Source organism: Cololabis saira, chromosome 5, assembly GCF_033807715.1.
Source record: "Cololabis saira isolate AMF1-May2022 chromosome 5, fColSai1.1, whole genome shotgun sequence".
In the NCBI taxonomy this organism is placed as follows: domain Eukaryota; kingdom Metazoa; phylum Chordata; class Actinopteri; order Beloniformes; family Belonidae; genus Cololabis; species Cololabis saira.
In genome coordinates, this window is record NC_084591.1 from 25,520,143 (window position 1) to 25,777,782 (window position 257,640).

Genomic DNA, 257,640 nt, shown 5'->3' on the forward strand with positions numbered 1-257,640 from the left:
GACAATCTATTTCAGGAGTGTAAGTTTATTTAGCTTTTTTTTCATAGTTCTACTTCTGTTCAGTCATAGCAGCACTCATACCAGCAACAGGATGCCAATGCTGACAATACTCAGAAAGAAAATTAACCATTTGACTGTGTGACAATCAAAGCCAACCGTGGGTCTTCAGCAAGAGACAAACATTAAGATATATAACCTATTTGTTCCTACGTCCACGTTTTTATTGTAAAATAGGCTCAAACGGTTCCTTTTTACTTGGGTATGTCCCTTTGTAGGAAATGTCAACATTTATGAAAGAATCCTTTTATATTGCCTTTCAGGAATTTGTCACTTTGTTGTTAGAATGACACATAACATCACAGTGACGGTGGAAAATCAAGTCTCACTCAGACTGCTACTACAATCTATTTTAATCTTGTGCTTCTGAGGACACACTGTGACAAAAATTAAGACAACAGCTTGCACATTGGATACAGAAACGATTTCATGACTCAGTATTACAAACATTTTTTTTTTTTTAATCAACTCAAAGTATGCCTCTGCTTTCAAAGGGAAACGGTAAAGAGAAAAAAGGATGTCAACTGTCCCAATCATGCCACTTTGTACTTTGAGTTTCCAAAAATAAAATCTTTTCATTTGGAATAAAGATATTAAACTGTGCAGTCTCTAGTAGTTTTACCTTCATTGAAAGAAAATACAAACAAAACAATAAATCATTTCAAGGTAAACAATGACAAAAATAGTAATGCTCATACAACAAAAATATATATTTCAAGGATACACATCAGTTACTGGCAGTAATAGGTTTCAAATCAAGTTTAAAAAAAGATTCAAGTAAAGAAAAAAACTCAATTCCCTATTACCAATGTAGAACTGTAAACATAAATGATTACACAACTTCATATAGTCAGTGAAGCGTTAATCGCCGTTACATTAACACAGCTCCTTTCACAGCTGATTAGTCCTCAGCATACAGATGTTTCAAGTTCAGCTTGAAACACATTTCCTTGTTCTCCCCTCAGAAGCCACCTGGCCGGCAGATAAACTGCAGTGCGGTGTCAAAGAGGTTCCTCAGCAGCCGTGGGGTCTGTTCACACACACCTTTCACTAAAGTGAGAGTGAGAGCCACCCAGACTCGCTCCTGGGGCAGGTTTTCCAGGCCCACCAGCTGCTTCATCACGCTGTTCACCTCATTTAGAAGATGATGCTTGGACTGCTGGAAAGCAGAGACACTCGATTGGTCAGAGAACACAAAGTCATTACATGTTTATCGCAGCTCTTGACTTAAAACTGTAAGCAAGGTCATATTAGCCCTTTGTTATGCATGGCATTACTATCCTATGAGTTGACCCTAGAATCTAGGGTCAACTCCTAATGATCTAGGGCCTAAATCGTTAGTATTGCTATGTTTCATGCTTGACAACGCTATGACAAGACTAACATCAATTCAAACACCTCACTTAAAGTCAGGCTCACTTCAGAGGTAGACGCTGATATGTTCCTCCTCAGGTTCTGTGTAGCCCGAGCCATGATGTCATGTTGAAACTGGGCTGCAATGAATCTCAGCTCCTCTGCAACCTCCTGAAGGGCTCCTGCTGCTGCATGGCCTCCTGCTGGGAAACAGAGTTACCAACACATCAGTATAGTTCAGTCCACATACCGTTTAATGTTTCAGGATTCAAAAGGAAAAAACAATCATGCGCATAACTTTAGCAATAAGGGTATCAACATAATGGACTGAAGATAATTGGACTTTATTAATTCCAAATTGGGAGATTTAAGTGTAACAGCAGCGAGGTTCAGGCTAAACGTACTTAAATATGTGAAAGAAAAACATACGAGAAACATCTGTGCACGTTATATAACATGAAATTAACTAAAATGTTGAGGTCATCGGTAGGACATGTCGTGATTATGAATCTACAAACTATGAAATGTAGAGATTTAGGCCATATTATCAAGAAATAATAGCAGATTAAACTATCAAATGCCAAGCTGTGAAATGTACACTATGCAACATATAAATATATAAGTGAGGTACAAGTAAAAATCTTAAATACAGCGCTGTTTCCCATCTAGTTTGCTGTGGAGAGGGGTTTGGGGTTATCCATAATAAACAGTTTGTTCAGGGTTCCCTCCGCTGCCACTTCCGATGTCTCCTTTCTGCAGCCAATGATGGAGCCAGCTAGGGCTGGGCGATATGGACCAAAAGTCATATCTCGATATTTTCTAGCTGAATGGCGATACTCGATATATATCTCGATATTTTTTCTGTGCCATAATTGGGGTTTCCCCCAAATCATTATAGCATAGCATCTCTGTTAGCTTCATTTTTTTCTGAGGCAAACCCTTAAAAAAACAGTCAGTTTTAATACAAAGCCTCGTGCCAAATGTCACACAGGTACCTTTATTAACAGAGGTCTGCACAATATCAAAATGTATAAAACAAATTAAATATAAATAAACTGCCTGCATATATAGAATAAAAATGCTTCTTGAATAAAATAAAACAAATATCCCTTTCCTGCATAACAATTAAATTAAAATACACTGTACAATTAATACAATGTAGACAGTAACAGGCAGACTTTTCCACTGAGGTTGACAGTTGTGCAAATAACAAAACATTTGTGCAAATCTCAAATGAAACATTCAAGTCAATTTGTCACAAAATAAGCTATATCAAAATCATTAAAAAAAAAAAAAAAATTTAAATTGATATAAACGATATTGTCTCGTACCATATCACGTTTGAAAATATATCGATATATATTAAAATCTCAATATATCGCCCAGCCCTAGAGCCAGCCTTCGTGATTGGTTTGTCCTGGCTGAAATGCATCCCCATCCCCCCCCGGCAGACCACAGAGAGGAACAGAACACAGGCTTCATCAGACTGCTACAACATCTCCAGACTCTTGCTGTACAGATTGAGGGCCTCAGCTTCCTCAGGAAGTGGAGTCGACTCCGGCCCTTCTTGAACATGGCCATGCTGTTGGTCCAATTCAGGCTGCTGCCGATGTAAACACCCAGGTATCCAAAGTCCTCAACCCTTACCACATCCTTACCCAGAATACACACCGGTCGCAACACTGCTCCTTTCTCCCTAAAGTTAATCATCTTCTCCCTAGTCTGGTCCACATTAAGCAGTAGGTGGGCCGGCCCACTCCACTCGCCCTGTACTCCCTCCATCTCTTTCACACCCAGCAACAGCAGAGTCATCAGGAAACTTCTGAAGGTGGACTGACTCAGTTGTACTCTATGTACAATGTGAACAGGAAGAGAGACCGACCAGTGCCCTGAGGTGCTCCTGTACCACATCAGACAGAACATTGTCAAAATACCACACATTTTATGTCAGTGAGAGATGTCAAATATTTAACAGCTCTTAGCTCCTCTTTCCACTTTTAGATGCAGTTAAAGGCAAGTGATCAAGTGGGATTTGGACTGTAACACAGTGGTGTGACTTCTGACACCAAAGGGTAAAAAAGTGAGTTGTTCTCGAAGCCCATTAGCTCTTCATCTTCATGAATGATCATTATTAATACTGAAACAGTATAACTGCTGATTTGAATGAATGAATAGTTTTTATTTCGGTCTTAAGCCTTGTACAAGTTAAGCCATTTTTTACAAAACAAAAAATGAAAAAAGTAAAATAAACATTGCTTTTGCTGAAAAGGTGTAGGCTGAAGCCGTAGCTTATAGTGCCTACCCTTTTTATCTTGTGATCAACTTAAATCTGAAACATTAGTATTAATCCATGAGAACAAACAATGCATAAAGAAGACAAAAAAATAAATAAGACAAAATATAAAATTGCTGTTTCACATTAAACTAGAATGTTTTTGATAATATACTTTATAGTTATAGTGTTTTATATTTATTTACAATATTTTCTTTAAACATTTTCTTGAACTTGTAGATAGAACTGCACATTTTTAGGTCGTTGTCACAACTATTCCATATTTCTCTTGCCTTAATTGATGTACATCTCTTTTTAATATTTGTTCTTACTGTCGTCATCTCAAACATGAGTTTCCCCCTCAGGTCATAGCAGGTTTCTTTTATTTGGAAGAAGTCCTGAATGCAGTTTGAAAGCAGTTTCTGCTGGGCTTTAAAGGCAAATAAAAGTTTTCTGCTCTACTATGTCATGGAATTTTAGAGTATTATATTTAATAAAGAAATTATTGGTTGGTTCATAATAGTCAGATCTATTAATTATCCTTAAAGTTCTTTTATGTAATAAGAAAATAGGGTTTGTATTTGTTTTACCCCATACCTCCACACAATAAGTCATGTATGGAACTATGACTGAGTGAGCAATACATCAAAAACTGTGCTCTTCAACAGAAGATATAATTTGTTTTACTTAACTGAGACCAGAATGCAGAGGTGTCAAGTAACGAAGTACAAATACTTTGTTACCTTACTTAAGTAGAAATTTTGGTTATCTATACTTCACTGGAGTAATTATTTTTCAGACGACTTTTTACTTTTACTCCTTACATTTTCACGCAATTATCTGTACCTTTTACTCCTTACATTTTAAAAACAGCCTCGTTACTCTATTTCATTTCGGCCTTTAAAAAAAAACTATCCAGTCAAATTGCTCCATCCAGATAGAGTGAATTTGGTTGTGGTTGTTTCAGATGTTCTTGTCCAGTTTTGTTCTTACATCCGTTCCCTCAGATTCCTGCAACTAAACTTGGATGTACATTCCAATAAAGGTTAGGATAAAAGATAACATGCCTCTGAAGTTTGACTTTTTGCACCATTACAATACTTATAGGACACTAGTCATCATATCTCCTGCTCTCTGAAACACATGTTAATGCTCAATAGTACACATATATGGTTCTTTAATATATTTGCATTATACTAAGATGCATTCATTTTCAATGGCTTTTGTCCTTAATGGCTTTTCCCCCCCTTACATTACTTTTACTTTTATACTTTAAGTAGTTTTGAAACCAGTACTTTTATACTTTTACTTGAGTAAAATACTTGAGTTGATACTTCAACTTCTACAGGAGTATTTTTAAACTCTAGTATCTATACTTCTACCTGAGTAATGAATGTGAATACTTTTGACACCTCTGTGTATATTTTCCAGACACTGCTGCAGTAACTCACCGGGCAGTTGCAGTCCAAGAGGCTGAAGGTCGTGCAGAGAGACTGTGATCCTGCTGGGAAAGTGACCATCCGTTTCCAGATGTCCATCGCTTGTGATCGATCCATTACAATTGACATCCGGGGCCAGATTGAGTCTCTTCTCCAGAGAGAGGAGCTCATTGCAGTACTCTGGGTTTCTCTCCGATGTCGCACAGTCTGCTTGAAGGAAGGCCACGAAGACATACGCAGCATGTTCCCGGTTTGACAGACACTTCAAGTCCTCCATCAGGGATCCGAGCTTTACTTTAACCCAGCATCAACGTTTCCTCAGCCAGACACCTGCTGGGAGCAGGAAAACACAATTAAGTGCATCTATTTCAACTAGTATTGGCCCAACATTCATGAACAGAAAATTAAAATCACAGTAATCCTATCAGCTTGATTTAAAAACATTTATCGGACGTCGGTGATCGAAAGCTAGGCTAATGTTTTGTTAGCTAAAGTTTACTTTCGATTGATCAAAGTCTTCGTCAAAAGTAATCCAAACGTCGTCCAACCTTCCGAAACTGTCTCCAAATTTGACTTATAATACAAGGACGACTTACTCGCAGTTTTGACACTGACATGAACCGTTTAGTCACTAAACTTCATCCACTAAGCTTTAGTGGATGAAGTTGCGCTGCGTCCCAAAACAGGGTCCCGGTCTACGTCACGATGGGGGCGGGGCGTATGACGCACACGTCACGGAAGGGGCGGGGCTTACGACCCCGACCGAGTCACTGGCTGAAACGGCCTCGTGTGTGGATGAAAACCTAGAACCACATTATGTTGAGACTGAAGGGTTTTCACAACTTGAGAGGATCAATCACATGATACAATAAATGTCAAGGATCTTCTGATGATTCATGGCAGAAAACTAACATTTGAACCATATTCTTTAACCTAAGGGCAAATCAGAAATACATCAAAAGCTACATAAGTACTGATTCAGTCTTTATGTCATGAATAAGTTTCACCTTATCCATTCCATGAAATCTGAAGAATAAAAAAAAAAACGTATAAATTATGGAGCCAAAGAAGAGAGGACAATAACGTTCAGCAATTAAAAACGGTTTTATAAAGTACTTTTGTCTTGAGATTATACAGACGAGAAGTAACTGGACTCTTTAAAACCCTTTAGAAAAACTGAGAAAATATCAGAACTGCTAAGCAAATTCACCTAGTTATAACCGCAGCATCGAATGAAGTGCTGTAAATATTTATATCAGTTACTGCTTGGACAAACATTTCCCATTTCAAAAATTGTCTTATCAAATTTAATCATGTGGCCTGTGACAAACACTCAACGTGACATTTCAAAACATGCATACAGTTAACTGGAGCTACAGATAACACTCCTACTGGAAAGTCCCTGTACTTTGGACAGGGAAAATAAATATTATAGCAATTTGACACATCACAAGCATGCATATGATTTTATACTGAAAGGCAAAAAAAATAAAAGGCTTAAAAGTTTTATTTACAATTTAAAAAAGCATTTGATCAAGCACACTGGTGCATGGCAGTTACAAGATGAAGCCTTGCTTGAATAAAAAGTCCATTAAAAATCAGCAGCATTCAAAAGTTCCCTCAGAAAACATAACTCTACCCCTAATCATTTCTGCCACCATCCTTGCAAGGGCAATTGTACCACACTGCTTCATTCAACATTTTTACTTGAGACTTGTTAGAGGGGGAGAGCCATGTTACAGCACAGTAGGTCACAGTTGTGATTAGATGCCAGACACCGGACCACCAAAGCTCATGGACCGTGCCGTCTTCCTACCAACAAGCCTCCTCCCTAGTCTAGGTAGAGACCCCATCTTGGCACATTTCAGTCCTGGAGAAAGGTTTTGCTTCGGGGACAAAGCTGCCCGACGCGCCTCCTCGAGCTCTCTAAGAGAAAAATAGAAGTAATTGGTATCAGTCTAAGCATTAATATACAGAGTCCAATTTCACATCCAGACAAAATATTCGCCACTTATGCCATGCTGCCACCAGTTTGTTTTCAAATTACACCACCTACTGGTCTCATAGCTGCATTGCAGTGTATTTAAAAGAAACTGAAGGATGTTGGGTGAAACCTAATGTTGCACTATTCAAAATGCTCATTAGACTAAATTCCTTTCATTCATCCTCACTTTAGCACACCTTAAAAAAAACAAAAAAAAAAAGTCTTAGCTGTTAAAGTACATTCAATAATTACAGTAGAACTCCAAATAGAGCTATGATCTTTAAAAAGTCTACATGCATACAAAGAGATTAATGAAAGTGTAAAGGGATATCAGCAATGAGAGTTACTAAAGAAAACAGTTAAAGAAAAACCAAACACTTTCTTCTGGGAGTCAGACTTTAACAACTAAATACTGTATTTAGGTGGCTCGCAAACCCAATACTGAGAATGCAGGTTAAATCTTTCCCTGCCCCTCCCCACATCTTACTTTTCAAGTATTGCTATCTTGAACTTCTCAACATTGAGCTCTTTTTGTAGCTGAGCAGCAAGCCTCTCAGTCCTCTTTTCCTTCAAGAGTGTGTGTCTGCAAAGCTCCCTGGCAGATGGCCTCTTCATCGAGTCTGGATCCAGCATCGACTGAAAAAAGAAACATCAACATCTCAAGATTTACAAAACAGACCATACATACAAATGGCAGCTTTAAAAATCCCAATTTTCTATTTTTAATTATACTGAAAGAGGAACATCCATACATTAAGTAATGCTCTAAAGGGAGGGGAGAGCTCTTGCGGCAGCCTGGGAAGTTGCCCCTCTCTAAGCCTGTGCCACTGATCTCCATTTTGTGGTAGAGGAGCAGCGCCAGCTGCCAGCAGCACAGTGAGGCCCAGAGCAAATATGTCAGCCTTGGGGAGTTGGCTGTAGTCCTGGGGAGCAGAGAGACTACTGAAATGAGAAATCAAAGCTAGAAATAAATAAAGCAAGAGAGGGTGTGCATTTTTAATTCATTTTACTTCATGCAGGACTTCACTGGCCAAAAAGCGACTGTCTCCCTCCTCGACTTGAGGACTACTGGTTGATGTAACATGGCCCAGATCACCTGCAGAAACATTTGAGGGAAATTTAAAAAGTATCTACAAACAAACACACAAAAACAAAACTAAGTCATATTCAGTACCAATTTTATAAATGACTCCTGCTGAAGGTCTTTCATCATCTTCCTCCTCACTCTCCCCTTCACCCACCACAAATGTGGTTTGATACTGGCAAATGAAGATATTGCCTACAAGGAAAATATAACATAATAATAAAAATATAATATAACAAAAAAAAAAACACTCTAAAACATTCCCACATAAACTCATTTGGGAATGGGTTTTTTTTTGGCACAAACAACTTGTCTGTGCAAAAACTAGACACTGAATTCATGTCCAGAATGAGAAATGGGCCCAGAGACTTACTTGGTTTGATATCCAAGTGGACAAGGCCTGAGCTGTGGATGTACTTTACACCCATAGATGCTTGCAAAAGCAGATCTTTCAGTTCAGCCTCTGTAAACATTACATCTTGAGCTTCCTTCTTCATAATGGCATCATTGAGACTCCCACCTTGACATAAAACATGATTCAATGTTTTAAAGGCCGATGTTGAGAATTTTAGACATTGACGTAGTTATTTTGATATTACATTGACACCTACCATCACAGTATTCATTCTGAATGATCATGTGGTCATCCTCTGCCCATGCTGAATAATAGCGAACAACGTGTGGGTGGTGACCAAGAACAGCATGAGCGTATACTTCCTTTAGAGCAAGCTTCCTGATAACACAGAACTCCTTATAAATCAAATCAAAGTAAAAAAATAAAAAGCACGCAACAAGGACTAATCCATCTCTGGCAGAAAGCAAAATAGTGCTGACTCACTCATTGGCAGAACCTGCCAGGGGCCGTCGAGATCGTTTTATGGCATACAGGCATCCATCCAGCCTCTTCACACACTTATAAACTGCCCCAAACTCGCCCACACCGATGCGCTCCAGCTCCAGGAACTCGCTCTCATACCGAGACAGCATGAGGGATTGGACAGCTCGTCTCTGGCAGATTAGCAGACAGAGGGCACAGTGGTAAAACCAAAAATACTGCTGAAGTAGGAGCGCACGTCACAGTCTTGATTTCGACTAAAGCCAGAACAGCCTGCGTTTTTCTGTGGTGCCTCACTAAATATGGCAACGCTTCCTCAGGGAAGAGAGTTTCTGAATATTCTGACAGCAGTTTCTTTATTTAGCTGGAGATTCCTTAGAGAAATCCCGGAAGTAGAATTGACAGCATATAATTTTGGACAAATCAAGCTGCGCGGAGGCAGCTGAACATGACAAATCCTGGTGATGACATCTTATCAGAAGTACTGGAGAGAGAGTAGTGCATTCATCATGAGCACTGATGAAAATAGTTATACCTTTGGAGGGAGAAAGGCTTCATCGTCCTCTTCAGATGATTCAAGGCTGTGTTTCAACCTGAAAAATGGGGAGCGCATTTAGACATTTCTATACTCTGCACAGAGCTGCAAAAGGCCTCTATTTGCATATAGGGATATAATGAAAGGTAAGCTTTAGAGTTATTTTAACCTCTCAACACGTTAAACTCAATTTCAGCCTCAATGATTGCATTTTAGATCAGCAACCAAGATGGAGTAAGTTACCAGATATCAGAGATGCTCTAAATGACAGATTTTAACCACCAAGAACTCACCTCTTAATAAAATACAACAACCATCTTTGCCACTCTCACCAGTACTCAAGTTGTAAAAAACAATCAGGGAGGATGGTGGATTTTATCATATGGGGACAGATAATTTGTGCCGATTACAAATAATATAATATATAACAAATAGCACTGACAAAAACACCTGCAGAAATACTGCAGGAATGACATAGCAGCAGTTAAATGCAGCCTTCTGTAAGCTTTAAATATCCACTGGGCTTACATCAAATACATCAAAACACAACAATAAAAAACTGTTTTCTGAACTTATCAATATGCCTCTGTCCTTCATAGGATAAGTAAAATGGATCACTGCAAAAACTCAAAATCTTATCAAGAATATTTGTCTTATTTCTAGTTAAAATGTCTCATTTAAGTAAAAAAATCTCATTACACTTAAAACAAGACTCATCATTGGAAAAAACAACAATTTTCACCTGTTTCAAGTAGATTTTCACTTAAAATAAGTAGAAAAATCTGCATGTGGAACATTTTTTTGCTTGTAATGAGAAGATAAATCTTGTCCCATTGGCAGATTTTTCTACTTATTTCAAGTGAAAATTTACTTGAAACAGGTGAAAATTGTCAAATAAGTTATTTTTCTGGTGTTATTTTTCTGGTGATGACTCTAAATGTTGAAATAGCAGTAAAACCACATTCATTGATGAAATGACAAGGGATGGAAAGGGGGGATGGCAGTTTTACAGGGGGGATGATTTTTACCGTTTTTATTTCAGGGGGGATGCCGTCCCCCCTCATCCCCCCTCAACTCGAGTACTGACTCTCACTAATCTGACCTACTATAAAAGAGCCATAGTTACCTGGGCTCATGTTCATCATCGTCGTCATCACTCTTGCAACTGTTCCTCCACTGCTGCTCGCTGTTCCTGCGTACTACGTCAGGGGTGAAAGGATTCACATTGACAGAAGGCGCCTGAGTATGATTTGCAGCAGCCGTAACAAAACACAGGCTCCTCTGGCGGCGGCATGTCTTCATGCTGGAGCAAGGCTGTGATGACTTTGAAAGCAAACTCTACAAGCAGAAAGCAAAAAGACACATCCAATATCCACATTTATTCAACTGATCCACAAAGGGGGCTCATAAAAGGCCCAATCGCTCCTAGTTATTCTTCACCTTAGGTGTGCTGGGGGAGTCGCACAGCCTCAACTTCTTCCAGGAAGCATAAGGTATGGGGCTGGTGCACTGTAAAGGGGAAGACAAGGTGTTTCTTCTGCTACGGTGGCGTTGCAGTCGGGGTGTTCTGCAAGTCATGGTGGGACCGTGGATCAGAGAAGGGGAGTCATCCAAGGTGTCGCTGCTGCTGCTGCTGCTGCTGCCTCCCTCCTCTCCACAGCTGGAGAAATCCAGCTGCTGGTTGATCCCATCGAATAATGTTGCCATGGCTAGGGCCTGGTTATGGGAAAGGTTTCTTTTATCAGATTAGGTAGTAATCCTGACAGCATAGCCACTGTGATGTTTTCATGGACGCATTGAGACTATGGTTTAAGTGGAAAGATGATGGATACAAAAAGGCCTGTAGAGGCAAGTTAACTCTCCTAACTTTTAAACCAGCAAGTGTTTTTTATTGTTACAAAACACTCTACTGAAAAGCATCTTGTGGACTTCCACAAAACAAATCCACGTATTAGTCAATAGGCTAATATTAGTCTGGATTGTTAATTTATTGATGCATATTCACTTTGTACTTGGAAGCATTTCAACATGGCTGAGTCTACCATCATCATCACAGTAAATAAATACTCAGCTAATTTGACAGTTTATAACAATTCTGTACATTTTATGGACCTCAAGTCAGACATACACATAATAATGCTACATTTTTAAATCAGCAGACGTGATGTAACCATGTTTCTGTGTCCTAAACTTCACGTACAACGTTGTAAAGAATCAGTATCGCTAACAACGGCTAGCAGCGGAGTCGCAACTCTGAATTCCGAGTAACCTGAACGCCCCATTAGGCAATACAGTAGAAGGGTGTGCGAGGTTTAATGACGCAAGTAAAACAAAGTAAACCAGACACGGTGTGGTGCTGTTTTAGACACACCTGGAAGTCCGAAAAATAATATTTGTTAGATAAACAGGTAGTTTAACACTTACAGAGAAAAAAAAAAAAGGAAAAAAGTTGACTCACGAACACGCCACCAGCCGCGTCACCAGAAACACGCTTGAATTTCGCGCCACATATGTAGATGACTTCCTGCTTAAATAAATTATGCCACCGGGTCAAGATGTGTCCAGCCTTGTTTTATGTGTCCTGTGCATGGATTGGTTGACTTATTCATTAAAGTGAATGGTAATTGGGTATTGGGTAGTCGTTTCATTGTCACAGAAGCACTTCTGATATGAATCCACGTGAAAAATCGTTGGATTATCACAATATCCTGCAAATTCACAAATGAAATGACATGACAAATTTATAAAAGTTCTGTCAAAGTTATAAGTGAATATAATTGAATATGTATGCAAACTGCACATCATGTGTTTTATTATAACACACACACACACACACACACACACACACACACACACACACACACACACACACACACACACACACACACACACACACACACACACACACTTTTATTTTTTATTGAAAATTTGCAATATACAAACAATGTGCAACAAGCAGACATTTCAGTTCACACAACCTGTGCAACATCAGCATGACAGAGCACAGTCATGCATTATCAACAAGAACATTTGAAAAGAAAATAAATAAAGAACATTAAATAAAGAAAAAATAAAACAAATACATAAACGAAACAAAACCTTGGTGTGACAGACATTATAAAATTTTGCATAAAATGAAAATTAAATTTGTGACTACTTAATGGTTGAAAATCTCAGAATGGATATCCATCATTGATATACATTTCTTATTGGTGATTGATTTAAGAGACTTGAGATGATAATTAACTTCAATCAAAAACAAGTTAAATAACGTAGAAGAGTTTTGGAATTTACATTCATGGATGTGAAATTTTCCTAATAAAATATAAAGATTGACAATAGTGCATACCTTTTTTCTTTTTGAATCCAAAATAAGTGATAATGTTCTTCCCTTCAATGTTGATCTTATGTGTTGTTTTTACATAATATATAGCTCTCAAGTTCTTTCCAAAATGTGCTGCTACAAGAGCAACCATAAAACTGTTACAGTTTTTTCACGCAAAACAATTCACAACAATAATTAGGTCACCGTATGAAATAGTAATGCAGACACGTGGGCGGAAGTGCGCACGTCATCACAACAGAGAGACGGGAGGAGAGAGCAGCCCGCCCGGGGATGTGACACGCTTACAAATACACAGCAGCAGGAAGCCATGGTCCGGCTCCGGTGCATCTGAAGTCAGTCTCACAGCCGCATACCAGAGTGTGATCCGAGCTGCAGCAGCAACATGGTGGAGCAGTCGGACCGAGCCCCGCTGCTGGACTGGGAGGAGATGCCTCCACCTGACCCCGGCCAGGCGGCCCAGACCCCGCCTCAGCCACCCCGGGAACCGGGCTCCGCGGCGGGGAAGAGTTCAGCCCGGGCGCACACCCCGATCCCCACCACCACCATCATCCCCGCCACCACCATCACCATCCCCGCCACCACCCCCGCCGTGGTCACCTGTAGCCCGGCCAGGACTGTTGCCGCCGCCCCTGCGCGGACAGAGCCGTCCGGCCGCGGCTGCGATGATCGCCCCCACCCCGTCCCCGTCCCCTTCCCCGGCCTCACGGCCAGGCACCAGTGGGAAGAGAAGGACCAGATCGTCGCCGTGTTTGTGGTTACTTTTGACACAAGATCGGGTAAGTCAGTGAGGAGGGCGTCTCTTCTTCTGTCATTTTGAAACTAAGCTGCGTAGTTTGCAATGGTTTACCATGTGATGTCTCGTGATCAGGGGCTAAAAATCCCGTTTCATAGTTGGGGGGGGGGGACAATAAACAGTAAAATTTTAGAGAATAAATCCAGGGGGGGACAAGGAATAAAAGTTTTAGCCTTCCTTTAATACAGCATTTTGACATTTTCATCTCTATCTCACAAACAGGCAGAAAGAAAGACAGGAAGGTGGCAGTAATACAGCACATCTGACATAATACACTGCAAAAACCCAAAAACCCAAAACCCAAAATCAAAATATTTGTCTTATTTCTAGTTAAAAAAATCTCATCACACTCAAAACAAGACTCATCACTGGAAAAAAACAACAATTTTCACCTGTTTCAAGTAGATTTTCACTTAAAATAAGTAGAAAAATCTGCCAGTGGAACAAGATTGTTTTGCTTAAGATAAATCTTGTCGCACTGGCAGATTTTTCTACTTATTTCAAGTGAAAATTTACTTGAAACAGGTGAAAATTGTCAAATAACAAGTTATTTTTCTGGTGATGACTCTTGTTTTAAGTGTAATGAGATTTTACTGTTTATTATTATTATTTTCGATTTCGGTTTCGGCCACAAATTTTCATTTTGGTGCATCACTACTAAATACTACTGCATTGTTCCAAAATTATTAATTCTGTCTCAAATTATTCTAGGGGGGGACAGCTTTACTAATGGGGGGGACTTGTCCCCCCTGTCCCCCCCGGGATTTTCGCCCCTGCTCGTGATCTCCTTTTTTCGCTTCAATGCATTTTTATCGAGTAGTAAGGGCTTTCCGAGGAGATTAATGTCTGATGATTTTTTTTTTTAACAGAATGGCAATCCAAGCTGATGAAATGGCCTTAATTATTGGTAGCCTCAAGCATTTCCTCTTTTTGTAAACTGCCAAATATTTCACCAATAAAACGTCAACACAGGCAAGAGATCAAAAACCTTGCATTTATAGGGGTGGGATCCATATGCCATCAGATGTAAAAGGAGAAGGAGGAAGAACATAGTGGTAATACAGTGTTTAGTGTCAGCAGCTGAGTCAGTCCCCTCGGTGTCCCTGACCTCTTGCTCCTTCATGAATTTGAGGAAGTAGCCAGGAAGAAAGTTGTGGGAGAATAGGAAGTGACTTCATGGTTTTAATACTGTGTGTGTGTGTGTGTGTGTGTGTGTGTGTGTGTGTGTGTGTGTGTGTGTGTGTGTGTGTGTGTGTGTGTGTGTGTGTGTGTGTGTGTGTGTGTGTGTGTGTGTGTGTGTGTGTGTGTGTGTGTGTGTGTGTGTGTGTGTGTGTGTGTGTGTGTGTGTGTTGTAGGTAATATGATTGAATGGTGCTTGCCTCATGACATGAACCTTGATGGAGTTGAATTCAAGTCGATGGCCAGCGGTTCCCATCGAATAACCAATGATTTTATGTACGTACCCCCTGAAGTTTAATCCTGCATCTTCTCAGAAACCTTTCTATGCGTTTATACTCACTGTTTGTTTTGCCTCTGGTTAGATATTTTCGTAAAGGCGGTTACTTCGGGCTGGCCTGTTTTGCAAACATGCCTGTAGAGAGTGAGCTGGAGCGGGGAGCACGGATGAAGTCTGTGGGAATCCTGTCTCCCTCGTACACCCTGCTTTATCGTTACATGCACTTCCTGGAGAACCAAGTCAGGTAATGCCATGCTGTGTGTGTATGTGTAGACTTTATTATTTATTTGTTTTTTTTACCCTTGAGTTATTTTTTTCGCAGCAACAGCCTTATTTGCATTTTATATTTATCTCCCTCCCGACTGTCTTCCCATGTTTTTCTACATACAGCAACCCCCCAAACCGTTGTTCTTTGTTTAAAATGTTCTCATCAATAAAACATGAACCCAGAGTCCCGGTTAGGTGAATTTTTGTCACAAGAACCCACTGACACGCAGTGTTTTTGTGCAGTACAAACACAAAGCCTGAGGAAACCTTGACAGCATCTTTTCTTCTCTTTTTCTTTGACATTGCTCTTCTGCTTCAGTCCTTTTATAACAACTTGACTCTCACTGAATATTTATAAGTATCTGACATCCATACAGTTTCGTGTTATAGGTATAAGTGGATCTACCTCAGTCTCACTTGATGGTTATTTAGTTTATACTTTATTAAGATTAATCCAGCTTTAGAATCTGTGTTCATTAAGATGAAAATAACTGGACAAAATCTGTTGTTAGTGTTGAATGTTTAAAGTGCTAGGCAAACAGGAAATTATTATTTAGGAGACTTCAAATTACCTAATGCAATTCAAGGACAAAATCAAATTGCAAATGCTCTAATTCTGAATACACAAACAAACTCTAGGGTGTTAGAGGGAGTTGGTAAATGAGAAACGCATTGTAAAAGTGTTTTGTAGGTTCTAGACAAGATCAAAAAGCTGCTGTATGAAGTGCTGTCCATTTAGATTTAAAACAATCTAAAATGGGCAACAATAAATAAAACTTACCACATAGACTGGTTAGCTGCGAAAGCCCAATATGTAAGACACAATACCCTAAATTAAACCTAAATGAACAAAGAGTATGGCTTCAAAAAGAAATAAAAAGACAAATGTACAATCAAAACATCCAATATAGCCAATAAAAAGTAGAAAAACTGGACAAATGATCACATACTTATGTAAAATGACACAAAATTATGGCCAATATCTTCCACATATCTGCACAAATTCACTGCACAAGTGGTGTTTGCATAAGTTCTTTTAATATGGGTGTCGTGGTCCTTGGTGGGACGAATGAAGGGCGTTTTATGTGTATATGCTCAGGGGACTGTTTGTAACAAATGCTGATTGAGTGAATAATTGCAGATGGAGGCTACGGTGCTTTAGCTTATCATGAGCTCTGAGATGCATGCATTTCCTCAGGAGATCAATATGGACTTGATGAATTTGCAGCTCAAAACTGAAAAAAGAAACGTTATTTCCTGAAAGCACATTTGTTTTGTGCTTTGGTTATACAATCCTAAGAGATTTGAATGACTCACACAGGTCTATATCGTTTGTTTTCCTGCCATTGTCTTGCAGACACCAGCTGCAGTGTCCAGGCCAATATTCCCCACTAGAGGCCTTCTACGAGGATAAGAAAGCTGTTCTTCCCCCTTCAGGAAACGGCCTGGTCACAGCTTGCCCAACCTGGAGCGTTACTTCTATAAACCGCTGCATGCATCCCGAAATGAAGGTTTGACAGCAGAACACATTCATAACTATGAGACTGGTCTGTCCCGAGTATCAAAGCACAGCAAGAAAGACCTCATTTGTCGCCACTTCCTCCCGGCAGATCACCCACCCGGCTGGCTGCATGTCCCAGTTCATCCAGTTTTTCGGGGAGCAGATAATGGTGCTGTGGAAGTTTGCGCTGCTTCGTAAGCGTCTCCTCATCTTCTCCCCTCCACCTGTAGGTGTGGTGTGCTATAGAGGTGAGCTGCTTCACCTGTCATTGTCATTAGTGTGCAGGATGTAGACTTGTTGTCAGCTATTTGTGCAGCATATTTTTACTAATACAAAAACGTATATGATGCACGGTCTGCTTTTTCAGTGTTTTCTTCTGTTCCATCAGTGTATTGCTGTTGTTGCCTGGCCAACGTTTCCATACCTGGAATTGGGGTTTCTGTGCCAGAACTCCGGCCTTTCTTCTACATTAACATAGCTGACATCAGCGCCCTGGAAACGGAGGTGTCATATGTGGCTTGTGAGTAAATGTTTATCTTACAGTAAAATGGTTAAAGATAGGGTAAGTGATTCTATACGAACTCACAGTCAGCTAGTCTCTCCTCACCATCAATTTGCTGCTCATGTTGTGAGTAAAAATTAAAAAGAAAAAAGAAAAACAGTCTTTATGCACAGTCCTTGCACTGTGAACTGGACAGAGTAGGGGCAGCCAGTTCCCAAACATTCATTTATAGTTGTTTTTCTTCAAACATCAGTAGATGTGATGTCACCTAGAAATGACTTACCTTACCTTTAACCGGCCACTGTTTATCTAGAATCGTTCCTTGTACATGAGCATTTTGTGTTGTTTTAAGGCACTACAGAGAAGATTTTTGAAGACAAGAAGGAGCTGTATGACGTCTACATTGATAACCAGAATGTGAAGACTCACAGAGGCCACCTGCAACCGCTGCTCAGACTTAACGCAGCAGATAAGGAGAAGTACAGTAAACTGAGTGAACAGAGGTGAGCCCACACTCAAAACTAAATCACACCCTGTGCAGCTGATATACAGTTGATGTAGGAATTTCAGATATTCAAAATATAAAGACATAAGAGATAACAACAACATACATACATGCTAGACTTATTCTAAAACATTTCTGATGATCAAATATTTACTTTTCTCTGGTTTTCTGCTTGTCGGAAGGTCACATTAAAGATGTATCAAGTCTGACTGACTGTGTAAAATCCTGCTGAAACAGATTCATGTGTGTTCTAAAATAACCACATATTCAATATAATTTACTGCTTTGGTTATTTACTATCAACAATTAGAATTTAAAATAAAGAATACATAAAGACATAAAAAGTAAAGCAAGAGTAAAGGTCAATATTGAGCTGTGAGAATAAAGAATACAAAAATCCTTATGTATTCCTCAGTCTTATAAATGTATTTGAAAATGTAAATATGCTCCTTTTAAATAAAAGGCGCAGCCAAATAGGCTTGGAAAACTGTAAATGTTGGCCTGTATGTGTATGTTTTGTTTCTTCTTTCATATCATATATATTTCATGGCAACAGATAACTTTTTTCTCCAGGCAAATGCTGCTGTACTCTCAGGAGGTGGGGGAAGACTGCACATCAAACGAAGAGGATCTTTTCATCCTGTGAGTCCTTCAGAAGTGTCTTGCTACAAAAAGAGTTCAGCTTGTTTCAACCTTTCAGAGATCAAACTCGGCAGTTCTTTTAATGTACGCTGATGATGTATTATTAATGTTTTCCAAGGTTCTTCATGGAGCTGAATAACCGCATCTTCCAGACTCTGTCGGAGGTGGCTGGGAGCTCTGATCCCACCCTCACCGTGGATCACATGAGGGCCATGGGGCTGGATCCCCAGGGCGACCGCTCCTTCCTCATCGACCTGCTGGAGGTGTACGGCCTCAATGTCACACTTGTCGTAGACAACCTGTGCTGCCCCTGAGTCCCCTCAGCTCCGGGAGACTTCAATGGGCCCCAGGGTTATTAGTGCCTACGAGGCCCACACCCACCGAGACACACTGAAGACACTGCCTCCATCATGGAACTTTTTGTTCTCTATCCCTTCCTCCCGGGTGTCTCTTTCCACTTTGTGTGTCTCCTCTGATTTGTGGAGACACTCCACTGTGGGGGATAAGCACACCTAACATCCCGCACTGGATCACAGAAGTGGATAAACACTTTGCGAGCAGACAGAACCACAGAGCAGCTGTGAACTCTTATAGCTATTCACATCTAACGCCACCCCTAGAATACTGTTCTGACAGTAATGATTCTCTTCTCTTGTGTCTGCGCTTGTTGGACTGATTCTGGCTGATGTGGTCAGGACTGCAGCGCCGAGTGAAGAAACAAAACAAACATCTTCACAGCTGGACTATTGGTTGTTGTCACAACACAGAAGTCAATGACACTTTCACGGTTCTGCAGTTTCAATGTCCACTTCCACGTTGTCTGAAGCATGGTTTAATCCGGACCGGTTCTACGCTGGAGACGGATCCACTTCCAGTTAAGGAATTGGGACGCAAGAAAAATCCAACTCAAATCTTCTGCTGTAACCCCACAATGTGTATGTCTTTCCTCTTCTGGTAAATCTACTACTGTAAATGGTAAAATGAAAGCTTTTTGATCACTTTATTTGCCTTTCAAAAAGGAAGCAATAGGAGTCGGTGTGTTGAAATCTTTTCCATGTAAAATGCATTCAGCCTCACTGAATTATCTTTTATTATCTTTTTTTTTACTGCTTTTTTTCCTAACTAAAAGTGAAACGCAAGATACAACAGAATAATGTTGCTACATACACTATATATATATATATATATATATATATATATATATATATATATATATAATTACACGTACACATGGGGAATGAATATGAAGGTCATGAGAAAGAAAAGGTTGTAAATACTTTAATCTTCATGCACTTTCCGCACAAGTTAGATGTGATTTTTGTTTCCCTGTGTTTGTTATAGTGTGGGTATGTTCTGGAAACATATTTCTTTGTTACGTGTTGTAGCTTTCCGTTTGTCATTGTTGGTGAAGGACTATTTAATGAACTCTGTAACACGTAAATGCTGCACCGTGTCCACCACTGGACTCTTTTCTGACGCACACAGTCATGCTTAACTGTAACTTTTTGTGTTTGATTTACTGAGCAGAAACTCCTTCTCTGTGGGTGGATTCACTACTAGACGGAGCTCCAGCTATACCAGCTGAGGGTTTCCCTCAGGCCTTTCGTCGCAGCCCCACTGGGCAAGAACACATTTTATTTCATCAATCACATTGTCAATCACAGTGATAATTTGTTCCATGTTGGAACATGAGGCTTTCTTTTTTGCCTTTACTAAGTTGAAAGGATTGTATCTTAACCCCACCCCCCCCTTTATGCAAGCTAAAAGTATTTTTTAAACATGCATTTTAAAATCACTAGTTGACATTTAGTTCTATATTTGGTTCGTTATTCCAAAAATAATGGGTTTGGGGTTAATCCCCAGGCTGAGAACTGCTGATTCGGGGACGGGTTTTACAATTTGATCTGTTCTTGAGCTTGACCTGAAGATTTTTTCAGGGTTAAAAGGAAAAAATAAACAAAGTAACGAAGTGCACTAAGGATAGTATGTGAAATACAAGGATTTATAAGCTTTAGATTTCAAATGGAGCCTTAAAAAATACATTCTCAAACTCAGAGCAGAGAGCCTTGTCTCATTTCTGTTTGTACCACATTCTTTGCTGAAAGATCGCGTATGTCGTCCTTCACATTTCTGAAAGATCTTCAAGTGTGTGTGGACTCTGCCTACTCTGTTATGTTGTCCAGATATGGACCTTTCCTCTGACGGTGTTTGCTTTACAGGTGTATATTAAATGTTAAACAGAATGTACACCAATACACGCCACTGTATAAATTGCCTTCTTTGTGGAAACGTTCACAGATGTGTACCAGCAACAGCTAAGCAAATTGTTTGTACAGCGTGTCACTCTAATGAATGTCAGAGACAGCAAAAGTATTGCACTCACGCCGCAACACATCCATGTAATGTAACTGTTTTCTTCCTGATTGTATTGTAAATCAAGGACATTCATAGAATAGCAGATAAGTCTTCACCTCTACTAATGTGAAACACTGTAAGAGATGTCAGTTATGTACACACAAGTCAATAGCATGAGCAGGTGTCCCTTTCACTGTACTGCCATCGTAAAACAATAAAATGTTGATACGGTATAAGTGTTATCTAATACTTTGCTTCTCTCCCATCATGAATTTCCCTGTTTATATTTCTTTATAACCCTGTTTTCACCTAATGCACATCCTTATCTTGCCCCTTTTACATATGTCTGACACACTGCTGTGTTGTGTAGAAAATAACTTGCAGGACTGCATGTATATGGAATTTTCTTGTTTAAAAAAAAACAAAACAAAAAAAAACATCTTTACATATTTAAAGGAGCTGTATGTAAGAGCAATAATAACAAGAATCATAAAATGACCCCGATATGTCAACAGACATTTAAAAATCATGTTCATTTCAAATACTTATGTCACTGACAACAGCACTCAAGCCAGGATATTCCAGTTTAAAAAGAGGAGTTGCAGCCCTCAAATGATGTTTATGTTGTCATTTTTTGTTTTGGCCTGAAGCTCCACCCTCCACCTATCTCCCAATCACCAAGTCAGTATTGTTTCTGAAGCTCCACCCTCCACCTATCTCCCAATCACCAAGTCAGTATTGTTTCTGAAGCTCCACCCTCCACCTATCTCCCAATCACCAAGTCAGTATTGTTTCTGAAGCTCCACCCTCCACCTATCTCCCAATCACCAAGTCAGTATTGTTTCGGTATCCGGGTTGCCAGCTCGGCTCTAATTATCGCAGCCATGGCAGCCTACGTTCCTGCTGCATTCTGCAGCCTACCTGGCAACCTCTGGTCGGGGGGAGGAGGGGGAGGGTACACGCCGCTCAACAATATTTTGAAAGTGACTGCAGTACCAGTTTTGGCCATTTCTTACAGACGGCTCCTTTAATGCCATTTCGCATATTGGCAGTTATCATCCACCCTTGGCATTTACAGACATTGAAAACTTATTTGAAAGTATTTTTAGCATTTGTCATTTTCTTCAGATCAATTAAAAAATGCAGGCCCTGTAGTCAGGGCCATGCATTAGCTTTGTGTGCAAATAAACACACTCTTGACTTTCACATGACTGATAAAAAAATGTAGGTGTCTAATCGACTTTTTGTGCAACAGACCCCCCCCCCCCCCCCCCCCAAAAAAAAAAAAAAAAAAAAAAAAATTATATATATATATATATATATATATATGTGTACAGATTTATATAAGGTTGTAATATATAAGAAAGTTGTAATTTATTTAGAAAATGGGGTGGAAATAAAGATACAGCGCAGCTCTATTGAGGGAACTTCTGTTATCAGTCCCTGCAATAACTAACACTATTGCCTCCCAATAAAAAGGTTTAAACCCAGCCGGGGTATCTATCCTCTCCATACCTAACCTGACCGTTTACACTACAGAACTGGGTACAGTTAATGGATAGAAATGCAGTTTATGTATGTAATATGTTTATATATACACCTAAATAAATGTGCTCAAAACTAGTCAAACTTAGTTGATTCACAAATTCACCATAATATGAACTGTTGAGGTCACTTTGCCACCATTTGATGAAGCCAAATTAACACTTAAGAGTGATGCTCCAATCATTCGTTTTTTTTCTGAATAGTCAAATATGAAAAGGCTTCTGAAATGCAGCCACCAGTTTAATCCTGCAGATTTGCTGCCTGTACCATCTGTCAGATCAAACCCAGCCTCGCCAAGTTGAGCCAACACTCCTGATCCAAGCTACTGGAACAAGTTCACAATCCAGCCATGTGTTTTATTTTTTTATTTGTTACCGTTAGCATAACCTCCGTACACTTGTTTCTTTAACCTCCTCCCTCACTTACAACCACAGATTCTCAGCATTTCTAACAAGTTTAACAAAGACTTCAGTTTAAACTTGATTGCTTCTTTACTGCTCATCTATTGCAGCGACTGGTTTAAAGCATTTAAAAATGTAGAAAACAAGGTTTCTATGGAACTGGAAAGACGTTATTGTTAGCGACCATATTCAAACATGATGACAAGAGTAAACTGTTCAGTAAACTTAAAATCCTTCTGTGAGACATCTTGGACTCAGAAAAGCACTCTTGGTCCTTTTTATGTGCACCGCCTGTGATGCAATAGTCTTCGCACTTCATGAAATAATTTCCAAATTAATATTCTATGTTACAAGTAGTGAAAAATTGACTGAATTCATTTACTACAATGACTTATTGTTTGGATGGCATCTGGTGCTTCTCTCAAAATCTGGTTTTGTCCTGCTGTTCTTGTTTTCTTTCTGGTTTTGTGTTTTCTCCTCACTGTGGCTGTGAGAGAAGCTGCTCTCTGCGCTCTGCACTGATGAAGAAGCGTAGTTTCCTTGGCAACAGCCTGATCTCTACAGGCATGGCCTCGTACTCCTCGTTGTCAATGTTATAGTAACCAGAGACACCCTGCAGGAGAGATGCACAAGTTACAAGACAATACAAAGACTCTAAATCTTCCGACAGCTGATTCACTGAGACTTGAACAATCCAAAATTGGTTTCTATTTTATCTAAAATGATGGTGAGGGTCAGGAAAAAAAAAACAATCATGTAAATCATTTCTCACCTCTGGCAGGTTCAGACGACAAGCACTGGCTTCCAGTTTTGTGGACTCTTTAGTGAACACTGTTGCGTCTTCTTGTTTTTTATTTCTAAGATGAAGAGCATTAACAATGATTACTTCATTATTGTGAACATGAACTTTTTGAACGATTTGTATTTCTTTGGAAGTGTTCTCCCTGTGAGTTTTGGGAGACTTAAAAATTGGAGCTACTGACCCGACGGTGATGAACTCGCCCACAGTGAAGTTGTCTGGCTCTGCGCTGATCATCAGGGAGTCATTCAGTCGCTGAAAAATCAAACAGAGGAATAAAAATCAGGGAGACAGGGGAAAAAAAACTATAGAATGTAAAATAGAATGTCTTTATTGTCATTTGTACAGGTACAACAAAATTGGATGCTATCTTCTTTAAGGTGCATGGTTTAAAAAATAGATATATTAAAACAACAACAATTATAAAAATAAATAATCCCTAAAAAGGACACAAACAGGAAGACAACATACATAAACCAAAAAAACTCCTGTGGAGCATAATGTGAGGATTATAACTTTATCATTTATAAGCTTTTAAAAGTGCAACATTCTTATTACGAACCCTCTCCACTGGGTTTTTGTTGTGCGTTTGAATATAGAGCTCTAACGTTGACAGCTGCTGCTCTTCCCACTTCTCTGGAACCTCCACTTTCGGAGGCTCTGCACAAACACACAACCAAAACACGATTGAAAACAACAGTATGCATCATTGTGTTCTGATTCAAGTACCTAGACAATAATATATTGCACATTACCCTCCACTGGGGGGTTCCAGTAGTTCTTCAGTCTGTGTGAGATGCGGTAGAGTAAGTTGGGTCTGGGGGGCTTCTGAGGGGGCAAGTCAGGAGGCCGAAGGGTGGGAGCCAAGTAGGACACTGAGATATCCCGGACCAGAGGCCACTCCTACAAAAATGTACGACTATGTTTAATAAAATACATGAATATCCACAAGATAATGAAAGTTACAGTTGATATAAAACAATTACAATAAAAAATAAAATAATAAGAAATTGCTTAAAATCACTTTGGTGTGATAATTTTAATAAGGAAGCAGCAAAACTAGATTTTACAGAGACAGAGTATTGTAAGACCCAATAACAACAAAATATTTAAAACAATCTATTACCTCAGTAAAGAATGTACCATTCATACTTCCAAGGATGTAAAATAGGGATTGAAGATTCAGTTCGGGGGGAAAATATGAACAATGTCGACAGGGTTTCTTTTGAAAATGAATATTAACTTACTATTGCGTGACTAAAGATGTACATGAAGGGGGTCTTTACTTATGTGTTTGTTCACAAGAAGGGAATGACATGACTTTGCAGAAAATTCACAGCCTGACATAGTCGAGGGGAGAAAATAAACCTTACCCTCAGTGTATGAAGCCAATGGGCCGCATTTGACTTTAGTGATCCGAGATACCAATATCTGGATGGAAATACAATGAATTATTGTCTATTCAATAAACTGCAATAATTGTTGCAGCATGGGTAATCGTACTTGCTGATTGTTGCAGCCACGTCTCTAAAAGCTCCGCAACGCAGACCGGTGAGAGCAAACACGGGCTGCTCCTTCTCTCCCTACAAAAACAAAAATAACTCAAGTTAAACTTGTGCTCAGGTGCTCATGCATGAACCAACAATGCAAAATAAAAAAATAAAGCAATAATATGAAATCATTCTGTTAGATTAAAATTGTGAAATGTGTGAAAGAAACAGATAAATTATACAAATATGAAGGATAATTAACTTCATTGGAGACTGTCACTTTGTACATAACCAATAAACTCACTTTAATTTGCAGCACATCCAGAGGTACAGTCTCTCCTTTCAGAATGGACAGTGTAGCTGATGTAATGTCCCTGAAATAACATCGTTGCACCACATTTAACACAAATCCAGAACATCTTAATATTAGTTTGGCTTTGTAATAATATTTATAATTTACTTACTTGACCTTGTTATCACTGAGGAAGTGAAGACTTGGACTCAGGGTATTTTGAGCACCCAGTGGTATGAATCCGATTGGTGTATTACTAAAGGTGTCCTGTTGGCAGACAATGCACACTTTTATTTTACACTTACCAAACCAAATACAAGCCACGCTAATGCATACATGACAAAATACTGGCATATTAATATTACTTTATTACACCTACTTGATCTTGCCTTCGCAGTAACCCTGTGATGACCTCCTGCACTGTGCCATCCCCTCCAGCTACAATCAACATGTCTGTTTGTTCCATGAACTCCATCAGTTTTTTTGCTTGACCTTCGTAGTCCGTCTGCAGGAGAAATGCATAGTGTGTACATGTGAGGTGATATTTGATGATTCCCTCTAAAAGTCACTTATAATCAGAGGTGGACAGAGTACTCGACCCCAGTACTTGAGTAAGAGTACAAATACTACTGGTCAAAATTTACTCCGTTACAAGTAAAAGTAGCTCAGTCAAAATATTACTCGAGTTAGAGTAGAAAAGTACTTGCTTTTAAAGGTACTTAAGTATCCAAAAGTAAATGCTTTTAAATTTACTTTAAGTAAAAGTAAAAGTAAGAGTAAGAGTAAATTTCTTATTTTCCACATCAGTAAATTACTAAATTTTTATAAATTAATTTAAGGATCTTTTAACTCTTGTTTCTGAGAATTAACTCTTTGAAACCAGCTGTTGAGTTGTTGAAAGCAGAGAGGTAGTTCTGCTTCAGCAGACACAATAAACATTTGAAAATAAATGTCTGTGGTTTGTCTGTGCCCTCGTTTTTTACTCGGTCGAACTCAAACATTGAGTTAAGATACGGCCAAGGATTTTGTGAAAGTCCCTGCTCCGAGTCCGGCTCATTATCAGACTCAGACGACTCAGCGGATTGTCTTTCTTCTCCTGACGCAGGCGTAGCCATTGTTGCGGCTCTGCCTTGACTTGTTGCGGCTCTGTCTTGACAAACGCAGGCTACTTTGGCGGTATCGTTTTGAGGAGGCTTGACGTATTTCCGCTTTACGTACATCCCAGTGGAGAGCGTGCACTGTGATAGGTCTCCTCCTTTGACAAAAACAGCTTGTGTCCAATAGGATTTTAGGGAAGAAGAAAAAAGAGCAGACCTGAAAGTAACGAGTATTTTTCAGCCTTCCTAGAAATTTACTCGAGTAAAAGTAAAAATATTTGTCTTGGAAATGTATTCAAGTAAGAGTAATAAGTACCAAAGAAATCTAATACTCAAGTAAAGTACAAATCCTCTGGATATGTACTTAAGTACAGTACTCAAGTAAATTTACTCCGTTACTGTCCACCACTGCTTATAATTAATGCATGGCAAGATATTATAGTTCATGATACCTTGACGAGTGTAATCTCAACACCAGCCAGGTGTAAGATGGGAGCAGCATTCTTTTCAAATAGATTGTTGGCTTTGCTGAAAGAAAATAAATAAATGAATATATGAAAAGGGGGGAAAAATCATCAAAACTGGCGCTTGAGTGCATTTCTATTAAAGTTGTGAGTATTTTTCTTACCCGCTACAAGCTGCAGGGTTCAAAATTACTGTAGCTTTCTTCAGTCGCTCTTGTGGGGTGATCTGTTGACGTCCAAATTCCTAAAAGATGAATAACAGTAGTGTAATTACTTAAAAGAAAACGTCGTTACGGTGTGTAAAAGAAGGAACATGAGTGATGCTATACCCTGGCCAATTGACACGCCTCTCTGCGCAGAAGACTGTCACTAATAAAACATGAGAGACACAATTTAAGACAAACAAACAGATTTGAATTGGATCCAATGCATTTTTCATTAACATAGAAACCCACCAGTGTTTGCCATACAGCCAGTATCCTCCGTAGGACAGGACACACACAGCAAATGTAGACTTCTTCCAGTGATTCCGCAGAGTCCGAAACACTTTAACTACCCGAGCCATGGCAAGAAATAACCCTCTAACAATCTGATTTGATGTTGTGATACATTTATAGGGGCAGAAGCGACTGGAGTCACTAAAGAAATATTTTTTACCACAGCGGTCACAGATGTACTAATGCATGGACACAGTGGTGTAACGTTAAAACCATACGGACCAAAACAAAGCGGAGGCTACATTGGTTCTGCATTACTACACTATTGGTCCTATCGGTGTGTCCACGTATTTTGGTGAAATATGATTATTAGAAAAAAAAAACATTACATGGAAATAACATTTATAAGAGTTTACATAACATTTTTAACTTTAAATTCTATCTACATCGAAATTATGCCGCGTTCCATTTGTCCTCGGAAGTGGGGATTTCCCAGTACCCAGTCGGAATTTTCAACTGGAACGCCCCTCGAAGTGGGATTTCCCACTGGGAAAGTGGGAGAGTCTTCACCACCCCCGAGTTCACATTCCAAGATTGCTGCCCCGGTTGTAAACAGTAGAAGAGAGCTCTGTAAAAATTCGTAGCACTTCATTCTAGTCTAAATCTAAATTCTAAATCAGTCGTATACAAGTATTGTTCGGCATATATATGCTGCTATAGTGTACTTTACATTTTTCATGTGGTATATGCGAACTACAAACTTGTTTACCTACTTTGTAACTGGAACGCTGATAACTCGGCTGTGACGTCATTCCCAGTTCCGAGTTCCGACTTCCGAGGTAAATGGAACGCAGCAGTTTGCCCTGCATTAGCAAAATACTACAATTCCCATCAGACCCAGACACGACACAGGGCCAAGAGGACCTCGCCTGGAAATATTACATATAAATATAAAACGATTCATAATATAAATGAAGGCAACTAAATGAATATACGTTTTCATAATATGAATTGCATGTTTTTCTCAAGCAAAAGTAGCCAAAGGGTTACGCCAGTAATGTTAAATTTCACACAGGCACAATCCGGGACAGCCCAGTCCGGTTTTCTGAGTGGATCATGGCCGCGCAGATGGCGGTAAACTCAGGTAATTGTGTTCAAAACGCAATGTAAAATATGTGGGTCTGTTTCTCTCCGCATGTACACCATAAACGTATCACATTTCATTGATAGTATGTGTGATCTAACAGGAGTTTGGTCTCACGTGTAGTCCAGTGTCTAAGGCTAGGACCCTGGCTGGAGGCTTAGCTTAGCTTAGCCTGTTTTAAACACACATTCACCACCTAAGTTTCAAAGGAAAACGAAAGTGGTAGTCCTTAATGTGCTTTTTTATTTAACGTGACTGGCAGATGGGTCGGCTGGGGTGTTCACTTATTTGGAAGTAAAAATGTACAGTGGTGGGAATGATTAACAGTGCAGTAGTTTATCACTGAGAGGATGAAGACTAGTGCATGTTGGTGCTGTTACAACTAAGTTAGTGTAACTGAGAAGATCCAGCCTGTATGAGTATCATTATGTGGACATTAAAATGATCATGACACGCAGTTCATCCAGTGTGTGATTTTACATATATTTGTCCTCTGCTGCCAACTGTTTAATCAGATTATACACCCTCATGTTTATGTTTAATAAGTACAGACGTGGTCAGAGGTGTCAAAATTATTCACATTCATTACTCAGGTAGAAGTATAGATACTAGAGTTTAAAAATACTCCTGAAGAAGTTGAAGTATCAACTCAAGTTTTTTACTCAAGTAAAAGTATAAAAGTACTGGTTTCAAAACTACTTAAAGTATAAAAGTAAAAGTAATGTAAAGGGGAAAAAGCCATTAAGGAGAAAAGCCATTGAAAATGAATGCATCTTAGTATAATGCAGATATATTAAAGAACCATATATGTGTACTATTGAGCATTAACATGTGTTTCAGAGAGCAGAAGATATGATGACTAGTTGCCTATAAGTATTGTAATGGTGCAAAAAGTCAAACTTCAGAGGCATGTTATCATTTATCCTAACCTTTATTGGAATGTACATCCAAGTTTAGTTGCAGGAATCTGAGGGCAACGGATGTAAGAACAAAACTGGACAAGAACATCTGAAACAACCACAACCAAATTCACTCTATCCGGATGGAGCAATTTAACTGGATAGTTTTTTTAAAGGCCGAAATGAAATAGAGTAACGAGGCTGTTTTTAAAATGTAAGGAGTAAAAAGTACAGATAATTGCGTGAAAATGTAAGGAGTAGAAGTAAAAAGTCATCTGAAAAATAATTACTCCAGTGAAGTATAGATAACCAAAATTTCTACTTGAGTAAGGTAACGAAGTTTTTGTACTTCGTTACTTGACACCTCTGGACGTGGTAGATACTTTTGAGTTTCTTTGGTCTTGTTTAGATTGCCTGTATACATCTGTGTGGGACTGTCCACTCTTAGGAAGATTGAATTTTGATCAGTGCAAATTGGATCGCAGTCATACCACATTGAAAATGATTTCAAATGTAATTCTAATTGAATTTTTGCAGATTCAACTATGTCTCTCTCAGGATTAATTGGTGGCTCAGATTGGCGTTTGAGATGTTTTCTGCGTTACTTGCAATAAATAAATACAAAGCTATGAAAGTGCTAAGTAGAATCTGTGCTGTTATTTGTAGAGCCCTGTGAAGGTCTGGGAGTCTGGGTGTGCCTTTGCACTGAAAATAAATATCAGTTTGCTTATATTGCATGGAAAGGGACTATAAATGTCTGGGCACATAAATTTGATGTGATCAACTACAAATAATGCAAGCAAGAAGATGGGGGGGAAAAAAAGAAGCAAATCTGATATGCCAGCCGCCTGAACAAAATTTGTGTTGATAATCAGATTGAATAAACACAATTTGTAACCGCTATCAAGAAGCATGATTATTAAAAGCTAATGCACAAAGATGATGTCAGAAATCAGATGTGTTTTTGCCTGTGTGGTTAACCAAGAAAAATGTCGTTTGACTCAACCAGGAGCAAGTCTGTGGGGACCGTTGAAAGAACTATGGGAGACAGTAGATGACGCTATATTAAGGAAACAGCTTGAGAGTGTGCACCTCTTGGACTTGCAACTGAAGAAACATAAACCAACCTTTCTGTCACTCTTCAAGAACCCGGTGAGAAAACTTGCAGCTTTTTTTCATGTGAATGTGAAAGAAATTTATTTATGAATTGTGTAACTAAATTACTTCTTTCCTACGGACTATTTCAGTGGCATAAACAGCATTCTCTGTGCCTTAATATCAAATATGTGTGGTCTTATTTTAATTATTTTCAGCCAAAAAGTGCAGAGCAGAGAGAGAAGGTGCGCAAAGCCAGCACAGAAGGCATCGCCATCCAAGGTCAGCAGGGTTCACGACTCCTCCCAGAGCAACTTCTGACGGAGGCATTCATCCTCAGTGATCTTTTTGACATTGGGGAGTTGGCAGCGTTGGAACTTCTTTTGGCAGGTAGTCAAAAGATTGGAAATTACACTACTTTTGTGACTTTGCATTTCTTTGTGCTAGAGATACAGGAGTCAAATTTTATGATGGATATTTTGTTGTTGGTTTTCCTGAAATTCCCACTTAGGGGGCAAAGACTGAATTTTACACTGATTAACACATATCTTTCAACCAGGTGAACAACAACAGCCCCAGTTTCCAGGCCTGACACGAGGTTTAGTAGCTATACTACTTTACTGGGATGGAAAGCTTTGCATGGCCAACTCTCTGCGCACACTTATTCAGTCGCGCCATGGCAAAACCTTCACCCTGGATTTGAGGTAATAATCATAGATATTATTTATTCACACTTAAAGACCTCTGGTGACCTTGTATTCTTATTAAATGGTTGTGTTCTTTTTTTTTTTTTTCACTCAGTGGGGAGCTGGTAGCCTTGACAACACGTTTTACAGATGAATTGATGAGCCAGGGTCTGACCAAACGCGTCCTAACCCTGGTATCGGAGATAAGTGTGACGCGTGAGTTTGAACGGCTGCAGAAGGAACGTGGCCTGGGCAATGAAAAACACAGGAAGGAGGTATGAGTTCATTTCTTGTATTAGTTGGAATTAAAAACAATTTTCTTCAAATTATATGTATTTTGTGGTATCATTTGAAGTCGAAGAATTGATGGAAAGAACTGAACAAGGAACATAAACAGAAATTTGCTGTGACTTTTGTCTCCAGGTCTCTGACCTCATCAAAGAGTGTCGACAGGCGCTGGCAGACAGCCTGTTTTTATGGACATGCCAGTCACCCTTGACAAAAGATGACACTTTGGCTCTTATTGGCCATCTGGAGACGGTCACTGCTCAAGCCGATGGCTCACTGGACAGTGTGAACCTCGCTCTTGTTATGGCGCTTCTCTATTGCTTGGACGTCAGCTTCATAGAGCAGGGAACTGAAGACAGGGAAGGTGAGCGGATGTTAAGCAGTTCAGCTGTTCTTCTAAGATTGTCTGCAGATATATGCAGTAATTCTGAATTAAATGGCTACTGCTGTGATTGATTTTCTTTAACAGACATTTAATGATGTTTCTGCATTGCTTCCCCACAGATCTTCTCCAGGCACTGCCACTGCTGACAGAGAGGCAGTATGTTTCTGCAGTGCACAGTCGTCTGATGGATGGCCAATCGTGGAAGCTTCCAGGGCTGCAGGCTGTGTGTCGGCTTGCCTGGGCTCTTACTCTCAGAGTGCTTTCTCAGCTACCACAGGGTTCAGGTAAGACACATTTCTTGGATCTGTATTAAATATGCTAACTGAAGTAAGATCTGTTCATCAAGAGAGTCTTGTAATCATAATTTTTCTGTGTGTCTTAACATTTGTAATGTACAGCCCTTGTTGAGTTCACTGAAGCAGATGAGGTCCTAGCTGATCAGGCTTTACTGGGAGACGTTTTCCTCTTCATGAAAGATGGCATGTTGGGATGTGAGAGTTTGGCCCAGGAAGAGTTTTATATCCGCCGCCTTCATTCGCTCATTACAGACTTCCTGGCACTCATGCCGATGAAGGTTAGAGATGCTCTCTACTTTTATTCTGTTGTACAATTGACTTAAAACTGTTGTGGTATCATTTTAAAATTTTAGTTTTGTTTAATATTTTTGTGCTTTCAATGAAATATTAATGTTAATATTTATCTATTTTTCTTTATTCCTTTTTTTGTTTTTGCCTTCAATGTAGGTAAAGCAACTCCGTAACCGTGCTGATGAGGACGCTCGACTGGTGCACATGTCTCTACAGATGGACAGCGAACTTCCATCATCATTAAGGAAGGACTTAGATCACCTCATGGTCCTGGTCAGTCTTATTAACGGACATGCATGTGTTATTTTACTTCACTTTTTTAAGGTTGTAAATACAGTTGGCAGAGTAAAATAAATGTGACTTATCAGAATATCAACTTTAAAGCAAAAGGTAGCAAAAACAAAAAAGGAAAAAAGTTTAATTGGCCTCACATCTTGAGTTTAAGGCTGTAACACTGCTGTTTTGGGTTTTAGATTGGGGATTTTTACAGTAAGGACACATTTGGGCTGGAGCTGGGACTGGAGTTCTGGTGCCCCACAGAGTCTCTCCAGCACACCTCACTGCATGGATCCTACTTGGGAATGGCCCTGCAAAGGCCTCCACATAAACAGGTCAATGTTTGCTTTTTCTGGATCCAAATTGTATCTCAATCTGTAGCTTTTATTTACTTATTTTTGTTGAAATTCTTATTTTTATCCTTTTGATGCAGGTGGTTCTGTCAAAGTTTGTGCGTCAGATGGGAGATCTTCTGCCCTCTACGCTCTATATGTCTTATCTCCGCATGCTAAAAGGCCTTGCGAATGGTCCGCAATGTGCTCATTACTGCTTCAGTCTGCTGAAAACCAATGGAGCTGCACACAGTAAGATACCCTTGCTGTAATATCAAAGCTTTAATATATGCACTTGCCAAGGTAAAGGATAAATTAATGAATCTCTTACGCCAATGTGTAGGTGACAATATCCAGGGAGTTTCAGGCAGTCCGGTGTCTTGGGAGCATTTTTTTCATTCCATCATGCTCTACCATGAGAACCTGCGAAGAGACCTCCCTAATCCGGATGCAGCGCAATACCGGCACCTGCCCATCAGGGGCATCACCCAAAGAGAACTTGAGGGGCTCACCTCATTTTTTCAGTTACTCACCACCATCGTTACATGGGTATGCAGGAACATGGAGCAAGGATGGAAGTCATGTTTGAGTTTGTGCTAATTTATACAATAACCTGCTGAACACAAACAGTTTTTACTTTATTTTTTGTTTTGTTTATAATTCTCCCCCTAGAGTGAAAATGCTCGACTGGCCTTGTGTGAGCATCCGCAGTGGACGCCGATTGTAGTGATGCTGGGGTTGCTGCAGTGCAGTGTTCCACCCATCCTGAAGTCTGAACTTCTGCATTGTCTGGCAGCCTTTGGGAAGTCACCAGAAATCGCTGCTTCACTCTGGCAGTCGCTGGAGTACACACAGGTAGGACTGAGAAATGTTTGGATGGTAACAAAAAATCTTAACTTTTGATCGAGTGCAGAAAACCAACATTTTGGAAAAGAAAAAAATCTTTTGTGAAAATGGAAAACGCTTTCAAAATAGTTTTGTGGGGAAAAAATGAATAAATGTTTGTGACCTTTACCTTTTAATGTAAAGTGAAGTCCTTCTGAAAAAAATAAAATAGTTGCACAAGCAAACGGATTTCCCAGGCAATCCCAACACATTCACGGTAAACATGAATGTGTAGCTGTTTGCTCCTACTGGTTTTGCTGGAGCTTCTCAAATGCTTTAGTGTTTCAAGTGTTTTTTGATTCTTCTTCTCTTTTTTTTTTTTTTTTTATAAATCTTTCAGTGCTGTGAGGTATTTCTGTGTGAAAGTGACAGTTTTTCTTGTACCACAGATCCTTCAGACAGTTCGAGCTCCAGGACAGAGGCAGACAGCAGGAATTGAGGTAAGTTTTGATGCGAGATTCTCAATACCTGACTTAAACTGAAAGTTTTAGATTTTTCTTAGTCTATTTATCAATATTTTTTTTTTTCCTTTTCCCAGTTTTTTAGTTTGTACCAGGATTTTTTACATTTCTTTTCTCTGACAAAATTTGCAAGATGTTCAGAATTGTAATAAGAATGTGATTTCTGAGAGAAATTGCTAATATAAACCAACAAAGAGTGTGTTTTGTTATATTTTACAGCTTTACTAAGGGAATATTAGCTCTGTACAATGCCGTTGTAATAGGAGCACCACTGCTGAACTGCATCATACTTTAGAGGATTTCTGTTTTATCTGTATAAGTATTTAAGGAGATGAACAGTTGCCAAACTTATTGAACTGTTTTCTTTTGTTCTCAGGTCGAGCTGAGTGAGATTGAGTCGAGCTGTGAGGAGTATCCACTAACGCGATCCTTCTGCCATCTGATCAGCACATTAGTCGAGAGCAGTATGCCCGTTAATCTGGGGGCGGGTCTGCGGGCACCAGGATTTCAGCCTTACTTGAACTTCTTGCGTGACTGTGTTTTCCTCCCCTTCCCCACCAGAGCATATCGTCGTCCAGCTGAAAAGGTACACTTCTCCTCTACTGTCTTGTAGTTTTAAGCATGCATGTATTCTCTTTTATCTACACACCCACACATCTGTCCTTTTCCCTCTCCTCCTTTATTTGTTTGCCAACTTGTTCTGGATCCCTCAGTGGGAAGTGGCTGACTCTGTGCTGGAAGTTTTCCACAAGCTGCTGCAGGACTACGAGCCCCAGCCATCAGACTTCATCCAGGAGACGGTGGAGTTTCAGGGGGAGCAGATCCCGGCCCACAAGCCCCCCGGTCACAGCATCTTGTTCCACCTGCTGAATGACTCACCCATGCTAGCGCTCTGCCTGAGCCTGCTGGAAGAGGGCGTGCGCCAACTGGACACCTACACACCCTTCCCTGGTGAGAGAATACGCACCGCTCCGGTCAGAGAAATAAAGATGGATTGTGTGTAGGGCTGGGCGATATATCGAGATTTTAATATATATCGATATATTTTCAAACACGATATGGTACGAGACAATATCGATTTAAAGGAGCTTGAGGCTCCTTTTAAGAAATGAGACTCTCTAGCGCCACCCTTCACCACGACGGCCGTCAGGGGTACTGCAGCCAACAGTGAAGCCGGCACGGGAGAACGGGGAGAACGCACATGCAGCGTCATGTGACGTCACATCCCCAGCCCAGCGCGGGAGATTCGGGACCGAATTGCAGCACATTTTGCAGCAACAGCCTGTTCAAGGCAAAGGAGAGATACACTAGAGGGCTCATTCTTTTGGGTTTGGAACGCTTCATCTGACATTATTACTAGAAAACTTAAAATGTATACAGATTTTTTTCATAAATCCTGCCACAATCCGGCCTCAAGCTCCTCTTTTTAAAAAAAAAAAAAAAAAAAAAAAAAAAAATTTCTTTTTTTTTTTACATTTTTTTTTTTTAATGATTTTGATATAGCTTATTTTGTGACAAATTGACTTGAATGTTTTATTTGAGATTTGCACAAATGTTTTGTTATTTGCACAACTGTCAACCTCAGTGGAAAAGTCTGCCTGTTACTGTCTACATTGTATTAATTGCACAGTGTATTTTAATTTAATTGTTATGCAGGAAAGGGATATTTGTTTTATTTTATTCAAGAAGCATTTTTATTCTATATATGCAGGCAGTTTATTTTTATTTCATTTGTTTTATACATTTTGATATTGTGCAGACCTCTGTTAATAAAGGAACCTGTGTGACATTTGGCACGAGGCATTGTATTAAAACTGACTGTTTTTTTAAGGGTTTGCCTCAGAAAAAAATTAAGCTAACAGAGATGCTATGCTATAATGCTTTGGGGGAAACCCCAATTAAGGCACAGAAAAAATATCGAGATATATATCGAGTATCGCCATTCAGCTAGAAAATATCGAGATATGACTTTTGGTCCATATCGCCCAGCCCTAATTGTGTGTGTGTGCTTGTTTGACAGTGTTGTTTAACGCTCTTCTCTCGCAGGTAAAAAGCACTTGGAGTCATCAGTGCTGCACTGCCTGTGCCTTCTGGACTTGGCTCTGCAGAAGGAAGTGGTGTTCATGGACCTCCTCAGGGAGAGCCAGGCCTCCCTGATCGTGTCTCCCCTGGAGCAGCTCCTGCAGGGCGTCAGCTCTCAAACCCGAAGAGCTGATCACATTGTCAATATCGCCAGGTACAAACATTTCTACAAGAAATTATACAGTTTCTGTTGACCAGGTTGTTGTTGTTGTTTGAAATGTTAAACCTCTCTTGTAGTCATTACCTACGTTGTAATGCACACAAAGAAAGATTGATATCAGAGAATTACAGCTTCATTGGTAAACCTGACTTTTGTCTTGCAGGTATCTTTATCACAGCAGCTCAAACCCAGAAGCTGCTTTTCAGAGTGCCAAGATCCTGCGTCGCATTGCCAACTACCCCAACATTCAGATAAGGCTGGTGGGAGACTTCATACACAACCAGGTCTGCACAGATCCAATCACATAACATTTATTTCTCTCAACATTTTATTATAGTAAATTTGTATGTTTTTCTGCAGTACAGTTTGACTTTTAGTGAAACATTTTTGTAAGGTCAAACATTAAAGATGTGATTTCTTTTTTTTTTTTTTTTTTTTTGTCTACATAAAGGATATTATTGGTACATTAAAACTACTGCCAAATTGTTATTTTTTTAGTACGGTATGTGTATTGCAATGTGAAGCTATCAGAATAACTTTATAAAAAATAAGATTTCAGGAAAGATTTAGGTTTATTTATCACCAATTATGTGGAAATAAACTTCACTGCCATGATGTGTGAAACTAATCTTGCGTTTCAAACAGGAATTCACATTTACATCTGTGTCTTTCAGGCTGTGAGTGACAAGCTGATGGCTGGCTTTGTGGAGTGTCTGGACAATGAAGAAGCAGAGGAGGGAACAGAAACAGAAGATGGTGAGACAGGACTCCTTGATTGATTTTTAAATCATGCCATTTGAAATCTTAAAAAAAAAAATGAATGAGTGCAACACAAATAAAATTCATATTCACTCTCTTTGTTTTGACAAAACCTGTCAACATTCAGATTTGGACCCACAAAAGAAGGTGGCAAGAATCCGACACGAAACCCAGATCCACATCCTGAACTTGCTCATCACGTCTTTGGAGCTGAAGTCGCCCAATCTGGCCCTTTATCTGTTGGGCTATGAAGTCAAGAAGCCCGTGTCCTCAACCAACCTCCAGGATCAAGGTGGAATTCAAAAATGAACAATTTTATTTCAATTTGTGTATTTATGTCGTGCAAAAAAAAAAAAAAAAAAGTGAACAGATGACCTCAGAGTGTTAAGTCTTAATGGTGTTTCACAGGTGTGTTGGGATGTCCTCGTAGCTGCCTGCACGCCATCCTGAGTCTGCTGCAGAGAGGCACTGAGAAGAGATCAGGGCCTGTACTGACACAGCAGGCCCCTCACCTGGCTGAGCTTTGCTACCAGGTAATGACAAAATAACTACATTTAGCAACGAAGCACGGTAGCATGTTGTCGACTGGCAGGCTTGTCGGAGTGGGATGACAGAACTTAAATTGTTTATCTGGAACACTTTTTTTTTTTTTCTCTCTTCACAGGTGATCTACCAGCTGTGTGCCTGCCCAGACACATCTGGACCAACTATGCGCTATTTGAGGACAAGCCAGGACTTCCTTTTTTCTCACTTGCAACACCTACCCTTCATCCTGGAAGGTGAGTTCAAAAATCTTTCTGAAATAATTAAAACAGTGCGAAAGCAGTGAATAAGAATAATGAAATAATAATAAATGATTTTTAGGGTAGTTTTTTTATTGTTTATTGTTTTATTGTTTATTCGGATCCCCATTAGCTCTGGCCTTGGCAAGAGCTAGTCTTCCTGGGGTCCAGCAAGGACAAACATTCCAAAACATATTACTCTACAATAGTCCTTTAACCAAAAAACAATAATTAGAAATTAAGAAGCTAAAATAAAAATAAAATAATATAAAATAAACAGCAGTAGAACTCAATACAATTACTTTGTAAAACTAAACCAAAATCACAACATCACATCACAACACTTTGCCTCTGAACAGTTTTGTTCAGCATGTTTTAGTACAGTAGTTCAGTTGCATTAGACTCAAAACCTTGCAAAATAGTACACTACATCAGATGTTCCTTTAGCTTTCTTTTAAAGGTGATTTTTGTTTGTATACTAGTTATGCTGTTAGGCAATGCGTTCCATCCCATTATCGCTCTATAACTAATAGAATTTTTAAAAATATTTGTTCTTGGTTTGAGGGTAACAAGAATACCTCCACTGGCTTGTCTAGTCCTATGGCTATGCACATCTCTTACATATCCTACCTGGTCAAAGAAATACTGGGGTTTTTTGTCAATTAAAACATTTCTGAAAAAAGAGAGAATACGAGAGTGTAATCTATTCTCAACAGTAAGCCATGATAAATTGCTGTGCATATCGTCAACATGTGTCCGATTAGAGCACTGGAGAGCTAATCTGGCTAGTAGTGACAGTAATAAAATAAAGAATGCAACTCCCTTTACTCTGCTCTTTTATCTTCTCAGGTAATCAGATTGCTGCCCTATCCCAGATGTCTTGGCTCATGAAAACAGCCGCCATCGAGCTGAGAGTGACCTCGTTGAATCGCCAGCGTTCACACACACAACGTCTCATTAGCCTTTTATTGGATGACCAGCCACGCCCTCACCATGCAGGTATGTGTTGTTGTTTTTTTTTCTCTTTTTCTTTTTTGCATCATTTATTCTTATCCTGTACTGATGCTGTACCTGTCAGTCAATGAGTGCTTTCTCTGGTTAAGTTTTTCCAGCAAACCTTTATATTGAAATCTAAGATTTATCCAAGATTTACTCTTGTTCTGTCTCCTGCTTGGTCATTCTCTCATCTTGCTTCCATAATTATTTTCTTGAGTCTCTCAGTCACCTCTGCCAGTGCCATGGTGTTAATAGTAATTGTGGTGGTAGTTTTGTCATTGCTGATGTGTGACTTGGTGTCATAGTATTACAAAGCCATACGAAATAGTGCTGTAAAGTGTTAAAATGGATATGTTAACCCCTCATTCACTTGCTCAGAGAAGTGCGGATTAGATGCGATGTTCATTAGAAATTGAAAACTTAAATCTACCAGAACCTAAACCAGCATACTGAAAATCTTACTAGTTATGACTGCACAGCAAAGTTTATGAATGTATAATAATAATAATGAATAATGGTATGCTCCTAAATAACTGTTTTTGTTGCTTTTTTGCTTAATTTTAGTTGATGGGGAAATGGGCATGGAAGAAGAAACCAGAGCAGTCAGTGGTTTCCTTCATTTTGACACAGTCTCTAAAGGTTTGTGCCGCTATAGTCCACATCCAGTTAAAATCCTCAAGGACAACCGATGCTGAAATAATTTTTTTTAAATTAACAAGATTATTTAAACTAGTATTTTTTTTTTTTAAAGAAAAAACAAACTAACATTGTTTTTGACTTTTCACCATTAGTGCGCAGGAAGTTGTTGAGTGTGTTGGATGCAATTGACTTCAGTCAGGACATGCCTGAGCTGCTGCAGCTGGATTTCTTTGAGCGTGCTCAGATAGAGCAGGTGATCTCCAACTGCGAGCACATCAATGAGCAAGGACACACTGTCTGTAATGTGAAGGTGGGTTTCCAGATTGAACAGGCAGTTTTCATTTCTCTGACTTTTTTTTTTTTAACTATGGGTTATTTTATGTTTTCTTTCTACATTGCTCTTGTACCGACTGCTGTATTATTAATCCTGATTTTCCTCGCAGTTGCTTCATAAAGTGCTGGTTGCAGAGGTAAATGCCCTGCAAGGAATGGCAGCAATTGGACAAAGGCCCTTGTTAATGGAAGTAAGTGAAATGAACTAATGAGATTATTTTTTCTTATTGTAATTTTATGGATATTTATATTAACACGTTGTTTTTATATGTGTGGGACAGAAATTTCTGACAAAAGATACATTTTTTTTTCCTACATTAATGCTGTAGCCTCAGTGTTTAAATTTTCCATCGCTGGTTATTTCCTCGTAGGAGGTGAACTCCATTCTACAGCAAGTGGTGGAACGTAACCGTGTCCGTCGGAGTCTGAGCGCAAAGCGCCACGCACTACGGTCCTGGAGAAGCCTGGTGGAGACGCTGCTGACCGCCTGTCCATCCGATCTCATCCCTGCTGATGACAGACAGCTCATCATCAGAGATTTGCTGCTGGACCTGCATGATAAGGTTGTGGAGGATGTGCAGACCTTTTGTAGCAATAATGTTAAACCAGGCATTTTATTTTAATAACAAGAAATGCATTCAGGAGCGTTTCTTGTGTTTCTTAAATATTTTGAATAAGTGAAATCTTTAACAATTTGAAATGGATTATCCAGGTATTATCAGAGGACGCTGCAGGAGAGTTGATGCCCGTTGTTGCTGGTGCCGTCTTCACTCTGACAGCCCAACTGAGCCAGTCAGTGCTGTCTGAGCAGCAGCAGGGCGTGGGCTCAGAACCATCTTCAGGATTTGCCTCCATCGCCAACTCAGCTCTTCATCTCATCCTCCGCAAGCTGCTGGACTTCATCCTTTGCACTGGTTTGTAATTACTTAACCCCCTTTGACTCTTGTAGGCCATATTTCTCTCCTGACATATGTTGACAAGAAAACATCAAGCCTAGCAGGTTTTTAATGTGTTATACTCTCCTAGGAGGTGGATACCAGCGTCTGCGTGCTCACCTATACGGCTCTTTGCTGTATTACCTTCAAATCGCCCAGAAACCAGAAGAACCAGACACTTTGCAGTCAGGTACAACACAGATATATGCTGTTTTCTTTTGGTTTTTTTCCTCCGTATGTTTGTTTTTTTCCTTAAACAACTTCATGTCCCCATTATGGATTACTACTAATTTCACAAATTAGAGATTCCTTGTATTTTATGATAAATGTAAGAATCTTTCTTCTCCATAATTTTGGGGAACAGTTTGTACACATTTTGTCTCGCTAAAATGAAAAAAAAACCAAACCCTTTTGTAATAGGAAAAGCCATGTGGGAGCGTCTCACAGCCCCTGAGGATGGATTTTCCAAACTGCAGAGAGAGAACCTCGCTATCATTGAAAGCTATGGCAAGGCTTTGATGGAAATTGTGTGTAGAGATGCTTGTGATGGCCATGAAATAAGCAGGGTGAGATCTAAATGCTTTCTCAAAGAAAACATTCTTTTTCTTTTAATAACATACCCGGTTATTATTATATTTAAGCCTGACTCTGTTTTGGATCTCCCGTGTTTCTCTCTCTGTTAGATGCTGGCTCTGGCGGTTCTGGACCGAATCCTGTCAATAGACCGTCAGAATCAGTGGCTGGTGTACATATGTAACAGTGGCTACCTGCGATCATTAGTGGAGAGTCTGAGACAGGACGACGCTGCCCTGCAAAGCCTGCTCACCCCTCAGCCACCCTTGCTCAAACCCCTCTACATCTATGAGAGCAAGATGGTGAGAAAGTCATAAGAGAGACTTTGAGAATTTTGTTACATTTGAAACCTTAAAATACCTGTTATGTGTCTCTGCAAATACAGACTTTACTGTTTTTGGAAGGAAATGATTAAGGTGCTAACTAACTGTCCTGTTTGTCTTCAGGCTCTGCTGACTCGTGTGGCTAAAACTTGTCAGGGAGCTGTAGATCTGCTGCGCTGTGGGCTGGTGGCACAGCTGATCGAGTGTCAGGTGTTCGACATGGTCCCTGACAGCGACTCACACAGGTAGGAAGGAGAGATGGGTAGATTAAATACCGTTGCATTATTATAACATTTGAAGCAAGCTCGTTCCTTTTGAGAACCTTTTTCAATATTTTATTGTGTTTGAGTGATTTCTGTCTAGTCCTTCATGATTTCAGTTTCTTATAATGACCATGATGGATGTGTATGTTCTTCTGCGGGCTGCAGGGTGATGAGGGACCCATCAGGCTTCATCCCTACTCCCATGGACCGCTACAGGCAAATTCTTTTACCGACATTGAGGCTCCTTCAAGTGATACTGACGTCTACGTCCATAAATCACCAGCAGGGGGCAGCACAAGTATGCAAAAAATGTCTATAATTACACATTTTAGTTATATTTTAACCATAACATTCAATATGTTTAGATGCTTTTGAATTTATGTGCGAAAATGTATCCTTGCTGGGTTTAATTCTTTATTGTAATTGATTAGATGGCTAGGAAAAGCAAATCCAGGTTTGAATGTGACAAGTTCAAGTTGTGCACGTGTCTCTGCAGGTCCTCCAGTGGTTGATAGTTCATGCAGACACCATTCAGTCCCTGCTGCGCTGTCAGGAGTTCAGCATGGCAGCTTTGCAGGAACTCTCTTTGCTCACTGGAATCATCAGTAAAACAGCTCTGCCAGGTATAAACATATCTCACCAAGCTGAAAGCGACTCAGCTCTTTTAATTCTCTGTGATGTGTTCTTTCTTCCCCCATTTTGATAAAGTCCACATATCAATGACTCACTTACTGGTGTTAATGTTCTTCAAGGCGTACTTGAGATGGGTGGAGATGTCAAGAGTCCTGCGCTGATGGAGTTCCAGGGTCACATTAACAGGTTTCAGGTGAGACATTTTCTGCTGTTTTTATTGTGTATAAACTTGGAAGGCCCTCTCCAACATCAGTGCTGTATCTGCACGGCTGCTAATGCATCCTCTACAGAGTGGGAGATGAAGGGTTGGTAACAAGTTTCTCTCCCTGTAGCGTCTGTGTCTGTCCCTGCTGGGCCGTCTGGCAGGAAATGAGCGGGAGAGGTTATTAAAGCAGGCTGAGATCACTGCACCTGGAGAGTCCGCTGAACAACGAGAGGAGATCGAGGTGGCCATGCAACAGGTTTGAGCATCCCTCTGTTACTATATAAGACATGTAAGGTGCACTCTTAGTGCCTTCCCTCTTCTTAAATGGGACACTGGGAAATAAAAACTGCTGGAGTGTCTGAGAGGGTTTTAGTTTTGCATCGTCAGTGACCTGACTCATGATTCCCTCTGTCCTAAGGTGTGTGCCAACATTATGGAGTACTGCCAAACCCTCCTGCTGCAGAGCTCAGCCCAGGCTCAGTTCAGCATCTGTCTCTTCAGCCCATCAGGCAGCGAGCCAGCTGGAAGAGATGGAGGACGTGCAGGTCAGTGATATTCTTTGCATACAGAATAAGATGAAAGGCATCTTGAGTCAAAACTTTTTACTTATGTTTTTGCATTAATATGGAACAGTGTCCTTTTTTCACACTTTTCTTGACTACTTCTTCTTCTTTTTTTTTAAGATATGTCATCATCTCTGCCATCTATGGCTTACTCCCGGGTCCCTAGCCTGGGTCTGGTCCTGTACCTGCTGAAGAACAGCGCTGCAGATTTCTTTCGATTCCACCAAAGTCACAGACAGAACCTGGGCAAGCTGCAGAGCCTGGATCAGCTGCCTCCAGAGGAGCTCAAGGAGGTAACGATGGGACCATATTTAAATTCACTTTTTTTGTTCACACTAATTACACCGCACCAGAAACTGAGTCAGTTTAGCTTTATCTTTATCTTATTGCAAGTTGCTGTTGAATATCCTTTCCACACATATTGAGTAATAGGTCTGTAACAAAAAACAAATGCAGAATGCAAATAATTCTGCTTTTCCTAGAATTGTACATACTACTCATAAAACTATACATAATATTTCATTTCATTTCATTTTTATTTATTCCATATCATGGAAACAGTTCACATATGTTCCATTCCACGATGGAAAAGGGGCAAGAAGAAGAAAGCCTTATATACCAAGCCCCTTTCTCAAAAAAAATAAAACAATTCATATGTAGATGGTCTGTCCGTCTGTTCAACAATCACTACTTATATAATACCAAAAAAAGAAATAATGAAAAAAAACAAAACAAAAAAATAAGAAAACATACACACTAACTCACCAACAATATAAAAGCAAAACAACAAAATATATTTTACCCGTTAGATTCATATTGTCTAATTGTGTGGTCTTTATACAATTTCTTGAACTGTTGAATATTTTTGCAATCCTTTAAATCTGTAGTTAAGGAGTTCCATAATTTTACACCACATACTGAAATACACATTTGTTTTAAAGTGGTGCGTGCAAACGGATGTTTAAAATCAAATTTCCTTCTATGGTTCTTATCTTCTGAACTATACACAAAAAAACGTTGTATATTTTCAGGCAATATTCTGCTTTTTGCCTTGAACATAACCAATAAAGTCTGTAACTCAATAATATCTTTAAGTTTAATTAATCCTGCATTGATAAAAAGTCCATTGGTGTGTTCTCTAGCCTCCTTTTTATGTATGATTCGTACTGCTCTCTTCTGTAAAATAAACAAAGGCTTGATATGGAATATGGAAATAAACATTTTGATGTAATTAATGGATGCAAAATATTGATCGAGGATCAGCTTCCAAACTGTCTGTGATCTCACAAATTATCCTTAGGAGCCCCAAAACAGAGACTTTCATCAGTGAACATTTTTCCCAATAAGGAAAAACAGTTGTGAAGGGCCTCTAAATAATCTTTATGGTATGCACTTAACTGTGCTTAGCGTCCAGTTTTAACTGCATACTTCCTCTGTGTAGTTGTGCCAAGGCCTTGTGTTGGGACCAGGAGGGGTGGAGAAAATCTCATCAGTCCAAAGGAGCTTGCTGGCCAAGAGAAGACTGGTCCAACTTATCAACAACAGAGCTAAGCTCCTGGCCTTGTGCTCCTGTATCCTTTGCCATCAAATATATTTGACCTTTTTCAACACATTGGAATTATTCATTTTTTCTTGTCCATCTGTTGCCTAAAGTCTAAGTAAAAACAACAATTTAGCAGGGGTATGAGCGCACGATCACGCTGTATAAATGCCACCTCACGAGCTGCAGGGAAATGCCTTGACCTGCCACTTCCTCAGATGTTATTGAGACCTGCTTATTTGTGTTGTGGCGCCATCTGGAGTACTACCTGTTGCACTGTGCTCCCACTGACTCCAAGAGCTCCCTGTTGCCTGGAGCTGATCTTTTCAGATCCCGCCTCACAGATGGTAAGAAAATATTTTAATAGGACACTGCAGGCAAGGGGGGTAATTTTGTTTTAAAGAATATTTTAATTTGTCAGTGGCTGATCAAAGCAGGCCTGGTATTTGAGCTTTTTTTTGCAGATATAGTCTGATTGTGTCTGCATTAACATGCTTATTTTCTGCAGCCTCTTTGGTGGAACTACATGCCAGCGGAGGCCGTGGACTTGGGATGTCCAGAGTCAGTCGGCAAGACCTCGACTCGGTAAGAAGTGGCTGTGAACTTGCATGTTTGTCTTTGTTTGGTTGGCCGTGAGTGTCATACTTGTTTGCCAGCTAAATGTGAGCTCAAATACATATGCAGTGTTGCATCGCCACACCTAAACCATTCCTAATCAGCCTGTTCCCTCTGCTGTTTTTGTGGGCTCAGTTGAAAACCGACATGGCTGCCGGGTTTGGGGAGGCTCTACAGAGGAAGCTGGTGGAGGTGGAGGGATTGTACAGCCAAGTCCGCTCTCGATACACCTTCATTCAAGCTCTGGTCCGCAGGATCCGTGGCTTGCTCCGACAGTCCAAAAGCTGAAACAAACATATGAACGCTCTTCCTGAATGATTTGGAGCTTCTTCCACGTATGAAGTTTTGTCACCGGAGAATAGATAAAGAATTTTTTACTTTGCGTTTCCCGGCATTCCTGATTTACACTCTCTGCCTGATCTTTTCTCTTGACTGTTGTGATATGAATATTTCGGTGATAAAGTTGTATCACCATAATAATCGTATACATGTGTTACCATTGATGGCTAATTGAGTCATCCGTTTCTAATTATGTCAGCTAACAATGCATTGATAAAATGTGGATTTGCAAACAATATTTGTATTTGTTAAGAGGATTTTTGATATCCTTTTGGTTGCTCTGATGTTTTTTTTTTGTTTTTTTTTTTCCCTTTTTGTGAAAATAAATATTTTCTAAACCTGTTAATATGTCTACTTACGTTGTGGCTCCTGCTTATGTTGTTTTGTCACCTACATCTGTGTTGGCTGTAACATGGAAACCTTTTTGTACATGTCTTGACTCATTGTGAAACCTCTCTCATCAGAAGCGAAAAACAGAACCATAGCTATACCGACATCACGAAGTAGCACAAGGAAAAAAAGTGACCAGAATCGTCAGGGTAGGTTGATGAAGCTTTTCCAGCACCAAACAAACCAGATCCACAACAAACAAAATGTTGAATAACTTTATTTTCTTTTTGAAGGTACACTTTTTAGATTGTAAAGTGCGTAGATTCTCAAACTTTGGGGAGGGGACGAGGGAACAAAAAAAACAAAAAAAAAACAATCTGGATTTACATTCAGATCTAACAGATTTTTTTTTTCTTTCTTTTGCCTTTTTTTTTTTTGGAGTACTGAGTAGGGGAGCGAGTCCAGGGAGGCTACACTGTGTGTACACAAGTGAGCACCAGCATTGAGGGGGGGGGGGGGGGCGTAGAGGAGCACAGGGATGAACACACTCACTGGAAAATTTAGGCACATTTCCCCTCAGTCTGTCCAGCACTGTTAGCGGCTGCTGTGACACATTTAAGGGATTTCTTCAGGAAAATAAAAACAATCTGCTATTTCAGAAACAGAAAAAAGATACAGTTCTTAGTTGACAAAGAAGGAACCATTTTGTGCTATGTTCAACAGCTCATGCTTGTCATTCTCCATAAATTACTTTAAATAACAAAATTAATTAAAAAAAAATTAAAGACTCATTTACATTTTTTCACATCAGTGTGCCACGTCTGATTGTGCTACATTTGCACGTAAAGGCAAAAACTTTGCCACACGAAGATAATGATGGTCTTTGCTCGTCTGTCCCTGTGAGGTGAGATCAGTGGTTTTCCCCCAGGTGGGTGGACATGTTTCCTGTCTGGCTGTAACCTCGTTGCTTTATTTTGAAAGCGTTTCCTTTTCCTGTAGTTGGAGGACAAAACACCCGCATCGAAGATGGCCACTAAAAGATACACTAAATACAACACATATGGCGCGTTTAACCCACTCGCGGGAGTTGGATGTAGTTTCTAACTATTTTCATCATAACCTCCAAATATTGATTCTTTAAATTTTCAATACTTTAAAAAAGGGTATTAAAACTGAAAAATGTTTGCTTTTTTAAAAAGGGTGACTGGAGAATGTTCCAACTATAGGGGGATCACACCCTCGAACCTCGGATTCAAGAGGAACGATGCGGTTTTCGTCCTGGTCGTGGAACACTGGACCAGCTTTATACCCTCCGCAGGGTGCTCGAGGGTTCATGGGAAATTGTCCAACCAGTCCACATGTGTTTTGTGGATCTGGAGAAGGCATTTGACCGTGTCCCTCGTGCCATTCTGTGGGGGGTGCTCAGTGAGTATGGAGTCCGGGGCCCTCTACTAAGGGCTGTCCGGTCTCTGTATGATCGGAGCAGGAGTCTGGTTCGCATCGCCGGCAGTAGATCAGACTTGTTCCCGGTGCATGTTGGACTCCGGCAGGGCTGCCCTTTGTCACCGGTCCTGTTCATCATTTTTATGGACAGGATTTCTAGGCGCAGTCAGGGGCCGGAGGGGATCCGGTTTGGGAACCACAGGATTTCATCTCTGCTTTTTGCAGATGATGTTGTCCTGTTGGCTTCAGCATGTGCTGGGGCGGTTTGAGGCCGAGTGCGACGCGGCAGGGATGAGAATCAGCACCTCCAAAACCGAGGCCATGGTTCTCCATCGGGGAAGGATTTGAAATATCTCAAGGTGTTATAGTAGTGAGGGAAAGATGGAGCGTGAAATTGACAGACGGATCGGTGCAGCGTCGGCAATTATGTTGGCGGTGTACCGGACCGTTATGGTGAAGAAGGAGCTGAGTTGATTTACCGGTCAATCTACGCCCCTACCCTCACCTATGGTCATGAACTTTGTGTAGTGACCGAAAGGGCAAGATCGCGGATACAAGCGGCCGAGATGAGTTTCCTCCGCAGGGTGGCTGGACGCTCCCTTAGAGATGGGGTGAGGAGTTCGGTCACCCGGGAGGAGCTCGGAGTCGAGCCGCTACTCCTCCACATTGAGAGGAGTCAGCTGAGGTGGCTTGGGCATCTGTACCGGATCCTCCTGGACGCCTCCCTAGGGAGGTGTTCCAGGCATGTCCCACCGGGAGGAGACCCCGGGGAAGACCCAGGACACGCTGGAGAGACTATGTCTCTCGGCTGGCCTGGGAAACCTCGGACTCCCCTCGGAAGAGCTGGAGGAAGTGTCTGGGGTGAAGGAAGTCTGGGCATCTCTGTTGAGACTGCTGCCCCCGCGACCCGGGAACGGATAAGCGGAAGAAGATGGATGGATGGATGGATGGATGGATGGATGGATGGATAGAACTCCTGCTTAACTGTATCAAGATTCCTGTGGCTGACATAAAACTGCCAAACTCTGGGAAATAGTAGTGTCGTCATGGTGTCATCGTTGTTGGGGTTCGACTTTGGCTGATGGGTTTAGGACAGAAAAACTGCGAAAATATGTAAATAGACTTAGCATGGTGGGAGATTTAATAGGTAAAGAAGGTGCATTATTAGAACTTTTATGAGCTATTGCCACATTTGTCAGCTTGTAAATAAATGCTTGTTATAGACGTTTACTCGTGGATGATCTTGCGGGTCAATGAGCACAGATATGGTGCTGCATTTACAGATCAATGTTAATGCAGCAACGACTTATCAAATTCGTGACTGATTCACATGAGCCAAAAACACTCGTTCATATTTGGTTATTTGACCTGCATTTGGGCTTTAAGATGAAACAAGCTTTGCTGACATTAATCCACTGTTGTTGTTTTTTGCCAAGGGACAAGACTAGAGATGAAACCATCATTATCCAACATTGTGATCTTTTTTTTTTCAGTTTAGAACAATTTTCTTTAGCACAGAAATGAAGGGAAATACTGTTAGTACTTAAACCTAGATATTTTTCCTTTTTACTGAAACAAAACTTGTGACTACTTCCTGTACATAAAAAAAAATTAAAATGTTTGTTTTAAAGATAAAAAAAGAACAATTAAAGTACTGTACAAGTACACAGAGCTACAGCACTAGCAGACCAAGTTTGACTTGCCCTTTTGTTTTGATTGACCGTCGTAGTCCAGGGACACGAGATGTGCGAAAAATGAGTTTGGGCTGTGCTTAATAGTGTCTGTTTTGAAAGTTTAAGTTGATGCATTTTCAGGGTCCTCTGCTCTAGTGTTGATTGTACTAGAAACGTCCGTTAGTAATCCAGCACAGTTGTTGCAGAGGAAAATCCAGGAAACAGCTGAGATAAAAGAAAAAGGCAGCTTATCCAGCACGAACTGTCCCACTTTGTCTCTAATATTCAAGGACAGAAGAGAGGGCATCTGTCTTCCTTGAACAATCCAACAGCAGTTTGGATGAGGAAACGTCCCACAGCTGTTTGTGTGCAGAAAAACGCTCGGCTCATGTCCTCTCAGGACTGGGTTCTTGTGTGTCGTCGTTGTGCAGCGTGTTGCTGCCGTTGGTCTCAGGCCGGGCTGGCATCTCTCCAGTCACAGCCACTCGGATCACTTTGAGCCAGCGCTGCTTTTGCTCTTCGCTCTCGGCAGCAAAGTTGTGGACGAACTTGGACTGTGAGAGGCGGAAGCTGGCCGGGGGGTCTGCGGGTCGGACACTGTCATCCACAGAGTAACCTAGTAAGGGAATTGTACACTGGGCCTTCACATCCTGAAACAGAAGAGGAGGAGGGTATAACACCATCACTGCTATTACAACATATGTGTTTGCATCTTTGCTTTAAAAAAAAAAAAAGTTTTACCTGTGGCGCTCCATACAGGTACAGCACGAGACCCTCCTGCTCAGGGATGACACACCAAACCTTCTGCCAAATTTTGCCTTTCTCAGAGTGCTGCAGGAAGCTGCACATGATGCTGCTGTCCGTGAACTGAGCGGCCTCGATCTGCACAGAGAAGATGACCACAAAACACAGGCGTTTCAAAAAAGAGCAGTAACGCCTTGCTGCTGTCCTGATGCGATCATTCAAAACCTAATGTGATGTTTCTTTCTTTTTTTTTTAATATTCTACTAACTGATTGTGTAAAAGCATGTTTTTTCAGCATCACCTCAAGAATTCCTTTCTTCTTGCCTTCGGCGACGCCTTCACCCGATAGGATGGAGAAACAGTCTCTGCAGACTTTGTTAGACTTGTTGTTATCATATTCAAGTTGCGCCTTGTTGTCTGAGCATTTCCAACACACCACCTGTGAGAGGAAGGAAATTATCTCAATCATTTCACCAGACAAGTTATATGGTGACTTCCTAGTAGCGAGTACCCATTGAGTAAGTATTAATAAGGATTCATGTTACTTTTTTTTCTTGATTAATTTAATTGGATTTCAAAATCAAACTACTCTTAAAACATTATCAGTAATTGATTAATATTTTGAAGAAAAGAGCCATCAGCATATCCTCATCTCCGGATTTAAAATCTGAGAAGCCAGATTGTAGTTTACTTCTGCAAGAAAATCCTAGCAAAGCAACTTTCTGCTTTGTTTTTCTCATAGCGTTTTCATCATGTGTTCCCCACATTATCTGGGCTAAGCAATGAAACTGGATATCTGGCACATGAGAGAGCTTGGGGAAACGATTCGGCGACCTTCTGGTTCAAGAACAAATATCTACTACATTACAGGTCTCATCAATCTCCTCGTGATATATTTTGGCTCCATTTATAGTATTACTCTCTGGAAATGGAGTGGAATAGACATTAAAATTGTTTTGAAATTAAATAAAAATACTTAAATGCCACAAAATATTGTGATTTGAATTAGAGCTAGAGCGCACATTCCATTTTAAATGTAAAAATAGAATGACAAATGGGCAAATGGGCCCTGTAATAACATACACACAGTATTCAATCTATTTTGTATAAAAAGAGGTTAATGAAAGGAGGTTAAATGGGGTAATATTATTCTTTATCGTTTTCAGTAGTACGTTAAACCTTGTTAGTGTCATCTGTCTGGTGAAACCCCCGTGGATGCACTAGACACGACACATCAGCATCAAGATGACTCACGTGGCCGCAGGCTCTGCAGTGGTGTCTCCGCCGCGTCAGAGCATTGAAAGGCTCCTTACACTTCATGCACATCGTCACTTCGTTGTCCCGGATCCAACGAGGGGCCCGCTTCCCCAGCTCGGCATTCTGAGTCGAAACAAACGCTTTCTCAGTATCGAAGAAACAAACACGCAGACGGATGCATGTTGTACAGTTCTTGATTTGACACTGACCGACACTTCCTCCACATCCTTCTGAGCGTTCTTGAACGACTCGTTTTTTTGCTGGAAGATCTCTATGGTTTCCCGGAAAGCCTGGGAGATAATCAACGACAGCATTAAATGTGGCCGCCAAACCCAGAAACACGGAAGTAACGTGGCAGGATTTCAACGTGTGTACCTTGATCCAGTCTGCTTTGTCTTGCTCTGAGCTGAGGAGGAAAATAAAGATAAATCTTCAAAACTGAAAATGTATAAGACAAACCAACACAGTAATACAGGGTTTCCGCTGGGTTTTAAAAAGTATTAAAAAGTGATAAATGAAAATTGCCAAATTTAAGGCCATTAAAAGTGTTAAATTCACTGTCAGAGGTATTATTTTTTTTTAAATTGGTATTATTTTTTACCTTTTACATTTTAATAGAAAAAAATTAAAAATAGACAGCTTAAAATTTAAGCAGTCTATTTTATTGTCATTCACAAAGTGAAATAAATGTGAAACATCTGGTCAACATCAATGAGTCTATAAATCTGTTCTGTATAGTGTTCTATAGGTCAAAATCTGTATTAATGTTAAAAGGTCCGTGATTAACACTTAATGTTGTGACCGTTTTTTTTTTTAATCTGAAGGTAGTGAAAAAGGTATTAAATTGGTATTAAATTTAACATAAGGATTGCTGTATAAACCCTGTAATAAAAAAATTGCACAGGGTGCCAGTGACATATAACCGAATAGAAGATGTAGGAAGATATGAGGTAGTCTGCAACAAAACCTAAAAGTAAGACTCCTGCGGCAGGGATATTTCTGGACGTAGACTACCTGGCCTGGAGCTCCAGGGTCCTCTCTTTGCCCGACACCTGGAAGGTGTGAGGGTAGTCGTCATTGGCTGTTTCCAGGACCTTCATGCCGTCTATCCCAATTCGCGTCCGCACTGTATACTTAGTCGCCCCCAGACTGAACTTTGGGACGCAGTATAACAGCATGTTGTTGAACTGGCAGAGAGACGAGACGGAAGAGAAAGCAGAAACTCTTTAGTCGAGTGCCGTGAACACTTGAGATGGATGGATGGATCAGCGTTATTGTAGTTTGATGTTTCTGGTACAGTTCCCTCCCAAGGGCGGTGAATCCTTATACTTGAATTAAGCAGCTGAGATGCATTTTGCCTGCAACTAATAAGAAACAGCCTAAACGTGATGAGGGGATGTGAGAGATGTCTTGGTGTGCCCCACTTGTATCTGCACACAGAGGTGTTCACGCCATCAAATCACTCCATTGTTTCAGTCGACTGAGTCTCGCATCAGCACATTTCCCTGCAAGGTCCTTCATCAAACGGGAGCATGTCTACAGGCTCAGCAGGTTTTTCTCTCACCAGGAAGAGGTATCTCTCCATGGCTGAGGTGTTCCTGGCTGCCAGCTTCAGGATGTGGCCCTCTTTGATGAACTCATTAGAGGGGTGAACAATGTCCTCCTCTTCACCCAGCATCTCGTATATCTCCAACAGTTTCTTTAAGTTATCCTGAGCGATGAGGGGAGATTTATTTTAGTTGGAGAGGAGAGTAATGGACACAATCAGCTTCAGGATAATTTTTTTTCTTTTGTACTTACAGACTTTCTGATGGCACTGTTGGAGTGTGTAGCTGCTGTTCCAATAATTTCCAAAGATCCTACAAAAGAAAAAAAAAACCCAGGTAATTACTTTTCCATCTAAAACAGGGGTCTGCAACCCAAAATGTTGAAAGAGCCGTATTGGACCAAAAACACAAAAAACAAATATGTCTGGAGCCGCAAAAAATGAAAAGTCTTGTATAAGCCTTAGAATGAAAGCAAATGGCGAAAGGTGAAATGTCGAGAAAAAAGTGGAAATGTTGAGAAAAAAGTGGAAATGTTCAAAATGGAAATAGTCAAAATTTCGAGAAAAAAGTTGAAATGTCGAGATTAATGTTGAAGTACAATCTCGAGAAAAAAGTCGAAATGTTGAAAAAAAAGTCAAAATGTTGAGAAAAAAGTCAAAATGTCGAGAAAAAAGTCAAAATTTCGAGAAAAAAGTTGAAATGTCGAGAAAAAAGTCGAAATGTCGAGAATAAAAAAGGAAAAAAAGGAAGAAAAAAGAGAAAAAAGGAAGTAAAAAAGAAGAAAAAAAAAGAAAAAAGAAAAAAAGAAGAAGAAAAAAAAGAGAAAATAAAGAGAAAAAAAAAAAAAAAGGTCAAACATTTTTTTTTAAGCTCCAGGAGCCACTAGGGCGGCGCTAAAGAGCCGCATGCGGCTCTAGAGCCGCGGGTTGCTGACCCCTGATCTAAAAGAACTAGAAATGACTCCTTAAAATGTGCTTCATGTGAAATAAAAATGAAGCTTCATCGTGTATCTGCTTACTCTCTGCATCTCTGCGGTCGTGGTCGTCCTGAGGCAGCTTCTTCAGGTAGTCTTTGAGCAGCATCTCGTATCGAGGGACTCTCTGCACCGGCTCCAGCATGTGGTGCTGAAGCGTCAGACAGCCGCAGGCCTCTTGACTCTGATCACATATAAACAGAAAGCACCAACAGTTCACAGCTGTCCGTCTCATCAAATAATTTTTGGAAATGGAAAGCGAGGGAAAAATACCCAAACAGCTCAATAATCACATAATCAGTGCCACCACTTGGAGACCTACACGGTTTAAAGCTCAATTTTCTGGACTTGATTCTGATTCACACAGCAATGCACCTGTATCTCCTGAATTATGGCTTTGAACTGAGGCGAGCGGTCCGTCCACTGTTTCAGCAGCTCCATGGCCTTGTCGAAATTCTTCACGTACTCAGCGTACATTTTGAGGAAGGGTGTGAGTTTCTGCAGGATGTCCCCGATGCGAGGTGTGGAGGCCCTGCAGGGATGGAGCCATAATCATTATTGATGGTTTGATCATTTACACTCAATTTTCAACCTATCAAAATTTGCATTTACTGTTTCATTTATTTTTATTCTCTTTGAATAATGCGTTTGTGTGTTTTTGTCCAAAATAGCTCAAATAAGTTATCATTTTTATGTAACAGCCACACCACCTGCCTTAGCAGCAAATGTCTGCACAATGGATTTAACATAGGGTGTTTATAGCTTTATAAAGGTGTAGCTCACCATTCCCCCATGCGTTTCTCCAGATCTGGCAGCAGGAACTGGCTGTGAAACTGGTGGATGGACGTGATGTTGGAGAAGATGTTCTTCACCACGTCCACGGGGAAAGTTCCTTTATTTGCCTCCTCCATTAGCTTAGCACAGAATACCTGGAAAACCGCACACAGTACAGTAAATGTGGATTTGAGATTTCCTGCAGACACGTGCCGGGTAACATGATCAGAAAACAGAAGTGAAACAAAGATTCCAGCGAGTTCCTCACCTGGTCCAGCAGGTTGAGTCGTGCTACATAGGCCTTTTCTGTGTGCAGGAGCTCGCTGGCAATATTGAACAACTTCTGTTCATTGGTCTCCTGAAAAGAGAGGCTTCATTAATGGCGCGTTTTATCTGTGTGACTCTGTCAACTGAATGATTTCCAATGATAGTGTTTGTAAGGTGGGACCAGGATCTTTCCCTGCCAGATGCACAACTACACAGTTTGCAAGCAGAATAGTGATGTTTTCCGTCTTGTAACTAAGGGGCCTCAAAGTATCAGCTCAGGGAGTCATGTTTATCTAATTTAAAAATAATGCAGAAGTGGGAACACGTGGTGCCGTTTTTCAGTTTAACTTCTATAAATGTGTCATTTTGAGTGCCTGTATGACTGCTTTGCAAAAAATCTAAACTAAACTAATATGAATTGGAACCAGATATCAACTTTAATGATGTAATTTCACCCAGAGGCAGAACACTGTATAGAATAAAATGCATCATTATTAACCAATGGTCTCATTTTACATTTAAAATGTGGCATACACTACTTAAGCTGCTGATCCTACACAGAGTCAATGTAAGATTTCCTCTTCCTTTTCTGCTTTTTCTTTTTAAACAACATCTTGGTGCACTGCCACCACCAACTTTTAAGGGTGGATCAGTAATCTCACTATAAAATCACTAAAACCAATAAACAACATCAAAGTAGGGAAAAAACACAGACTATCTTCTCTCAATCAGCTATTACGCTCTTGAGCTAAATTGAGATTTCTGTGACGACAACAAACTTTCGTGTCTGTAAACCATTACCAACTTACAACTTGCAAGGACGATAACTTTTAAAGATAACAGTTTGCCTCGGATTTGCAGCGCTAGAAACATTAATAATAATAATAATAATAACTTGCATTTATATAGCTCTTTTCATGGAACCCAGGGTCACATTATTCATTCACTCCTCATTCACACTTGGGGTTAATAAACTACATGTGTAGCCACAGCTGCCCTAGGGCAGACTGATGGAAACGTGGCAGCCAATCCGCGACAACGGCCTCTCCGATCATCACCAGAACATTCAAACACATTCACACCAGCGAGGCCCTCACTGGAGGCAAAGGGGTTGAAGTGTCTTGCCCAAGGACACGACAGATGAGCCACGACCACCCCATTATACTGTCTATACAGTGAAGAATGCAATCAAACAAGAACTGTCAAATGTACATTTCTTACACTTTTACATTCTCTCATATTAAATATATTTATTTGAAGGTAGCTAACAGATGTGACATTTTTATGGCTTGTTTAAACTGCAATGAAAAATCCATTTCCCCTTTTAACTTAATGTTAAAAACACTATCAGACTGAAACAAAACCAACCAAACTTCTGTAATCAGCAGTGATGTGTGTTGTGTGTGTGTGTGTGTGTGTGTGTGTGTGTGTGTGTGTGTGTGTGTGTGTGTGTGTGTGTGTGTGTGTGTGTGTGTGTGTGTGTGTGTGTGTGTGTGTGTGTGTGTGTGTGTGTGTGTGTGTGTGTGTGTGTGTGTGTGTGTTTCGTATTAACAGCAGGCTGAACATAAATAAAATGTGTGGCCCGGGGGTGGGGGGTCTGAGGGTCTTTTGAAACAGGAAATGAAAATATGGAAGGAGGAAATGACACTACGTCAAACAAAGACACAAGTACATAAAAGGAGGCATCAGGTGAGGAGCCATTTGTTGTGAAGGACAATAAGACAGATCTCCAAATCTTCCAGAGAGTGAATGCTGCATATCATGAGATTTTACCAAGACAATGACAATAAAAGCACAAAAAGAGTAGTTCAGGCTTTGACCGGCCAAAATGAAACACTGTCTTCCTCTTAAACGCTAGACTGAGTGACCTTAGAGCCACCAGCCTCACACTTCCTCATAGTTTATTTGTTATAACTCACACAATGTTGCAAGTGTTTTGATGTGACAATTGGGACATTGGTTTTCTAATGGCACCCACGTCTTTATTCTCCAAGCATACCGTGTAAATGGATCTTACTGGTATAGTCTCGTATTAACAGCAATGAGCAGAAAGTCCACACAGATAAAACCTGTGCTTGGGCAGTCATCTGGATTAGTTACGTTGCTTGACTGATCAATCAATTTATAAGAAAGTTTGGCCAGACATGGATGGATGGATGGATGGATGGATGGATGGATGGATGGATGGATGGATGGATGGATGGATGGATGGATGGATGGATGGATGGATGGATGGATGGATGGATGGATGGATGGATGGATGGATGGATGGATGGATGTCACACCAGTACATAATTCCTAATTTGCTTGGATAATTCAACTTTAAGCAGCACACGTATTATTTGTAGATACATTTTGCATTATTTAGAGCTTTCCACTCATTCAACAGCAACAGTCATGTTAAAAAACATCGTATAACCTATTTCATTTCTAAGGATGTATCTAAATGACATGATTTAAAAAAAAAGATTCCTCATCAGGATATACAATTAGGAAAATGCCGCCTCAGATGAACAACATGACATATCTCACTGTCATATTTACATCAACAAAAAAGGAAATAAGGACGCAGAAGCAGCATGTGAGGGACTTAACACTAATAATAAAGCTTGTACAGTCACTTTTACCAGCAATAACTTGATGTAATCTCTTCCTGTGAGACTTTATCAGTCTCTAAGATTGTTTTTCTTCACAATGTTTGTTCAGTTTATTGAGTTTTGTTAAAACAGAGCTCTCCTAATGTCCCACTGCAGCATTTCAGTCAAAATGAGGTCTGAATTTTGACGTGGACTCTTTTCTTTAGCAGATTTGCTGATGTCTTCATGCTCTTGTGTGTTTCAGATCATTGTCCTCTAGTGCGATGCAATTTCAGTCAAACTTAAGCTGTCAGGCAAATAGCCGCACAAAATACTCCAGAACACTTTGTTATACACAAGAGTTAGTGGTCCACTGGGTGAGTGCAAGTTGGCAAGGTGCTGTGGCTGCATAACAAAACCAAATAATCAGCCCTCCACCACCGTGCTTGACAGCTAGTATGAGGTATCACTGGGGAGGTGTTTTGATTATTATTATTATTATTTTTTTTTTTAAATAGCTCTGTGGAATTATGAATAAACATCCTGGCTTGGTTTCATCTGTCCAAAAGACCTAATTCCCAAAGCCTTGCAAGTCTAAGTTGTGCTGGTTTCTGGACACTCTTTTCCTAATGAATTTAACAGTAGATATGCAGCTGTCTTGATTGATTTCCATTTGGGGGCTGTTATGTGTTGTAAACTATGAACTTTAAAGTTCGTACATATTTTAAAGTTCTTAGTATACATTCAACACCCACCTGAATGCTCCAGAAGAGCAAACTGCCAGAGCTTACAGAGGTGCTCACAGTAACTGAGCACATTTGCTCAGGAACACCTGGGTGCTCTGACCCAGTGTCATATGTTGTGTGATGTTATCTATCTGAGCTTCTATCGAATACGCTGGAATAAGTTAGTTATGAGTTAATATTTTGAAAACAAACAGTTTAAAAGTACAATCCCTTTCCGCCAGACGTGCCTCCCTAGCCACAGGTTCAAAGGACACAAACGGGCGATGCCTTCCCACTGGAGACAGAGTGACTTTGACAGACAAGCACAGTTAGTCACGATCAGATGGTTTAAAAATATGTATGTTGATATGTTAAACCTTAGAACTGACAAAGGGTGCATGTTCTTGTTCACATCATTTTTTACTTTTCCTAATATGATTTAAATGGACACAATATTACTAAATGCGGGGTTATTCATTTAATATGTGGTTACAGACTTTCCAACTATGTGATACCATGATACTTGTCATAGTTTTCCTGTCAAGCTGTATTGTGCTAAGCACCAAAAAGATAAAATAAAATGAAACTTTCCTCCTCCATTAATTGTGGCATTAACATCAGACTTAAGTTGTGACCCAGTGAACTGTGCTTGAACTGATGGCCAGGTGACAAAGATAAGCCTCTTTTTCAGCGTTACAGTACCAAGGTTTTAGAAAGAAAGAGTCACACATTTACCCTGAAAGGAGACTTGTGTACAAGCTCCACAAAACTGCTTTTCATCAGCTCCAAGTACTGACGTCAGAGACTGTGGGAGGCTCTGCTGAATGAAATTCACTTCAGATTTACTGGAAATCCACTCAAATTAGATTTACATAACACCAACTCCAACCTGTCGACGTGCACGCTGGCACCTGCATAATCCTGATGGAAAAGGGCGTGAGATGCACTGTATGTAAACTGGATACTAGTCAGTAAAATGAATCCTCTACAGCACACGCCGATCATCATGTTACATATACAGACTCATCAATGTGTCCTCAGTTATATATAAACAGTTATACATTTAGCTGAGACGGCATAGTTGTTTTTTCAGTAGACTAGATTTTTCTTCCAGAGCTGTGCTGTGATTGATGGTTAGGTGAGGTTGGGTTAAAAAGATCTGATTCATGCTACCACCAGCTCTAAATAATGGACGCCCCAGGTCTTTACGTGGAACAAGAACGTGGATGTATAAACGTATGGATTTTGTTTTAGCCTTTATTCAGCCGATATCACTAGATGACTAAAGTTTCACTTGAGTAGGATTTTAATGACTGGAGTGCACTTATAAGGATTTTAAAGTTGCTTTTTATTGGTATTTTGGTTTTATTGGTGCTTTTACTTCAAAGGTTCAACAAAAGCAAAGACAGACACTGAGCACTAAAGAAGCTGTTTTGTACCTTGCTTATAAATCAAATAAGAAGAAAAAGCCTATCAAACATAATCTTCAGAATTAATTAAATATCTTGCTCTTCTTTTAGATTTGGCAAGAGGACATGCAACAGATGAAAGTGCGAACAAAAATACTCAAATTCATCGCTGAAGATGAGTTGAACACGGCAAGCTGTTACTGCTGACCTGTAAAGGTCAGCAACAGCACTAAAAATATACTTAGTACTGACTGAGGTACAGGCAAAGTATAATTCCTGAAGCACCATTTCTCTCTCTCATACAGTTGTGTTGAACCCTGAGAAGAGAGAGACTGATCTAGACCTGAGATATTTTTAATCTGTAGACAACAGCTGGCACCATTGGCTCTCATGGGGGAGGTTGCTAGGGCACGAACTCAGCGGCTCAAATGTTCGACATCTGTTATGCCTTCACACGAAAAAAAAACCCTTACAAGTCATACACAAATGAATGAAATATGCACACACACACATGCACACGCACACTTTTTCCATTGTCGTGCTATTTTAACAATACCAGAAAGATGTTGGAGTTGGGTGGACTGAAAGTGAGAGATTTGTGGTTATTCTACCAGACATGGTGAACTTAGAGCTATAAGGCAGTGCTGTCAAACTGAAAATATGTGACACAAGCTATAAAAATACATAACATGTGGGTGTATGGGCGGTAAAAGTCAACATAAGAAAAAAAAAATCAATCAGTGATGTGCATACCTTTCTGTCTGTGCTCTCATCTTCACTCCTCTGCTCGCTCTCTGTTTTAGTACCACTGTCCTCATTCCCAGTGTGGCTCTCCGTACCAGTCCTGTCTGTGTGTGGAGGTGAATGCTCTTCGCTTTGCTCTTCGCTTCCTGTATCTCCATTTACGAGCTCATTAGTCTTTATCCTGGCACTGCCATGGTCGCTCTGGTCCTTCTCCTCCTTCTCCATGTCCTGCTCCATCTGCACTAGCACCCCGTTGGCCGCTGGTTTCTGAGCATCCTGCGTCGGTCCGGAGGAGTGGTTCTCCTGGGTCCTGCCGGCCTCCTTCCTCGGGTAGCCGCGGTGAGCTGGACTGCAGTTGGAAGCCTTGTTGATATGTTTGAGCGGTGAGCTGTCTCTCTTCTCTGTGTTGCTGGAGGAAGAGAGAAAAAGGCAAAGGAGGAAGTCTGTCAGCTCGACAAGAGTGCAAAAGTAGTATTGAGAAAAAATTCAAAACACAAAAAAAAGAAAGATTATAGGAGGCTGAGTGTGGGGCACAGCAGCAAGCAGAGTTCATACATGAGAATGAGAGTTAAAAATAAAACTGAGGAGATGCACAAACTTCTTAGTGTGAGGCTGTTGAGAGCTGCTGTAACAGAGGAAGTGTGCGCAAAGAGGGAGTAGAGGTAATGAAGAGAACAGAGGACGCTGCGCTCCCTGGAGGTAACCTGTGTTCTACTTTCGCACATGTACAGACCACTGTGCTTGTAAATCTCTCTTTACGCCGACATGAATGAAATCGTGAAGCAGTTTGCACTGCACGGTTCGTAATAAAGCACAAGAACAGAGGCTGGATCAACACAGAAACCAGCACAAACACACACACAATGTCACAATTCAGCTGTTCTACATCCTGTACCAGCAGTTGATGCAGCTGTTTCCCCCCCGTGAAATACTGTCCGGACCTCCTGGCTTTACAACAAGCAGCAACAGTGGCCACTGTATGTCATCTCAGTTCATCTGACCTCATCTCCGTTGAGAAACTTCAGTCGAATGCGCAAAAAATGTTACCATATCTGCTTGCTTCTATTTCTGTAAGCCCACACATCTTACCCTTACCGGTATGAGAGATCTGCTGTGTTGCAAACAGTGTTAATGTCCAGAAGAAACAGGAAGTTTGTATGAATAGAGGAACAACAGAGAAACGGGCTCGAGAAGTTCTCTACAGATAAACCAGCCTTGAGCTGTTGCTATCCGAGTTGCATTACAGTAAAAAATATATTTTCTCCTCTTGACAGAAAGCTGCATAAACCATGATCAACTGGCGTAATCGTAGAAACGCTTAATCTGTAGGTGTACACACCAGTTCCTCTTGGCATAGCAATGGTACAGCAAGTGCTCCATTACATGGTTGTGTTTTTAAAATGAGCTGAAAATGAACAGTTTCTCTTCCACTGGGGCCATCTAGCGTATGAGCCTTTCAGGCAGCCAACTGCCACGTGAACCAGATTAACAAATTAGTAGACTAACGCTGCTCCCTTCTCTGTGTTCCACTTCCACGAGAGAGGTAATCCCCACAGTCTGCAGCGTCGGAACCAAAAAGATGTGTCACATTGCAGCAATTAACCTGGTTTCACACAAGGAAATTAGCTGAAAGGTGCAAGGTTTTTCTTCTTTTTTTATTTTTTTTAAATCCCTTTTCGCAGATTTGAAGAGACGAAGTGACATTTTCGTAGGTTGCAGTTCCAACGGACCCAATATTAGTGGGGAGGCTGAACTTGTGCTTCTTATCATTTGTAACAGGGCTCTTCATCGCTACAATCTACATGACTTCTAACAAAACACAGAAAAAAAACACAAAGGATGATCATCCCTGCTAAGCCGTAGACAATCAGAATCAATGTTAGAAAGGAGAAAATTCAACTGATCTTGGTTTTGCATAAAAGTAAACAGAATTCTGGAGTCACGATGTAACTACGAGGACACGGTGTACAAGAACACAGATTGAATTACACGTAGAGATCCTACCTCAGTCTCCTGGGTTTCATCTCACAACAGTCAGTCCTGTCCCACAAATGAACGAGGACCTGTGTTTCCCCTTGCCTGTACAAATCTCCTTTCATCCCCTCGCTAACGCTTGGCTTGTCAGGCACAGATTAATCTCCACTAGCGCTCTCTGCTGCTCTCGTCTGAGGCACAATCAACAACACTGGGCTGGAGACTAATTGCACTGCTTCTGCTTTTCATCCACAAAAAAAAGCAAAATAATGAAACACGAGGAAAAAAAAAAAAAATGTTTTCATCACTTTGATTACAACAACTTCATTGAGCTCAGAGGTGACTCAGATGGGTTTTTTCCAATCAGAACTGGTATATTGCGGCAGAAATTGTCACGCCAAGCAGACCACGTTCGGCGTGTTTCTGATGTTTTGAAAACACATCTCTTGATAAGATTACACAGCTGAATGACCAACTCCTACAGTAATCCTAGAGTAAAATCGTAATTCAATACATCCTTCACAGCATATTCTTCCCATGGACTTTTATTCTTTCTTTAGGCACCAAGAAAAAAGGAAAAAGAAAAAAAAAACAGGCTACCAGAGACAGCCAAGAGCCAGTACCTGTTCTCTTCAAAGTGGCTGATCAGGTCTGACACTTTGGAGTATTTTTCCCTGGCTCTCTCCCGGGTCACGGCCCCCGGTTTTCCTCCTCCGTCCTCCATGCCGACTCTAAGCGGTGGTTTCTGGACAAAGACCGATGGGGACAGGAGAGCCTTCACTGGGCTCTGGAGGTGAGCTGGCTTCGGAGGCACTAGGGAGTTGACAGAGGGAAAACAAATACTTTGAATTCCTTGTCGATTTTGAAGATAGGAAAACATGTCGCTGCAGCTTTGATCTGGAGCTCAAGGGGGCAGTATAAGCTGTCCCAAGTGACACTGATGACAGAACTCTGAGCTGTAATTAACATCTAAAATAGAAGAACAAGAAACAAACAAGCATCGTGGCTTAAATAATTAAGTATAACTTTTTTTCTTCCACATATCTTAGACTTAAAATGGATTTCCTTGTTTAATTTACAGCTCCAGAAAGAATGAAGTCTTGTCTTCTTTATTATCAATAAAGAATGATTAACTCAGTTCAAATAAGAGGTTCACTGACCTCAGGGTTTGGAAATGCCAGGACAAATTTAATGAGCACAGTCAAAATAGAGGACTGTAATTCTTTGTTATTACTGAGCCATATTGCTTTTTATAAATTTGCACCGTCAAAAAGCGCTAACATTAAAAAAGAAGTAAGGTCGGTCTGAGACCAAGCAATAAGTCTGCATGTGACACTACTTTTGCAAATGAATCGCATGAAGGCCGATGCACTTTGACACATGTGTTTGGCGGCCTCGCTGCGCTGACTCTGTTATGACTTGATACCTTGAGGTTTAGACTGCAGCCGAGGCCTGCTGCCAGGTCCTCTTCCATTGACCCCTCCCCTGCTCCTGTCAGATGTCCCTCCAGTCGCCCGACTCAGACACGCCTGCAAAATGGGCGTGTTGCTGTGTTTGCGCACTGGGCTGTTGCCTAGAGCTGAAGGACATAGAGACAAAGAGAAATTACAATTCAAAAATCCCTCCTTTTTCACAGACAAGAATGTGGGAGGAAAGACGGTTGCAGAAAAAGACATTGTCAATGTCACAATCTCATTCAGTCAGCCATAATGCTCATTATATTTAAATACATTATAAATGTATGTTATGAAGCTGACACTGGGGCCTGATTTATTCCAAATTCATAAAAAAATTAAGGATTATTCTAATTCTTGACAATATGCCTTAAGTCTGCTGCTAGTGCTGGTTTCTTTTTTATTTAATCTCTTTGCAGTTATTTACGGGTTGAGATGCAACAAATCATGACTGCGACATTTATCATGTCACAGCCATAATATTGCTCCAAGTCACTGTTTTGTTAAAGCTGCATTGTGCAGCCATGTGGAAATGTGCAAGATTATAATGTTTGACTTCTCGTAAAAGTAGAAACAAAACACCAAATGCACAACTGTTGTATTTTGATGATGCAAAGGAAATTGTGCAAACATGAGATCAAGGGCAGTTGCAAAAATGGATGATATTAAAGACTAATATATAGTTCTTCAAAGGTTACGCAAAGGTCACACTAGGGTGTTGTGGTTTACACTGCCTCCTTACAGCGAGAACAAGTTTAAAAACCTTTACACCCGTGCTTTCGCATCATTGGGCCATCACAGTGGGACTTCATCGTACCTGAAGCAGTTATTCCCAATATGAAGTCACAGCCATGAAAATGATTTTGATAAACAGCTGAAAAAACTCCAGTTGTTCATCTCGCAAATGGTCCAATTGATGATTAGCACCAGTGAGACTTTTTCTCCAACCAGCTGGCCACAGATGGTACAGCATAAGTGTTTAGACAGGCAGGCAGACTGATTTAATGGAGCAACTGACGCAGACAGGGAGTGTTTAGAGTGTGCTCAATCTACCTCTCTCTGACCTCAGCAGACACAGACACACACGCACGCACACACACACGTGCGCTAATGCTCTTATATGTGGATTATATACACATATACATGCTCATTCTTTCAAAAAAACTTTCATTAGTCATTTGGGTTTAAGGCAGTCACTTTAACAGGTTTGTGTGATTTTGCGGCACTGATGTATACCGTAGGTTGGATGCAAAAATCCATCACCCTGGCTAACTGCTATATCTTACAAAAATAAGACTTGTGTTTATGTTTAAGCCATAAAGCGTCTGCGGTGGAGCTAGTGAATATCTGTTTTCATCTGTTTGGCCCTCAGTAAAGTTAATATCGAGACATTTTTCCTACCTTGTATTATAAATAAGTGATTGAAAATCATGTTTTTTGTAAGGACTTGAACATTACAATTTGATGTTTCCTGATTTTCTGATTTCTAAAGTACAAAACATCAACAACAACAAAAAAACATGTCCATCATGTTCTGCCTGTGTGGTGTGCCCCTCCAGATGCAGATCTTAAAAAAACCCAAAAACCCTGAAAAATATATAGCAAAAATGGTACTTAGAGCCCCATATTTATTTTTCTTAAGTGATCTTTATCTTACCAATCCTGAAACAGAAAGAGAAAAAAAACACCACAGAATCATATAGTCACAGTTTCTATTTTTTACAGTCTGACCGTAATTAAAGACAACAGGTCAAGCGACTGTCTGCCTGGAAATGGTCCCATGCTGTGTATGGGAGGGCTGACTTTCTAAACATGGCACCAAAATAACCAATTAATTCTGAGGGCTGCTTCAGTAATTGCTCTTGATTAGGTGGTTGGCTTTCCCTTACAGCCACTTTAAGAGATAATGTGAAGACAACCCAGCAACAAGTTATGTAATATATCATACATATATGGCCCAAAATAAAGTCTTTCCTTGTAAATTGCACTTTACATGTGGCATTTATTTGGAGAGATTGTGGTGGGTCCACTCCTCTCAGCCGGGCTCGTCCTCCAAGGGTTGTTAGTATCTGTCAATCAACAATCTCCCCAGCTGCAGACTTTAACTTCAACTAAGTCAGCTGTATGGATATTATAACTGAAGCCGTTCAAGATGAAATAGAGAGATGTAAATAGAGATATAAGACTAAAACTGCAACGAAAAAAAGATCTCTAGCCAACATCAGATTTTAAAGCTTTTTTCTGAATCATCAAGGCAATGAAAAGGCAATTCCACCACTGCTGTTACATTATAAATAGGAAATTATGTATATATACATATACATATATAAACATTACATAAACTTAATTTTCTGTCTCATAATCATAGTGGTTTGTAAAATAGTGCTGCTGCTCCTTGTAACACATTCATTCAGGCATCTTTTCATTAAAAGTGTCTGGGCATAAGAAAGAGACCGCTGTGAACGTGAAATTAGAGGCAGGCAGCCACCACCCTGCAGAAACGCTTTGATTATTCTTCTGTGTGACAGGAAAGGAGCCCTGCTGTCGGGAGCTGAGACTCGCAGTTGAAAACAGCAGCTCGGGGCACATTAGTTAGTGTCCTTGTATGCTTTACATATCTATTGTGCTTGCATTGTATGTATCAACTTTCCGTCTGGCTGCTACTGCAGTCCAGAAAGGAGGACACTTAAACTTGACCTTTGTTTCTGTTGTCGCTGCAGGATGGGGAGACATGCAGCCATGGCAACTGGCCACTTCTCTTTGGAAGATGCAAAGCTCATTTTACCACACACTGCACTACGTGAGGGCATTGTCATCTGCCTAAATAAATCCAAAGCTAGCCAGGAAGCTAGAGACATGAGAAATGCTTTTATAAAAAGGTCAAGTTTCAGAATCAGTGCAGTTGAGAGGGAGTGAGTGCAGGCTGGTACAAAGGGCTGCTTTGCAAAGCATCCACACACTTTGATTTCATATACAGTTATGAGGAAAAAGGAAGTAACCCTCCTTCAATTCCAAGCTTTTATGAGGATGTGATTAAGAAAAAAAAAATAGGAATATTGAAATATTACGTAAAATAATTGTTTGTTTAAAAAAACTAAAACTATTTTCCAAAACACAGAAGCAGTAAAAAACATCACCCCTATATCTTTAACTGGAATCAAGAGTGTATTCAGCAGCTCTGTGTTACTAATCAAATACACCTGTTCAACTAATCATCAGCAAATGTGGTCTATGAAAGCAGATGTTGCACCAGGTTGGCCTTCAGGTTGTCCAGATGTGTGTGAACACAATGCCAAGGAGGAAATACGTCATCATGTACATTTTTAAACGTAGACTAAAAACTCATCTCTTTGGTCTGGCTTTTATGTAGCATCAAATGTTATAGTTTTATTCTGTTTAACATTTTTTAGAGGTATTTGTTTTATTTATTTATCTATTTCTCGTAATGTTTTTATTATTTTTATATTTTATTGTTGTGGACTGATTATCTTTTAGCCTCAATTCTTGAACTTTTATCATTATTTTGTTTTAATTAACTATATTGTATGTCAGTGTGCATTGGTCTCCCAGTTTTTATTTTTGTTTTTATTATGTTTATTTTTCAGTCAAAATGTTAAGCACTTTGTATTTCATGTACCTGGATGAAAGGTGCTATACAAATACAATTTGATTGATGATTGATTGATCAGTAATCTGAGAGAAGCAATTGTTGCGGCCCATTAATCCAAGAAGAGTCATGAGGCCATTTCCAATATGGAGTCCACCATTTTAGCAAGAAAGACTATTTATAAGCAGAAAACATGCAGGTCAGGTGCCAGTCTTTTCTAGAGTGGACATCCCAGCAAGTCCACACCAAGGTCAGACTGAACAGTGTTCAGAGAAAATGCATGATAAGTGTTTAAATTCATGACAGAGGAAGACTACACTTGCAGGAAGGTTTAGGTTTGCAAAGTTGCATCTGAACAAACCGCAAGACTTCTCAAACCGCAACACTTCTCAAAAAACGTCCAAAGTGGAGCGCTTGGACATATTGTGCAGTGCCATGTTTGTTAAAAGCCAAACAGCATATCAGGAGGGAAGCACAGGGGAGGAGGGGTAATGACTTTGGCTTGTTTTCTGTCCACAGGACATGAGCACCCTGCAGTCATTGAGTCAAACATGAAAACCTCTGTAAACCAGAGTATTTTAGAGTCGACATCTGTCTGACAGGTAGTCTGACTGAACTGGGGTTATGCAACAGGACATCAATCCAAAGCACGCCACACAATCTTGAACAGAGCATATGTTGAAATGGTCCAGTGAAATTTCAGACCTCAAGCTGAAATGCTTGGGTGGGACCTTGAGACACCCATAAATCTAAATGTGTGGTTGTATTTATTTAATTTAAAAATGTGGTAGGAACCACATTTCTTTTTTTAAATATTTTTTTTCTGATATACAAAATCTTGGAATCGAAAGAGAGGTGTATTTTCTTTGAGAATGACTGTATACTACAAAATAATTCCTTTTTCTTCCTCTGTGAATCTACCATTGTCGAATCCATCCGAATCTCGTTCCAAAAACTCAAGTTTTTCACCAGTTCTTGCAAAAATGTTGACTGTGGATCTTCAGACCCGAGTGGATAGAATGCCCCACTCCAGCAGAAACATTTTTCCCTGCAGCAATAAAACAAACAATGTCTGAAAATAGAGAATCTTCAAACTGGTGCTAAAAATAGCCAGTTTGGGCTCTAGTCACAGCCTGTTCTGCCAGTCTGTTGATCAGATACTTAAGCTTTAGATACAGTGCCTCGCAAAAGTATTCATCCTCCTTCACTTTTTACGTATTTTGTTTCATTACAGCATTTAGTTTAATATATTTTTAATCTGAATTTTATGTGATGGATCAGAACACAGAAATCTAAGTTGGTGAAGTGAAATGAGAAAAATATATACATTAAGCTATTTAAAAAAAAAAAAAATAGGGGGGTGAATACTTTTGCAAGACACTGTAGATTACCAAGAATCTTAACATAATTATCACAAATCTTAAGTACTTCCTTCCTTAGGCTGATTTTGAGAGAGTTGTTTGAGTGATTTAAGAAACTTGAGAAAAGAAGGTTATTTGAATGAATAAATTAAAGTAAGTACCAGGCTTAAGCTGATTGGAGATGCTGCAGTGATGCTTGGCCTTGGGAGCCTGCGCTGCATGACCGATGTTTGACATGGCTTCCTCCTTAAAAGGTGCATCAGTTCGGCCTGTACCTATTTATTTTTTATTTTAACTGTGACTATCTTTATAACGAACACATTTTTGCTCCTTGGGATTCAGATTATGCAGGAAGAGACACAGATCAGATCCTCCTTACCTTTTATTTTTGTAAGACTTAAGGGTTGCGCTCCTTCTGGTTGGAACATGTTTAAATGTCAGGTTTATGTAGCCATCAGGCTTATTTACAAAAGCTTTTCGTTTCATATCCCAAAACAGAATTACATTTTTTTTTTATGTAAACATCATTTATTTTATTTATTTTTTTAACTTTTTTGACAGTATTTGTCAAGTTAAAGGTTGTAAATGTTTTCTCGGGTGCTGTGCTGTTTGTTAAATGTGTGATAAGATAAGATGATACATCTCAAAGAGTTTCCAAACAAAATAAACTGGGCTAAACAACATCATACTTTTGCCATTACTAATCATAAGCAGGCATTGTACGTATTGTCTTCACGACCTTCATTCAGAGTAGAAACATGTTAAGATTTAACAACAGGGTGAGCTGTTTAAATTTATGTAATGTTGCAGGTTAAAAAACCCTAAAATACTGGCTAAATTGAATTATTGATCAGAGTTTTTCTGTTTTACTCTTTCACATCTTCACAATATTTCACGGTAATCTATTTAGCTCAAGATCCCGGAATGTCATCTGTTCACTGTTTAACCCGTATCTATCTACATGGTAAAACATTAAAGGAGTTAGGAAGTGGCACACCTCTAGTGGCACCCTCTAACAGCCAATCAAGCAGTTTTAAATAAATATTCAAGATATATGTACCATCCACTGCATTCCCCTGACAGTCAGTTTGTTAAAATAAATCTCACAACCTTGTGTGAGAGCGCCAGGTGAAAAACAAAGGCACGCCTGTCGCTGTGGTGCAATGTTGTCCCCACCCTGCCAGCAGATCAACACCAGAGTATCAGCTGAAAGTACACTTCACCCTTTTGCCCGGTGACTCCAAGGACCAACAGAGGCGGCTCTCGGATCAGAAGGAATGTCTGAGAGGACTCGTTAGAAATTCTCCTTCTTCTTAATGAACACGGTGACATGCTGAAGGTTGTGTGGGTGGCCTTTTGACAGTCACAGTGACATAAAGTAGCGTAAGAAAAGTCAACACATGAAGACATCTAAAACCAAAAGAAATCTCTAATTTTTCAAGACGCAGCTCTTAAGTTGTTAAGTGCATGCGTGGAATACAAAGTAAAAAAAAGAATATAAAAAAATCACAAAGTGCCCTTGGATGTCCATGCCTGCTTACATGCAGGGTATTAAATAGATGGATACTATACTATATCAGATGGTTTTTGAAGCCAAGTCAGTGAAAAACTGCCCTGTAAATCAACAGAAACGAGCAGATCAGCATGAGAGCATGTGAGACTGCTCTAGCTGTTTGTCAAAGCCTGATCAGCTGGTCTGTTGTGGACTAAATCTGAAATGTTAAAGATGATACAGACCACCTTTACCAGAAACAATCCAGCCAACATATATTCACGTAAGAAAATGCAACTGAATGAACTCACCCTGTGTTTAAGACAGAGAAGAGCAGAGCAGCTCTTCACCAAGGCACAGTCCTGTGTGGAAGTCTGGCTCCCAGAAGAAAACTAAGTTCACGTCCCACACAATCTTCCCAGGGAGTGCTGAGAGTGACTCAGGAAAGAGATTTACAGAAGAGAGAGAGAGAGAGAGAGAGACTGAGCCGTCACTCTTCCTCTCACGCCCCTCATTCAAGTGGCTTTGAAAATGAAGAGTGGCACAGAAACTGAGGCACTCGAGTTCACGGCACAGATCTCTGCTCCTCTAACAGGATCTGCAGCTGTAGACTTCAAAAAGCAACAAATCTGTAATTAGCCCCGATGAGAAAGCAGAGAAGTCGGTCTGAATACTTGATCACTCAAGTGCTTAAATCAATAGCAACAAATCTGTCAGCGAGTGCAAAGTTGGGATTTATGAGAATTTCAGCAGTTTTCTCAGCCATCTATACACATTGTTTTCATCTGTTGTTATTTGTCTAAGTATTACAAGCAACAAAAAAGACAAAACTGTCAATAAAATTAACTGATAAAGGAAAAACGCATCATGGTCATTTTGATATCCACCGAACCACGGGAGTTGACAGCCAAACAAAGCTTCATGAAAGTAAAGTACACGAACGCTGGTGGGAAACAAAGCCACAAATAGGGGGCAATCTTGTTTGTATAACAGCCCAAACACTTCCTGTGCAATCTGCTATCAGTTAACTACAGCAAGGTCAATAGCAGCACAATAAACTTCCTCCAGCAGGTTCATCTTCTGTAAATAAAAAAATAAAAATACATTTTAACGCATATTGTGTATTCTTCACAACCTTCTGAGACACAGCGGTTGTCCAAATAGTCCAAACAACAAAAGACATACTACTAAAACCGAAGTCAAGATAGGTGGAAATGAAACAATGATCCAGAGAAAAGGAGAGGCACGAGGAACAAACAGCATGCACCTTTTACAGATGTAAGTTCAGGGAACTGCAGCTTTGGCTTCTCCATGTTGAGCTGCAGAGCTGCAGAGATGCTCCTGCTCGCTGTGACACCTACAGTCCACGGTGACTGCAGTTTGAGTAGCTGCTTATTTAAAGTGCCGTGCATCAACTCTGATCCAGTGTATGGTGAGAAAAAACAGAAGCAGGAAGCCTTCACACTGACAGCTGTGACGTCACTGACTAATACATGTCAACCTCAAATTGCCCCGTGTAAACTAATTGACTTTACCTTATAGCCCGGGGTTGCACGCACGCTGCATCAACATTTACGGGAAAAATACACTGTCATATTGCAAACACAGTCAGCAAAGTCAGTCATGAAAAGCAGAAAGCAGAGTGGTCAGCCTATAAAATGGTTTTCAGTTTTTGGAGAAAAAAACTTCAGATTTTCCAGAAAACCCTCTAGTGTGGAAAAAAGCACTTTGGAAGATGGCCTCGGGTCTGAATGAGTTAAAAGAGTGCTCATCTAAAACACATAGGTGTACATGAGCAATAGAACAGTTTACACATAGTTAAACAGCGGCACGCTCAGTGAGGCGATATGCACCAGCAGGAGGAGATGAGGACAAATGACAGGCACTGTCATGCTCTTTCAGAACCAGTCAGACCAGTACGGTTTCCATTCCTTTCCTAAACCCCTACTTACAAAACTAAACTCCTTCTAGCACTGGAGAGTTATTATTTCACCTGATTCAACTTCAATGGTCTCACTGTGAAATTCTTGTGCACCCTCGGGCTCACTTGCTGGTGATGCAACGGGTCTTTGCAAATAATCAACTTCTGCAGATGCTCTCTGGAGAGTTTCTGTGGGCAGGGTCACCTTGTACCAGAGAAAGATATTCAACCTCCAAATGGAGATTTATTAATAGTTTACTCCTAAACTGTTTATCGTAAAACCATATCAATAATTTAAGTTTTGTTTTTCTGCCTTTAGTCATTAATTGATTTTTATGATGTTTGCATGTGCACTGTTTCACATTCACATTTATTATTGGGCGACCTTTAAGACAAGGCTTGTCTCTGTGGGAATATTTATTTCCTAATGTTCTTTTGAATTTTTTATTTATTTTTTTGCATCTTACATAAAAGCACATCCATCCACCAGGCTTTTTATCAGCTACACCTAGTGGTCGGTGAGTGTATGTGCCAGAGGAATCATCTCTAACCTTATTAATCTGCTTTACCTACCTGTGTGGTGTTTAGAGCTTGGAAGTTTCTTAATCCTGAAGAAAATATGTTTTTTTTCTATTACTCTTAAGGTCAAATGCTCTGATAGGGATGTTAAAAATTAAAACAATACTTAAGAGGAGTTTCAGGAGGATGAGACAGTTTATATAGTAAAATCATTCTACATATAAAGATACAGTTTCCAACATTTCTGGTGCCCTTAATCACTCAGCAATGTCACAGAGTGTGGTTGTACATGTCTGGCCCAAAAGGCCTCTCCCGCTGGAGACAGTGGGACAAATATCACTGGCAGACATTGGGGATTAGTCGTTTCTGTTCAACTACACAGACTTTCTTCAGATTAAACCTGTCTCATCCCCTAATCCAGGGGCCAAGTGAGATTAGCAGCCCACTCTTGTGGAATAGGAGAGATTTGCTGGACAAAATTGATGGGACAATGCAACAAAGACGAGGACACGGGGGGGTGGCGGGTGGAAAAGTGAGGTGGAGATTGAGGTGATGATGATGAGAAACCGAGTAAATGGAGAAATAAAAGAGCTAAGCAAAGAAGAAAAAGCAGGAACAGGCAAGCGAAGAGAAGAAATACAGGTGTGAAGAAGGAAGAGGGGTAAAGAGAAAGGGATATTTTTAGGAAAAATGACAAGAAAAAGGAAAGACACCAGGTACCAAAGGGAAGTACCCATTCATCAAGCAGAAGCAGACCACTAACTACAGACACACACACAAATGTGAGAAGGTCAAGTCCCATATCGTTATAGAGGAGACACACACACAAGTGCCCCATAAAAGAAGGGCAGAAACCTGCAGCTTCCTTCCCACTCCTGCAATACGGAAAGCTGCAAAGTTCCCACTGTCCTTTTCACTGCATCGTCCTGCATCCAATTACTACTGCCTGCAATCCTGCTGTGAATCAAAGGAGACTGATGGTAACAAAGCTCTGCATCTTCATGTTTCCCTCCACCTCCACTGCTGCACAAGATGTGGATCATCTTTATCATAAATAAAACACATATCTGCACCAGGAAGAAAACTATTTAAAAAGGTTTGGTGACAGAGAAGTGAGAGGAGGGGATTCAGCCTACCTGAGGACGTTTCGATTTTCACCGCCACACAGTTGTCATCGGCGCTTCTAGTGTGGCAACAGGGCGTCTTGCTTTTCCTCTCTGCAACAACAAAACAGAAGCTCTGAGGAAGTGGATTCCTCATCTGGGCGAACGGGAGATCTGCAGGGTACAGACACTCGGCCTACATAGGAGGCAGGAGCTTCGAGCTGTGTCAGGCGATTCCATGTTTTATTCAAGTGGGACACCAAGTTAGGAGTTGAAAATGAGGATAAAAAAAAATGAGAACATGGGTATCAACGTGCCAGACTTTTTTCTTTCTTGCCCCACATGCTCTCTGTCCCCTAACAGCAGACGAGTTAATTGACATACTCTGGACCGCAGGAATTTACATTTGTAGCAAAAGCTGCAAGACTCTCTCCTCTGTTAGCTGCATTTATCAAGATCTGGAGCAGACTGATGTTTGTTTAGAAAATGAAAGGAAGTATACCACCCCTTGGAGACAGAAACCCCAATTAGCCTGTCTGTGATATGTAGGCCATCATCTACGGGGAGAGCCAACACTCTCTCTGCACAGCCGTTTAATATGCACATAAAAGATTAAAGAGAAAATAGTAAGGACCGTAAATGCAAAGAGGGGCTCATGAGCATTACACAGCCGGTAAAACTCAGACAGATTTGAGCAAACAAACACAAACAACATTATCCGCTACAAAGCATCAAAGCTGTGGGATGATCTGTAATGGAGGATATGCAGCAATACATGCAGGTGATGAAAAGCTTCACAGTAGTTGTTGGTGGCTCTAACTACCGCCGAGACCTGGGCGAGCCCTCAGCAGACCACCTTCCTAAATCCCCTCCTGACAACAACGCAGATTAAAATTGAGCAAACCTGATTTTTTTTAGGTTCAGAAAAATGTTGACAAGGTTGCAACGGTGATATTGACACCATTTTTTTCCCCAAGCCTGGTTGCATTAAGAAAGGTAAGATTACTTCATGTTTCCTGAAGGGTTGCCTGCAGCAGGACAACCCACCTGGCTGATGAGGGGTTATTAAAGATAAACTGGCATTAGCATGATGCACAGCAGTGGCAAAATAAGCTGCAGACCAGCAAACATCATCTCTCATTATTTGCTTCTCTCTCATCATTGTTAATGGGATTATCATTATTATGATTATTATTATTATGATTATTTTTATTATTATTATTATTATTACTTGTGTGACATAATTCATGCATGTGTGAAAATTCTAGATACATTTTGTTTTGTGTCTTCTAATTTGTAGTTGTTGATAATTGATTTGATTCTATTCATAATATGAAACAACTGCACACTATTCATTTATACTATATTAGTATAACCAAGTATTTATTACATTGTACTTACTATGTTTATAGTACACTTATTCAGTTTATATTTTACAGTATTTTTTATTTTTTATTTTTTTACATTTTTCATACTTATAATTTATCTTTATCATTTATTTAGTCTGAGCTCATGTTGCCCTGAACATGTATCTGATCAATAAAGGACTATCTTATCTTATCTTATCTTATCTTAGAGTCTTATCTTAAAGACCCAGAAAGGACCCCCCCCCCAGCAACACCCACTGCTAACATCATGTCACATGTTCACAGGCCCGAGCCGTGACAGTGATGTAAATGTGTCACCTGGGTGGATGTGATAGTTTTCAGTGGGTGTCCTGTGAACTGCAGTGTGAAACCGCGTGTCTCATGAGGTCTGATGAGACGTCTTTGAACAGACACGAGCAGCGACAAGCTGACAAGAAGCAGAGCTCACTCCCACAGCCGAAGCAAGTTTAAAACCATCAACAACCGAGCAGACTTTACAAAAACTGTGGCAACCCAAGTCTTGAATTTGGGTTTCAAGAACCCTGTCAGTCTGCCTGCAGCACCACTAACAGGTCTTGGTATTTCAGTAGACCAGTATCTTCTTCATTTTAATTAATGCAATAAAATCCATTAACTGCCAATCTGTGATGTCAAAATTTAAGAGCAAAATATGGACAAGGAATTGAAAGAGCTTTCTCAAGTTCCCATAAACACCTGCAGACAACATCACAGCATCACTATAGTCTAATTTCATCAAAATGCTTGTGTCTCATTTTGAACCAAGTATTTTTAGAAGGACATAACAACACAGCAGTGGTACGAATTAATGGAGTGTGTGGGTATCGACACTTAAAGGAAAAGAGGACCCTCTCAGTGGGAGGTCGTGCAAACCGTCAGGAGGAAGTACAAATGACATTGTGATTGTGTGTGTATGTGCATGAAGGGGGGGATAATATTCCAGCTCGGGGATTAAAGGAGGGCTTTCTTCAACCCACCATCTGGACTCCTCACAGCTAGCCTGCCTGCTGTTCACACACACACACACACACACACACACACACACACACACACACACACACACACACACACACACACACACACACACACACACACACACACACACACACACACACACACACACACACACACACACACACACACACTCACAATTATTTTATAGCACACAATCTGAAGTGAGATCTGTTATACAAGTTCCGTTTTGAGGATATCAAACCATAAGCTGCTTATCAGGCACTGAGCCCCCAAACGTACCGGACACTTCTCCACTCACTCCCCTCCTCCATCTGACCCTCAGCTGTGTCATCTAACGTGTCTATTGTTCCTAAAGTGGGGGTTGCGTTAATGTGTCAGCACTGAAGACACACGCACCCACAAAAGAGAGAATGCTACATTTTATGCAAAAACTTGCGCAAGCACATCAGGGACAAAACGGTTGAATCAACACATTTTCAAGATCTGTGTGAGAATTAAACTTGCTTTATGATGTAGGCGGGAGAGAGTTTTAAAGTCCAGCAAGTTGTCTGAGCCTAAAACTTCCGTCTGAGCCGAAAACTTCCTCATCCTTTTTTTTATTTTTTACTTCTCATTTTTAAGAAATATATAGCAACCACTCCCACGGGGACATCATAAGGAGAACCTTTCCAGAAATCTCATGCACATAAAAATGATAGGCTCTGTTTCTCAGTCATTCTGTGGAATAAATAAAGATGCAGATTTGAATACGCTAAACAAAAATGTTTGCAATAGTGATGACTTGCTGAATTTCCCAGCAAATGCATTAAAAAAAAGAACTGAATTTGCTTAAAAATGTGTTTGAGGAACTGAGAAAAAATGAATACAAAGTACTCTGATGCTTAGAGCAGAAACAAATCTAGGATATATTTCTCACATGCTGCATCATGTTTCTAGTAAGTAGAACCAGTTAAAAGAAATGCAGCCAGTTGCTTAAAAAAATGTTAGACATCTCAAGTATTACTTTCAACTGTCTGCTTAGTTGAGCGTCATGGCTTTAAAAATGAGGCACTGCCACCAACCCTTTGATACTCAAATACAGCATATAGCATGTCTAATTTAACCCGTAGTAGTAAGGTTGGATCAAAATCTGCTATGGTATTGGCTGAAGAAAGGTATGCATATGCTACTTCTCACCCCTTTCATACACTACCAGTGTATATTTTAAAGTCACTAAATGACATCTGGCCAATGAAACTACTTCCAGAGCACAAACTACACTGATACAGAAGTAGGAAAAGCTTGCATCTAAACGTGAGGTGAGATTATTCTACCATTAGAAAGAAAAACAACAACTCTGCTGATGTGTGATCTAGTCAGCCCAGGGTGAATGCCACTCTACCAGCAGCACATTTACAAAACCTGACAGGGGTTTGGATGAGAGTTAGAATCAATGACAGACAACATGAAAACACTGAATCACTGAGACAGTGGAACAAAGAGCGTGGCCATCCATCTCCTTGCGTAGCGCTCGTCGACAGGAGCTCCGCATAGACAGAAAGGGGGTCAAGTGAAACATAACAGGAAGTCTAAACAGACTTACACCGTGGTGCGGTGATGCGGCTCTACAGTAGCTCTCCAGATTGGCGGAAAGCAAGCTGACTCGATGCAACTTCTAAATTAAACTATGATCTCTGTACTGGCGCTGGTATTGAGCTGTGACATACTGGACCCGGTCAGAGCCTCAGGACGGGGCCCATGTGAATCTCACATTTGCAAGTGGTGTACACAGATGTCTCATCTCATTAGAGTTTACACCCCTGCAGCAAGAGGACTCTGTTAAAGGACCGCTCAAGGTTAAGAAGACAAGTTTGACCTTTAGCCATCACGGAAATCGAGAGTCTCTCCTTAGTCACTGTTTATGGTCTCAACAAAAATGTCTTTAGTATTTGAATGTCTTGTAATGAGTAGAAACAAATGCAAAACCAAGCACATAGTGTAGAGGCAAATGCATAAATATGACTATTAAAGACTTGAAGAAGAGTGTGTAGTTACAGTAAAGTACACATGAGGCAACATTATATGCTGTTCTTAGATTCGGCATTGAATAAATAAATGTAACTGGTTATCACCCTTCGAGGAATTAAAAAATTACTTTAATACACTTTTTTTTCTAAAGTCACCAAACAGGCCATGAATTAACAGACAAACTGCATGCTTGCAATATTTTTGCTGGACAAAATTGACGGGAAAATGCAACAAAGACGAGGACACGGGGGGTTTGCGGGTGGAAAAGTGAGGTGGAGATTGAGGAGTTGGGAAGATGATGATGAGAAAGGGAGCAAATGGAGGAATAAAAGAGCTAAGCAAAGAAGAAAAATCAGAAACAGGCAGGCAAAAGGAAGAAATACAGGTGTGAGGAAGGAAGAGGGGTAAAGAGAAAGGGATATTTTCAGGAAAAATGACAAGAAAAAAAAACAGCACGAGACCCAGCCCGTTTGTTTGTGGTTATTTGTTAAAACTACTGCCCTCCAGAGCCATCGTTTTCATTTCTCAGCCGTTCACCAGCATGTTTCACCTCTAGACTCCTTTAAGAAAAACAAAACCACTGTATTTTCCGACATAACTGCTCAGCCTGGCTGATCACAAACAATAACATCTCCACAGTACCTGTTATCGCTCCCCTCAAGTACGGCTGCGCTTTACCCTTCCTGTTAACCAAGCAGTGTTTATCCATCTCTTCACCTTTTTTAAAATAAATAAAAGAAAGCTATATATCATTCTTTTCGTTGAGATGCTAGTTGGCTTAGCACATATCTGTGTTTACGTCTCACACACTAAGCATACCTGTCCTCAGTGAACCAACCGGTTTCTTAGAAACCCGAGTCACCACGTAAAAACGTCAATGGCAGGAAGGGAGGAGGCAGACTCCACATCCTTGAAAATGTTGATTCAGGGTCATTTTTAAACACTTCCTTAATAATAATTTGAAGGTTAGCCAGGATTCAGGGACACTGTCACCCTGAAAGTGGGAGGAGGTGTGAATGGAGAGACAGGAAAAATGAAAAGAGTGGTGTAAGAGCCCTGTAATTCACTGGCTAAGAGAGAAGAGAGTGAGAGGGGGAAGTGGGAAAGATGAAAATGAACCAGCACGACCAGTTCATATTTAACTCTCATATTTAACAGTCATTCCAAGTAATCTCGCAGCTCAGTTATTTAACACATTTCTTCTACACACCACATTATCTACTTCGCACATTTTCTGCTTCGCTTCGCCCCAACTGTATTTCCTCACATGGTAAATGTAAATTTCCCAAAACTGACAGCACAAAATCCCTTAAGAACCAGGTTTAGCTTAATCTCAGTCCTGACATACTGCGCCAGAAATTATTGCTACACACAAAGACAGTAGAATTCAAGCGACAAAAATCACAGAAAGGGCGTTACTGCATATCAAAATAAAAGGCTGACACCAGAGTGCAGAGTAACCACTAAAGCTTCACCACGGCTACCCTAGATTGAGATAACTACCATTCATAAGGACCTCATAAATAATGGAAAGGGGGGGAACACATTAACATGCTAAGTCACACCCCTGTAATCATACAGTTCATGCTGGTGATAATGTCTGACGTGCATTTGTATGTGTGTGTGGGAGCATATGTCTGAGGTTTCCATGCCTGAAGCAGGAGGCAGTGGCGTTGGCAACTCAAAGAGGCCAGATGCGTCTGCTTCAATTCACTCCTGTCCTCCCATAATGGACAATTACCGAAGAATGATGGCTTTCTGTTGCATACTAGAAGGGAAATGAAAAGGCCTTGTAAAGGCTTTATGTGGTTATCACAACCAGATGAGCCCCCCCATTTCTGTTCATGATGAAAATGTGGTAATGGGATGTAGTTTACTTCCCAAATCTTTATTTAATTCTCTTTTACAGATAATAAGATTATCAGGATATTATTTATAGCATAATTCTGGTGATCTTGTGCAGTGCCACCTACTGTACAGTCAGGAAAAGCCTTTTACTCTCGCTACAGTACAGGTTTTTTTTCAGTTGTCAGTTTCTTGTGATGCAACGTGTTCCTCTTTATCCGCAAAATGCTTCATTACAGCCTTCATGGCCTCTGGAGCTAAAAACTGTAAGGTGTGCAAGTTTCCTTAGCCTTGTCAATGTCAAACTTTGCAAGAACTGTTTGCCAACTGCCAATAAAATGAGCTGGTTTCTGTTTGGTGATGAATAAGAAGAAAAGACTCCAAATCCAAGGGGACATTGAGCGGGATAAGCGTCATCTCCTGCCTACAGCGTACCCAAACCAACACTTTGTCCCATCCAGCAGTTTTTTGAGGCTGCAGGACCTTTGAAGTACCTACCCTGAAAATTCTTGTGGAGGGGAGGTTCCTGGTATTTGAGAAATGTGTCAGCGGTTGCCTCCCTATAAACCTCTAAACCTGCTAAATGTGTTTGCAACAAAGTCATACATTCATGGGTTGCAGAGATCATGTGTACAACAGTAACTGAGAGGAAAAACATCAGATGACAGCACTCACATCTGAGCATGAACCTGCAGACGAGTGCAAGAATAGGAGCGGATTTAGCTCAAGCTGTGTGTGTGTATGTGGTCCGGTCTCGCTGCTCAGACGGACCTGCAGCTCAGGCGCAGAGCAGTGTGGAAATAGGTTTTTTCATAAGTTAGTGTTTGCTTGTGAAAAAAACAATTTGCCTAATCTTGTGGACCTTAACGCAGTGGTGTAAGTTTAGACAGCCACAAGCCTCTCGACTTCCTTAAAAAAAGCTCAGAGGTTATAACTGTATCTGGCTAAAATTAAGTTTATGTATACTTTGACTTTAAATTAGCAAATATTATTTTGTACTTTCTTTCATCATCAGATGATATTGCAGCTAACACAACAGTAACATGATACAGTTGATACTGTTGAACAGAAATACTTTCTTTTTATCAGTTCCTGAAAAAAATCTCTAACATCACAAACTTTACAGCTGTTTCGCTGCTAAATTCTCTCTGATGTTAACTGAGAGTGCCCATGAATCGATTATTTTCTCTTTTTCTCTGAATAAACCGTCTATTTTTGGGTTGAGAACACGAGACAGAGCCCCTGACACGTCTATCCTCTCACTCCACCTACACCTCATAAAATATGTACATCATGTGCCAATGCATTTCATCTACGTCTCCCAGCATGCTGCTGTCATCCTCCCAGCATGAGAAGATAAGCTCCTAGTATGATCTGAACATGTTCTCTGGCCCATGTCTAATGCGGGCAGGCCGGTGGGGCCACTGTTAGGTCGGCTGGCGTGATCCTGAACGTGTTCACAGGTCCAGGTTCACAGTCACCAGACTTCAGGGAACACATTAAAACAGGGAAATGACAACTATACTTTTTTGGTTGTCACTCCGTCGTGCAGAGAGAGGACCATAACTAGATGAAAATACTCTTCAAATACATTCTCAGTGTCAGATGGCACATGGTTTAGTGCAGGGGTCGGCAACCCAAAATGTTGAAAGAGCCATATTGGACCAAAAACACAAAAAACAAATATGTCTGGAGCCGCAAAAAATGAAAAGTTTTATATCAGCCTTAGAATGAAGGCAAATGGCGAAAGGCGAAATGTTGAGAAAAAAGTCGAAATGTTGAGAAAAAAGTGGAATTGTTGAAATTAATGTTGAAGTACAATCCCGAGAAAAAAGTCTAAATGTTGAGAAAAAAGTCTAAATGTCAAGAAAAAAGTTGAAATGTCGGAAAAAAAAGTTGAAATGTCGAAATTAATGTTGAAGTACAATCTCAAGAAAAAAGTGGAAATGTCGAGAAAAAAGTGGAAATGTTGAGAAAAAAGTCGAAATGACGAGAAAAAGGTTGAAATGTCAAGAAAAAAGTTGAAATGTCGAGATTAAAAAGGAAAGGAAAAAAGAAGAAAAAAAAGAAAAAAAGAAGAAAAAAGGAAAAAAAGAGAAAAAAAGAGAAAATAAAGAGGAAAAAAAAGAAGAAAAAAAGGAAAAAAAGGTCAAACATTTTTGAAAAAACTCCAGGAGCCACTAGGGCAGCGCTAAAGAGCCGCATGCGGCTCTAGAGCCACGGGTTGCCGACCCCTGGTTTAGTGCATGTGGTTGCGTGACTATATGTGGTTTTGTGATTGACGGGTGTATGGTATATGGAAGTAAAAAATAAAGATGGAGAGAAAGATTAAAGAAACTGTGATAGACTTCAAGACGCTTATCAGCAATAAAAATCGAATCCATTATTATATTGAGAAATGGACTGACTGATAACACAAACACTCAACTTGTCATCCTCACTTCCTTTATTCTTTCATCTTTCTCATATCTAACTCCTCCCACCTCCACCACTCTTTACGCTCCAGTACTACCTCTAGTCTGTTCTTCTGTCACCATTTCTAAATGTCCCTCCTCCACGCCTCTGTGACCTGCTCATCCACCTTGGAAAAAAACACCACAGCTGCTGGACAGGAGCTCCCATATGTGTCAATCAATATACTGTCTTCCCAATTACCACGTCTGACTGAGTCCCAGCAGACCGGTGCGCTCGGAAATGAACAACAATACCGGCACACAGCAGGCTTTTTTGTGATAAGAGCAACTCAACTGCCGTTAAAAGGTCTTAAAGATTGAATGCAGATATGTGAAACTGACCTATTATCAACATGACACAACCAAATGTAAAGAGGGAGGCAAATAAAGGATAAAACAAACTGCAGTAAACCAGCTGCATTTGTATACAATGTTTATGTTAATTCAAAGAATCTGCACACCGTCAAGGATCGAAAGTATTCCTTCTAGTGGTTTTCCTCCAGTGCCCTTAAATGTAAGCAAAAGGTTTGCCAAAAACATTAACTTTCCACATTCATTTTCCAACAGCTTAGTAAAAGCAAATAGCTTCTGAATTGGAAAACTGTCCAAAAATAGCCTCATGTGAAATTCCCACAAGATGATGCTGATAGGTCATTATTACTCATCTGAGACTTTACAAACTCAACATGATCAAAACAATGAACCTCGTAATGCTAATAATAGTAATAGAGTACTGGACATGAGTCAACACATGACAAATGTTGCACCATATCTCATGGCTCTCCTTAAAGATTGTAGCGGAAAAAAGACTATTTCAATTATCTATTTATGGATTGCTTTAAACAGATTATTGTACTATGGCTATATGGTTAAAAATGAAAGCTAAACATTTTAGGATTAACATTTTAAAACTCATCAACTGGCCCATATGTCTCAAGTTCTTGTTTGAATATTTGCTACTAACACCAAGATATGCAAAGTTTTAGATTTCAGCCCATATTAAATAGTGTGGATGAGGTAACAGTCAGAGGATTACTTGATAATGCAAAAGCAAAAATTCATTTTAATGAAGAATTATATTTCTTATGGATACAATACACAATACCCAATAAATACCCAAAAACCCAATACCCACTAAGTGTTACACTGTTTTTGGACTAGATTACTATATTCTGTATATTCTTCTCCTTAAAAATCTTTCCAAAATACACATAGTGAAGAAAAAGTATAACAGAGTCAGCTGCAAATATTAGAACGTTCTGCAGTTTACTATATAATTTTATGTTTGCTTGGTATAGAAAAACATAGGCTAATGTTAGCAACATTAGCAGTATTAACCCTGGTTTGGAGACATGAAATAGTAGTTATATTCCATAAAACAAATACATTTTTATTATCCTAAAGCTATTAGGTGAAGAAAACATGTCTTTGCTTCTCAATCAAGAAAACAAAGGTTAGCTAATATAATCAACCACAAAACCATTAACACTTACTAAAATTAGAGGCCTTTTAAATTTGCCCATTTCTATGTGTCAATGTCCACAAAAGCTTGATGTAAAGCATGTGTGTTAAAAAACTGTAACTAAACAGAGACAGAGGACAAACATCAAGACTGGATGGTTCTGAAATAGTTAACTTTGTGCCGCTCTCTCCTCATTAAGTGTCTGTTTGTTGGTTTCTTTTTAATCATGGTCACTTGAAGAAATAGTAACCAAGACAGATTCATTAATGCTTGACTGATTTCACTCAATGCATTATGGATGAAGTAAACAAATGCTGAACATAATGTCAATCAAAGCATAAGTAGGGACTTGCTTCTCAAACAGCATCTTTGTGCTGAGCATGAATAAGTCCCTCAGAGTGGAACCACGGGAGCCCGTATTCTCAGCAGAGCGCCGGAATGCACAGAAAACCCGACGATCCTACAAGCAGGCCTGGAGACGGGCCTGGAGACGGGCCTGGAGACGGGCCTGGAGCCAAGTCCCAAGTAGCAACGGGGCAGAAAGAGAGAGCAATAATTAACATGTAGCTGGAAACAAAGTTCCTCTATGGCTAAAAGGATTCGCTTTCTTGCACTATTCTAGTGATACAAAAAACTATTTTGTTTCTCTGCATAAGCTGTGACATCAAATAGTATGTACTGTTTCAGTCCTATGGTTTAATGTATCAAGAAATAAATTAAAAATGAAAAAAATTATCTGGTCCTTACCAGGTATTAAAACTAGGAAGATCAAACCTTGGATAAACAAAGATTATGACATATCAAATAGTGTCAATATTTGTTTCTCCAAAATGCAGAAGCACTTCAGTTCTTTGTATTTTAACCAGTTTTGTTGAATCATCACCCTTCTTCCACCCTGCTTAACAACTGGTATATTTGTACTGGTAACTTTTAACAGCAAAAACAACAAAGATTATGTGAATTATGGCCAAAAAAGCCCAGCTTTGGCAGAAAAGATAATTGGTTTAAAATGCTTGCCATTTGTTGAAGTTATTCTTTTAACATTTTAATTTCTGGAAACAAAAATATATAATTAGCTTTTTTTCTGCTTCTGCATTTTGGTTAATTTTTATTTCTTAAATTGTGAGACAAAAGAATACATTGTGCTGTTGCTGAGTTGGAGTTTTTATTAGTCAGATTTTAGGTAGTGGTGAAGACCACATGACTTTTTTGAAAAAATAAAACAATTATACCCAGATGAGTAAAACAGAATAGAAAGAGGATGTACTTTCTTTTTGACAGGCTGTACTGGAAAATATAAAAAACATTTCTCTTGGTGTCATTTGAGGCTCATCAGAAAAACAGACGAGGGTACAGTCCAAAGAAAAGCGATGATTAACTGCAAACAATATGAGCTTTTGCAACAACGCAGCATTTTACTTAGAGCAAGAAATAGTGGAGTCACAAACTAAGCACATAAGGTGAAGAGTAGTGCTCCAATTATTCTGTCCTGGTGAGCTGTGTGAATCGCAAAAGAGGTGGAATTGTGTAACATTTCATTCTGCTGATGTTCCACCTCGGGAGGTAGTAACACACCATCAAGGGGATTGGTGGCATTGCAGAAAGGAGTGATGAGGCCGTGAGGATGGCTGCAAACCCTGTGCAGAAGATGAAACTATTCCAACAATGGAGACGGTGAGACATGGCCCACTGGGCGTCTGTGGTTAAGTTTTTAACCACAGTGGTTGGAGAGGCGAAGCAGGCCTGGACACGCCGTATTTTGAACTTTGACACTTGCCTTGGGGCACCATTTACTCACCCTGCTGCGGTGCTTAGCAACCTGGAGGAGCTTCCCACAGCTACCGCCTGACAGCCATCTCCCTGACACTGACGCTCCCTCCTCCAGCTGCAGTAACGTGGCAAACTCCATCAGTGATGGGGAAACTGAAACCAGCAGTGCTGCGTGTTTCCTTGGCAACGACCAGGTAGAAACATTTTTATTTTTATTATTCAGTGTTGTATTTTAATCCTCACCAGCGGCCTGAGACATTATTGACTTGTTGCTGACATGTGGACTGAAAACTACAGGAAAGAGACTTTTCTTTTTTATGTCTTTAGATCGTAGCTCAAAAACATCCACAGCAATAAATCTGCAGCTGTTGACAAAAACACTGGAGAGTCAGTGAACTGATGGGACAGCTCCTGCACAGTACAGTATATAAACACCTGATAATAATCCAAGAACAAACCAGGGACTTGCTGTAGTAAATAAGTGAAGCTCTCACAGCATGCTGCAAATAGTCCTGGTGATGTTTGTGGTTTGTATGCACATCAGTTTTTGTAGTGATGATCAGGCTATTTGCATTTCTTCCTCCTTTTAACTTCTCTTTAGAAAGAACATGCTATCAACTTTTATAACCATTTTTGGCAACAATATGTATCAGAGCCTTGTTACTTTTTGATGGTTTCACTTTCCTCCCCAAGTAAAGATCTAGCCAGTAATTTAGTGCAGAGAAATGGACAGCTGAAGAAGCAGTCACCAGGCCTACAGATCTCCATGTCTGTCTGTTGTTTTATAAAAACAACAGATAAATTATAAAAACAACAGATAGACATGGAGACTTTTTTTGTTGCAATTTTTGCCCACTGCCTGATTCCTTCATGTCTGACAGACTGATAGATAAATCAATCAAGACTAATCAGATTTTTTTCAGTTTTGGAGGTTCAACCCCGAAAACACTTCCTCTTGACGAAAATGTTTTCACTTACTGTAAATTAGTTTTTTGGCCACAGAAGTCCCTCCAATCGTAAATAGGAGGCTCCCTCTGTTTTCATCCAAGCACTGTTGCTCTTACTTCCTGGAACTTGAAGGAAACCCTTTGTGGTTCTCACACTAACTTACAGAGGAGCCTTGTTGATTTATGGACAGCTCAATAGCTGCCTCTTTTTCAGCACAATCAACAGGATCTGATCTTTCCTACCGCTGCCTGCATGTATGGGAAGTCTGGCACTGAGTGGAAGGAGCAGTGGAGAAAACATGCTTCATAGCAGCTGACAAAATTCATGCTTAACGGAAGTGATATCCAAATGAATAATAAAGGGTGTGCACGGCAAGGAGATGGAGGAGGAAGGTCCAAAGAGAAAACGAATTTAAACCAGTTCCTAGAACAATCTTTTTTTCTCATGAAAAGAATATTGTGAAAGCATTTTTCTTTGCTTTCACAATAGTATCAGCAGTGATCACTGCTAATCACAGTTTTGTTGGTACAAAGTTCGACATGATATTTTCATACATCCATGACCATAACACAGTCCTACACTCAAACATGCACCAGACCCAATCACGCCGTACATGGCCAGAGGAGTTAGATGAACTGAACCGTGCAGATATGTGGGCATGTGTGTGTTCTGCAGCCGATGTTGAGACCGGCTACAGCTGAGAGACTCAGTCAGCATCTCCGAACAGAAAATTAATAGCCCCTTTCAACCAGTACAGCGCCCACTCCTTGGAGCGTGCACAGAGATGCCGCACACATGCACGCTCACTCCACCTCCAGCACCAACACTTGGCCACAGCACCTGCCAGCAGGAATATCCTGTAGTGTGATCATGCGGCTTGGGTTTTCTGATGAGTGCTCCTCCCTTTGTTAACCATCGTCCCCATCGATGGGGCGAGGTGTTTATGAGTGTGCACAGAATAGTAAAAAACAGTTTCCCCCTTGCTTCTGCGGCCGTGAAACCGCGCACAGCTCCTATGTCAGCTGTGACACCCCAACGCCCCGGGGGCTGCATTGTGCATGCGGCGTACCGGTGCTGATTGGGAAACCGGTGAAAAAGGAGAGCGGCACTAACCTGAGTGGAGACCGTGTCCAGAGAAGAAAACTGAAATCCACCGTTAGACTCAAGGGAAGGGACCTCTCCCTCCTCACTCAGCGCTCGGTGCACACCGAGGTTCAGACTCGTGTTAAACTGCTGTCTCACTGCATCCTTCCTCTCTTCTCTCCCCTCACCCCCCCTCCTCTCTCTCTCTCACACACATACACACTTGGTGACTGTTGGGCTCGGCCTCTCTTGCTGTCTTTCTCCTGCTTCCCTACCGTCGTGGCTCTGTCTTTCTCTCTACGGCAGGGCAGATAATCACATTCCTGCGGAGACGGGGCATATGGCGGGGGGGGGGGGCGACACTCAGCCCCAGAGTAAAGCTTCCTCTGTGTGCGAGTGTGGGTGTACATATGCCCGTGTGTGTCGCATGGACAAGTAGAGCCATTGTGTCGGCCGAGGGGAGGGCCAGAGAGAGGGGAAGAGGCCAATGGCCACACTCATCTGGTGTCCCTGCTACTGCTGCTGCTGCTGGCTAAAAGAAGACAGGGGTGCTGAGCGTGACAAAAACCTCTCCCCCCCTCCACTCAACAACCCCCGACTCCAGGAATAAAGCTTGGGGGGAGAACAGAAGGATAAATGATGGCCAACTGATATACATGTTACAAATTGTTGCATAGTTTATAGGTTTTGTATTGAGCCATAAAACCACAAATATCTTTCTTCATTTCCCACAGTTGTCAACTTCATACTCACAAAGAGAAGTCAAATGTAATTTCGAGGAGCTGGAAGTAAAGGCCCTTTTCTCCTCACGTCACGTGAGGAGAAAAGGGAAATCAAAAAGTGAAATCAGTGGCTGAATGCTGAGAACTCTGAGACTTGTGAACAAAAATGTTCGTCTTTGAAACAATTTCTACCATGGACGGAAGAAAGACAGAATACAGTCAGCAAGTGTGAGTTAAGCTTAGGGGTGTAACAATACACTAATCTTACGATACGGTACGATACACGATATTGAGGTCACGATAACGATACGATACGATATTATAGCAGTATTTTTTTAACAACCTTGAATGAGGAACATATGACTGGAAAAAATGTCTTTTATTTGAAAGACACAAAATACAAAACAATGCTGTGTGTTTGCACTATTGTTACAGTTTGTAATGCTTTATAACTGTTTAAGTTTTAAAGAGAAAGCCAGGCCAACCATTTTCCACAAACTGAACTCAAAGTAAATGTCAGGTTTGCATTATGCATCTTCAGTACAACTACAAATATTTTGCCACAAACTGAATAGTTTCTCTCATGTATGATTTGACTTTTTTCTTTTCCAGAAATGTAACAACTAAAATTAAATAAATAAATAAAAGTAAATAAATACATAGTCAACACAATAGATTAATATTAATAACCTGATATCACGATACACTTTGTCACCTCCACGACACGTATTGTGACGTTTTTGTATCGCGAAATTTTGTGGCACGAAATATTGTTACACCCCTAGTTAAGCTGTATGTGTACTGCCGACTGAGGGGGTGAGATGATCATTAAAAAAAAAAGAAGAAGTTCAGAGATAATCATGACAGTAAAATAAAAATGTCAAATGAACACAGACGGTACTTGAGGAATGCATCCTCTACCTAAGCATATGACCCCTTCACAATGTTAAAGAGACAGATCTGGATTTGAATTTTACTACCATCCATTATCTCTTCACATGGTCTAAAGAAATGTTACTTAATCCTACTCATTCAAACAAACAAATAAACAAACAGCAAAGATACTGTACAGCATCCCTAGCTCTGCAATGGATTAAAGGCAATTGCAGGAATAAAAGTCTGAGCGACTGGCAAGGAACAAAAACCAAGACTGGCACTGAACACGAGAAACTTAGGAGTACGAATACAAAACGAGGTTATGAATTCAAACAATGCAGTGCGGAAATCAGTGAAGAAACCCAGGTGTAAAACAAGGGAAGCAAGTTCTACAAAATAAAACAGGAAGTCCAGCAAACAAAAGTGCAGAAGACAATACGGTTACAAAATAAACATGAAATATTAGAGCAGGATACGGAACAAGAAGATAAAACCAACGCAAACTAAACACAGAACAGCTTTACAAATGTAATGAAGAAAGACAAAGGTGAACCAGCAAAACCCGAAGATCTCAACAAAACTTAACATCAGACCCATAAATCATGGCACAACACAACAATCCACATTAATCTGGCTTGTTTTTCTGCTTGCAGTTTTCTAATCCTGGTTCTTTATGTCAAAGTGAAAAGAACTTCAGGCAGAAGTTTAGAGAAGGAGAGAAAACAGTCCGGAGGTTGGCAGTGGGCTCGTGGTCGAGGACTTTATCAGTCTCAAAGCCAGTAGTTACAAATCTATATAAAGTCTACATCTGCTAAAATAGTTTAATCTCTCATTTGTTCTTTAACTAACTGTTTTAACATTTTTTAGCGGATTATGAGTCCAAGTCGTCAAATATGATCGCAGATTCACACTTCAGCATATGCTTGAAAATTATATCTTATAAATAGAAGGTTTGTCATCTAGTTATTCGTTTACAGCTGTGGTCATCGGCATCTCAACAAAACTCCACAGCAGAGACGGTGCTGGTTGGCTCGGGCGGCTGAAGCATAGAAAATTCAGAGAAAGAGCACAAGCTTCTTCTTAAATCATCAAACCTGTCAAAGAAAAGTATCCAGTGCTGACCTCTTGGCGTCTATGCCCCCTTTGTATATTCACCCCTTCCTTTGTTTCCACCTGAAAACATGTTGGGAGTCTGGCTTTATTATATGACTCAGTAATTAAGGATGTGAGAGTCCAGAGAGTGATCACTTTGTCCAGACCCGGCCAACAGTAATGTGCACTGGTGCTCCAGAGCTGAGCGTATCCGTGTGTGTGTGTGTGTGTGTCATGTGAAGAAATCAGGGTGGAAACCAGCAACTGCTGTTTGCTCAGTTTATTTTCAAAATCCTTCATTCAGACCCACAGAGCCCATGTGGATGCATAAACAAACATGGGCAAAGATAGATTCAAAGGTCTCTGTTCCATATTTTTTTTTAAAGCAGCAAACAGAGAATAGACATAAATGTCATTAATTTTACATTCTTCCCACACGAATCAATCTTTAGACAAAACTTCAATTTCTGGGCAAGACGGATTCTTACGTACAGCATCAAGCACGAAGAGGAATCATCTCAAATCGGTGCGTTCAGGATCGTGAAATGGAAATGCTTCAAATGTAGAAGCTCATTTGACGACGTGGACATGAGGATGTGCAGACTGCTCGACTGAAGCCAGTTCAGTCAGTGACTGAATGAACAGGCAGCAGCTCGACTTCTGAAACGTGTCTCCCTAAATGTTGAAACCACATAAGTTATGCTACTTTAAATCAAAGTGAATTTCCCAATCTAAACTGACAACTGAGTGTATTATAAAAAAAAAAAAATACCTGACAAGATTTGATTTGCTTCGCTGCTTCCAGCTTCTGTAACTTGAAGAATTTTTGATAACATTAGAGACTAAATTAGACACCAAACATGAGCCAAGAACCTTATACAACTCATCAGCATCACATCTGCCTGCTTGTCAGCTGTCACGAAGAACCGAGTTCTGTTTGAAAATAAATTGAATTTCAGAAATTTTACAGGCATCTTCAGAAGGAAGAAAATATGAAAATGATGTTAGCAAATTAAACATCTCATGACCCATCGCATTTGTTTGTTATGTTTTGAGAAACGTTGAGAAACATCGTTTCCATGGTTACACTTCCTCCAGAGACTACCGGTAGTAGTATTCATAGTACAACCTGCAGTGTACAAATACGAAATACGGGGATTTCCATCATGCAGGTGCACATGCGCTCAAGAGTTGGACTACAAATCCACAGATTTATTTAGACAAGGTTTATGCACAAAAGTGTGTCCACAGCAAACCTGCCACACAGTATGAGAACTCAAACACTTAACACGCTGCTTAGATAAGCTCTTCACGACTGCCCTGCACCTACAGATCAATCCTTTCTTACACACTGTGAAGTCTATCTGAAAGAATCCTGCCATTTCTGGCTTAATCTGGCTCTTTTGATGTCCTCTTAAATAAAATCTAAATTCATGAGATGCACCACGAGAGCTTTTGTAACATTTGGAACACCCCATTTCTCAAAGACACTCATTAGTGTTCGCTGAAACTGGCTTATGCTGGATTTGTAGGGCTGATGCTGTTTTTCTGGGGAGTAATCAATTTTGGTACAGACGGGCTGGTGAATATTATTCTACGTACAGTAGGTTAGATACTTGAAAACACCAAATCACTGGATCATTGTCAGTTACAAAGATTTATCCCACAAATTTATTCCACAGATTAGTCAGCAGTTTACTGTCAAGAAAACAACCTGAACACCGGCTCCGAGAGGAAATATGGGCCTTTTAGAGTTGCTTTGAATACATCTTCAGCTGCTATCAAAAATGTTTCATATTTGTTCTGAAAACAAATCATTTATAATGGAAAGATGACAAATTATCTTAATGGACAGATGTCATTTATTGGCAGGCAGCACGCGCAGCATATTTCACTGTCTTTCTGGGAAGCTCGTCTAAGATCAATTACAGATACGCGGAATAAAATGAATACACAAAAGCAAGAATGAAAATTAAATGTACGCAACTCACTACCAACAGAAGCCAAAATAATCCCTGTCGGCTTCTTTTGTTCCTCCACACCTCCACAGATGAAACTTGGAGTTTCATAGTTTTATTCACACAATTGTCTCTCTTCCTCATACTTGTCACATAAAAAGAAAAACAACATACAATTAAACATACATATTCAGTTGAGTTTAGTTTGTCCGTCTCTTCTGTGTATTTAATGCTGACTATCATATGTAAGTTTTTACTGATCAAACCTCAACGTGATATATTTCTTTCAGCCTTGTGAAGACAAAAAATCAATAATTTCTTTCCCAGCTGTCATCAGATTCAAGGTGGGTTTATGAATCATTAAAAAGAAAAAAAAATCTGTCTGTTGATGTCTTGGGATTTTTTGGGAAATGTGTTGTCAACTATTGCTGTTACATCTTAAAACCTACTTACACCTAAACAGCTTAGACCCAAAATAGTCTTGAAGGACCAAAATGTGGTCCATTTAATTGGCTCTGAAGTAATAAAAATGCATCTCACTTATTTTCCCCCCTGCTTTATAACGTCAGCTCCAAGCATGTAAAGACTGAATATGCGTGGGTATATCTAGCCAAATGTCTCGCAACCTTCCTCCCACTCGCAAACGCACAACCTATCACACATTTTTTTTTAAAACATCCTTACTGCTGCAGCTGGTGTTTTGCTTTCCTCTCGCCCTCTCACTATCTCCCCCATCTCTCAGACACGTCCACCCACCTTGGTATCACTTTTCCACTATTCATCTCTTTGTTCTATCTGTGGCCCAAAGAGAAGGAAAGGGAGGAGAGCTGCATCACTCTAAACCATTACCATCACATAATATGATGTGTGGGACTGTGTGGCCCTCACACACACACACACACACACACACACACACACACACACACACACACACACACACACACACACACACACACACACACACACACACACACACACACACACACACACACACACACTTAATTGAATCCACACTGCTTAAAATGCATGCACATGCACATGTTTGCCAGCCCAGAAACCCACACTTTGGCAGTCACACACCACATTAGAGCCCTTGTTGTTTTCATTCACTCACTTCTCCTCCTCACGGTGAACCACACACATTATGAAGGTCAGTGATGAATGATGGGTATTGTCATCAGACACAAACATGTTAATCGACACATAAAAGCTAAATCAAAAACTACAAGATCACCACAGACAAGGTGCAGAGGCTGCACGTGTTTCTGCAGCGCATCAGCCCTCTGGTCCCAGTGACAATGCACCCTGGACTGGTTCTTCAAATCACCTTGGCAGACCATCAAGATGTCAATCTGCTGCTGAAGTACTCGGCAGACCTACTGAAATAAGTGCTGGAAATGCTTACTTGCCATGGTAACAGATAGCGGAGTTAATCTAGTCAACAAATTGATTAAATAATTAGTTTAGAGGGGGTGAGAAAACCACCTTAGCGTAGGAGACGCTTGGATACACTCATTATCAACCTTATCTTCTCATCCATCCAAACAGTAAACACACAGAATGAATCCCACGATAATCCAACCTTAATTAATCAGACGGGTTGATGGGGATCACTGCAGCTTACGAGAACGCCGCTATTGCCATGATCGAGTCCACAGCAGCAACAGTATGTGCATGAATGTGTGCACAGTTCACAAAAATATTTGTTGATCCTTTAAAAGCCTGGCTCATTTAGTCAAGTGCATTATTGATTAACAACTCTTAAGAAAAACATACCCACAGATAAAACCGTGACTGTGTTGTGTGAAAGTACTGGATGCTGCTCCTCCACTGAGCTCACCCCCCGTCTGGATTACTGTTCTGTCAATGCTTCAGAAATGATGTCCTGCCTAACAGGAGTGACTACAAAGTTTGTTTTAGTACTAACAGATGACAGCAAATGAGCTTTTTCTACAAATCAAACACAGTTTCACAACAGTGGTACGAGCCTGGTATCTTACATTATGGTTCTTTGACACACTTAAATGTTTTGATAAATGAATGCTGCATGATTGAACAACACTTACATTAGCGCTGACCTTTTCCTGCAATGACATGAGAGAGTGTAGACTAATGGAAACGTAGGTGAGAATCAAAACAGTACACAAAACCCTCTGGGTGAGAAAGCCTTTCATCCTCATTACACACAGTACTTCAACTCGCCGTACATTTACTGTAAATGCCACAGCACATGGATATAAATGAGCTATTGACTAACTTATGGTACAAGTCTCATCAAGAGGAAGGCAAAAGAAACATTTTGCATTAAAGCACTGAGTAAGCATCTTTCCTTGGGATGAAAACAGAAGCGTCTTGAAAACACTAGCCAGCTCACATCCAGCCGGCTGCCAACAGCAACACATCACACAGCACTTCGGATCACTAAGGTCAGAGGGAGTGAACGCACTCTGTTGACCCGAGTTTGTCATGCTGGTGCAGAAGGCACCGTCAAAACAGCACGTGTCATAGTAGAGGACTTCTTGTTTGTATGGATACAGACGTGGGAGGTGTTTGGAGTTGCAAAGTAAAACATGAGGAAATAACAGTAACAGCCACTAAAGCCTTAGAAAGTGTTTACTACATTCTACGTTGGAAAAACAGAGGATGCAGTATGTGTGAAATCTTAGAAAGCACTTAGAAAGCAGCTTGACCTTATTCAAAAGATGAAAAACAGACAATGAGTGAGGGAGTGGACCGGACTGATAAACTCACGGGTTAGCAACTTGTCAATTATAAACCACCCACGCAATAACACCCTGCTTTATCTTCTGCTCTACTTTAAAAGGGACCATATTTTTACAAGATGACCGTCATCCTGGTTTGGAGAAGACTTAACCCTTTACTGGACAAATTACCATATTTGGTAACTTCAGTAAACATCCTATGAAAAAAAAAAGCTATAAAGTAAAAACGGTCCTTTAATATTCTCCAACAAACCCTGCAGAACTGAAATTTCTAAATTGGAAAAATTGTATTTTCTGCCTTAAAAAGAGTTAAAGCTACACCATGCTACACCAGGGACAATATTTAGTTGGGTAACAGACTCAGAGAATAAAGGCGGTTTAATGATAAACCCGCATCCTACCAAATGTGTTTTAGGAAGAGGAGGTGTCTCCCTCTGCTGGCCAAATAGAAAATAGCAGGTATACTTTTTTCTGCTCTGGTTTCAGACCCTGGCCTCTGCCATTATCATTCAAAAAACACTCCTGAAACAAGACATAAAGGACAAAATAAATTGGGTTATCCCAGCGGGACACATCATGACAGACCATGAAATACACCGGCACTTTATTAGGTACACTTGGTATACCTAATATTGTGAATGTAAACTCGATTAAATGTTTGTGTTCATATCACGAGATATCAAACATAAGAGGAGTTACTTTTGAGTAATTTTTGTGCACTTCTTGGAAGTAACTTAAAATGGTTAAAAAAAAAAGGATAAATACATACATGCAAATCCACAGAAAATTTGAGGATACATCGACAGTTACCAGCCTTTGGCAAACACGAAGTTGACCAACAAGCAGGATCAAATCCCCACAGCTATAATTAACATCAACGACTTAACTGTAATTCTCATCCACAGTTTTCAAGTCCTTTTCTGTAGCATATTTAAACGAGTTCCACGTTGTATTAATATAGCTCTTCACATGACTCTTATACGCTGTACAAACATATATGCTTTGTGTAAGTGCTCAATTTAGCTGTGTCTGCACATTTTATACTACTTAGTCAGGCTCCATAAACATAGAAAATGGATTCAGTCCTGCACGGATACTGAAGTTTTGTCTCTGCAGCTTTCAGAGCCTCTCCCACGTTGAAACAATGAGCGTGGTGAAAGGACTCAGGCCTGTTGGTGTTCCCAGCCTTTTCCTTCCTGCCAATGAGAACGGACCAAAAAGCGTCACACCGTTTCCTCTGGTCTGCTGTTAAATAAGGGTGACTCAAGCCTGACTCCCCAGCACTCCCCAGCATCCTGCGGTAGGTGCACACTCGAAGGCCAGCAGTGTCACAACTCACACACTCACAGTGTACCACACATGAACACAGTTGGGTAAACGGCCACTGGGGTTGTTGCCAAAAGGACAGAGTGGTTGGAAGAGAGTCTTAAGAGGGGGAAATGGTTCCCAGGGCTCTGAGAACAAAACAGCCCACCCCCTTTGATGGATTTAAATGCTGCTCTAATGTTGTTGCACAGGCGCAGATCAGTTAACATGGAGACCAAAACAGCAGCCTGTTACGCCAACAGCAACACTCAAAGCATAATAACTGTACATAAAAGGTAATAACTCAGTGTGCAGCTATATAATGTTAATGTTGACTGTTAATAAAACCCCATTAAAGAAAGAATTAGAGATTTATGCTGCTGATGGAAGGATCCCTTTCAAGATAATGTGTTTATGGAGCAAGAGCATTTCTGCAAACCCCACGGCAACATAGTAAACAGATTATCTGGGAGAGCCGCAAGATGATTACATTGGAAATGAGATCGTTGCTGGTAGAAAATAGATAAGTTAAAAGCCAGTTAAACAAGGATACCAGAGCATCTCGGAATGAAAGCGGGGAAATTACATGGTGTTGCTTTTTATTTTTGTCAATCTTTTCCTCACAAAAAAAAAAAAAGAAATCCTTATGAAGTTTCAAGATCTTACCGTAACAGCAGAGGAGACACATCTTTGTGTTTTTACCTTCCCGGCTCCAAAACCAGTACTTGCGGCGACGTTTCATTGTCAGTCTACTCAGATCTTCCTTTAACATCAATCATCGGTGAATCAAAATATTATTCCTCATTGTTTTGGTCCAGCTCGAAAGGATAATCGACCAGAGGTGGGAAATGTCAGAAGAGTATCCTGATACCCACCAGATAAAAATCCAAGTCCAAGTGGAGGGAAAAAGTAAAGTGGATACAAAGGTGAGGCCAGAGTATAAGGTGCTGTCAGTTATCACGAGAGTTTCACCAGCTTCCGTCCTAAAATACACCTTTCTCTCACTACTTCAGTGCAGACAGAGGTAGACGAGACTTGCGTATTTCATGTCTGCTGTTCCTGTATCTTGCAGCTCAAGTGAAGAAAGACAGTACTGTAGCGAAAGATGAATCATCCAGCCAACAGCATATCCACATCATTCTGTGTCCTAACAGGAGTCTCCTAAATTGTGTAAAGTCAGTTCAAAAGAAAAAAGAGGGTTACAGAACTTGTTAAAAAAAATCTTCCACTCTGTGAAATTACTTCTTCAAAAGTGTCTCTTGGTTTCAAGTCTCCAGCAGACCCATGCAGCAGATCTGAAGTGTCCATTTAAGAAAATATACATATATATACACAGTATATATATATATTTTTTTTTTCTAGCTCCAACTGAGCTCAGAAAGTATCAGAGTGCAGAGACTCTCTGGAAAAAGCCTCTCTGGTCAACAATGCCAGTCAGGAGGGGGAAACTACTCACATCACAGTCAGGAAGCCATGGTTGGTGCACAGAAAAAAAACAACCAAAAACAAGTCTCTTGGCTGACACGCTGCATAAACTCTCATTTCTACTGACTATGCATAACAGGATATCAACCGGACTTTAAAACAGTGGCAGCCTTTCACATTCGCTCTTTCATCAGCGTATCAAACACCAACAAGCTTCTTTGAAAATACTTTTTGAAATGAAGCATGAATTCCATCAAATAATAAACTGACCAGGAATGCGTATGCTTGTATGTTTTTATGTTCCCTTACACAAATACAAAACAACCGGTAGAGGAAGATTTCAATCCAAACCTCCTTTTCCAGGAAATATTTATTCATTTCTAAAAATAAACTGTCTACATGAAGCTCATTTAGGCAGAAGCTTATTAAGGTGACTAGTCTAGTGAGTCAAGCCACCGCTTTACTAAAAGATGATTTTCTTTGCAAGGGGGCCAGTATCTCACACTGAACTGTGCCAGCCGCCAGCCGATGGAGAGAATATTTCTAAACATTTAGCTCCACCTACTGGAACGCCTCCGAACTGCAGAAAACCACAAAAGAGACAATGTGGGTGCATGGAGTTACAGTCATATGAAAGCATAGGCAAATCAAAATGTAGAGGCAGTACCTGAGAAGCACAGTAGACTCTTGGTGCGTCAATAATAATCAAGAGGGTAAGTAAGAGCTAGGTGCTGCTAATCAAATGTACTCTGTTTGGATGAAAGACATCAGCAATGATCTTAAAGAAACAGCTTTTGCTTCCCATCAGTCTGGAAGGATTGCGATGCCATTTCCAGACAATTTAAAGCCTGTTACTCTCCAGTGAGAAAGATAACAGAGAAGTGGAAAACATTCAAGACACTGGTGCCGAGTCTTAGTCTCTCAGGGCCTTGAATCAGGGCAACTGGTTTTCCTTTTCTTTAGTTTTTGAAGACATTTCACCTTCTATCCAGGAGGCATCATCGAACTGATGATATTAAATGGTTTGTCTTGATTTAAGCCTTTAAGAAAACAACTCAAGACAGTTCTGCCCAGGAAAGGATGTCAGGCAAGTTCATCCCAAAGTCAGTACTGTGATGATAGAAATGGTAAGAAATCTCATCCCAAAAAAAACCCCAAAAGCTAAATGTAAGACCCTCCAGGCAACAGTTAACATAAAAGTAAAGAAAGTTAACAAGTATGGTTCGTTTTGTTTGCTTTTTTCTCTACAATCCTGGGTACACATGTGCAAAATCGTTGTCCCCCTAACATGATTTCCATTTAAAGCAACTGAAACTCATGGTCTTGTCAAATAATATTTACGGCAATGATTTAAAGTTTACCTTAGAATTTAAAGATGGCCTAATAACATCATCAAATATTCACACAGATAGTGTAAAAAAAGATTTTAAAAAAATAATTTAATACAACTCCCATGTATTATCTCTACCCACTTCATTGTCTTAGGGTCACGGGGTCTCCTTAGCCTAACCCAGCTGTCAATCACAGTTGGAGTGTTTTTTGACTACAGGGAGAACCCAGAGTACCTGGAGGAAACTCGAGGAAACATATGGGAGAACGGAGGGATTAAAGGTCTCTTTCATTATCAGAATTAGTCAACAGACAAAGATCACAGAGAAAAAGGAGTGTAATACCCTCAGTGGCATCCAGAGTAATGTCTAACTAACCCAAAGCTATTACAATGGCATTTAAGTTGATTATTAATTGTCATGTATAAAAACACGTAGATTTTTCCTTTCATTTTCCTTCACGTAGCAGATAAGACGTGTCCACAGCCAAGAACAGGGACACAACAAGATAATATCGTTAAAGGTGTGTCAGTCCTGCCAAGTGTTGGAAATATGACTTTCATGTTAGCTTTACTGTACTTTTTTCCATTAGGGAGAATGGTGACAATTTTGAACTTATGATGTTTCTCAAATAACTGTAAATATACTAATAGACAAGACAAACCTTTCACATTTAACATGGAAAAAATGTGATGTAAACCCTTTGAGTAGATGCTCCAGCTAACTGATAATGATTCACATATCGTTTGAACATTAAGTTTGCCTCTCCATATCCGGAGCTATAACTGATCTGGGGTCGGTAATGTAGTAGATCAAAGTATGGTATAACAAGTAATCTTCTCTGAAACACCATAAACTGAGCTGCACGAGGAGCCACTACTGAAGTGACAGCCACTAGTGAACAGAAAGAAGGGTTGATCTCAGGATGAATGACCATCAGTGCTGCAAAACAATAAGAGCACCAGCAGACAAGCAGGCCACAGAGCGTCTGATTCATACAGTCCCACTGCCTCTTTCAAAGCCCCCCCCAAAAAGACAAACGGCTCCATTGTTGGAGGCTGGTACGGCTCTCTTCACAGAAACATCAGAGCAAAACTAGAAGCTCCAACCTTATTCAGACTCAGCACTAAGTACATTTAACTGTGCACACAGATAATTGTGTGCAGGACACTGTCGTTTTGAAACAGCAGACTAATAAATGCAAAAGTGACCACAGACATAAGAGAAAAAGAAACCAAAATATCCCTCCTTGGTGTGATGGATAGATTCTAGAGGGTAAAGCAGAGTGTTGATATTAAAATGGCACAAATACACAACCCAACTCTGTTACAAGAGATGACAAAATAACTATGCTGTCTACATTCAAAGGCAACCCATTAGAAAAAGACAACAGACTTCCAGACATAATGACTCAATTTCTAACCAATTGCCTTGCAAAATGGTATGAAAACTGAGATAAGTGTTGATAAAATATTTTCTTCAGGATAACGACCAATTTCCTATGTGAATGTTTAAAGACTGGCCTGATCGTACAGACAGAAAAAATGGACTGTAGATCATTAAAAATAGAATAGTTTCAGTATTGTTTTTTTTAAACTGAACTAAAAACATCTGTGGTCCAAGGAAAACGGGATCAGTCAGCCGTGTTAACAATGCTGGATCAGTCGGAGTCATGTTTGAACCAACTCAAGTGGAAGAAATAGTCCACTGTAGCAATGGGAGTTGTGCTTATTATCTTCATTTGGTACTTTTAACTTTAAAAATCCAGATGCAGGTCATACAAAGGTCACGTCCATATTTACAGCAACAGTATGGAGAATTTGGTTCAGTGTTCACACAGATGCCGCTGTGATGGAGAGAATAGTACTATATTAAAAAAAGTTAGAACTGCAGAGACATCGGACTCAGATTTGTTCTACATATTGTACTCTTTACTAAACAACATAAAGACCTGTGTTTGTGAAGCCTTCAGTTGACTCTGTGGTAACATTGTGTAATACAACAGGCAGCTACACATGCGTCTCTGAATCTGACTGCAGCACAGCTAATGCATGGTGACACAGGCACCCAGGACTTGACAGGCTTGTGACCGCATGTAAGGAGTCAACCATTTATCAGTAAGTCCTCAACTTAACAATGTCATTATCAGCCGGGCGCAAAGTTCACACACCAAACTGCAAGTACCTTAAGTCGGAACTATCCTTGACTACCGGTACATGTTTATACAAGTAGGATCTGCAAGATAACTGGGAAATGTGAAAGCTGCTCCTGTCTCGGTGAGCCATGCCCAGACAGAGTACACAGGTAGAAAAATGATATTTGATCCTTGTTTTGAAAGGGAAACAAAGACTTGTCCAACTTTCTCTTGTAGCTTCTAGTCTGCAGACTCCCCAACATGAAGTCATTTAAAGTTATGGATCATGTTTTAAAACAGACTGAAATTCAAAATGCATATTTCTCCTTTAAGGTGCATCCTGGATTGGCAGAGTTAGGAAACCTCTTATGGAGTGGTGTTCTCCAGAATGACAGAAATAAAACTGTGCCCTCCAGGTTGCAGATGGTTACAGGGCAGGTTCGGGCTTGCTCTGAAATGTTATACCTGCAGTGTGTAAATAATGGCTGTAGGGGAGTGATTTACACCCAGGCTGTTCCATACTTTCCCAACCAGGCTGCTGAAAACATAAGAGGATGTGTGACAGCCATCCAGTCATCGAGAAATGAATCATGACTCGTAGAATTCCATCTGTAAATCCAAAATCACGTTTTCTTTCCACAATGGGTTCATATATGCTATAAGCCTATAAGTAACAGTAATCATTAAACAATAGAGAACAGTTCAGATGCGAAACTGTTTTAACAGCCTCCAAACATTATCTCCAGACTCACCTGCTGATTCCCGCTGCGCACTATCCAGACTTCTTTGTTTCCTACGAAAAGCCACTCTGTTGAAGCCTTCCATTTTTTCCTCATTCTCCGACCCCGCAGGCATTTGGATACTGTGGATACAAAACCAGTCCAAGTGACTGCAAATAACTCCGTTCCTGGCGAAAACGCACCCCCCCTTTTACGCAGCAAATCCAATTGCAAGTTCAGCTGCGCGGCGGCGCCACATGACAAGTCCCGACGATGCTTCCGCCTCAATAAGTGATCAGTAAGTCATCTCAACCCGCAGGAGACTCCAAAACACACTTGTACACATACAATCCGGCGACAGTTCACGGTGACGGATGTTTGTCACCTGGATGGGGGAGTTCCCCGCTTACCTCAGTGGTCTGGGGAGGAGCAAGCAGATGTTTATGCAGTGTTTATAAGATGCTCCTACACAAGTGTGCAAACGAGAACGGCAAAGAATAGGATTGAAAAAAAAAAAAAAACTTGTAAGTTTAAATGATTTAATACCGTAATACGGAAGAGTATTGGGGCCAGGCAGGAGAAAAATAAAAAAATATTTTAGAGGAGGAAGATTTTTTCATTATGCACTTTGAGAAAAAAGTCAAAATGTCAAGATTAATGTTGAAGTACAATTTTGAGAAAAAAGTCGAAATGTTGAGGAAAAAAGGCGGAATTTTTACTTTATTTACGAAATTTTATTCTTGAAATTGTATTTCAACATTATTCTCAACATTTCGACTTTTTTCTCGAAATTGTATTTCAAAATTAATCTCGACATTTCGACTTTCTTCTCGCCATTTCGACTTTTTTCTCGCCATTTCTGTCAGGGTTTGACATTCCCCCCAGCCTTTCAGTTTCTGATTTGCCCCGCCTGTGTCCCATCTGCCCTGATTGTCTGCACCTGTGTCTCGTTATCCCCTGTGTTTATCTGGTCTTGTCATTCCCTTGTTCCCTGTCGGTCCGTACTGTGTTATCCTCCATGTCTCCTGCCTGTTTTGCTCCAGTCTTTTTTGATCCTGCCAAGCAGCGCTTTGTTTTTGCCTTTTCTGGAATAAATCCTTGGTTTTTGCAACTCCTGCCTCCTGCTCTCCTGCGTTTGGGTCCACACCATACACCAGACGTGACAATTTCGACTTTTTTCTCGAAGTGCACAATAAAAAAAAATCTTCCCCTCTCAAATATTTTTTCTTCTGCATGGCCCTAATACTCTTCCGTAATTTAAAGATTACCTAACGTTTGTAACTTTAAGGAACAGACTAAAATGATATAACATTTTTTCTTTATGATTGATAAGTGAGATATTTCAATCAATAGCTTACTGGAAACACATTTACTGCAGAGAAATGTTATGCATCCTTATTATTGTTGATTTATCAAGGTTTTAATGACTTCCATATCTATTTCCCCATCTAAAGAATATTGGAACCAGACTATTAATATCACTGCAAACATCTGTATGGGACCGCCTAGTTAAAAAAGAGTTTAATCTGTGTTTGGATCTGAGGGAACTCACATTAAATACTGACTTTTGCTTGCGTGTTCTGAGCATTTTCTGCTTTTATTTTGTGTTTATCTCCTTGACGTGGAGTTGACCAATATGGATTTTTCCTTGGCCTAAGCCTGATTATACAGAAATGGCTTTTTCAAATCAAATCCAACTGCTGGCAAGCACATCCATGTGGGCCCTGTCCCGGTAAAAAAGTGAGTGACTTGGGTACAAAGGGAAAATTAAATAGGCGAATGGCACAGATCCCATATAGTTTAAGTATCATCTGGGCAAAATACAACATTTAAAGTGGCTCACAACATTTCATCATAGTTGTCCTAAGACAAGAACGCATATTGACTAGAGACTCCATGAGGGACACAAGCGGATTAAACAGGCATGGGATAGGAAGGGGGCCATATTCCATATTGTTCCATAGTTTAAGAAAAATTAAACAGTTGGACCTTACTTAAAAACCCAGTAGATCCCACTCAGAGTCCATATGGCCAAATACATGCAGGACTACCATGGGACCTGAGGACAAACCCACATGGGACCCTTTTTGCAGCCCATTTTCAGCTCATATGAAGTCTGCATATATAATGTGGGTACCATTCCTCTTTACATCTTAATGATTATGGTCAAACCTGTGTATCACTGTTTTTCTTTCACAATGCCAACCAACTTATCAGTTGTCTCACACAGCATTTAGTTTAGTTTATAGTTCATGAAACAAACCACAAAAACCACAAAACAGACATAAAGGACAAGTCTTTTATTTGCTTGTGAAAGTAATTTAACACCATTTCGAATGGCTGAAAAACACCTACTGTAGTACAGTATACAGATAGCATTCTTTAAAAACCTTCTCAGTCATTGAGTTAGTCCCGCCATCCACAGGCATGTTGTGCAAACAAACCAAGAGTGTTAGGTCACCGATGAGCCAGCATGGATTCAGAGGCTTCTATTGGACCACAAATGTTTCATCACTCTGTAGTTGCAAAAGTAACCAAGAACACTGTTGACAAAGGCAGATGCAACACGTGTACGGACACATATGAAGCAGGGAGTGACAGTAGTAGGAAGTCATTTCAACAGTAATAGTGGCTATGTAGTGTAAGGTTGCATATCCATCTGGCAAAAAAGTACGAGAGCAGTGGCGGGAGTTTTAAGCATTAGATATATAAGGAGTTTACATGAAAGGTACTGAAAGATGGGACTCCGCTTATGTAGGAAATGTCACAGATTAAGTTCATATGAGCGTTTCAAGGAGAAACAATATCCCAATTTTGTGACAGGAATTGGACAGTATCTCAAAACTTTGGGTCATTTCTGCTTTTTTTTTTTTTTTAATCTGTCTTGATAGTCTGCTGGTTAGCTCGTGATGACAGATACGGTGAAAGATCCGTCTAAATCTCATACAGACAGTCTATGACCAGTGCGACTGTATTGCTCGAATGCATAGTGCATAATTGTGCTTGTACAGTACCGCATTCTGTGTGGAGGAAGCTAAACGAAGAGATGATGTGACAAAAGAAAAGTGTAGCTCAGAATACTAAAAATGTCTGCTTGAATGATATTTCTGCCCGTGACATGGAAACTAATCATGGTGATGAACGTGCTCTGGGATCTTGCATGGTATAGTGGCAGAGAGGAAGACAGAAAGACTGAATATACATTATGCATTGAATACAATGTTATCGTAACAGCCACATTTACCTTACAAGAGGCACGCCTTTTCTTTAATAACGGGTAAGACAAAAAGAGGTCAGTTCACTCCGTGGTCACTTAAACCTGTGCAATTCAAAAGGCAAAATAAAAAAAAGAGACCATTAGCTAGTTCTGGTCTCTCATTCATCCCGGCCTCAGAAGAGACCTGAGCTATATAACAAATGCAAACACATCTCAGAGTCAGTAGTAACATAAATAATGTAAACAAAAAGCAGTATAAAACATACTTAACGCCAAAGAATTGCAAATAAATCATAAAAAAACGGTAACAAAAAGAATGCCTCCCAAGAAAGACTAATGAAAGAATGGTTGTTGTAATCCACCCACGACCACAAAAATAACAAAAAAAAGTCTTGTAATCAAATGTCAAATACCTTCATCAGTCTGTTGGAAATGCCAAACACATTGTTCTCCAACATTCCTACGTAAAAATGTTGTATAGTTAATTTATGGATGGTTATACTTTAAAAAAAAATCTATTATTTTCAATGCGATATATTATGGTTAGGCAAGTATTAAAAACAAGGTTGTCAATAAAGTTTTCACGTTCGCTTTGTTTCTGTAAAATAGAATAAAACTGGCAATGCAGTGTATGTGCTAAAACATCTGTCACCACTTACATCTTTGTCACAGCAGGAAAACAAGTCTTCTGTTCTGTCTCGCAGAATGACACAACTCCCCCAACAAAACACACAGGTAAAAAGTAATGCCAGAAATAAATAACCAACAATGTAAATAAACCATCAATAAATAACACTTTGAATGGGGGGGAACGATTCCAGTGCATTGTCGGCAGCATTTCTGCCATGGTTTAGTCCTCCCTTGTTTCTGTGACGGGATGTCACGGGTAGAGGAGGCGAGTGCTTCCTGCTCCAACCTTCTGCGGCCAAGGTAACCGGGCCAGAGCCGGACCGTGCAGCGCTCGGGGGGGTGGGGTGGGGTGGGGGTTTGGCGGCAGAGTCCAGTAAGCACCAGGTTGGATCGCTGTGGGGACTGGGGGGGGGGGGACCCTCATTCCAGAGTGTCTCTGCAGGACTCCTGCCGGACCGAGGCCAGGGTGTGTGCTGGGGGAGGAGGAGGGGAGCGACACCAAGTCAGGTGCCAGGAGGTTGGGGTTGGTGGACCAGGCAATTACGTGGGTCGAAGGGAGAGAGAAGGCCGGAGCTCCTGTACAGGATCGGTTGACGCTCCTTAAGTTCTGCCGCATATTTATGACTGAAAAAAGAAAAGGCAGAAAGAGAAGAGAACAGGAGGGACAAAAGAGTTTGTGAAACAGACGGGTGACTTATGGGTTACAGAAGAGAAGAAACACATAAAGCAATAGTTCTTCACTGAAAATGCAACAAAAGTGCAGCAGGTGACAAGACAAACTTCTTATGTGGCTTCATAAAGGAATAGTTCAACTTGTAAGGAAAAACAGTGAAGAGTTAGATAGATCCTGTATGTTGGTTTTTACAGTACATTGGATGATCACCAGCAGCTGCTCTCTGTTTGTATGAATCGGATAAAACCAATGCAGACTTCTGGCTGGGAGTGACAACAAATTGCCATGGTAACGCTGCATCTTTCTTTTCTACGGATTGAGCGCATCAAAGCCTAAACTTGTGCACTTTTGAGTAGCTCTGGTGGTGGATTAGGTTTTTCCAAGAGGTCAAACTGTTCCTTTCAAACCACTTCAAATACAAATAAAAAAGCTTCTCAAAGTATCTGGTAATACTAAACAGAGAAAGACAAAGCAACAGATTAGTCAGCAGCTGGATGAATGTCTCAGTTTGCTCCATAAAGAATGACACCAGTTTTTATTGCAACGACACCTCAACACCTTTTAGTCTGTGCCTGCATGTTCACCACTGAATTTAGCATCTAAGCTAATAGCCTGTCCTTACAGTGGACACGTTGTTATTGATGATGCATATTAGAGGTATTGGCTAACAAATATGGGTTACAGTTGGATAAAGAAATTGGGGATTCTGAGGTCAAAATATCTATTGTTCTACATAATTTTAAGTGTAAACATGTCTAATTTATTTGGTGCTGGCTCCCTTGAATTCCTTAGATCAAGGGACGGTGAAGGCTGCGCAACAACTTTCGTCTTGTACCTTTTAAAGTAGTTACTTTGTCTTTAATGTCTGTTAAGGATCATTATTCTGTGGTAGAAGCAATTTTTTTTTAAGTCTGCAGATGTTTTGCAGGTGGTCTGATGGTTCCTCCCAGAATTTTTTGGTATTTCAAGGAAGCTATATCTTTACCTATATCATAATATTCCCTTTGTCGTGGGTAACACAAGTCAGTTATTCCATGATCGATCCAGACGAACATCATGTGCTGAACAATTTCTTCTCTTCTGCTACATAACCTTGGAGGTCTTTTACAGTCAAAGTGGGATTTTAAAAAGCTCATAGGAATCCTATGAGCAATTCTTCGGGAACATTTGTATCTTGCAATTATAAACTTGTCCTCTATTATTCCCATGAAGTACTTTTCCTGCAGATGTTTGGTTTGTGAGCTAGACAGTTGTGTGGCCAGAGGGTTCAACTCTAGCATCATCCTAATTATTTTTTATTTTATTAACGCTCACTTTTTGTGTGGCAGTAAGCATGGTTGTCATGCTTTATTTTTAAATGAGGCTAAAACAGTTCCCTCCTAACCTTAAAAAGGGATTTCTGTTATGTGTAGCTCACTGTGAAAGGGCCTACTTGAAACAAAAGGATGACTGTTTCTTTTCTAATCAAATGATTTTAGATTTAAAACTTAACAAAATAGAACTAAAGTTATTTCTATAAACAAAGCAAAACTAAAGGTAATTCTCTGCAAATGAAGATACTTAGGAATAGATTTTTTTTCAAAACATGAAAACTATTAAAAGTGCATCCAATGGCATAAATTTAGGAATGACATTTTGTGACTATTTCACATATTGATGTGGGACTGTTTGTACTGGACACCGGCAGTTAAACTAAACCTTTTGAAAACTATATGAACTCTTCTCTAAACGTTCAAGTTTTTAAATTCCACGTTGAAACAGGAGAACTGACTTTAAACACATAATCATGAAAGAAAAGCTGCCATGCAAAACTAAATATGCAAAGGAAAAACAATATCTGCAGCCCTTCCCAGTGAGAAGTGATAATAATTCCTACAATATATTCAAATACAGTGTGCTGGACATGAATTATATAATGATATAAATGTGAATACTAAAAACATGCAGGACTGATTATCTAGATGCAGCATAATCTACGAAGTGTGACCAAGTCACTCTGTACGTACTAGCAGGTTCCACAACTTGTTACCTGCGCGCTAAGGAGGCTCTCCCTCGCCTTAGTTGTGGGGAGAGTGGCGGTACTGAGGCAGCAGGCTGCTGACAATCTACAAGAAACTGATAAATTAGACAAATATACAGAGAGATGACACTCGAGGTTAGACAACAAGACAGAGTAACACAGGATGGACAAGACAGGGGAAGGACTCGTTCCTACAAAAACAGTGGACACCATAGTGAACGTTGCTTTTACACAGAACTGGACTGATCCTGGTTGATACAAATGTTTTGTTATAATTAACAGCAGTGATGAAATAAACTGGTCCAGTCATTCTGTAACCACAATGACTGCACCAGTCTCTGCACAGCTACACAATCATCACTGGAGCTTTAAAAGCAGACACATTATGAACACATTTACAAACAAATACTTGAGAATCCAATATTGTGCTGATTTCCCAAATCACGTTAATAGAGGGACAGAATGAAAAGAACAAATCCAGTCCAGGGGAAACTGCTTTAGGAGAGAAGAGAAAGGACCTAAACTGTAACGGAACACTGACATCTAGTGGTAGGAACTGGCGAAACAGTAAAATAGTATCTTTAGGGGAGCTGCAGTATTAACCAGTGTGGGATTGGATGGTTTAACAAAAACAAAACGGAAGCACAAGTGAGGAGGTCTTACTGGATTATAACCATGAACAATAGATTAACTTTGTAATATCTCCTATAATCTTTTCCTGTGCACTTTTCCCTATAAAAACGCCACAGCGGGCTTAGAAAAACACATTCGTCGAGAATTCAAGAACACTTACTCGAAGCTCTGATGTCCGACTGCACCAATGAAACTAAAGATGATTCAAACAGATTCCTCAAAAAGGGACATTGTTTTTAATGACACTGTTTAGTTGAGGCTACATTATATGTATATAATGAGATAAAAAATATGGCTTCATCGCCTATGTCAGTCATTCAAAGAAGAAAAGGGAAACCCACAGTGAAATATGATCATAAACTGCGTATATGAATCAAGCATCTTTTCTGAAAATATGAATATTTTAGCTGTAAGGAATTGTGGGATGGAGTTAGTTTTACTCTCTCAAAAAAGGATGCTCCAGTGCTTCCTAAACTAAGGAGATGAAGGAGCAGACAAAGGAACTAGACCTGCTCTTATTATGATCACCACGTCAAAGCTTTTGGGTTCTTATAATCAATCCAGAACGTTTTTGAGCAAAATACGCCAACAAAACAAAATGGAATAAATATTCAATCAAAACATCCTACTTCAAGGTAACAATTGTTAAAATTTGGAGAACTATGGTTAAATTACTAGCATTTTGTTGAACTGATCCGTTAAAACCTTCCCGCTGTGAGGGAAAGGGAAAGTATAGAGGGAGGCCTACAGGTGCAGAAAGGTTATGATCTCTCAAGATCTTTCATGATGGGCTGGGCTGCCGTTCACACAAACATCTACAGAATGTGTTTTTTTTTGCCTCTCTTGAGACAAACATGGTGACGTGGTGGGGGCTTAGGTGTTAAAGGTGTTTGCGGTGGAGTCCTATAGTGTCCTGTAGGGTCTTTATTAACACAATAAGACAGGATGGCCCTCTTCCTTTATCACCTCTGTTTCATAACCCATACAGTGCCTCACGATGTTTTAGTGTAAGTCCTGCTGGTTTCCTCATTACTTATTTGTATGTCTACTAGGAATGGGCGATATTTTACCGTTCACGATAAACCGTCAAAAAAATTCCCCACGGTAAGAATTTGTCATCTCCCGGTAAAAACGATAAATTCCTGTTGATGACGTTTTTGTGTAAAGCTGATTTATGGTTCTGCGTTAAATCCACGCACAACGTACGTGAAAGAAAGAAAGAAAGAAAGAAAGAAAGAAAGAAAGAAAGAAAGAAAGAAAGAAAGAAAGAAAGAAAGAAAGAAAGAAAGAAAGAAAGAAAGAAAGAAAGAAAGAAAGAAAGAAAGAAAGAAAGAAAGAAAGAAAGAAAGAAAGAAAGAAAGAAAGAAAATTCCCCTTGATGAGGTTTTTGTGTAACAAACATGGCGGATCTGAGTCATTCCAGTTTTGCAGTACAGGTGTAACTCATTTAATTGGTTTTTATCAATTCAATTTAATTGGTGTAGTTTAGTAGCATTTAGTATTCTTTTAGAGCAGTGTTTTGGGGGCTCCAAAGACTGAATGTGGTGATAGATTTATAGTTACAAAGGTGGAGTTGAATTGGTATTTTTTTTATTGTCATTTTTATCGTTATCGGGATAAATCCCAGAAATTATCGTGATACATTTTTTAGTCCATACCGCCCATCCCTAATGTCTACTTGTATGTATGAATGTTTAGATGTGTATATTGGATTTAATATATTTAATGTACTAATTAGGGAGTAGATACTTGTTTTTGTTTTGTTTCTGTTTGTTTCTCATTTGCTTGTAACCGTTATTTGGATATAATGGTCATCTACAGCCGGACAGAGAAAAGTGTATATACTGTATGGTGTTACTGAAAATCCAATAAAAAATAAGTACCAAAAAAAAAAAAGTTGTGGGCGGTGATGCTGAGGGGGCTGTGGAGCTGCTAGTGATAGAGAGAGATGTCAAGGCATGTCTATTACTTACTTTAGGAGGGCTGCTTTTAATCCTGGGCACTTTGGCGCCACGGCCACGATAAGTCTGCTCGTGGTCAAACTCCAGATCCTCCAGGCGTTGGGTCAGGGCCAGCTTCTGCTGTATTGCCATACGGAGGAGGGAGTTCAGAGTCTTCTTCTCATCCTCCGCTGCCGCAAGCTGCCTCTGCATCTCATCCAGCTGCGTGACATACTCGTCACATCTGCATGAAAACAAAGATTGAGCACGACAGTTGTTCAACCACAATCCAATTCCCACATCAGTAATTCCTATTAGTGCCGGGTTCATTTTTTCAGTAGATGAAATGCAGATTCTCTCTCACCTTGTGGCAAACATGGCCCTGAGAGAAGAGAAGGTAGCGGCGTCTTCTTTCAGAGCCTTCAGCTCATTCCTTAGCTTCATCATGGTCTCTGTCACCATCGCTTTTTCATTCTCGTATTTGCTCTTCAGGTTAGCCAAGGCGTTCTCTGCTGTCTGTGAACACAAACATTTCACCATTTTTAACATGTTTTCGGGAAAATTACATTTTTTTTTTTTTTTAACACTATATTTATTGACATTTTTTCCAATTATTACAACAATACAGTTATCTGTTAATAAAATGTACAATAAAAATTAAAAAAAACAATGAAAGAAAAAAAACCCACAAGCATAGCAGACAAAGATACAGAGACAAAACAACAACATAAAAAAACATTACGCACAAAACTCAAAACAAAACAAAAACAAAAACAGAATCCCCCCTACATCATCATTCAACAGAATCATCCAGTACAGGTCCCGACGGATTACTCCTTATAAAGTGCACAATTGTGGACAAATAGGAATATCTTCTGAGATAATCTGGGATAAGATACAAATTACTTCTTTCCAAAACTTTGCGATCTCTGGGCATTGCCATAAGCAGTGATATAATGTACCCCTCTCCACGTTACACTTTACACATTGGTCCGGTATATTAGGATCAAAACGATTAAGTAGAGAGGGAGTAATATACGTTTGGATAAGCCACTTGTACTGTAATAATAGGAAAATTACATTTCATTGTTTATTAATATGATGTTAATATGATTAGTATCAAAGAGAATGGTCTTTTCACCTGCTTATTGGCCTTGAGCACCAGCCTGAGGGTGGCTATCTGCTCCCTCTTCGTACTGAGCAGGGACTTGAGCTTCAGTATCTCCTCCAAACACGACTCCTTGTCCTTGTCCAGCATGGGGGCCAGCTCCCTGGCTGCAGCTCTTTGCCTGGATAGCTGCAGCGACCGGTCAACTGCCTTCTGGAGGTGTTTCACCTGGTCTCTGATGATGGCATTCAGGTTATAAATATTCATGGGTTCTTTCCGCAGGTCCCCACCTGCATCTGAGGGCGTCTGAGCCGGGCAAGGGGAGATGCTGATGACCGGGGAGCCGGTGGCGCTGCGGTTGGGGCTGCTGTTGCAGGACGGAGGGTCCGTTGAGTTGCTCGCTGTCTCACTGTGGTGGCTGTCTTTGGAAGGGGAGTCCATGGGACTGCGCGGGGAGTCCGAGGAGCAGGCCGCAGATGCGGCAGCGAGGCGTCGGGCCAGGCGAGGAGTGAGCAAAGCCCGAGGATCTTCTGAACCTTTGAGGCTGCCGCTGCGTGTGATGCGGCTCTGGCGGTAGTAGTCCAGCATGACGCGGTTTGGCGTCTCGTTGTTGCAGAGACAGACGTGGTGGTACAGCTGTGCCAGTTCCTCGCTGAAGGTTACCAGCTCATCCTGCGCTGCGTTCAGCATACCCTGACTCTCTGTCGCAGTGCTCTTGGCAGCTCGGAGTTCTGCCTCGAGGCTCGCCACCCTTTCCCGGCCCTCGCGGCAGCTCCGGTCCAAATGTGATATCTGTTTCAAAGAAATCATGCAGCAGAATTTAATACCGTCCAGAAGAAAGTCAACTGAGGCCACAATGAAGAATACAAATATACAAACATAGTAGGGCTGGGCGATATGGACTAAAAGTCATATCTCGATATTTTCTAGCTAAATGGCGATACTCGATATATATCTCGATATTTTTTCTGTGCCTTAATTGGGGTTTCCCCCAAAGCATTATAGCATAGCATCTCTGTTAGTTACATTTTTTTCTGAGGCAAACCCTTAAAAAAACAGTCAGTTTTAATACAAAGCCTCGTGCCAAATGTCACACAGGTACCTTTGTTAACAGAGCACAATATCAAAATGTATAAAACAAATGAAATAAAAAAAAACTGCCTGCATATATAGAATAAAAATGCTTCTTGAATAAAATAAAACAAATATCCCTTTCCTGCATAACAATTAAATTAAAATACACTGTGCAATTAATACAATGTAGTAACAGGCAGACTTTTCCACTGAGGTTGACAGTCGTGCAAATAACAAAACATTTGTGCAAATCTCAAATAAAACATTCAAGTCAATTTGTCACAAAATAAGCTATATCAAAATAATAAAAAAAAAAAAAAAATGTAAAAACTTTTTTTTTTTTTTTTTAAATTGATATAAACGATATTGTCTCGTACCATATCGTGTTTGAAAATATATCGATATACATTAAAATCTCGATATATCGCCCAGCCCTAAAACATAGGTAACAAGGACAAACCTGTTCGTTCAGTGCCTGGATCCCTTCATCGTTGTGGCTGTCTCCCTGCCCCTCCACGGCCTGGTTGTACTTTTCCTTCAACGCTTTGAGCTCTGCTTTCAGGTCGATGACCTCTGTCACCGCCACCTTGTACTGACACACCAGACTCTCAAAGCCATGGCTATCGGGATCGTGGCAGCTGTTGGCCGACGGTGATAAGGAGCCGCCATCGGGCTTCTCGCTCTCCTGCGGGTCGGCGAGTTCTTTGACTCCATTAAGATGGCTCATGGCGTTAACGCGCTCAGTGAGGCGATGGATACGCTCACTCTGCTCAGTCAGGGCACCCTGTGTGTGCTGTAACTGGGTCTGTGACTCCTGCAGATTCATGAGCAGAGCTGCTTTCTCACGTTCCACCTGGTAGACGCAAAGACAAAATAAAATCCAATTTCATATACAATCCCTTTATTTGGCACACCTGGTACACCTAAAAAAAGTTACACTATTTAGTCTGGGCCATCACATCAAGACGTATGACTTCCAAGTTATGAGGGTCAACTTAAAAGTGAAAGTAATTACAATCACAGATTAAATAGTTCAAAAATAAAAATCACATGATATGAAATAAGCCTGTGGTAATCATATCAAATCACTGAATTAACCCAAGTATGTAACTGATGCTGTCAGTCTTGATGTCATCCCATGCTACTCAGCTTGAAAGAAAAACATTGATTTATGAGTAACTGTCTTAACAGAGAAAGGGAGACATCTAATACAGCGAGCACCAATCAATGTTTCTGTTTCCCACTGAAGCTTAGGTAAGGGAATGTGCAGTAAACGACTGATCTGTGGGTGTGATGATGTGATGCGTGACAAAGCTGAATTTGAATCAGCATTCTGCATCACATGCATGGATACAAACAATTATTTTATACTTGAATTTACAGAGTTTGATACCACCAAAGGACTGGCATCGTCATGGAAACCAGTAGGCTGCATTCAATACATCACTATAATAGTCCGTTGACATCTATTATCCATTAAAGTCTGTGGTATTAGATTGTTCTTCTACTCCAAAATGTTATTGCCTTGTCATTTTCTCTGTTTACCTGCAACAGCAGTAAATCATGGTACAACCTTGCTTTCAGGCTCCATCGGCCTGCACACTAAAACAATAAATATGAAGAGGGAGAGTGGATCAATACAGCTATCTTCTAAGCTGCTGTTTGTGGCTTTCATTCCCCTCAGCAGCACACTTTCATCTGTAGCAGCTGCTTTAAAGACTGTGGCATTCATTTAGCACCGCCGTGTCCTTGAAATGGATCATTCACTGCGTTTCAAACAAATTCATTCAGATTCATTTGATATTTGAATTCACTGGGAGATTTTTATTTTTTTGATCCTGCTCTGAGGCATCATCTTGTGACTAGGAATGGGCGATATTTTACCGTTCACGATTTACCGTCAAAAAAAATCCTCACGATAAGAATTTGTCATCTTGCGGTAAAAACGATAAATTCCTGTTGATGACCTTTTTGTGTAAAGCCTGAATTATGGTTCTGCGTTAAATCCACGCACAACGTATGTGAAGGAAGGAAGGAAGGAAAGAAGGAAGGAAGGAAGGAAGGAAGGAAGGAAGGAAGGAAGGAAGGAAGGAAGGAAGGAAGGAAGGGAGAAGGAAGGGAGAAAACAAGGAAAGGAGGAAGGAAGGGAGAAAAGAGGAAGGGAAGAAGGAAGGAGAGAGCAGGAGGAAAGAAGGAAGGGAAAAAAGAAGGAAGGAAGGAAGGAAATGGGCCTGAAAGAAAGAAAGAAAGAAAGAAAGAAAGAAAGAAAGAAAGAAAGAAAGAAAGAAAGAAAGAAAGAAAGAAAGAAAGAAAGAAAGAAAGAAAGAAAGAAAAGAGGAAGGGAAGAAGGAAAGAGAGCAGGAGGAAAGAAGGGAGGAAGGAAATGAGCCTGAAAGAAAGAAAGAAAGAAAGAAAGAAAGAAAGAAAGAAAGAAAGAAAGAAAGAAAGAAAGAAAGAAAGAAAGAAAGAAAGAAAGAAAGAAAGAAAGAAAGAAAGATAATGACGTTTTTGTGTAACAAACATGGCAGATCTGAGAGCGAGATAGATTTATAGTTGAAAAGGTGGAGTTGAATAGGTATTTTTTTATCCTCATTTTTATCGTTATCAGGATAAATGCCAGAAATTATCGTGATACATTTTTTAGTCCATACCGCCCATCCCTACTTGTGACCCACCTGCATCAGTTGCTGCTTAAGCTTCTGCATCTCTGACAGGTTCAGCTCGCTGAACAGGTCCGGCACAAGCCCCTCTCCTTTCCGGCCCGCTCTGTAGTCACCGTTCATCTTGGCCAACCCTGTGCTGCCATGGAGGTGACCATTGCAACGGTTGCTGTCCTCAATGTTTCCATTAGCAGGGAGGGGGCCACAGTTAGTGCCGATCGCTCCGTTGGTTTCCTCCGGGAACTTGAGACCCTCAACGCCGGTGACGGTGAGCGCCAGATGAGCCCCCGCTCCATAGACACTGTCACTCAGGCAGATGTGGTGGGCTAGTTCTTTCCTTAGGTTGTTCTTTTGCTCCCGCTCACTCTTGAGGGCATCTAGAGCTTCTTCTAACTGGCCCTCGGAAATGTCCTTCAAGCGTAATGCATCTTCTAGCTGGCTGTTGAGAAGGACGGTCTCCTCCTCCAGAACCTTGATTTCATGCTTCAGACCCTCATACTCCACCTGGCAGGAGACACAGAGTGACCCAAAGATGTGTCAAAAAGCACCTCATCTAGAAGCTTGATAACGTAAAGAGAGGAAAATGCTGTGACCCTTTAAAAACTCACTGGCGTCGGTAAAATAGTACTAGACATTTTCATGAAAACATCATCAATGTTGATTTAATAGCGAAGCTGCTAGAGTTACTTACTCTTACTAAAAATAACCTTATAGATATTAAATGACATCGTCTAAGGTAATGAAAACATTATCCAAGCGCTAAACAGTCTGAGAGAATATTGTATAAAAATAGTAACGCTTTGCGGATATCTGATCCTGATTTACTTCGTCCATGTTCTGGTAATGAAAAATAAGCCTGTGACTAACACGTGAAATATGATGTCAGTGCATCTAATAGATGTTTTGTGGCAAAACTCAAAGGATGATGATCAAAGTAATGAGAGCAATATATGATCGACTGCTACCTGGAAATGATATTTCAACATAGGGGACAACTTTTATAATCTTAACAAATCTTTATGGGACAGATTCAGGTTCTGTGTGGTTAATTTATGAGTACACTATAAAAACAACCCCTCTGGAAACAAGAATAATATTCCATAAATCTATTCAAAATTTTCTTATTTTAAGCAAAAAACTTGGTCCATGGGTTAAGAAAAAAATTCTTGACTAGAATTTATAAAAGTAGCAAAAAGAAGTCAATTTTCTTGAAATAAGTGTTTTTTACTCAGTTTTTGCAGTGTACGTTCAATGAAACTTCACAGTGGCGAACAAAATGCCTTCTTTGTGCTAACCTGGTTTTGCTTGAGCGTAGACACCAGTTTCTGCAGTGTGATGTTCTCCTCCTCCAGCTCCGTGTAGTCTTGAAGCAACCTGGTCTCTCTGAACTTGTACTCCTTGATCTCCTCCCTCATCCTGCTCCGCTGCAGCTCCAGCATCTCGTTACACTGCAGGAGGCACAAAAACAGACCAGCAAAGGGCAGACAATGATTGAGTACTTCTTCCAAGTCCAACACAATATCTCATACTGTTCTATTAAGTGATGATTAGATGACAAGCACAGCCTCATTATTCTCCGTATTCACAACACTAAACTATAATGCTTACTGACAGAATGATCATGAACAAGTCTATCAAGCAATATCATTGTCTTAAATGGGTTGATTCAGCATTCTGAGGGTACCAAGAAGATCATTAGCTCCGGTATCCCACTGTGCACCGGTAGCACATGGCTGCCCTTGATTAGATAAACAGTTGACAGGAGAAAAGAAAGAGTAATAACGGTCATAAATCTTTGCTTAGGAGAGGTTACTCAACAGCGTTGGGAATTACAGCTGCAACTAACGATTATTCTGATAGTTGATGAGTCATATGAGAAATATCTGCAGAGCTGTCGGTGGACATTTACAGCAGAATATATTGTTTAATATGTTGACACAAAGGCGAAGGTTCGTAAAAGTGGCTAGTCGCTCCGCTGAGCACAATTCAATGTGGCTTAAGGATGAGGAAGTGATGTCAATCACTCAAATTTGAGATATATTTAATGCTTTATATAAACTCTCTTGGCGCGGTACAAAAAATTCAGCCCCCTCAGAGTTTTCATCGGTGTGAATTCATATAATTAGACCAAAATTATTTTTTTGAACCAGGCTGTAAATGTTTAAGGTGGACATTTTAACATGGGAGTCAGTGGAGATTCAATTGCTTTTGGAACCAGCCTCTAGTGGTCAGTCGAGGAACTGCAACGGAACTTGTACAAACCCATGAGGCACATACAAACATACGAAACAGCATGTAGATTAATAAGGCACACAGCACATTCTGCATCACTGTAAGAGTGTAACAGTAAAAGTCACAGATATAAGGTAACCGATGTAACAGATGTAAGGAAGGTTGAGGGTTGGGGTGGTGCATCAACTGCCACCATATTCTCTACCTGGCGCTGTATTTTGCACATGTGCAATTCTCAGCAGAGATAGGAAGGGATTGAGGTGCTGCACTCTATTGAAAAACACGTCTGGTGACAATAGTGGCTGAACCCTGTTGTGCATACGCAATTCTCAGCAGAGATGGTAAGGAAGAAGATGCATCACTGTTTAAATTGTTTTTGAGAACAATAGCTGAATATTAAATTAATTTGATACTATTTGTTGCACCCTTATTTGGAAAGAAGAGAGGTCTCAGAAAATGATCTTCACTTACAAAAAAGAAGAATATTAGGATGCAAAATCTGCCAAAAAAAACCCTGTTTCTATCAACTTAAAAGTGCCTGTTGAAGATGGTTATATATATGAGATGTTCTTATGTATGTTAAACTGCTTTGGTACGTCTTCACAGTTTAGCACACTTTTCAATCAGAAATGAAAAGCAAGAGAATTTTATAAACCGGCAGTCACAACAACACTTTATACACAAACACTAGATAAATAAAACACTGATCCAGGAGCTATATTCCTAAACTATATGTACAAGCAACGACTGGGCAGAGGGCTCACATAAAGGGGGGCAACAAAATAACCAAACATTTACGGCATATGTGCGCATGTGTGTACTATTCTTACTGCAGAGCTTCCTGCAGCGTCCCTGCAGCTCTCTGAACATACCGTATGGCAAAACTGCTGACCCAGAGACAGTTTAGGGAGTGGGAGGATACACACACCCGCAGTGAGAAATGTATAGAGCTGAGACGAAGAATACAGGCTCGGAGGCTTTGTCCGTGTGGCCAATGTTGCTTGTAGGAGTGGAAATTGGTCTGAATCTAAACAACATTATCAAACATGAATATTCCGACTTGTTAAGTGTTTGTTAGCGGCTCCTTATGGCGTCATCTCAGTGTAAACAAGTGAACAAAGACCAAGTTTATTCTAATCTGGCTCTAACTGCTTAAAAAGGATTTAACTGGAAATGTAAAATCACTCAAACACATTTTTAGATGCTGGCGTACAACTCATTTTTCAAAACATTTAAGACAGTGTAAAATATAGCGAAAATAGAGTCATTTGACTTCAGGTTAAAATGCTGGCAAGCTGTGAAAAAAGGCTGAATCCCTCACAAGTTAAAATATACATTTTATAAAGAAATGTCCTATTAATCTCAGCGAGACTATGTTAAAGCTCATTCTACAGCATAGCTCCAAAGTAAAATGGTCTGGATGTTAAACTTGTTACTCTACAGTCTAACACTCTTAAAAACATCTGGCAAACTAGGACTCATGATGTTTTGAAAAGCTGAAGGCTGAAATCAAACAGGCTGCAGCACAAATCTGCCCCAATTATTTGTCTCAAATAAGTTTCTTTTTCCTCCCAAAACATGTTGCTGCCATCCAATTCAACAAGACCTTATGTTTTAAAAAACAACAACAACAAAAATTGAAAAAGCATATTGGAACAATTTCAGCTAAATACTGGGATCTAAACAATTCATTGCATTAATTTAATTCAGATTTAATAGTAAATATATTCTAAATCACTGTAGGCTATGAGTGTATATATAGTATAGTAGTATGAGTATATTATAATGTATGAGTATATTATGATATGTACCGGTAGTATATTTATACTACTATAAATAAAGGTATGGGTATATTATAGATTATAAAGTCGTTGCAAAATATTTTGCTCAAAAGTGGATACAGATCTGGTGATAGTAGCAAATATTGTTACTTAAGATGTGGATGGTTGGTTACTGAATCTTTTATTTTTGTTTCAATTTATTATTTCAGGAATTCTAGTGAATGTTTTTCACCCTTTTTTGAGTTGTAATATTGTATTATTAATCTTTTGTATGTCTATGTGTGGTCCCCAGGAAGAATAGTATTCCCATGCTGAAGACTAATGGGGATCCTTTTTAAATAAACAAAATAAATAAAGGCTACTGTTGCTTGTTGGAATTGAAAGTGTTAAATCCAGTGCCTTTTCTTTGCTACATGCCGTCACTTACATCTCAGTCACAACGCAGGAAATTACACTGAGCCCTCCATGAAGCGCAAAGGATTAGTGAGCAGTTTTCAGCCAGTGACCTTCTGCGCGCTGGTATCTAATCAGGGGTCACAGCGGCAGGGGTCACGGACTGGGCAGTGAGCTGCTGCAGGCCGGATTAGGCTGACCCAACCACCAACCCGGGGTTCAACCGCAGGAGGCATGATTGTTGATGTTTCAGCAGATTTGTCAAAGCTTAGCACGCGACTGATCAAAATGTATTATTCATAAAATCCTATTAAGTAATAAAAAGAATTAACCACCTCATGAAAATCAAGTTGAGTACAAAAGGATACACTAGTAAGTGCATATTAAGCCTTGCTCGATTTCATTTTATTTATTTATTTTTTTAGGTTTGTGCCCATGAAACAGACAAGCTTGTATTAATTAAACCTATTTTCATTCTAAGGGTAACAATAACTCTTAAGGGTAACAATAACTCTAATACACATTAGGAATTACATGTAAGGCTTTATCTTGAACTATTTTCTGGGGCCGGGTTTTGGGGCAACAATCTGAGCAGAGATCCACAGACAGCCATCTCTCCCTCCATCTTATCTAGCTGTAACTGGGGGACACTAAAGCGTTCCCAAGCCAACTGAGAGATGAAGTCTCCTTAGTGAGTCTTGGGTTTGCGCCGAGTCCTTCTCTTGATGGGACTCACTTCCCCTGGAAGACATCCAGCAGACATACTGTCTGCCCAGTCCGCCTCAACTAGCTGCTTTGTTTGTGGAGGAGCGGTCTGATTCCCACAGATCATGACCACAGGTACAGACTGGAACAGCCTCCGCATCCAAGCGGACACTCCCCCAACCTGCCTGTCAATCTCCTTCACTCTACCTCCACTCGTGGACTGGGCAGCAGGGAGGGTGGTCATCTTGGTCCGCTAGAAACTAGCTATAGGAACATCTTGAACTCTGTCTCTGTTAAATGCATTATAAAATGACGACTAAGACATAGGGTGTGAACTGAATGATGAAACCTGGCCGAGAATATAAGCAAATTCAGGAAAACATATAAAGGAAGCCAGAGGGAAATTTACCCAGTTCAAATTAATACATAGCAGTGATTCTTGAAAATTCGCCCAAAACAGGTCTCACCATTAAAAAGGCTTATTCTGCTTGAAATTAATCACATTTTCATATAAAACATTAATCATATTTATAATCAGATGTTTTTTCATACTTAAATGAAAGGGGTTTATTGGTAGATTTTCAATTTTAATAGTTTTATGACATCATGCGTGCCCATGGCCTTTGAAATCAGCTGTCATTTCAATTTGATTAAAAAAACTTAAATTAATTGTAAAATGTAATAATAACCTTACCAGATTGAAGAGTTTATTGTTATATGTATGAAAAAATACAAAAAGTGCATTTTGAAAAATAAAAACTATCATTTTTTGGTAGTTAAAAATGTGTCCCCCACCTCCTGTCACTACTGTCAGATTTTTTGTAAAATCAATAAAATCAGGCAAGTCCACTATAGTCCTGAGGACCCCCATTGGAAATCTTCACTTCTTCAGCATGGTAGAAGATCACTCAAACTCCTGTAAGTTTGCCATTTTCTCTAAAACCTGTACATATTATTTCAAACTGCTACCGTCACAACCATAACAAGTCACCACCGTATCTTTTGTGTATATAAAATAAAATAAAATGATAACATAAATGTTTAATATTTAAGAAGAGGTCTGTGGTAGCTAGCAACAGAGTGAAAACAAGATGGCTAATGTGGACAAGCTCTGCATAGCATGAAAAGGAGTAGATTTTAGGTATTATTTCACCCCATCTAAACTCTACAGAATGGGGTTGTTGGCTAATAATTTATGTTGGAAATGTCAAGAAGAGACCGGAACATACCTACATGCTATTTGAGAGTGTAAACACATTAAACCATTCTGGGAAAAAGTAACTGAACACATTGGGAAGTGGGTAGGGTCAACAATACCAGTATCACCAAGAGTGTGCCGACTGGGAGACCAAACAGAGCTGCCTAACATACCAAAATGTCACCTTGTAGTGATAAAGTTAGGGGCTGTTACAGCTGCTCGAATAATTCTCAGAGTGTGGAAAAGCTCAGCCTCCCCGGTGATCAAGAAATGGATCGAAGTAATGTTAGAGGTTGTATCATACGAACACATGTTGGCCAGAATCAATGATGATGTTGATAATTTCAAGAGGTCGTGGGACCGTTTTCTCACATGTAATGGTGTTACGACAGGGTGATGACTGCACTGATATGAAGGTAATTGAATGTCTGGTTGGTTGTTTCAAACATGAGCATTTGTTATGGGCTATTTTATGATTGAAAACATACTGTCTGTTTATGTTTACATCTAAGAAATAAAAATAAAAACTTGAATGACAAAAAAATAAAATGACGACTGACATATCAGGACACCTTCTCATTAGATGTGGCACATCCTATCTGAAACCCCCTGTGTGGCAGGAACGCCTGCTGTTCATGATGAAAGAGCTGGCCCCCCTCATTAACGGGCTTCATTTGTGCAAATGAGGGTTTCTGAGAGAAGCAGAGGGCATCTCATAAACCTGGCTCAAACAGGTGACAGTTGTGCATCAGCAAATTGACTCATCTTACCAGCTAATTTGTTTCTTAATTAAGATATTGATTTTGATCAGTGTGCTCCACTTAAAGCTCACCTTCATTACCATGTTCCTGTTGTGACCTCATCACTCTGCTAATGGTATTTGACAAGAGACTATAATGCATAACAACTGTTTAGAAGCAACCTTCTATTTAACCAGTTTAATGAATGACAGTGTGTCCTGTGGTGGTCGTGTGATGAGGGCAACCTGGCCCATTCTGTCTCTGCACTTGTGCCGAGCTCAGGGCATTTCACTTATTCCCGAGCTTAGTACTGGATTTGTCGGCCACAAAGGGGTCGTGGCCGGAGCGTCTGACCCCGGCTCGAACTTCTGCACTGCCCGACACAGTGGCTGCAGACATGCATGCCTGCATAAATTTACTATCTGCACGTACGCACATGCATATTCTTTTCTCTGTGTTAGGTTTGACCACCTTTGTCAGTAGTGACACACAGCAACTGGTTTTTATCGAACACATAAACGTCATATGAATGTTTATAGGCTGGTTAAAAATTGTCTTAAAATGCAGTTATTCCTTTTCACATTCCTGAATTAACCTTTTCACAACTCCTTCTTCACTGACTCAACCAGTGACTAAGCTATACAGTAGATGCTGTTTACATCACAGATTATTTCCAACATTTGTCAATCAAAACGTAAATGATCTGTCTGTGTTGACAGGCTGACCTCTCGTAGATGTTGCACAAGTGCGTTGAGCCTCTCGTTCTCCGACTGGGCGTTGGATGCGACAGATCGGCTGAGGGTTACTTCCGTCTGCAGCTCCAGCTGACGGGCCGTGTAGTAGGCCTCCTTTGAGGCTGACTCCTGCAGCAACGTCTCCTCGTTCGTCTCCCCATCCTCTGCCACTTTACGCTGGTTGGTGTAGGCTTGGCTGAATGCCTGGGGAGGTTTAGAAGCAAGAAGGGATTGTTAGAAGTAGTGGGAGAGAGAGAGCGCTACTGTGAAATTAAAATCAAAGTGACATGGACCCAAATCCTGTCATTTGGCATTAAAATCCTAAACCATTTGAGGGATTTGCAGCAACTGCTATGACAGCCTGCAACATTTTTTCGCACTTTGGGGCCTCTAGGCGTGCTCCTGCCTTGCTCCTGACCACTGAGCGGTGCAAAGTGCTCACTTGCAGGGGCTGCCCCCTCAAATCATGGATACCTGCTGCCTATGTAGGGTGGTGTTTCACTGTGATCAATAGACACAGTGTTCCCATTTTCCTGACACAGGTTTTCACAGCACTGAGAGCTGACGTTTCATGATCAAGGCGCTGACACTTGATTGAGAAAATCAAAGCAGGCATCAACAGAATTAACATGCCAATCATAGTGATGCTTCTTCATCAGACTAGTGCTATAGCACCTGCACACAAAAGCTCTGTTGTTACGCAGTAAGAGGTCCTGCAGTATCTTTCTGAATGCAGACAGAACTTCATAAAGTGAAAATGCCTCGTTCAGACATCCATGCAACAGCCGCTTTAGTGGTTCAATAAATATTTCAAACAATCTTAGTCCTGCATCAGCAAGGCAATGGCGCCTGCAAAGCCCTATGTGACAGACAATGGATCAATACAGCATTGTCTGGAAAATATTTTATGGTTTCCAATTGCCACATAAAAATGTAACAATACAGCATTTGTATTACTGTTACTATATTTGCAATGATTCAGTTCCTGCTGCTAAAGTAAAACAACCATGCAGCCTATATTTGGGAAGTCATATATTTTGGACTAAATTCACAAATAACTTATATACGATTGCAACCCCCCAACACACAAGAAATAAAACAAACAGTTTCCTCTGTGGCTTATAAATAATTTATGAGCATCCATTATCTTGCAGGAGTCACGAGTCAACCATGCAGCGGTTTTTGACTCCAACAAAACAAGACATATTTTTTTGTAATTACTTCGGATTCATGAGCTGACAGGGTAATAAAGCAGTTGGACATCTGTCATACTGTATGTTGGATTATTTTTCACACACTTGCTAACAAGTCTGTTATGACGATAAGTTAAAGGTTTATTATGATGATAAGTTACTCGTCAACACCACTATTTTGAGGTTTAAAAACTGGGTAAAGAGTTAGAGGCGAATGTATGAAATGAGCTCTGGAGAGGTCTGAATGTAATACAATGAGCTCTATTGAACACCTGCCTCTTTGAATTTGACTTGCTCAATAAATGTTGTTATATTCAATTATATTTTAATTGTGCCTTTGAATTACAGATTAACAGTTAGCATATGAATAAAAGAAAGCTAATTCAGTCCAGAAATCATCTAAATTAAAAAAAAAAAAATGTAGCTATTCAAATGCAAAAAAAACAAAACAACAAAAAAACCTCCAGGACTTTCTTTTGTAGTGAATAAAAGCACACATATCTGAAAAAAAAGAAAAAGAACACCCTGCATCAGGATTCTTTCTTATTTTCCCTCAACCTTCCTCTCTATACATCTGCTTGTCTTTTATTTTCCCTCTCCTCCAGCCTCCCTTGTTCGGCCTCCCTGGTGCCCTCTCTTGCCCTCCAGGGAAGTACGGTGTGATTGTATGATTAAGAGAAAAAGCCTTCGGAACAAAACAGCTGATTAATTCCAGGCACAGTGTGAGCCACTGAGACACAGATTGAGTTTGCATTCTCTCCTCAGATGAGAAGCCACCAATGTGATGTCCGGGCGAGCCTCACAGGAAAACATCTGAGGCCTCCGGGGGACAAAACTGAAATTCTGAAAGATGAGGTGAGAAATTGCCCATTTAGAGTGTTTGGAGACACAGCGAGATCGCCAGGCAACCAATAAAGACCTAACAGGGTTACAGGGAGAAAAAGTAGTTTGGCACACAAACAAAATTGAGGCAAACGTGATACATCCAAACAAAGCCAGGCAGGGTATAGACTTGTGTTTACATTTTGTGCCAACCTAAGCTACTAGTTGCTGCTTTTCATGGGCTAATTCCCAGCATGAAATCAATTGAACATAGTCCAAAGGTCCAAAGGTTGAGACCCATTTTTTAAATTTCTTACTCAATCCATTTGACAAACAGGCCACAAATGCAGGTCCACATACAGAAACTCAGAAAGACAGACTGTGTCCCAATCAGCAGCTACTCATCCACAGAGGAGCGATGGGCCTTGGACGCATAATGAGAGGCAGATGGTTTTATAACTGCCCTCCTTCGTACGATGCACCATGCTCCTCCAAATGCTCTTGCTCCATCTGTGTGCTGCTCCTCCTCTTGAGGGAAGCACGGTGAATGACTCCAGTGACCATAGCTCAGTGTTTACATGTGAAGCAGTACATTATGCTCTGGGCCTCCTGTTGTTGTGGCCACATATAGCTTCACAATAACAGTGTGACAGGACTTTATTTATCATTCTAATTAGATAACTAGCTCTAATTATACAGAGTGTTGAATAATATTGTGATGGATTTACATGGTTCGCTAATCTGTGTCCCGTTTGGTAGCTTAACATGTGAATGGAAAAATATTAAAGTTTAACAGAGTTTCCTCATGATAGCATTAATATGAAGTCAGCCTTTGTCCTGTTTGGATTTGAGTACTGAAAATCCACATAACATATTCAGTCTTGAGGCTCCTGCCTTATTCCGGCTCATTGGTTCAAGTCCAGACAACAGATTCCCTTTCTTCAGATATTCATCCCTGAGGCCATGGCAGGAGGAGCTAAGCAACCACAGCACCAGTGTGAGAGCAGGAGGAGGAGAGTGTGTAACCCCAAAATCCTTCAATGTCTCCCGCAATACATAATGAGGAGTCAGGGGAGGGCTTCTTGGTGTGTGAATTATTTCTGAAACATGAATCAATCCTATTTACATTTATACAATTAAGCCACAACCTAATGTGTAGTACAGACTCTAATGAGGAGCACTGTAAAGTAAGTGAGGGAAAAATGGAGAACTTAATTTTACATATTTATGGCTAGAGAGCTAAAAACACCTTCTAGAAGCTGGATATAGAAGTATAACTAAATTGCATCAATTCAAACATGGGAAACAGACAAGCTCTAATTCATACAGGTTTAAACGGGTAATCTAATATCTATTGACTGCCCTTAACTATTAATCAGTTTTTTATTGTTAATGAACTTCCGAGAATGTTGTAATGAGAAAATAAATCACATGAGAATTATGCCATGTATATTAGACAATCAATTATGTGTATTATCCCAGTTATCCTTTATTTATGTACAAGATGAGAGATGTGCCATTTTTATTTGTCACTTTGTCACAGGGAAGCGTTGAACATTGAGGTTGCAGCGTGACTGAAATATAAAGCTCATCTTGCCAAGCACTAATCTCTGCAGCAGCACCAATATGATAAATTATGAGGAACAGAAATCAGGGTTTAGTAACCTCATAAGAAGCAACATTTTTATGAATGACACACACACACACACACACACACACACGCGGACACGGACACACACACACAGACACACACAAATACTGTGTTGTGTCCAGATGGTCTTATCAACCAGCCACATCAGGGATTTCAGTACCATGGAGAGAGACAAGCAGAACCGCTCAAAAGTAACACATCTGTCAACGTGTGTGTGTGTGTGTGTGTGTGTGTGTGTGTGTGTGTGTGTGTGTGTGTGTGTGTGTGTGTGTGTGTGTGTTTATGACAGGAAGACAGAAAGAGAGAGAGAGAGATCTAACAGCAGGAGACTGATACTGTACAAGCGACTAGAGAGAAAGGGGGCTTGACTTGAGTTTGTTTTTTTGGGGTAATTCACCTTTACTTGCCATTGCCTGACGGTCAGCTGTAAATCATGCGTAAACAACTGCCAAAGGTTTTGAGAGCAATCCAAATAATTAATTTGGCTTGGTCTAAAAGACTTGGCTTAACAAGACAAATACACTTGTCATTCCCAGCAGTAATGATTTACTGACATATGTTTTGCATCATAATGCTTATGACGTAAGACATACATCATAAGAATTATGTGATGCGTAAACCTGCAGTCACAACACCTTATAAACACTAAATAAATAAAACACAAATCCAGGAGCTATATTCCTAAATTGATCACTACTTTTGACGAGCGTTGTGTTGACTGACTGCAATGAGATATTCCTGAAATACCAGACTAAACAAAGATGGATTTGTATACAAAATTGTTTTTCACATTATAACAATACATTTTTGTGTTTTAAGAGATATTGTCACATTGACATAATATGCAAACTGTTAAACCGTTTTAATATAAAAATGTTATATACACAATTTATCCACTCCAATAATGTTAAACTCTTAAACTCAGAATGAGAACATTTTTCAAATAACAGGATGTGTTCATATTAGGGTCATGACAGTTGACTGTACAGTTTATTCAGAACATTTTTATTCAGTTTATGGTTGTGATATATGTTGTTATAAACTACAGAGGATGAAAGTTTGACAATATGAAGTGATTGACATAATTATTGGGATTTTTATTTTTATAATACAGAGAATCTACTAACAAATGAGAAAAATGTATTTCTTTTAAACAAATTCTATCCATTTGGCAAAGTTGACTTCCTGTGTATCTCTCCGGGCTTCCATACGGATGATGTTTGCATGTTGTTGAGGACACACTGGGATGCAAGTTAGTTGCACTAAAGTTGGCCAGAGACTGTTGGGAGTGTTTGTTTCTGAGATTGCTGGTGTGTAGCAAGGATCTTTGAGTTAGCTTTTAGAGTCCATAATCAATATCCTCCTAAGACTTGGTAGTTAATCTTTGTCCTCCGAGTGGGGACACACATCTCATTTGACCAGCATACTGATGCAAGGTTTTTGAATATATATCTGTATTTTCAAACTTCTTATTTTTGTTTTATTTGGTCTCAGCAGGATGTTTATCGACATTAATTAAGAGCCAGTTCTTTCTTAAGGGAAGGCTAGTTAACCTCTTATTAATTAAGGGCCCGAAGATCACGGGCAGCCAATATTGTTTTGCGGCCTTGACCCTTACGCATGGAGATTATTCCAGATTCTCTGAATCTTTGGATGATATTATGCACTGTAGATGATGGTAATTTCAAACTCTTCGCAATTTTTCTTTGAGAAACTCCTTTCTGAAATTGCTCCACTATTTTTTGCCGTAGCATTTGGGGAATTGGTGATCCTCTGCCCATCTTGACTTCTGCGAGACACTGCCACTCTGAGAGGCTTTTTTTATACCCAATCATGTTGCCACTTGACCTAATGAGTTGCAAATTGGTCCTCCAGCTGTTCCCTATATGTACATTTAACTTTCCCGGCCTCTTATTGCTACCTGTCCCAACTTTTTTGAGATGTGTTGATGCCATGAAATTGAAAAACAACATATTTTTCCCTTAAAATTATACATTTCCTCAGTTTGAACATTTGTTATGTCATCTATGTTGTATTCTGAATAAAATATTGAAATTTGAAACTTCCACATAATTGCATTCTATTTTTATTCACAATTTGCACAGTGTCCCAACTTTTTTGGAATTGGGTTTGTATATATATATATATATATATATATATATATACACACAGTACAGACCAAAGGTTTGGACACACTTCCCCATTTCTTTGAATGAGGTGTGTCCAAATTTTTGGTCTGTACTATATATATATATATATATATATATATCTGTACTATATATATATATATATATATATATATATATATATATATATATATATATATATATACACACACATATAATAATAAGAAAACAATTAAAGGGTTAGGATTTTCTCTGTATTATTTCATACGTCAGCCATTAAAAAGTTAAAAGTCCAACTGCTGACTTCGGCATATATTGCCACGTTGGCAAACTCACAGCAAAACTTGAACAGCCAGAGCTCTTTCATCACAACCCTCAAGCTTTTACAGTGGAGTCAGCAAAAATCGCCTTATATTTTTGGTACAGACAAGGTATTCATAGCACTGCATAATATTATTAAAGGTTACCTTAGTGTATTTATCACAAAGAGATGAAGCTTTGCACGGATATATTTGGGAACTTTTCTGAATGTTTGCATATTTAATCAAAATATCATCCATCAGGATCAGTCCATGTCACAACCCACCATGAAACAGATTGTGTCTTTATTTCTTCATTAATGGATACAGTTTCTCCATTTCACACCATAATAATACAGGTCGTTTTCACAAAATAGTGTCAATGCCTCATTTTGTGACAACTTGCCTCCTTAAGTAGACTTACATTAACAATATAATTTGTTCTAAGAGAAACAGCTGGTAATTAGCTAATCTTGTGTTGCATAGTTGTACACCATTCAAAAGCAAGAAAGAGCATCTTTCTTTAACATTTACTACCTGTTTTTTTCTCAGATCTTTTCAACTGCTCATCATTTAATAAGGCCCGTGTGTCCTGGAGGGTATGCATAAAAGCCATGCCCATCACAACACACTGAGGAGGGTTTTTATTTTGCCCTCAAACAAGGACACTGAAACGTCCCCATGCGCTTCTGAGCCAAAGGGAAAAGTGCCAAGTCAAGAGATCTGTCATCTATAAAAACACACCAGCCTGTTGCCACAAGTGATGCCAGCTTGGTAATCACAGTCCAGCGAGAGTGGAGGTCAGCCGCATAGAAAACAATGCACAAATAACCTGATGAGTTAAAGTAAGTATGTGTTTAGAAATATAGCATTTTTAAAAATTCAGTTTAACAGTTAAACATTATTGATAACCCAGAGTCAAGACGTTACATAAAAACAAACCTGACAATTAGATTCTAAAGATCAGCTGTTCATTTGTGTGTTCCTTCATGCGCTTTGAGTCTGCAGAGATCCTCTACTGGATGCCCTGGGATTTCATGGTTTACATTGCCAAGGCATGCAGTAGCAAGCAATATAAAGCCTTTACTTTAATTTCCCTGGCTGAGAGGGAGCTCCTCTGCATTACTGTCTAAATCCTGAGCTAGCTCGAATGTTTTTCCAGATAATAAGGACAGTGACCTGTTTTCATTTCCTCCTCAATGAAGGGCTATTTGGTGCGGTGAAGCCTATTATCCCTCAGATGGCAATATGCTATAATGTGGGATAATAGCTGAAAAACGCCTTATTTTACTCCATTGTGGAAAATCCATGCCATTTACAAGAAATCCACAATAGTGTTACATCTGCTGCTCTCTCACCAACACAATGGGGACAATACATTCTGTCTGAAGCCGAGCGGTCTGCTGGGGAACGGGCCATGGTCGCTGGATCGTATAAGTGATTCCATTTGGCTCAAGTGTGCTCCACATAGGAAAGATGTTTGGATTATTTCCCAGAATGCCCATCACTTACTGTATGTCTGCTCAGTCTGTGTGTGTGATGGCCAGTGAATTGGTGGACAGGCAGCTGCATAAGAGACCCAAATTAGTCTTTATTTACTATCCTTACTCAAAATCATTTTTTTATTTTCTCTTGTCTTCATTCACATCTGTGAATTTAAAGTCTGCATACTGAGCTGCATCATGTTAAAAACTAAACTTAACAGTTGCAACAACTACAGTGATGACTATATCCTGACTAGCCAAAGTCACACGACCGAGCTGAAATTGTGTCATTCTCTTTGCTTGATAACATGCCCTCTGGGAGACACATACACAAAAAGACATTCACAAAAACGTACAACCTATTTCAAATACACATAGAAAAAACACAACCTCAAGCACGATTTTAGAGCCTCTTTACATCAGTAAATTCACTGCGACTTCAGTTTTTCATTTGAAGAGAAAACAAGAGTTGTCAGAAGAGTAGAAATACAAAGAGTAGGCTTTAATACATGTGCCCCCTGAATGTATCCAGATGTATGGAGGGAAACAAATAAGAAAGCGAGGGACAAATTGAGCTGGCTAAATTATGGGGAAAAAAATCCAAACTAAATGATGATATCAAAAAACTGCATCACCGGTTGTGTAATTACTATGTGCAGTTGCCTGGAGAATATATGGCTTGGTTACATTTCAGGAAAACACACCTACAAACAATGTCCCCACTCCCTGTATATTTAACTTATTTACTTTTCTAATTAAAAAACTAAACAAAACAGAACAACTAAAACATTCGTCTTTCTCTTGAGGGAATCGAGTACAACCCTCTGTCTTTGCTGTTTTACGTTGTGATTAAGACCATATGTTAAGTCCCACAGCAATCACTATCAATCCCAAGAGCCTTTAAAACCTTACCACCTTTAAATAAATGTGATCGGGAAATGGCATAAAACTCTGTCTTAAACCTCTAGGCGTCATAAGTGTTTTAGCTGAACTCTATCACATCCACTAACCGGCTAGAGGAGGGAATACTGTGGACATTTCTGGCACCTCTTGTTGTGGACTATCTGGCCATATTTCAGCACTTCTCTTGCTGGCCAACTCCCAGTTCATTAAAAACCTGTTAAAGCGTTGACAGATGAAAGTTCAGCAGCTGTAAACTGGTATGGCTTTAGTGTAACAGATGCCAAAAAGGAAAATATCCACATACGTAAAGTGACAGGGCATCTGCTCGGTTTCATCGTATCAAATTCATCCAGGAAAATACAAAACAAAAGAATGCTTTCATGACTTGATTGTGGTATTTAATCCAATACCTGTGTACTTTACTTTATCAATAAACTGAACTGAAAGCTCAAACTTGAATTTTGTTAAAGCCATTGTGCTGCAGCCAAGTCCTAATTAAAGAAAGACACTGCAGTCCAAGCTGGTCATTTCTGCATCAAGTGAGTAAGTCTGTGACTAAGTGCATCTGCAGTTGCTGAGGTAAAGCTGTGTCCCAGACAGGTCTTCTCCCTCGGGGTTCAACTTGATAAACACGGTGAGTCATTGTGTGAGAGGAGGCGCATGAGCACTAAATTAGTACACAAAGTAGGACAAAGTCAAATGATGAAAATACATTGCGTCTAACACAACAATGTAAATGTTCTGTTATTTCAGTGTTTCTGCTTTCCCAAAAGAAAAGAAACCTAAATTATGAGACTATTTTCATTAAGACCTTTGACAAGTACTCAGGAGATACTTAATTGAGAGTTCAGGAAACTGTCGGGGCTGTTGGAGAACTGGAACACCAACACCGTGTCACACACCTCCTTCTTTTCTTTTTATTTTCCTTTGTGCTTTTCATTGACCAACGATATTAAAACAAACACCCTTCCCAAAAAAGGTGAAATGGAAACCAACAAGTGATTTGGGAGGTGGTGGGGGGTGGTGAAATTCATAAAGATGGCGTTACGAAATGAAAGGGCAGAGATGCCTGCGAGCTCACTGTCTGTCTGTGCTGGAGTGCCAGCAGACACACCCGGACAAGCAGGCTCTAGAGGGAGAGACGAGCAGATTCAACTGTCAGATAAAACTGTCCCCTCTCTTTGCACTGGATCTCGCCTGCAAAAGAGGACTCAGCCAGACCACACAAACGCAGATCACAATGGAGGAGGCGAGCCGGCCCACACTGACCCTCTTGGTATTGACACATGGGGCCTCTGGGTGACTCAGTGCTTTTGTGCAGCTACAGAGGAGCCGTCAGTCCTGCAGGAATCTGTGAACACGGCTGTTGAATACGGACCCCTTCACTTGGCACATCGTCTTGATGCCTTATACTCATTCATACGTACATCTTTTTGCCATTTTGATCATTTGTCCTTTTTATTAATGAATACATACATATTCATTCACAAAATGGCTGATTTCACTTATTTATAATTCCTATGGGTGTTTTTTGTGTTGTTCTTTTAGAATTAACCCATTTTATACCACGGTCTGTGTGAATACTCGATTCTGATTGGCTGGCAGGTTTAGGTTATAAGTTATAACTTACACCTAGAAAACAAGTTCGGTCAAATTGCCTGATAACTTTAATATCATTGCGCTGGATCAACTGCCAGGTGGTAACCACGGCAACGGAGATTCAGAGAAGAGCCGGCTACCACAGGACGGCCACATGAGGGAGTTTGTAATTTCTTTTAATTTATTCTGTGAATTTAACAATTTTGATGACTGGGATGCAGAAGAGAGGGAAAGAAAATAGCCGAGCGGAGCTGAGCGGACTAGAATATCTCCCGTTACCAAGGAAACTGACTTATGGCTTGTTAAAAAACTTTGTAACTTACCAGGTTAGAACGGCTGCACACGAGAGATGAAATAGTCGCTCAGCCGCTCAGCTGTGGCTTGTTATAAAACTAATGATTTCAACTGAAAACACATTAAAGCATGAATTTATTTGATTTAATATTTGTTTTTTGGTAAGTGATTATCATAAATATATGGACTTCGCATTGGACGGTTCACGCCCCCATCGTCCATATATTTATGACAATGTACACCTCGTCGGGCATTATCCCTTACATATTTTTAACTTGTGTTTTTAAAACTTTTCAAAAGTAGGAACATAAATTCCTACTCATACCTCCCATCATCTTCGCTTTTTTTTCAGCTTTACAAACTAGAAGTCAGACCAGCTCTGAGGGAGGACGAGATTAAGGAAATAGGTTAATAAGACGATGATTTAACACATGTCTAACTCCATACATCCTCTAAAAGGGAAGAGGAGACAGAAACGGATCACTGACCCTATTCAGTGGCACACAAACATGAGTAGTGCGTGTTTGGGGCGTGCACATGCTCATGTATGGCAGCATGTATGGGAATAATGATGGCACCCTTCTCTACATAATGGCCTCTGGTCATCCAGATAGGAGACTCCTCTTTCTCAGGCGTGCGGCAATGATGAGCAGGAACTTAGACAGAGCAATAGCTGGAACTAAACTGGCCTGTCTAGACAATGCCAAGGGAGAATAACTGCAAGCTGGGATGCTTTCAATTCTTATTTTAGGTTACAAAAACTGGATTTACTTCATGTGAACAATTACTTTAGACAGCAGATGGCACAAGCATAGGTCCTAAAATGAAAAAAGAAAATGAGTCTTTTTGAATTATGCATACGAAAGTTTTCCGTGTGAGAAGATGAGGCTGATTTTTGCTACGCCTTCACAGTTTGCAGCACACACAGCCAAAGTAGATGACTAATCAATACAGCAGCCTGCAGGAAAGGGAGTCCTGCTCCTACTATATTTCACTGCAGCAAAAGGTAGCTTTTGGAAAAACATATTCATGGCAGGGCTGGGCTGGGCTGGGCAGTCTCTGCAGATAAACTGAGGCCTTTCTTTGTTTCATGTGAAGATCATAGTATTGAAACATGCAGTCGGCATGAAGGCTCAGAAACACATTTCATTCAGATTTCCTTCTGTTATGCAGACAGATTCTATATCATTCAATATACAATGAGAAGTCTGCACTTTCTCTCTTCCTATATACAATACTGCCTTAAAAATCTGAGACAACAAAGAGAGAAGACTGAAGAGTTGGAGTCACTCTCAACCGTCGGCCTACGCTCTGCCCCCTCCCTCTACGGTCTCAATCGCAACATCTGCACTCAAACACGCCCACCTATCCTGTTAGACAAACTGAAACAACACATGACCACCAAAAAAGCAAAACGGACACGAGCACAAGCTGCAAAAAAAGGTCCTGATGTGCGATTCACATTCAAAACAAAAGATCTTCCCTTCAGGTCCTCGAACAGCACTTGGAGCCCCACTTTGCATAAAAGTTCCTGACAAAACACGAGGACACAAAGGTCCTTATCTGCATGCCAGATTGCATCTCTGAGCCTGTTTCTGGGGTCACAGGTCAAGCACACCAGCTCACCAACACTGCAGCTCAGCATTCATTTAACTACCTAGTCTCCTCCCCTACAAACACCATCCTGGCAATCACAAAGCAATTAAGACAGTCAGAATGGCTGTAAAAGTCAGCCAACAAAGTGCCAAAACACAGCTTCTTTGTGAAGGTGCTGATCTTACACCTCTGTGATACATCATACAAAGACATTACTGTAAATTCAGTCTGATGTGTTTTCACCAGCACACACTGGTTTCCACAATGTATGCTCCAAAATGGAGTGCAGTGTGGCTTTGACATAATACACTTTCAACACACTGAGCAGAAATCGATGCATAATTACCACTTCACTCCAGGAGGCACCGTAGGGGAGGAAAGGAGGGGGTAACAGGAGATGGGGAGGGGTATGGTGAGATGCTGGTTCAGAGCTGAAAAGGAAGGAGGAACAGCGTCTCATGAGGCATTGATTCAGCCTCTCTTTCCATGTTTACTGCCCTTCTAATAACTACTGCTACCAAAGAAGAAGAGAATAAGGAGAAAGAGGAGGAGAAGAGGCAAACCAGACAGAAAAGACTTATTAATTGTCTCTCTCTGCTGACAAAAGTCTGATTTACAACCTGCCTTCTTCTCTTCTGTGATGGTCTCAATCACCAGGGTGTATTGAGCAACATCACGCACAAATAATAACTGTTTCCTTCTCTCCAATCATCCAAAAATATCTGTCAAATACGCAAAGCAGGGAGATAAATTAATCTTAATTCTGATGCTCACGAGTTTTGACTGCAACACTGAGCCAATAACCGCTGACAGAATATCAAACAAATCTCACCGTGCATTGTTATACATTATGAATGAAGGCTAAGCAGAACTTTCAAAACCTCACCATCACTAGTCTCTGATGTTTCAAGTGATTCAGCATTAAATTGACCAAAAAAGTCACATCTTCTGTCACTGATATGGTTCTTACTGATCAACACGGTCTACTTTTTAAGTTTTGATCATTAAGCTTGATCTGCCAAGTAACTGGTTGTTACAAAAATACTAAATGACTTTCAGTGGCCAAAATCTTTGAAATTAAAGTGATATTTTACTCTGATTTGAATTTCAAGGCACATTTGCAGCCTGTTATAAAAACAGCTCTTTATTACTTGAGAGCATTCCCGCAATTTAGGCTATTTCTCTCCCAGAGCAATGTAGAGATTAATGCACACTTTTCTAACTAGCAGACTGGAAAAGGATGCGCTCCTAACTGGTCTGAGAGTACAAAACAAATCAACTAAAGTTTTACAGTGCGAGTGCTAAAACCAACAGGATGGAACATGTTATATCGGTTTTGAAGTCTGTTAAATGCCAGCCTTCATGGAGTATGTATTTCAAAATTCTTCTATTATTTCATAAGACACTGCATGGCTTTGTAGCAGAACGCCTTTCAGAACTGCTTACAACCTATGAGCCTGCAGGCCTCTGATACATCAGTCCCTTTCTTTTAGCTGTTGCACAAAGAGAACAAATACATTTGATGTTGCTACTTTTAGTCCTTGTGATCCAAACGGTTGGGACAGCCATGCAGAAGAGATTAAAGAAGCGGAACCTCTTGACATCTTTAAACACAAGCTAAAAACCCATTTAGTCGGTCTGGATTTTATGGTATGTTAAAAATGTTCATGTTTTAGTTTTTTTTTTATTATTTCTCTCATACTTTTTCCAGTTCCAGTTTTTGTTTTATCATTATTATTTTCTTTGGTTGTTTAATTTAAATACTGTATATTATATTTACCTAGCATAGTACTGTACATGCATGTCATATTTTATAAATGACATGATGCATTGTCATTTACTATTATTGTTTATATTACAAGTGTTTTAAGTTTTAATCTTACTGTTAGTCCAACTTTTGTTGATCACTTGCAAAGTGCTTTGAATGGAGTTTGATTTATTTTGAAAGGTGCCAGATTAAGTTTGATTGACTGATTGATTGACTGTGAGTCTCTAAGTGCATTTTAGTGCGTTCTAGCCTGTAAGGTAAGTCCTCAGGATAATCTGCAACTAAAATAAATCTTCCACATCTGCAGGGAAACAAAAGAGCAGGATTGAGGATTAACGATCAGTCCAGGGGGTCTCCTGCCTTTCTCTTGGTGTTTGATGGCTCCAGCAGACCCCTAAGACCCTGAAGAGGAATGCAGCATTTATTAAAGTCTATAAAACATATTTATTTCTGTATGTGTACACGTAAAGGGAATGTGAGAATAGAAAGTTAGGTGTCTGGAAAATAATTAGAATAATAATAAAAAAAAAAAATGCAACAGTGTTTTAGACCACCGATGTAAACCGAATGCAGCAATACACAGTCTGTTAACGTCATAGAGTCCACTCCCGTCAAGAGGACAGTTTCATATCAACCAGATGAATCACGACTCTTTCTTTGTCTTGGTATTTCAGGTTTGCCTGTGATGGATTTGATGTAGATTTCAGTTGGCATTTCGTTCGGCCCAAAGCTCCGGAAGCAGAACTGACCTGTAAACTGCCTGCCGTCACATCACAAATGTCAATACCCGTCTGGGCTTTAAATCTAAAAGATGAGTCATGACAACAGCAGAAATGACAAAACTCAAGGATCTAATTCCTAAATTAAACAGTACAGACTAGTGAGAAACAGATTTTAATGCCAAGAAAGAAAGTAAAATCCAATGAACACTCAGTTTATTCTGTTCTGCAGCGATAGCAAACCCCTCATCTGCTGCTTACTCGGTCCTGTCCAATGATCTGCCCGGAGACAGCACTAACAGGCCAGAACCAAGGGGCTGTGGTGTCTCTGTCACTGCTTATGCAGCTATCCAGCGACATGTACACACTCAGATACAAAGAACGAGAGAGCAGTTGGGCCACGAGGGAGAGAAGAAGACAGGAATGAACAGGAGAACAGAAAGCCCCAAAATGCACTCTTTGCTTTGTATTTTTTCTTTGGCCTCTTAGGCAACAAACAGATGCATGCAGCTGTTTATGAACAAAACACAAATTTAGACGAGCAGAAACAGTGTAATGATCATTTCTAAAGGAAAAAACATGGACTGACATAATTTCATTGCTGCCCATTTTAATTACAAGCAGATTAAAAAAAACCTTGTAAAGCTGTACCAATTTAGTCCACCTTGGTGTGCTCACCTCACCTACGCAGCACTCTTGTGCAGCACAAGTAATTATGCTTAGTTTGTGACTCATGTGTGTGTGTGTGTGTGTGTGTGTGTGTGTGTGTGTGTGTGTGTGTGTGTGTGTGTGTGTGTGTGTGTGTGTGTACCACAAGCACTGCTTCCAGCACTTGTTCTCCACCAGCTGTGATCTGGACTTAGGGCAAAGAGCAAGTAGGACACGCGTGGACGCTGAACATGTCCATGCAGAACTGGATATTTGTTCTACATGAAGACCTGTTGTTAGACAATTATAAATAATACCCACAGGTAATTTCCAATTCCAAGGCACCTGTCACGAGTAAAGGGAGGATAGATGTGTTGTTACTGTAGCAGCAGTTCTGGTACTTCTCATATTTATAGCAGCATATGAACGACAAGTTGGAGCAAAAATTGGTTTTTCTGTGAGTTTACTGTGAAGTATAAAATACCTGCTGTCAGACAAATGCCTGGGCACAGAAGCAGACACACTTGTCTGCCAATATTTTTATGCTTCTGCTTCTTTTTGCTTTCTCCCTTATCATATTCTCCATCACCATCTATCAGATCACCCAACGAGAGAGTTGAGTCAGACTGTGTCTTCATCTGAACTCACTGCTGTTCTCAACCTCAAAAGCTAACAGAGAGTGAGGCCCAAACAAAAGTCAAATTGTGGAATTAAAGCAGACAGGTACAGCTCGTGTAGATAAAACCACACATGCAAAATTCTAAGAGCTGATATCTATCTATAGTGCAGGGTAAATATACATTTCTAATGATCCTATTGTTGACTAATTCAGTGACTCACTATTAATAAAGGTCTCATATAAATCCCTAGACTAACTTATGGGCAGGTGTCTGGTATTGCATGTATTAAAAAGAAAAAGAACCAGTGAACATGAACAATAAATAACACATTTCTCCCAATTTCATTATCACATTTAATAAAAGATTGTAATCTGATGACAAATTTACACTTTTTTAATTCTTATTTGTAATTTTTAAGCCTTGCCTTTCAGCCTGCAGACATCTTTCATAAACGATCAACCACAGACTGCTGATTTGAGATAACACTCTATTGTATAATGACAAGACTTGGAAAGCTGAAAAATATTTTTTACATGTGCACACAGGCACAACCCGCCTTCAGCTGCTTTTTCTCCTGGTCTTTTGAGATTGCCATAACCTTGAACCAGGAAGCCCTGTCAGCATCAGCATCTTGTTACTATATAAAGATCCATGTGTGCATTAATGTGTAAATGTATAAGCCCCCCACCCCCCATCCCCCCAGCATTCATTATTTAATATTCAGGCTGGGTCCCACAGCACTTTTCTCTGCTGCACATATATAATGTAGGCTATGTTCATTTTGGCAGAGAAATTAGACTGTAAACTGCAAACTTGGATCCTTACATACTTCTTACATGCGACTCTTGTTACCGCCCTTGGTATCTTTATGAAAATGCTTTTTGGATCAATGAACAACAGAGCCACCACACAGACTCCAGTGAACAGGTCTGAAGACAGAAATAGACTATGCTTTGGCAAAATATCAATGGCTCCCAGCAGAGTTACCTAAAAGTAAGGACTTTTTTTTTCCAGGGAATAATTGTTGACAGGGAAGGACATGCACAAGTGTGGAGGTGGAGAGTTCCTGAGCTTGCGACACAGACTGTCTCCACTGCTGCTGCCATTTTCACTGCATCTAACAGCATCTAATATTCAAATAGACACACATTCCAGCTGAATTATCTTCAACTATATTGTATTTCAGTAAATGCTTTTTTGATCATTCTTTGTTTCTTCTTGGGGGAAACCCTTTTCCACTCCCCACCACCCTCTGTTGCTCCAAACATGAGAAGACACAGACACATGTAATCAAAGTGGGCGCAGCTGATGGGGCGCATCCCTGTGCGCCCCCGACCTCCTTACCTCCTGCAGCTGTTCCAACTCCTTCCGGAGAGCCTCCTGCTCGCCCTCCAGCTCCGCATACTTGTGCTTGAGCGCCTGGTTCTCCTCCAGGACGGCCAGCCCGCACTCTGCAGCGCGGATCTTCTCCCGGTTGGCCTCGGCCAGCTCCTGCGTGAGCCTGTCCACCTCGGCCCGGTACTGGTCCACCGACTCCGCGCATCCTCCGTCGGCGGCCATCGCCCCTTCTTCCGCAGGCGTCTCTGCGAGCCCCCCCACCCCCCTATGGATGTGCTGTCCGCCTCAGTCCGCCTCTGCCTCTCCAGCGTCCCGGACAGAAAGAGGCGGGCGGAGGCTGCGGGATGCTGAGTATCCGCCCCCCCTCTCTCTCTGAGAGCCAGAGCCAGAGGACCGAATCACCCCAGAGAAATTACAACATCCCCACTGTCATGGTTGTCTATGTACCCAGATAAGAGTATCCGAGGATGCCATGATGACAAACCAAACCTTCTGCTGAGAAATCCGGCTAGAGTTGTTGCTTGTATGGCACACAAGAAAACAGACCGGTCATTTCTGCTTATTCACGGGTGCAAGTGCGCCATCTGCTGGTCTATCTATCTATCTATCTATCTATCTATCTATCTATCTATCTATCTATCTATCTATCTATCTATCTATCTATCTATCTATCTATCTATGAATGAATGGGAAAATGTGTACATATATATATATATATATATATATATATATATATATATATATATATATGTATATATACATACGTTTTTAAGATGGTGAGACAAACAAAAGCGAAACAATGAGGTTTGTCTGGATGATTAAACCCTAGTGTGTGTGTGTTTTCCTGTCTTTTTCACTCTGGGCTGAGTGGAACATGTATATTGTTGAATGGTCTTTTTCCCTTGTGTGACAGCAGCACACAAATTAGAAGTTACTTTTTACATTGACTGAACATTTATCAAATTTTATTATTATTTTTTTTGTTTTCTTGTCTTGCTTGTTTTGTCCGGTTGTTGTGTTATTGTTGTCTTGTGGGATCGCTACAGGGTGGGTGGGGGGACGGGTGATTTAAAGGTTTTTGCTATATAATATTTATTTTATTTTTATTTATCCTTTATTTATCCAGGAAAGTCCCATTGAGATACAATATCTCTTCTGCCAGGGAGTCCTGGTCAAGATGGCAGCAGAAAAATAAATTCAGTTTCATATAAAAGAAAATACATAAAAGGACAAGTAACTTTACAAAAAATAAAAACATATCAAAACAAGAAACAAACAAACATAAAACATATTTGCACATAATTGCGTGCATAATTTTTCAATTTAATTGTATGCATCAACAAAATAATAAAAAAAACAGTTGATCACAAAAAAGAAGTTACTTTTTAAAAGTTTAAGATAATGTTTTTTTTTCTCCAAATCTTAAAAGTCCATATTTTATTCCCAACAGAACATAAACAACATATAAGATGTTGAAACAGAGACATTTTATCATTTCATTGAAAATATTAGCATATTTTGAATTTGATAGCAGCAACACATCTCAAAATAGACAGAAAAGTAGTTTATCATTGTGTAGTATTGTCTTTTAACAGCTGTCGATAAACGTCTGGGAGTGAGCTACTTTTTCTGAGGTTTGAGGTCACCTACAGAATGTCGCTGTAAACAAGTTCTTTGAGGTCATTTTCTATTTTCTCCCACTCAGTTTGCATTTTAGCTTTTATTTTCCATAAATTAAAAAGTGAATGTACTATGTCCTGAGTTGTTGTCATTGATCTGAGGTCATATTTACCTAATTTCAGCCAATACAAATATTTCTTCATCACTGTTATAATAAATGCTCATAATCCACAGATAACCCATAGGTAATACCCTCTCCGAGATATCAGGAGGAGTGATGAGCAACAACTTACCCCCCTGCACCCACCCTTTTTGGATGTGGAGTCTACAGGTGGATGCTGAGTGGGGAGCAGCAAGCTCGGCAGCCTTGCATAAGTTTGCAACAGAGAGATGGCGACAGCTTTTGTCCTTAACACAAACCTGTGAACTTCGTGAGTGTTGTTGGAATGTAGAGGGATGTGTGTGAGAGCAATATGTTGCTCAAGATGCCTCCCTGGAGCAGCTTGAAGGGGTAATCACATTTTAAGAACCTATGAGGAACCTATGAAATTGATCATATATTACACACAAAACAGAATGAAGAAAAAAAAATCTCAACGTCAAGCTCAATAGTAAAACCCAACACTTTCATTTATGCAAACAAAAATGATTCAATAAAATATTGTCTGCTACTGGAACAGTCATTTTGGACAATTTTCTCCATTGAGTATTTATTGATAACGCCTCGCTTAGAATCTTCAATAGTGACTTTGTAAGAGAGTATCTTTATTGAGTCTTTTATGGCACTGTTGGCTCATAATAGCCCTTATGAAAAGAATCTCTCTAATACGTAACCTTGTTGTCTTTATTGAGGACCTTCCTAGCTCAAATATCAAAAAGCTTTCAGAGTAAATGATGAAAAGAAAGACGAAACAAAGAGGGACACATAAAAAGTGTTAAATCAGACATAATGCGCAACATTAACAAGCAAACATCTGACGAAAAACTTTGACTGTATCCATTCCTGAGGTATTTTTATTGTAACGATCAGCATATGTCTTTCAAAGCCTTTAACTGGAGGAATTTCATGTACAACTAAAAGAAAGGCAACTATATCCCAGTCTGTAATCATAACAGCAAACCCACTTTGTAATAAAATGATAGTTATACAAGTGTGGTCAAGGTTTTGTCTTGCTCTCCACTAACTATTTTAGTCCTGTGTAATTCCACCCATGCATCCAGCAATAAAATTTATCACACATGCAATAATTACAGATATGACAGAGGTGAAAAGTTTAACCGTTCTCAGAACCCTCTAATCAGCACAGCCAAATAAGTCACTAAACCAATGTTGAATAGGCTTGTTACTTTATCTTACTTCGTAAATATTTAAAAACTGTCGTACAATATGTCGCTCTTCTTCCAAAAAGCACAGATGTGAGCTTTTTGCACGACTATTAAAAGAGACAGCTTGTGAGGAGGAAAAAGGATTGGAAAAGTGAAAAGGGTGAAAGTCATATAATGTACTTCCAGTAGCCCACAGTGTAAAACTGATTTACGAATCACAATGCATTTAGATATTACAAAGCACAGATTTTTTTCTCTCTCTCTCTTTTCGTATTGAAGTCACCGTTCTTTACACACCTCCACAGCTCTGAGACACAGCAATATCATTAACTCATGTGTCCCCTTTGAACTGGTCTGACAAGTCCTGCAAATCACCCTGCTGACCTGCAAATAACCTCAGCTTACGAGCCCAAATTAAGATAAGAAGAGGTTGTCAGAATGTCAAACAGATGAAAAGTTCAGGGAAGGCGCTGTATCTTATCTTTGACAAGGAAGTGTGGTGTCATGAAAAAAAACATCACAATGCTCTGCTACACCACAGCACTGCACTGACACAGCTGTCTGCTGAGAGACATGTAGCCTGCACACTTTGATTTGATTTGAAATACATCAGTACAGGTTTACCTCATGGTCTGATCAATGAAAACCACAGATTTACATTCAGAAGTCAACTTTATTTGTGAATAAAAAAAAAAGAAAGAAGAAAAGCCTCAGTAGGTGACACTGAGCTTGATCTCAATTTCTTCATGGAACTCACAATGTAACATGTATTGGAAATTAGATAGACTAGTTATTACATTTCAAAGATTACAGCATCTTTCAACACACACTCAGACTCACAGTCATTTTTGTTATCACATTTGATAAAAATAAGACTTTAAAAGAATTCTGTCAACATTGCAAGATAACAACAGTGCTATCGTTCTGTCCTCAGTGTGTCAAAACAGAGAGTCCTGTGACTTGGGGAGTGTGTGTCGGTCAGCACAGCCTGTGTTGGTGTGAATCTGAAGCAGAGGCCCGATCGAAAAGGTTTAGGTAAGCAGCATGGCAGCCAGCACGCCGCATGCAGCGGGGGCTCCTGTCAGAGCAAAGAGAGCGTGCAGGAACACCATCACCACATGTTCACCCGTGATTTTCCAATGTAATCACCTTTGAGTATATGTATTATTACCTTGTGATAAAGCAGATGATGACTGGTTGAATGCAAGGACTGCCTGCTCATCATATCTATTTCTTTGAGGGTTTCAGTTTTCCTCCACTTGGCCCTGCGGTTCTGGAACCAGATCTGAGGCAAAAACAGCACATAATGAACTTTAAATGTTTAACAAACTAGAATACCACTATGTGAATTGTTGATTATTTCTTTAATGTTTCTCCCTAAACATTGAAAATAAGCCAAAACTGTAAAGTGTACAAAACGTCATGAACAGTGAGTATCAAATTGTAACACTGGGTTTAAAAAGAGATACTGAGGATTATAAAAGTTCAGATTTGTCTTTTAGTTTGTCAATAATTCAAAATGTACGGTAATCAAAATGGTTAACCCTTTAATTGCTGATATATAAAATAATTCACAGAAACCCCCCCTTTTCAAGGGTTTATTATATATATTTTTTTAGAATTGCTTTGTTGTATAAAACTTTTTTTTAATTGTTTTGATTATGAGGATTAAGCAGAGGTCTCAGAAAAGCACATAAATACAATACATCAGGCATTAAGGGATTAATTATGACAACAGTGAAAAACCAAATCTTATTAATCTTATCTTGCCTAACAATATCATCCTAAGGGTAATTTATTTTTCAAGCATCTGTTCAAAGACCATTACTGTTGTTTTACTGACAACTGTTTAGTAAAATAAATCCATTATCAAGAGGCATTTACCTTACTTTGGGTCACAATATTGACAATATATATTGGCAAAAAAAAAAATCAATAAATAAGTTGCAAAATTATGGCAAAGTTAGTTCTTGGCTCTTTTTCATTCTTAGTTTGTCCTAATGCAATCAAATAGAATTGCGGTGAGGATTATCCAAGAAGATAACAAACTTTTCCTCTGTTTATGGCAGCATGATTGAATGTTCCCGGTCAATGATGGCTGTGTATTTATTTGATATTATAGAAATATGCAACTCTGATACGAAATCAAAAACCAGAAGAGTGACCAGCATGTGTCCTATTACCTGTATGCGTCCCTCGGAGAGCTGCAGGCGTGAGGCTAGCTCATCTCTGGTGTCCACATTGGGGTAGTGAGTCTTTAGGAAAACTGCCTCAAGCTCCTGCACTTGAAACGGTGTGAAAGCTACCCTGGTTTGCCTCTTCTTTGTCTGTCCTGTAAAGAAACAACTGTCTCTTTCATCTTTACTGTTATCACCATGTCAACATTATGCATTATGCGCATTATGCTTAAACAAGTTATTACAGATTAAAAGTTCCTTTCAACAAATGCAACACTCACTCTTCCAGTTCATGACAGATTTTGGAAACTCTTCAATTAGTCTAAATTGTGGAGTATCTGTTAACAAAGAGAACATTTTTTAAATAAATTCATATATACATGCAAAGATTGTTTTCTTTTTTCACAACACTTAAAAACTTACCTGTGTGTGAGTTCTGGTTGGTCAGTTGGTTGTTTTCTATTATGACAGACCAGTTTCGAAGAACTCTATGCTCCTCTCTGACACTCGTGGGCTTTCTGAGAATTTCGTCAATTGAATGAGAAATGTTTTTGTTTGACTGAGTTTCCCTCCCTTGATCCATGTCAGTTCGCTCTCCTGTCCACATTTCCAGTAGCTTCGCCGGCATCAGAACATCCTTAATTATACGTCCAGGTGGAATCAAGATAGCTGCCAGTATTCAGTTTCAAAGACTCCACATATCACTCGTTGTCTGTCAAATTTCGTCACAGAGACAGTAAACTCTTGTTTCAGTCTACTCTCTGTGGATAATGACATGGGGGCCTCCTCCCTCTCCTGTCAACCTATGTTTGACCTGTATCACATGGCCTTCGTGGAGGAGGAGCGACTGAGACTGGGCAGTGGTGTACTTCTAGGAAAACTCAACATCCATTCTCAGTGTCACAAAATACATATGTGAGCTCAGTGTAAACACGTGGTCTGATTTCACCAGCTATACGTGTATCATTCATCTCTCTCCAAGTTCAATAGAACTCTTTCATGTTTTCACTGGGGATGTTTTGTGTTTTCTTCGTGGAACCAGCAAAAACCAGCTTGTTTGACACTTAGGTAATATTCAACTATAAAACACAGTTAACTTGTAGTTTATCTCTCTTATCACCTGATTTATAATACAGCTAATTTTTATTGCTTTGGCCTTAAGGTGGCCTCTCACACATCAGCTGCCTCCCTCCCGGTGGAAACCGTGGAAACACTGGGAACCCTGTTGTCTCAGTTGACTCCATTAGACATATGAGGGGGATGAGGGTTTGTCTCCATCTAGTGGACTGGGTTCTCAGTGGAGTCAGTGATGATTTTTCTGAAGCTAAAGATGCGGGAAGCCTCCATTTGTTTTGTATAAATACCTTTGGAGCACAATTATTTGATGTGGAAGGAGGCTTTCTGCTCCATCTAATGAGCCCAGATATTATCTTTAAGCTTTTAGGATTCTAAAATTGAAAAAACGGTCATGCGTTAGAGGGGTGTCGGACTCCAGTCCTCGAGGGCCGGTGTCCCTGCAGGTTTGAGATGTTTCCCTGCTTCATTGCACCATGATACAAGTCAGTGGCGTCAATTGAGTCGAAGCTAAGGTATGGCAAGGTTTTGAGTCACAGAACTTCACTAGAATATCAATCAACACGTCCAGCGAATACTCATCACAGAAGTCTATGGAGCTTATCTGTGTGGTCAAGAAAATTGGAACTTTTTCAAATGCAGTCTCACTCACTGCAAAAACTAAAAAAAAAAAGTAATATTTGTCTTATTTCTAGTTAAAATGTCTCATTTTTAGCCAAAAAATCTTTTTACACTTAAAACAAGAGTCATTACCAGAAAAATAACTTATTTGACCATTTTCACCTGTTTCAAGTAAATTTTCACTTGAAATAAGTAGAAAAATCTGCCAGTGGAACAAGATTTATCTTCTCATTACAAGCAAAAAAATCTTGTTCCCCTGGCAGATTTTTCCACTTATTTTAAGTGAAAATCTACTTGAAACAGGTGAAAATGGTTGTTTTTGAGTCTTATTTTCTTAAATAAGAAATAGAAATAAGACAAATATTCTTAAGATTTTGAGTTTTTACAGTGTAAAATAACTAGTGAAATCGATCATGTTGTTCTGATTTGCATTTGTAGTTATTCTATATGTATTGAGTAATAGAATAATCAATACAAATAGACAAAGTAATTCCATAAATGTATTTAAAAAACAAACATTTACATTTTCCCTTGAAGCCAAGGTGTGGCGGCTGCCATACCTTGCCATACCCAATTGACGCTCCTGATACAAGTGACTGTGTCACCAACAGAACTATCCAGACTTTGATGACAAGCTGGTGATGATGATTAATTAGAATCAGGTGTGTTAAAGCAGTGAAACATCTAAAACATGCTGGACACCGGCCCTTCTGGGATTCAGTTTGACACCTGTGAGGGATACACACACACACACACACACACACACACACACACACACACACACACACACACACACACACACACACACACACACACACACACACACACACACACACACACAAAAAGTGTGTCCCAAAGAATGAACCCAAAGTTAAATTGATTATTTACAGTATTTATCACACCACCTCTATTATTCCTAATATGGGGTCAATTTAGCTCTTTAAATCAGGTGAAAAACTAAATTTAATGGTGATACTTAAAAAAAGCGCATGTCAATAGGTGCTGACATCCATATCCAAATCCTGAGGGTTCTAGGAGCAGAGAAGGGTAGAGAATCTCTTTTTGGTCAAAAAATATGCTTGAAAATCTTTGAGAAGTTAATAACAATGTTTATTAAAGTTGGATTCTCATAATTGTGTCTATTACCTGCACGAGAAAATAAGTGATTTAAATAATCTGGTGGAAGTATTCTCATGTAAAGGGTAAACAACTCATGCTGGAATTTTGGGTGTGATGGGTGATCCCGCATCAAGAATATATAGCCATGTGGGTGAGGGGTCACAATAGAAAATGCCACTACAATCTTTCCTTATGTTAACTTCGTTCGGAGATCAGCATTTGTGAGCTCAGAAGCATCTGGAATGCTGAGTGGAACATGTATATTGTTAGATAAATGAGTATTTCAGATTTGAAAGAAATGGAGCTGTATAGAGCTAAATACCAAGACAATTTAAATGTGATGAGTAAGGATCTTGTTGTGATGGATAACTAACAAATGATTTGGTGATATTTTATTATAATAATATGAATTATTACAATGGTAATAATCAATCAATATATTAAGGAAATAATATTTAAAATATTTTATATAAGTTAAAGTCTTTATTTATTATATGAACAATGAATGCAAGAGAGACTTTTTTTTGGTATCAGCAGTCTTGAAATAAAAAAAGTATGAACTCCTACCCCTTGAACTCAATACTATAGAAGTTAAATAAACTAATCGTAAGAATTAGTTTAGTTGTATAAATATATGTTTTGGTATACCTGAGTATAAATGAGCGGATACCTGAGGGAATATTGCCATGTGCAGTTATATGTCAATGTATATAAACATTATTTAGTCCTTGTATTCATCTATACATAAAACCCTATATTATTTACAATGTGAATTTATATACACCTGTTTACAATCGTATTCATTACAAGCATTCTTACTCACAGATATTTCTACATGCATTATTAAAGCATACATATACACACATACTTTTGACTGTCCATATATGCATAGATACACACATGTCCACATTCATACATCCACAACCATACAAATCCAGTCCCCCAACCAAGCCTCCACCCCCCCGTGACAGAACAAGAACAGGACCAGGAAGTATCCTGTCCCCCTGTTGGCCAGCACAAGACACAGCACCAACAACACAGCAACACCCGAGAGCAAGCTCAGACACTCCCCACCATCCTCCCGTCAGCCACAGAGACATCCCCATCCCACAACGGGAACCCCCTGCGAGCCCTGGGGCGGGTTGGGGGCGACCACCCGACCCACCCCGGTTGCGGAGAAGTCTCTACAGCGATGGTGAGCGACAGGGAGTGACGAGAGGCATCCAACCAATCCGCGGGTATTGCCACCAAGGGCCCAGACACCCATACAAGCCCCCACAAACCTCCCTCACTAAGGGTAACTGAATGCAGACCACTGAGGGAACATACACCCCATCTATAGCCTGCATTCATACATATGCAGATAAACATGCATATATATACACATATATACACATACACATACCCATATGTACACCTATAAACATATATACACATATATACACATATATACAGTACTCGAGTTGAGGGGGGATGAGGGGGGAGGGCATCCCCCCTGAAATAAAAACGGTCAAAATCATCCCCCCTGTAAAACTGCCATCCCCCCTTTCCATCCCTTATGTCATTTCATCAATGATTTTGGTATTATTGCTATTTCAACATTTCGAGTCATCACCAGAAAAATAACACCAGAAAAATAACTTTTTTGACAATTTTCACCTGTTTCAAGTCAATTTTCACTTGAAATTAGTAGGAAAAATCTGCCAATGGGACAAGATTTATCTTCTCATTACAAGCAATAAAATCTTGTTCCACATGCAGATTTTTCTACTTATTTTAAGTGAAAATCTACTTGAAACAGGTGAAAATTGTTGTTTTTTTCCAGTGATGAGTCTTGTTTTAAGTGTAATGAGATTTTTTTACTAAAATGAGACATTTTAACTAGAAATAAGACAAATATTCTTGTTAAGATTTTGAGTTTATGCAGTGATCCATTTTACTTATCCTGTGAAGGACAGAGGCATATTGATAATTTCAGAAAACTGTTTTTTATTGTTGTGTTTTGATGTATTTGATGTAAGCCCAGTGGATATTTAAAGCTTACAGAAGGCTGCATTTAACTGCTGCTATGTCATTCCTGCAGTATTTCTGCAGGTGTTTTGGTCAGTGCTATTATTTGTAATATATTATATTATTTGTAATCAGCACAAATTATCTGTCCCCATATGATAAAATCCACCATCCCCCCTGATTTTTTTTTACAACTCCAGTACTGCATATATATACATACACATACCCATATGTACACCTAGAAACATATAGAAATATTAACATATACACATATACAGTACACATACCCACATGTACACATATAAACATAGACACTTATAAACATATAGACATATACACATACCCATATGTACACACATTAAAACATATACCGGTACATATACACATCCCCACATGTACACATATAAACATATAGAAATATACACATACCCACATGTACACATAAACGAGTACACATATAAACATATACACATACCCACATATAAACGTATAGACATATAGACATACCCATATGTACACATATAGACATATAGACATATACACGTACCCATAAATACCCTTAGACATATAAAACACATACATGTGCCTGTGAGTTGATCTTCAAAAACTGACAAGTCTTGCTTCTGACCAAATTAGAGGTCTTTAAAATCAAACCAAAAAATGGTTTGGCCATCTATAAACACACGCATTTGAGCATACCTCAGTTCACGCACACATATTTGTACCTTCAGCCACCCATATTCCTGTATTTTGTGAAAATTACCTCCTTATATTTCTTTTTAAATTGTATTAAATTTTGACTTTGTTTTAGCTCCTCCTTTAGCTTGTTCCATAGTTTTACACCATGAATTGAAATACAAAAGCTCTTTCTTATTGTACATATGCTATGAATCCTTAAGTTTAAATGACACTTAAATTATATCCCTCTTCTCTTTCAAAAAACATTTTCTCTGTGCTCAGTTAATCATTTATTAGATGTTTTAAACATAATTTGAGCAATTTTAATATTCACCAGATTTTAAGAATTCTGCTCGTATAGATAGATATGTAACTTCAACTAATGACTGCGAGACTAAGATTAAATGCTATGCAAGGGCACACAAAAAGTAACAAAGCTGTTCTGATTCCCTGAGTTTTGCTACCTGACATGTGATGGATCCTTAAATGCAGCGTACAGTCACAAGCACACAAAGCTGAACTTATGCTATCTCAGGGCTGCAACTATGGCTACTCTTACCAGTTAAAAGCTGCATGTGAACTTAATTTCCTTGAACTATTCTGTTGAATTTTTAAAAAATCTAAGCACTCATTCCCTACAACTGAACCAGTCATAAAAGACCAGACACATGGTGTCTCGTGGTTTTCTAATTTACTTGGCTTTGTGACCTTTTCTTACAGTGTTGGAAATTAAACAGAATTAAGATTAAGCTGAATTTAAATGAACTCATTCATTGGATGTACAGTATATCAGAACATGTAGGGAAAATGAAAACTAGCCCAAACAGCAAAGGATATACTGTACACCTGCTTTATAAACAGTGACATGTAAGACCACTCTACTTAGTTTACCCAAAACTAGATCAGTGGTATTTGCACATTGTCACATAATTTCATTGTGCTTGGCTTTACCTCAGGGAATAAAGATGAGGAAATTTTGAAATTACTGAACTAATACTGCCCCACAGACCTGTGAGAGACAACTGCATAAGTATGCATTGTGAGTGCTCTATTCCTTTATTTTTTACTCCATCCACACATGAAAATCGGTCAACCACTCTTTTACCTTGCAAGTAGTCCATATAGGCTTGTAGTTTATTTTGTAAATTGTCTCTTGGAACAGCTGGTTTGCCAAAGATAGTGTAGGCCAGAGCCTGCCTCTATTATAATTACTTCACAAGGAGCAGTTTGCAGCAATTACTGGTCATGCCCAGTCCAGACATGTTCTATCAGCATCTTTGGCTGTGAATGAAGAGGCGGCACCTCCTTCACTGTCGGCCTCCTCCAGGATGGGAATGGAGGGCCATTAGCATGCAGGCGCTGAACCAATGTTAATGGAGCTGCCCCCTAAAAGCAACGGTGTAAAATTGCTAATATAAGCTGAGCTACAAGCTGATGTGGACTCATCTTAATTTATATAGCACCAATAATAATGACAAACATCATCTAAAGGCTCTTCAGCAATACAGTTCAACTCATTTCCAATTAGTCAATGTAGTGATCCAGGCCTGGTTTAGGACACCTGGAGTCACGGACAGTGAGGTCACACCTGGGGAGGAATGGCCTTCGGAAGCCCTACAAAGATACACATCTTATCCATAAACAAACCAAAGAAGAATTTCAGAGATTCCTTAAAAGCAGCACGAGTAGAATCCACATCAACCTCTCCCTGAACCGCCTGTTAAAAGCACCAGGCGAAGACTTGTGCCCCATCAGGGCCTGACACAACCAGGAACAAAGGACTCAATAGTCGTAAAAGTCATCGCTTTGAGAGAAACCAGAACAATTCACATCCTGTCAGGCCTTACGCAGCTCTGACAGAAAACTTTAAGAATGGAATGTGTGAATGAACTTAACAAACTTTCAATGTGATTTCCCATTCTTTAAAATTAAAGTGTATGTCTCCAGTTCAGCAGCATGGGTGAACTATTTTGTTGTTGTTCGTACTATGCCTTTTTAAATGATATCAGGTCCTTTATTATAATAAGTATATATAAGTCACAGGACCAATGTAACCAGATGCCTTATGTGTGTTCGTCAAGATATAGTATGCATGAAAACCAATAATACATATATATATACACATATATATATATAATGCGTCCAAGTATAGAACTCAATCTATCATTTGTATAAACTGAAATCTATAAGGTTCTTTTCCTTTCTTTTATCTTAACAAGTTAAGGTAAGGAGGAGACTTTAGATGAGAGGCGTTAACTCCAGTACCTTAGCAGCTCATGATTGGGTGAAGAGAATACTTGACCCCCCCATGGACTCTGACCGCCCCTAGGGACAAAACTAGGGTGCTTGAACTGTTTTGTTAGAATAGAAAACAAGAAGAGAGTAGAATGGAGTAGAGACAGAGTTGAGATTGTTAATATTCCTTTGGCTCCTTTAGCCGTCTTTTCTTTTCCAGAGTCATTTTCCTCTGCATCTTTGAGTCTTTGAGTTTGATTAGCTTTATCCTTTCCTGGAGCTTGAAATCCTCCCTTATTTTTGTGGTAATTCATTTTTGATTTTTTTTACTTTTGTATCATTAAGAAAACTGAGTAGTATTCTCCACAGAGAAGCTTTGGTTTTCTTATACTTTTAAGTCAAGTCCGAGTTTTTCCATTTTTGGGGTTTCCTTTTGGTTCGTAATGTGGTCATACCGCAAAAACGACAATTCTGGCTCTACACTCGTATGGCCAACGAGATTCTCCCAGCATCATCACCCTTCAACCACGCCAGGCTATACTGTACAATAGCCAAACCAGCCGAGATGAACCAGAGCGCCGTCGACCTGCTGGCAGGCCGACCTCAGCATCCTGAGGAGCGTCCATCGGGCCCCGGATCATCCCACCGAGGCCGGCTGTTCGTCTACTTGGCAGAATTCCACTTCGGCTCAACCGGTCTACGGCTCGGTAAGGAAGGTCATCTGGAGTGCGTTGGTGTCTCTTTCAACCGAACCGAGGGAAGTCAACTTTAATTTTTCTTTAAAGTTAAACATCACAGTTTTGGTTAATTACCATCTTTAGTTACTAATTTTATATATTTATTTTAGATTGAATTTTTGGTCTGGAAAACTTTATCCTTGTCTCCTCTTCATTTCCTATCCTCTCATTTCTGATGTTAACCAAATGAGTCTAATGGTTTTATAAGTCATTATCTATTTTCAGCAATGTCCTCCTCCATTCCCACCTATATGCAAATATATATATATATATATATATAACTGCATTTATCTGTCTATTTGTCTGTTAATTTGAACGTGTAATAAATTTCCCCTTGAATTAATCCATTGTTTGTTGATTCGATGTACTCAGACCAGTCCAGATTAGAATTTACTTTCAGATGACAGACTGATAAATACAATGTATACAATGTTTCCTTTGTAAGCAAAGGTGGTCCCCCCCAATGAGTTTATAAAAATTAAGTAGGAACGCTACATCAATAACATAGAAATAATCATTAAGGTTCATTAAGCTTCATTAGGGAAACCAATAGATTGCATCAACATTTTTATTCAATACAATCCGCCATCCTGACCAGCTAAGGGAAAATGTCCTTTAATAGGAAAAACTTCTGGTAGAACCAGACTCAGGAAGGTCGCTGATATCTGCCTCAACCGGTTGGGGGTTGAGAGGACAAGAGAGAGGAAAATCAGCAACAACAACAGGTCAGAAACACCTCTGTGAGTGAAGGAACACGGGTTAATAACTATAAATTACATCATTAATAGACTTAGGGCCTGATTTACTAAAGGTTTGTGTGCGTAAAAACGTGTGCAAACTTGACATCACCCGCAAACCAATGTGCGAGCTGATCTACTAACAGGGTGCAAAGAGGACTGCGTCTCTCAAATGAAAATAGCACACGCTGTTCATTTATTACTTTTGCCCTGATGAATAATCAATATGGGGCGTACCTGCCAGAAAGCGCTAAATACTGGGAGGGGAAAATGCAAATAGGTTCATTTACCACACGCAATGAGATTTACCAAGCCTAAAAGTAATTGCGGGGATTGTGATTGCGTCTGTATTTAATACGTTCGAAAGGAAGGTGCTAATCTGCCCAGCATTACGCACCGATGGCTGCTGTTATTGTGGTGTTGTGCCGTATTCAGCACCCCTGCCGTGAAAAGCACCCCCTCATACACACTCACACAAACACATACTTAGGAGTTTATATTATATATATTTACAAATATTATGGAAGACAACACAATAAGCAGGCTATTAATTAATTACATCAATAACCATTTACCCGATTTTTGTTATCTGTGACTGTGATTGTGGGAAAGTATGACTATTGTGGAATCCATGAGCGCATTTAAACATGAATCATTAACACAAAACTGGATGCTAAACAGAACGTGACACGGAATGAGAATATAATTTTTGTCATTGTGTGTACGTTGTCATTTGTAATAAATTAAACATGAGCATTTAGTCCTTTTTGACATTTACTCGTGAATAAGAGATCTGTGGGTAATATATGTCGACGAGGGGGTGCTTTTCACGGCAGGGGTGCTGAATACGGCACAACACTTTTGGTAATGTTTAAATTTCTTTGTTGTAGTTCATGAATGTGTTTATTTGCCTCTTCCACTAATATTTCCAACTCCACCGCGTCAAATTTAATTTTGCGCTTGCGACCCTGCTTTCCATCCAGACTCTCCATGGCGCAAACCCTAAGACACGCAACACCTCATTTAAATACAGCGGATTGCACCTGTTATCAATTGCGCGAGCATTCTTAGTTGATCACCCGCAAAAAACACAACAACAGCACGTGCAAACTTTTTCAGTGCACACGCAATTTAGTACTCTTTATTTAGGATCTTAGTAAATCGGGCCCTTAGAATAGTAGACGACGGACTGAAGAATGGTGCATCATGGGAGGTCCCCCAGCAGTCTAGGCCTACAGCAACATGACTAAGGGAAGTTTCGGGCACCGGAGCCATTCCTACTAACTAACATTTGTCAAAAAGCAAGGTTTTCATCTAATCTTAAGAGGTAAAAAGGGCGTCTGATCCTAAATAAAAAACTGGCAGCTGGATCCAGGGACCTAATTGAAGGTCTTACCTGTACTTTTAGAAACTCCAGCAACCACAAGTAAACTTGCTGTCTAAGAGTGAAATGGTCTCCTTGAAAAATATGGAACTATGAGCTTTTTAAGATGTGACGAAAACAGGGTGTTCCTAATTTTAACAATATTATGAAGGTGTTCGTTTGCAAGGACATTTGCAGTTGTTTGACTAGCTTGCTTCATGTCACATGTTTATTACACACTTTAAAGGCAAATGATCTATAGGACACAAACAAAATTAGGGTTGGCAATTATTGTTTTCCCAGGTATGACCTACCCCACTTAGCCTCTGATTGACTCATCAGTTTTCATGCTTAAACATAACTAATCTAAACAACAAAGGCAACGAGTACTACCCAATGAGAGACAGCACTGGGTGGGCCATGCGCTCATCATGTAAAAAAAAAGGGCAGTTTGGCTTGCAGACACCACTGAATGATACACACATGACATTGTATGACTTCCTTCTGATGACTTGTCTTAGAGGGGCATAAACTGATCATGAACGTTTCCTCTTCACTGATTCCAGTCTGTGACTCAGAATGTGATTTTATTAAAATTAGGGACACGTACAGTAGTAACTTCCTGCCACAGAAAATTAAAAAGTCTATGGAGTCACGGATGCCACCAGCATGACCGTGACTCTTCTGCTGCCATGAGTCCTTCTCTAAGCCTTGTTAATTACATCGATGTGGGCTGCTATCAAACTCCTAATTTAGACCATAACATAATTTAAACTAATATTATTTGGGGGAAATAGACATGTACAGTAAATTGAGAAATTAGGTTAACATTTACAAAAGGTTTACCAGCAATCTATCAATACTGGCTTTGTACTGTCTCATAGTTTGGCAACATGTGATAGTCATGGAGGCTTGCCCCCTAAAAACAAATAGTTGTTGTTAAAATTAGCAGGAGAGCAAACTGGAAGGGGGAAACATTCTATCCCACAAAACAATTGACAAGTTTGGACAGAAAGTTACACAGAGAACAGCTCACAGCTGTGAAGGATCTTCTATATTCGCTTGAAGCTTTCTCCGGCTTTCTTGTTTCCTCAAGCCCTTTGAGAAAAATGAGGTCTTTGGATAATCTTACAATCTTGCAATAATCTTACAATCTTTGCCAAGGGGTTCAGGAAAATAAGAAAAATGTTACTTTAAAAAAGTCAGAAAAGTCATAACTTTATTTTATTTATATATTTTAAGCTTGGTTTACACTTGAAATGTTTTTCAGAAATCTTATTCATTTACTCCACATGTATTCCTTCAGACATATCTCCTTGTTTGTGAACCACTGGTCTGAAAGGTTCAATTTGAAAACTGAAAATGCAGAAAAGAGACTGTGTTTAAGAGCGAGACAGAGGGACTCTCTCCTGCCTACTTACTGCTGGTTGGTCAGCTGCTGTTACTGTTGTAATTCAGCTCACATGAGCAGCTGGTTGGATTCATTTCAGTCAACAAGAGCTGCGGTCCCATGTCTGAAATCTGGATTTTCATACCATGCTGCCCACCCCACCCTCTATCCCACCTCCTCGCTCTCTTACTTCTCTATCAGACTCTTCATTCCTGTATTCTGTGTCTGTGTGCCCTCCCCTCTAACTAATGTTTATGTCACTTTTTCTGTATTGTTACGTTTTGTTTTGATAACTAGTAAACCTAAACTTAAGTGTATAGGCTGAAGCTGAGATGACTGCAGACAAAGAGAGTAATGGACTTGACAACTATGCTTTTGCGGTGAGTAGATCTTTTACTGAATTGTCTAGAAAGGAATTATTTTGAACAATAGCAAACTTAACTTTTACTTTAAATCTGACTCAAACGAATGAGGCAAACAGTTCAAATCAGCTGACTGGAAATCACAATGAAATACCTGTTAATCGGCTTATGGAGTACTTTACTATACTATTTTACTAAAATAGTATACTGTATATGGACTTTTTTGATCACTGAACGTCGTCTGTTTTGGCCACAATAGAAACGGGATGTTATGCCTAGTTAATATTTGACGCTGAATAGAAAAGCTGAAAAAGTAAAGTGAGGGGGTGCTTGTTTGCCCTCTTGTGGCTCCACGTTTAAATCGCATTGTATAAACAGAAAGGACAATAACATGTTTCCTCAATATAAGACTGATATTTACCTTCAACAAAACAGAAACCATGTAGCTTCACTAGAACCCTTTCTTTCTTTTTTTGCTTCTTCTACACTCTGTAATCTTGAATCTGATGAAAATTAAATGAATTAAATGGCTCCCACGTGAGAAAACATTATATTCAGTTCCCTTACAAGAATTTGCTGAAATAGAAAAGTTAAAGTGCATTTTAAAAGGTTGTTATTGTTTACTTATTTCCGACTCCACAACGCAAGGCAACTCAGAGTAGTATGTCATAATTTGTCCAACTTTAACTTTAACATCATTAACAAAAACATTAACTTTAACTGACTGACATCTGCCTTTCTGTCTGGCATATCAAAGCTGGAGGGATGTGATCTACCTCACCGAGGAGAGGATCTGGTCTCCTCCATTGATGAAGACAGTAAAAAACTAGTATACTGTGTAACAGATGTCCCTCCCTGGTACCTCTGCATCCTCCTGGGCACCCAGGTAAGTCAACATAATAGTTTTCAGTCTATGTTTGACAAGGAGTCTTCATGCATTTCTTGATTATAAGCTGATGTGACACAGCTTGTTATGTTACATAATGCAAACGTGGCAGTGTCACATGAGAGCTTCTGTTTGACCTCTTTCGCAGTCGATTCAACTTGAACTGTTTCAGATAAATTTCACCTACTTATTCATAGCCCTACTGGATATACAAAGCAATATTAGTTAATGGTCGGATGATGTTAGCTACTATTTGAGGATGTAAAAAGCATCTCCAGTTTTTCCCTGAGCTGAACCCCTCAATATATTCTCATCTTTACTCCCTCAGCACTGTCTGACTGCATTTGGGGGTATCATTGCCATCCCCCTGATCCTGTCCCAGGGGCTGTGTCTGCAACATGACAGCCTTTCACAGAGCCACCTTATCAGCACTATCTTCTTTGTTTCTGGCATCTGCACACTGCTACAAGTTACCTTTGGCATTAGGTAAGAAGCAAAGTGGAGAGAAATGCCTCTGTGTGACGGTCGCAGTGATGATAGCGATATGACGTATTGTTGGATGCTAAAAGATAGATGTTTAATTAGAGATGGAAAATACTCCCTCTGACTGCAAGATGATGTGAGAGTCTGCAGTCTAACACAATAATCCACAGCACAGTAGAGTGCATTAAAGTGGAGTTAACCATGCAACTCCTTATTAAGGAAACAGAACAGAGCAACCTTTGAGCTTTTTTTCTTAACCTTCTTTGAACTCGGAGGCCTGCCAATATTGCTATGCACGAATAACAATGGAATATTTGACTGCTTTTGGGCACAGCGTCTTTTAAAGGGATTAAAAGAGAGCTAATGTATCAAACCGCTTTTGATCTTGTATTAAGATGCTTCTGAATGCTTACGGTAATACTTTCAGTCTATTTACTATATAATTACACACTCTGATATGAGTCAGGATAAATAGTATTCAAGCGTGTTCCGCTTGTGTGTGTGTGTATATATATATATATATATATATATATATATATATATATATATATATATATATATATATATATATATATATATATATATATATATATATATATATATATAAAAGCAATATGATCTAATTAAATATTAGAATGCCAGAAATTGGGCTACCGACTACCTCCAAAAACAAAACAAGCCTAAACAAGTATATCCTGTGAGCAGCAAAATTCATTTGGACTAATTTTGTTTAAGAAAACTACAAGCATAAAGTGAGTCTTCCATTTCCGAACAGTGCAAACTCAGCCTTCCTAAATATTGGTGTCACAGTTGGATTAGCCGAGGAATTTCCATCTTATTATGTTTGGAATCTTGTTCTCCCTAAATCCACATCCTCCCGTGTTTGCCCCACTGATGATTTCTTGTCTTTCTCCAAATACCTGCAAATCATCTGGGAGGAAAACAATACGTTTAGCTGTACTGTACTGTGATTAATTTCGTCAAATTACAATCACATAGTATAATATAATATAATATTTTGTATATTATATATATATATATATATATATATATATATATATATATATATATATATATATATATATATATATATATATATATATATGATTTCTGACATTTGTTTATACTTCTGTCAGATGTTTTTCACAAAAATACTTACCCTAAGGCATAATTTACCCGCTTCACTGGAGCGTTTAACTTCAGTCTGACATGCAATGTTGGTGGTGAAGCCAGCAACATAATAATGTTTCTTAGAAGTGTATCACTTTAACTCACTTAACCTCTAGCCCATGTGTGTAATTGGAGAGTCATTCACTATTTTCACATGACTCAAATAAACCATTTTTCCATAGTAAAGAAATTGAAAGTGCACATAGAAAGAAAGACTCCTTAGAACTGTTGAGAAGTCATGTCAGTATTTTTCCCTGCCTTCTTTAACGATATCGATATCACAAAAACCTCTCATTCATGGCTCCATACCAAGACCCATCCATTCATTCTCCTAATAATTATGCTATCTTCATCTCTAGGTTGCCCATTCTCCAAGGCGGCACATTCACACTGTTGGCTCCCTCCATGGCAATGTTGTCCATGCCGGAGTGGACGTGTCCTGCTTGGACGCAGAATGCCAGCTTAGTCAACACTTCCTCCACGGAGTTCATAGAAGTGTGGCAGAGTCGAATGAGAGCAGTAAGTAAACTGTGACCACTTAACCTTAAACACATCTTTCAACTCTTTGTTGACAACTGGAACAAGATTTTGTCAGTCACAGGACTCCACGGGCTTGTCCCTCTGTGTTTAACAATCAAACAGAGACTTAAAAGTTTAAGGAAAAGTAATTATATTTTAGTTTTGGCACCTTCAGTCTTGGCACCTATGCAAGGACATGCTGATTATTTCAACAAAGCCCTTCAGTGATACGAAGCCGTGCATTGTTTAATGCAGATGTCATGCTTGCTTGACCACATCAATCCATGCTGTTGTGCTCCCCAAGTATATAAAGGAGTTACAGTAATCCTTAGGCTATGAAAATTAAAATTCAGGATGAGTCCATGGATTTGACAATCGCTGAAATACATGTAAACATGCATGTAAACTTAATAAGTATCTCTCACTGCGTCTGAAATATGTTTATGCTTGTCTGAAAAACTGTTGGGCTGCTTTACAAGAGAGTATAAAATGGTTTTAAGTGACTGATTTAAGTTGAAATGGGAAATTTTGTGTATCTGATACCAAATACTAACGTAGATGTGTCTGTCCCCAGCTGCAGGGCTCCATTATGGTGGGCTCACTCTTCCAGGTGTTCGTCGGTTTCTCTGGCCTCATCGGCCTTTTTATGCGTTTCATTGGACCTCTGACCATCGCTCCCACTATTGCTCTCATTGGACTGTCTCTGTTTGACTCAGCTGGTAGCAGCGCTGGCAATCATTGGGGCATTTCATCAATGTGAGAACTAAACACATGAGAACCTTCAAACATGAACTTATTTTTGTATTCTAAATTTGCTTACACTCTTTTTTGTGTTTTAAAATTAAATCTGTCTTAGATATTAATCTTCAGAGAAGATAAGCCTATTAGATTTTTTTTTTTGCATAAGAATCTGCATATTAGCTATTTCTGACTTTTAATTTTAGAAGGATTTTCTTCTTATGTTTCACACAGGACCACAGTACTGATCATCCTGTTCTCACAGTACCTTCGCCACATAGCGGTGCCCTTTCCAACGTACAGCAAGGATAAAAAGCTTCATACCTCTCGAGTCTATGTCTTCCAGATTCTTCCTGTAAGTAGTTGAAAAGTTGATATTCTTTCAAATTTCTTTTCAAATTTCCACAACCAATGAAGGTACCAAATGTGATTTTTATTTACCTTTATGCGTCACTAGGTCCTTCTGGGAATAACACTGTCTTGGCTTATCTGTTACATTCTGACTACCTACAATATACTCCCTGCTGAACCAGACCAGTACGGCTATCTTGCACGGACTGATCTGAAAGGAGAGGTTATAAGTCAAGCTCCCTGGTTTACGTTCCCATATCCAGGTAAGAAGCAACAAAACCACTTTAGACTTTTAACGATACTTTTTCTTTTATCTCTATAATGACGGGCATACACTGTGCGATTATCAGCTCGTTTTGAACCGATTTTCCAGTCGTGCAACTATTTTTTGGATCAGGCCGGATTTCGACCCAATCGTTGGTTGTGCCTCGTGCAGTGTACGTGGGGTAACGACAAGTGATTAAAACCTCACGACGAGCTCCCGATCACGAATCGTGTGCTGGCAAGAAAATCAAACTTGTTTGAAATCCTGGTCGCTCCTCGTGAAGGAGTCGCACAGTTGAAGCAGCTACGACCCGATTGGCCTCATCCTCTCCCAGAGAGCATGCGTAATCTCTGATGTCACGTCAAAAACTATTATTTGTAGTTTAAAGTGTTGCAAATTCACATTACATATCATGTTTTAATAGCTGAAAAAAAAGACCGCATTTCCCACGTCTGCCCAGCCAATTCCTTGTCCAATCACGACATTGTCTAATCTTTTTTCATTTATCGCCACACAGAATGGCACAAATTGCTAAAGGCTGATTTATGGTTCCACGTTACACGGCGTAGGCTACGCCGTCGATTTAACGCGGAACCATAATTCAGGCTTAAGGCAGCGTGTTTGTTTTTGCTGAGCATCTTCGGTGTCTCCCACTTCGGGGTTCCTCCTCTTCCACTTCTTTTTGACGTTGCAGTTCCAGTAACAGAAGTCCGACGTGAGGATTATGAACGTATAGTGTGAGCAGAAGGGTCGCATCAGAGTATCGGGAGTGTGAGACCATAAATCGTGGGCTGCGAACTTTTGAATTCAGCCATCTAGTCGTGCATTGTGAGATGGGGCTGAATCAAACGATTTAAAATATTGCACAGTGTATTCCTAGCTTTAGCAATATGAAATGATAAAAAGCAAGAACATATTCATCCAAAGTACTGATCTTGTGTTCAAAGCCAAACTTTGTATACTCTCTTAGATAGCTGGCTATTTCTAGTCCAAAGAGGAATAAAAAAAAATAAAACAAAAATATAATGGAAAAAAAATCCCCAATATTCTAACTTTATGTGGGCAAACAGTAATAGAATGCTATGGCTGATGCTTGTGGTGTTGTTTTCTCTTTTTTTCCAAATATATAATCAAAATTAGGACAGTGGGGGATGCCGACCGTCAGCCTTGCCGGGGTGGTTGGCATCTTGGCTGGTGTGATTTCTTCCATGATAGAGTCTGTTGGGGATTACCATGCTTGTGCAAGGTTGTCTGGAGCTCCACCCCCACCTAAACATGCCATCAACAGGGGCATTGGCATAGAGGGCCTGGGGTGTCTGCTGGCTGGTGCCTGGGGAACTGGAAATGGAACCACTTCATACAGTGAAAATGTTGGAGCTCTTGGCATTACTAAGGTGAGATGACCCTCTATGTTTAGGTTATCCTACTGTAAGTAAGTTATCCTACACTATTTTAAAGTAATGATGTGATACCAAAGGGTTTCCTTTAGGGTTTCTGTGGCCTTCTTGGGGGCTACTTAACACATATACCTCAATGTTTCATCTGTGGGTCCCTCCCACAATGGAAATAAGCCCAATACAGTGTAAGTTCACAGCTTTATCCACAAGGACTTTCAGGTTATGTTGCATTCACAACTAGACTTGTTACTGTTTGTAAGTCACACACACTTCCTTTCATAGGAGGGCATGAATAGTAGTGGCGGACTAAAGCAAAGCAAGATTTTTAACTGGGTGACCCACATAAGAGGAATGTTCATGAGAGGAAATTGTTCAATTTTCCTTAATCTGAAGTGTTTGAAGAAAATGTACTTTGTTTCTGTGGCGTTTTTTGGTCAAAGACCGACAAGTTTGTCCAGTTCTATGGTATGTGACTAGAATTTTAAAAGATTGTCTGCCTCCACAGTGTCAGTGATGTTAAAGGGTTCAGCCTGTTGCTGCATAACTGGGCTTAACTAAACTAATCATTATACGTTGCTTATGACTAAGGGTCTCTCTTGTTCACATAAGAACCTACAGAAGTTTACAAGCACAGTTACTGGAGTCAAATGTTAAGATTGTACCTGGCCTCTCAAGGTTTGTTGTGAAAACGTCTTGGTGTTACATTTCCTAAAGAGATTGCTGCATGAAGAATGTGCTCGGTTTTTAAAGGCTGCATTATTTGCCAAACCATAAGAGAATACATTTTACATGAAAAATAATTGAAATTAAATTTTCCTTGTGGAGTAAATGTAATTATCACTGCCTGACATTACGTTGCTTTCAGACTACATGACTTTCAGCCCAGTAATCTGCAGATTACTGGGCAGTTCAGATTACCCTATTTGCTATTTCGTAATTGGCTGTCATGAAGTCATGGTTGTGTTCACACTCCATGACTGATTAGTAGCTTCAGGATAACACACTGTGCTGTCTGAGAGCAACTCTGCAGTCACCTGACCTCACTTTACTACTTTACTACTTTCTCAGTCACTATTTGGACTCCACCATGTCTCAACTTGTGAAAATTGTCAGACTGGAGCTTTTTAGAAGAAGAAGAGGAAAAAAATAACACTTTTGTATAGATCTAATTTTGACAAGTTGACCAGCAGGTGGAAGAGGAACAAGAGTTAATTTGGGCTGTAAAGTGGATGAGAAATTCCTGTAAGGGAATGATTTATCACTAGTAGAACATTCAGGAATGTCTAACCATTGATATCCAACCCTGTTCGTATGCTTTTTCTCTTGCTGTTGAATTATAAACAGACTGGCGAGGAAGTTCTTTGCTTGTATTTGGCGGTCAGAGAAGATCACCTTTAAAAAAAATTTTTTTAAGATAATTTCATGTTTTTTTCCAGGTTGGCAGTCGCATGGTGATAGTGGCCAGTGGAGTGTTGATGGTTGCCATGGGAATACTTGGCAAAGTGGGTGCCATATTTACCACCATCCCCTCACCTGTGATGGGAGGAATGTTCCTGGTTATGTTTGGAGTCATTTGTGCTGCAGGTGTTTCTAATCTGCAGGTAGCGTATACATCCTGAAAGATTATTATTTATTTATTTATTTTTTTTTTTAAGATTTTTTCCCCCTTTTGCTTTAAAAACATATTTTGTCTCTTGTAACTTTATTTCAGTATACAGATATGAATTCATCCCGAAACATCTTCATCTTTGGATTCTCCATGTTCTCTGGTCTGGTTATTCCTAACTGGATATTAAAGAACCCCAAAGGCATAGCCACAGGTGCATTGATTGGATTGATTGATTGATTGATTGATTTTTGTGTAATCTATATTTTCCACTAGAAAACAAATTATAATTGTAACACTTATCTGGGGTTAACAAAAGCTGAAATGTTGACGTCACAATGTTTCCAGGTGTGGTAGAAATTGACCAGATGTTGCAGGTACTTCTTACAACCAGCATGTTTGTTGGAGGCTTCTTTGGCTTCATACTGGACAACACCATCCCAGGTATTCTTATGTATTATTAAAACTTCATTTATGACTAAATTGATAACATACTGGGCTCAGATAGCTCATCAGCTTATGATAATATGAACAGATAAATATGAAAAAAGTCTTTTAAACATAAAAGCACATGTTCCTATGCTTCCATTTTTCTTATTTTCTTTTTTAATTTGAACCCAACAGGGACCAAGGAGGAGCGGGGCATCCTGGCCTGGAACAAAGCTCACGAAGACGACTCAAGTAACACACTGGAGAGTGGAGAGGTGTACGGTCTTCCCTTTGGTATCAGCTCTCACTTGTCCTCTTTGTCCTGGATCCGGTACATACCATTCTGCCCTCCTGGAATGCCCAACACCCTGGAGCCTAAGCAGCCACTGGGAAATCCAGAGCCTGCACAGATCATCATTGGAGTTGGTCTGTGAGCAGCTTATTCACTCCAACATTTCCCAAAAGGCGATACAAGAAAAGGCAGCTGAGTTTATGTTGCGTCTTAGAGGCACTGTACTGTAACAACATGGTGCAAAGTTGGAGAGAATATTTTTGTGCAATGGCACGCCAACTCCTATTTTCTGTCGTTTTTGTCTGATAAACTCACGGTGCACTGTTGAGTTGGATCTGAAGATGTGGTCAAACACTTAAAGAAGAAAAAAAGACCTTGTGTCCTGTTCTTGACCTCAGTATAAAATGTTATGAGGCAAAGAAAAGCTGGAGAGGAACATTTACAAGAACTTCAGAAGAGCTGACTGTAGAGTTAAGACTACCACACTAAACTAACACCCGGCAACAAATACAGCATGTAACAGCCAATGATATGTAACTGATGTAGGTCTGACATTATGAAAGTGCAGGGTTCTGAACATGGGCCTCAGAAAGCAAGTCTAGCAAAACAATGGACTGGGTTCTTACAGTTACTCAGCCATATTCATCCAAAGCAGCATATTTGCTTTACATCATGTAGGTTGTGAACATGGGTAACTGAAATAATGCTCCAAAATGAAATATAAACAGCAGCTCCTAAAGGTTATATAATATTTTTGTCAGAGATTGGTGGCTCATGGTTACCATCTTATTTAGACATATTTGTTCAGTTTGTGCAAGATGAGCATAAGAGTTAAGGTCAATTGATGCTGTAAATATCCCTTTTAGCTTCCTAATGTGTTGAAATAAAATGTCCTAAAAGTATTTCCATTCATATTCTTTCCCCTCCCCAGCCTTACATGTTTTTTGAGTTTTCTCATGGACTCCTTCAGTTTTTTCTTTCACAAGGAGCTGTGTGCTGCCATCAACTTATTTCTTAAGGTTTTCTTACAGAAAGAAATACAGAAGGGGATGATGAACCAAGGTCTTTTAATGAGTGTTCATATTCATATTTCTGGGACATTTTATTTCAATAGGTACTATATTTACCATTTGAAACTGTTTGAGTGTAACCGGTTTTCTTTGGTTTCAATTTGGATTTTTTTTTAAATGACCTTTTTTGACCTCTTGGCTTCAGAATGAAATAATGTGCAGGTGCTAGCAAAGAAACTAAAACCACAAGTGAATGTAAGAACATCTATGGTCTTTTTTATGTCACATTCATTATGCAAATATCCAATGTATCTTTTGTGTATATATATATATATCTCTGTGCACTTTATCTCTGGTGACATATTCTGACTTTTCTTAAGAAAAAAAATGCCCTCATTGTGCAAACAAAGACTACTGACTCTGACTTATCCCTTTTTTGTTCCAGAAGTGCTTATTAAACTCCAATGTGGAACCATTGTGCAGCAACAGCAACGTTCTCAGTCTGTCAGTGTAAGATCCTTCTTAATGGCTCTGTACAACCCTACAAAAGACTCTGCCCACACTTCCCTTTGGTGCTCAGAAGTAGAAGTGACCACCTGCTGTGTAGCATACACCAAAGTCATCAGTGTGCGCTCAAAGTCCTCCTGATACAGGTGACCATTATAATTTGAAAGATCAGCTATCAGTCTTAAGACATCTGTCAGATTTTTGGGAATTATCTCCTCGCAGATGAAGTCCAGATTTCTTGTCTTTCGGAGTGAAGAGAGTTCAGCGTCTTCAACTGAAAATGCTCCATTGGGTTTAAAATGAAATCCAGACATCAGAATCTATTGGATGAAAAGAACAGAAAAACATGAAGCACATATGCATTCCAAAGGATTACCTATGAACCTTATATTCTTTTTATTATTCTTTTTTTTTCATTATAAATGTTATTATTTTACCTCAAATAAGAGATGGACATCATTGTAAGAGTTGTGGAAGGTTGGATTCACTGTTGTCAATCCTCTTTTGACCCTGTTTGCAGCTGGAAATAGAGCTTTTTGCAGAGAAAGGCATTCAAAAAGTATTTGTGATGGAAAAAAAGAAAAGAAGCAAAAATAGGTTAATTTCAGAAATTCTATCAAGTTTCTTCACACAGGTGATTCTTGGGATTTAATGCAATGGCACCAAAGGGTTAAATTAATCTTTTCAAAGTCTGTTGAGATGTTGATAAAAAAAACGACTACTGAGAAACATCAAATGAAAGTTTTTGGTACTGTTGTTTTGGCAGATGTAATATCTCAGCTCACCATAGCAACACTGGGACATTTTTCTCTCCGTCCATGATATGGACACCATGCAGTTCAAGGTCTGTGATCTCGGACCTAACAGACTATCTTTCTCTGCGGTCAATAAACCTCAAAGGCAGCAGGAAAATCAAAGGCGGAGTAACATGTGGCACATACAAGCTCCAGATGAGTTAACACAGATCCTATGGCCATTCAAACTTTCAAGACATTCCTTAAGTTCATGATTTAAAACAAGATGATGAAAGCAACAAGCCTTCATTTTGCTTCTTTGTAAGCTGAGCAAAAACAGAAAAGTAACTTTGCCTTTCACAGAAACCCAAATATGGCACAAGCTCCAACATCAGAACATCCAGATGTCCATTTTTAGAATGAGCAGCATCCTGGTCACCATCACAGGGGTTTGAACGTGTCCCAGCAGGCATTGGGTGGGAGGGAGTTACAATGGTTGTCAGTATGTCCTGGGGCTGACAATATATCAAATGTATAACATGTCTTGTCCCTTCATTCAACAGCTGTTGGGGTATTGTAGTTGGACTAAAGTGACGAATGCACTGACTGTTGAACAGAATCATATACACTGAACACAAAATAGACACAATGGAAATTCAGAGACGTCCAGTTACCGGTATATGGTTTCACTCTGAGCCCTGTATATTTGTCTTTTTCAAATGAGTGCTTTTAAACGTACAAACTGGAGCACCAGGAATATATTCAGTATTTTTTGTGTTTAAAAAGTATAAATTTTGCTGCGCAATCCAAAGGGAAACAAGTGTTTTTCCTTGCTGACATTTCCTAATCCATACATTTGCTATGGTAGGTGACCCACACCCGCAAACAGTTATTTATCAAACTTTCTTTGCACGCAGTTGGTTAGTGCTACGACCAATCAGAGTAACTAACAAGATGATGTATTCAGAGCGACAGAAACGAGTCAGGAGAGTGTCTTGTGTAAATTAAACTTTTGTTGCAGCTTGTAAGCAAAACAGAAAATACATCAACTTTGCAAAGGACTGATTTGAGTGCAGCCTTTAGGTCGATTTTCAAACGTAAAATCCAAGTCTGTTAACTGTTGAAGCCAAAGGTGATTCGAATGACGCTATTCCTAAACTGAAGCATCTACTGTTTACATCTAGATTACAATGTCGCCACTCTGTCATCATTGTGTTAGGCACGCCCAGAGACTCTCTTTACAAGGACAAACTGATTTGATTGGCTCCCCATGACTTTTGGGAATATTTAATGAGCTCCAATGGATGCTAATTAGACGTACTTGCAAAGCAAATTTTGATTTGCTAGATTTCTGCACCTAGAGAAGGATGCTTCTGTATACTACTTTGTTTCGGGTAGCTGTCTTGCATGTCAATATAGCAGGTCCAGGCAGGCTAGCTATTAGCCAATGAGCAGCTAAGGCTAGTTAACAAAGTAATTCTGTTTCACTTAAGTTTGTAATAAGTTTGTGCTGCATTGAAATTACACGAAAGACTATTTCCAGTCCTATTTGAGCATCCAGACTGTTCATATTGAGAGGAATCTGTGCAAATCTGATTTTAATCACATTTCAAGCCACTTCCACATTCTTTTCCCACACATGGGGAAGGAAATTAAAAAGAATCATGTCGTTTTTGGCTGTTTAGACAGCCAACAGTTATACAATCTGGATATGCTAAAAATCAGATATGAGCTGTAGGTGAAAACACTGTGATAAGTTCTTAAAGTTTATATATTACATGTTGAATGAATTGGTTTTGCCTCCAAAAACATTCCAGATGGATTGAGATGGAGACAACAAGAGAGAAGAGTGGAAAAACACTTATTCATTCATAATCTTAAGTTTGTTTTTCCAACAACTCTTTAATTTCATGCATTATTATGCATCATCAATTTAAAAATATGCAAATCAGTAACTAAATTTATGTACCGGACCTCTGCAATGTCAAGCCATGCCCCAAACTCTGTAATAATGTTCGTATAACAAGCTTAATTAATCTGAACTCAACAAGGAAAAGTGTTCTTCTTCCAAAAACATAGAAATCAAATATCTAAGTACACATACTCACTGTACATATGAACAAATTAAAAGGAATTGTTAGTGGGTTTTTTTTTTCATGAACAAAGTATGAGCTGAGGATTACTTTCTGTATTTCACACTTTCATTTGAAGTACTTTGATATAATCAGTTTCTAATTGTAAAAGTAACCCCATTTTGTTCAAGATTGATAGATATATTGTCCGTCTTACTGTCTTACTGTCACATTCTGTATTTGCTCTGAAAGTCCATATAGGAGAGTCAATGTAGACGAGCTTTCCTACAGTCTCATTGCGTTTACTGATATTGATAGTCATGTGAGCTGCGGTTAAGCGATGATAATGAGGGTCACGCTCTTACATTTTTGCTGGGTGTTTTAACATGCTTGCCAGCTGCTACTGGCATTAAGAGTTAAGTATTTGAAAAACTTGGAAGAAGCCAGGAAAAATGCAACATCACATCAGTAAACTCCACACAGGCCTCATATGCTAACCAGCTGACATATTAAAGTGGAATCTCACACTAATTTTGCCAGCGTTTTATTGAGATGAATTGCTCCATTGCTTCTTGAATGTCATTCTTGATTTTTGACTTCCTGTCAGTGAAGAGTTCACAACCAAATCCAGTTACTGTTCATCCAAGACCTGCTGCAAAGCATTAAACAATCTTTTCAATGGTTTGGTGTGGATTATATTAAAAAAGAACACTTATTAGTGTTCATAAAATATTACATGATAAAGCAATAGAAACTCATCCGAATAAAGCTGGTCTGAGCATCTTATCACCTGTTTTCCTTTGAAGTGAAAGAGTAAGAAGTTGTGAAGATACAGTATTTCACCTCCACATCTTCAACTGTATTACACTTCAGCCACATAAGTCCATAAATAGTTGCTACCTGCAAAAACCAAGGTTCTTGCAGTCCTGCATGAAATGAATGGGTTAAAATTCAAGGTTTACGGTACCTTTAGTCCGACACTGTGAGACCTCTATTTTGATGCAGCAGTAGAAAAGTCCAACAATCACTATCCTCCGAGAAAGCATAGTGGACCAATCTCTGCTAAAATGTTGCTTTTCTGTAACTTAGGCTTTAAGTTTAATTAGGATTCTGTCATCACTCAGCGTGCTCTTGTGTCTTTTGTGTCCTGTCTGCATCTGAGGCTTCAGCTTACACTGCTCAGCATACGTTCTTCATCACATGAGCGGTGTGACCGTACTTCTTTTCCCCCGTCCTCCACATCTGATTTCTCTCTTGCTTGCCCTTCCTGCCTCTCCAGCAGTAATTTAGTACTTTCATCTGCTTGTCATCAGCTTCAAACATTCTCATTTGTAAATTATTTTAGTCTTTGCAGATATAATAATGTTATTGTATCTGTTCTTCCTCATCTCCACCCGTTTAAAAAGCAATTTACGTGGTGCTTTATATACTCTATCTCTTCACACCATCTTTTATCAAAATGTGAAGTCAACTTTCATGTTTTACATTCCCCGTCAATTCCACCTCCATCCATCAATCATATATTGCTTCTTCTTTCTTTTCTCCCACCTCTTAATTTGAATGTTACTACATTTCTCTCCCATTTCATCTGCAGTATAGTCATGGTGGGTGGTTGTTGCTGATCTGTAGGGGGATAAGTGCAGCAGTCTCAAGTAACAGTGTCAGGAAGAGCCAATAACTCATGGGGGCTCTTGTTCTATTAAATGTGACGAAGTGAACGAGATGAGAAAGGAAAGGACAAGGACCCGCTACACACCTGTTATGATATAGTAGCAGTCTTGAAAAAGAGCAAAAGAGGGCTGGAAAATCACTCATTTAGAGATTACCCTCCACGGGTGTAACTTTGGTTGGGGCCCTCTGGCAGAGGAGAAAAAGTGATCAAATCCAATGAATTTCTACATACTTTGGGGCTATAATGACAAACAAATCAACCAAAAAATGTTGCTGGACACATCACAGCGAGAAAATAATGGTTCTTAAATATATATCAGAAAAAAACTGTCCAAAGTCTGTATTATCAAATGGAAGAGCAAGGACTACAGACCTGTGGCACTGACATCACACATTGTGAAGACTCCAACCCTCGACCTCCTCCAGTTGCCCACCGGCCCCGTCTAGGAGTTGAGGATGCGAGGATGCCATCATCTACCTGCTCAATCGTGTCTATGCTCACTTCGACAAGCCGGCGATCACTGTGAGAGTCATGTTCTTTGACTTCTCCAGTGCATTCAACACCATCAGGCCGGCTCTACTGGGTGAAAAACTGACAGCGACGCAGGTGGAGCCCCTCCTTGTGTCCTGGATCAAGCATTACATGACTGGCAGACCCCAGTATGTGCACCTGCAGCACTGTAGGTCAGACGGATTAATCAGCAACACTGGGGCACTAGGGACCGTCCTCTCTGCCTTCCTCTTCACCCTGTATACAACAAACTTCAGCTCCTGCACAGACACCTGCCTTTTCTGATCACTCTGCAGTAGTTGGATGTATCAGCAAGGGGAGGAGACAGGGGTGTGGTGGACAATCTTATCACGAGGTGAGGAGAATCATCTGCAACTCAACGTGGCAAAGACAAAAGAACTGGTACTGGACCTGAGGAGGACAAGGGCTCCATCTCTATCTGCGGGGTCAACATGGACCTTGTGGAGGAATATAAGTACTTGGATATTAAACTGGACTGGACTAAATGGAGGATGCAAATTTGGGTTATTTTGTCATTTTAGTTTGTGACTGTTGTTATATTTAATATTTAAGCTTTGTTATTGGTGCACTGGATGGAACGCTGTGAAGAAAGGATTTCCCACAAGGGATAAATAAAGTACCTTCAATTCAATCAACCAAGAATTGAGAGAATAATTTCATGAAATTACAAATCTCCATAATTTATCTGCATTCTTGTGTCTGATCAGTTTTGAAATAATGTTTCAGTTCCACTGTTTGTTTGTTCTTTTCATTTATACAAATAATTTTGTGCATGAAAGGGTTAATGTAACTTTGTAAATATGCTTCTTTCTCAAACTATGTTTTGATTGAGCTCCTCCTCACCTTCCTGAGTGGATGTGCCATCATTTTCTTCAGTTGAACACAAACAAAACTGAAGTAGTTGTTTTTGGACCAAAAGAAGAGTGTTTAAGAGTCAACACGCAGCTTCAGCTATTACAGCCACAAACCACTGATAAGGCCCGAAATCTGGGTGTAGTAGTGATCTCAGAGCTGAACTTTCAGAGACACATTAAAACAGTTACAAAGTCGGCCGTCTATCACCTGAGGAACACCTCCAGGATCAAAGGAATAACGTCTCAGCAGGATCTTGGAAAAACTCATCCATGCATTTATCTTCAGTTGATCACTGCAACAGCATCTTCACAGGTCTGCCCAAAAAGTAAATCAGTACAGCTGATCCAGAACGCTGCTGCCCGAGGTCCTTACTGGCTTCCTGTAACTCAGAGAATAGATTTTAAAATACTTCTGTTATTTTATAAATCACTGAATGGTTTAGGACCTAAATACATCAGAGACTTGTTGTTGCCATATCAACCATCCAGACCCCTCAGGTCTTGTGGTTCAGGTCTGCTCTGTGTCCCCAGAATCAGAACCAGACACGGAGAAGCAGCATTCATCTTTTATGCTCCACAGATCTGGAACAAACTTCCAGAAAACTGCAGGAATGCTGAAACCCTCAGTTCCTTTAAATCAGGATTAAAAACTCATTTGTTTACAGCTCCCTTTAACTGAATTATTTAAACTTTTCTAAATGTAACTTTAAACAATGTTAATCTGAGACTGAGTACTCAATTGTTTAAGTCTAACTTTTTTTCATTCTGCCACTGCACTGTAACTGTTTTCTTTTTTTCTCTCTCCTCTTCACTTTTCATATTTTCATTATGTAAAGCACCTTGAACCGCTTGTTGCTGAAATGTACTTTACAAATAAACTTGCCTTGCCTTTGACATTAAAGAAAACAAAAAACCATCAATGTTGAAGGAAAAGCAGGATCTATAAACCATGTTCACCTTTTCTCACCTTCACGACCAACAAATAAAAACCACCCTGCTACTGCAGATCTGAGTTTCTGCTGCTGTGTTCCCTTTTTTTCTAATTACTAGGACAAATCTCATTCACAATTCAAATACAATATTTTTAAATCAATGTCAGCACTTAATTTTTTATTATAAAAATGTATATAGAATATTAAAAAATCAAACGCAACGCAAAGAGAGGACTTTGATATCTCTATTTGAGTAAAATGTCTAGGTCACATGGCAATAAAGCTATTGTAAAAACACAGATAATTAATTAACAATTTTTTCGCATTTAAAAATTCAAGAGCCTGTAGCAGGAGCCATTAGTTTGTTTGTCGTCTCTAAACGCGTTATATAACTAAATATAACTAATTAGGTCTGGAAAGTGACATGTCCAGGTGGAAGTTACATCTATATTACCTTCTGCTTTACAGGCTTTTCAGTCTTGCAAGGAAACAAACAGAGAAAACAGTTTGTGTGAGCAAGTTAACTTGTTCTTCTTTACAGTAACAAACTCTTAAAGGACAAATGTAGCTTATTGTTGCTATGTGATATGAAAAATAGTTGACACATAAATACTTCTATTAAGTAATTAAAAAGTTTTGAAATACCTTTAATTATTGGCATGCCCTGCCACTTAAAGGTCTACTTAAGGTTCAGACTAAAAGTATGAAAGGAAACACTTTAGCCTCAGTGAGCAGCTATATGACCAAATTAAACACTAAACAGATAACATTCATGTCGTAGTTACGAAACATTTGGTTAATTAAATAGATGCATCACTGAAGTAAAATGTTAAGGCATCTAATCCCCAGACGTGGACTCCTGGCAGACATTTATCCGTCAGTTTCACCTGCGTGCCACACGAAAGTAATTATGGCCACATTCCATAAAATGTGTAAGTGCTTGCAGGCCCCTGACAATGCACATACGGACTCACTCCTTCGGTACGCACTGAAATGGGGCAGCTCCATCCATCAAAGTTATTAGTCACATGTGTCCTTAATACATTTCTGCCATTAGAAAGGGACAAATGAAAACATTTAATGGTGTATCTGTCTTACAACAATCACAAAATACCAGGATATTAAACAACAAAAAGGCCAGAACATTTGAAGGCGGTCTTTTAGCCCGGTGTCAAGAGAGGCAACAGTTGCACTGATTTCTTTCCTCCTGGACTTTGTATTGATGCATGGTTGAATGCTCAAAAACCTGTCTTAATGACTAAGATAGCTGTGAATAACTGAATAAGGCTTAGTATAGTCAAAGTCAACGAATTATGTCTTTGGGCAACGCAGTGGCACTGTCGCTTCCCAACAAAATGGCTAGAAGTTCAAATGCTAGTTAGGATATTTCTGTGTGGAATTTGCACAATTGCCCCTTACTTGTGTGGGTATGCGGACTTCCTCCCACAGCCCAAAAACATGCATACCACATTGGAGAGACAAAAACAGAGCGGGCACACACACCCTGTACAGATCACAGGGCCACATATAGACAAACAACCATTCACACATCTCCTATGGGCAATTTGGAGTCCCCAGCTGACCTGTCAAGCATGTTTTGGGTCTGCAGGAGAAAGCCAGAGGACATGCAGAAAACCCACAAATGGGGAAAACGTGCAAACTCCCCACAAAAAGGTCCCTGCTAGGATTCAAACCAACTCTTGCTGTTAGGCAACAGTGCTAACCACGGATCAACATTGCTGCATCACAGGATCATTTCAATAAAATATATTAACCCCTGCAAAACAACCAGTTCAATGAAAAGAACTTTCTTGTAGAAAGACACAGCATTAAGTTACCAGGAAATGTAAATATTTTACTATAAGGTGCAAACTATTCACAAACATAAGTGTTTGATAATTTGGTATCCTCAAAGCAAAAAGCACCTATTAAGATCAATGCAGTTCAATTTTATTTATGTATCATCTATTATGATACAAGTGCTGTGAAGAGGGATTGGGACTTTACAGAGTGGAAATAACTTTACTGTCCTTTGTGTTTCAGGCCTAAAATTTAAAAAGTGAATTTACTAATGAAATAAAGAAAACGAAAATCTTAACTTTGCATTGTCTTCAAAGAAAAAAAGAAGGAAAGCAAATGTGGGAATAATTTTCTGATTTGAAGCTATATATCATAGTTGTTGCTGATATAGAACTGGAAAGAAAGAACAGATTATATTAATGTGAAATCATTTTTATAGCAGTGGACCTTGTAGGACTTGGCCACTAAAAGGGAAGAATTAAATATATTTGGGTTCTTGCTGAAACTGTAAATTTGGCCCAAACACCATTCATGCCTGGACATGTGTTTTCTGCCCATATGCTCTTTTGGGCATACGTCCAGAGTCATATGCTGTTCAATAGCAAATGACCATGGTTTAAACGACATGTCCTGTCTAGTTATTATTGCCACTCATGTGCATCCTATTATGCCCTCATTAGTGCAGCTTTTTCCAACATCTTAATGTCACAAGGGGAAAGCCCTATCAAACTGACTTTCTGAACATTACAACGATTTCAGAAGATATCAGTACCCTCTCCAGAGGGATTCTCAGAAATGTTTGCCATTAGGTAATTTCAGCATGCACTGGAAAGTTTCCAGCATCTTGTGGACTCTTGTTTCATGAAGCATATAAACTGCCTGACATAAATCTGTAAACGCTCATGAAAATTCATCCTGAGCAAATGGAGCAATGAGCATGTATGCCTTGTTCAACTAAGAATGACATATAAATTGGTTAAAATTTGATTAAAACTGATTTAGCAACATGTGGAAAAATAAAATAAATACGTATTACCCTTTACAGCGTAGAGTTCCAAGTTGTAATACTCATATTTTTTCACTAGAGGTCAGCAGTAACACACTTAAGCTGAGCTCCTGTGGGTCATATCAGTGAGGGTCAACTGAGATATTTTGTTCACTTTATTCAAAGAGTAATATAAACGGTTGGACAATGACTTTCTTTCTTTTAACGCCAAAACATGGCCCTTTTGTGAGTTTATATCCCCCAAAGCTATGAACAGTAAACAAATGTATCTCAATTTGAAGCCTTTGCACTTGCAAACTATTACACAAATCACACATCAAGCATCACCATTTTCCCTGCCAGAGTGTGGAGGTGCTGCAGACATCATCCAAACACCCCGTGAAGTTGCCACTTCACAGCCTGTTACTACAGTGATCCAGCTTTTGCACAGGCCATCTGTCATCACTTGCCTTGCATTATTGTATGCTGGTGTCTTCAGGCAAAACGTGCTTTATGAACCACTCAGCCTCTGTTTTGAAAGTGATGTCCTGCTTCATCACTTTTGACTTCTCAAACATCTATCTCTGACCAGATCTTTTGCTTCACAAGTTACACATAACCATCCATTCCCAGTACCAGTTAATGTCTGTGTCTGTGTGCTATTCATTGACACAGAGCAGAACTTTGACTTTAATTAGCTTCATGGGGACATACAAAGTCTAAATAAAATGCATTGTGCATGTAAATTCCTGCAACTACATGTAAATTGCAAACTAAAATTGCAAAGAGAGAGAGACAAGACACTTTAGCTTTGGGAGTTAAAACAATTGGTGAATTAATAAAGCATCCATGTTTTGTATTTTGGATTGGAAACAGATATATTCACCCAAGACAGAAGAAAAAGCAAATGTTGTTAAAATATTCATATCTTTGAAGAATTACATCTCTTTGAAAGCATTTTTTTTAAATAGCAGGGACACCCAGAGGGAAAGAGAAAACTACTCTGTAAACTTGACAAGCCTGTGAGAAAATGATTAGGTGAATTGAACTTTTCTTCACATCTTATCATATGCATAGTTAGGTTCAGAAGTATTTGTGCAAAAGGATGGTGTTTATGATTTTTAATTTACATGTCATCATCAGTGGATTTGAAATTTAATCAGTCAAAATATGATCAAAGTGTAGAGTTTCAGTGAGATTTCACAAAACTAAAAACAAAAACATACAAAGTGGTATTTACAGTTGGGAATACAGCCATCAAATACCTCTATTTTCAAGGACTCACCATCTTTGGACAAAGTGATACAACTGTAGATTTAATACTTGAATGAAACTCCTTTTCAGTCATTGACTACTTGAAGTCTGGAGTCCATGACCGTCACCAAATTCTGAGTTTCCTCCCTGGAGATGCTTTGCGTGGAGTTCACTGCAGATGGCTGCAGTTGCTGCTTATTTGCTACAATTTCCCAGCTTGGGGTAAATAAAGTATATCTATCTATTATCTGTGATTCTTTCTGCCTTCCGTTTTTGTTTCCAGTAACTGAACAAGCTCCTCTATTGGGTTGTAATCAGACAACTGACTTGGGTGTTGAAGAATATTCAATTTAGTTTTTTGCCTTAAAAAAAGTTTCTTCCACAGTTTGTTTAGGATAATTATTAATCTATAAAGTGAAGTGTTTTGGTATTAGTTGATTAGCATTTGGTTGATCTGAGAGTATAGACAAACTTCAGAATTTTTTATTGATATTGATAAACACCTCAAAAGAACCTGGCTGTAGAACATGGGAGGCTCTATTCAGATGTTTTTTCAGGTAAAAAGCCTAATCTGTGTTTCCTTGAATACATACATATGTCCTTGATTTTTGTAAACCCCCTGCACTTACATTCATGAATGCATACCTTGATTTTGGCAGTGGTGATACACCATTTTTCACAGTTTCTCTTCAACATGGAAGTCATTCTGGGGTCATCTACTATTGGTGTATTCCGTGGTCTTCCAGACTTTTTTTCACATGTTTATATGGTTTTATTATGAAACAATATTTTATCATAATATGATCATGATCACAGAAAAAGAAAAGTAGACGGTAAGAACAACCAAACAAACAACAAAATAAACAACAGAGACATTAGCATCACAGTATGATTAACCAACAGAGAACAGACCACTCAAATCCAAAAAAACCCGTCCCATTCCAGGTAAATTAGTCACGTAGCCAAGTAATCGGTCTCAGGTTCTATGACATTTATTCTAAAGGCCTTAGGCTGTGCAGTCCATTTGTCCTGGCATTACACCAAACAATGCAGCTGTTGAGGAGGGAATCATTTTATAATCAAAAGCCTTAGAAATGACACCAAAGAAAGAAGACCAGTAGTATGAGCGCAAATTAGCAAAGGATAGCCCAGTTAAATTCTTTGGTTTCTCCATGCATTTTCTTTTTATACAGGGTGGGACTGTTGTTACAGATGATAGAGGATACCATCTGATTACATCATAAATACCATCTGATTTTTGAATAAAAAGGGGAATTGTATGAAATAAGTAGAGATATTTTGGCACAATATTCATCTCCACAGAATTTACCTTTCCAATAAGTGAAAGTTGGAGCAACAACCATCTTTGCAACTTTGTAAAAGAGAAATTAAGTTACCATCAAATAGACAGTGATGTGATTCAGTGATCTTTTCTCCAAGATAACCAAAAGCCTCCAACAAGAGTTTAAATGGCAGCAGAGGCGGTCCTGGCTACCCCCACCCCCGACAAATAAATGCAATACAGTGTGTATAAATGTGTGTAATCTTTCACACATTCAAATGTATAACTAATGAATACAATAAAATGAATAAATAAAAACGTGCAATCTAGAACTTGACTTTTCTAGCCTTCTTTGCAGCAAAATCATCAATTACATCATCATACGAAATCTGTTGTGCAACTGTATGATTGATGCTGATGATGGCAAGTCCAGAGAGAAGCTCTTGTGACATAGTGGACCTAGAGTATGTTTTAATAAGCTTCAGGTTGGAAAAACTCCTTTCTGCTTCTGCTACTGTCACTGGAAGGGTCAGGGTCAGACCCCCTAGCGGAGCAGGCGGGGGGGGGGGGGGGGGGGCAGAGGGGGCGGCTGTCATCTATCCAGAAGAGGGAAAAAAAAGTGTGCTGAATAAAATAAGGAAAGTTGGACTGTATAACACTTGCGTTCATAAGGATAAAGTTGTTTAAAAAAATAAAATAAAATAGTCCCATCTCCCCGTGTGTGTCTGCCTGTCATGCACGGGTTCGTGTGCGCGCATGTTGTCTGTTTACTTTTATCCAGTTGTCGCATCAGGGCCTTAAAGCAGGAAACTCATGCTGAGTTTCAGCAGCTGAAGTTGATTAAAAACTATCTCCGGGCTGCATGGATGAGGCCAGACTATCAAACCTCACCTTGCTCTCAATTGAGAGGGACTTCGCCGTTGATGAGAGCAAAGTGATTGTGACCAAAAAGAGTTTTAAGAAATCCAGTGCTGAGGTCGAGGTTGCCAGATCTGACAGGTTCCAGCCCAAATGCAACGTAAAACCCACCGAAATAATGAAAAACTAGCACGAATGTTATATTCTCTGTTAAAACCATAAATTATTAAATGCGTAATACATTTCATCTTCACATTACTAAATAGCCCAAAAAAAGTTCAGGCTCCACACAAAAACTACAATAAAATTGAGTAGAGCAAATATATTATCATTGAGTTTATTGTGTAAGTTTCTACTTTTCTCTGCCATAATGGGAACTTTGTTGTTAATAATCTCTCCTAAATATTTAGTAAAAACCAAGAAAAGCAGCCCAAATATATATTTTTCAGCCCAATTGGGCTGAAACCTGCCCAACCTGGCAACACAGATTTAGAACATCCGCAGGAGATTCTCCTCAAAACGATGAAATAAACTCGTTAATGAATACAACGAAGACCCTTGGATTGAGATTTAAGACAAATTAAAACATTTAAATCCCTAGCCCTAACCGGCTGATGGTCGGAAATAGTTCGGATTTGAAAAAGTTTTAAAATTAAAGTTTTTGCATTTTGGATCGTTCAATGTGCTGCTACCCCCCTGGATGTAAATATTTTTGTTTGTGGTTCTCTGCCCACCGCTGGATGAAACCATCATTGGTAAGCTGTCATAATATTAATTATTTCTGATAACATTGTCATAATGCATATGGCCTTTCCTATATTGTTTGTTGCTGTTTGACCGCCGTGTCTGATTGTGTTAAATGCATATCGTCGCACATTGTAGTCTGTTGTCGTGTAGGTTGAACACGTGTGTCTGAATTGTGCTACTCGGCTGTATTGAATCCCCCATCACTGGATGTCATTTGATTTTTATCTCCAGGTTGATACATATATCTTAAAGTCTGCATTATGCTTTTTTTATTAGCAATTATGTTTTAATGGGGATGTTTAGGCCACAAGGGCCCATCTAGAATGCTTCACCCCCCTGGGCTGGGACCCCTGCTCCGACCTTGGTCAGACCAATTCTGAGTGCAGTCCTTTTAAATGTATGAATGTATAAAAAAATGAGAATATTCCCTTTGAGAAGGGTTTTTAGACCTAAATGGATTAGCTTGTGATTCTCTTTGATAGTTTAAATAACTTGTAAAGATTTTGACGATCTTGATACAGAATGTGAGGATTGGTCCAAAACTGAATCCGACATAAGATTAAAATCACCATATAAGATTAAGTGATGATGGCTATCTAAATTATGAATTAAATGTAACCCTTTTTTGAAGAAATTTGATCATAATCAAAATTAGGGGCATAGGGGTGGACTAAAAGTAGGTGGAAGTGAAAAAGCGTTCCTGCCACCATCACAAATCTGCCATTTGGATCACAGATGACTTTTTTCTCAAGTCAGTTTTGAGTAAATTATCTTGCCATTTTGTCTGTACTTTGATTACTTCTCAGATCTCCGTTGTTTTCTCCCTGGAGTTGCCTGAGTAAGCACACTTTTATGTGAACCAGTTTTTTTTTCTCCTGAGTTTCTGTTGTTACTTTTTTCACATGTGTTTTCCTCCCCTGCCTCAGCCCTTTTTGTTGGCGGCAGTACATAAAAGGATTGTGTTTTTTGAAACTCTGTGAGTGAATCCAGCTCACCCCAGATCCTAACAGTCTCCTGTAAAAAAGCTATACCTAGTCCAAGCTGTTGAAGGTGAGAAAAAACCTTTTTCCTTTTTATCCTGTGGTTAAGCCCTTTTACATTCCAAATGATCAATTTCACTGACCTACTGTATTGCTTGGAACTAAATATGAACTCTTACCTGAAACTGTTTAAGTAACACCTATTGGACTCTAAACACTTAAGAAAACAGAAAACATAAAGTGATGCATTAGTTTCAACAACATAAACTCTACAGCGGCAAACAAGTGAACAAAAACTCAACCAATATCCCCACGCCTTAAAGGAGACCTATTATGGCATTTAATGTATATTTTAAACAGGCCTTGAATGTCTTAAAAACAATCTAAAGCTGTTTTTTTCTACATAAATCAGAAATTCAACCTCTGGGCCATGTCTCTATTTTTACCGCTTCTAGGTGCATTGCTTGGAAGATCTGAAACCATAAACAGAAAAAAATGTATTACGGTACTAATAGAGCTCCGTAACACGGAGTAACACCGGAGCTAAGCTAAATACTTAGCCCATGCAAAGATCATACTTGTAAACAAAAATAAATAACATAAAAAATTAACGCCACTTACCGCTGACTCGTGTGCAGTTGCCGGGTCCGTACTGTTGGTCAAAGTCAAAGTCAAAGTCAGATTTATTTGTATAGCACAATTCGTGCACAAAACAACTCAAAGTGCTTTACATAAAAACGTTCCATTACAATCAACAATGTATTACAATCAACATCATACAGAACACAATACAAACATTAACAGTAAGATTAAAAAATAAAGTTAAAAATTAAAATAGAAATAAGAAATAAAAGCTAAAAGTCGATAAAAAAAGTGCTGCGGTTTAGCAGCAGTTAAAAGCAGAAGTAAACATAAGGGTCTTTAGCTTAGTTTTAAAAATAGGCAAAGTTGGGGCAGATCTAAGGTCTTCCGGGAGCTTATTCCAGCTATATGTGGCACTGATCCTTTTATGAGGGTAAGTGTCGATGCAAAACCTAATTTTTACTATTGCTCGTTGTTCAAACAGCCACATGATTCCCCGCTTCCAAACAACGGCGGATGCTCTGGCCGGCGGAGTTAGTTGTGGGCGTGGTTTCAGCAGCGGAGGCCGACCTATGGAAATCTGCTCCAGTCGTGATTCTGAACGGCTCGTAGAAGTCACATGACACTGGAAGGATCATCCGGGTGGACCGGGCGGGCTGTACAGACACTGCAGAATTTGGTTGCTTTCCACTTTCTCTGTGTTTGCAGGGTGAGGGGAGACCACTTTATATATGTTAAAGCAAGAAAAAACTTGTTTTTCATAATAGGTCCCCTTTAAGGGAGCATCCCACTCTGAAACACGAAACCCTGCCACCTGACATTAACATCCCATATGCAGTGAACTGCAGTGACAGTGTACAATATATTGCAGTATATACCCCTATGTTAACATTATTTGAAACCTAATTCAAACCTGCCATACGAATCCAGAATACCATCATCCATATTGATAATGAAGAAAAACAATAAAGCTGTCAGTCATATGTCTTCTACCATGGTAGAACCTGGTGAGGATGGCTGATTAGTGTAGAAATACTTGTTAATGAATGCTAGCCCTTCGGCTGAGTTAATGAACCTCATGTGTTACTTGTTATGGATGAAGTGCAGAGTGATGGGTTGGAGAAGAATAAACCTGACCTTAGCTTACATTTTTAAAATCAAGTTTTTAAAATACGCTTTTTTTAAAGCAGTGGTGCAGCAAAAAGTGTGTAACTTTCAAGAAGACCATGATTCTTATGCAGGACAATACTCCATCACATGCATCGAAGTACGAGCCAGTAAAGGCCTTAAAGATGAAAGAATAATGACATGGCTCCTTTCTTTACCTTGACATAGTCCCTATTGAGAACCTGTGGGCCCTCCTTAAACGGGACATTTACAGTGAAGGAAAACAGTACACTTCTCCGGACAGTGTCTGGGAGGCTGTGGTTGCAGCTGCACAAAAACTTGATCATCAACAGATGAAGAAACTCACAGACTCCATGAATGGAAGGCTTGTGAGTGTTATTGAAAAGAAGGGTGGCTTTATTTTTTACTTTTTTTAAATGTCAGAAATGTTTATTTGTAAACTTTGAGTTGTTTGTTTTATTATTTTTACTTTGACAGATTAAAATAAACAAGTGAGAAGGGAACATTTTTGTTTTTCATTTAGTTGCATAACAATTCTGCACACTAATAGTTGCCCAATAGTTTTGCACACATACATTCTCCTAAGTACGCCAAAACCTCAGTTTTACTTTCTTACATTTGGAAGGTTCATTAACATTTTGGATTGACTGAGAGCAGTGTAGCTGTTCAATAATAAAATTAATCCTCAAAAATACAGGCCTCCATTAACCCTCTTCCTGAGGAAAACCAGGTTGCTATTGCATCTCTTCATTCAGCTTTAAGCATATACCAAAGGATTACAGATGTGGAAGATGGATTGATTGAAGTTGACAGGTAGGCCAGAGGTGCCCTGGAACAAATGCAAACATCATTGCCCAAAGAAAATGTCCTGCTGAAGGAGAAAGTCTCCTATCTGGAGAATTACATCAGAATATTTGTATCGTGGGGATACAGGAAAACCCAGATGGATTGCAGCCAACAGAGTTCATCACCAATCTCCTTTTCAAAGTGTTTGGAGAAGACGTCTTTGACCCTCCCCTATCCGTGGACAGAACCCACTGTATCTCTGTCGATAAACAAAATGAATCAAGCTGACCCTGGCCATTCATAGTGAGGCTATACCCCTTCATACTGTGACTGGAGTGATAGAAAGATAACCTGTTCTTTGATGGGACTAAAATTCGTGTTTTTCCCAACTTTAGCCGGGAAGTCAACAAGAGACGAGTTGCATGATGTATAAAGGATAAATGATTAAAAGTCCGTCATTGTCCAAATGATTGTAGAACTCACTTTATGTCACCTTGCAGATATACATCTACACTTTCTATTTTTGAGAATAAATTAGCTCCAAAATAAAATAATATCTCAGTATATACATTTGCAAAATTACTTAATAGAAAATGAACATGAAGGTATTTGTTTATACGTATCTTTGAACAAATGTTACATGCTGCTTTGTTATTTTGAACTACTACTTACTGTATTTGCTAAACAGTACTCACTTTCAGAAATGGGTTTTTGTTAACAAAAGAGAGTAAGTAAAATGGCTACAACTACATTTCTGATTAAGTATTTAAGGAAAAAAAATGGTATTTAAAGATATTACTTTTGGATGCTGACTTAGGTTATAGGCACAGGCTTCTTAAAAGTATTGACCAAATATTCCTTTCATCAGAATAAAACCTGTGAAATGTTTGATTTCTAACTGAGATATTCTCATATCAATCCAAGGTCTATGCCTTTTTTTTATTCTTCATTTATAGCATTTATCCTTAACTTCTTACTTTGACCTGTATGATTTTGCACACGTTCTGCTTGCATGTTTTGATCTTAATATTGGACATTTACTTTCGATTTCACCTCATGAAGATCAGAAAGAAAATGCAGAGAGGCTAGAAATGAATAGTGGTCTGAAATCGTACACACAATAAAATACAAAGGCTATATTCTTGCATTTTCCAGTTCACAATCAGCTTTTTTGCTGTCTTTTGAATGGGGTTTGGTTCCACTGGTTTCTTCTAGTTTAGCTGTTGTAATGGCTCAATAATCTAAGTAAGTGACCATGTGGCTCTGTTTCAGGCTGCACAGACTCTTGCAGTTCAAGGCCATTACCTCATTTATAACTGTAGGTCCTGCTGGGAGTTGGGAACTTGGTCTGCATCTTAATGTACTGGGCAAGATGGAATCAAGTTGTTTTTTTAAAAGTCTTTTAAGCTTTTATCGCCCATAAAAACAAAGAAAAGGAAAAGAGGGAAACTACATAGGAGTGGTTATGAAATGGTGAAATATGCAAACCTCAGCTGGTTTACTATTTTATATATCTGTTAAAATTTGCATAATAATGTATTGAATTTCCTCACTGTGGGTTACTGTAGACCTGAGCAGGGGTTACCCAAGAGCTGGGATAGGGTCCAAAAGATCCCTTTGACCCTGAATAAGAACGAGGAGGTATCACTAATGGATGGATGGGTGAATCTAACAAAGGCAAAATCAACTAACCTTGGTGATCACGTGCTTCCTCCACATTCAGATATAGCCTCAGATGGGCCAACATGTAAACAATTTGTTTCACTGTTATGTATCATAAATGAAGCCAAATGTGCAGACAAAAAGAATCAATACAAAGTACCCCTTTACTGCATCCATAGGACTGAAAAGGGTAAACTGCACACAGGTGCTGTTAACAAACGACTCTGTATCAATCGTTTGTCAGTGGTCGTTCAGACCTTTTTAAAAGCAGATATTTTCCCAGTTGCTATTGTGGATCATTCAGGTGTATGTTAACACAATACCACAGGGGAAAGACATGAGAGTGTTTCTCCTTTGCTGCACATCATTCTAAAATAGGTTATAAAACCGTTTACAAACGATCTGTGCAGTGTTTTACAATGATAATGATTCCAACACTGGGTTAGGGTTCTGAAATGTACCAGTAAATGCATCTCATGGTTATACTGCACAATGTTAAGGGAAGAACCAAAAAAGGCCAATAACTATCTGTCAGTCCCTATGGGCCTCATTTAGTGTGTTACATTATTAGAAGAGCCTTCTTCCTGTCTAAAAAGAAGATGGATGCATGAAGGAGGTTAGAAAAACTGCATCTGAACAAACTACTAAACTTCAGAAACAATGTTCTCTGGATAGATGACAGTAAATACCTTTTGCAACCATAGAGCCTCTGCACTTTGTTGTTATTGAGTTGACCATTGAGTCAGCAGACCAAAACATTTTTCAAAACTGAGTCAGTATCCTGTGGGACATCAGTAAATCTCCATCAGAATGGGTGAAAATGACGAGAATTAAGGCACTGCGATGGTCTAATCACAGACTGGTGTGGCAGGACCCTAAGAGAGTGCCTACCAAGTAAATGCCTACCAAAAAACACTGAGTGAAATGAAACAATACTGTAAAGGAAAGTGTGAGCTTTGTTGAGTAGATGTGACGAAGGTTAGTTGTGGCTGATTGATGATATTGGCTGCAGTGCTCTTACAGACTAATTGAGCTGACAACCTGAGTTAGAATTGAATTAAGAATCTGTAATGAAATCATAGAGCCATGCAGCAAGAGTGATGATGTATGTGTTGTGTTTGTGTTTATTTTTTGTACGTATCATGTATAGATACATGGCTGAGAGTCAATAAGGTGGTTATGAACTGAAATAATTTACTAGATGTATGCTAATTTCTCCTTTTAAAAAAAATCTAAATTCAACCACGATGCTCCAATAAGTGTGTGGGGTTGACATTTTACAGATATTAAGTCAGACATAAGCTAAATGAGTGTATGATCAGAAATTATAAATAACATTGGTGAGAGTTTGTACCTTGGATTTGCAAAAGGAGAACAAGCTCAATTCAGTAATGACCAAAACAGTCTAGCAAGATGAATGAAATTACAGCTGAATCACAAACAAGCAGCTCTGTTGACAATCGGGAGTTTGTAATTGACTAACAGCACAGATTAAGTTCATTTTGCTGTTTTCCAGCAATACGTGCCATAAACACATGCACTTGATTATCAAATTTGTTCAAATTTAAGTTATGCTCTTTGACTCTTACTTAAAAAGACTTTTAAATTCTTCAGTGCTTTTTAAGGTTCAGAAACCACTACATTCATTACAGTCATTAAAGCTTTCCAAGTAGCCAAATAAGAAAAAGAAAGATCTTTCGGTCTGACTTGGGAGTTACCTGTCTCCACAGTCTACTGTTTACCCCTGGAGTATTTTTAAAATATTATTCCAGATAGTGAAGGATTTGAATATAAGCCTACAGGTGCATCACTGAACCTCTGCTGTTTTGTAATATATTATTTTGCACTCAAAGACAAAAAATAAAACAAGACAAGCAAAAATAGACACAAGAACAAAACATGAAGAAATACAAAACATTTTTGATCACAGAAAAAACACAACAGCGTCTGAGTAGATGTGGTCATTTATTTTAGATTTCCTCCACAACATGCAGTAATTTGTCATTTTTTATCAATATATTGTGTGATGTATGATTGACTTTTCAATGTTTTTCTGCTCTGTTCTTCTGTTCTTATTTGCCATTTGGTGTAAAGCACCATGGTTGCCAGCTGGTTATTTAAGGTGCTATACAAAGTTTGATTGATTGATAACGTTTTAATCTGGCGTGAGTTTTTTCCCTTACTCTTCACTTGAATAGCATTTGTACATCTGTCATGCAGATTTAAGACTGTGGCAGTTATTGATGGGTATAATTGACATGCAGTTGCAGTTACAAAACTCAATAAATCAATCTGGAAAATGAATAGTTCTGTCTGAATTTTGCAATTTAGAAGGGAAATGAATGAATAAATATGCAAGGCAGTCAGGTGTAAAGATCACTGTGACTTTCAAGTGCTAATTTGCAACGTGCCTCATGAATATGCACTGAGTGTGTAGCACAAAGCGATAGAAACACCTGCACATCTAGTGCTGCTTCTTCCACATATTAAATGCAGGGAGACTTACTGTCAGAAACGGTTTACAGAAGCTCCCAAATAAGAACACATGGGGAGCTTATAGAGCTTACAGCACACACTTTGGGAAGAACTGTGCACAGGCATTATTTTATGCTTTATCTGTTAGAGTGATTGAACAAACAGTATCCAGTAACATAGCATATAACCTAATCTGCAACACTTGCAAAGTCTCTATACATGACTAATGATGAAAAGGCTGTTTTTGGATGACTGTTCTGCTCTGCTGGCAGGATGTATTGTTTTACTGGAATCAGATTGTTCAGTCTTAAGAATAATGTCTCAGTCACATGCAAAACATTCAATAAAAGAAAAAAATCCCTTGCTGTGTACAGAAACGTTGGGTGGGTGGCTCCATCCTGTGTTGGTACGACCACTAACTTTGCCACACACCGAAGGAAAAATTTGGTTTACCTTGTTATTAGGTATTTAGTATTTTGGTCTGCTTACTGAAAATTACCATCTTTAGTAACCCTGTAAATGTCATAACACCAGGGAACAAGTTGCTGCAGATGAACCCTCAATTTTAAATCTTCCCATTCAGATCGACGGCGTGTAGTTTATCTGACTTGAACCCACAATCTATATGTTAGTAATATAAAATAAAGCAAAACCAGATTCAGTTATTCAGCAGAGTTATGTCATAAACAATAACAGATGACTTCTCGGACAGTGAGTCTCAGAGTGAATGGTCAAATAATGTGACTAATGATGTGTAAAGGGTAGCAACAAGGATATGAGCAATTCACTGGTTGTTAAAGACGAATGCCTAACCTTCGGTTACACCATCTTTACTGCCTTAGCGGGCTGGCAAGAAAAAGATCTATTCTGACTCACTGGGAAAAGTATTCAAAGCAATTTATCTTTACGAAACTAAACATTTTTAAGAGCAAAGGAACAATGGTGAAATTCAGTTACAGCAATTTGGATGTTCATACTGCTGTGAAGCAACAGCCACCCTCATTCAATAGTAAAACGGATCCACTCCTCAGCAGATGTTAATACAATTTATGTACACGTTAACAAGAACATGTGACATATTACATCATGTCTTTATTAATTTAAAAAATGTAATCCAAAACTGCAGTCACAATCTAAGATACACCCATTTTTTTTTTCCATATGGAGAGCATGTAGAGCCTACAGTACGTGCTAGTGATCAAATGCACTCGGTTCACTGATAACCAGCAACTTTGATGACTTTTTTTTTTTTTTTTTTTTTTTCTTAAATTTTTATCCCCGATTTTTTCCAATTTTTTTTTTTTTTTTTTTATCACCCAGTGCTCCTACCTAAGTCAACCATTCTGGCAAGTTTTACAAAGCCATTGCCAAAAAACAGTGGAGTCTATGAGAGGTATTGTTTACAAGTGGGAAACATTCAAGGCCCTTGCTCATCCTCCTAGAAGTGGATTTGTTGACCCAGAGGTCAAACCATTTGGAGGTCAAAAAAAGAAAGCCAAGAGCGAAATCGCATACTCTACAGTCCTCAGTGAGAATGTGTAAATTCTTAATTCAAGACCGATTAGAAGAATACTGATTGTTTGGATCAGTTTGGGATGAGATCCTTTTCTGTCTCAAAAGAACAAACATGGCTGTATGACTGAGGGTTGTAAAACTGCAAATGGATAACCCACAACACTTATTGAGCAATATGCTTTAGACAGCAGTGAATACAGCACAAACACCTGATTTGTTAAGCATTGTGGTGGGGAGGTGATGATTGTTGCGTTTTTCTTGGAAGCCACAGGACCTTGGTACTTTAAAATTATTGGGTCACTTATGAATTTCTCAATGTTCTGTGGTCAAATGTGAAGACATTTGTCTGACAGCAAAACCTCAGCTGAAATTAGGTCACGTGACAGGACAATTATCCAAAGTGCACCAGCAAATCTACAACAACACCACTGAAAAAAGGGGACTCAAGATGTTGCATCTCAAATTGCAGTGGTGAAAGACAAGTACGTTCAGACCTCAACCTGACTGAAATCTTGTGGTGGGACTTTAAGAAGCTGTGTCTAAAATGCCTGCAAATGTCAGTAAGCTGAGGAAGGGATTTTAAGTATGGTCATTGTTACGGCTGCCTCTATTAATCCCAGCTGTTTCTTGTTTTCCTTGATGAGACACTGATTGCCGCTGCTTGGAGGGGATTGGCCCAGGTCCACACACCTTCATCCCTGCCTTCCTCATTGGTTGCAGCCCATCCGATCACAGCGCCAGATCCATATACCCAGGAAATAAAATACACCCGTCAACCTTCATCTGGGGGCAGCTGTTTGCTCAGCTACAGTTTGCCTCAAACTTGTGACCTGATGGATTGGTTGGACTTTTTACTAGTGGGTGGATGGATGGATGGATAGAACTTTTGTAGCTCTGCTACCTTCTGATTTACTTCTGGCTATGGTTTTGAGTTGACTATTAGAAGTATTTTTGTTTGGTTAAACTAACAGCCTTTTTGGCTCTGGTTTTTGTTTGAATTAGTTTTGATATCTCTTAAATAAAATGGTTGGATCCTCCACCTTGCCACATGTCTTAAGTGTTGGTGAACCCCATCATTGCTCCTCCCTGCTCATTGGAGTTTGATTATAGAACTAAGTGGGTGTATTTTTATTTAAACAGCACTTTACACAAATAAAAATCACAACGTATTTATCAAAGTTCAGTTTCAGTTTCACAAACTAAAGGCACAACATACTGCTTATTGAGCATCTTTTCTTAATATGAAAAGCTCTGAGTAAATCCCGATATATTGTATGTCATGTGTTATTGTTAATCTGAGTTTATATTAACTTAAGTCCAAAACCTGATAAAGCCCACATGTTTTTTTTGTCATATTTTGATACATTAAAACATGAATAAGAATACAAAGTAATCATTTCTTGATGTAATGGCCTCGTTTACTTGCATCTCATTAATCAGTACATTTGACAGGTTGTAAACTCTTAAAAGGGTAGAATTTAAAGTCGAGGTAATGCTTGAGATAATGGATTCAAAACAATGCAATGTAATATCAAGAGTAGATTGTCTGTCTGGGGTGCAGCAATCATGTATATTATGTTATTAGAGCACATTCCAGATGTAGATCAAAATGAACAAATTAAGCCAATTATGTGCTGTCTTTCTGTTCCAGAACGAAATGTCAAGATGACGATACATGATAACTGATTTTTGTTCCTTTTGGCCTACAGCTTTAGGGTGTTGCATGTTTATGTATACCATAACATTAATACTATGGAGAGTTAAACTGAAATGGAGAGTAATATTTATCGTTTTGTTACAATGCAGAGTTCTACTAGAGAAACTGCACCCCACCATTTACATAGCTGTGTAACATTAAAAGTACAAAAAAAATGAATAAATAAAAATGATTCGGTCTCAGACTGAATGCTCTGCTGAGGGAGATTCACACAGGGCCATCAATTGCCAGAATCTCAGTTTATCTAGTGATTACACAGTGATTAGATAGAGCATCATGTCCTGCTTCGCACAGGGGTGGTCTGCGGTCCGCTCGGATTCCAACCAATGTGAAAGCAACTAATCTACTTGAAAGCAGGAATATCAGGATTTTGTGTATGTGTACGTAAGGGTATGTTTGAGATATGAAGAAATGTTTGATGTATATAAATGTGAGTATGTGTGCATGACTGTGGTGTGACACAGAAACAGACTAATTTTATAAGGTAACTTGAATCACAGAATATATATTTCCCCTTATTCCAAGATGCTGTTTCTAACTTTCTAAACAGTTTTGCAGACATCTCCTTAGGATGACAAACCAGGCACACTTTACAGCAGCCATCGCCCACAGCAGGATAGCATTGGGTCCTGCAAAAACTGCTTTATGAAATGCTCAACAAAAAGGACAAGACGTCTGTGATGTTTACAAAGCGGCTGAACTCTCCAGATATCAATCTGATAGGATGATGCCAAATGTAGGAAGGAATTTCACAACCAAAAGGTCCCAGAGGATCTATGGTATTGCAGCCAGACACTTCCACACCTCACATTGAAGAGTTTTGTTTTTATTTATGTATTTATTTTGGCAACAAGAGGAAGACTTGCTCAATATTAGGCAGGAGGTAATACAACTATGACTGACTGACTGACTGAGATTGTTCTCAAATAGTTCTGGTGTATTACAATGGCTCTAAAGGTATTTGTTTGGTAAGCCTTAAACCCATCCGTGGGGGCTGTTACATTTCTCCTCTAACTGGATCTACATGGATCATTTGCAGTCTACAGAGCTAGAATACTCTGTCAGTGTTACATGTGAAATATGTGTTAGGTGATATGTGAAAGCAGCTGTTTGGGCTCCACAGCCTGTCTGGACTCCCATCCAGCAGATGATGATTATCCCTGTATGTAAATATGTGGCTATTCATTACTCTGAAACGTAATCGCATACATCGACCCCTGCTGAGGAAAACCCTGTGTAGCCCTGCTGCCAAACCTGAGTGACAATATTTGTTGCTCTGTTTTTTTGTGTAAATTGTTGTGCATTCTTTATATCATGAATTACTTTCCCGCTCCATACGTTTGTCCTCCCTTCATTCTGATACGAGTTTGACTTGGTTTCATCTGTATCATCTGTATCTGTATCTGAATCTCATTCCAGATCACAGGAGGCTAAAGTCTAATCTGACTTTCCTTTTTATGACTTTTGTCATTTGCCCCTTCTTGTAAACCATCTGTATTTACATGCATGAAGGCATCTCTTGATTGTAGACAGTGTTTACAAATTGAAGACAGACCTAACTTCTCCAGATTATTCTTGACTTCCTGTTGATGTTGCGAAATACTTTTTTTTTTTTTTAATTCAGTGAATATTTAATGTAGCGGTTTCTTGTGACATTCAAAACACATGCCATGTTCCATGCATATGTTGGGATAAACAAAACCAACTGTGCGTGGATTTATGCATATCGCCATGCACATTTTCAAACAGCTGTGAGAGAGTGCATGCAAACTCTGTGAGTTGACAGTGCTCAACTATAAAGTAGTAAAACTTGCTTTTATACATCAACATATGTTCAACTAAGTTTCCTGAAGTCAGGAGGGATTTGAAAAAAATGCTATTCACAGGTTTGAGTGCTTGATTTACCAATGAACAACATAACAAACCACATATAACATCATTTTCCCACATGTATTATGCCCTAAAATGATTGCCACAACCTAAATCCAAAGTAAAGTGATGAGTTTTCTTCATTTCTGTTACCTCAAGATGTGAACGTTTACAAAGCGCACAGACATCCATTGGCCACATGAAATGAAATGCTCTCATTGGAAAAAAAATGGTGTTGGATGATCATATTAATTAAAAACAAGTCACATTTAAAAAGTTGTTAAATGATCATGGTTAAACGATTACATGAATTCCCTATAACAATTGCCTGAAGTTGTGAGCGATTGCTTAACAATGGCAGCTTTGGTCCACTGGAAGACATTGAGGAGTTTTGACGGAGTGTGTCTTCAGAGATAACACCTATTGCTAGCCCAGGATGACGACTGGATTATTAGGTGGTTTAGGTTATCAAGAATGATCCTTCTGGATCTCTGCGCTGAACTGGCTCCAGCATTACAGAAGGAGACTGGGAGAAGTCTTGCCACTTTTTTACATTGACTGCCATGTCGGACCGTTTTTTTCTTTATTCCAGCTCTGGTGTGATGTTCTGATCCTACTGGTTTATAGCTATATGCCTGATTTCTGCTTCTGCGTGGCAGTGACACATGTAGGGTATGCACAGCCCCTATGTTTTCACTGGCATTTTGTCCTATTGTTTGCGTTGCTGTGGAATTCCACCACCAACCGCTAGGTGGTAGTTAGGGATGGGAATTGATAAGATTTTTACTATTCCAATTCCATTTTCGATTCTGCTTAACGATTCGGTTCTTTATCGATTCCCTTATCCATTGTCATTTGGAAAAAGAGGACAACAATGAGGCAAAGGTGCTAATATGATAGGCGGTTTTTGTTAGCTGCTCTATTATTAGCCAAGGACATGCTAATGTTGCTGCTGCTCCTGCTGCTGGGTTGAGAATTACTGACGTTAGTCTGGAGCGGATAGACAACACGACATTCATTGATTGTTTCCTGCTGTGTGGGCAAATGTTTTTGCATGTTGGTAGTATTTCCTCCTTATGATGAAATATTCACTTGGCAAGTATTGCAAGTTGCCCCTGTTGTCATCTTTTTTACTGAAATGTAACCAGACTTTCGAGCGTTTGTATCACTTGGACGCCATATTTTCAATAGAAAATTGAAACACTGGGAGTCTGTTCTGAACAAGAACCGGTTTCCGATTCCAATCCCTACTGGTACAGTATATGGTTTTTTCTTCTGCACTGTAGCGTGCAATGCCAGTTTCTTTTATTCATGCCCTGTATTTAGCTCAGACCTAGCAATGGTGCAAATAGGGTATCTGTTTATTTTTTAGTTGGAGCTGATAAATGTTGACCATCAGTCCTTTTTAATTGTAGCAAACCATCGCTCAACCCAACTTAAAGGAGACCTATTATGAAAAACCCACTTTCTCTTGCTTTTACATATATAAAGTGGTCTCCCCTCAGCCTGCCAACTCAGAGAAGGAGGAAAGCAACCAAATTCTGCAGTGTCTGTACAGCCGCCCAGATGAGGCGTCCAGTGTGATGTGGATCTACGAGCCGTTCAGATTCTGCTCCCGTCGTCACGTAACGATGGGAGCGATTTACATCGGTTGGCCTCCGATGCGTGAAACCACGCCCACAACTAACTCTGGCCGGAACAACAACAACTAACTCCGCCGGCCGGAGCTTCTGCCATTTTTTCGTAGCAGTGTATCGTGATGGCATCTGTTCGAGCTAGACATGCGAATTGCTGTGTTGTTGGTTGTAAAAACCAACACTTTGTGCCTTCCCCTGCTACGCGTCATTCAGGCAGCCAATCAGCACAGTGCCTCATTATCATAACCTCCCCACCCACTCAGAATCCCACATAGATAATGAGGTTAGAGACTGGGATGCTGCAGACATGGCTCAGAGGCTGAATTTCTCATTTATTTACTGTAGCAAAAAAAAATCAAAAGCTTGTTTTTAAGACATTCAATGCCTGTTTAAAATAGGTATTAGATGGCATAATAGGTCTCCTTTAAAAAAACGTTGAGGAAGATATAGTGTAAAAAATTTAAAAAGAAAAGTCAAAATCTACCAATCTTGTGGCAACGACCAATCTAATGTCCAGATTGTGGCTCATGTGGAAGGATTCGTTGCAGTTCCTTGACTGACTGCTATAGACCGGCTCCAAAAGTGAATCAATCTCTAATGGCTCCCATGTTAAAATGTTCAACATTAGAGCAAAATGCTGAATTCCCTGTCAGTTGGGAAGTAGCAAAGGAATATGTTTAGGAATGATCGTACGCACAGATTCATGTATCTGATGCAAACATTTGAATATGTACTTTTCCAGATTTAGGCTTAGGCCATCTTTTAATGTGAAAGCTGTACAATTCTTTGTAGATGAAGGCCCTTGGTGATTTTCAGACTCTCAGCTACTATTTTTCAAAATAAAAAAAAAAGAATTGAGCCCTCATAATTAAATGCCAATATTTCTTCCAGTTTTGCTTTTTATAGATACCATGTCAACTTAATAATTTGATTTAATTTAAAGCCTGTTTTGCACTCTTTTGCAATTAAAATTAAAATCATTAAATTAATTTAACCAGATGGTGCTGAGAAACATGACCTAAACACACACTCAGAACATCATGTTGGCAGTATAAAGGTCAGATCACCAATGTGAGTGTAATACGCTATCTAAGATGATAAATATCTGTACATTATTCTGAGGCTTTGTCATTCAATAATTGACGAATAAAGTGGACAGACTAAAAATTACCCCTTTTGAGACCATAGCTAGAGAAATCACAGGCAAACAAACTGCAGTCATTAAACAGAGATATAATCAGCAAAATGTAATCCTTTGAGATTGTTCTTAAATCCACTGTAAACAGATACGCCACTAGACATTTTTCTTGGTTCACTCCTTGGTATTTTATCTATGACTTCCATATTTCAAAGTGATACGAGCATAACTTAGATAACTTACAGGATGTTGTACTAATTTAAAGGTGATAAGACATGTCTCGAGCAAAGATGGTGCTGTAAATTCCTTTTATTTCAGTCAGACAACTCAGGCGGTAAGTTTGAAACACTTTAATTGTAACACATATTTGGCTTTGGCATTTAGGCTCCATTCAAGCATAGTTTAGCAGGCTTAAACATAAATACCTCTTTTGAATTGGAGGTGGAAGCCGGGGTGTAGGTGGGATTGACAGCGAGCTTTGTAGGTGAGACATCCGAAGGCGTCTAAGAAGCATACTTGTTGCTTCCTAAATAGGTCAAAAAACAAATGAAGTAATTGGAACAAACCCTTCAGAGAGGTAAATAAATAGGCGCACGCACTGCGGAGATTGCCTGCCTGAAATAACTATTAGGCTGCGTATCATTTGGATCATCAAAATCTCTTTATAGGCATTTAGTTTTTACTTATCTATTGAACTAAGATTCTAATGTAACAATAGCGATAAGTTTTAGAAAAACTACCTTTCACAAAAAGAATCATCCTCATGGAGTTATTGTTAACTCCAGGAGGATGATTCTTTCTCTCAGAACTACATTTTCCTCCAGGCTTGTTACCTGATCTGCTCCTCCTGCTGTATGTAGCTTAAAATCATGGTCTCCATGGGTATAGCCCACACCAAACCATTTTTCATCTTTTGTTAAACAACAACAACAAACTCTGCTGTAATGTCTGCCTGCTGTGCTGAACTTACCACACCGCTCCGCTACATGTGATGAGCACATTAGTCACAATTAAACTAAAGTGTTTTCTCTTTTCTCTCCACATCCTCCCTGCATTTTTCTTTTTCTTCTCCTTTTATCCAGACCTCCCTCTCCTGTCTGCTATTTGTTTTCCCCTCATCCTCCCAGCAAAACTTTGCCTCATTTAATGTTTATCTGGCTTATCTCAAGGGAGGTGAAGTTTACGTGAATTTAGTCACAACCGCGGGCGTTGAAGTATTTTTTTTTTCCCTTTTCGACTAAGAAAACAGCAGGATACTTCAAAGGTATTGGCAGTGTCTCTACTGCAGATTCATGGCGGTTTGTGTTTGTAAGACTAGTGTACATCTGCAAGTCTTTTGTAAAGCATCACAAGTCAATACACCAAAAGAATACAGCAAACATTCTGTGTTGTTTTCCACCGATTCCCCAACGCCCCTTGTACATATGTGACTTTACTTTACTAAATTTATATACTATGCTTATCGTATTCCCTTTTGCACCTTTTCCTTTTCCACCTTTTCCAGAGCTAAAAGGAATGTTCGAATATTGTATGAAGCATTGTATGAAACAGAATTATTAATTTTTACTCATTTTAGTCCCATTGTCTTGCATAGATCTTGAGGACTGAGAAATTACAGTAAAGCACACTCCCTCCAGCTTTAAAACTGCCTGTACTGTATATATTTCCTACGTTCTACGCAGTGGGTGGAGATTGACCTCCCTCTTTACAAATGCTACATGATACATTTTGTGGAATTCTTTACCGGATTCTTAAAACAGATAAATAGACTGAATATATACAACAATTTATACAGCTCACAGTTAATTCCTGAAATGTGAAGAAAACAATAAATCTCATGGTCTGCAGCTTGTTTGAAAGCACAACAAACCCGCGTTCCAGTTTGCTGCTGTGTCCGCCAGCTTCCTTCCTGTCCCTGACCTCCTAGGTCATGTCAGTATAACGAGCCCACTCTCCAGTTTCTCAGACTCCCCCGTGCTGCTTGTCACTGTGTATCTTGCAAACTCACACAGCTTCAGCTTAGTTCAGCTTATGTTACTTTTAAAAATGACCTCTTGAGAGTGAGTATTTCCACCTGCCCATACGCACAAGGACAAAAACAGGTATGACAGTGAGTTATGGGGAATGAGAAACAGGCGTGGCTGCAGAAATATCACTGATTATGATCTATGAAAACACACACCTCAGCGTTTAGCCGAAGCTCTGTTCTAAGACGTCCATAAACCAATGTCTCAAAGACAATTACAGTGCACTTTGCAGTAGAAAAATGTTTATGGTCCTGTGGTTGATGGGATTTGCTCTACAAATTCTCATCTAGTAGAGTATATGCTTCCCTGTGAAAGCGTAACAATCTCATTTGAATGATTATTGGCGAGTTTATCAACCGTATTGAGGACCATGATACCTTTCGGGTAGCACATTATGGTGATTTCTCTTTTCTCTCCTCATCCTTTTGCTGAATATAATAATGTTCATCTGGAAGAAATGTCTTTTTAACACCCCAAAGTCGACATTGAAAAGGATCAGATCAACAAAGTTACAGTATATATGTGTGGGCTGTAAGTAAGTTCTCCTGAAAGCCTCTTTTAATTTAACCCATAATCAAATTTAATGCACAGCCGCAAATGTAGAGTTGTGAAACTAATCTGAAAGAAAAGCATTTGAAAAAAAAGCCGGTGGCTGTGACTCATGTTAAAATGTTAGCAAGCAGCCTGAGGGGAAGATGTGTGATCGCAGCGCTTGCTCCTGTCGGATTTAATTCTATGTAATTTATAGCAAGCGTGATCTATTTTTTCGAGGATACAACCAATAATTTATTCCATGATTTGAATTTTTTTCATTGAAAATTAATATTCTGGCCCTTACATTTATATTGTTATTACTGTATTCAGATTTTTTATTCTGCAAACAGCAAATACGCTCTAACACAAAAAAAGGTTGTTGTTAAAAATTATATCTGCGCATATTTATTCAAATTGTTAATCTGTCCACTGTTACATTTGCTACTTATACAAATTAAACATCTCTTTGCTGCTTGTAGTTCCTTTGTAAGAAAAAAATTGATGATGATGATGATGATGATGATGATGATGGTGGTTACTCAAAGCTAGGCTACATTGACTTTGTGCCTTGCAACAGACAAAGCCTCACCTACTAATATTGCAGGAGGCTTGCTGTAACCCCGTAATAACAAGCATGACATTTTTTATATACATTAGTATTCAAAGTACATAGGGAGCGGTAATCAAAAGAGAAATCTTAAGGCTTACAACTAAGGGTACAGTCACACCATGTTGTACCATCCCTCCTGAATCCCCCACACTCCCAATAATCTCCAGACTCAACTGTACTGAAACATGATTGCTGCTTGTGTAAATGTCATCACATCACTACACTCAGGCACCTTTTTGTGCCCAAAAATCTTAGAGAATCAGCACAATAAAGACCAGCACCGATAGTATCATGTCAACACTACTGAATTTGTGGCTTTTATTTTTTTGCTAATATTTTTCAGTTTCTGAATTCCCCATCTATGCTTTTGCAAACCATATTAGGGTTCTTCTTTCAGAGGTTTAAAATGGTCTTAAACGGTCATATTCCAGTCTGTCTAGTTGTTATTATTATAACAGGCGCATGCCTGATTAAGTACGAAGTTTTTTTGAGAGAGCAGCCATAACAGAAACTTGTAGAATTTTTTTTAATGTATTTATTTATTTATTTGACATTTTTTTCTCATCTGAAGATTTGCTGTCAATACTCCAATGCATATTTAACCCGGAAATTGTGCTGTGCCTTAGATTGTACCAGAGCATTCCCATTAGCCAAACAAAGCAGGCCTTTGCGTTGAGTCACGCTTGGAAACGGCACCGATGGCCTCATGTCACATCACCCTTTAAGTATTACCACATAGTTGAATATCCATTGTGTGTGTTGAGAAAGATCAAACTAGAGGAAAGATTGATCAGTGGTTTCTATAGCAATGCATGTGCATGTCTGGTTTTTTCTTGGGCCAAATTTTCCAGATCTCTCCCCCTCTTTTTTGCTTTTCTTTTTTGGCAATAAATGAAACTACTTGCTGTGGCCACACAACTCATGATGGGCTTCCAACATAGGTTGTGGCCTGGTTGTGGAGGGCCGTAGTCTGCGGCTGAATATATACTGCAGTTGCAGTGTACGCTGTGAAATCCATCAGGAAAACCTTTATATCCCCTCAAGGCTGAGTGAGTGAAGGTACACAAGGCATGGTGAGTCTCTGTGAAAAGCACAGTAACTGAAGTCAAGGAGGCACAACACATGCTGAGATATGAAGAGGACTGCTGATGAAGAACAGGGAGGTATTCTACAGGAGGCAGGGGGATGAATTCAGAACGTCTGTGTTTTTTTCCCAATAAAGAAGGTTACTGTTCTTTCTTTAACCCATCCTGATGGAGGAGCAAGGAAAAGCTAAATGAAAAGCAGATTTTAGAAAGAACAGCCACTTTTTTTTCTCTCCTCATCTTAAAGCAATCAAATGCCACTTTCAGTTTTTTGTCTGCACTTTGTATCTCATCATTCACCTCGGCTGGATCAAGATAGAGCCCTGGCACCAGACGCCCTGATAATGAGGAGAAAATGAGAGGAGCGGAAGCTATGAAAGGAAATATCCCCTCAAATATGCCCCTTCTTCCCTCCTCAGCCGCCTCTCTGCCTGCTCTGTCCCCTTTCCAACCTTTCAACTTCTATTCCCAGGCTGTACACCAAGCTGAGCTCTCTATGGAGAGCAGGAAGCTGGACTGGGAGCCTGCTGTCTCCAGGCCAAGACAACTGGGTATGAGATGTCTGTCCAGAAGAAGGTGGCCACTTTCCCAACTATGAGCCAGAGTCAAACTGACAGCCGTCTTCAAGAGACCCAGGGGAAATTACAGAGTCTCAAAAGCCTGAGTGCAAGGAGGCACCACATGAAAATCAGTACCCTGTGGAAGAGAATAATACCACACATTGTGTTCGCTGGACCTTTCATTTGGGAAGTAATTAAACAAGTCCCTGTCTGGCACAGAGAGAATCTGGGAAAGAATGGTTAGATTTACAAGCCTTTTGGGGGTATTGGTAAATCCTGGTCCAGAGTTTGAAAAATCCAAGCTTCATCCCAAGATTACAGATGTTATGTGTTGTTGCAACCCATATGGAAAATGAAAAAAATAAGTCGTCCTACTTTAATGAATTATTAAGAATAAACAAATAAAGTCAAACTCTGCTGAGATTACAGCTGTGCGCTGAGGTATAATCTTACTGACATAATGCCTTGTTATCCAGCAAAGTGTGAAAAAATACCACGTAGAAGATTTTATCATTGTTACTGAGGCATTTTCTTTCCTTGGACCCCACAAAAGTGGGCTTTTTGCCTGATAGACGGATTGTATTTTCTCTCGAAAACCCCATAATCCACACTAGATCTGTTCTAAAAATTACAAATTTACGATGAGTCTTTCTGTCGCTGTCTGATTAGCTGAAGTAGGAAAAAGACGTGTATTTATCTTATAAACTGCAATTCACTGAAAAAGAGCATTATATAGATGCAGACCGAGGGAGCTAAAAGAGGCAACCCGTGTTTGAGCTGGTTTATATAATTGAAAACACACTGCTTACTTGCACTCTTGTGGCTGGAAAGAGCTTAATTTCTGAGAGGTTAAACCCCACACCCACTCTTCCCTGGTGTTTTTATTTATTCCCTGTGTGTCATGTGAATTATGGTAGAGATATAACATTCAACATCTTCAACTGTGTTCTCATTGTAAATCTTGTTAGGATACATTTCTAACCACAATGTCAATGCAAAATGTCACAGACTTTGTTATGATAAAACAAATAAATAATAGTAAAAATAAGTGCTGATGAGTATGAGCTTTGTATTTTGTCCATGGAGTTTCCATACAACCTGCTCCAGCTCTACAGTGATTATTAACCCCTCGGGACCATTGAGGTTTAGAAACAGCCATCGGATGCATATGGATGACATGTGCACATGATGTGAGAACATCAAAATAAGATGGCCCCGATCTTGTCTCCAAGTTCCCCTTCACGTTGATAGTTTTCTGAAATGTGCCCATATGCCTCTTTACATTTAGACATGCAGATAGTTTTGGTTTAAGAAGCTGACGCTTTTCATCCCTGAAAAGGTCCATTTATCCATTTTTTTTTAAATCTTCTTGAGACTGTTGAGGGTCATGAACGGGGTGGAGCCCAACTCAGTCCATCATAGGACCCCACACAGACAGCAAAAATCACTGAACAATTAACCCTTTAATGCCCAACATATGAAAAAATGCACAGCAACTCCTAACTTTTTTCTTATTTGAAGTGTTTATCATATTTTGAAACTAAAAACACTCCAGATTTTGTTGAACAAATAATAATTTTGTATCATTATGAATGCATTGGGGAATTTTATGTAATTTTTTAATTATTGGTTTTATTTATTTTTTAGTGCAGACATGGACCAAGTAAGGGTCAACCATTCTTTGCTATCTGGGATTAGTTTGCAAAGCCTTATAAATGGATGGTTCAAAATAAATTGTTTATTAAAATTCATGGATCCCAGAAAGTGACTTAATCAACTGAACAACAATGTTTTCTAATTAAATAGGCCTGAAGGATAACGTTCACTATCTCAGAAACTGGATCTCATCTTTGTCTTATATGGAGTTTTAATCATCAGTATTTATCAGACAGTCGCTCATAGAGACTTGACTCCGTTTGGATTAAGATATTAAATTTGGCTTATAAAAAATCCCATCAAATGAAATGTTGTGTCAGTTTTTAAGTTGATTTAAGTCTGGCTTTCTCGTGTCTCCGAAAACCCTGGGAGCTTAAAGCTAAAAAATAAATGCACATTTGGTGCGTAAAACTTTGTATGACTATATGACATTAGTTATCGTACAATAACTGTTATCTACTTTATATATTGTTTCGATATTTAGTGCAGAGGTCTGGTGCCTTCTTCTCTGAAAGGTTCTTCCATTTTTACTATTATAACAAAAATGATGAACTGCCTCAGCGCCACGTGAGAACTGACATCTTTTTCTTATTCCCCTCCTTGGCCTTGCTAACAGAGACCCATAATCAGTTTCAACTATCTTGGAGAAGTGCGAGCAGAAGGTGAAGAGTCTTGGCGGTGTTATGACAGACAAAGATATTAAAGGAATCCTTCTTCATCCTTATCCATTCAAAGAATAATCGCCAACACTGCCCTTTTCCTCCTATAAAATATGGAAGGATTAAAACATATGAGATCCTTGACACAAGCTCATAAAGCAAAAAGAGGAGGAAATGTGTGTGTGTGTGTGTGTGTGTGTGTGTGTGTGTGTGTGTGTGTGTGTGTGTGTGTGTGTGTGTGTGTGTGTGTGTGTGTGTGTGTGTGTGTGTGTGTGTGTGTGTGTGTGTGTGTGTGTGTGTGTGTGTGTGTGTGTGTGTGTGTGTGTGTGTGTGTGTGTGTGTGTTCAACAAATCTATATCTGTCATATGGTGTTTGCACATTTCAATGCCTTGTGTATCTTTGGAATAGCAAGAAAACAATGTTTAAAGAGTTAAACCTTTTAGTTGGTGGGTACTCCTGAAAGAGAGATCTGAGCGCGACAGAGATAGAAGGGTAAGAAGATCCAGATTATAGAATTATGAATCATTACACAGTGACGGATTGGTGTGAGTGGAAACTGGGATTTAGCCTTTTGACGTGGCATGTCGGGCTGGAGTCTTGAGCTTTTGTGGCCGTCTGACTGCTCCTAATATTTCAAAGCTCCTTACTCAGTGAGCATGACATCCATGGATGAGCTCAGGCATCATGAGGACTTCTGACAAGCTTACCACGCGGCACATCCAGTAATAGGGATTTTACTTGAGGACCTGCTCAACTCAGAGTTACATAAAAGTATAAAATTAGAAAACCACAAATTTGAAAAAAAATATTTGGGTTCATTATTTTGAATACATACTTTTAAAAATGGCAAAATCTTTTACTTCTTTGTGCATGAGAATATTTCAAGTTCTTCATTTAATTTGATTTGTTACATTTGTTCATTACTTAAAAAGCTTTGAGGATCTTTAGTAATTAATCATTTCAGTTATAGCTTTTCCCCCACTCTTGTTGCAAACATGTCTTGGGGTGTGCACAGGAGAAGATGTCAAAGCTGATGTGTGGACTTTCTTTAGTCCCCTCACTGTGTGTGTGTGTGTGTGTGTGTGTGTGTGTGTGTGTGTGTGTGTGTGTGTGTGTGTGTGTGTGTGTGTGTGTGTGTGTGTGTGTGTGTGTGGGGGGGGGGGGGGGGGGGGGTTTCATTACTTCCCCATTCATATTTGTCTTATCATATGGCTGTCAGTGACCTGTGAAATCTTGGTCTCTTGAAAAGTTTTAAATCTACGTACAGATTAGACACGTTGACAAATGCAAGGGTTTAAATGTGTTGTGTCCGCCACAGTGTCACTTTTTGTTAATGTGCAGATTAAACTTGTTATAAACCTTGTTTATCTCAGTATGTAAAAAGGTTGTACTTGTTAAATACATTCTTTTTCGAGTTTCAAGGTTTTATGTATCAGGAATCACAAATCTGCTGGAATAAATGTTTTGCCACATTCTCTTTACAAAGTAATGCTTTGCTTTATTGAAGTTTGCAGGCGTTTGTTTATGCACAACTATTTCAAAGTAACACGACAGGATTTCAGTTGGGTTGAGGGCTGAACTTTGACGAAGCTACTGCAACAAACTGATTATTTTATTTTTCAGCCATTCTGTTGCAGATGTCATGATTGGATCGTCGTTGTGTTGGACGAGCCAAATACAGTACAGACGTACTTGTTTGTAACAAATATGTCTTACAAAAAGACAAACAAGATGTCCTTTCATAGAAAGATAGGGAACTGCCTTTCAGTGTTTTCCACTTATGAATAATTGCTCTCATTGCGAATGACAACACGACGGTCCTCGTCCGCTGCATGTTTAAGATGTTTTCCTGCTCCAATGCACCTGTTGGGATGAATCAATCATAGTTGGCTTGTCGCCAAGGTCTCCACAAGTCTGTAAATGACCCATTAATTTGAATCAGGTGCGTTGGAGTAGGAAAACATGCATGGACCTGACGAAAGCTGCTCTAAAATGTAAAAAAAAAAAAAAAAAATGGTGCGTGACCCTCTTCAGATTGATAAGTAGAAATAATTATTCCTTTAAGATTGTTTCTTATATCATTCTTGCTTGGCATTGTGTTAACACAGACAGAAATGCTCAACAACAGCAAACTGTCAAAACGTCTGCATTTTATATGCAGGTGACCACCTGCAGATTATCAATTAGTCCGCTATAGTTAATCCATATCACCAGTTTGCTTCTTACCCTTAAGTTTTTGAAAAAAAAAAAAAATCACAGAAAAAAAAACAACGAGCAATTGTGTACTTGGCTTTTTAGATACTGGTACAAGATTATTTAATGTCATGTACCATGGAACAACCTGGTGTCATGGTGGCAGGTTTGCTGATGGGGGTGTCATCCGCAAACTTGTTGGTTGTGACGTGGCTGCATCTAGGGGGAGTTTTACAAAGTACTTCCATATTTGATTGTTTTGATATAGTTTTTGTAAAATAAAATAATCAACAAATAGCCCCATGTAATTTGTTGCTGTTTTTATCCGAGATGATATTTCCTTGATTTGAGGACTACGAAAGGGCTAGATATTTCTTTTCTTCTTTTATGCTCAGATATATAAAACCTTTGAATATAAAGACGGTGCACTTCCTTTTTTACACAGCGGAGCATCATTTTGTTTGATTTCATTGTTTCTTCGTATGAAAGGCACATCTGCTTAGGCTATTTGTAGATATTACATTTCAAATGTTTCCATTATTAACCTCATTGCTTCTTTGCTGCTAGAGGCAACAGTCGAGTCATGGTAAATTACTTCATCATTTTATATGAGCTCAGTATAGAAAGCACCCTCCTAAAGTCCCACAAACATCTCACTGGGACGATGTCAGCAGTCCCAGAAAGGGCAGTTTTTAATAAAGACTGTGGCTCCATTTCTTTCCAAAACTGGAAATTTAAAGCAACCAAGAGAAATAATGATTTGATGGATATAAAATGCAATATTATTCAAAGACCATTATAACTAAAGAAGGGTATCAAATGAATTTAATGCCTAATATTCCAAAAGGTGTTTTCATTAGTGTACAGTTTAAGGAGACCCACGAGCAAATCATCAAGGGGGGTCTGTGCTCCAAATAACTTTGCATACTACACAGAAGCACACACATCTGCACGTGCAGACACATCTTTCCTTTGGCGGAGTAATGGCTGCCATATTCATGCTTTGTTTTTATGTGTGGTTCTGCATTAGATGTGCAACATCAGGAGTAAATGAGGACTTCCAGTTGGAAACGTTCCGCTTTTAACTATTTATGGGCAAAACCAGATGTGATCAAGGTTGTTGTGGTAGCAGTGCAGCTTAGATTTCCCACCGGTTGTAAAATGTAAGGAAAAATGTCCAATGGGACACATTTTTCTTTTTAGAATCAGAGGAGCTTCTTTACTTAAGGTGGAGGTCTTTGCATGATCAGATTGATTTTCCTTCATCTGTTTTTTAGTCATTTATCTTCTTATATTTTGAATGCACACACATTTTCACTGTTATGTATTGATTCCCCATGTTTTCTGTTACCAGTCTAACCTGATAAGAGGAGGTGACGATACCGTTTCAACCGTGCTTGTTTTACACATTTCCATACACCATCAATGATCTAGATCTAGGCATTTTTGAGAATATGGAACTCTCTGAGAGTAAGTTTGATATCTTTTGCATTATATATATCAACACAAATAATTTCCTTCAACACATCTTGTAAAAATAAGCTGCTCACCCTGTACCTCCTCACCTGCAGTCATACCTTCTCAACTTGATCTAATGTAAATGTGGCAGAAAGCACTCCAGCATGAGATGCTGCTGAGTGGGAGCCTCCAGGTGCAGGGAATAGCTGCCACTAAGATGCAATTACACCCTGCTGGAGAGCCTCAGAGCCTCGACTTCACGCAAGCCTTGAGATGTATGATGAAACATCAAACAAGTTCCACTAAAAGCTTTGGGTATGTGACTTCTCTTCCTTTTACCATGAAAGAAAGGAAGGCTATAATGAGGGAGACATGACTCCACCAGTGGTTGGGTTCATTTGTTTTCATCTGACCATCTTGTTCTGCGTCCATTACGTTCGTCTTTACTGAAATCTGAAATCCCTGCTCTCTTTTCTTCTTTTTAACTTTGAACACATGCTGACTACGCTTTTAGTTCAAGTCATCCAAGAACAGTACCCTGCTATTTGCTTAATGTCACAGCTGTTGCTGATTTTTCAGCTCTACAAACTCCTGGTTCTACGGTCCTCTTATGGCACTGAATTTACTTTGAAAGTGGTTTTGATGCCTGTTAGATAAGTTTAAAGATGAAGAAAATATTCAATATTCTATTTCAACATCGGCTTCTCAAGCCGATACCAGATGTCTTGAAGTTGGAATAATGGAGCAATAAATGAATAAAAGGCAAATTCACAGATATTGAAACAAGCCTACACAAGCATCCAGGAGCTTGTATAAAAATACTCTAGTAAAAACAGTCCTGCCAGTGTTCCTGGTGTATCTGAGAACCTAATACAACATTCACACACACACACACACACACACACACACACACACACACACACACACACACACACACACACACACACACACACACACACACACACACACACACACTGGCATGGCATGCTGAGGCTCATATACGGCAAGAAGCTTAATAATCAATAACTTGCATCGATCTCATTTTGTGTGATCATTTGCAGTGTGAAGACAGTGTACATATGACAAGGAGAAGTGTATGTGCCAGTGTACTATAACAAAAGAAATGAACCTGAAGCTCCCATAACAGATTTATTTTATTGTGACAATAGAGGTTATCATCCCAAGTATCCATTATTCATCCGTTCATTCAGGCACATGATACATCAAAAAAGAAAATGAGAAGATGATTCTTACGTTTACTTTGACTTACGCTTTCAGACGCTTACAGTAAAACCTAATATACTGCATTTCATGTTTTTTTTCCCATAAATGTATTCTATTTGTCTTTTTTTAATTCATCGATAGCTGATATAAGTACATGGCAAAGGATTACTTTAAGGATGGGCACAGTGTCCTCTGGACCAGAGATGAAAAGGACCGTCCAGACTGTCCAGACTGTTATAAGTGAAGGGTGTGTGATGGAATGAGGTTGCATCAGTGGCCTTGGTGAAGGTCATTTGTGGTTTTGTGATGGCAGAAATAATCAAGAGAAGAACATTGGAGATTTTAGAGCATTATCCTCTGTTTCGTCTTCAAGATTACATTTTTTTCCAGGGATGTTCATGCATTATTCAACAAAAGAATGAAAAACAACATTCAACACATAAAACAACGCAATGCCTGGTAGAACAGGGTATATTTATGTAATTGGCCTGTCTGAAGTTTTAACCTGTACTGAGAATGTATGAAGAGTTTAGAAAAAAAAAAAAGCATGCCAAACCTGTACTGCGGCACACTGTAAGACATGGAATAACACTGGAGGAACAATGGTACAAAAAAAAAAAAATATCTGAAACTTTTGATAACTTCAATGGCTGGCTGAATTTTGGACTGTTGTGAGAAGGAATGGTACCTTAAAAAAGAGGTAACAGCCTTAATTGTTTCAACTTTGTTTGGACTATGTTGCAGAAAAAAAGCAGAAAAAAATGGTTGAGAAAACAAAACTTGAAATATCTTGATCTTATACTGTCTGTGTAGAAAGTGACCCTTAATTTAAATATGAGGAGAAAACTGATTTTAACTGTCATTAAAATCTGTCACGCTGGGTATGGTTATTTCTGTTCAGGTTTAACACGTGTGTTCTTTGTAGGTGACCTTACAACACAGTTTGACTCTGCAGATACATGGCATGACTTACCAGGAGGGGCACACAGCGATGGCCACCTCATGCCAGATGGTGATTATGTTAACATCTGTGTCAAGCTCCTCCTGCTGTAAAACAAATTTCCCTTCTAGGTCTGAGACACGACTGTGCTTGGGAGCGTTAACATGCCATGTAATCACACTGTGGCTGCAAATGTCATTAGGTTCCCTTTGAAATATTTAAAGCATGAGGAAGTAGATCCTACCTTCTAAAAACAGGTGCATGTTCATTTTATCCCTCATATGAAAAGGCTTAACCTCTTTGTGTCTGCTAAACTACAGACTGCAGTGTACCCCCCTCTTATGTGTAGGGCACATGAAATCCATCAAGTATGCCAGGTTGCAGGTATAGTGCTGTTTTTCACTCATAAATCCTTTGCAGAGGTCTTAATCAAATATAATTCACAGCAGTCCACTGAAGCAGCCATACATCTTATAGAGTATGAAACAAACTGTGATTCTACACTAATGAGGCTTGGAAAAGATACTCATGAAAATTCCTCTAAGGTTTGGTTTTAATTTGTCAAGTTAATGCTGCATTCAGCAGAATATTCCCCACAAGGACTGACTTAGCAACTAGCATTTTCTTTCAAGTTTTGGTATTCCTCGAATGAATCAGACTTTCTTTCTCACACCAGACCGGGCTTGAGTCTTGATTTGAGATTTATGATGCCGAGGTGCGCCAGGGGTGATTCCCCCAGTGCTCCAAAGGGAAAACAGTGGAAAGGGCACTTTTGCAAGCTGTCCTCTGACACACCACCCACACAGTCCTAAGAGAGGTGTTATCCACTGCCATGAATCACATGGCTCATTAAATCACACCCCAGAAACTCCTCTGCCCTTTTTCATCACAGCAGTTTCTCTTCATCTTTATTCAATTAGGGAGATTAATGGCCCAGTACACATCCAGGTTGGCATTTGGTTATTGAGGACGTGGTTGAAATGTCAAAGTGTGGAGTGATGGGCAGGGGACTCATTTATCTTGGATACGTGGTGATAAGGCACACTTAAGTCCACTTTCACATTACAAGATTTTAAGCCTGATGTGATTGGATTGGATGCACATTGATGAGCAGTTGGCTGCAGCCACCTGGCACTCAGATGCTATTTTTGAGAAAGATTTGCTTATGTGCTGATGAGCCATTGCCAACAGGTGATGAATATCTAGAATGATATACTATATGATAAATATTTTGAGCTGTTAGGACACTACACTACATCAGAATCAGGTTTATTTGGCCAAGTCAGGTCAAACAAGACAGGGAGTTGGACTCGGTTATTTTCGCTCACTGTACAGTTAAATACATACATAAATACAAACCATGAGAGAGCATGTGGTGATATTATGTCACTGTAAAGGAGGGACACCCAAAGGAAAAGTCATGAAAAAGCTGAAAGGTGCTGTAAACATTCACCCAGGCAAAGTGCACCATACTTCAAAACGAGTAGCTACTTTTTCATTTTTAAAAGACTTTTGGCGACTTCAGTACTCTCTCTGTTGCATGGAAAATCCCTTCCTCTTATGTGCTGCTTCCTTTTCTAACTCACGCGTTTTGTTTTGTCTTCTTTTATCCGAGTCCTGAAGAAATCAGGACTCTTCAGCCACTTTCAGCGTTTCTTCTTTTGGTCCATTTTCAAATAAACAACTCTTGTTCTGTGGATGGTTGCTGTCAGATTGTGAAGTGTATGACCCTTTTGTCACTGTTTGATCATGTACTGTGAACACCACAATGAGTTCAAGAGTGACGATTACAAAATGGTGAGCTGCTTAGTCTGACCAGTACAGCAATTTGGAAGTCGTGTGGTGTGAAAACTACTTTAGGGAGTACTATTGCAACAATTTAGGATCAAGAATTAAAAGGAGAATACAAAGTAAAAAATTAATATGACCCTAATCTTGTATGAAGTGACTGTTATTAAAAGATGGAAACAGTGAGGATGACTGTGTGTTGTCAAATTACAAACAGTCATATTGATTACAAAATATGAGAAGTCCACTGTGAAGCTGTAGCAGACTTGTAGACTAAAAGCTCACTCAGCAAGTCTGTATCAAAACCAACATTATTTCCCTGCAATAAAAAGAAGAGATGGAGTGCAGAATGACAAGTGCTTCATCTTTCAAACACTGGACCACGTGAACCGAGGCCCCAGGCAAAGGCTTTGAAGAGTTCTTATTAGGCCTTTACTGAGAACTGCTACTAAAATGTAAAGTAGGTGGTCAAAGAACCCTGTTAAGGTAGAAATGTTAAAATGTGAAAAGGAGAGACATGGTGAAATGAGCTCTCCTTCCAATATCTATTCCTCTTTTGTTGAGGAGTTTAAAGCCTCTGGGGGGTGTTTCATCATGGTACCCCTTCATTTACAGTAAATATGGATATTTTTAAAAATAAAAAAAACGTGGTACATATTGTATGGGGTTGTTGTAATGGTCAGATTTAAAATGCAAACTTCTGAGCTGAAGGACTGGTAGAATAAAGCCCTTCATCTCTCACTGACTGAAATGTATCTTCATCCTCGTTATCGTACTGGGTCTGCCATGTACATGATAACATGCAGGACACGCTACAGAGGAGAAAATTAGATTTTTCTTGATGAATGTTAGATGAATCATCCGTTTTAGTGATTAATTCATGTACTGCAATGAGGTAAGTGATTATACTTTTGAGTGAGTCAACAAGCTGCATAAAAAGTCACAGAATTTGCTACAAATATCAATTTTCTCCTGAATCACAAGTAAACGAGTTGCTTGTTTCTGGTTTCTTTTCACAACCTCGACTGTGCTCTGTGTTCTTCTGTAACTTGGCACGTTAACACAAATGTGGCGGGCACGGTCATTTTTTCATTACTGATGTGAATAAGGGGGCTGAATATTACAAGTGTTCTTTAATAAAATATTTAAGTTATTATTTCAGTATGGTTGTTTTAAATTCCATTCCATGCTTTTGACATGAAAAACAATAGCCCCCGAGATTAATTATTCACACTGAAATATACTCATCCAGCCAGACTTGAAGTATGCATCTCATGACTTTCAAATGTTTCAAAATTGCAGTAACAAGAAAAAGAGAAAAAAAGGGTAATTCAACATTTTTATTTATTCTTTTCCTCTGTACTGCAGTCATGAAAACGTCTTCCTCTGCAGACAGAGTTTGGAGGCAGGGGGTAAAGCAAGGAGGCACACATGTTGTGTTTCTCCTTTCTCTTCATAATCTGCAGTTGACTCAAGCTGCTGGCTGGCTGGTTGCTCTCTGTTGTCATTTGACAGGTGACTGACAAGAGCAAACAGTCTGCCAGCCACAGTATTGTTCACAGAGGGGAAAAAAACTCCTGGGAACCCTTTGGCAGACATCCCCCAACAAGTCCTAACAAACACAGACAGAATTGTCCAACATTAGTTAGTATTCATTTCTTCAACTACATGATTGTCTGGTCGTGGGAAGTCATTGTTCACTTGTGTAGTGTGGTTTTAGATGTTGCATATTTACAACATTTATTGTTAGGGAAGCAAACATGAACCTGAAAAAGACATAACGATCATGTCTGAAATTGTAATTAAATAGTAAGGGTTTTAGTACTGAATGTAAATACTGCCAGATGGCAGTATTACAGCTTGCGCCGTCACTTTAAATTCATGGCCAATCCAATATTTAAATGCTGGTGAAACATACAGGTAGGTGTCCTTTGTGAATTTCTTATATAATTAACCTTTACTCATCAAAGGGAATCAAAGCTCAGTGGAGCAAAACAATCACAGAAGTGTCTTCATGGCGGCTAATACAGTTCGCCTCTGATGAAGTAGGGAGAAGGACAAAGATCTTGGCATGAAAAGTAATACAATTATGCAGAAACTCACAGGTGTAACATTTCGAATTACTGCTTTTTCTTAGTTTAATCAAAACACACCCACCTAGAGCATTATAATTTACATGTTTATAATAACAGTTCTATTTCGTCCCTTAATGACCGCCAGGCGGTGCTGTAAGCACTGGATATCTCCGCTCGCGCATGCGCATGTTGAGTACAAATAACAACAATGTCGAGTCACCCGTGACCCCTGCATGACTCCCGGAAGGGTATATCTTCCGGCGTCAGCAGGTGATCATCGACTCATTCTTCTCGCAATCGCGTTTAGAGTACAGGACGGAAATAGAAGGCTGGTCAAAGCTTCTTCCTTTCCTCCCTACACTGCCGGCCCGGTGCAGCTTCGTGCCATTCAGGTAGGAGTAACGATTTTGATTCGTCCTCCGAGAAGCTGTGGCCGGCGCGTTATTTAATTGTGTCGCTGGTGGCGGCGGCGCTCCCTCTCTCACTTGGCACATTAAATTTTTTCCTTGTTAAGGAAGTTACTTTCGGTGAAGGCAGCATTTCGCTGTTGCATTTACCTTTTCTTTTTATAAAAAAGAAAAAACAGGTACTTTATTGGTGAAGGCAGCGTATCCACTCCCCTCTCCCACCTGTTTCATTTTGTGTTTCTTTGTTAAGGAAGTTACTTTTGGTGAGGCAGCGCATTCGCGCCCACCTGTTACAATTATTTTTTTCTTTTTAAGTAAGACACTTTTTTGGTGAAGGCAGCAAGTCCGCTCCCCTCTCTCACCGGCATATTCATGGTGAAGGCAGCGCGTCCGCTCCCCTCTCCCACCGGCATATTCATGGTGAAGGCAGCGCGTCCGCTCCCCTCTCCCACCGGCATATTCGAGGTGAAGGCAGCGTATCCGCTCCCCCCTCCCACCACATATTCGAGGTGAAGGCAGCGTGTCCGCTCCCCCCTCCCACCGGCATATTCGAGGTGAAGGCAAGGTGTCCGCTCCCCTTTCCCACCGGTCGCTGTGATGGAGCAGTCTTGCACAGGTTGTATGGCCGCCCTGGATCCAGCAGATGGCCATCACCTCTGCATCTCTTGCCTTGGCCCAGAGCAGCTGGAGCCATCAGCCAGCCTCCCCTCATCCCAGCCAGCGGGGGGCTTCGGCGGGGGCTTCGGCGAAGAGAACAGTGGGTGCCCCCAAACGACGGAGGTTGACAAACCAACTCTCCTCTAAAATAGATCACTTGGCCGCCGATATGGAGCAGATGAAGGCGCTCCTCTTTAATCTGCAGCCTGTTGCTGGCCAGGTGGAACCTGCCATGCCAGGGTCTGTTCTGGGGTCGCCGGCGCCGCGAGCCACTTTAATGTGTCGTCAGGGGGCCCAGCCTCACAGGGCTCGGGGCTCTCCTCGCACTCATCTGCCCATAGCTCTCGGAGGGGGACGGCTTCTTCCCCCATGGGGAGTGGTATCTGCACTGCCCTGGTGTACTTGCAGCTGGATACACCGCGTGCGGAGGTGTCCTCTAGCGCAGTGATTCTTAACCATAGGGCCGCAAAAAGAATTCAGTTTTGTACATGTGGGCCGCGAGGGCCGCGGGACTGCAACTCCCGACCAAATGAGGAGAGGAAGACGCTCAGCTAGCTGTAAGTGTAATAGTAAGAGAAATGGTGTGTATTTACAGAGTAAATCCTTCATTTTGCACAGAGTAGGTTTAGATCCACCAGGATCAGGGATCGATTACTTGGGTCTGCGCCCAGAGCGAGCGAGCGCGGCGTGATCATTTATCCCGACGCGTCCCCGCGGCCGGGGAGGTCGGCTGAGGCTGCCGCTCGGGCGGCGGCTCCGTCGTTACTGGTGAAAGATGGTAGATGTAGATGCGCTGTCGTGTCTGCTGGACTGGACTGTTCGGGCTTTCGAAAAAGCATTGGAAAGTGACTCTGCTGCAGTGGCCAGAGAGCTGCGGTGCTGGCTCTGCCCGTCGCAGCTGATCAGGCTCGGATGAAACCCGACACGCGCAGTCCTGACAACTTATTAATGTAAATAACTTAAAGTAAAATCAAAATAAGTTTTGTCCTCGCTCTATTTTTAAATATGCACACTTGTATGCTTGTGTGTGTGTTGTTGTAAGGTGGCGCTCCGTGTGTGTAGACGGCGCCTTTCCACACGGCGCGCCGTGTGTGTGTGTGTTTTAAATCCAGAAATGACACACACAAAACGGAGGGTGCTCCTTTCGTTTTAGAGGGTTGGCTGCCCAGTGTGTAGCTTTTTAAAGCCATGGCACATGGTGCCCTGTTAAAAATGCTGTAATAATAATGGTCTGTGATGCATTGACATCACTACAGTCATGCAATTTTCTTATTTCTAATCCGGTATTTCTTTTTTTGTTTAAAAAAAAAAAAAGAAGAGGCGTTTATGTGCCTCATTAATGTGTTGATTTCATCAGTGTGTTTAGTAGATGTGATTAACAGCTTGGCACAGTTTTTTTTATCATGCTGGGACTGTTTTGGCCATCAAACATTTTAGAGGATTCCAGAGCCAAAACAGTAAAGAAAAAAAAATTGTTGAAAAGGACTGCAGACTTTGATAAAAAAAAGTACAAACAGTTTCACATTTCAACAGAACGTGATATTTATACTGTGAAACATACAAACATGTGCAACATGTATAGCCTTCTGTGTCATTGTCCAAAGCAGTAAAGCATTGCATTACTTTGCAGTAATAACTTCCTCTCCCTTTCACCGATTTAGCACTGTACTCCTGTTGTCTGACAGTTTTAATGCAAGCTTCCCACTGACTTATACAAGTGCTGCATCACCTTCAAGTTATAAATGTATATATTTTAAAGGAAAGGTGAAGTTAAATTAAAAAAAAAGTGTTTCACAGGGAAGTCTAAGTAATGTCTCCAATATAGTATTCCTGTGACGTGTTCCACCTCTACCCAGTATAAAATAGTACCACAGCAGAAATTGACACCAAAATACACCATTTATAGATGCCAGAAATGCTACTGATTTTGAAAAGACATCACTATTTGACATCTTGTGATAAACACCAAGATAATGTCCTTCTAAGAGGTTTTTTTTTTAGTGTTGAATTAAAATATATTTTATGCGGCAGCTGGTTGTTGTTGTTTGTACTAATACAATCAAATAATGACAAAAAAGATGTTTAAATCTGATTACACTTATATTGAAAATTATCTTCATAGATTATATAAAAAATTGACTTTGCATCTTAAAAAATGGAGGCCATTGTGTTCCTAAAGGGGATTTTATGTAATGGAGGGTGGAGGGATGTTTTGTAGTTGTTGAAATAACTTACATTGTACGACAGTATCCTGTAATATTATTATTTTTTTTGAATCTGTTACTGTTCAACTGCCAGTTTCAGTTTTTTGAAAAGCAAGATCTGAACTTCATAAATAATGACTGTTTCCAGAGTAAAATATGATAAAGCAGAATATGCTTTAGGCTTTGGGAATTGCAACCCGTTATACTAAGACCCCTTTCTCATAGCGATCATGGTATGGCTGTGCATTCACAATGACCCTGAAGGCATGATAAGTGCTCCCAGAAAGTATTCTTTTCAGATTGTTCAACAATCTGAAAAGGTTTGTTTTCCTCGACTCTGCTGTCCTTGGCCGGGTGGAGACTGGTGGAGGTTGTTCCAGGTTGCAAAGCAGAGCTACAGGGTTCACAGAGTAAGAAGTCACATGGTGAAGTTCGTAATACTCCAGATACCAGTCCATCTGGTATCTGCCTCTATGACCAATGTGGTGTTTTCTTTTTTTTATCTTTCAGAAGCTTTAACCAGGCTGCCTGAATGTTGCTGGGAGACAGCGTCGGACCGTCTCCCTTTGGCCCCATGATGGACTGATTTCATCATTTCCATTCATGGGGTCTGAAGCCATCCTCGAGCACCTGTTCCAGCTATTCACATTGCCAATTCACACAGCACTCATTCTGTCCCCATTAACCCCTGTTACTTCTTTCTAAGACAGATCAGGAGCACAACAATACCATTCTGCCTCCAAGCCAAGTAAAGCAGCTATTCTGTCTCTTGCAACATGTTAAGTGGCACATTTTAGACATTCAATCAGTTCAAACACCTTCCTCTGGAGTCATACAAGTCTTTATACAGTTCTTATGTTCAGTCCTGAAGTACTGTAAATAATATTTTCATCTTCTGAAAGAGTGTTGGTTGATTAAAAACAGATACATTCATTTTTTTACTACATGTATTTATTTATGTATTTATTTAATAATGCCATTTTAAAACCCATGTTTAAATGCTTTCACTGTTAGACAGGTTCACTTTAAACTGGAGTGCAAACTCACATCATGCAGTCTGCTGCTGTTATTGTTTCTGGTGTTAGTTTCAACATTAGCTGCAACAAAATTAAGCAATACTTTTAAAATGGAAACAGAAGCAATCCACCACTCTTTATCACATGATACTAGAGATGCCAGTTAGAAGCCGAGTTACTCCCCTGGTTTCCCGACTTGGCCAGTCTTATGGCAGCCTCAGGAACAATTACTGCCTCCTTTTCATTAACACCCCATTCGTCACTGAGAAAATTATGCAGTGGCATATGTCTTTTCAGGAGCTTTTAGTCTTGTCAACACGGGTAGAGGGTGGAAAAGTGCACCCATATGGACTGATGAAAATCACTCAGGGTTTTTTCCATGAATAAAAACATTAATTAAATTAATTAAACTTTCTTCAGACAAGTCAAATCCAAATTAAAGGGGGTTGGAAGAAGTTGGGATTGGCCTCACAAAGGGAAAATTAATAGGGGAGAATGGGGTAAGTCGAGCCAGCGGGCAAAATTAGCCCTTTTCTTTGTCTAAGAAACTATTTTACAGTTTTTGCCCGTAAATGAAAAAAGAAAAGAAGGAAAGGAAAAGAAGGAAATTTAAGCAGTACTTTCTATAGAGAAGTGAAAAAGTATGGATATAAGCTGATTAAAAACTACCGTATTTTCGCGACCATAAGGCGCACTTTTTTTTTTTTTTCCTCTTCTAAAATGTGCCGGGCGCCTTTTGAAACGGTGCGCCGTGTCTATTACCTGAATTACGGTAATGTGAGGCCGGCCACCATGTGAATGGTAAAAAGAGAAGGGGGCGGGTGAAGCCCCAGTGAGTTGCGACGTGAATGAGACCATCCACTGAGCTGTTTAAAGCGGAAACAGAAGATGAAGACTTTTAAGGATTTGCTTGATGTGTAAAGTAAAATAAAATACAATCAAACTAAGTTTTGCTCCGCTCTATTTAAATAAGCACACTTGTGTGTGTGTGTTCTGCAGCGTGCGTGTGTTTTGCATGTCAGAACCGAGCATACACCTGCCGTGGGTTTGCGGGGTCCGATCGCCGCATCCCCGGGACAGATCCGGCTGAAATCCCGCTGGTCGGTCCCCGGGAGCCCCTGCTATCAGTCAAGGTGCGCTCCTCCGGTCCCGGTCGGTCAGAACCGGTCACATTCCCCAGTTGAAGCCGCGGTGATGAGTGGAGCAGCGCCGCGCTGCTTACAGCCCGACTTCCTTGTTCCCAAAGCGGGGTCCGATTGACCTGTTTCCCACCCGCTTTGGGAGCACAGATTTCAGGGGTCTGTCTCAGGTCAGATCAACTTCAACCTCCGAGATTTTTAGCGGAATCTGTCGGTTACAAACCCCGTTACCGGATCCCGACATGCGCGGGTGTGTTTCGCGCCGCGAACACACACATACTGGTTTATGTTGTGCTTGCCTGCCGCGCTGATGGACAGAAACGCTTGGTGATTTTTAAAAGAAAAACTTTGCATAAGACGTTTCCAGCCGGAGTCATTATAACGGCGAATGAAAAGGGGTGGCTGGAGACGGGATCCGCGCCGGGGAGAGACGGGCTCTGCGCCGGGGAGAGACTGGGTCTGCGCCGGGGGAAAGACTGGATCTGCGCCGGGGGAAAGACGGGCTCTGCGCCGGGGAGAGACGGGCTCTGCGCGGTGGAGGATCCGCACAACGGGGTATGAAACGTTTATTTACTGTTGTGCAGAAAGTGACTGACACCGAGGAAAGACGTTTCCAGCCGCAGTCATTATAAGGGCGAATGAAAAGGGGTAGCTGGATGAAGAGATGATGATCAAGTGGCTGAGACATGTCTGGAAATTCGGACTGGCGCAGCTGAACTAGGGAGCTCTTTAATGCAGAAACAGAGGATGAGGACTTTGAAGGGTTTGATTAATGTAAAAACTGAAATAAAGTACAATCAAACTAAGTTTTGCTCCTGTCCTATTTTTAAATAAGCACACCTGTGTGCTTGTGGGTCTGTTCTGCAGCGTGAGTGTGTTTTCGGCGCGCCTGTGTGCAGCTCCGCGTCTCCGTGTCTGTGACTGCGCCTTTTGGGTCGGTGCGCCATATATATGTTTTAAAACCAAAAATTACACACAAACCGGAGGGTGCGCCTTTTCACACAGTGCGCCTTATGGTCGTGAAAATACGGTATCTATCTAATGAATGGGAAAATGTGTATATTATATGTATATAATAGTGTGTATATATATATATATATATATATATATATATATATATATATATATATATATATATATATATATATATATATATATATATATACATAGGTTTTTAAGACAAACAAAAGCGAAACAATGAGGTTTGTCTGGATGATTAAACCCTAGTGCACATTACTGTAAGATTTTAAGCTTTAAGCCTGCACCTGTTTTGTGTGTTGGTGTGTGTGTGTGTTCCTGTCTTTTTCACTCTGGGCCTGTTTCTCAAAAGGAGGTTCAACAAAGTCTAAGTCAGAAAACTAACTGTGAGTGAACAAACTCTGACTTAATGAACTCTGATTTTTAGTTACAAAACAGGTATTCAAAGTTGTTTAAATCAACTCTCTATGTTGACCCAGCGTTACTGGGACTATAAAAAGCCATCATCAATGGAGCATCAATGGAGTTCCAATACAGTGATTCACCGTGGCAACGGGTACTGAGTGGACATGATATTTCTATTCTATTTTGTTGGAACTAAATATATTGATGAAATAATACAATGAATGTGATCTCATATTCAGACACAAATGTAAGACGGCTATTGCGGCGAAGGAAAGCCAGCTGGTGTTAAATAAGAGAGCAGAGTGAGTGATTGTGTTGGTGAATGAAAATATTTAACAACTGTTTATAACATTGCATGAATGATGAATGCAGATGTTCTCAATACTCACTGTCATGGAGGTACAATCCTTGGAGCGATAATAAAAAAATCAGTTGAAACAACTGAAGATGAAGTAGGCTATAAAACATGGAGGGAACTGAAACATGAAACGCTTGGTTGTATTCACTTTAATATTTTAGAGGAAAGGAAGAATCAAAAGATTAAATCATTTCTAAATGGAAAACATGGATCCAGACACAATACATCCAGTATTTTACTCACACAAGTGGGAGGAGGATACTCAATAATGATATCAACTTTTAATTAATGTTAATTACTTGATCACTGGATGGCCACTGGAAAAATAATAATAATAATAATAATACATTTTATTTGTATAGAGCTTTTCTAGGCACTCAAAGACGCTTTACATTAGTAAAAATCATAAAAGCAATACACTCAAAGACACTAGAGACACTTTACAATAGTATAAAAATCATAAAAGCAGTACACATAGGACAATTACATGACACAGGACAGTACATGAGGACACTACAAGACACGGGACATTGATCACACATTAAAATTAAAAATATTGGGAGGTCTGTACAGTCACGGATGTGCTTGGGGAGGGAGTTCCAGAGGGTGGGAGCAGCGATGGAGAAGGCTCTGTCTCCCCAGATCCGGTGCTTGGTTCTGACTGGAGGGGACAGGAGGTTGGCGTCAGAGGAGCGGAGGCTGCGGGAGGGAGTGTGGCGGTGGAGTAGGTCGGTGAGGTAGCAGGGGGCCTGATTGTGGAGGGCTTTGTGGGTGAGGAGAAGGATTTTAAAATCGATCCGTTGAGGGATGGGGAGCCAGTGGAGCTTCTGGAGGACTGGGGTGATGTGGTCATGGGAGCGGGTGTGGGTGAGCAGGCGGGCGGCAGAGTTTTGAATGTATTGGAGTTTATTGAGGACCTTGGAAGATGAGCCATAGAGGATGCTATTGCAGTAGTCGAGTCTTGAGGTGATGAAGGCGTGGATCAAAGTTTCAGCGGCAGAGAAGGAGAGTGATGGACGGAGACGGGCAATATTTTTGAGGTGGAAGAAAGCAGTTCTTGTGATGTGGTTGACATAGTGTTGGAAGGAGACGTTATTGTCCAGAATAACTCTGAAGTTGCGGATGTGAGTGGAGGGGGACAGAATGGAGTTGTCAACAGTGAGAGTGAAGTTGTGAGCGGTTTTGGTGAGGGATTTGGGGCCGATGATGAGCATGTCTGATTTGGTGCAGTTGAGTTGCAGGAAGTTCGAGTGCATCCATGATTTTATTTCAGTGAGGCAGTTGGTCAGGGTAGAGTGGGTTGCAGAGGTGAGGGATTTGGTGGAAATGTATAGTTGTATAGTCATCAGCGTAGCAGTGGAAGTGGAAGTGGAGGTGGATGAAGAGAAGTGGACCAAGCACCGAACCTTGGGGGACAGCCTTGTGACAGAGGGGCAGTGGAGGAGGAGCAGTTGTTGATGCTGATGAACTGGTGTCTGTTAGTGAGATATGATTTTAACCAGGAGAGGGCGGAGCCGGTGATGTTGAGAGATGATTCCAGGCGGGAAAGGGGGATGGTATGGCTGATGGTGTCGAAGGCTGCTGTGAGGTCAAGGAGAAGGAGAATGCTGAGGTGGCCGGAGTCTGAGGAGAGAAGGAGGTCATTGGTGACTTTGATGAGGGCTGTTTCTGTGCTGTGACATGAGCAGAAACCAGATTGAAATGGTTCAAACAGATCATTGGAGGTGAGGTGGGTGTTGAGCTGAGTGGCGGCGGCACGTTCCAGAATTTTAGACAGGAAAGGGAGGTTGGAAATGGGCCAGAAGTTGTTCATGGTGTCAGGGTTTAGTCCAGGTTTTTTAAGGATGGGGGTGACTGCTGCCAGTTTGAGGGAGTCGGGGACTGAGCCAGAGCTGAGGGAGGAGTTGATGATGTCGATGATGAGTGGGGAGATGGCTGGGAGACAGTTTTTTATAAATGTGGATGGGATGGGGTCTAGAGCACAGGAAGAGGTTTTCATGCCCACCATGAGAGTGGAAAGAGACGCTGAAGACATGGGAGAGAAGTGAGACAGGGGCTGAGTGGTGGAGAAGGGGGGGACAGGTGGGGAGGTGGAGGGAGTGGTGGGGGTGGTCAGGTTACTGTAGATGGTGTTAATTTTGGTTTGGAAAAATGAGAGAAAGGCGTTGCACTTGGTGACTGTGAAGGAGTTGAAGATATTGTCACTGGGTTTGAGAAGTTTGTTTATTGTGGAGAAGAGAGCCTTTGGGTTGGAGGAGTCAGAGCGTATGATGTTGGAGTAGTAAGTACTCAGACAGTTGCAGTGTACACACGATAGGAGTTGAAAGTTGTATCAAAACTTACCAGCAGAGGCCCATATACTGGGCCTGCTGCGTTGGAAAAGCTTCGGTAAGTTTGATGTGAGCGGGTGCCAGGGAAGCCAGGTCTGTCAGGAACCAGGTCTGTCAGGAACCAGGTCGAAAATAAAATAAACAGTTGCAAGAGCACTAAAGTGTCGCTGAGAGGTGCAAAAGCGCTCGCTGGGGAGCATCTGGCTGCAGACCTCCACCAACTTGCACCTAGAGTCCTATATCTGCACCAACCTGCACCAGATCTCCGCCCGGAGTCACGTGACCTCCACACGTGAAAGAACGTGAAAAAGAAACAAACTGAAACATATTCATGTGTGTGAGTTGAAAGGAAAATAAATATGGTGGTCTGTTTATGAGTTGGGCCAATTTTTCTTTTTCATTCACCTTCTAATGAAGATTAACCTTGTTCAGCATCCATGTCATTGTTCAGAAAACCATCATTTGCAAGTACTGTAAATTATACCTATTTAACATCATTTGTTTTTTGTTTCTTACATTAGACTACCATTGTATCTTGCTACCTAAAACCCAGTAAACTTTGCATGCAGTCAATGGATGAAACGGTTCTGATTCATCCAAACTTTATAACTGATTTTTTATCACCGGAGCAGAAATGGCAAGTTGTGAGTACAACATTTGATACTAACGTGACTTAAACCTCTCCAAGCCACACAAACTCTATGCAAAAACAAAAATCCTGGAAAGTAAATTGCGCTAATTTCCTCCATGATACACAACATGAACTTTGGCAGATTTAGAGATGGCAGAGATAAATTGTTTCTCACAGTTTGAACCACAAAAAGATCATAAATTTAGTAAAAATAACAGCTGGCTCTCCGTCCTTGTGTGAGTTTCTGTCACAGGGATATGAGATGCATGAAGCAAGAAACGTTTTTCTCTTCAGTAAAATTTATGAGCTGAAAAACCTAAAAGACATGGGGCAATTGAGTCCTATGCCTTCAAACTTCACAGTCAAATGTTGAAAATGAGATTGTGTCCTCTCACTACACGTTTGAAAAAAGAGTGAGTTTTAAGCAAAATTATCTACTTGTAAGCAGACAACAAACTATATCCAGTTGGAGGTAATGACAGACTCACTAAAACATTTTTTATTTAGGAGTATTAGTATATTAATGTAAGTTTAATGTCATTGTTTAAAAGTACCAAAAATGGTTAGGTTTCAGCAAAAGTTAGATTTAATGTAAATTTGGAGACTTTACATTTTCACAATTACAAAAGTGTGACAAGCTCAGTGACGGTACAAAAAAAACGTCCAGTTTCCACCTCAGACCATTTTTCATAGCCAAGTTTATGCTCTTCTCTGAGCTGCGATTCTTCCACTGCCACTTCTCAAATAGGGTTGATACTTAAGAGGAGGGGATGCAAACAAACAGCTTGGTAACACCATTAGCATAATTGCATCATTAATTGTGAATCCCTTTCACTTGGAGAAATAGTAGCTGGTAGCGGGTGTAGCTTCTACTCAAGAGAAAAGCTCCATACACAGTGGTTTGTAACGAGCCAAAGAAATGCCTGCTGCCTCATTAGTGCGAGATCCCTGCAGGCCTCTTTCACTCAATGCAGGGCTGGTGTGAAGGCTGGGGGTGGGGTGGCTGACGACTGTGAATGACAAACCCAGGGTGTTTGGTGGAGTGGAAGCATTCAGGTGAAAGTTATTACACTTTTCTTCCCACACTCAGCCGCATAACTCAGCTTTAGTGTTTTCCGCACAGGGACACTCCAAGGTCGATTGTATCTCTCCAAAAAGAAAAGCAGCTACCAAACTTGTGTCTAAAGAAGTATTCCCAAACTGATGTCTCTGCTATAATGAGGACACTCAGCATTCCTGGCTGCGTCTGCTATGAAAGCGAGTGGAAGAAAGACTGTGTGAAGAGGATGAATGAGTGAGTAATTAGGAGTATAAGGCTCGCCTTGAACTTGCAAAGGAATGACAAGACTAAAAACTATCACTCTATTTTAACACACACAGAGAAGTAGTGAGTGGGAGGAACATGATTTACAGCAGGTAACAGGAATCAGAAAGCAGTAATAAAATCTCAGTAAGAGATTTGGTAATATCCATGTTATTTGTGAGATGCTGCTATTAACTGAACTGATAGTATGGCTAAATATGTGTCCTTTTGAGACACAAAATTCTCAAAAATGTAAAATTAATTAACTAATTCAGGATAATGTTGATGCCTTTTAAAGGACAAAATACTCAAATGTTATCTATCATACATAAAAGATGCCAATAGTTAGGTGATATAATTTGGTTATATGTTATAATATTGTATAAAAATTATGTTATATTAGGATATTTCTATATTATTATGCTATATCTATATGATATGCTACACCACTCTATATGATAATTATTTATTTGTTTACTCTCAAATTAATATTCTCAATTTATGTATCTATTTTCATCATCTTATTTACACTCACACACGGCACGCACACACAAACACATACTGATGTTGTCTTTTGACGTTGTTTGCACTGTATGTTAATAAAAAAAAAAAGCAAAAAAAAAAAAAAGATGCCAATAGTTCACTTTTCTTGCCTAACTGTTTCCCTTATTTCCACTCATGCACTGTTTCTGATAATTCTTTTCCGTAGAGACTACAGCAAGCAGATGGATGGTTGCTCTTAAAAATTTGATTGAAAACAGGTTGGAGGAAGGTAAACGTTCTCAACCAATGCTTTTTTAAGTTAGGAAATTTGAATTGGAAAATTTTAAAACAGTAGAGTAGAGTAATTACGAGTAGAGTAATTACAGATATTTTTTTGCCTTTTGAAAACAAAGAATAGCAGGCATGTGACTCATCTCAAAATACAGCTCACATGAAAGATTAGCTGTTTCTGCCTCCAGACAATAAACATGGCCAAAACTCACTCTGACTGTCTCAAAATCCAAGCAACACGACTTGCGTCACAGTTCCCACCTCAGGATTGGACCCAGAAATACTGGAAGAAGCTGAGACAAGAAAAAAAATTAAACCATACAGAACATAAAAGCTGGAAGTCTGTTCAGTTCACCTGTGGTGCAACAGGTTAGAAGGTAACATAAGCCCCTTTTACTTTGCCAGATACCCTGTGTTTATTACCCCAGTTTAGTGTTTCGCCTGTCCTTTTTGCATTAACTGACACGTAGCTGGGTGTTGAGGTTATTGCTGCTTCCTTGCTCTAGTGTAAATAGGTTGACACGGCATGGTGGGGCCTGGCTGGGATTTATTAATAACAAGCCATAGAGGTCTGCGAGCTTGCTATGAATCAACATATTACAGAAACCAGAATATGGTAGTGGTTACTAAAATGACAGAGTTTTGGAAAGAGGCAGAGGAAGACTGAAATGTCCATATTTTGATTTGTGCTGCACGAATTTAGGGGGAAACATGAGAAACATGAGCAACATTCACCTTTCTAAATGGGTAAATCGAATGACACCCACAAACTCATTTGACGAGTTGAAGGACAACTGGTCATCATCCTAATGATGACCACTGTTTCAAAAGTAACATACAATATAACTTGTATCCATGTCATAGCCAGACACAGACACATGAACACACATATGTGTAAATAATCCAGAAAGATCACATTTGCATGTGCTTGGTTAAATAAAATAACCTATTTTATGCTGCACCACAGAAATTCTATAGTCAGCTTATTTTGAAAGAAAACATACAGCAAGTGACTCAGCTGACAATAACGTAAGCAAGTTAATCCACCAAAGGAAGCTCTCCTCACACTGCAGCTGATCACTACCATGCTCTGCCCAGCTCTTTCCCACACTCACCAACATGACAAATGGTATTATTTTAGTGCATGAGAAACATCCAACGTGAAAATCAGATGCAGGATACGGTGGATACGATGTTTGGTACACACATTGCCACAGCCAGCATGATTTGCTTGAACATGACTCATGTCTTCCAGCATTTCAAGCGGCCGCAGTAAACAGACACCGTAAATCTCACTGAGAATTCGGTCACAACACATTTAATCCTGCCAAGTGAGGGGTCAGGTGCCAAGCTTGCGGCTGCTGAAAAAATTCCCAGCATCACTCAAGCATCCACCTGTAGGCTTCAAGTCTAGGGATCAGGAGGGGGAGTATGTTGTTACTCATCACTCTTTATCAATATGAATTATTATTTTCATTTTACTTTTACTTATTTTAACTCTAAAGTGGCTGCAGATCATCAAAATACTGCAGCAAGGCTTTTAACAGGAACTTCTCCAACAGCTAACATCACTCCAGTTTCATCTCCACTTCACTGGTCACCTGTCAGGATTAGAAATTATATGAAAACTTCAGTTCAAACATTTAGACCACTACATGGTCAGATCCCCTCAGTACATCACAGACATCTTGACTCCGTAGTCTCTATAGCAGCTCTCCTGTTCCTCATGTCAAAACCTCATTGTCTATAAAACATGTTTTAACATTTTGGGGGACCTGCCCTTTTAGGCTGCAAGTGTTATATAAACAAAGTTTACCTAATTCCTCATTTACTATCTGCTGGTAGAGATGCGGCTTAAACCTAGACACCAAATTGTTAACATTTGTGACAGTAATTATAATGAAATATCTCTTTGTTACAGTCTGAGCTGACTGACTGAAACTGTTCGTCTATGTGCAGTGTCGTCCACACCACTTCCTTTTTTTTTCTTTTTAAAAAATAAATACATTTTTATCCCAGATTTTTTCCCATTTTATCACCCAGTGCTCCTACCTAAGTGACAGTCCTGGGCATTGCTCCCTCTACCAACCCCGGGAGGGCCCTGCACTGAGCTCAGGTCTCCTCCTTAACCTGAGGAGTGACGGGCCGCTTCTTTTCACCAGACAGGGTGGGGTTTCTCCGGCCAGACGTAGCGCGTGGAAGGATCACGTTATTCCGGCCGGATCCTCCTCACCCCATCTGGTATCCCGGTTGGCCAGAGGGGGCATGTATAGCCCAGGACTGTGTGCATGTTTTTGTGAGGGTAGCTCCCATTAGCTACCCAAGGGAACACGGGGAGAACATGCAAACTCCACACAGAAAGGCCCTTTCGCCAACCCCACCCAGGGTGTGGGCGCTGAAGTCATGGGGAAGTAAACACACACTCAGCACTCACAGCGTCCCCGGCGAGAATTGAACCCAGGACCTTCCAACTGTGAGGCGGCTGCACTACCCCGATCACACCACTTCCTTATTGATCAACCTGCTAGTGCTGGAAATGTGCTATTACCAGGTAGGGCTGTTCGATTAATCGATTTTAAATCGTAATCGCGATTATGTAATTAGAACGATGTTAAAACGTGAAAATCGTAAAATCGATTTTTCACTTTTTTTTTTTTTTTTTTTTTTTTACCTTGTCTGCACACATATTAATGATTGATGGAAATACCTCTCAATACCTGCAACAAGTGCCCCATGGGAGAGGCTGTTTAGTGTAGGAGGGGGCATTGGAACATGCCACCGGTAGACCGGCTCGTGTTCCTTGCAAAAAACAAATCTGAATAGCAAATGTAATGACTGACATTACACACCTCTACCTCCTTCATGGGTTGCATTATTATTTAGCATGCAAAGACCAGTTTAGTTTAATTAGAAAATGTCTTGTTTTATTTAATTGGAAATATAACTTACTGTATGTTTGCAAGTGCTGATTGCTGATTTTTTTTTTCAGAGATAAAACTTTATATTTCATTATATTTTTTAAAACTTTTTTTCAACTTATTTTACAGAGTTTTGCACTTTATTCATTCATTTTTGGTTTAATAAGAGCAAAGTTTGCACTTAAAGCCCAATGGGGCAAATGTTCAATAAAAAAACTGCATATTTGAAATTATTTCTTTGCCTTTTGTCAATTCAAAAAATAATCGTAATCGTAATTGAAAATCGGATTTTGAGAGAGAGATTTTATTTTTGGGCAAAATCGAACAGCCCTATTACCAGGTCAGAACTTGTTCGACTTTCGAACATTTTGGAACATTTAAATAATTATGGTATTTTGCTTTTTCATATGCACAGACCAAGGTCATCGCACATATGTCTCCTCTGATCTGAAGCTCTCTTCAGTGTATTCTGAAATTCTGGAGAAGAAAAAAAGGGCACAGATTATAATACTGTAATTATCTTGCTTTCAGTGAAAACTAATTTTTAATTTCACCAATGATCAAAATGTTTTACTAAGATCGTTAATATGTCTAGTATGTAATATACAGTATATGTATATTATGTAGTATTGAATATCTTATGATCAAATTTGTTTTGTAATTTGTTCAAAAGCCGTTTTGTAAGGAGACCATCTCCTCCACAGACCACCACTGCTACATATTGGTTTACATTCTTTATTAATTCATTTGTGTTTGTTTCTTCTCTACTAGCTCCACACCAACATTATTTAACAATGGCAGTCACAATGTTTTTGTTAGGCACAACAATCCCGCCTTCAAGCCCTCACATAACTCGCCAAGTAAAGCTTTGGAAACAGGGTGTGCACCAGTGCTCCTGGCTCTGAACTAGTTCTTTCTTCATAGTTGGTTGTACCAAAAAACATTAAATAAAAAAAGAATGAACTACTTCTAAATTAGGCACTGGGTCAGAACCAGCACTGGAACTTTGCTTTGGCTTTATGTTGATGATATTCTGCCATCTACTTTGCTCAGTAAAAAATAATATAAACAAGCGTTAGCGTGTGTGACATTTCAGAAGTTTATTTTCAGTCAAATTACAACTAGAGCCAACCACCACATACGCTCAACACTTATTATTTATCTCCTCAACTAAACTTGTTAAGCTTGGAAAGTGTGTAGAGTTAAGAAAGTTTGTTTGAACTGGGTGTTAGTTGCAGCTTCCTATTTAACATACACAAAACTACACTCAGCAGCCATTTATTTGTGCACTTTAAGCAAGAAGGTGTATGTGAAACAATTTAATTAGGAAATTGTTTATTTTTAGAAGTCAATTTGGGCAAATGAAGAAAAATGACTGAATGCCAGTTTGAGTTTATCATCACTTTTCCTTGTCTGCTCCTGGGAAGAAAAGACCAAGTAAGGGAATTATAGAAGTTAATTATCATTGCCAAATTGCTCAAATGTGCAAAGCTGTGACTTCTGGATGAAATTAGGCCAACAGTATTCATGTAACTTGGTTGACATCTGGTCTTTCATGCAGGAGTTAATGATCTCTTTCAAAAGCAATTACCAGGCGCATTAGAAAATGGTTAACTGTAATATTATTCAACAAGGGAGATACACTAGATATAATCTGAGCATAGCCAACTTTATTTTTAAAGCACTTCAAAAAAATGCAACTTCTGACCAAAGTGCTGATCAAAGGAATCATCAGCGTTTAAATAAATCCAACGATTTACAAAGCTCCTGTTTGTTTCTACTGGTAGTGTCCATTCAGTGGTCAGCTGTTGGGACACAGTGTGTGTGATCTCTTCAGGTACGACACTTGTGGAGTGATTCATCAAGCTCGTGACACCTGCTTCCATAGTGATGCTATTCTTTACTTGTCGTTTTTTTAAATATCTCTGAGAATCTGGGGGGTTACTGACAACCTGCAGGTTCTTTTTCCCAATTCAAATGGATTTGGTTGTTAACGACATCATGTGTGGATTTGTGGCGACCATGCTTACCAGGCTTTGCTTCCGGATTGGTGTGGAACGTGTTATGTAGCAAAACTCTTTCCACATGTGGGCATTTATGATAAGTTGTCCTACCATCACACTTATTCACATTTTTATTCCAGCACTCCGCTTTCTAAGCAGGATCTTTCCAGCCACACTGAGCCCTGGCGGCACAATTTGTCGTTCTTGGTGAGGTACAGTTAACTTGGCTCATCACGTTTATGATCTGGCTCTGGATCTTGAAAACATTACAGTGCCAACCTCTTAAGGCCTAAAGAAAGAAAAAAACATTGCGACTCATCTGCACCCTGGGGCTTTGATGCGTGGGAGTGGTTAAAGTTGGACTCCTGGTATTCGGTGATGCTAAAACGGTGCTTTCCATTTTGTATTATAATCTGTATGATTTACATTTTGTTCTGCTGCGTGTTTCACTGAGTGCATTCCATGATTATGAGAGCTGTTAATGCTTCATTCATGATGGCTCCTAATCTTTTCACTGCCCCAGCAGCAACTTACTTTCCGGATATAGATCTGTTCTGACCACAGCTTAGATGATGAACTGTGATGTGTTTTACATTTATTTCTTATTTTGTAGTTTAGTGTTTCTGTTTTTTACCCTCTAAGGGGTTGTACCCATAGTTAGTGTAGATAGGCCACAAAGTGTTTTACTGGACTCATTGAACTTTGGGGCTTGATGTTTGGCTTCTGGTGGCCACAAAGGTAAACAGTGATGTATTTTTGATTTCCTTATTGGCTCGCGTCTTTTGGGCATTCTGTGGACTTCAACTATGACAGTGGCTTTTTCCTTTGTGGTGTAGTAAGTGATTGTTGAGAAAGAAGAAAAAAGTGTGGAATTGTGATGGAAATTCAGCCTCGGCCATTTGATTAACTAAATCTACTGATGTGAAAATTAGCCTTGGCCTGGGTACAGAGTGTGCAAACTGACATTTCGATCCAAAAAGATTAGCTCTCACATGACAATGACCTGATCGTAAGGACTAGTCACCATTTGTGGTGTTTAAAATCACTATGCATCCCTTTTTCGGTGTCAATTCCTGCATCGAGACGAATGATGGATGTTCTGAACCACTTGAATGCAACTGCTTAATTAAATCCACTAAAATCTGGCTCATTTCTCAAGTTTTATTCTTGGTAACTTAGTTGCACTCAGTTTCAGTCCAGATAGTCACTTAGTGGGTTAAACACAGGGCCGCCGCAAGGGGTGTGCGAACCGTACGGTGTGACCGCACGGGGCCTCGCGCCCCAAGGGGCCTCGCGCCCCATTATGGGCCGTTTTTGAAAAAAAAAAAAAAAAAAAAATTGAATTTTTTTTCTTCTTTTTTTCGTTTTTTCCTTTATAAATATCAACAGTCATGTTCCATTACAGACTTAAATGTGTACTAGTCTGTGCATATCAATACATATATGTGCAATGATGCGCTTGTCTGTTGTTCAATACAACTGCGTCAGACCAAGCGCATACAAGGTGCTCTGATCCAGACGGGTGGAGTTGGAACAAACTGTCACACAATGTCGAGAGTACGAGACAGATTCAGGAAATTTCCATCAGGGGATGAAAAAAGAAAAAAAACGAAAGAAAATGGAAGAGTTTAATGCCTCTCTGAAAGGCTCATTTGATAAATTTGTTAGAAAAATCACAGATCCGACCGGGTCTCAAGCAGCCGTGGGGCCCCGCGTCTAGGCAAGTCAAATGATGATGATGCAGGGGAAGGTATCCAGTATTTTGCTAATTGGAGAGTTAAAATTGCGCATATAGACACCCGATCCGACCCGAAAAACCCAAACATTTTTGGGTTTTTGGGTTTTTCGAAAAACCCAAAAATTTCGAGGGCCCCCCCCGGCCTAACGCACAGGGCCTCACAAATCTCCCAGACGGCTCTGGTTAAACATATTATACAGAGATGTTTAATACGTTTTTCCACAACAACAGTTTTTGCGCAAAAGAAAATCCAATCTCTGAAAGTTTGATAAAGCTAACGCTGTTTCCATTGATCGCTGTCTTTCGAATAAGTATAACTCTGCATATGTCGTCCTGCGAGACTTCTCTTCAAAACAACCAAAAAGAAAATCTCAAAGTTGAAGAATAAGAAATAAAACCTCTTTAGTCCTTGGTAAATTATTGCGATTGCTTCTACCGCTATTGAGAAAATAACCATGATGATAAAGGCAGTGGTCATGATCATTTAAACAACTATTCAGAGGCAAAGCCCTTATGTAATGTATGATGATTATGTAGTGATATAAGACAACACTACTACTAGGTCGTCCTCAGACGAGCCGTCCATCGTTGTCTCCAGTCACCCCGATTCTCCATACATCTTTCCAGTTCACTGGTATTCTGGGCATCCTTCTTGAGTTTGTCCACATATGTTGGTGTACGACGTCCTCTTGACCGGCGCCCGCGTGTTGGCTCCCACAGCACCAGCTTGCTGGCTGACAGTTCTGTGTGTCTTTGGCAGTGCCCTGCAAGTCTCATTCTCCTTACAGCAACCTTTTCGCTCACCCTTGGTATTCCCGCTATAGAGGAGAACAGACTCTACTGTCCCGTAGAAGAAGCTGAGTCTGATTTGTCGGGGGAGGTTGGAGTTCCATACACTGGTCATCCCGTTCAGGGCCCTCCATGCAAGTGCCTTCCTCACCTTTAGATCTTGCTCAGTTGAGTTGACCCACGAACCCAGGTACTTGAAGTCATCAACTTCTTTCAGCACAGTGCCTCCTGCTGTAGTCAGAGGTTGATGTTCTGGTGGAATGTTGTAGGTGATGACCTCAGTTTTCTTGGCGTTTAACCTGAGGCCAACCTTTGCACACTCTAGCTCTACCCTGTTTAGTAGTTCTTGTGCCTGTTCCACGTTGTCAGAGAGCAAACTGATGTCATCTGCATAGTCAAGGTCTGTGAGGACCACTGCAGGTTTTTGACTTGACCTCCTTGGTGTTAGTGTGAAGCCAAGTTCCTGCTCTCGCCCACTGATTGCCTTCCTGAGTGCATGATCAAGGACTATGATGAAGAGAAAGGGGGCTAATGTATCTCCTTGCATAACCCCAGCAAGGATGTCAAACTCCTCGCTGCTGCCATCTGGGGTCACCACCTTGGCCCTTGTTCCCGCATACATACAACAACATTGTATTAATGAGGCCAAAAACAACTGGAAACTAGATTTTGATAACACTAGATTGCCCAGCTACGTCACATCCAGAGACATGGATGGACAATGGACAATGGATTATGGAATCGCCTGAAAAACCACCTACTGGAAGCATACATTTTTTCTCGGATATTCTGGGGTTTTTTCAAATTAGTGCCGTTTCCATTACAGGAGTTTGATTTTGCGCAAATCTAGGAGTAAGAAACGCACCTATTAAAAGCTGACTTGTTTGGCTAAAATACTTAATGGGCAGAATGTCAGAGAAATGGACTATCCTCTCACAATTATTATTATAGCCAATGAGCAAGACTGTCTAATTGGTAACAGTAATGAATTCCACATTTTGGGAGCCACAACGGTAAAACCCCTTTAACCCCGAGCCTCTGCTGTGTCTTTGGCACCTACATGAGTGGTTGATTCAAAAATAAATTAGATATTTTAAACAAACTCTAAAATGGACAGGCAACAGGGTAAAACATGAGTAATACTTTCAGGTTTGTGATTGTAGGCTTTCCATATTGTGCGAGAGGGCCCATGTGCACAGGAAAAGAACCATTGGTAGCACCAGTACCAAAATCTCTCTTTTTATTATTAGACTTTTGGAAGTTCAGAGACATCCCAGGTTTCAGTTCCTCAAGACACCCAGTTAAAACTTGTATGAAGAAGACATCGTTCTATTTTAGGGATACATAAACCTGAGTATCATCAGGATGACAACAGAAAGCAATTTTCTGCTTCAAGAATGAAACCGAGGAGCAGCAGAAATTGAGAAAACATCAGGGGCCCAAGGACTGAGCCCTGTGGGACCCCATATAACAAAGACACAGAGAACAGTGTGAAATAGTTTAGACTCACACAAAAATTTCTCTGTTACCCCTTTTCCACCAAACCGGTTCCAGGGCTGGTTCTGGGCCAGTGCTTAGTTTGTAACTTTCTGTTTCCACTGACAAAGAACTGGCTCCGGGCCAGAAAAACCAGTTCACAGGTAGCACCATCTCTTTGCTGGGCTAGAGGAAAGAACTGCTTATGTAAGCAGAGGGGCGGAGTTGTTAAGACCAACGGCGATAGAAAGACTACAAGACGGCGACATTTTCAAATACGGTAAGCAACAAATTAATATGGATGCAGCAAAGCAGCAGTGGTCTGTGGAGGAGACAGCCTGTCTTTTAGCGATATGGTCGACGGAGGGTGCTACACGGACCAAGTCTGTATAAGAGCGAATACGTTGTTGTTGCTTCAATTTTTGCGCCAATGCAAACGCATGGATGTAACTGACCTTTGCATCGACGTAATGATGTGGCTCCCCTTAGCACCCTGAGCTATGGAAAAGAAAACCGGTTCTCAGCTGGTTTGCAAGTTGAACGAGTTGTGAACCAGAACCAGCACTGGCTCTGAACCAGCTCTGGAACTGGTTTGGTGGAAAAGGGGTCCCTGCTAAGTACGATATGAACCCCTCCAGGACTGAGCTACAAATGCCTACACAATACCTTAAACAACATATTAAAAGATTATAATCCACTGTGTTGAAATTGGCTTCAACACAGTGGATAATAATACTTTATTCTTAAGTTTAAAAGAACTAAGATCCTGTAGTTCCCTGAATCTAAATCCAGGAGGATGCCATTAAAAACCCTCTCCAGCTCAGATTTGATGCTATGATGAGACTCAAAACCATGCTGAAAAACATCAAGGACATACATTTAATCTCAAAGGGCTTTAAATTGAATGTAAAAAAGTTCTAAAATAGGTCTAGAGTTGGATAACACACAGAGGGATCCAGGCCAGTTTTTTTTTTCTTTTTTTTTTTTTATCTCCGTGCCATTTTTAAATGTTTAAGGAACTACACCTGAGGACAGGCTGCTTTTAATAAGAGTAAAAACAGATGGTCCCTGAAGAGAAATAATATCTTTAAAGAATGGAGATGGAATAGCATTGGTGGGGGAACTTGAAGCCTTTAGGTGACCAACACTCTCATATAAGTAAGACAGAGTCATAGGCAAACTGGTTACAAGAAGCAGCTCAGGAAACAGACTGAAGGGTCAAAGGCAGGAGGTAATATATGAGCCCTGGTATTACCGTATTTTCGCGACCATATGGCGCACTGTGTGGAAAGGCGCACCCTCAGTTTTGTGTGTCATTTTTGGTTTTAAAACACACATATGGCGCACCGACCCAAAAGGCGCCGTCTACGGAGACGGAGCTGCACACACGCACGCTGCAGAACACACACGCGCTAAAAATACAGCGGAAGCAAAACTTAGTTTGATATTTTATTTCACTTTTCACATCAATCAAACCCTTCAAAGGTTCATATTCTGTTTCTGCATTAAATAATTTAAAAAAACCACCGGGTTGCTGCACATAAACCTGTCTCAGCCACTGATCATCTCCTCATCCATCCAGCCCTTTTCATTTCACTCTGGCTGGAAAAGTCTCTTTAGGGAACGCTTTTCTTTTAAAAATCCCGACCGCGGCGGTCCCGGGTCCCGCTCCCCATCTGCTCCCTCGCGCTGGACCGGGTCCGCTCCCCGTCTGCTCCCTCGCTCTGGACCGGGTCCCGGGTCCCGGTCCCGGTCCGCCCCCCCCCCCGCGCTGGTCCCGCGGCGGTCCCGGGACCCGGGACCGCCGCGCTGGACCCGCTCACACACACGCGCTGTCGGGGAGCCGGTACCGGGTTGTATGCGACAGGAGCTCCGTTAATTCAGCTGCCAGTCCGAATTTCCAGACCTGTCTCAGGTTCTTGATCATCATCCTTTCATCCAGCCCCCTCTTTTCATTCACCCTTATAATGACTCCGGCTGGAAACGTCTTATGCAAAGTTTTTATTTTAAAAATCCCCATACAGTTTCTGTCCATCAGCTGCGCCAGGCAAGCGCCACATAAACCAGTAAGTGTGTGTCGCGCCGCGAAAAACACCCGCGCATGTCGGGATCCGGTACCGGGTTTGTAACCGACAGATTTGGCTGCAAATTTCGGAGGGTGAAGCTGATCTGACCTGAGACAGACCCCAGAAATCTCTGCTCGTAAAACGGCCGGGAACCAGGTCATCGGACCCGCTTTGGGAACCAGGAAGTCGGCTGCAGCAGCGCGCATCACCGCGCTGCTCCAGCCGCGGCTTTAACCGGGGAAAGTGACCGCTTCCGACCGGCCGGGACCGGAGGAGCCCACATGGACTTGTAGTAGGGACTCCCGGGGTAAGAGCACCGGCACTTCAGCCGGATCTGCCCCGGGATGCGGCGATCGGACCCGCAAACCCACGGCAGGTGCTTCCTCGGTTCTGACATGCAAAACACACGCGCGCTGCAGAACACGCACACACAAGTGTGCTTATTTAAATAGAGCGGAGCAAAACTTAGTTTGGTTGTATTTTACACATCAAGCAAATCCTTAAAAGTTTTCATCATCTGTTTCCGCATTAAACAGCTCAGTGGATGGTCTCATTCACGTCGCAACTCAAACTCACGGGGGCTTCACCCGCCCCCTTCTCTTTTTACAGTTCTCATGGTGGCTGGCCTTACATTACCGTAATTCAGGTAATAGACACGGCGCACCGTTTCTTAAGGCGCCCGGCACATTTAAAAAAAAAAAAAAAAAAAAAAGTTGCGCCTTATGGTCGCGAAAATACGGTAGTTACCTTTTTGTTCAGAACAATATCAACAGTATTCAGTGATCCAGCAAGCTCAAGACAGTATGACAGAATAACATTTGACAAGGACTCTATTAGCATCATTCACTGTCACCTGATAATGAAGCCTATGGTGTTTTAATATCTTAAACAACACCTGCAGCATGTCCTCCTTCGACTTTCATTCAGCTGTTTGGTTCTTGAGTCTGACAGCATGAGTTGTGTCATTCAGCGAGGGCTCTGATTTAGTTTTAGGACGCCTGGTTTTTAATGGCGCCACAGCATTTAATCAAGACTTCCAGGTCTGAGCTCCTCTGTATCAGAACACATGAACTTGGGAATGCCGCTGTTTTGTTATAAAAAAGTTGACCATTGCTCGGCACTGGAAGGGTTTATAACACGACAGCACTGCGCAGGAGCACAAGTTTGACAGAGTTACAAGGCAAAATGATCTCAACACAGCTAAGGCACATAGATATGAGTGTCCGTATATGTGACCCTGCTGTCCAGGGTGTACCACTGCCTATTGCCTGTGATTAGCTGGGAATATTTTCCACAATAGGGGTTGAATGTAGGAAACAATGTTCTGTTTCATCACTGTTATTGAGGGTAAATGACCTTCGGAAACATATCAAGCACAAAGAGGAGAAAAATGATTTCTGGTTTAATTTTAAATACACATTCCTATGTAAACAATGTCCACATGGGACTGTGGTCTGAAATTTATTGAAAAGCAAATACTGTATGCTAAAATGTTTCGCTGTGCCTGTGTTGCTTGGTGCCATCTGTGATGAATGCCAAGAGAGTTCTTGTTTTGGAATTTTGGAAATTCCCATGTCTGTTTATTTCAGGAAGAAATGGCTTTGATAAATAATGTTAAAACATTTGATTATAAAATGTGCCCTCAGTTTTGTAAGCTTTGCTCACGGATTTGGAAAATTAATGATTTCTATTTGAGAGCAAGTAATGCAAATATAGAAGTGCAGTTTATAAAACTGTAGACATGCATTGCAAATCTGTATTCAAAAATAGCCAAGTTTAGGAGAGTTTGTAAACACAGAAAACACATTTCTACAGAGCTTTGCTTTTTAATTTGCAGCTGGCAGTGGTTGGGTTCCATGCTTATGCTCCCAATACATTCAGTATTTTGTCAAGGCAGTCATTTCCTGTTATTGTCTTAAAAATGCCAACCATATCTTAAGGAAATACAAGAGGCATGAAATGGTGGTGACACAACGTGCTGAAAGTTTGTGCCACACCACAGAAGCAATGAGTCAGTTTGCTGATTTCCACACATTTCCTAAGTCAGTTGAAGTAGTAAAATGCACTCTTAGGGGCACAGGGCTTGTTAAAACTCATGACTAAAAGACAGCAGCTTGACATTTGAATGTAATTTTTTGGTCGTGGGATTTTGAGCTGTTGATTAGGCTACTGTTCATATGCTTTTAAGTCACTGCTAAGATGCTTTTTCTGTCAAGATAGGTCACTCACCAAATTTTCAGGATGTCAAAAAAGACTAATTCCTCGTACATCAGAGGAAAAGGATTGGATTAGTACCCAGGCTACTGAAAAATGCCAAAAAAAATGACAACAAGACAACTTTTCAGCTCTCCCATGAATACGTTTCTTAAAAATATCAGGACTTGTTTGGTGACCACCAGCTGCTGTTAGACTTGTCACCAAGGGGATGCTGGCTCTAATGCATATTTAATGTTTATGTTTCTGTAAGACCAAGCTGGAAATAACCCCTTTGGTAAGGGTTATTTAGAGGTTTCATAAAGGGATCTTCTCACGATTACACTCACGATCCATTGAAGGCCGAACCCTGAAAATACTGCTGTGATCAAAAAACAAGATCTATCACATTAGCATACATGTTTACAGTAGGGCTGCTCTCTCCACTGTCATTCCATGGCATGATGGATGGCTAGGACCCTGCAATGAAAATCAGCTCCTCTGTTTCATGTTTTTAACAAATAGTGCATCCTTCCCACTGGGAGCCTTCGACGTGATAACTTGCATTTTTTTCCCAAATGCTATTTTTTCCTGGACATCTGCTCAAGCTGATTACGAAAGCAGAACCTCTTTATGCATTCTAGTTTCCCCCCTCATCTTGACCTTTGGGATTGTTTTAAAAAAAAAAATAAGAAGAAAAAAGCGGTATAAATCGTTATCCAGGGAGGATGCTTGTGATAAAACACAGATGGTGAGGTGTCAAATTCTCCATGATGCCAGTTAGGAGAGTGCAGAAAAGGGTGTTTGGTACATGAGGCTTGCACCAACTGGAAACCAATAAATTTGATAAATGTAAAGGGATTCATGCAAACCGTAATCTAGTAGCAGCTGTTTGTCAAGTTTGATTGTAGTTATACCTGGGGGAGAAGCAAGAATGTCTGTGCCTGAAGGTGTGATAACTAAAGACATCTTTTGCCGCCCTCATATCGCCTAACAAACCATTCCTAATTCAATGCATGCGAAACAGTCAACCCTTGAAAAGAGTGCTGTCATAGGTCCTGGAGATCAAGTAACCTCAGTGTTTTGGTGAGATTGAAAAAGAGAAAAAAAAAGTAGCAATAATCTGAAAAGTACTGAAAAATAAGGTATTAAAATTATGGCTTCAATAACTATACATTTATATCCTCCGTCCTCAGGCAGCACTGCTTCAAAAAAAAAAAAAAAACGGTTATGATTTTGTCATGGAAATCATGACAAAATCATGCATGGACTGAAGAACCCATCCAGAATCACTGCACGAGAACATAATGCACCGTGTTATATACTAATGCAGTTTTAAGCTTTCTCATGAAAACACAGAGTTCCCCTACGTGAACATGGATCAGAAACTCCACCATCTTTTATGGGGCTAAACGCATGTACCAAGGCAAAGTAAAAGAATGTCGTGATTTGAAATTAGTTTTGGAAAGCATGGGTACTGCATTCTCCAGACTAAAGAGCTCCCCTCTTTTGGTCCATCGGGCTTGTTATCAGCTCTCAGTTTCAACGCATCTTTCCTTGATCGTAAGGGTTTCATTGGAGTCAATGTAATGGGCTGCTTGCACACCTGGAAGGGAAACAGCAATGCAAAAAGATATACGCGAGTTTTAGAGAAACATACATTTCCATCCGGAATATGACTTTCAGGGAAGGCACCTTGCATCTATCACCCAGATCCTTAACTGAATACAGGATCCGCTACAACAATGTGGCTTTGTAGTAGAAGACTAAGTAAGGCAATGAAGACCCAGGATGGTGGCACATCTTGAATCTTATATCAGACAAAAATAGAGGGGCCTGAGCAATCAGAGCCAGATATCAACTCTTGAAATAATAAACTGTTGGTAAAACATTGTAGAAGTTTAGGCATATGATAGAAAAAGGGGCTATAAAAAAGCAACTCAGTCCCACAGTGGTGGAGGTTAAGACCTTTTGCATTGTTTTTTTCTTTCTTTTTTTAACCTGCCCTTTTTTCAGGTGTTTTGTGAGACCCCACCACCTTTCCTATGTGGTATCCATTACTTAGAGCTAATAAGAAAGTCTACCCAGTATGGAACACAGATGCTGATTTGTGGGTTCATTTGATCTCGATGTTGTATTAACAGAAGTGTTTTTCGGTTGGCCCAGCTGTGATTTATGATCTCTGGGGAATTCCAGGAAATTGCGGTGAACGTGTAATTGCAGGGGGAGATTTTCGGCTTGCAGGTCACCGGACATCACTCTCGGGTCAGAAGCCTGCCGACTAAAAAAAAGAACTTACATTGAACAGGTTGGTTGCAACTGATGCCACAGCTTTGATTTCTGATGGATTATAACTGATAAATCATGCAGGCTAAAGTGGCTCCATATAACGTTAACATGCTGCCCACAAACTCATTAAGTGTAAGCCAGGGAGAAAAAAAGAAAAAAAACAATAAATCATACTGAAAAAAAGGAAGTCTTTGAGATCAGACCATTCATGCCTCCCTGACTGTTTCCTCCAGATGTTAAAAGAGCTGCCCTTTGAGTCAAACCATACCTTAGATCATTAAGATGCAGCACTGGTACAGTCTAACCCTAGCCCACATGGTGCTCGGTACATTATTTTATAGTAATTTCAGCTGGAACTGTTTTCACGTGGGTAAAAAACAAAAAGAGCCACAAACAGTAGCAGTAATTTTCTTGTGTTGGTTAAATTCAAGTCTAACAGCTCAATGTAGAAGCGTCAGCATTTTTGAGAGGCTGCACAACTTCTGGCTGCTGCAGCAGCAGAGCAGGCCCACTGTAATATCGAAATATTTTTTTATTGTGTATCATGACGTGTAATATTAAAACACCTAACGAAGAACCATCTTTGATGCATATTATTAAAACATTATGCTTCTTACCTCAGGGGTGACTACAGTAACTGAAAAGAGAAACTGTGCAAGGAGCAGAAAACTGAGTTGAGTGGAATCAATTTCTAACTTACGAAGGCCAAGTCTTTAGTTACACAAACATGCAGAGTAAATTCTAAGATCTGATCAAGGTTTAAATCAAAACAGAACTCATGAGTTTTCACAGGAATATGTTAACCGAGATTTTATCATTACTAGCAACTCAGAAAATAGAGAAAAAGCCTGTTGAAGAGGGGAACTTGTTGTTTTCTCTCCGTTAACTGACATGACGTGATTGTTGGGATTTCCCAAGATGGATGGATGGATAGATGGATAGACAGACGATTTTATTACAAATAACTGTATATAATTGTTATTATATACAAATAACAATTTACGATAGAGAATAAAAATTGAAGGGACAAATATTCCAACCATTTTCTATACAGTACATGCTTAGTACTATTCAGAGTCATAGGAGTCAGCAGGAGCCTATCCCAGCTGTCAGTGGGCGATAAGCAGAGTACACCCTGGAGGGGTCACCGGTCCATCACAGGGCCACACAGAAACAAGTGAGATGAACAACCACGCACTCTCACACTCACTGCTACAGTACACTTCCAACCATTAATCAAGATACAGTAATGGTCATATTTTAGGGTCGTGGGGGGAAGTTGGAGTGCCAGGAAAAAGCCCACGCAAGCACAGGGAGAACATACAAGCTCCACATACAAGAGCTAAGACCTTCTAGGCATGAGGTAACCAGCCGCTTTGCAGCCAAACACAAAAATACACCAAACTGAAATAAACTTTGTACAGTTTAAAATGATCTTCATTCAGGGATGTATTTTTGCCCAAACCATGATGTCTTATAATCACAATCACATAGTTTTGGAGCTTACACATAATGAATCAGCAACTGAAAATGAAAAATGTAAAATTAAACCATAACAATAACAGTCACAGACGGGTTTCGAATTCACAGAGGACACTTTCCCGAGTCTTTGAATCCAAAGTCCTGTGTTCTATTCATTCATGACCCATTTAAACTGAAATTGTGGAACTTGTTAGTGCTCGTACAAATAAAAAAGACACACACTGATTCAATCTGCATGTGTTGCTACATTTATGGCGGCTTCGTATTGCTAAGACAGGCTGACGTACTGTACTTAAAGCAGAGTGATCTGTTTTTGTTATTGGTTTGAGTGATGTTTTGTCCCCGGTTCTGAGACACTGCTTTCCCTATCAAAGTTCAATTGTGCGTGTCCAGGCATATTCAGCTTATTCCGGCTCATACTTTTGTGCTTCAAACAAAAGCCGCCAGAGGATGCAGCAGAGGATAATTTACTCCAACGCAGTCCGCAGAATGTCCGCTTAATGAATATAAAACCCAACAATTACAAATCATCTTGAAAATCCATTTCGATCAGATATTCAGACACAGATCACATTTATGTTTATTCATTGTATATTTACAGTCTATTTGTTTCTTGCATAGCAGCAACAGAGATAGACTGTCACTTATACAGGATTGGAGAATAAAATAAAGATACAATTACACAAGAGTTATTAGAGAGGTAGAAAAATATCTTGCAGGAGAGTATCGTATTGTCATAACAATTCATTTAAACATGTAAGGTTTCCTGTGATTGTGTGAATCACACCTTCAATGGATAAACCCATCTGAAAATATCTAATTTGTTGAATATTGTTGGACAGTTTCTGCACTCACTTTCGAACAGTCAGTCATCACTACTGTTTGTGACAATCTGACTGTAGTTCAGGCTGGTGTTTACAATGATTGATACAACCAGTCATCCTCAAATGCTGAGGGGAAATCATAAAGTTCAATTCCAAAATGAATTTAAGAAAAATGTTTAACTTAAAAAAACATCTAAATGCACGCAAAAAGAAATATTTAGTTGCTTAAGAATGGTTAAAATGGAGAAAACAGTTAAACTTTTATACCAGTCCACCCGGACTTATATTTTTCACATTAAAAAAACCTCAAAGTCCTCTTAAGCTCTGTGGTTCAAGCTGAAGAAGAAAACATGCATGACTGACAGCCTCATGGCTGCGACAGCGAGCGTCTAACCATTAGTTTTGCTGGTTTCAGGTTAGACTCTGCTTGAGGCGAATAACTTTTTGACAAATATTAAAACATCCACTGATTGTTTCCAGAGCCGCTTTTGCTCTCCCCTCTAGAGTAAAAGAACAGACTTAATCCACTCATGAAGGCTGATATGATGAATAAAATTTGGTTTCAGATTTAAACCCTTTGGCTCACGAGACGAACAAAAATCTGAAGTTTCTCTGAAGAAGATAAGAAGAATTTATCCACTGATTCTGAGACATTTTGCTACAGTAGTACTTGTGGGACATTTTGCCCACAAGTACTACGGCAAATGATTTGTGGTGTTTACTATTTCTGTAGTAGCTTTTTGTACATTTCTACTCAACCACATACATTTGTCTTTACAAGGCATTGCATCATCCTTTCTAAACTGATGCCGTAAATAACTACTATGTTCAGCATTTGGGTTTTGTAATTGATATCAGAGGGACTTTCTCGGTTTTCTTCCCCGTCTGGTTTGAAACACAACAACAGCTGCAGTGTGTTGTTTTGAGGATTTTTCCTCTCCCAACAAAGGTCTGCGGCCTTGAGCCACGCAAATGGCTGAGGACAACAATTATGACGCAATCAAATCCAGTTTTACAGTACAGTCCGTAAAGACGTTTGAAAAGCGCTACTATTCAAAATATATGTTTTGAAATATGACATTTTAGATTATTACTCAAAATAGATGCTTCATAGTTCCTCAGATACCTTAACAAGATTTAATGTCAGCCGGTGGTCAATGATAGTGATCTCCATTTCCTGTGCTAAACATGCTCATAAATCTCAGTGCAACAGAGTCGTCAATGTATATTATAGGACCAAACTGCCTGCATCAGAATTAAAGGCCCCCAGGACTCTGCTTGAGCTCAGTCAGACCAACTGGTAGACGTCCAAGCCGCAGCTTTTTAGAAAGTTTTCATTGGAATTCATATCAGACCTGTCAAGAAGGCTGCCATTCAGGACTCTTGATGCCTGGCGTCCCGGAGCCTGTTTGCAAATTACTTCTTTTACCACTCCAGTCTAGAATAACACAGTAGCCTGCCTTCTTCTTCACACTGAAGTCCTCGGGTCAGCTGCTGCAGGGAGCAGAGGTCTGGGGCGGGACCAAGAAAAATGTCAAACTTTGCTACCCAAACTCAACTGATGTGAGACCTGTTGCTCCCTCTGAGCTCGCCCACCAGTGTCTCATTTCAGTTGCTGAAGAAGTTTTTTTTTTCTTCCTATCAAAGAGTTATCCAGAGCTGTTAGCAGCAGACCCTTTTACTAGTTTTTGACATGAGTGTATTGTAAAAAACATCATGGCCGACTCGAGCGTGGTCTCCGTGTTTGAGATTTGCATGATGGATGGTTGCAGTGGCTGAGAGGAACAGGTTCCCTCGTTTAATGGGTCTCAGAGGAACTTAAATAGCTATTTCTACTGTGTTATGGATACATAATAAGCTGGACAACGGACAACCCTGCTTTAGTGGGGGTCGAGACACAAAAAAGCTGACTAGTGATACTTTTGCAAAAAAAGAGAAAAAAACCCTCAATATTCTCTGAGAGAATACGTTGTGAAAGAACACAATACACTTTTTGAGTACAATTCAGTTTCCAAGTTATATTTGGTTTTGTAGAACCACAGGAAAGCAGGCTCTAAACGCTCAACAGCTGATTTCAGTCAGGAATGGCTGGTCACTTAAAAGAAATGGCTGAAAATGTATAATAATATTAAGATGGTGAGCATTGATGTTTTTGTTTTTCCTGACTAGTGACATATTCTAAAGAACGAAGCAGCCAGTCTTCACGGCCTGTTTGGCTTATGATTTCACAATAGTCTGCAGCATGTGCAATATGAGCTGAAACTTTAGTCAACTAATGTTTTTCAGGCAACATGGCAGCGATTGTGCGTTTGATCTTCCAGGTCACGACTCTGTGGTTGCAGAAATTATTTACATCTCCATGTCGAATATAACTCGGGCCGTTTGTTCCAGGTTGTTATGCTGCACAGCGCTGTGCAACGGCTCAGATAGGAGAGTGATACCCCTGTGTCTGAGGTGACTGCAACTTTTGCACAGCCCTGTTTGTATAACACTAAGAACTTGAGATGAAATGTTGTCAACAAGTCAAACTCAAGTGATGTTTAAGAAATCCCAGAAGTCCCCAGAAGGTAAACTATGGATTCCAACCACACCATAAACAGCTATTACAGCAAAACACATTTCATGTGATGACATTTTATGTTTGACTTGCTACCCAGCTTTGAGACCAACAGTTTGTACTCGAAACAATAGCTCAGTCCTAAAATTCTAAGATTTCAGTATCAGCAGAGTATCAGGTTTTTATTTCATTTTTATTTTTTAAAGTAGCTCTTACCAAGAATTAACAGATGCTACTTGAAGCCCTCTGACTTTATGCTGCTCTTCAGTTTTATTGGCTTTTCTTTCTGCTTTGAATGGGGAAGTATGCAGCACACCCTCAGGCCCGGCTCTGTTGTGGAGGCGTACTTGGGAGGTTTGGAGTCAGGTTTCTCTGAGCAGCATGAGAAGTGGCAACCTTGCTAAATCGCAGTAAGAAATATTTCTTAAAAAAGGGGAAACGGTCCCTGGATAACTGGAATGCCTTCTCACCTGTCATAAGATGTGAATTTGATGCAAACTGTATTGTACACAGCTTAACTTTTTAAATTTAACTAACTAAAACCATCAGGTTGTGATCCTGAAAATCAAGATTGGGAAACAAAAGTGAGTTGTAAGCTCTTTTCCAATACACTGTTTTCCTGTCAAAAATGTTTTATAAGTCAAGGTTTTTAATCACATCATGCAGAAATGTTTTATTTTTGGTCTTCTATTCAGATTACAGTAGCAAATAGAAGACCTTGTGCTTGTCTTCTGGTGTGTTGAGACAAAAAAGTAGCTGCAAAGTTAACATTTCTGTTGCGTAACTTGGAAAATCAAGTTAGAAGAACAGTTTGATTTGGCTCCGACTGCGTCCCAGGAAGACTCCCTGCTGCAGCAGCAGCAAAGGAGAACATGAAAACACGGCAAATGAAAAATCAACTTCCATATACTCAAGGTGTGAAATTGCAGATGATGTAAACACTATAAAAACAAATAAAGACCTAACAGTTGATGCCGTAGTGAGGAGCTCTGACAGCTGCAGCAGGAGCTCCAGCGAGAAGCCAGGAGCACTTCTGAAATCTGGCTCCTAAATTACTGACATGAGATATGATGGCCGTAATGACCCAGCTGAGGTTCAGACTCTTTTCTCTCCTCTCTTTATTTGCTCCCACTTGGTTCCATACTTAGTAGCTTTGCATTTCACTGTCATGTTGATGACCGCCAGATTTATGTGCCTCTTTGACAGAAACATGCATGTTCTGTTAGACTAATATTCAAGCATCTTAATCACATGAAAGCCGGAATGGCTCTTAGCCTTTTTGAAATGTTAAAAAGATAAAAAGACTGAACCGGCCAGATCTGGACAGTCAGATCAGGGAAGACATGAAGTCAAACTTTATCAAACTGAGGCTGGAGCTGGCCAAATTAGAGCTCAAGGCAACACTTGTGGACAGTTTTATTTCCTTTTAAATCTGCAAAATTGCATTTTTCATGCTTTGATTTTTTAGTAAGCTATATTTATTTTCACTTGACTAATTTTTCACCCATTTTTTAAAATGTATTTATTTGTGTTTTATGTCCTGTGTGAGTTGTGCATTGCCTGTATTTATTTGTTCTTCCGTACAGCAATTTGGTCCACTGTGGCTTATTTTAAAGTGCTTTGTGAATAAAGTTGCCATGGTATGGTAAGTTTTGATGATCTTTTAATCTATTAAACAATATCATACTTATTGCCAACAGATCTTGTGACGTTAATGATACCATACAATACTTTCATATGTATGTTCATAATAACAAAAAGACCATAGCTCCTTTGTGAACATGTAAATCTTTTGCATGGCAGCTGGACTCAACTGGACTCCACCCCTCTAAAAATAACATTTTGGAAGTGCAAAGGGAGCTAAATGGTGCAAGTTCGCTGGTTGAGTTTACATTTAAATAAACGGAAGAAACTCACTTTCTTCTCCTGAGATGGATGCAGTATGTCTGCAATAACCTGATATCTAAAAAAGAATGAAAGGAGGATAAAAAATAATTGTTTCCCTGCTGCATACACGAGGACTTATAAGAGAGAAGGAAGTACAGATGTGCTATTGCCTGCAATTCAGAAAGTGCTATTAATCTATAGTTTACATATATTATGTTGTTAAGTTATTGTACACAGCGGCTTTGCCTAATTTTAAGATTACTAGTTTCTAGAAATCTTACAGTTTCACAGTCTGGGCTCTATGGAGGACCGAAACTGACATAATTAAAAATAAAAGCAGAAATATACATATTTTTTCTTTTTCCTTTTCCTTATTCATGCATTCCTTGTTTTTATATTCCCTCGTCTTTTACTTTACCTTATGCATTTCTGCTTCATTATGCAAATGTGGAGGGCTGAGCTTCTTGGTCCAGCTCTTCTACCGTTAGTCAAAAAACAGGAAGAAGCAGGATCTGGACGAAATTAACACTATTGTGCAACCTAATTTGCATAATGAGGCAGAAATGCATAAGATTGGGAAAGCAGTAATGCGAGGCAAAATAATTTCCTTTTCGTCAAATAAAAAAAGAAAAGACAACTTAAAAACAAAAGAATTAGAAGGTGAAATAAAGACGCTAGAGGAGGCCTTCCAGACTTCTGCAGATGAACGTATCCTTAGCAAAATAAGGAAAACTAAAATAGAATTAAATAAAATAATTGACGCAAAAACGCAGTTTCTAGTACAAAGGCTTCGCCTGGAAAACTTTGCACATGCTAACAGATCAGGAAAATATTTAGCCAATCAATTAAAAATAAACAAAGAAAAAACAACCATAACATCTATTAAGGACCAGTCAGGGGAAGTTACACATGATCCCTGTTTAATAAATTCAATCTTTAGAGACTTTTACTACAAATTATACTCGTCACAAATTGAACCATCTGATCAATCCATTAATGAGTTTCTTGGAGAAATTAACCTGCCAAAGTTACATCAGGAACAGGTTACGAATTTAGATTCACCACTCTCAATAGGAGAACTCCATGAAGCTCTTCAACATATGCCCAATAATAAAGCTCCGGGCCCAGACGGTTTCCCAGCTGAATTTTATAAGGAATTCTGGAGCATATTAGCACCAACATTTTATAAAATGATTCTAAATATTAGGGAAAATAAAAGCTTACCCTTAAATATGAACTCTGCTAATATTAGTCTTTTATTAAAACCGGATAAAGATCCCTTGCTCCCATCGAGCTACCGCCCAATTTCATTAATAAATGTAGACCTTAAAATAATTAGCAAGGCCCTTACTGAACGTCTGAAAAGAGTCACCCCTTCTATTATACATCCGGATCAAACAGGCTTTATTAAAGGTAGACATTCCTCTACTAATATTCGCAGATTATTAAATATTATAGATTATTCCAGTATCAATAAACAGGAAACTACTATTATATCCTTAGACGCGGAAAAAGCATTCGATAAGGTAAATTGGAAGTTTCTATTGGCAACCTTACATAAATTTGGATTTGGTGAATCTTTCATTGACTGGGTAAAAATATTATACAGCTCTCCCAAGGCACGTGTAAGGACAAATGATCAAATCTCTACAAGCTTTACCTTGCAAAGAGGCACTAGACAGGGTTGCCCTCTATCTCCCTCATTATTTGCAATATTTATCGAACCTTTAGCAGCAGCTATTAGACAAAATCAAAATATTAAAGGTATACAATGCAAAATAGTAGAGCACAAAATAAGTCTTTATGCGGATGACGTACTCCTCTTCCTCCAGAACTCACGATCTTCACTATCACAGACAATCGCACTTATAGAGGGATTTTCATCTCTGTCTGATTATTCTATTAATTGGTCTAAATCCACCGTTTTGTGCGTGAACTGCAATTTTAGGAATATATCCAATACTCAATTACAATCAGGGAACATTAGATATTTAGGCATAAACATCTCCCCTAGGCTGTCAGAGTTAATAAAATTAAATTATGTTCAGCTTATAAAGAAAATAGAAGATGATCTTGCTAGATGGAGCTCTCTCCCCATTTCACTCATGGGTAGAATAGCCACCATTAAAATGATGGTTTTACCAAAAGTAAATTATTTTTTCTCAATGATACCATTCAAACCCCCTATTTCCTGGTTTAAATCGCTGGACTCAGGTGTTTCAAAATTTCTGTGGAAAAATAAAACTCCACGCATTAGTTTAAAGACATTGCAGAAATCTAAAGAATATGGAGGTTTAGAGCTACCTAACTTTCAGTATTACTTCCTTGCCAATAAATTACAGTATATTGTAAAATGGTCAAAGGATCATCCTTTAGATAGTCAATGGCTGGACTCAGAGCAAGTGTTTTGCAACGAACTAGAAATCTCAGAGTTACCATTTATTAGTCAAAGTATCAAACGTCATCAATGTTTCAAAAGCATTAATATTAGCACAACTTTATCAGCTTGGTGGGAATTTCTTAAAGTAGCTAAAATTTCACTTTTTCCATGTGACCGTACACCCATATGGAACAACCCAGACATCGTGAAAAATGATAAAAAGATGGTTAACTTCGTTCAATGGAGAGATCAAGGAATACGGTATTTACAGCACGTAATTGTAGGAGGACAGTTTGTACCTTTCAATACACTTATGGTTCAATACGGAGTTAGCAGGAGTAAATTTTTAGAGTATCAACAACTCAAGGCCATAATAAATAAAACATACAAAATTAGACAATTAGACTTACAACTTCCCGCTAAGATAATAGATTTATTAAATCTAAGCAATTTAAAGTTGTTATCAAAACTTTACAGGTTAGTGTCTAAACTGGACGAGTCAGTCTCTCTCCCGATCTCCAAGTGGGAGGCGGATCTCTCTCTGAATACCGACCAGCTTTCTTGGTCACAAATATGCTTAAATACGTTTACTATGACTAAAAACCCAAACTTACAACTTATACAGTATAAAGTTCTTCATAGAATACATTATACTGGACAAAGGATGTTCCAGATGGGCTTTGTCACCTCTAATATCTGTTCACAGTGCACAGAGAACACCCCAGATAATTATATGCATGCTTTATGGTTCTGTACACCGGTACAGAGGTTCTGGAAGGAGATTTGTGAGGATTTATCCACATGGATCGACCACAGAATCCCAGTGTGCCCCACGGTGTGTATATTAGGTCACCTGGGAGACACTCAAATAGATCCTAATTGGACACACCGGGTTCTTACTGCCTTATGTATCGCAAAGAAAACCATTCTAGTAAATTGGAAACAAAAATCCAGTTTATGTATTAACCATTTTAGGAATCTTTTATCAGATCATATTAGTAGTGAGATAATGTCTGCCTCCACTGAACAACACTCGGCTGAATTGCACTCTCTGTGGTCCCCGATTATTGGCCTTGTTACCTAGTGGGGGCGGGGGGGGGGTGATCTCGTAGCCCTTGGGGTTGGGGGTCGGCTTGGGGGGTCTGGGGCGCGGGCCTCTGGTGGCCCCTGGGGGGCGGTGGGTGGGGCCGCGGGGTCCTGTCCCTGGCCGGTGGGGGCCTTGGGGGCCTGTGGGGGGGGGTACCTCATGGCGGTGGGGGGGGTGGCTGGGGAGGGCTCGGGCGGGGGGCGGTGGCTTGGGCGTCTCCGGGCCTCCTGGGGGGGGCTGGGCCGTGGACGTGGGGGTCCCACCCGGAGGGCCCGGTCCTGCCTGGGTGGGGGGTGGCTGTCTGCGCTGGGGGGGCATTGCTGCCTTGGTCCTCCGTCGCTGGGCGGGGGCCAAGTGCCCCTGCGGATGTGGGGACTCCGTGACCCTTGGGGTGTCCGCCGGGGTGGCCTCGGGGGGGGGGTGGGGCCGGGTCCGGAGATCGGGCCTCCCCTGACCGGGGGGTGCACGGGCGGGCGCGGCGGCGGGGTGGCGCCATTCCCAGGTATCTATGTCTTATGTTGTCAGTATGAATGGGAGGATGTTGGACCGTTTCCCCCTCCGTCTGGGGGCTCCGGCGGCTCCGGGGGCGCCCGTGGAGGTACGGTGGGGCCCTGGCCCGGCTCGGGGGGCCGGCCCCCGTCTACTGGATGGCCGGTGGGGGGACGCGGGTGTCTTATCAGGGCCAGCTTTGCTGGTCCTGCCTCCTGGCTTCGGCCTCCGCTCCCCCTCTTGCCCCCCCTACACGATTCATACGCACATAGGCGAAAGGCGGGGGGTCCGGGTCGTGGGGGGCACTGTCCCGCGTGGCCCGGCACTCCCCGCCTCACGGTTTTAACAGCAAATTAGACACTGCACATTCAACACTTTATAAATACACTTGACAAGGACACGTAGTTCGGGAGGGGGGGGGGTCGGTGTCAATCGATACTTGGCCCTCCCTCCTCCCTGTTTTTATGGCATTAATCACATGCACTCAACACAAGGGGCGGGAGGGGGTCCCACATCACCCGCGTTCCCTCACCGGCCTGGGCCTCGGACGGGTGGGTCGGGTTACCCGGGCCTGGCGGGGCCCGCCGTGCAGCCTGGGGTGCCTTCTGGCGGTGCTGGACCCCCCCGGGGAGGGGGAAACGGTGCGTGATTGTATGTCTGTGTCGGTGAGAATGCGGTATGGAAGGGTCCTGCCATGGAGGATTTGAGCCTCCATTGGCAGGACATCAAAAACTTAATAATTTATCAATATTATATTATACAAAGATGGTTATTATTATTATTATTATTATTAGTATTATTATTATTATTATTATGTATAGTATATTATATTATTATTAGTATAGGTATCGGATAGGTGAATGGATGAATGAATGGGATGCCTGGGTCTGGGGCCCTCCGTTGTCGGGCCTGCGCGGGTGTCGCCTTGTTGGGGGGTTCCCTCTCTCCGGGCCCGTCTCCGGTCCCCCCCGCTGCCTCTACGGCGGGGCGCCCCTCTGGTCTTGGAGGGCCACTTTCGTGGGGGACGGGTGCGCCTGCCCGCGTCGGCGGCCGGGGCGGCTCTGTCTCTCCGGGCAGGCTGGCCCCCTGCCGGGTGGGGGTCGTTGGCCTGAAGGGTGAGGGCCTCCTGGCCGCGTGTCCGGCCCGGACCGGGTGGCCGGGGATTGCCTGGGTCGCGGTCCGCCGCCGCGGGATCCCTGGCTGCTTCTTTCCGCGCCGTGGGGGCCCCGCCCGCGGGCCCCCTCGGCCGCCGCCGGGCGGGGGGGGGGCCTCGCAGGCGGTGGGTTGCCTCCCTCCTACTTCTCCCCTCTGTGGGGTTTGCCGGTGGCCTGGGTTCCGGGCTCTTCCTTGTCGGCCTCTGGTCTCGCGGGTGGCGGGGTCGCTCCCCCCCCTCCCCCACTATAGATACACTTCAGGTGGAGCTTTGTTTGGTTTATTTCACACACACACACACACACACACACACACACACACACACACACACACACACACACACACATACACACATATAGTCATTTAGTCACATGCACACACACACACACACACACACACACACACGCATGATCATATACATACACACACACACACATAGACATACACACTGGCTTGTTCACCTGCATGCTGGCTCTCTAGTTTTTGGGTTTAGGTAGCGGTAGCGATAGCTTAGCTCAGACTGCGATCAGATCTCAAGATTTAGGTCGATTGCTGTTCGTGTTTTGGTTGGCTCCGTGCCGGTTTCGTGCTTTGTTTGTGGTTTTTTTGTTGCAGATTTCCAGTGCTTGACGTGTGTCTCCGTGTGTTCCTGCTTCCTGGATTGGCAGCGGATGTCGTCACCCCCCCCCCCCCCCCACCCCCTCCCCCCCCCCCAAAAAAAAAAAAAAAAAAAAAAAAAACACTGGGTTTGTATGTGTATATTTATGTATGTGTACGCATATGTGTGCGTATATATATGTATATATTACATATAGTAATAATGCACATATATACACTTTTGGTTTCTACCGTCATGGTATAATTCAATAATATGTGTGCAGACAAGGTAAAAAAAAAAAAAAAAAAAAAAAAAGAAATGCATAAGATTAAGTAAAAACAGGAGATGAGGGAATGTAAAAAGAAGGAATGCGTGTATAAGATAAAGGACAAAAATCTATCTTTCCTGATGAAAATGCATGTATACAAGAAGGAAAAATACAATGTTGATATTTTTGCTTTTATTTTTAATTATGTCACTTTTGGTCCTCCACAGGTCTCGGCCACTTGCTCCCCGTTACATTGGAACCTTAACTACATCACTGAGCCAGCCTGTTTAAATCTGCTCTATAGAGCAGATCCTCAGTACTTTGTGAGATAATAGCAAACAGTCCTAAAATATCTATTCCATTATGTGCTGGAAAAACACAACACAATGTTCTTTTCCCTCTTTTCTCATTCTGTTAAGTCGATGGGCTCTTTGACTTAGTTTACGAACACTTTGTTGGAATCCTACCAGAAAGAAATCTGATAAATTCAGACAAACACTGTACTTCCAGCATGTTAACATCTATTAGTGAAACCATGTAGCAAAGTGCACTCAATCAGCTCTCCAGTAATACCGTTTCTCAAACGCTGAAGACCTCTGCTATGGCTGTCAGCATGGATCAAATCACCTGGACTCACCTCTCTGTGGGTCAGATGAGTGGATACTTTCTATCGTTCTGATGCACGTCATTCATCTTCTGGAGGCAAAATGATGAGTTCAGAGCTCACATCGACTCTTGCACAACTCCCCTTCAAATATTAGTTCCATGGATTCTTGCAAACACTCCATGTGATGCTCTGAGTGGAAATCCAGCTGTCTGCAGAATAGCCTGTTATTTTGACATTACACTACGGGATCTGTACATCATATATCTCTGGCTGGAACTAATCAATCCTACTGTCTTGATACGCACTGACTGCACCTGCATGCCTTGGCTTCCATGCACACATGTGGCGTGTCCACACCCCTGTATAAGCGACATACATGTCTGCACACAGATTGCACGGTTCCAGCTCGGAGGTTTACTGTTTCTCCCCATCACTGATAGAAGGAAGACAAAGTACATTCTGTCAGCGTAGACATTAAAAAATGGTGCCCATTCCTGATATATGTGGTGTAAGGAGACGTCTTGGATGTGACTGTTCACAGTATTCTGTAAATCCTCAGAGGTGGCCATTGTGGGGAAACAGGGATCTGGGTTGTATCTGTAACTCCTTTTTTATTCTGACATTGAACACCTGCACAAGAGCACACAGCCCACCATGAGAGATCACACGCAGGCAGTAGCCAGTATACAACATGTGGGGATGAAGTCCAAACAGGGAAACCTAATTTTGGAGTGCCTCAGCAGCAATTAATCAGAGCCTATAATGACACTTTGAAGACTCTGTACGAGCTAACACTCGTGAAGGGTGTACTCACACTCGGCAAACTTTACTGTCTCTAAGCATGATTGACCTCAAGAGTCTGGTTCATTTACCTTGAGTAAGTGTCAAGGCTCAAGCCCGGCATAATTACTGGTCTCTGGCATGGATCAGAAAAGGTGTACTGTGTTTGGACACTGTATGGTTGGGCATGCTTTTGGAGGAGGAATTGTTGGCAACTTATGCATGATGTGTTGATGCTGCAGGAACTGGAGTAATACGAGATTTAGGGTGCTTTCACACCTGTACCGTTTCAAGCAGTTGTTCCGATACAGGGAACGTTTCCCCCTCAAGATCGGAACGTTTGGTATATGTGAACACAGCAATCGCGCTCTGAAACGGTACAAAACAAGCGTTCCGAGATCACCTAGGAGAGGTGGTCTCGGCCCGATTCCAATCGAGACCTGAAATGGTTCATTTTTTTTATTTGTAGTGAGAACATAATCCACAGAGCAACCAACACAACTCCATTCATTCATGTGTATGTGCTGCCGCGGCGCAAGGAGAGGAGTCGGTCCAGCCTCCACCAACTCCTCTCCTATTGGACGTGCGAGATGTCTTCCCAGCACGGCACAAATTAAACTTTGTTTGAAATTAAACAATGTTCAATTCGGGCAGGGTTTGCGCAGCGCAAACCCGGCTGCAGCAGGCGCCCTCTCGCCCGCAGCCGGGCTCCGCTCTGCGCCGAGCGCACATAAATGAATGGGTAAAGCCTGATTTATGGTTCCGCGTTAAATCGACGCAGAGCCTACGCCGTACTCTATGCCGTAGGCTCTGCGTTGGTGTAACGCGGAACCATAAATCAGCCAAAGCCAACGGCTGCTGTCTGTGCTGCGCTGAAAGGGGCGTGTTGTTTATCCCGGGGTACGGAAGAGGAAACTCCTTCCGCGTTCATTTGACCAATCAGAGAACAGTTGGTTTGCGCATGGAATTTGTTATCAGTTTTGAAACGGTACAGACGCTTGCATTGTGAACACAAACCCCACGAATGAGAAACGGAACAACTGTATCGATTCAGCCCCTGAATCGGAACAAAACAAACGGGCCACAGGTGTGAAAGCACCCTTATGCTCCTTTGATGACACAACGATATGTCTGCTAACATTGTAACCACACCACTGAGCCTGGGCAATGGTACGCTACAACTGTGCTAGTAGAGTGCACCATACAGATTTGTGGATTCTTATCAGCAACTTCAGCATCAGACTTCTCACAGAATGTTTTGTTCAAACATATATTACACTTATCAGAATTATAGTGCTGAAGCTAAAAGATAAATATGGTGTACCGTGCTGTTAGACTAGACTGCTATATTCAGTGATAATATCAAACCCAGTCCTGTCAAGCGTTATTACCAACTGTCTTTGGAACTTGAAAGCAAAGCCACTGACAGTGTCTCTTTTGTTTGACTTCATGTAATGTATTGAGGATCCAATAATTGAAAGGCTGAAAGGATCTTTCTAAAGAGAGCTTTTCATCATGATTGACTTGGTATTTTTTGTATTACAATGAATGCAGGCGGTAATATCTTAAAGCATTAATATCCTTTTCCCTTTTGTCTGACTTT

The 257,640-nt window shown here is 40.0% G+C and overlaps 9 protein-coding genes across 16 annotated transcripts; 3 read left to right on the plus strand and 6 right to left on the minus strand.

Moving 5' to 3' along the window:
* Positions 1-6,291: 6,291 nt before the first annotated feature.
* On the minus strand, positions 6,292-11,266 carry wee2 (WEE2 oocyte meiosis inhibiting kinase). The gene is made up of 11 exons (XM_061721343.1): positions 11,000-11,266; positions 10,686-10,897; positions 9,560-9,617; positions 9,028-9,197; positions 8,801-8,922; positions 8,563-8,709; positions 8,280-8,384; positions 8,116-8,201; positions 7,858-8,028; positions 7,593-7,741; positions 6,292-7,047 (listed from the first exon to the last, which is right to left on the minus strand). Exons 1-11 carry the CDS (start codon positions 11,264-11,266, stop codon positions 6,885-6,887), a joined length of 1,650 nt encoding a protein of 549 aa, XP_061577327.1. The 3' UTR covers positions 6,292-6,884.
* A 1,878-nt stretch (positions 11,267-13,144) lies between these two features.
* dennd11 (DENN domain containing 11) lies at positions 13,145-21,162 on the plus strand. The gene is made up of 9 exons (XM_061721344.1): positions 13,145-13,681; positions 15,054-15,153; positions 15,240-15,398; positions 16,779-16,932; positions 17,032-17,170; positions 17,311-17,442; positions 17,777-17,927; positions 18,503-18,571; positions 18,690-21,162. The coding sequence occupies exons 1-9, from the start codon at positions 13,288-13,290 to the stop codon at positions 18,883-18,885; spliced, it is 1,494 nt and encodes a 497-aa protein (XP_061577328.1). The 5' UTR covers positions 13,145-13,287; the 3' UTR covers positions 18,886-21,162.
* Positions 21,163-22,821: 1,659 nt separating this feature from the next.
* agk (acylglycerol kinase) lies at positions 22,822-27,735 on the minus strand. Its single transcript, XM_061722546.1, has 14 exons — positions 27,470-27,735; positions 27,344-27,383; positions 27,179-27,258; positions 27,003-27,078; positions 25,833-25,958; positions 25,626-25,720; positions 25,466-25,535; positions 25,175-25,254; positions 25,045-25,102; positions 24,427-24,574; positions 24,234-24,331; positions 23,856-23,926; positions 23,645-23,729; positions 22,822-23,485 (listed from the first exon to the last, which is right to left on the minus strand). The coding sequence occupies exons 1-14, from the start codon at positions 27,577-27,579 to the stop codon at positions 23,351-23,353; spliced, it is 1,272 nt and encodes a 423-aa protein (XP_061578530.1). The 5' UTR covers positions 27,580-27,735; the 3' UTR covers positions 22,822-23,350.
* An 812-nt stretch (positions 27,736-28,547) lies between these two features.
* Positions 28,548-46,575, plus strand: nup205 (nucleoporin 205). The gene is made up of 42 exons (XM_061721346.1): positions 28,548-28,595; positions 30,504-30,646; positions 30,808-30,979; positions 31,149-31,293; positions 31,391-31,550; positions 31,699-31,927; positions 32,068-32,232; positions 32,347-32,522; positions 32,692-32,808; positions 33,009-33,146; positions 33,245-33,395; positions 33,487-33,692; positions 33,816-33,998; positions 34,418-34,468; positions 34,866-35,075; positions 35,203-35,440; positions 36,536-36,725; positions 36,895-37,015; positions 37,406-37,487; positions 37,618-37,782; positions 37,899-38,023; positions 38,155-38,269; positions 39,122-39,271; positions 39,833-39,907; positions 40,060-40,217; positions 40,351-40,431; positions 40,612-40,803; positions 40,953-41,154; positions 41,267-41,365; positions 41,596-41,741; positions 41,859-42,050; positions 42,195-42,316; positions 42,500-42,632; positions 42,831-42,957; positions 43,087-43,160; positions 43,300-43,428; positions 43,591-43,717; positions 43,856-44,028; positions 45,177-45,306; positions 45,494-45,622; positions 45,784-45,860; positions 46,026-46,575. Exons 1-42 carry the CDS (start codon positions 28,568-28,570, stop codon positions 46,176-46,178), a joined length of 5,979 nt encoding a protein of 1,992 aa, XP_061577330.1. The 5' UTR covers positions 28,548-28,567; the 3' UTR covers positions 46,179-46,575.
* A 245-nt stretch (positions 46,576-46,820) lies between these two features.
* On the minus strand, positions 46,821-102,679 carry fgd4a (FYVE, RhoGEF and PH domain containing 4a). Of its 5 annotated transcripts, none has more exons than XM_061721352.1 (18): positions 102,366-102,679; positions 74,156-74,236; positions 64,092-64,244; positions 63,289-63,478; positions 60,701-61,100; positions 55,239-55,328; positions 54,980-55,125; positions 54,572-54,728; positions 54,242-54,380; positions 53,477-53,535; positions 53,241-53,387; positions 52,691-52,863; positions 52,052-52,082; positions 51,886-51,966; positions 51,674-51,799; positions 50,721-50,858; positions 50,417-50,557; positions 46,821-50,325 (listed from the first exon to the last, which is right to left on the minus strand). In XM_061721352.1, the coding sequence occupies exons 1-18, from the start codon at positions 102,466-102,468 to the stop codon at positions 50,062-50,064; spliced, it is 2,619 nt and encodes an 872-aa protein (XP_061577336.1). In that variant the 5' UTR covers positions 102,469-102,679; the 3' UTR covers positions 46,821-50,061. The 5 variants fall into 5 exon arrangements, with proteins under 5 accessions (XP_061577336.1, XP_061577335.1, XP_061577337.1 ...); XM_061721351.1 differs by lacking the exon at positions 102,366-102,679 and adding an exon at positions 97,393-97,604; XM_061721353.1 differs by lacking the exon at positions 102,366-102,679 and adding an exon at positions 79,132-79,310.
* Positions 102,680-104,627: 1,948 nt separating this feature from the next.
* On the minus strand, positions 104,628-141,667 carry bicd1a (bicaudal D homolog 1a). Of its 4 annotated transcripts, none has more exons than XM_061721356.1 (10): positions 141,137-141,667; positions 124,062-124,274; positions 117,583-117,735; positions 116,303-116,791; positions 114,088-114,480; positions 112,587-113,345; positions 111,810-111,961; positions 111,479-111,689; positions 108,882-108,967; positions 104,628-106,803 (listed from the first exon to the last, which is right to left on the minus strand). In XM_061721356.1, the coding sequence occupies exons 1-10, from the start codon at positions 141,350-141,352 to the stop codon at positions 106,683-106,685; spliced, it is 2,793 nt and encodes a 930-aa protein (XP_061577340.1). In that variant the 5' UTR covers positions 141,353-141,667; the 3' UTR covers positions 104,628-106,682. The 4 variants fall into 4 exon arrangements, with proteins under 4 accessions (XP_061577340.1, XP_061577342.1, XP_061577344.1 ...); XM_061721358.1 differs by having other exon boundaries at positions 106,667-106,803; positions 108,882-108,957; XM_061721357.1 differs by having other exon boundaries at positions 106,704-106,803; positions 108,859-108,967.
* Positions 141,668-144,729: 3,062 nt separating this feature from the next.
* On the minus strand, positions 144,730-147,039 carry LOC133444676 (intestine-specific homeobox-like). Its single transcript, XM_061722548.1, has 5 exons — positions 146,677-147,039; positions 146,535-146,591; positions 146,260-146,408; positions 145,248-145,361; positions 144,730-145,154 (listed from the first exon to the last, which is right to left on the minus strand). Exons 1-5 carry the CDS (start codon positions 146,879-146,881, stop codon positions 144,993-144,995), a joined length of 687 nt encoding a protein of 228 aa, XP_061578532.1. The 5' UTR covers positions 146,882-147,039; the 3' UTR covers positions 144,730-144,992.
* Positions 147,040-158,342: 11,303 nt separating this feature from the next.
* Positions 158,343-168,099, plus strand: slc23a4 (solute carrier family 23 member 4). Its single transcript, XM_061722549.1, has 12 exons — positions 158,343-158,597; positions 159,337-159,465; positions 159,794-159,951; positions 161,478-161,637; positions 162,212-162,393; positions 162,610-162,730; positions 162,833-162,989; positions 164,132-164,385; positions 165,825-165,989; positions 166,100-166,208; positions 166,343-166,438; positions 166,619-168,099. The coding sequence occupies exons 1-12, from the start codon at positions 158,550-158,552 to the stop codon at positions 166,855-166,857; spliced, it is 1,818 nt and encodes a 605-aa protein (XP_061578533.1). The 5' UTR covers positions 158,343-158,549; the 3' UTR covers positions 166,858-168,099.
* Positions 167,785-172,148, minus strand: LOC133444678 (protein FAM180A-like). The gene is made up of 3 exons (XM_061722550.1): positions 172,006-172,148; positions 168,670-168,764; positions 167,785-168,552 (listed from the first exon to the last, which is right to left on the minus strand). The coding sequence occupies exons 1-3, from the start codon at positions 172,082-172,084 to the stop codon at positions 168,223-168,225; spliced, it is 504 nt and encodes a 167-aa protein (XP_061578534.1). The 5' UTR covers positions 172,085-172,148; the 3' UTR covers positions 167,785-168,222.
* Positions 172,149-257,640: the final 85,492 nt, after the last annotated feature.

Coding starts and splice junctions, on each gene's coding strand:
- agk (XM_061722546.1), bottom strand. CDS start 27,579: ATGGCTCGGGTAGTTAAAGTGTTTCGGACTCTGCGGAATCACTGGAAG. Junction 27,259..27,343: donor AGGCGTGTCAATTGGCCAGG/GTATAGCATCAC, acceptor TTCATCTTTTAG/GAATTTGGACGTCAACAGAT. Junction 25,536..25,625: donor CTCAGTGATAACAAGGTCAA/GTAAGTAAATTA, acceptor ATGTTATTTCAG/GGACATTACATCAGCTACAC.
- LOC133444678 (XM_061722550.1), bottom strand. CDS start 172,084: ATGCTTTCTCGGAGGATAGTGATTGTTGGACTTTTCTACTGCTGCATC. Junction 168,765..172,005: donor CTCACAGTGTCGGACTAAAG/GTACCGTAAACC, acceptor CTCTGCAAAAAG/CTCTATTTCCAGCTGCAAAC. Junction 168,553..168,669: donor ATGTCCATCTCTTATTTGAG/GTAAAATAATAA, acceptor TTCATCCAATAG/ATTCTGATGTCTGGATTTCA.
- bicd1a (XM_061721356.1), bottom strand. CDS start 141,352: ATGGCCGCCGACGGAGGATGCGCGGAGTCGGTGGACCAGTACCGGGCC. Junction 117,736..124,061: donor TTGTGCAACATCTACGAGAG/GTCAGCCTGTCA, acceptor TGCCTCCTGCAG/TGTAACGAGATGCTGGAGCT. Junction 116,792..117,582: donor CTACGCTCAAGCAAAACCAG/GTTAGCACAAAG, acceptor GTCTCCTGCCAG/GTGGAGTATGAGGGTCTGAA.
- LOC133444676 (XM_061722548.1), bottom strand. CDS start 146,881: ATGCCGGCGAAGCTACTGGAAATGTGGACAGGAGAGCGAACTGACATG. Junction 145,362..146,259: donor TCTCCGAGGGACGCATACAG/GTAATAGGACAC, acceptor TTTTTGCCTCAG/ATCTGGTTCCAGAACCGCAG. Junction 145,155..145,247: donor ATCATCTGCTTTATCACAAG/GTAATAATACAT, acceptor TTGCTCTGACAG/GAGCCCCCGCTGCATGCGGC.
- nup205 (XM_061721346.1), top strand. CDS start 28,568: ATGGCCGCGCAGATGGCGGTAAACTCAG. Junction 28,596..30,503: donor GCAGATGGCGGTAAACTCAG/GTAATTGTGTTC, acceptor TGACTCAACCAG/GAGCAAGTCTGTGGGGACCG. Junction 45,307..45,493: donor GCTCCTGGCCTTGTGCTCCT/GTATCCTTTGCC, acceptor CCACTTCCTCAG/ATGTTATTGAGACCTGCTTA.
- slc23a4 (XM_061722549.1), top strand. CDS start 158,550: ATGACTGCAGACAAAGAGAGTAATGGACTTGACAACTATGCTTTTGCG. Junction 159,466..159,793: donor GCATCCTCCTGGGCACCCAG/GTAAGTCAACAT, acceptor TTACTCCCTCAG/CACTGTCTGACTGCATTTGG. Junction 166,209..166,342: donor CCCCAAAGGCATAGCCACAG/GTGCATTGATTG, acceptor CAATGTTTCCAG/GTGTGGTAGAAATTGACCAG.
- fgd4a (XM_061721351.1), bottom strand. CDS start 97,498: ATGTTAAAGGAAGATCTGAGTAGACTGACAATGAAACGTCGCCGCAAG. Junction 74,237..97,392: donor GTGTCTCCTCTGCTGTTACG/GTAAGATCTTGA, acceptor TTGTTGTTGCAG/AGAGGAAAAGCAAGACGCCC. Junction 50,326..50,416: donor ACCTGTATGGAGCGCCACAG/GTAAAACTTTTT, acceptor CTTCTGTTTCAG/GATGTGAAGGCCCAGTGTAC.
- dennd11 (XM_061721344.1), top strand. CDS start 13,288: ATGGTGGAGCAGTCGGACCGAGCCCCGCTGCTGGACTGGGAGGAGATG. Junction 16,933..17,031: donor GCATGCATCCCGAAATGAAG/GTTTGACAGCAG, acceptor TCCTCCCGGCAG/ATCACCCACCCGGCTGGCTG. Junction 18,572..18,689: donor GAAGAGGATCTTTTCATCCT/GTGAGTCCTTCA, acceptor ATGTTTTCCAAG/GTTCTTCATGGAGCTGAATA.
- wee2 (XM_061721343.1), bottom strand. CDS start 11,266: ATGGCAACATTATTCGATGGGATCAACCAGCAGCTGGATTTCTCCAGC. Junction 8,923..9,027: donor CTGGCAGGTTCTGCCAATGA/GTGAGTCAGCAC, acceptor CTGTGTTATCAG/GAAGCTTGCTCTAAAGGAAG. Junction 8,385..8,562: donor CCACTTGGATATCAAACCAA/GTAAGTCTCTGG, acceptor TTTTCCTTGTAG/GCAATATCTTCATTTGCCAG.